Genomic DNA, 246,706 nt, shown 5'->3' with positions numbered 1-246,706 from the left:
CTGTACAAGCCCACTCTACAGGTGTTTTTTTCTGCATTTTAGTAAGAAAGTCAGATATTTTTGTACAAAGAGTTAGACTTTGGATTTGGACTGATTTGTCAATCACTTATCAACATTTTATGGTAAATCTTCATAAAATATGTCCCTGGCCATCATGGGTTAGTAATTCCATTGTGTGTGTGTGTGGTGTGTGTGTGGTTGCATGTTGTATTTGTTTGATTTGATTGTGGCAACTCCTTTTGTGGAGTTTTATTCACCCTCCTAATGTTGGTGTAGAGGGTGAACAAGAGTCTCCACCCAGGAAAGCCACCATTTCAAGAGAGAACCACAGTTCACAGTTCATTTACGATTTTTCCTGTTCTAAATATAAATACATACAGTTCAACATTTACTCGTCATTTAAAGCAACAGAAATCCCTGAATCACATAATCTGTGATTAGTGTACACACAAATGTTTTTACTGGCAGAATATGTAAAAGAGACTTATGTGTTAATAAAAAATGAAAGGCTGTAGATTTATATGTCGGTTCTAAATGGCTGTAACATTTTGTTGGATACTGATTGCAAACATGAATTGCTTTGGTTGTTTATTAATTAAGATATTCTCTATTGACGTAAAATTTCTTAATTCTAGCATTAGTAATGTTTGCATAATAGCACCAAACATGTCTAAATGACTGACTGTATTGTGCAATTCAGATTTTTGGGTTATTTAGGATTCGGTTTAGGATTCAAGTCTGTAGAGGTACTCATATCATTGTGATATAGACACTATTGTGTGTGCGTGTGTTAGTGTGTGAGTTTGTATTATTCACCCTCTGTCTGGCACCTCTCAGACACACTCTGAAGCTGTGAGCTAGCAGCAGGCTCCTGAGGCAGCATGTCGTCCTGTGGGGCTGCTGGGCATTGGCCCCATCTATCTCCTGCCTACAAGCTACTGCTGTGTCATCGTCCCACACAAAGACAGCCAGTCCGCTCTCCTCTGTATTTAACTCTCATATGACCAAAAAAAACCCCTCTATTCTGCCTCACTGCACCCACCTTCAGGAAGCCTTTACATCTCTTATTCTTCTCAGCCTCTCTTTTAATTATGAAAGAACCCAACAGCCAGCATCATTTTAGAGCCGGTCACACTTCACGCTTTGCCCCGTGCTGCAGTCCATTACTGCTTCCTGCTGACATTTTGCTCTGCTTTGATCCGGCCCTGGCCTGACAGGAAAAAAATCAATTGATCACCACAGGCACAGACCTTTTTCCACATTTGCTCTCTGTTTCCATGGGCATGTAATGCACATTTATGTTTTTTATGATGCCATATCAGGGTTCACGTCAAAGATAAGATTGGAACATGGATTTGCAGATAGCCACGAGTCTCTCGCCACGGCAATTACGCCCAAACCCACTGTTGACATTTCCAGGCACCATTGATCTCCGGTTTCTGCCGGTGGGTGTCCATTTCCATAATATTAACAATCTGATCTGCAGGCGCTGTGGCCAGCCGGTGTGGCCGCATTTTGTTTATTTAAGAGACTAACTACCTTTCCAGGAGGCCGTAAACACCAGACTGAGTCGTGTCTTGTCTCTGTTTGAACAAGATCGTTAAATGTTTGCAAACAGCTAAATTATCACTAATCACAGTGTGTGAATCGCAAGCCGTATCTCTGTAAGACCAGATGGTTTGAATTGTTTAAATATATGAGGACATTAAATCCAAATAGATCATATCATTGTGCTTAATAGATATTTAAAACGTATGGTTCCTTGTGCCCTGTACAAACAGCTACAGTAGAACCTAAAATCAGAACTTAAATCAGGAAAATTATGAAAAGGTTCAGAGTGCTGGAAGAGCTAATAGCCCTGCATACGAGTTAAAAGATTGGGCTATGGTTAAAATTCTAAAGAGGCAATTTTGCTTTGTGACTTAACAAATGACTGATTTTAAGGACTGGCTTTTTTAACCAAGCTTCAGTGATAAGAAGCAACTTAAGTTTGCTAACGTTGTGTTTTTATTTATTTGCTTGAGATATCATTGTACCTTAAAGCTGATATCCATACATTTTGGGATTTATGGTCCTTTTTGGTGAGAATGGGTAACTGCTTCAAGCATGAAGCAGAATCATTTTAATCTGGGTGGGTGTGATGTGGTCTCCTTTCAGAGTGGATGAATCCGATTCCAGGTTATGTTCAGTTAAAGAGAGAGGGCACCCTTAGTCAGAAGCTTCAATTCAACTACACACTTTGGTTTTACTTTGAGTGAATGAGCTGCTGAGCTCTAAGTTTGCTCTTCTGAAGTCTCCACTGCTCCACCAGCCACTCATATTCCGTAAAACTGAGCCGGCTCCTCTTTCAGAGGTGGTACTCAAGTTTGAGTATTACACACCATATGGGTTTTAACAATGATGACCTAAAGTAAAAGACACAAGGAGGATCCTATTAAAAAAAATACAAACTTCAATGTCATCTAATTTGGGCAGAGATTATATCCCTATTGTTTAGGTAGGACATGTCTTACAATGAAATAAAAAAGGCTCAGTTACATCAGCCTTATGGGTTTTAAGCCAGCCCAGATGAGGGAGATGAGCGCAGCCACTAGCATACCTGCTAAATGAAAGCGCACTCAGAGCTGCTCAGAGAGAGCAGGATATTTTTATATGGCAAGCTGTTCGTAGTCAGTTGCTGCAGCACACTCAGAGGTGTGAGTCATGGCTGCACTGACAGGGATTGTTCAAGTAAACATAACTTTTCGCATTTGTTCTCCGTCATCATCCACAGGGAGTCAACCTGACATCAAATGACTACCTCTGAAAACCAATGAAGCCTCTGAAATACATCCCCAATCCAATTGTTCCATACATACATCTGGCACTCACTAATTGCTCAAACTCTTTACATTCATTCACATCACCTTGCCATGGGCACGCTGGCCAGTGTTTAACCTCACTCACAAGATAACACCTCATAATTTGACACTGTAGATCAAGGAATGTTAGATGCCCAAACTTTGGAAATATATCCCCAAACATTCTGTCCCATACACAGATCTGGCACCCAATATCAGGCATTGCTCGAACTCCAGTCATTCACATCACCCTGCCATGGGCACACTGACCAGGGTTTAACCTCACTCACAAGATAACACCTCACAACTTGACACTGTGGATTGAGGAATGTTAAATGCCCAAATATATGTTCCATTAATTTGGCACCTGCTATAACTCCAATAAATCACATCAGCTTTCATTAAGCTTATTCGCCATTGCTCAACCTCACTTACAAGATAACACCTTACACCTTACACCTTAACCTTAAGCCCAAACTTCGGAAATGCATTCCCAAAACCTACTGTCCCATACATACATACATCTGGCACCCACTTTCAGGTATCGCTTGAACTCCAATCATTCACATCAGCTTTCCAAGAGCTTGCTGGCCAGTGTTTAACCTTACTTACCAGATAACACCTCACAATTTGACACTGTAGATCAAGGAATGTTAGATGCCCAAACTTTGGAAATATAACCCCAAACTTTCTGTCCCATACATACATCTGGCACCCAATATCAGGCATTGCTCGAACTCCAGTCATTCACATCACCCTGCCATGGGCACGCTGACCAGTGTTTAACCTCACTCACAAGATAACTCCTTACAACTTTTACAGGTTCAGGCCTTTTCAAGCTGTTCTCTTAATGATCAGTTTACACACTGCTGTCAATAACTTTTGGCATGTCAGTGAACACGTGAATGGTCTTTAAATGTTTTACTTGAAGTCTTTCCTCTTTTTTTAATAATTTTATTTCTATTTTTTCCTATTTTCTCCCCAATTTACACAGCCAATTATCCAGCCCACTCATTAGGACTCCCACTATCACTAGTGATGCACCAACACACCAGTAGGGTGAAGACTAACACATGCCTTCTCCGATACATGTGAAGTCAGCCACCGCTTCTTTTCAAGCTACTGCTGATGCAGCATTACCGAGCAGGCAGCACGCTCGGAGGAAAGTGCAGCGGCTCGGTTCCAATACATCAGCTCACAGACGCCCTGTGCTGTGGACATCACCCTAGGAGTAATGTGGGGAGAAAGCGCCATCTACCCACCCGGAGAGAGCAGGGCCAATTTTGCTCCCTTTGAGCGCCGGCAGCTTGATGGCAAAGCTGCATAAGCGGGGGTTCAAACCCACCACCTCCCGCTCAAGGTCTTTCCTCTTTAATACACATGTTCAAGCCCTGCCTTTACATCTCCTAATACGTTCCCCAGTTACTGCACTGTTAAATAAGTCATTCAGTAGTGAAGGGTGAATAAACAAACAAACGTAGCAAGCCAGTAGAATTCCTTTTGACAGCACAACAATGGCATTATGTAGCCTGTTCATTTTTTAAAAAGCGCTGCAGGCAGTTCGTTTTGTTGCGCTGCCAGGATCTTGAAGGAGAGAGCCAACTCCAGCAAATATGGATGAGTGAGCATGCATCACTGCAGACAGGCAGAAATAGCCAAGATCATGAAGGCCATGTCAACCTTTATCAGACCCCCTCCAGGCAGCGTAGGTCACAGCAGATGAGTTCTGAGGAAAATATATCTCAACTTCCACTGTGTTGTGATGCTGTATATGTTGTGTAGATTCTTTACTAGTCTTGGAACATGTTTAATTTAATAATGTTACATACAGTAGCAGTCAAGAGTTTGTTTGTTTTTTCTGCATTGTAGGTTTTTACTAAAGTCATCCAAACTATGAAGAAAAACATATGAAATTATTTAGTAAACAAAAAAGTGTTTAACAAACCAAACTATGTTTTTTATATGTTTTAAAAGTAGCACCTTTTGCTTAGATAACAGTTTTGCCATCTTGGCTGGATTTATTTATTATGAGGTAGAGTCACCTGAATTGGCTTTCAGTTAACAGCTGTGCTGAACTTCTTAACAGTTAAGTACTTAGATTTCTTCCCTCTTAATGTGTTAAAGACATGTATCAGTTGTGAAGTTGTAAAGAGGTAGAGTTGGTATACAGTAAATAGCCCTATTTGAGGAATATTTTAATCCATATTACAGCAAGAACTAGTCTACAATGTAAACAAAAACATTTGTTTGAAAAATGAAGTCATTTAATGCAAAAATCAAGAACTTTAAAAAGTATTCTTATGTTCAGTCGCAAAGACCATCAAAAACGATATGATGAAACTGGCTCTCATCAGGATCGCCCCAGGAAAGGAAGACCAAGAGTTACCTCTCTTAAGTTGATAAGTTCGTTAGAGCTACCAGCTTTAGAAACCAGAAGATAAGAGCCCAACTAAGTGCCATGTGACAAGAGATGTTTTCTGTAAGTATGGAAGTCAGAAGTCACCTGAACTCAACCTAAACCCGAAATATTTTACAATAATTAAGAAACAATTATAGTATAGTTGTTTCCCAACAGGTTTGAACAAATATTCCACTATAAGTCTTAAGTTACGCATTAGGGCTCAGGAGGTAAAACCCATTCAGAATAAAAGTAATTAGTAGGCTGTTTTGCTTGCTAGTTGAACTTAAATGGTAGTGAATGAGTCTCCTGTGATGAGTCCAATTCCCTCCGGCCTTCTGCTTCCACACTTTCTGCTCCGCTGAGGACATGCTGGTGGAGAGTGTCTATAGTATCTCAGGAGGCCTCCTGGGTCTTGCATTGAAATTCATAGGACAGAGATAAGTGATAGTGTAATCAGAGCCAGCAGGAACAGCACACTGACAGGCCTCTACATGCCATGATGAATCCTGTCGTCCTCGGCGACTGCTTCCGGAATCGGCCTTCAGAGCAAGAAAGAGCTGAGAAAGTGCAGCGCTGGCAGAGACGATGGGCTATTGTCCTCTCTGCGGTGCAGAGGTGCATGGCTGATTTTCTGACCTTGCACATTTAAGGGGGTCTCCAGACCACTCAGAGTATCTGAACGGGTTCATATTTCACCTCACAGGCACCGGTGGAGGACATGAATCCTCTGGGTATGGGAAGAGTGGAGCAGGAAGACAATAAAGTCGAATACTGTTGGAAAGCAAATCTGTTAAGTTTGATTATCTGCATTCTGGAGGGAGAAAAGCACTTGCAGCATTCGCCACTAACAATCCGGGCTAAATTGCCTCTCGGGTTTCGTGTTTTGTGTACAAGGGAGGAAGAATGTAAATCTTTAGTGGAGACTTGCTGTTTACTACCTCACGCTGTTCTTCTCTGTCTCTGACTGAATGGTACTTCTATAAATATTCTCAATTATACGTACATTCATATTCTTATTCATTTCCAATTTTTTTCAACATATACAACAGAGTTTCTCAATTGTGATCCTGCCGCCTTCCTTTTATTATTTTCCTTTCTCCCAAAACATCTTTTGGCCTTAATTAATTTAGCTATTTCACTACTATCGCTATCGTTTGCCTACTATACTTATAAGACTTCAGACTTTAGCCCACTTATGCCTATTACCCTAGATCCAAGCAAAACTGGATGCCGTGTAAAATGTATAAAAATTAAATGTAATCATTTGTAAATTTCATATACTGATTTAATACACAATTGGCCATAAACACATATCAGATGTTAAACGTGAGACATTTCACCATTTTATGAAAAATATTAAATCAATTTGAACTTTAACACAGCAATGCATCTCAAAAAATATGGGCCTGGACAGCAAAAGGTCCAAAAATTAAGTGTTTCTATTATAAAATCTTATCTGAGGGAGCAAGTTGCAACAAACTTAGCATGACTAGGTATTAAAAGAGAAAAAAATTAAGATTTTTTTCAGAACCAAAGATGGGCAGAATTTAGAAAAATCTAAACTTGCGAAAACATTGTGAATCCTATTACTACACTGCATAATATCATGACAAGATGTAGAGAAACTAGAGAAATCTAGTGTGCAAGGGACAAGGCCTACAGTCAGTGTTTGATGTTGGTGATCTTCGGGCCCTCAGGAAGCACTGTATTAAAAACAGGTTGCACTGATTCTGTACTGGAAATCCCTTCATCAGCTCAGAAACACTTTCAGAAATAATTGTATGTGAACAAAGCACAAAAAAACACAAATGCTTAGTGGAAGGACCTTCTGACAAGTACCTAAACAGAGTAAAGTTGTGTTTACTAGTTTATAATCTGGTATGTAGAATCTTATGGTGAGCACTCAAATTCAGCAGGAAACAGAATTAGCAAATACGAATTAAAGGGCAAGTTGTAAACAACACAAGAAGTTCACTGCCAAATTTTGAAGTGTTTAATTTGGCATCAAAGTCTTTAGTGGCCTACCACTCACATTGTCCTTCAGAGCATGTTTATCATACTTCTATTGATTTCTCATTCAGAGACTCAAGTAACAACAACGCTAAAGCTCATTTGTCTGTGAACAAAGTCTTGTTTGGGTGAGTTGGGGTGTTGGAGCGTTACATCAACAGACCTTGTCCTTAGTATGACCCATCAAGCTTCAGAAAGGGGATTAATAACCTAGCAGACTTACAAAACACTGCTAAACCACAGTTGTCACAGTTATCACAATCATCTAATCAGTGCAGGGCAGGGTCACACCATTGCTTCTCAGTTTTAGGATTACATGCATGCGATTTCAAGTAGAGCAATAAAATTTAATAATTTGAGTGGTGATCAGAGAGAAGGGAAAAGCAAGGTAAGAAGAGAGGGTGAGAAATCTCACAGAAGCTCGGCCAGCGCCTCCTGTGCCAGCTGCTCTGTTAGCTCGGAAATTACTGCCGCTCTGTTGGCTGATAATGAATCAAAGCTGGCATTTATTTGCTTTATAAGCAGGCAGGCTTTATTTAAATATGAGGACAGGCCAGCACAGGCTGCCCTCCTGTCATAACAGCTCATAATGAACTGAGAGTTTGAAGGAGTGGGTAAGTTGTTAAATGTGCGAGCGTGTCTTACTGTCAGAGAGACATTTTCAGCACCTAGCTCTTTCCTGCAATGGTTTAACCTGTAGAATCTGTTTACATATGATAACTTCACACGTCTTAAGTTTTAGGATTAGATGCATTTAACACAGATAAAAATACCATCAATCAAAACACTTCAGAAGGTGGTCTGAGGGCATTTCACCCCTAAAAGTCTGGACCATGGTTGTTGTGTCTGTTATACTGTACAATATAGTCTAGTTACTTCTGCAGTTTAGTGAATATAGCTTGCCTCAATGTTCTGAAATTGAAAAATCGGAATACTCTGTGGTTAAGTTGATCCAAACAGGGGTCAACTCTTTGACTGGACCAAATTTTGATCCTTTAATCCAAACCATAGGTAGCAGCATGTTTCACACCTGTTGTTTTGGTTCAGTTGTTTTGTCTAAAGGTCTGGACCAAACAATTCAGCCAAGCTTTTCTGATTGTTGCAGTAAAAATTCATAGAATGTGCAGACTGCCAATATTTCTGGAGGTTATTAGAAGCTCTGATATTGTCGTTTTGATGTCACTTGTGTTAATGTTTTAATGCTTTAATTTTGGGAATGTTACTTTTAACATTCCCCTAATGTTAGTATTTGTTTAGCTGGAAACATTATGTAAGAAATGTTTTAATAACATTGTGATGCAAACCATTTTTATCTCATAGGTTTCCAAAATGTTTCTTAAACATTATTTCTGTAACGTTACAGGCTAACCTTTTTGTAACCTTTCCAAAAGTTCAGCCAAAAAGTCAATTAAAACACAGTTCTCCAAACCTCCAGTACCAATTGTGCAACACTGGAATTTTTATAATGGAAGTTAAACCATACATCCAATATTTTTCTGGACACCACTTCTAACAAATGCACTCTGTTTATGCTGATTATGTTGCACCTATTTCTGACACAGCTTGTCAAGGTCGCAAATAAAATAGGACTTACTAGGAAATTGATAAGTGTGTAAATGCAGCTTAAGGGTTAACCAAACACAGTGCACCAAAAAAGGCTTACTCTCCTAAGATGCTTACTGGCAGATACCAACATCATGGTGAAAACAACAGTAATGAAATCATAGTGTGCTCCTGAAAGCCAGACAGAGAATGAGTGTGTTCCCCATTATTGTGTTTAGAGGGTCTGGCTTGGCAAAGACTCTGCTGAGACAGTAGAATCAAAAACAGCATACCTTATCTAATGCTCACCAGGTTTGAGACCAACCACTGTGCACTGCAGGAAGTGCATTCCACAGTACGGCACAACCGGCTCAGAAAATGGCACAGAAATGTCAGAAAGGGCCAACATGATGGCACAGAAAATCGATTTAATAAACTATAATCAGCACAGACTGTAACTGAATTAAGGCCTGTCAGAATAATTATGTAACCCACAGATTTGGGCTGAGCAGGATTATTTATTCTGACTATAATCATTCCCCACACATTCTGCATCATTACACTACCTCCACCAGCCTGGACTTTTGAATCAATGCTGGTAAGGTCTGGTAGGATGCATGATGTTGAAGGTAAACTCTGACTCTGGTCTTCTGCAGTTGTAGCTCATTGTCTTTAGATTTGACATGTTGGGCATTCTGAGTGCTTTGCAAATCATGTGTTAATGTAATAATTGTTTTAAAAGGTGTTACTGTGTTTTCCTTTTTTTAGATCGTTTTTGCAGCGTTGTGTTTTAATGGCGTTTTTCACTGTTAAAATCCACCATCTACAGGCGGCCGCGTGTAACTGCAGCAAGAACGCTGGATAAAAAAAAGAAGCTAAAATTCAGTGTTTTGCTTAATTTAACTGAAAACAACAATATTATATAATTCAGTAGTTAGGTATATGTAAAATAAATGATTATAATTAACTTATGAATTATAACTGTTAAATAGCTGTTGTTCAGCCTGGTTAGCGTCTAGGCCACATGTGTCAAACACAAGGCCCGCGGGCCAAATGTGGCCCGCCACGTCTTTTTATGTGGCCCGCGAGAGCTTGTAAGATCTTAGTGTCTATAATAAATAGGTCAGAAGCGTTCTTTGACCAAAAAATACATTTCCCACAATGCTTGTCGATTGTATTACCCGCAAAGTTACGGCTTACTGCCACTACACGGCAGTGTAGTCATTGATGTGGAAACCCTGCCGGAGGGAAGGTGTAACTTCGCGGGTGGAATTGAGACATGTTTATCCCATAATATCCAGAAAAAGAAAAGTTGATGCAGACGGACGGCTGTGCTTCAAGGCGAAAGACCGGTATGCATTTTGTGTTACTGACGAAAATAAACGCTTTTTAGAAGAGATATAAATTATGTGTAAATATTTATAAGACAATAGCTGATAAAATCTGTTTTAATGAGGTTAATAAACATCACTGTGACATCGCTAGTCGCAGTTTCACCTCAGCAAAGGACGAGGAGGTGAATCACTTATCTAACCAGCCTTTACTGATTTCTTCAACAGTCTAACCTTGCAGCCGTGGTGTGTCCACTAAACTCCGTAGTTATAAACATCCTGAGGTTAGCAGCGCGCTAACTGACCTGTTTATAATGTAATCCGAGCAGTGACTCCGGGATGGCTGTTCTAACCTGCTGCTGTTAGCTGCTTGGGCTGAAAGATGAACTGTAGAGAGCTGTATTATCCGGTTAGTGGGGTTATTTTATTTCATACACAGAAGAACTTAAAATTTTAAAAACGCTCCAGACTGGCTCAGCTGAGTCCTGTAGCCCGTGGCTGGGCTGTAGCTCTGACTCAGTAAAGACTGTGGGCTTGTGCTGCTGCAGCTCCCACTAGTGGTTGGATGAGGAAATGCTAAATCTGTCACAGCTCACAATTTTTGATTTTATATTTATTAAGCCTCTTTTCAGTATCAAACGTTTTGATCAAAGTTAATATAACTTGTATTTTATGTCATTTCTATTCACTTGTATAGTTTGGTTCTTGATTGATGGAGTTTTTGGATTTCATAACAGGATTTATGTTAATAGAGCAACAAGCAAACATTTTTTCCATGCAACTGTAATATTTGATTGAATAAATAATATATTGAGAGTTATTTAACATTAAGGAGTAATTACATTCATTTACATATATTACATTTGGTTACATTTTCTTATATTTATAAGTTACATCTGGCCCTCGGAGGACAGCCAATATGCCAATGTGGCCCTCGGCCAAAATGAGTTTGACACCCCTGGTCTAGGCTGAGCAGAGGCTCCAGCTGATGACGCGTTCCTCCATAGCCACGCCCCTCTCCTCTCCCCACGCCCCCACGTCAAAAAGGGGTCAAAATAGACTCGCAAACAAAACGGAGGAACGCAAAGGAGGGAAAGTATTGCAAAGAGAAAAAAGGAACGCAAAGTGCAAAACGCAAAGAAAAAGTGTTTTTGCAAAAGATTCATTCTAAAAAAAATATTACAATTGAAAAAAGGTAACTTATGTTCTCTTCTTTGTTTGCAAAATTAGATTTTTTTTGCAATTCGTGGACATTTTTTTCGTGACAGTTTTATTTTCTCGTCAGCATTAAAGACCCCAATTTCTGTTAGCTCCAACCTCTATTCTCAGTAACAAAACAGACATGATTTTCATTTTTTCCTCTTTTAAAACTGAACATGTACAGAGTGTGTTTATATGCAGCTCTGGTCAGGGGCGTAGCAGCAAATTCTGGGCCCTGTACACCCTCTATGTTAATGGGCCCCTATCCATGCCAGTAAACAAAGGAAAGTGAGCGAAAATAAAATCAGGATTTTCATGGGCCCCTCTCCCTACTCGGGCCCTGGGTAGTCAGGTCCACTTTTCCCCCCACTACCACGCCCATGGCTCTGGTAAAAATTAAGAGACCACTTCAGTTTCTGAATTAGTTTCTCTGATTTTGCTATTTATAGGTACATGTTTGAGTAAAATGAACATTGTTGTTTTATTCTTTAAAGTATGGACAATATTTCTTACGAATTCCAAATGAAAATATAGTCATTTAGAGCATTTATTTGCAGAAAATTAAAAATGAATGAAATAATGCAAAGAAAACAAGATCATATTCATAGAGTTTTAAAAGTTCAGAAATCAATATTTGGTGGAATAACCCTGTTTTTTCATTACAGTTTTTATGCATCTTGGCATGTTCTCCTCCACCAGTCTTATACACTGCTTTTGAATACTTTTATGCCACTCCTGGTGCACAAATTCATGCAGTTCAGCTTGGTTTGATTGTTGTGATCATCCATCTTTCTCTTGATTATATTCCAGAGGTTTTCAATTTGGTAAAATCAAAGAAACTCATAATTTGTAAGTGGTCTTTTTTTTTTTTTCCAGAGCTGTATGTTGCTAGGTTACTTTTGTGTACAGAACTTACAGAACAGAGACACCTGTCATAGTCAAACAGACCATTGCTGGCCTTTGAAATGGAAAGCTGGTCTGCAGTGCTTTATAATAAATGTGTGCTCGAGGGGTTAGCAGCAGTGGATGCAGTGTCAGTGATACGGTACGTCTGTAAAATCTGCTCAAAAAGCTCAGCCTGTATATCTCCCCCTCCCCCCTAAAGCCCTGCTAGAGGATCCAGCGGGGTCAGAGGTTCCACGCGTGTCAGTTCTAAAGGCATCCGCTCAGTCAGGGGTCAGACAGGGAGTGCACCAGCATTGCGGCAGTTTGCTCAAGACACACGACTCCACTCAGCAATACATTCCAGTGTGTTGTGGTTAAGATATACATCATCTTAGTGGGGCTATAGAGTTACTGCAGTGACTGATCAGTGCAGCAGTTTCCTTCTACTCACACTCAGGCTGCTCTGACTTACAGTTCAGTGATTAGTATGCCCATATTACACTAGAGCTGCAGTTTGGCTTTCTTATAATTTTATTTTTATTTTTTTCCCATTTTCTTCACAATTTACAAAGTCATTTACCCAACCCACTCTTATAAGGACTCTTATCGCTAGTCATGCCCCAACACCAAGAGGGTGAAAACTATCACATGCCTCCTCAGATACATGTGAAGTCAGGCACCGCCTCTTTTCAAACTGCTGCTGCTGATGCAGCAATGCCGAGTAGCATCTTATACATCAGCTCACAGACGCCTTGTGCTGATCGGCATCACTCAGATGTGCTCTCTCAGGGCTCCGGTAGCTGATGGCAAGCTACATGAACAGGATTCAAACCGGCGATCTCTCTCCTCCCACTGTAAAAAAACCCAAAACTATCAAGATAAGGTAAATGGGGTACTCTAAACTGTCCAGGAAAATATTGGATACTGGGGATACTTGTGGATAAGTGTGTTCTATATAAATGTCTTGTTCTTATTTCATTGCACACAAACATATATTTTGGCCAGATTTGCCCAAACATTGCAGAACACTTCAGAACTGTATTAAAAGAATCGGCCTAAAATTCATTCACCAGACATTTTAGTGATGGCAAAAACAATTCCCTTTCATCTTTTACATTTGCATTTACATTTATGGCGTTTAGTAGATGGCCTTATAGTGACTTTCATTGATTATCTCTCAAACTATTCTTAGCTGGTCTGCTGGAATAAAAAAAACATCAAGATTACTGCTTGATACTGCTAATTATAAAGGTTAGTGTGGATACTGTGCTAGTTTAAGTACTTTTTGTACTTAAGGGATGGATTTTTATCCAGTGGAAAATTATTCAGTGGAAAATAATTCCACCACCTTGGTGGAGAACAGAGAAGAGTCTGGATGTCTGGATGTCTTTTTCATGGATCTTGAAGGATGGTGGGTCAAGCCATCCACTATGCAAGTGTTGGAAACGCAGCAAAGATGTTACATATGGCTGAACTTTTGAAGACTGAAGACAAGTTGTGCTGATGTATGAGGATTTGCAAAAGGAGACCAGCCAGAGCAGCAGTCAAGCCTTAAAATGATGAGCAAGGCTGCAAAAGCACCAGGTAGCTTCCCTAGAGAAATGGTTGGTGTAAAGAAGAAATCTGCATGGACAAGTCAGATTTACAATGACTGGTCATCTATAAGCATGACAAGGCTTTTTGCCTCTGCATATGGAGTGACTAGCGAGTTCTTGTAGGAGATAGCGAGATCATGGTGAAGACCTGTAGTTTTATGAATGAACAGTAGAACAGTCTTGCTGGGGTTGATTTTAGGTGGTCATCTGCATCCATGATGAGACAGCGAGAAATGCAGAGACGGGTTTATGTTGGAAACAAAGTTTCTTATTTTTGGACAGATCTGTGAAGCTCAACTTTCACCACTTGCAATAAAAAAAAATACTACGTATCTTAAGGAAATTATAAAGACTCTCAAAATAACAGAAAAAAGGAAGTCCACATATAAAAAAAGAGATTATTTTAAAATATAAAAAGGACCACAAAATCATCTCAATCATCTTAGGTATTACGAGAGAATGCTAAAATTAGCTTAAAATATTGAGAAGTTATTTCAAAATAATGACAAATTGTCTTTTGTTATTTAGGATACACACATCTTGAAATAATGAGAATTAATTTATCATTAAAATTATTTTCTGCATCTCAAAATTAAATAATGTCTCCAAATCCAGACTGTATTTTAGAACAAGATAATATCTAATAATGATACATTAGCATATTAGAATAATGCTTCAAAAGAATGAGACAGTGATTCAGTTACTATATATTCATACAAATAGATAGGCAACATAAATAGGCAGTATGCATTTGCATCTGGAGCACTGAGAAGTTTGGGATTAGATTCTGTGCCCAAGGAGAACTGAGCTGTGAATTTTGAGGGAAGACAACGCAATGTTCTCTCACTTCACTGCCTCTAATTCCTGCTGGTCCAGGGAATTAAACTGTCAACCATCTGGTCCCAAATTCACTTCTCTATACTTTAGGACGAAAAAGTTATTTACAACATAGTTACACATATAATTTATGGGTTGCTTTTTACATACATTTAATTCATTTGTCAAAGTCACAGTAATTGCTCTTGACCTCTAAAGATTTAAAGTGAATGACCTCTTGAGGTAGATGCACTTTCAGGAGCCTTCCTCTCTCAGAGCTGGATTTCAATATTCAAAATCTGGACACCATTTACTGTTTCCACTGTAGTCATCCACCAAACAGCATCCGATCAGGCTGAATCAGATCTCACACCTGTGTGAAGTCGCCAGGAAGTGTCAATGTCGGCTTGTGTTTGTCATTGACGCACGCTTTAGCTCAGGCTTATTCTTAATTCACACCTCTGTGTCAACCTGCCACACAGTGATAATGATGATGAGGTGTGTACAGCAGTGGAGGATCAGTAATTCCCAATTCTTTCACTGCATGCACAATTCTTTCTCTCAGAAAGTGTGATGATGAGTGTGCCTACATTCCGGAAACCAGGAGCTTAGCTCTGAATACATTTACATAATATTAACAAATGTTGTTGCTTTGAAATCCCAGGATAATCCAAAGAAAGTCCACTGTATTTAAGAGGGGCTTGAGGCTATTTTGAGACTGCACATGTACAGATGTGTAGAAATTTTGGTTATCTTTACTTTACTGTAGTAATTAGTTTTCAGAAGACTTTTTACTTCTGCTCCTTACATTTTCACACAGTTATCTGTTCTTGTTATTCCCATTTCATTCCAACTTGGATTTCTTAAAAAAAAAAAAAAAAAAAAAAAAAAAAAAAACTTTCCAGATAAATCGCTCCATCTGGATAGAGTGAATTTTATTGTGGTTGGATGAGAGGTATAAACATATGTACAATTCCGACACCCTATTGGCTTATACGATCCATTGCACCCGCCCGCACTCCAGTTAAGACATAGCAGATGTATGTAGTCTAGTATGATGAAGATGATCCGTGCAGAGAGTCAAGAAAACCAAAAATTTCAAAATAAACATTTTAATATAATATTATATTCATTATGGTGTTTACAAAAATGTGTTTTGGGGAGGGGGGGTAATGCACTAAAGGACTCTGTGACACGGCCTAAGCTTTTGTACTTACATTACTATTACTTTTATACTTTTTTAATTTAAAGTACCTTTGAAACCAGTACTTTAACTCTTTTACTTGAGTTGATACTTTAACTTTAACAAAATTATTTGAAATCCTAATATCTATAAATCTATACTATAAGTGGTATCATATATAGATGTTTTAATTTTTTTACATTAAAGTATTTTTATTTTATTTTGTTTTCCTGTAAACTTATGGTAAACCTACGTACAAAAAAAACAACAGGAATAATGCCACATTTTGAAAAAGTTGCATTCAGTGAGTGTGTGTTAAAGAGATTATTCGAGCTAAGATACAGTATATTTCTAAATGTATTTTGTATGTATGTATGTCCCCCATCCAAATCATTAAACTCACAGGTGTAGCTATAAAACTAAGCCTCTCAACATTAGTGAAAGAATGGGTCACTCTCAGTAGCTCAGTGAATTCCAGCGTGATGGATACTGTGATGGGATGCAGCACCTGTGAAACAAGTCCAGTCGTGAAATTTCCTCACTACTAAATATTCCACAGATGTTATAACAAAGTGCAAGTGACTGGGAATTAAAATAAATAACTCACTCTGTCTGTGTAAAATAACAGCGCTGTGTCAGTGTATGCTGAGGAGCACAGTGTGCATAATGCTTCAATTTCTGCAGTCAATCAGTACAAAAATCCAAGAACTGGGGAGTAAAGGGAGCTTCATGGAATGGGTTTCCATGGTTGAGCAGCTTCACCTAAGCCTTACATCAATGCTGGTGCAATGCTGCACTGCTGGAGAGCAGATACAATGGCAATATAGTGCATTTACTTTGTCGTACATTATTTTATAGTCGTTGCATACACTTATAAATACAGATTTTTTTGCTATTTGCTTATTTAGGAGTATTTTATCCTCTTCAGTAACACAGATGGTGTGAAGTATTGCAGAAAACTGTCTTGATATTTATAACGAGTATCACAGAATCACAGTATCATGATTTCATCGTTATCGTGGGCAATGTATCATGATTATATCATATTAATGGATGCCCTGTGATTCACAGCCCTAGACTGTCTGGACATCACAATTATATCTGCAGGGGTTGATGTGGTAATGAGACTAGACAAGCCAAAAATTTGGGCTATCAGATTTGGGCCTTACAGCTCTAGATCGACACAAAGCTCTGACTGCCTGCTTATCAAGTGTGAGGAGATCATAAGATTAAATCTCAGACAAGGCCTCAGTTTTCTATTGTCAAACAGCCTCTCAGTCTGAAGACATCATGTAATGGAGTAGGGGGGGGGGGGGGGGTAATCAGCAGATGGGAGTAAACAGTAAACAAACTAGGGGGCAGGGGGCACAAACTAGATATTTTGGATTATATATATATATATATATATTTTGTTTTTAAATTAATAATGAAGTCATCCAGACGAGGAAGAAAAAATACATGTAGGTGAGTTTTATTGTCTTAATGTGTACAGAATACAGACACTTGCAGATACAGATAAAATGGTTGTTTAATAAAGGCTTGGTTAATACAGGAGTAGTCGTAAACAAAAACAGTAGAGCACAAATTATCTGGGGTGCTGACAACACTGATGAACTTATCCTGTGCAAGCAGGAGCAGTCCTGATGAGAGCCAGTTTCATCATAACACTTTTTATGATCTTTGTGACTGCCCTTGAAGATACTTTCAAAGCTGTCTGACCTTTTCTTAAAGTATTTTTTTCTTTACTTAGTTGAGTAGTTCTTGCCATAATATGGATTAGAATATTACTCAAATAGGACTATTCACTGTATACCTGTAACTTTACCTCTTCACAACTTTACAACTGATGATCTTAAACACATTAAGAGTCAAGAAATTCAAATAATTAACTCTTGACAAGTTCAGCACAGCTGTTAACTGAAAGCCTGAATTCCAGGTGACTCTACCTCATAAAGCTGACTGAGAAAACCCAGCCAAGATGTGCAAAGCTGTCTCTAAATCTAAATAAGAGATGCTACTTTGAAAATCTAAAAATATCTACCATATTCTAGTTTGTTTAACACTTTTTTGTTGAGTAAATAATTTGATGATTTAGTGTTTATCTACAATGTAGAAAAAAAAAACTGAATTTAAGGTGTGTCCAAATTTTGATTGATATTGTACATAGCTATATATGTTGCACATATAACGTGAAGATATATAGCTAAATATATATAAATATAGCTTTGGTTAGTAGAATGGATCCTAAACGTTACAATTAACATTCTTAGAACATTAAATATGTCTGTTTTTCTGTTTTAGAACGTCTTTATTTAAAGTTTTTAAATGATTGTTTACTGGAAATCGTGAGATTCCAGAGAAGAACAAATTGGCCTCAAAACTGACCTGATTATCATGACTAAACAATGGTGAATTAACTAAAATAATAATCTAGAATTACTCACTTTATTATTTTAAATTAACCATGTATTACATTTAAATAAATGTCTGTGCTGAACTGTTGTGTATTAAAGCTGGTGCTCCTCTGCAGCAGTAATTGCTCCTCTGGAGCTTGCAGTGCGTGTTTAAGTTAGGAATGACTTTGGAACGAACGCTGACATAGGTGCTAAAATCTCTGCAAGCCATTAAACGCCAGTGGTTCGTGACTGTGTCTGATGCCCTCTAATTCCTGGCATCCGGTCACACTTTCTTGTCACTTAACCTGTTCCAGCTTCATTAACCTTCTCTCAGAAAATAAACATGTATGAATTAGCTGCATGTGCTTGCTGGTACTGACCTTGCCTGGGGCCATTTGTTCGTAGTGAAGGCTGCCTGAATGTTAAACAAATGGGGGGTAATTTTCTTATCCTTTGCGCAAATAGTTGGCTGCATGCGGAGGATACAGCCACTTCCTGTAGACGTGGCCAGAATTCTACACCAGCTAACCCCCTAGCGCAGTGAACGCAGGCGCTACTTCTGTCCCTCTTATTTTAGGAAAAACACATTTAACCGTAGACAGGTTTAAAAAATAATATTCCATGAGGACTTCCAGTCAAAACGATTGTGAGCCAAACACTCAGGTTACTCTCTGGTGCTGGCTGTGAATCTAAAATCTGTCCTGTTGTGGAATTGTATGGGTTAGCTTGCTAGCCCCTCTGGCTAACATATGGCTAAAAGGTGCAAGACCTGGCAGTCCAAACAGGATATAAATACATAAAAGTATAGCAGTATTTTGTTTTGCAAAATTGTATCAATTTTTAAAAACACAGTAGCCATTTTTACATTTTTAGTTTATAAGATTGGTGGTAGATAGTGGTTGTTAGATCTCACTGTTCTGCTTCCATAAAAAAAAAATCAACTTTCCAGATTTCAGATTATTTCCAGATTTCACACTAAATTTGATAGTGTGTTTTTTTACACACTAAATTGTTTTTCCTAAAACAATCACTATATATCTTCTTCCTTACATTATCATGGGATATTGTGATTATATTGATTCGTAACCCCTGTATTGCGATACGTATCGTAGCTATCTTCCCAATACCTAGCCCTAACCTTTAAGACTTTTTGAGACTTTTTTAATTCCACCCAGATTAAAAAAAAAAGTGTTTAGTGTCTAAAGTGCTGCCATTATTATCGGGAGATCACTAAATGTTCGAATCCCAGTCAGCTGCTGGAGCCCTGAGAGTGCACAATTGGCCTTGCTCATTCCGGCTGGGTAGATGGCACTCTTTCTCCTCATCACTTCTATAGGGGTTGTCATTCAGAACAAGATGTCTGTCAAGATTTGGAAAAGAGGCGGTGGCTGACTTCACATATATCGGAGGAGGCTTCACCCTCCTTGTGTTGTAGCATCACTTGTGATGGGTTATACACATTGGGCTGACAGCTGAATGCATGGGACAATTGGCCTAGCTAAATTGGGAGAAAATAGGAGGTATTTTAAGACTTTTGAGAGGTTGATTTTATTACAGTGTACGATAAATTAACGCCTTATTTTGGGGAAAAAAAAACAATTTAAAACTTTTCTATGGACTTGCAGACACCCTGTAAAAAGTGAAGCATCATACTGTTTTGGCATCTGTGATTAAGTATACATTCTCCAGCCAACTGGGCCTCTGATCTGGGACAATTGCAGCTTAACCATCCTCTGTGAATACCTCTGATATCCCTATGCACCTCATCGCTAAGTCTCACTCTTAGCGGCTTGTGAAATGTGCTGTTCCTATTGCTTCGCCCCTAAATCCCCCACCCAGAAGTGCCATCTGCCTCGGGGCCACGGCCAAACACTGGGCAACTGAAAATCGGCTTAGCCAAAGATCAGACCTGGAACCCCGCCAGGCCCAATTCACCGCAATTAAACTGTGGGGACAGCCTGCTAATTCAGCGGGGTGCATGTAGCGTCTGTTTCGCCGCAGAGAAAGGCATAAACTCCGGCCTCATTTGTAGTGCCGCAGCCATCCCGAGGCTGCAGTGGCCTCGCTATAGGGCCCTTGATGCAGATAATGGATCGTATCCTAAACACAAAACCAGTGCGGAGATACAAATTACGACATACAATTGATAACAAGCCCTCTTTCTCTGCCCACAGTGCCTTACCCCGAAGCACGTATAGTAGTCTGTGGGTTAATTGATTGCTAGTGGCATTCTGTCACATACGTTTCGACCTCCGCTGTGTTGAAGTATAATTGAGTACAGTGTTTGTAATGTGTACAATTCTCTGGAGCTGTGGGTGGCTCTTAAAAGCAAGGGAAGAGTTTAATAAAGTAAACCGTTAGAGTGTCTTCTTCACTTCGAGCCTTCTTGAGCTTGGAGAGGAGAGCTATGTGGGCCAAGAACTATTTTTTTCCTCATTCGCATGTGTTGTTGGCAGAGATTGAAAGCTTTTACCTAATTAGCCCATATGCTGTGTGACTGATTAAAGCTACACTCAATGATTTCTGAATTTTGTTTACATGAGCTTAATGCCTCATGCGACATTCTGTAATGCATCAGTCCTATGAAGTTTAACATGGCAAATAAATACTGAGACACTATATTTAACTGTATTTTTGTAAACATTTTTTTACATTAATGTCTGCTTATCCATTTTAAGAGCTTAAATAGTTTAACACTCTTATTTTCAGTCATTGCATAGATATTTTCAGTTATTGTTTTATTTATTTGCATGAAACAAGGGGCAAGAGAACTCTGAAGGGGTAGATATAATCTCTCTTTGCATTTTTGCTCATTTCAACAGCACAAGTTCAGATCTAATGACAGGGTTAGGCTCATAAATAACTTAACTAGCGCTCGGAAACATTTGAAACATGAGATAAATAACTGATCAGCACAGTGATTTGTCAGTCTACTCATGCTTTAGTAGAGTTCATTAACACTGAGGATAAATAACTGATCAGCACAGTGATTAATCAGTCTACTCATGCTTTAGTAGAGTTCATTAACACTGAGGGTAAATAACTGATCAGCACAGTGATTTATCAGTCTACTCATGCTTTAGTGCTTTAGCAGATGAGTTTGTAAAATACAAAATATCTTATTTTTCTGTCTTCAGCAGTGTACCAAAATGGGTCAAGATATTTATGAGTATATAAATATGTATTTTGCTATTTTAGTTATAATCTAAGATTCCCCTTTGGCCATGTCTCCATGCCGTGTCCTGCTCGTCTTACATTGTTATCAACATCCATAAATAAAACTGACCAACAGTTTCCTCATTACAACCAAACTTCATTCAGAGCTCCAGCGGAGTCCTCCTCAGCGCACCGCTGAGTAGTTTTAATTAGAAACGAGCTCGTATTGTGTTTCTCATAGATGTTGCCGCATTGTCGGTTCCAAAACTGTTTGTTAAGGGCTATGAGTCAGGCTCTGCAGGGACCGTGGTTTCCAACATGCCAGCACAACACGCTGTGACAGAAGACAGAACAATGAAGTGAACAGCCTTTTGATTCGCCTTCCTTTCCCTTAATTTTTTTTCCTTAAAGTCTTTTTTTGCATGTAGAGCGTAGAAAAGGGGAAAAACAACATTAGTGTGTGGGCAAAGCTGTCAGTCAGACAGAAGGGCTTTGGGCAATAAAAGGTTATTTAACAGCAATAGGTCAGAAAGCAGCTGGGGTTCTTGGCCTGTGTGCCTGGCATGTGGAACCAACTGAAAAGCAAAAATTCACATCACAAGATCCTAATCTCTTTCATTCTGCACTGCAGATTTCACCCTTTTACAAAAGGCCTTAGCTTTTTGCACCAACACAGTAGTCTAGAATATGTTTTGGAACCCCTGGAGATTAAATAAAAGTGGATTTATTAAAAGTGCGATCAGCCACAGATGAGAACATCAAGGTGATATGTTCGCTCCCACATTCTTGGCCAGTACAGATATCAAGAATAATACCTTTTTCATGTACGGACACAAATTGTTCTTAAAGAATAGCTCCACCCTCAGTATCGGTGGGTCTCCTGCACTTTCAACACATTTGAAAAATATGTATGAAGACATACACCAATCAAGTGTACAAACACCTCTTTGTTTCTATATCTCTTTTTTATTTGCACACAGTAGTGGAACTGGTGTGTTTAAAAACTCAAGCAGCACGGCTGTGCCTGATTCACTCATACCACTAAAACACACACTAACATCATGGTGCCACCACCATGCCAGTCAGTGTCACTGCAGTGCTGAGAATAAAGAACCACCAACTAGTACCTGCTCTGTGGTGGTGTATCCTGTGGGGTCCTGAGTATTGAAGACCAGAGTGAAAAGAGGAAAATATAATAAAGTATGCAGAGAAACAGATACAGGACTACAGTCTGTAATTATAGAACAACAAAGTGCTACTCTATACTCAGTGGAGCTGATAATAGCTAATAAAATGGATAATAAAATGGATGTGTAGAAACAAGAAGGTGTATGGTATGTATGTTACTACAATATTAGGGTAAAATGATATGTTTTATTGGGAAAAACTGTACAACTAAAATGAGATTCTAATGCCAAATCTAATACTATTTTAATACTAATACTAATGATAATAATAATACTGTTGGGAAGCTTCTTACTCGGATACAATTAATCAGATAATCAGATTGTACAAGGAGGTGTATAGGTTCTGTATGACATCCTGCGACACATTTGGTCACAGATGTTGCAGCTTGGCACGTAGATCCTGCTAACTCATAGGTTGCAGAAGCTGAAGTTCCATCCATGGTCTTATAAATACTCAACTGGCAATAAATCTGGTGGCTGTGCACAACAAGGTAGCGTTGCAATCTGGTGGAGACATTCCTGGGTAACCCTTGCAGTGTGTGGTGGCATGTGGCCTCAGAATGTCTTGCACATATTTCAGAGCTGTTTGTGTCTCTTGTATCACTACTAGGGGGGAAGGGTTATATAAGTGATGTCTTCACAGCAAAGATAGGATGCAATTGCTCACCATTGGGCCTCCATACTCAAACCTGACCAGTATTGGAACCCAAAGAGAACCTGCATTTATTACTAATGATGATGTGATTCCAGTCTGCCGCAGTCCAGGTTATTTATTTTTTCCTGCAAACGAAGGTGACAGCTGCTGTCTGAAAGATAAAAACAGTAGATGGTAATATACAGCACATCAGTGAAAAACCACCACCATTGGTTTGGGTGCAGTACGTCACGGACGTCTGTATAGGTTTTAGCCTCCGTATCTGCCCACTGCCATTCCCAAAGTCCCATTTCCACACTCAAGGTTGCCAGGTATAAACAACAGCATGCAAACAATGTGCGAGCTGGCTATTTTTACTGCTCAACAGGTAATCACTGAGCTTCAGTAAGGTTGCTAACCAAAGCTGGGTAGTTTAACACTACCACTAGCATAGTAGCAAAGGGCATTGGACATGACAAACATGTATATTGACTGATTACCTACAGAGTAAGGCCACTGCATGTCAATCTGGCAACACATGTGGGCTTTGTATCTGGGGAGGAACGGGTGAGGTAGAAAACTTTATACAGTGTTTGAAAAAAATTGGACTCCTGTAGCCATTTCACAAACTTACTCGAGTTTATTGTTGATTGTTTCTTTAGTTAATTTTGAGAATTAACAATTCCCTCACATTTTAAGTGCATAATTTTAAATCCATTGTGGTGGAGTCCCAGTCCAAATCACAGTCCCAGTCACATACCATACATGTTGACCTTTTACCTGCTGTATGTTAAGGCTTGCCAACATTTAGCCACCCACCAGCCGCCTTCCGAGCAGAGGAAGAATTCACGCTCAGAGGTGTCATTTGTTTTCCTCCTCCCGAGCCTATCCCACCGCATCTCAGTATCGGCCAACGCTGAGACACGCTGTGTGTCACCACGCACCCTGCGACTTCCTCCCATTCTCCCAGGACTCCCATCTGTTCCCACACTTTACAACTCGCTCTCTCACTACCTTCCAGTGCAGTCTCCAGAGACATATTGTTACAGATACCATTTGACCCCCACCTGCCATGTGCTTTGTGTGCTGAGCATGCAGTGTTTGAATAGCCAGTGCTGCAGACAAGGAAATGTATAGTTATGACTGTACCCTAGGGACAAAGAGACCCTGTCTGGACACAACCTCAACATGCTAATCTGATACGGCTGGACGAATTACAAGTGTTCACAAGTGCCTATTTAAAATTGCAAAGCAACAGTTTGTTTTAAATAATATTAATGTTTTTATTTTATTTGAATGTTTAGCTTATCTTTTATATAGAACCAGCTCTTTTTTAGAACCAGGACACGTTTTTAATAGTGTCAAATTCAGGGAAACTGCACATTCAGGCAACAGAATGTTACTAAAGTACACATACCTCAGTAAACAAAACTACCCTGTACCCACCGGTTTAACTGGCCTGTACTGGTTCTGTATACTGTGACTGTGCTAATGATCAGCTTCCTTTTCTCTCTGTGGAACTGTGGTACACAGGTCTCAAAAACATTTAATCAAGAGCCCTCTAATGGTATGCCCTGCTCTTCTCTAGGGCCCACTGGTAGGGGCTCTCATAACCAAAAATATGCCCCCCCCCCCCTTTCCTAGGATCCCTAATAGCCAGAAGTCGAAGTCAGAGCAATGCAACAACGCCTCATCCATTTTCATAAGGGGCCCAAAATATTGTCTAGGGCCTTCACAAAACCCTGGGGTCAATGTTCCTAATAGTCAGAGGAGGGTCCTCTGAAATAAAAATATATTGTATCATAAATGTTGATAGGCATCGCAAAATGTTTTGGGCCGGGTCTGTAATCCAGCCATGCTTACAGCAAATTAAACCCAAAAGTCAGTATCTCAGAAAATTTTAATACTGTATACCCAATACCCAATTGGTACTTTTGGCAGTGTCAGGTCCTGCTGGAAAATGAAATCCACATCTCCATAAAAGTTGTCAGCATAAGGAAGCATGAAGTGCGGTAAAATCTCATGGTAGAGGCTGCACTGACTTTAGACTTTATATAACACAGTGGATCAACACCAGCAGATGACACGTCTCTCCAAACCATCACTGATTGTGGAAACTTCACACTAGACCTTTAGACCTGTGCACTTCTCCACTCTTCCTCCAGACTCTGGTATGTTAATTTCCAGATAAAATGTAACATTTACTGATGGTCAGTGATGGTTTGGAGAGCCATGTCATGTGCTGGTGTTGGTTCTCTCTGCTGACAACTTTTATGGAGTTGCGGATTTCATTTTCCAGCAGGCACACAGCCCACACTGCAGTACCAATTGCTGACAGTTTTTGAGACACTGATTAATTGGGTTTAATTGGCTGCATACCAAGATAAGATAATCATAAACAATAAAAGAAATAAACGCTTAAAACAGATCACTCTGTGTGTAATACATCAATATATGAGTTTCACATATTGAACTGAAATACTGAAATAAAGTAACTTTTTTAAAGATATTTTAAAGTTGTTGAGATGCACCTCTACCTGAGTAAACAAATCTACCCTGTACCACCTCTGGGTGAGTGTATCTCGCTGTGTGTGATGTGGTGTGGTACGGACAGTAGTGACAGTACTATAGTAATGAGAGTCATGCCGGGGCCCTGGGGCTCTCGGCATGGCTAAGATCTGTTAACAGCTCCCTTGAACTGAAGAGGAGATGACAGATACGAGTGCTCTTCCTGCTATACAATCCAGTTTAATAGCATCTTTTTTTTTTCCTCGTATATTTTTCTCTCTCTCTTTTCATAGCAGACACTCCAGTAGATTTGATCGCCTCAATCCGATCCGTCTCACAGAAGCTGGACATCTAAGCCTTCTCGGCCTGTTAATGTACTGTGATCCCGGCGCGGTGTTGACTGGCATACATCGCCTGGTCTACATGTCAGACAGGCTGATCAGACGCTTCATCAGAGGTGTTTGTTGAAGGTGGGAAATAAAAAAAATCCCAGTATCATCATCATTCAGTCAGGGTCTGGGAAAATCAGGTTTGTTTAAAGGGCGACAGAAAATAGCTGCTTGTGTCCTCTGAGCTGAAAAGAGGGTCAAGGTATTAATGAAGCTCTGTGGATGGACGTTACAGCTGTGATCTGTCAGTCCAAGTTAAATATGAAGAGTTTTATTCCAACATTCGTTCTGCTTTTACACATGAAAAAAAATGAAATATTTAACACAGGAGAAACGTGATGTCTCTAATGATGGTAAATTAATGCAGCTCTAAAACATGAGAAAATATTTTTTTTCTTTCATTCTTTCTTTTTTGTTGACTTTATTTTATCTCCCCCCTTCTATCATTCCAAAGCAAAGCACATTTATTGTCATCCGATGGCTTCTTCATATCAATAACTTAAAAACATGCTTAAAATCAAATCAAATCAGATGTATTGTCACGTCACAATTGTACAGGTGTACAGGTGAGTGAAACACTTGGGTGCACAATCCCACTTATATGCAGAGAACAATAAGAAGATTGCACTGCTTCTTCATTACTGCTTTCAATAAGTAATAACTTCATAACACTGTACTGTACTTTTTACTTTCAGTACTTGAGTAGTACATTTTAGAAAAAAATTGCAATACCTAAATAAAAAAAAATATGTGTGGTGCTTAAAAAACACTGAGAGCTGTATATGTCTACAAGAAATCATCTGGAAACCAGTGAAAGAATAACACTTGTGCTGTGAGCTTATATGGCTTCCACAGGTCTTGGCTCAGTATCGCAGCCTTGCTCTGTGTTTTCATATTAAGTACCATTAGTCCTGTTAGGCCTGTCAGATCTGCCCTTTTGAGATGTCTTGGTGGGGATTTATTTACTTTCTCTACATGGCCGTTTTGCCAGCGAGTTACTTTGGCGTCAGTGTGCGGGCCTATAAGAAGAAAATCAATACATTTTCAGAATCATTTCCATCCACAGGAGCTGTAATGCTTGGAAAGGACATCTGCGTTAGTTAACGGCCTGTTGAGCATTTAACAGAGAACAGACTGCAGTGTGTAGCTACATATGGCCAGGTGTCCTATAGCCTGTATCCTTCTGTTCTGATGACCTGAAGAAGATAAAGCAGTGTTACTGCTCTTTTTTCCTCTCTGAGCTCTATTAACTCTGGATACTGAAACCTCTACTGTACTGTACTGTACTTTTCACGCTGAACTGTGAGTATAAATATAGTTTAGGGTTGTTTAGTCTCACTGTTTACTGCGCTGCCCCTTTAACACGCGCCGCGCCGTGAGACTACCTTACAAAACTCAAGCGGAGAGGGCGGAGCTTAGCTTTGCCCTCACACGTCTAAACCAATCAGCTACGAGGAGACGACTGCGAGCTGCGGCGCTGCACCCAATCAGATGTCTCCTCACGACTGTTGTGCGTGGTTGCCAGATTGGGTCTGAATAACGCTTTCAGTAACAGTCAGTACTTTACTATCAGTCAGTATATATCAACAGTCTTGAAACCAGCTTAAAAAAAATAAATTACAGATCCTTTTGATGTCATTTGAACTTGTCTAAATTCTCATTTCAAAGACATAAAAAGTATCTTAGTAATAATATCAGTTTTATTGACATAAGAAGCCTCTTGACTTGACGTAGTTTTGCAAATTTCTATAATAAGATTATTCATAGTAAAAACTCATATACACATATCTACATTTAAATAAAAATTGTAGTTTCAGAAATCTACACTGTAATTATAACTATATATACTCCAGTTCTAAATCAATAATGTGATTATTACTAGTCAGAACAAAAAAATGTATATTATAGAGATCTAAAAATGCATTTGTGCTTTTTAATTCATTGTCAGCGATATTGCAAAATTATCGCAATAATAGCTAAAATATTTTGAACCCCCCGAACAGTTTTTTAGTAATATATTAATATATTAATATATTTTAAAAATATATTTCAACATTTTGTAAATTTGTTTTGGACGATATATGGTCCAATTAATTATTGCAATAATATGATAATTATTTTATTATCAATTTGTGGCACTAATAGGGTGATACTATAATAATAACATATAAATTAATGTGGTTTATCAGACATTAGCACTGTGGTATAAAGATGTTTACACATTATTAGTAAATAAATCCCTAAAACAATAAAATACACCACTGTTTTGTTTTTAAGTTTACATATTGGCTCATACATGTTAATGGACACTTGCTGCTCACAAAAACGAACATAACATTTCCTCTGCTGACAACTTATATGAAGAGCGGCTTTCATTTTTCAGCAGGACTTGGCACACTGCCCACACTGTCAAAGGTACCAATTGGCTTTATATAATATTTAAATTTTCTGAGGCACTGATTTTTTTTATTGGCTGTGAGCCAATCAAGCCATCAACAGTAAATCAAATAAACGCTTAAAATAAATCACTCTGTGTGTAATATATCTATATAATATATGAGTTTCACTCATATATTAACTGAATTACTAAAATAAAGTAACTTTTCAATGATATTCTAATTTTTTGAGAAGCAGCCTAACAAGATTTGGGCCACCCTACCCCTAGGCGTGCACGCGCAAAGCAGAGGGGTAGGGCTAAGCGGTAGGGGCAAGGGGTGAAATGGGATTTGGCTTTTGAATAGGACCGTATTCGAAAGCGTTTTTTTTGGAAAGAAGAGGAACTTTGATCAATCTGGCAACCCAGTGAATATGACGCGCTTTCTGTGAGATACAGTTGTGGTGAAAGCAGCGTCGAGCTGATCGGACTGTCGCATTTTCCAGCGCTGAACAGAGCGATAAACGCCAGGAATGTGTGCTCGGCGCTGCGCTGCGGACCAGAGGAACAGCCGGAGCAGCTAATCTCCTCTCCCGGGACGGCTCTTCTGGATTAGGTGCGTTCCACTGTTAGGAGAAGCGGAGCGGCGGTAATGGCACGGCGGCGGCGGCGGAGGAACGCTGCTGCTGCCCCTGTGTTCCCCCTCTCGGAGCGGCGTTTACTGCGGGTACAACTTCAGCCTGAGCCGCTGAGCCTGCCTAGCCTGCGGGGATACGGGATTTCCGGACTCCCTGCGAGCTTTATTTACCTTATATCAGTTCATTAGCACAGCTGCTAGTGTGGGATTGGGGCTAAGAGTAGCTAACAGTATAGACCTGGCATGTGCTGTCAGTGAGCACAGAGAGATATGTGAGTGTATTCATTTATCACTGAGAAAACTAACCTACACTATATCTGTGTGTATCAGCTAAACATAGAATATACACATCGCATAGTAGCTAGAAACGTGTTATTATGAGGTATTAGTTATTATTCTCGTTAAAAATCAGTTGGAAACAGTCATTTCTTCACCTATTTTGTAGCTACTGGTTATGTAAACACGAATGGGCTCGTATAGCTTAAAAAAAAAGCCAAATTGTTTCATTATTTGGGTTAAAATCCACATAAATACTGTACAAATACTGTACAGAAGGCTTACATACATAAATATACACACAGTCACATAGCCTTAAGTGTATATGACCAACTGCATGTGTATACACTGAGACTTACTGCCTTACTGTCTCATGCCCCATAGTTTCTTTACCAGACCATGCCACTCCTGGTGCAAAAATTCAAGCAGTTTTACAGCTCTACAGGTATGAAATGCAAAAGGATGTATATATGTATAGTGCACGTAAAAAGCAATAGCCTTCACAATAATACCAAGAGGTAAAGGACTTTTTTGTTTTAGCATCAGTCCTTCAAACGTATTGCAGCAATTAAGACCGGGATGTATGTTTTTACTGTATTACTACAGAGAAAGTTAACCTTCACTGTCCGTTTGTGTCAGCTACAGAATGTACACACAGTGGGGAAAGTCGTATGATGAGTATTAGTAACAATTCTTGTTAAATATCTATTGGAAACAGTTATTTCTTCATCTCTGTTGTTACTACTTATTATATCAACAAGAATGGGCTTGTATAGCCTTGGAAAAAAGCCAAATTATTTCATTAAGTGGTTTATAAATTCATGTAACTGCTCTACACATACTGTACAGAGGGCTTACATACATATATACAGTCATAAATTTACACACTGTCACTTTAGACATAGCCTTAAGTGTATATGGCCACCTGCATGTGCATACTCTAAGGCTGACTGCCTAGTCTAGTGCATTTAAGAAGCAATAGCCTACACAACAACACTACTAATAGTTAAAGGATTATTTTAGAGCAGTAGTCCATAAGATTTGACATATTTGAAAGGAGAAGTTAGTATTCCTGAGTTGGGAGGAGACCAAATACTCTAATAAAAGGTGTCTGTGTGTTTTTGCAACCATCTCTGCAAAGACAAATATATGTATTTTAAAACAGGTCCAGTAGGTTTTCCTGATAAGTTTTTTTTTCTGAGAACAGCAGGATTTGCTGATACTTGAGCAACTTTGGTGAGGCTAATGGTGCTGATACGAGAGCTACTGCAAACATGGAGATTTAATAATGTCAAGCTCATCTACTTATCACTTATGCCTGGTTCACACTAAAATTTTTGATTTGTCAGTTCAATGTGCCGTTCACACCACACAGCTGGCTGCACTGTAATCTTGAGTCTTTCAGTTGTTGTGTCTTTCACCCTACATTCCACTAAATGCATGCAAGAACTAGTGATGCCACACAGAAGATACGTAGGTTGAACACGTGGTTCTCTCTCTATGCAGTCATATTGCCTGTAGGTAGTCGCTGCTCTCGACTTATAGTTGCCGACTGGTGAGCTATTAAACCTGCTAGATGTTTGCTGGGTGTCTGTGACTACTCATTGGTGACCACTTGACGATGGCTCAGCTTGCATCTTTCAGCAGTTCTCACTACATAACTGAGTGAGGGCAGAGTGATCAACAACTTGCCTCTGAACAGTGGCAGAGTTAGAATTAAAAGCTTTTGAAATAACAAGCTAAATGAGAGCTTGACTGAGTTCTTGCTAAAATTGCTGGATTCATCGACTGTACTTTTACCGATGCTCTGTGTAACTTCACATTCTCTTCAGACAGATTTCTAAATTTATATTGCTGTATCACTGCAGTGTAGTCATGAGTAATATAGCAATATATAAATATCTGTTGGAGATTTTTTTCTAGTAGATGACAGAGCTCTGCATTCCAGCTCTATTGCTTATATATATATATATATATATATATATATATATATATATATATATATATATATATATATATATATTGTATAAATGTTGACTGTGTTAGCTATACAGATTAAGTGTATTTATCTTAACCAAACCTACGTAAGCAGTGGTGACTCAGTGCAGTGAGTGTTGTCAGTAAATGATGCCAATTGTATTGTGCCATACAGTTTGACTGTATTAGGCACAGCTACATGTTCAATAGGCTCTACTGCCTTTATGTCACTCTGTCATCCTCCCAGAGCGGCGTGCGTGAAGAAAGGTGATGCCACAGGGTCGTGGTGATGCCCTGATTCTTTCCTGTAGAAATGCGAATGAATCAATTTGAAGAAACAGTGGTAGAAAAGCACATTACCTCGTGTTTAATTAAGCAGTTGGTGGTTTATTAGTCAGGACCTCGGCAAGAACTAATCAGGGCTGTAACAGTCTTGCGGTTTACATTATTTATTGCTGTTGTATTTGGAATGTCTTTCCCGTGTCCATTGAGCCACCACTTCAGCTAATGGATTTTCATGGGAAAGCAGCCCAATGGAGATCTTGTTTGTTTAGAGCACTGAAACCTGGACTTTAAAACTATAGAGAGACAAATGTCAATAGCAGTCTCTACAACATAATGCAGTGCTGAAGCTAATCAATGCTCAGTGTTTCCCCCAGGCATGAAAGAAAAACTAGGGAGGAGAGCGATAACAGGGAGGGAGGGGGGTATATTTAAATACATGAATATATGGATGTCCAAAGTCGTTCCAAAGTCATCTATTTGTTTACTGCTATTCAAACAAGGCTTATGAATGTTAATTCCTAGAACCCAACACTTTTAGCAGAAATGTATATATATATAGAACTTTTACTCCCCCAGAACTTTTTTTGGTGCTGTGAAGGGCAATTTTTAAAATGACTTTCTAAAGAAACACCTTTGAAAAGATTTCTTTACAAACAGGGCTCTGCTCTGTGTAGTCTGGCCCCGGTGTGTCATGGTCTGAATCCTGATCAAGTCAGTCTGCCTAGGCCTTGCCAATCACTAAATATTTTCCCATTAGGCTGTGCTGACTGGCCTGTGAGGCTGCTAAAAGGCACTAGTGATTGATACGGTATGTTTTGTTTTATTTTCATGCATTTCCAGCCATCAGAAAACTGCTGACATGTGATGATGATGAATACAGGTAAATCTTAGAGGTCATATTTGTGTCTGTATCATCAGTAGGTCATTCTGAAAATGCTAATTCAAAAAAATCGGACATCAGATTAAGCTAATATGATACTGATTAAATCTGAAGTCAGGGTGTTGTTTGGTGTGAACTGATCCATTGTAGATGGGTGTCACCATTCTATCTATTCATCTACCTATCCATTTTTTCCTGGGCTGAGTTGTAATGGGTCCAGGTCCCACCCAGTGTTATTGGGACCAATGCTGTCTACAGCATTAATATAGAATTTTAGTTTTGATTGTTCAAAGTGGCCAGTGTAGCTGGAAACACTTGCTTTCTGTATTCTGTGTGTAATTATGATATTAGAAAAAAAAGAAGTGAATCTAAAAAACATTTATAGATGTATTTCCTCATTTACATATGTTTTTAATTAATACATTTAAACATTTTTTTTGGGTATGTGAGAGCAATAAGATCTCATAAAATGTGATTGTACACCAGTTGTGCAGTAATTGTGCAATTGTGGTTGACTTGGGGCCGTGAAGGAGTCATCGGTTGCGTCCTCAAAATCGCTTTGGGTCTCTTCTGCAATTCTTGGCTATATAGAAAAGTCCCTTCACTTTGGAACAGCCTTCTATGGCACTGCTAATGAGAAATGCAGCCCTCCTCAGCTGCAGCCTAGGCTTTGAAATTTAGCTAATGGTCTTGTTTGGTACCCTGTGATGGATTAGTGCCTTGTCCATGGGGAGTTCTGTGTTGTGCCCTATGTTTCCAGCTCAGACATGGACCCACTGAGACCCTGACCAGGAAAAAGCAGATAAGAAGTTGACTGAATCAATGAAAGAATCAATAATGAATTTCTGCGTTAACAAAAGTGTTTTAGTTTATAATACCCAAGGCATTAAAAATATCAGTATTGGTCAAAACACTTTATTTTGTAAATTAGCAGCCACACTTTCCACACTTTTGTAGTGACGTGTGCACTGTAGCTACAGAATGTTTGCTACAAAGACAACACTCCAGTTGAAATCTCTGTTGTTGCCAATATATCTGAGAAAATAGGAAAACATAAAATTCTCTAAAATAGAGAACACATCTCTCAGAAATGAATGTTGTTCTAACAAGATTCTAAAATGCATCTCCATGAATGTGTCACCACTGGAGATATAACACCTCTGACATTATACGCCTGACCGTGGCTTAGTCATGAGGCATCATGCAGAGTTGTTTATGATGCTCGACACTGCCGAGCATGAAGTGTCTCACTGTAATTAAACAAAGATGCTAGCCTTCATCGGAGCCAGTGGTGTAGGCCGCATGACAACACAGTTGGGGTGTTAGATTAGCCCTTTTTATTGGAGCTTGCAGGAGTTTATGTAGTGTGTCAGGATCTGTGTGCTGTATGAGATCTTTATCAGTGTATAGTAGGGCTGTACTCAACTCACGATTTTGTCAGCCATGTCAGATTGGGCTGTGTAATGGAAACATTCAACTTTTTGGATCATGTTATTACCTTTTATATAAATCATTCTTAATCAGAGTTCCAGTGCTAATATCCACCACACCAACTGTCAGCATCAGGTATGGACTGGTCATAGAGAGTATCGGGTCAATTCCTGGTGGGCTGCTGTGTGTGTGGGCCAGAGAAAGTAGGCTTAAGTAGAACCTGATTAAAGTTTTCAAATATTGAATTATGCATTGGTCCACATAACCAGGTGGATGGACCTTAGCCAATTAAGCAGTAATACACGAGAGGCAGTTCAATAACTTGTAATATTGGCACTGCTGTGCTGCGGTCGTAAAAGATTTTGAGTTAAAGAGAAGGAGAAAATATGATCTGTTTGGTTCTAAACACTCCGCAAGTTAAAATAGTTCCATTACTGCTCTGTTTGTAGCTGGGTTGTTTGGATTATATCACTATTGGATTATATCACTATATAGCTGGGCTGTTTGCATTATATCACTGCTAAAATGCTTCTTAGCCAATCACATTGCAGGGTCGGAATTAACTGTGGTATGATCAAAGAACTGTTTTTTTTTTTTTTGTATTTTACTTTAAACATTAAAAATGATGCGTAAATGATTAAACAGTTGAGACTAGGGCTGCAATTTATGATAATTTTGGTAGTTGACTAATCTGCAGATTATTTGTCTGATTAGTCAGTGATTATTTCTGACATGCCCTCTATCTCTGACTCCTTTTTCTAGCTTTCTCCATCACTTCAAAATGATAGAAACTGCTGAACCTAGGATATAAATGCTGCTCAAATGCCCAGAACATTGTCCTTTAAATGTGGAAAGTGCTGCTATTTAAAGAGGAAATATGTAATCTCTTGTGATTGAGTACTTTTGAAGATGCAGGACGAGTTGAGGGAAACTGTGTGAGTGAACCTGTTACTCTTCTCCCATTGTGTTTCTTTTGTTGTGCTAATAATTGACTATTAGTGACGACTAGTCGACAGTGAACATTCCTAAACTAAACTACAAAAATACTTAGTTAATTAAAAGTTAACAAGCACAGTCAACTGGCAGGGGCTCTGACTAAAGATTCCACACAACGATTTCCAGTCCTAGTATGTAGTAACCTGTCTTTTAGTGTCCTCAGTGTCTCAACATTGTGAGTAAAGGAAATGAACATCCTCTCAATAGTGTTTCTAATGACCTAGATACAGTCTCAGAAATGCTTCCTTCCGTACAGAAGCTCAGGCCTGCTAATGTCTCCGTTCCAGGCAGAAGCTGTTTAGTGAGTGGAGTACAGAAGAGTGATTACCAGCTATATCTAATGCGTCTGGCGTGTTTATATAGGGCTATGTCTTCATTGAATTTAAGGGTAAAGGGTGTCTTAACCCACAGTTCCTTAATGGCTGTCTTGTGTAAGTAAAGCTGGAACGGTCGTGCTGAGCTCTGACAGATAAGTGCATTAAGCAGGGGTATGATTCAGGAGAATGGTAGCAAGATCTGCAGTAGGAGTGTTAGTGATGGTATTCTATGCATCCTTGGTGCTCTTACTCAGAAATCCCTTAAGACTAGACATGACAAACAGGATGATATTTAAACAGTTGGGTTGTCGTAATTGTTTTCCTTTCTAGAGTACAGAGGTCTAATGACTGACATGCATGAATGTTGGGAACTTGCTGTGATTTGTAGCTTGTAGTCTTTGTTTTACCTAAAAAGATTGAGCTACAAAGTGTTGAACATAATAGAACACCAACACTAGAAAAGGTGGCCCAGATCAGATATATATATATATATATTTTTTTTCGGCTGTCAATACATTTTTAAATGTGACATATGTCAGAATATGATATTTTGTCTAAATATTTTATGCTCCTAAACTGACAAGCCTGCATAAAATAGCAATGCTTCATGTGAAGTTTCAGTTTCATCTTCTCCAGCATCACAGTAGCTATTAAGGAGTTCCAGTGGCTGACAGCTGGGCTTATCACAGAGAATGCATTACAGTTCTGTGTTAAAAGGAGTGCTCAGTGTGTTGTAGATGAGACAATGCAGCAATGTAAAGACATGTCAGTGTGGACCTGTTTGACATGGGTAAAGTTGGTGTTATGGCTGTACTGCAAGATAGATTGATTTGTACAAAACAAAAGAAACTATAGAAACTAATGTGAAACTTAGAGATGAAGAATCTAATAATAACTAATAAACAAAATATTGCTCAGACCTTCTCCGTAACATCTCCATTTTCCAGAAGTAAATCAAAGAGTAACATCTTAAAGGCCTTCCATTTAAGAAAGCAATGGAGAGAGAGGACGACTTGAGGTAGGGGGCAGGGGAATTGGCTGCTGAAACTACTAGGGAACTTTAGAGTGAGGATATGAAGTGGATTAGCTCAGCTTCCTCATACAGCATTCTTTTAGGTTGGCTGAATCACATCTGCACTATGTCAAAGCCTGTCCGGATAATGGTACAATAAATAGCAGCAGATTTCCTTTAGCAGGGCTGTCAGGGAGCTGCCACAAAGACATTTGATTTGACTTGGCAGCCCCTTATTATCGGAAGAGCATTTACTGTTTATAATTTTTGTGTGTGATGTGGGATAAACTGATATTGTTTGGCCTTTATCCCACTACAAACATGTCTTTTCCTGCCCAATTAATTCTGATTTTTTGCTTAGATTTTAACTATTCATATTTTAATACACACAAGTGACCTGTATCTGTCTGTAATGTGAATGGATCTGTCCCTTAAAAATTCATGTATACTCTGAAAAAAATATATAAATGAAGAGGCTGATCGCCATTTGTAATATGAATGAAAGTGAATGAAAGTGCATTTGCATTTTAAGCCAACTCCAAATGTGGTCTGAATTCGATTTGTAACAATCTGATTTCATGTGATTTCTGGCTACAATTTAAATACAGATTTAGATTTGCCAAACTTTGGATTTTGGCTCACAGGCTAAACACAACCATAGTGACTCAAATTTGATTTGACAAGACAGCCCTGAACAAAATGTTGAAAAAACACATTGGAGTCATTTTAGCCTGTTGATGTGGACATAGCCTAAAGGTTTCTGACCCCCATTCTAGGGCAAAAAGACTTGAAAGGACAGAAGCTACCGGACACTACTCTCACTCCAGGCAGAAGAACACAATCTGTTTCCCCCTGTTTCAAACCCTCTCCTCCCCCATGTTTGTAGCACACAGCAGAGACCCCCCACTTGTTGTGCATGGTGTCTTGCTGAAGCTCTCATTATTAAGTGTTAATGTGGTCTGTTTGGTCCGTGGAGGATTCCCAAACAGATCAATGGGCAATCCAGTGGAGGATATCTGTAGCAGACGTGAGGAAGCGCTGTTAATTTAATACCAACACGTTCTTGATTTCAGTTTCACCATGATGAAACATGAGCCCAAACATTGCTTAACCACAGTAGTAAATCAGTTGCAAGGATCTCTGGGATGCTGGGTTCTTCTTCAGTGCTATTGTAATATACACATGGATGGATATTCTCAGTGTGGAAGGATGCTTGATGGCTGATTGCTTGTGGCTGTTTTGTACTGTTTTATCATTTGAATGCTTTTGCTCTGCATGGGAAGGAAATTCAAACAGATCATTTTAGTAGAACTCTGCCTGAGTAGGACAAACTGTCCTGTTTGTACCCCACTGCTTGCTGTTTATAGTAATTTAGCTTACTGTTTGTTGTGTCTATTGCTGTTTCTGCTCCCACTCAGCATGAATTTCCTCTACTGATCATTTAAAAAGACCTGAGACAGTTGTGTTATTTAGAGAAATGGCTGATGAGCAACCCCTCCAAGGGACGTCATCTGTTCAGCTAGGGAACCTGCTGTGTATGCTGGAAAATATTTCTATATTGGTGGTGGTGTAGCATGACTAAGGATTTTGGGATACAAAACCCATGCCGAAGCCATCTTTGCCAGCTTGATCATATGATTGCCTTTACCAGTCGTAGGCAAGGCTGGATGCCACATTAACCTTACCATTAACCTTTACTTTTTGGAATTAACTCCAAGCACCAGCTGTGAAGGTAAATTCTTATACTAAACTGTATTTTAGAGTTTAGAAACTAAAATCAAAAAGTGTTGCCTATCTACTAATAAAATCCATTGTATGTGATTTCATTACCTTTCTGACTGTTGGTTGTGTTTGAATGTGCCCTTCTGCTGCTCACGAAATGATGTACTCTTGAGAGGGGTATCCAGTTAGTGATAGTACAGTCTTTACTCCATTAAAACTTGTTAGTCTTACAGATTTTGCGGAGAGTATATGAGTTTGAATCAGAGCCCACCCTTTTCGCAAGGGCAGGAGTACAGCGCTGGAAATCAGTGTCTGCTGCTGTTTGCCAGCTCATTGTCTAAAAACCTGATTGCATATTTTGACTAAAAACAGCTGATACAAAGACATAGCCAGTTGATCTTTCTATCTATAATGCTGTTGTGTGTCAGCAGCCATAGCGGAAGGCTGAGAAATCCCTCAATCTCAAGGTCCCTCTCCATCAAACCCAAGGGCTTCTAAACATAGCATATCTGTGAAGTCCTTCAGTGGCTTCTCTAAGGCCATCCTGTCCTCACTGTTTGATGTAATCTTGGGTAGTTTCTTTATAGGAAGGACAGATCTGTCAGAGAGCCAAGGCCAATAAATGCTTTAAGATGGAATACAGCAAAACCAGTGTGCGATTCAGACACTATTGCCAGCTTTCTCTGAATTCCGTTTGTCGTTTGTGATCTCTCTGGATGGACAGCAGCAGCTGTGCTGTGTGTCTTCTTCTCAGCTTTTTCATTACCGGCCAGCGAGAATTGGGAAGATTTCAGAAGCAGTGTGAAAAGCGGACGCCTGCCATTCTTGTCGGACTGCCGTCATTCCTCCAGTGTTTGGAAAGAGGCTTGTGAAAAAGATGCAGTTTGCTCCAGCATCTAATCGTGTTTAGCGTGGGAGTTTGTCCTTGACCGTGTCTAACCTGAACTCCTCCCACTTCTTTGCTTTTACTGATGTCAGTCAAGCTTATTTTCTCTGTGTTTCTGTTTATCTCTCTCTCTCTCCTTCCTTCCCGCTCTGTAAATCTCTCTTAGGCCTCATGACCAAAAGATATAATGAAACTGTATGTGCAGGTGGCAGGATGCATATCGTTTTTCTACTTTGGAATCTCCAGTATTAAGGCAGATTTTGAACTTGGAATTTTGAACCATTTCAATATTAATGTAATTTATTATTTATCTTTTAAAAGCTACTAAGCATTAAAGTGAGCTGAGAGTTTTTAAGTGAAATGCTGCTTTTCATGAACATAAATATCTAAGTATTGTCACATTGACTATTTATGATGTTAAATTCCATGATTACTTAGAAAATGATTATCACAGCGTGTGTTTACTTCACTTAAAAATACGTTCATAATCTGATTATTGAAGTATTCATGTGAACAGCAGTACATGTATACTCTTACCTGCAGTATTGTCAGAGTTTTTGGCAACACAACACTTACGATACAAACTTGCCAATACAATATTTATTATGATACAGTGATAATGATTTTTAATATTTTGCAATATATTGTGATCCTGTAAGCATGTTAATTGTGATTGTTTAAATCTAATTATATAGTATTAAAACACATTAATTCCTGTTTCCTGCATTTGCTGCTAAAATCAGATTACAGTTAAAATTTCAGATGCTGTTTCAGAAGCCTATTTTCCAATTTTCAATTTTCCAATTAAAAAATGCTGTCTTGCTTTTTATGGTGGGCTTGTGAAAAAAAATTGTTAGCTCTTCACTAGGTGGTCCACAGCCAATGGACTAGCATAGCATTCCCCTGTTGGTTTTTCACAGAGGCAGTTTTTCAGGTTTTGAAGCTGGCACTTACTTTATTGAACTCTATTTTTTTTAACTATGCAAAGATGACTACTCATGCTTTCTGTTTTCCCATTCTAGGGCACTTTTTAATATTCTCAATGTATCTTTTTCAGTAGCCAAGCATGCAAAATCACAGACAGACAAAACTGAAAAAAGACAAAATGCACACAAGACATCAGAATTCAAGCTGTGTCGTATGAACTGTAGTTCACTTTTCTGGAAGCTCAGCTCTCTGGTTACTATAAATGAGTAGGCAGCAGGAAGCGTGCGATTCCCGGCTCTGCTGCGACCTGTTACGATTCCTTCCTCTTCCCGCCTTCCAACAGTATGCAGAAGCTCCGAGTTCAGGGCAGCACGTGCAGCACTGATCGGCACTTTGGTCAGAGAATAGCACAGCACAAAAACCTCAAGACACAACCAGCACATCTGAGCCAGCACTGCGCGGTGGAGTTTTATGTGTGGGGCTTTCTGAATTGAGTTACACACACGCTCTGCGCCGCTCTGCAAATGAAAGACTTCAAGCTCCAGCGTCTTGTTGCTGCTGGAGGTCTCTGAACTGTTGCTGGAATGCGTTCAATTAACACCGAGAGCAGCCGTGTCATGAAACATGAGTCAATCAACAGAAACCTGACCACATCAGTGTCTCATATCAAAATGGCATCTCTTTCTCATGTATCTCTCTGCAGAATCCAATTCTGCTTATTGCTCAATATGCTGAAGCTCGATACGCTCCCTTTTCCTCCTTTGCTCTTTGTTTATTTTGGTCAATAGAAGCTTTAAAGCTTTCTTTTTTGAGATCAGTCGGGTGAAATAAGCCTGAGGGAATGCTGTAATGGACTGATTTGTGCTCCACATACAAATGCGTTCTTTCTTCACTTGTATTTGGACAAGATTTACCATATATTTTCCATAAATCATGTTTAAGTTTGTAGCAAATGATTCCGACAGTTAGGATAGATTGGCCAGAATTTTACCATTGCATAAAATGTATTTTTGTCCTGCTTATTAAAGCAAACATAGCAGACATACAGTATGAGTAAGGCAAAATATGACAGACGTTTATGTAAAATATTTGCTGTAAGTAATCATGTAATTCGTTGTATTTAAACACTGTGAGACGCTGAGACTGTGGGTATCCTTCAAGGAATTGGCTCTGGTCTAGATCTGAATCTCTTCTTTTTATTTAAAGAGTAAGATGCCTTTCCCTTGGACACAAAGTCGGTATTACACATCTACTGTATGGCTGCTATGGGATTTAAATGGGACTTTATATGAAAATGAGAGAATGTTGGCCATTATTCTAAACTGGACCTATTTCTTTTTTAACCTGAGTAAGGAAGCCTAGTGTAGTGGGTTATCTACTCTATGCTAACAGACAGCAGCCAGCCTCAGCAGGGTGTAAACAGGTTAACCACAATACTAACTGTTTTCTGAGCTAGATTACTCGATGATAGGTTAGCAGACACTTCCGTTTAGCTAGGATACATATTGCTGTTTGATATGTGTATGATGTCTGTACCAGTACATTATTCTGATCTTGAGTTTAAAGCTCAGAATATCAGTGTTTATTTCATTGTCTAATTAATAAGCCCTTCAAGAAGAGGTGTGTAGGTGTACTCTAAAAACTAAAGGTGCTTCAAGCACAGACCTATGAACTGACTTACTGAACCTGGCAATTAACTGGCGAGTTAAATCAGGAGTGCTCCAGCAGGAAAAAGAGGCATTTTTACCTTTATTTTAACATTACATTACATTAAGGCTCTTTAGGACTTGAAAAGGTTCTTTACATACATTTGTGGGAGGTGCATCAATGTTAAATGGCATATAGAGTGTATAACCAAGTCCTTTCCTTTTTTTGTTTTTTTCTTTTGCAGACCTGATGGAGCTGGGCACACGACAAGAGCTGCAGGCAGCAGATCCTGATCTCCACTTGTCCCACGCCAGGGGCTGGTGAAGAACGGGCATCTTCCTCAACCCCTTTCCCCTTCCCCTCGTCCAACGTCATCCCCCCCACCCCTACCTCTTCTAAAGCCCTCGTCCAGCCTGCCCCTGGCTCCTCTACCTGCCCCTAAGATGATTGGCAAGCTGAAGCAGAACCTGCTGGTGGCCTGCTTGGTCATCAGCTCTGTCACAGTGTTCTATCTGGGTAGGCACGCCATGGAGTGCCACCAGCGTTTCGAGGAGCACGGCCAACCGCTGCTGGGCAGCCTGCACGCCACGCTCCGTACGGGCCACAACCTCAGCAGCCCCTTTGTTTACAACAAGGACATGCCCCTGATCTTCATCGGTGGTGTGCCTCGCAGCGGCACCACGCTCATGAGAGCCATGCTGGACGCCCACCCGGAGGTGCGCTGCGGCGAAGAGACCCGCGTCATCCCTCGGATCCTGGCCATGAAGCAGATGTGGAGCCGCTCGGGCCGGGAGAAGATGCGCCTGGACGAGGCCGGGGTCACCGACGAGGTGCTGGACTCTGCAATGCAGGCTTTTCTCCTAGAAATCATTGTGAAGCACGGTGAGCCGGCAACGTACCTGTGCAACAAAGACCCCTTTGCCCTCAAGTCCCTCACGTACCTAGCTAAGATCTTCCCGCGTGCCAAGTTCATCCTCATGATCCGCGACGGCCGGGCCTCCGTCCACTCCATGATCTCTCGCAAGGTGACCATCGCCGGCTTTGACTTGAACAGCTACCGGGACTGTCTCACAAAGTGGAACCGGGCCATTGAGACCATGTACACTCAGTGCCTAGAGGCGGCAGATAAGTGCCTGCCCGTGCACTACGAACAGCTTGTTCTGCACCCGGAGAAGTGGATGAGGACGCTGCTAAAATTCCTCAACATTCCTTGGAACGAGGCCGTTCTGCATCACGAGGAACTCATCGGGAAAGCAGGAGGCGTGTCGCTCTCCAAGTAAGTGGCCGTTGACCCATGCTGTGCCTTCTGGAGTTCACATGAAGGGGGGGGGGGGGGGGGAGCTCAGAAAGAAGTGGTTCTTTCTCTGCAGAGCTCACATAAAACGTCACAATATACGTGGTCACGAGCTGCATTATGCACCAATTTAATTGAATAACAAGACATGATTGTTTTTTCTAGAATAACAGTCCAGAGAAGAATGCTAAAACACAAGCCTGCAGCTTCCTTCTTCTGGGCATTAATGTCTCTAAGGCTCACTGAGCTGTCTGGCTCATTTTAGCTCCTTTCCCCCGTAACGTATTTAGTTAAGGTCCCCAGCTGCTGTGCTCTCAGAGGATTTTACATCTGGTGTCCTTAAATAGCCCTTGCCTCACTTGTGGAACATCCAGACGTTGGCCTATCTGTTGCATGTGTGTGTTCCTTCTTTCTAGGCAGCAGATAACAAATTGAGAGGCGAGTGTAGAAGTGCAGCTCTGTTTACGAGATCACTATTTACCTAATTGTTTCCTGTTGGAGCTTTTAAGATGTGGGGAGTGCTAATGACTGGTGAATGAGTGTAGGTGTGTGAGGCATGCTAGATGAATGGGCTGGGATGACTCAGCCACAATCTTGCCACTGTAAAACATGTTTGTACTGGACCTTAGTTGTACATCTGATTGGACTAAGAACATATTGTATCTTCATTTACTGTGCACTGGGTTTAAACAGTCAAAAGGCTTAGAATATGGATATTCAATATAACATGAATACAATTTCTCTATTGGAGTGTAAAAATGCATTCAGCATGTTAAATAATCCAATAAGATGGTGCTGAAAAACCAAAAAAAAATCCCCTAGAACTGTTCAGAACAGTAAGTCAATACTGATCTGGTCTGATTTGATCTTTGCGATTCTATTATACTATGATACAGCCCCACAGTTGATGTAAGTAAGTAAAATCATTTCATTATTAGTTTAATGTGAACTCAATATGAATAATATTATTTCCTGAATGATATATTTAGTTTGATAGTGCTTTTTTTTTTAATCCTGACCTCCTTGATCATTCAGCTTCAAATATATTTAAACCTTAAGTCAAAAAAACTTTTTATAGGTTTTATAGGGCCTGAAAAAAATCTGTTGTATTTTTCCCAAATTTGTTTATGGTTTGTATTTTTTTTTGACGTTTTATTGAGTGAAATACACTAGCAATGCACAGTTGCTACCATAAAACCAATTTACAGAACACCCTACATAATGACTTCTGCAATTCCGTCCATGGCCTTTAAATCGCAGAAAACCTTATTTTTGTTACTTTTTGGTGCTTTTAATGCTTATATTGTTTTGTTTGCTCTGCATGCAAAAATAGAACATAGTTTGATTTTCCTATCCAGTAGCTGCAGCTGTATATATCAGTGATATACACTGACACATGGCCTCCATACTTCTTTGAAGAATTAAGTACAGCAGGGTCTCACTCTGTTGCCACGTAGCAACACTTGAGCCCCTCGTCGTCCCATGAAAAAATTTGGCTTCCGACTGGATATCGTCTCTCAGCGTTTTTAATGAAACTCATACAGGCAGAAAATACCTCCCTGTTCTCTTTGTTTTCTTTTAGTCAGCCCTGCAGCTCCAGTCTCAAATCAAGAGCAGTTGATTAAATTCTTTATCATAATATTTTCTGAATATATAACGGTCAGAGCCTTAAAAAGGCTACTGATGAAGTTTGGAGTTACTTTGAGTTTGTTAACGGTGTAAAAAAAAAAAAAAAAGTGATTTTTTGCATGGGCAACACTATGCCTCTATTGCTAGTATTTTGAGCATGTTGGGAACATCAACTAACAGTGCTGTATTTAGGAATGCTGGGGGTGAATGGAGCGGGGCTTTTTAACAACAGTTTGTACTTGTTTAACATCATTTGTAGCAACTAGCAACAATACACATTACAATCCTGAACTGCATGAGTATAGGGAGAATGTTCAAATGGTGCAAAAAAAAAAAAAAGACTTAACTGTGTAATGAATATAGTGCTATTTGTCAGTCAAACACACCCTTTAATCATCACTAAAAATAAAACTGAAAAGCAATATCATAGTATATCTATATCAGGATATATTGGTATCTTAATTTCTAATCCTTAGGGCTTTTCAGGTGTGCTTTTTTTCTCAGTCCTGTCAAGTGAACAGTATGACTAACACCCCTGCCAACTCATTCTAAAGCTCATATTGCTTTATTAGATATATAGTGTGAATGTCAGTTCTTGTATAGTGTGTAATTAGATGAAACCTTTTCTATATTGAGTCTGGAGTGGGTATAAGCTCAGCAGGGGCTTGTATACACTTTCTCTAATGGTAGAATCATGGCTGATTTTATTAATAGTCAAGAAATGAGTAAAGAGGTGAAGTACAGCAAGCTCACACTGAAGTAGTTCATCACAATAACAATAAACAATATTATTGTTTTGGACACCTCTGTTTGTTATCAATTATCATGAGCACTTTGCAGTATAGTTTGTGCAATTTAAATCAATAATGTACCTTCACAGGGCAGTAAAGTGGTGTAATAATACTGGGTGTGCTGCACAGCTTCAGTGGCCTGTGGTTGTGGGTTCAGTCCTCGCATAGGTTTCCTCCAGGGACTCCGGTTTCCTCCCTGCTTCAAAAAGCACTGTAGGTTAATTAGATAAATTGGCTATGCTAAATTGTAAAGTGTGTGAGTGAATAAGTGTAAGTGGTAGCCAGTGGGGTGTTCCTGCACTATTGATTCCAGGCCCACTGTGACCCTGATCAGGAAAAAGCAGATAAGAAGATAAAAAAGATGGACGCCGTGTCGCCGTTCCCATTCATTTAATGAAAATGAAGCCAAAATCTTCCGCCATGTTGGCGATCCTGAAACCCGAGTCTGCGCAGTAGAGACCAGAGGAGGGAGAAAGACTGTGGAGAGACAGCTTACTCATTTAAATAAACTCACCCCTGAGGGCTGCCTCGAGGTCACAGGCTGACGGTCTGTAATTGGTCCCACCCATTATCAGCCCTTTTAAAATAACCACACCTTTTTGAATAGGGCTGAAGAACGTTTTAAAAAACAAATTCTGTGGGGTCGAGCTGTACACAGTCTATGGAAATTAATACATTGAAGTATCTTGAATTTAAATGTTTATGTTCGCCAAGACTGTATCAATTTCTAAAATACTTGTATTGTTTGTTTTATCTTGTATTTTAACCCCAACTGCTAGATCCCAACTTTTAAGATCACATTGTTTTTTTATCTACATTATTCAGAATTGCTTACTGTATTTCAATATATTACAGCAAATGCAATTGTAGTACCTGTATTGTAATATGTAATATATGTCTAGGGGAAACAAAAACATAATATCTGGATTGGGCTGGTATCCAATCTGCGAAATATATAACCACAAGCACATTCCTGCTATTAAAATTTAATGGCCTCTCATCCGTTACATGTACATACATGTTTTCACTTGTACGTTTTGGGCTGGTTTCCCAAACATGTGTTAGGCCTTGCTCTCGACCACACACTATTCTGAATAGAGATTTTTTTTCCATTAATAAGACTTTCCATCACAGTTCAGGACCAGCCTTTATCATGGAACATACAGTACTGTGATATCTGTTTAGGCAATGAATTAATAACTAATTTTATTTTTATATTAATAATTTTACATTAGTACATGACTAGCTCTTTTAAAGCCAGAAATTACAGTACCAGACAAAAGTTTGGACACACCTCAAAAGCAGCATTTTTTATTATTTAAATGTTTAAATGTTCTAAAATGTAAATTTATAATAATATATATACTAAACCAGAGTATGTTTTATATTTTAGATTATTCAAAGTAGCATCTCTTGCTTAGAAGACAGCTTTGTACATCTTGGCTGGATTTTTTCAGTCAGCTTTATGAGGTAGAGTCACCTGGAATTCAGGCTTTCAGTTGTGCTGAACGTGTCAAAAATGAATTACTTGAATTTCTTGCCTCTTAATGAGCTTGAGAGCATCAGTTGTGAAGCTGTGAAGACTAGGTAGAGTTGGTATACAGTGATAAGCCCTATTTGTTATATAATAATGTTTTAATCTATATTATGGCAAGAACTACTCAACTACGTGAAGAAAAAATGACAACATGACAAAATAAAGGTCAATCAATCCAAAAATAAGAATTCCAGAAACTTTTTGTAAGTGCAGTTACTGCAAAGACCATCAAAATCATTGTAATGATGGAACTGGCACTCCTCAGGACTGCCCCAGGAAAGGAAGAGCTAGAGTTTCCTATGTACATCAGAAGTTTATCAAGGTTTGTTTGGAAAAAAATAAAGACATTGAATAAGAAGGTGTGTCCAAACCTTTGACTGGTACTGAACATTTTTATATAAAGTGTTGAGTATTAGGCTTGTGTAATCTGATCAGTTTACTGGAAGAACACCTCTGGGGGTTGCCAGGTGACCTTTGATCCTGTAGCAGTGTCCTCCTCACACGTCAGCCAGACGTGAAAAGCAGATGTGATCAGCTGAGAAGTGAAGAGTAGATGATTCAACATCCGTATTGCACATTTATTTCCTTCCTCCTGCTGTTATTTGAGATGTCTAGTGTGTTCGTTGGGCAAAACCTGCATGAGGCCTGTTTGATTGGCTTACGTGGCTCTAACTGGTTGTATAGACTGGGATTGGGTGGATTAATAAGAACTTTGCTCAGAGATTGGCATGACTGTGCCAGGGTAAACAATGGCTTGTCTGCTCTGACAGTGATGGAACAACGCTGGACGTTTGAAACTCAACAGCACAATTCTTCGTTAAAAGGCAATCGTTTTTTGCCATTAATAATACAAAAGTGCAGACAAGGCAATGTGGCCTTGACAGATCGTTTGGAATCATTAAGATGCCTCTAAGCAATAGAATAATTAATGGTGCAGTTGTGAAGTGTTATTAGGGAAGGCCTAAATGGAATACTATCAGAATAGCCTGCATTAGTTCTCAGGGTGCTAGATATGCAGATATTTGCTTTAACAGAACAATTCAAATGCATTGTTTTGTTTAACTCTTCTGAATTTGGTTCTGTAATTCCACTATTTCTTATTAGAAATGTTTAAAAAATAATAATAATTTAGGACAATGGGCTAAAAAATGGCTTTTTTTTTTTTATATTTCCCATTTTTTCCATCAGGGCTGCACATTGGCAAGAATCTTACAATATAAAAGGTCACATGATTCAGGTGTTGTCATTCAATACACTGTAATATATTGCATTACTGTAAGTGATGCAATATATATTTATATTTTGTAAAGATTAAATTTTAGAAAAACTTTTAGTCACAGTATAAAAAATACTGTTATGCATATAATCTTAATACAAGAAAATCTAAATAGATTTTTATGCAGTCAGAGCAATTGGGAGTCAGTCATGGGTTCAACAACACTAAATGAACCACTGTCTGGCACAAAACTTTACATGTCGGCTATTAATTTAATGTTTGTGAGAATCATTACAATTTGCAAAATAGAATCTTGTAATACTATGATTCATTCATATTTTCTTACACCCCTATTCTCTACTCTTAGTTTATCTTTATCTAAACTCTTAAAAGCTCCTGCACATTCTTTTGCAAACATCTATTTAATGATTCCTTGAGCTAACTGCCAAATCACAAACCAGACACCACTGAGTTCTTCATGCTTGATTTCATTAAGCTGCCAAAGTATGATGTGCATGTGCAAAAGGTGCAGTTTAATGAGGATGTTTTTCTCACTGCAAATAATTATTAGTAGATTTGATCATTTATGTACTGAATATATAAAAGAAATATAAAAAGAAAAAACTTTAAAAATGTATTAGGATGTTTGACTGTTTCCAGTTAGTATTTACAAAGAAGTTCAGCTTATTTCCTGTAAGAGTTTTAAGTAATCTAGTAATATTAGCTGAAAATTATATAAAATAGTTTAAGTACCTCATATTTTTTTATCATTCTATTTCTTAATTTTTTTTTATAACATTTTATTCTCATACTAAAAGTTAGGCGAGATTTGTGTTTGTTATATTAACCAGAATAGTGTTTTATGTTCTGTTACAGTCTGTATTGATTTCCTATTGTTAAAGTGTCTTATATTGGTTTTCTCAGTAGCACATGTTGCTATGCTTTGTCTTTATCATGTCAGGAGACCCACAATCAAAAAAGCACTAATTATTTGAATGTATCAGACAATATTATAAGAGATACTGATCTACTTAATGAACAAACTCTTACAAACACTTAAAAAAAACAACTACTGTTTATTTTCACCTGGTGTATTGTGGAAGTTCTTTCCTCCCTGTGCTCAGAGGCATGACTGAGTGCTTGAGTGCTTCAAAAACCACTTAAAACATTTCAGTCAGACTTGATAAAATTCGCAAGGGCCCTCTAGATCTCAGGGTCCCTGGTTCTGTTCTGTTTGCTCGTCAGAGTGATGACTGTATACTTAGCGATTTGTAAAAGCTATTGTGGGTGCATAACTGGTGGTCTGGTGGAAGGCCTTTTGAATCCCAGGCTGGTGGTCTGGTGAAAGCCGTTGTGGGTTCCAGGGTGATGGTCTGGTAAAAGCCATTGTGGGGAACAATTATTCACTCCCAGCAGCCCCTGAGTCCCACCCTGACCCTGGGGAACGAGTGAGAGCAAGATGAATTTAAAGGCTCTCTGACTCTTCTGCACTCCAGACAGTGTCCCATCACGAGCATCTCACTCTTCAGCACATTGATCCCAATCAAATATTAATAAAAAGGGACCTTCTGCGCAGCCCTGAGGTGCAAACCACAGCATATCCCGCCTGCGATGTCTGTAGTGCTGCTGGGAAGCAAGGTAACTCATTGTGAGGTTTTTGTAAATGCAGAGGAGCAGTGCTTTATTGCAGTGGCTCATGACCATTGTGAGCCACAACTTGCCCAAAATTGCAGGTTGGGGACCTTACATTGTGTTGGGAACATCACTTTGCTGACCGGCCGACTGTTCTGGGTTCGGGACGAGTTTTAAAATGTATGAGAGTTTGTGCATCCAAGAACTGGTTCAGATTTCCAAACCAAAGTGGAGAACCACCACTTACTTATCTCTAAGGCGTCTGTAATTTTGAGCTCTCAGCCAAAGATGTGAAAACATGGATGGTAAAGCATGTTTTGGGGTGTGTTGAGTTTGTTCTTGGTGGTGTAGATTAGGGATGTGCCACATCGTATCACACAATACAGTATAGTCATAATGTTTTCATTTAAAAAAGGGTAATCGTGGCATTCTGTCTTGAAAGCAGGATATTTTTAATTTGTTGCCCACTTAAATAGCTATTTAACATGTAAGGGTAAGGGGTGTGCCATATCATATCGTATGCAATAATATCAGCAACACTTTTGAATATTGTGAATGATATCGTACCCTGAAATATCGTGCCTTATCACCCGCCCCTAATTAACACATCAGGGTACTACTTTTTTTGCTGTTTTTATCAAAAGAAAAATTCCCATTATATATCTACTAGAAACAGATTATATCTGTCCAGTATCATTTATTTTACTTCAGTTCTGGATATATGGAGATATTTGGAGTGCATTATTAATATCATGACATTCTGGATCATTGACGTCTGTTACAAACCTGATAAAATGCTCGTATTTTTTTAATATCTCAGTTAAGAGTGTGTAATATCATATTGTATGCAATAATAAAATTAAATTTTAATTTTGTTGCAGTAGTATATGCTTGAAATATTTTTTTTAAGTCAGTGTTTTGTTATATATATAAAAGTATCATTATCGCTAAAAATAACATGAAATATCGTGATGATATTATTTTAGGGACATATTGTCCACCTCTAGTAAGAGTATATTAGTTTCGTGATGTATTGTTTTGTTGCTTATGCTTATATTAAATAAAACATTTGTTTTGTTGCAGTTGTATATTCCTGAAATTAATAAAATCTTTTTTCACTTCTTCCCTCTCATATCCCCAAGAATATCACAAATATTGTGCAAATACCTTAAAATATTGTGATGTTATTTTAGACTCATAACGCCCAGCCCCCCCCCCAGTTCAGATGATTTGCAGCAGGATCCTGTGAAGCCTAAATGAAAAATGTTCTGTGCTACACGGATGGTATGCAGCAATGCCTGGCAGTCCTTTCAATCAAGAGAAATAATCTGCAACACACTGAGACCATCTGCAGCACTCCTGTGCAGGCTGTGCAGACCGGGCCCAGAGAGGCACCTCTCCTTTCCATCGGTAGCCGTAAGCAGAACATGCCTGCTCTAGCCGTAATCGCGCTGCAGTCCTCCAGGGGAGCCCAGGCACCATAGCTCATTTCAGAGAAGGCACTCATACGGGTTGAGGTGGAGGGGGTGTGCCTGAAGCGCTCTAATGGCTGCTAATAAACACACAACCCCACCCCAAAAATCCCGGAGGGTACTTGGAGAAAACAGTCCATTAAATTTGGCCCATAACACCTGCCAGAAGAGTGCCTCTTTCTGCTCTGCACTCGCCCCATTGGCAAGAGGTCCCTGTCTGCGGGTGCCCATCAATCAGCTCACCACACCAGCCAGGCCCAGAGGCTCACTTAGCCAAGACATTGGTCTGACCATTAGCATCAATTACATGTTCTTTGATGTTTTTTTTTTTTTTTTTTTTTTAAAGATTGCAGAGATCTGGCCATCACTTGGTCCAGTGCAGCTTTGGGACCCTCTTATCTGACTTCAGGAATACACCACCCTGCAAAAAAGCACTAGAGCAAACCATGAATAATTCACCAACAGGCAAAGGCTATTAAGCAGAGCTCAACCAGGAGGAACTTCATGTAATCTTCCAACTTGTGCATGTGTATGTGAGTGTCATTGTGTGCAGACTATTAGAGCAATTTAGGGTTTTTAACCATTGAGTATCATCATGGCTTGACCATCAGTGTTTACATTTGCTGCTGCACCTTTACTTCCCCACCAGCAGCCTGCTTCCAGTTAAATACAATAGTGGTCCAGCTCAGCAGTGTTGCATTTTTAACAGATAACTTAATGTTACTTAGGTTGCAACCATTTCTCATTAGCATTAGTATGAATTCATATCAGTGTAGACCTGAGCAGTGATGCTAAATTTGACTGCTCAATATTATTAGGATTCAAATTCACGCATAAGAATTAATATTACTATTTTTTTATCCAGTTTCTCCATGACCAATACATCAATTACAGCACTTTTATACACAGAGCAGACTTTTCTTTTAAGAACGGGCCATTTATGGGACTTTTGACCAGTAAAAAAGCACACATGTCCCAAGCTATTAATAATTAAACCTTAATTGCTCTACAAAACAGAGTGTAATAGCATCATTATGCTACTATATTGGCAATGTAATATCCTTCAGCTTTGTCACATGTCATGAACCCCTTGCTCCCCCTAATCTGAAACTAATGAAGATGCTTGTTTGAAAGTTAATTGTATGCTAGGTTTTACCAGCTTCCATAGTTACTAACAGTTAGCTGCAGCAGGCAAGCTTGCTGGCTAGGCTCCTGGTAACGGTACTTTTCAGAGTGAATTCTCTGCAGATGCTTAACTAACTGATTACACTTAATGACACAGCTCTACTCCTATCCCTCTGTATGCCAGCCTTTCTTATATTATAACAATAACTCACTTGTTTTTTTTGTTTCTACTCTTAAATGTCTCCAAACAAACAACTTTTTAGTCAAACCAAGAGGCTGCTAATGCTCTTTACACATTTTAAGACTGCAGCTGCTACGGGTGTAAGACATGAAACTGGAATCTGGATCGGTGATCTTTTTTGAAGTGTTTTGCAAAGATTTGCATTGTCAGCACCATAAACATACACTCATTTTTGTCACAAATTATCTCTTTGAATTAGTAGCATTACATATGATACACAAAGGCGCCACTGTCATCACTTTTTCAGCAATTTGTAGCATCGTAGTGACTTTTCCCAGCATGATCTCAAAGCTTGTATTTCTTGGGGTGCCTAAACATCTGTGTAATGTTCTTATTTTCATTTTAAAACAGTACAAAATTAAACAATATACACTTTGGTTAAAATATAGATTTGTTCTGTTTGTATCATTTAATAACTTTTAATAATCAATAATTCACAGTATCAGACATGTTTAATTAATTGTGATACTGAGTATGCATGTACTGCATTAAAAATACCTATATTTAATGTTGGAAAGGAAATATTGGTGAACTCTACTTCTCTGTATGTGTGGCTGGTTCCAGGCCTATGAAATATCAATCTTTTGCTCTGTATTTTATATTAGAGTGACTGAAGACCTTCAGCAGCTCGCTGTAGCTTCGGATGACCCTGCGTTTCGAGGTGACAGATGGCTCCTGCTATTGTAATGGATGTCTCTCGCTGTGGCTGTGTTAAATTATTCCACTCATCTCTCACCCACACCGTTGGTGATTTGTGTTGTCTGTTCAGAGCCGTACTGTACATATGGGCTGTGGGCGGAGAGGATGAAGAGTGATGATGCCTTGTCATGATTAGACCTTGACAGTGTGAGCCTGTGAGGTATAGAGGTGTCCACCTTGCAGCTACAAAGCTGTGTATATTTACTGATTGCAGGATTATTTGAATATGTAAATTGACATACTAACAGATGACAGGTTAATCCACCTTTTTTCCTGAAACGAACACTTTAAGCATCCGTTACAGTGACTGTGCATATCTGAAACTCTCAAATCAACACCTTTGGATTGCATATGTGTATTCATTCAAAAGCCACCTCAAACAGTGTCAATACGGCCTTCCACATTCATGCCAATTACCATCCATCTATTCAAAGGCAGGCGGGCTCTCCATTTGTTGGCCATAGCAACAGCGGAAGAGAGAAGATGTTATTTTTTTCGAGAGAATGGTGTGACTCATCAGTGGCAAGGCTGTCAGGATCGGCTTTAGCTCTCTGCCACACTTGCGAGTCTCTATCTTTTTCCATTCCTCAAAACATCACTTCAGTGTGAAACTTTTTGCCAGTTTCCATTAGCGAGAAACATCTTCAGCAGCATCCTTCTTAAAGGAAGAGTATGGAGTGTGCAGTCCTCTCTGTCCTGGGAAAGAAAGAAGTCTATTAATCATGTAGGAAGTGTCGAAGTGCAATTCCAATGTAAATGGATTACTAAAGTAAAGCACGGCGTCGGCCAGGGACTTGACCAATGAAACGTAAAGCGCTGCTTGTTTCCAGTGTAAATGGACTGCTCAGTATCGGGGGAGAATGCTGGGTATCTAGCTCTAGAAGGCTGCGTGTGAGGAGAGTGCTGGACAGGTCCAAACACTAATAGTGTTGCCTGATGTACTGAAAGTTCAGTGCTTTTTCAGTTTTACAGCATGTTAAAAATCATCTTTGTTCTTATTCTGCTGGATTTTTTTAAATTGCTAGTCCTCCTAGTGTTTTCAAGAAATCAGTACTATTCAAGTTCTGACACATTTATCCTAAACTGGAATAGTGTGCTTGCATTCCAACACACCAGGAGGGTGAAGACAAGAACATGCATCCTCCGATACACGTGTAGTCAGCCACCGCTTCTTTTTGAGCTGCTGCTGATGCAGCATTGCCGAGCAGCCAGCGTGCTTGGAGGAAAGCGCAGCGGCTCGGTTCTGATACATCAGCTCACAGACACCCTGTGCTGTGGACATCACCCTAGGAGTGATGTCGGGAGAGAGCGCCATCTACCCACCCGGAGGGACCAGGGCCAATTTTGCTCCATCTGAGTGCCGGCAGCTTGATGGCAAAGCTGCATGAGCTGGGGTTCGAACCTGCAACCCCCCACTCATAGTGGCAGCGCTTTAGACGGCTGGATAAGTGCAATGATGTTTGTACAGTAAACATGCTTACTGCACTTTGAACTGATCTGACCAGCAAACCTTTGGGCAACAGTATTGGCAACCCCAGAACTCTATTTGTCAAATGTATTTGCATTTTGACATTTGAACACCATAGCAGCCCCCTGGAATTCCAACCACTTGGGAATGCCGTTGAAACCACTTAGAATACAATGTACCATAGTAACCACCCAGTTCTACAAGGACTACTGGTTCATTCTTTACAAACTCACATACAGACACTCTGGCAGAAGTTGGAAAGAGACCGAATATGTCTGTGAAAGCCAGAAAACAAGAAAGAGAAACTAATCCGCCTGAAACATTTATTACACTCTGCAACTGTAGGGGGAGCCCAAGAGCACAAAATCTCAATCCTACTGTCTCACTATTAAATCTCATTTAGAATATAATGAATTATACAGTAGCAAACTGGCTGTTACAGGTAGGCATCTACATCTAGTTATCTGTTGTTGTTTCATATTGCTTTGAGAAGCTTTATACACTAGAACAAGCTGGAAGTAAGTCTGCACTTCTTTCACTTTTTGATTGCTTTATTTTTAATCTATTTAGGTGGGGTTCAAATACTTATGGATCAGGCTGTATGAAAAATAGTGCATCAAGAAAGAGTTGGATCTCAAACAGACACGCTTAGTGAATTCGCTGCCAAGGATTGTGCAGTTTCACTTTGTAGCAGTACAGGATTCTTGGCCACAACACCACTGCAAACAAAGATGACTGTGGCAGACTGATGGACTGTATAAGATAGCAGACACACAGTGGAAATGACCATACTGCATTCTTAATCTAGTAATGCGCCCCCTTTTAAACTCTGTGAACTTGGCAAAATGACTTTGATCTTAGAGGCTAGCTGTCTAGCAGTCAGCGATCTCTCACCCAGAGGAACACTACCCCTCTTGTGGCAAAACTAATTCTTTCTGACTACTAATCCGGGAAAGCCTATCTAGCCTGTCTGGATAAGTACATGCTTATAAGCCTAACCTTGTGTTCACACTCGCTCATGTCCCCATAAGTTTGCATCATGTGGGTGTGTTTGTAGTCGTACTGTCGCACTGTTCTATGTGGGCTTGTATCAGCATGACTGGTTCAGTTAGCACAGAGGCTAATCTAACAAGCTATTTACTTAGCGATCAGCTGCTTTATTCCATACTTAATTTCTCTCTATATTCTCCTTGTAAAAAAAAAAAACTAAATAGAAAAAGAAGAATCTGTGACCACAAGCCTTGGTCATGTACAGAACCACACTGCTGGGAATACCAATGAAGTGTGGTAGGAATCAAATGTGTACAGAGCAGAGGGTGGGGATCTCTGTCCCCCATGTCTATGATTGGTTAGGTGATTTGTTTGGCCAACTTGATTTGTTGCTCTGTCACCACGTTGCTTGCTGCTTGTTGCTGATCGCTGAATTGTGGCTACAGATAACGAATACTATTATTCAGTAAATGTGACCATATCTTCCAAGAAACAGTCAGCATACTGTAATACAACCTATTTCTGCTTTGTTTTATATTCAGTGTGATGGATGCTGGTATATATTGCAGTTCCTCAGCTCAGTTTACCGTAAATGTTCCTTTTGGAATATGCTGAATCAGGAAATATGATTTATTTTATCCAGTAAACTTGTGATATTTAGACAGTTTATGAGCGAGTATAAGTTTGGTATTGAGGCTAGTGTTTTTAAATAGCCTGGGCCATAGTCTGAAAAGCTCAGTACCACAGCGCTGGAGAGTCTGTCAGAGTGAACGTGATTGTGGGGGAGGAAGTGCCTCACTGAGAGCAGAGTTACAATTCACCACAGCCGAGCAGCTCTGAGAGTGTGAGAGTTGACTGAGGAGACGTGACGAGGCAAGCAGTCACGCCTGCTCCTGGCCCTTTATACTCACACACATACGCACATGTACACATCCAACTGGCAGCATGAGTCACACCGCAACAGGCCGAGCCCTACTTCCTCACTCTGTGGAGAGAATTCGGAGAAAGCGCACTGTAAGAGTGGGCAGTATGGCAGATCTTTATTATTACTGTGTATTTACATTTAGAGCCACTTACATTTAAACCGTGTTACACAGGTAGAAGAACGAGGAGTTCTGAATCTTGCTCAAGGCTTGCCCTGGAGTCTTACCCTGGTCTGTCGTAGGAAATGTAATGTCTTTACTCTAAATTACACCACCCACTACTATACAATACAAAATCAAAAATACAAAAAACTTAACTGTTAGAGATCTATATTTGGAAGCATCCAGATCTTAAAGATTAGAGAACAGCTGAGGTGCCTTTAAACAAGGCACCCATCCCTTATCCTCCCCGGTTAACTGGGTGTATATTATTATTTCCCCAGTTTACTACCATGGATTAGTTTAATGGCTGTGGTTAAATTTCATTGTATTCAAATTTAATTTAATTGGTAGCCAAATCCAACTATATTGAATATATCAAAATAATGCGGTCTGAATACTTTCAATCACATTTGGTTTGTTATCTTATTTCATGTGAAGTTTTACAACTAAGCAGTTATTGTATATGTTTTCTTGTTAAAACTATGGGGGGGGGGGGGGGGGTTTGGACACATCCAGTTGAGCTGATTTTAAAGAGAATCTGCCCACATGATGATTAAAAGCATGTACTAATCCTTTTCACATTATTATTATTTTTTTTCCTAATTTGTTTTCCCCTAACTCCTCAATTTTCATGGAGAGCAAGGACAATTGTGCTCTCTCAGGGCTCTGGCAGCTGATGGCAAGCTACATGAACAGGATTCGAATCGCCGATCTCACGATCATAATGCTTTTACACTGATCTTGTTTGGTCAAGACAAATATACCTGGGGTGAAGGGAGCTGTGAAAAAAAAACTTTATCTTGTTCTAATTTTTGGTATTATAAAATCTCCCCTTTGTGTGTAAGCATGTTACTTTGCGATTACTGTAACTGTAACCCTTATTATAAACAGAAATAGATGGGTAATCTGTTACTTATTCTGTTGAGGGAAGGGAGTCTGATTCTGGTAGGGGTGCAGAATTCAGAACAACACTTTTGGAAAGGCATCTTCCTGAATTGACAACATTCTACAAATGAATCAACGTGAAGTATAGGGAGACACAGCTCACGCAGGTTCATGTGCAATCACTAAACTGCAGTGTGAAACTAAATCATAATAACTGGCTATACCAACTATATCATTGCATCCTGAATGTGTACCATTACACTGTTATTCTGTTAATACTGTAATGCCTGTTACAGTGGAGTAAATGCAGTAACTCCCTGTCTGTCATTGTTTACAGGCTTTCTATTATTGGCCCAAGTCTTTTTTTAGAAATGCGGTTATTCAATGTTCTGGAAATATAGCCATGATATGCTGAGAAAAGCAAGTTTGGATGCCATATTTTTGTAACTGTAACAGAATGCTGTATATTCACATTGTTCACTCCTAGTACACGTCGTTCTAAAAATGAATGCTTCTAGACCTTCTTGCATGAGGGCAAAGAGCATGTTCTGTTCCCAACCTGCTGAGGCCACTTTGTGCTCATTCTAGTGAGTGTGTGTGTGTGAGTGTGTGTGAGGGGGCTGCTCTCTGATGTTGTGCGGCAGGCCTTGCTGGATATCCCCAGTGCCTTGGCTGCAGATGCGTATTGACTGTCGTAATCTGTTTCCCATCTGGTTCTAGTCTCCGTTGCAGTGGGGGGATAACAAAAGGGGGCTACGAGTTCAATAGCTGTGTCTGGCTCCAACTACAGCCTCACTCCCTCAAATGCACAGCGAGAGGGTGGAAAATTAATACATGGCGTTCCTCTGGAACACTTTTCCATTCTCTGTGGTAAAAGCCCGATGTAAAGACTTGGTCCAGAATTAATCATCTAATTTTTACTTTCCTTTACTGAGGCATGTCTTTTCAGTTTTCTTAACTTCTGATTCATTTTAAAAGTTTTTAACCCTTTAACGTTTCACCAAAAAAAGAAGCAATAACATTTTTTGTGTGCAAATTGTGTGTCAAAAAGTGTGTCTTCTTTGTCTTTTTAAAGATCAGTTTTTAACATCTACACATTTATCAAATGTTTGAGATGACACTTGATATACCCATATTGATATTGATTATTTTTTAGTTAGGCTTAGTTCCAAAGCTGTATTTTTGGTATATTTAATTGTGCTAGATGGTGCTACACATTTTAAAAAGGGTGCTTCAAAGGGTTCTATGAGTGATGCCACAGAAAAAAACTCGAGACATGTAAGTGTGAAGAACATGTGAAGAAACTTTTCTTTGTTTAAAAAAACAAAACAAACAAACAAAAAACTTTACATCAAGATCTTCACCCTCATATCTCTTTTGCAAACATGGTTCAGAAATGCTCAAAAGTGATGGACGAAGCACCTTTATTCTAGAGAACACCGTTCCACATCTCCACAGCTCAATGATGGAGCTTTGTACCTCTCCAACCCATGTCTGTCTGGTTCAGTTTTTTCAGTTTAATTTTATTTGCTTATATAGAGAATCCTATTCTATTGGCATTGCTTTTCTTAAGACATTGGACAAACTGTGTTTGGGCATTTGCACTGTGTCAGCAGTTGGTGCAACTTAAAGTAGCTTAATGCATCATTAGAAGAGGTGTCCACAAACTTTTGGACATAAAATATGTCAACTTTTCTTCTTAAGAACAATGTTAAGAAAAAAATCTATTCTTTCAGTAAAGACTGAATTTGATAATTCAGAATGGTTTATCCACTGTGCATTTAGCTTTATTTATTATGATCTTTATAACGCATGATCAGAAATCTGTTATTACCATCACTAATAATTGCAATATTAGTTATGAACAATGCACAGTAAGCACTTTACCACCTTGTTGTTCATAACTTCTAATATTATTAGTGTGTTATTGGCTGCACTTTGAGCCTGGTAGGTTATTCCATAGTGTCAGATGTATTGCTTGCTGTAGATTTATTAATTCACTAATTAATTAGGATGTGTTCTGTATTCTGAAGAGAGGGTCTACTCAGCCTGTATTCATGATACTTTTATTTAAAAAAAAGCTCAGTTTATTAACATTTGGTATTTAAAATGACCAATTATCTCTAATTAAAATGTAAACACTAAGATAATGCTAATGTTTTGTGTGCTGTTTATATCAGCAAAGTGTTTATTGTGCATTATTTCAAATTATGAAACAGACTTCTAATTACACACTAAAAAAAGATCATAAATAATAAAGCTTAATACATGCGCAATGAGAAATTCAGGTTTTATTCAACAAAAAACAAGACCTTAGTACACCCCATCTTGTAAAATAGAAGTTTCCAAATAGATTTTTTTGCTTTTTCTGTAGTTAATATTTTGACATGTGAAATTTAAGTGCCTGTTAAAGTTTGAGCAGCTGCTACACGGCTGTTTGTTCATGCTGCCAAAGTCATGTGTGAAAAAAATCACATGTCTGTATGTCAGTCAGCTGTAACATTACCGTAACACTGGGTTGTTAAAGTGCCTTTAGTGAAGTTCAAAAATTAATCTGGGAAATCAAGTAAAATTGCACCAAGGCATTCTGGATGTTTGATATGTAACAACAAACTGTTAATCTTGGAGCTGAACCTCAGGGCTCCCACACACAGATTTGTTGGTCATTTCCACTGTGGGTTGGAATATTCATATTCGATCTTTGTGTGACTGGTATTACTGTTTTTTCCAGTTGTACTAGGAGGAGTCCTGAAGTGGTTTAAGCAATTGGATTTGCATCTATTACATCTTTACACTTGCAAATTTCTTTGGATATTTCCTATTTATATTTAATCCTGAAACTCAGAATGAATTAAGTGATCAGGTGTTAACAATGTCATTGAGTCTTGGGTATACATGTTACCAGTTCACCGGCTGGAACGCTTTTGGTAGTTGTGGACCACTAGAGTGCCAAGAGCCATTGGAACCAGATAATTAATGTCATTTAATAAACATTATGGCTGATTAATATTTATATTGTTTGTCTGTATATTTGGACCTGCATCTGTTTGATGTAGACATAGAAATGTCCGTGTGGGCCAAGACTTTTTTCATAAAAGTCCAGCCCAACAAAGCTTTAGCATATGTCGAGTGACTAATCGATTTTCTGACTGAGGCCTGAACAACTGTTCAATTCCTCTCAATGCAAATATTAGTGGCACATAATCCACATCCCACAGCAACCAAGGCCCTGATCCTGTGTTTTCCCATATAAACAAAAACTGCCGTTCCTTGGTTTATTTCCCCAACTTCCTGAATATTTCATTTCAGACAGATCAATAATTTACAATGGGTGTGTAATAATGCATGATACATTTTTAATCTGCTTGCAAATTTGTTTCCACCAGATTTCATGTTAAAGTGAACCACACTGTAACCACAGTGACAATGCTGTTGTTTAGTTTGCACTATTTTGAAAGCTGCCCTGTGAAGTCTGAGGAAAAGGAGACTGTAAATTTATAGAAATTGCTCCCATGTTAACCTAGAGATTTTTGTTTCATCAGGCACTTCTGCATAATGACTACAGCCATTTGGTATAGTAGCATTACTGCGACTACTGCTGCCATTGTCATTATCCTAATCGAATCTGAGCTGTATGTGTCCCATGAAATGTGATGCGCGGTGGCTGGGGGGAATGATCTCAGAGAGTGAAAGGCCATTCATTCAAACCTCTTACTTGCCACTAAAAGTGGAGAGAAGCTCAGAGCATTCTTTAATTGCATCTCGCGATCCAATTAGGGCCAATTAGCCTGCTGCAGTTAGACGAATGGTAAATCACTGCTGTTGACCTGTCCGCTGAGTGCCTGCGATCTAGAAGCCCTGCTTGGGGTGTGTATTCACTTGGATAGTTTTATCGTTTTGGTTACATTATTGTGAGGGTCACTGTAAAAGCTACATATATTTCACCTTCTATCTGGATAGTGAAGTTCTCTTTTTGTCATTTTAATACTCAAATTTCTTGTATGGTATTAGATACATTCCATTGCAGGAAAGTTTAAGTGAAACTGTAAAATATGACAATTTGCTCATATATGAGAATAAATATATGTATTAATTTATACTCTTCTTGTTAAAAACATGAGAATAATCCTAATATGGTTTGTAAAATAAGTGTGGAGAAGATAGATACGGTGCCTGCCTGTAACTGCTCTAGCTGATGTTAGCTACAAGTTACCTCGTTAATTTAGCTGATATTAGCTACATTTTTTACTACAATAGATAATATTAGCTACATATTAACTACTTTAGTTGATGTTGGCTACTCTAGCTAATGTCAATTAGCTACATGTCAACTACTGTAGCTGATGGTTGGTAGATACATGATAACTTGTTCAGCTATTTTTAATTAGCTGCATGTTAACCAATTGTAGCTGATGTTAACTACATGTTAACTACTCTAGCTTATGTTAGCTAGCTATATGTTAACTATTCTAGCTTATGTTAGCTAGCTATATGTTAACTATTCTAGCTTATGTTAGCTAGCTATATGTTAACTATTCTAGCTTATGTTAGCTAGCTATATGTTATCTATTCTAGCTAATGTTAGCTAGCTATATGTTATTTATTATAGCTAATGTTAGCTAGCTATATGTTATCTATTCTAGCTAATGTTAGCTAGCTATATGTTATTTATTATAGCTAATGTTAGCTAGCTATATGTTAACTATTTTAGCTAATGTTAGCTAGCTATATGTTATCTATTCTAGCTAATGTTAGCTAGCTATATGTTAACTATTCTAGCTAATGTTAGCTAGCTATATGTTAACTATTCTAGCTAATGTTAGCTAGCTATATGTTATCTATTCTTGCTAATGTTAGCTAGCTATATGTTAACTATTCTAGCTTATGTAGTCAAACTACTGTTGCTTATGTTAGCTAATCTAGCTAATGTTAGTTAGCTACACGTAAGATAATTTAGCTTGTATTAACTACATGTTAACTACTGTAGCTTATGGTATCTACATGTAAGATACTCTAGCTAATGTTAGTTACATGTAAACTACTGTAGATTATGTTAACTACATGTTAACCACTTTAGCTTATATTAACTACATGTTAGCTACTCTAGCTAATGTTAGTTAGCTAAATGTAGCTTATGTTAGCTATGTTAAACACTTTAGCAGATATTAGGTAAACACTAACTACTATATAATGTTAGCTGCATGTTAAAAACTCTGATATTAATAACTCTGATAATTAAACCTATTATTCAAGATCAAAATCATTCATGTCAAAGACAAGGTGTTCTTAATAGGATCAAAAAGTTTATTCTTATTTATTTTACTTCTCAAACACATTAACTTTAGTTATTGACTAGTGTGTCTCAGCAGGGGTAAATATTTGGACAATAAATGTCAGATATACTTAAACCAAAATACAAAATACCAAGCATGAATACAACTTCTCCAACACAGTGAAGTTCAGAGTGTACAGCGGAATTGTGCTGCACTGTCACATCAATGTGAAAATGTTGTGGCAGAAGTATGTGAGTACACTTGACAAGATGAGAGTCTTAAGTGGTACGGGTGAAGGATCTGATGAATTCATTAACATTCAGAAAACAAGAAAGAGATCCAGGTCCCCTTTTATGTTAGCTTACATGGTTAACACCAAATCTAGAAAGCAAAAAATAAACCTGTGCAGAGGTTTGTTTGTGATTCACATTGCTAGCAAGCAAACTATGTATATATGAATATAAATATCCTTCACGCTTCAGTTATCTTTTATTTTCTGATCTGATTTATTATCTTACGGATCTGAGAGGAAAAAGAACTTTAACATCTACCACTAGCTATACATATTCTATATTTTATATTTTTGCACCTTTTTTTGGGTATGTCTGTTGCTATCTGTTATATGTGTACATTGTTGGGGTTGCTACTTAATTTCATTGTAATCTTTGCCATGATCTGTCCATCTGTATATTCATCTAAAACATGGTTTTAATGTGATTGCATCTATGTAGTTGTGAATGTGCCCAGAAGTGCAACCAACAATAAAGGCATGGTGCTGACATTTTGCTTATTTTATAAAGTGATAGAAAACATGATGGCTTATAGAAATCTCTATATACTCATGTATTTTACTGCTGCTTAAAATGAACATGCACACATTGCAACTGCTGTGAGGTTTAAATTAATGGAAAGCATCTTAATTTGGTTCATTCAAAGAAAACTGAATGTTAAAAAAATGTTCTTGTGTTCTGATCTACAGGGTGGAGCGCTCCACAGATCAGGTGATCAAGCCCGTCAATGTGGAGGCCCTGTCCAAGTGGGTGGGAAAGATCCCAGTGGATGTGCTTCGGGACATGCCGGTCATCGCTCCCATGCTGGCCAGGCTTGGCTACGACCCCCACGCCAATCCGCCTAACTACGGTCGGCCAGATCCACGCGTCCTGGACAACACTAGAAGGGTGAGTGCTGACCTAATACACTGTAGACATCCTCATATTCACTTCGTATTAGACTTAGGAGGTCCAGTTTTGGAGAAGAGGTGTAATAGTATCATGCTATCTGCAGGAATTAGGGTGAAACAGTAGTTAAAAAACACTAATTATTTCCATGATCTTTATCCAACTTTTAAGCAAAGTGATTGAATGAAATGTTGGCTTCAGGTATCAGACAACATATTAGTGCAGGCATGAACAGTATAGAGTGTGTACTGAGGATACATCATTCTCATATCACTCACACCCTATATAGAGGTTGCCAGAGAGGACTTAATGTGCGCCATGCCCCTTGGTGTGAAATCCAATCACAAGTAGTCACCGGAGACGCATTAAAATGCCAGGTTCGAGTGGCTATACGTTTTGGCAATTATTTTTGAGGGAATCCCACGGACACATGTTGATGCCAGGTGTAATCGGGCCCTAGAGACAATTAAATGCTGCTGGGGTCCGATTACAACTTACAATTTCCAAGAAGGATTTTTTTTTTCTGTTAATTATTTACTCCACTGTCACTTCTGGATCTTATTCATGAATTTGACCACTGCTTTCTATCATCACCATTGTGAACAGTCATGACTCTCTATTTCTGAATTAATTTTGTTGTTCTAAATGTTCACATTTCACACTAAGCCACTATGAATTATTGTATTTACACAAATCAGTGCATTTCCCCCTTCAGACTGTACTGGTTCTGGAACCTTTGATGTGTCCTAACAGGTCTTGTTCTGTGTTAGACTGTCCTGCTCCAAAACAGAGTCCAGTCATGAATGAAACAGTTTGTACAGTTTAATGAATACTCCTTAGACCTTCTGTATGGTGTGCCATTCAGAGCACATTTTCAGGGCGTGATGTTGAGCTGTTCAGTGCATCGGTGCTTGGCATTGCTGTAACCGCATGTGTTTTCATTAAGACATGAAGGAAGCCTGTGTGCCAGCAGCAATTCATAATAATTTCTTTTCATTCAAAAGTACTTAAGTGGGTCAGGATCAGTGTTCAGACTTTTGTGCTTTCTGGAAGTATGAGCTTCCTTCAACAGTATGAGCTCTTCCGACAGGAGCTGACGGGCAGTGTGTGCTCCTATATATGCTCTTCTAAAAGGGGTCATCACACTCTGTTGTATCAGGTAACAGCACTTAGCACCATGGGATTTTATGTCTCAACCACTGGGCCTATTTAGTGAGTATATTTATCTGGTAATTCCATTATTAAAAGCCAGTTACAGTCCAGCGGGCCTGAAAAAGCATATTATATATATATTTTTTTTTGGTTTCGTTTTTTTTTTTGTATGTTGTCTAAAGTTCACACTGTTTGTATCTGGTCCAGGATATTGGTTGATGGATACTAGTAACTGAAAACCAAATGCCTGTTAGATCAGCTGTAGTATATATGCTACACAGCTCCAGGACCCTGGGGTTGTGGATTCGATCCTCACTTCCTTTCCTAGCTTTGAGGTGTTTGGTGTGTTTTCCCTGTGTCTGTGTGGGTTTCCTTCAGAGAACTTTGGTTTCCTCTTGCCTCCTAAAACACATGGTAGGTGAATCGACTGTGCAAAATTGCCCCTTGGTATAAGAAATAGGAGGATGTGGTACCCTGCACAGATGGGCATCCAGGGGGTATTCCTGCAATGTGCCCAATGATGGTAGATCCTGTAGGCTCCTGACCCTGACCAGGAGGAATGAATGATAGATAAAAAGTATGGAAGCCTAATTCAAATTCTACTCACAAAACATATTGGTGAGAAATGTCACATTGTGCATGTCCCTTTACTAGTGTAATATCAGTTTGAATTGGTATCAGACAATATTGGAACAAAGTACAGACTGGAGAATATTGTAAATCTGACAAGATCACTCACCAAGATGTTTTACTACACTATTATGTAACAACACTAATGTTACCTGACTAGCCAACAACATTTTATGCTGACAAGCCATTTTATGCTAACATCAGATAGCAAAATAACACCACATTATCAACTTGTAGTACGATTTACTACATAGTAACCTGACCGTGCAACTACAACTCAGCTACTCCATGTAATGCAGGCAATTGCAGGTAAATGCTAAGGCTGTCAAATACTTCATTACCACTTCAAATGAGATGGAAAATTGATTGTTTAGTCCTTGAAACATATGAGAATGACTTAAATTTTGAGAGATGCCCTGTGCTGTTCTAGAGTCATTAGGTCATCCCTACAGAAAGTGAATTAGATATTTGAGTTGTGCATTCCAGCCACTTTATTTCCATCACAAAATTGCAATAAAAATCAAAACAAATTGGCCAGTTGGGTGTTGGTGAGTGAAATCTGCAGATTTCAGTCTTGGCTGATTTTGACTTTGTGATTTGTCCTTCTCTATAAAAACCTTTTTATGTCTGTATTTTTTTCCTATAAAGGAATCTTTGACTTGCCAAGAAAAGTCAGACATGTTAGAAATTTAGCATTTTGACATTCTGGAGCTGAATTGCGTTTAAAGGTCCAGCCGCTGTCGTGGCTTCCAGGCTCTGGCGTGGCTTGACATACACCATTGGATTCTATCCTGTTATTATTTCCCTTGTTATTGATTTCTAATAATTCTTGATGCTTTGTTGGACGTAGGCCCACTATTCTGCTCTCAGGGCTTAATAGTGTGTGCTGTTATGAAATGAGAGGAGACTGACAGGCTTTTTCTGATGTTAACATTATTTCTCATTTATCACATTCCATTAAGGATGAGCCCTCTCTGATGGGAAGCTTGCAGATATGGATACAGAGTACAGTATCTGCTGTGTAAGTGGACGCCATAATTCCCCTCCAAGTGTGTTTTTTTTTTTTTTTTTTTCTCAGCTGCCATTTTCATGAGTAATTCTGTTTGGAGGTGGGACAGTATATCTAATTCTGCATAAAAGGAGAATTGGAGTGGTCCACCATGTCTCCTTGTTTTTTTTCTCTAGCAGGAAGTGTCTCAGTGGCCTTGTAAAAGGAGCCTGGAGCCCTTTTATACATCGGCAACTTTACACCAGGTCCTTCGCAGCTGCTCTCAATCCGCTCCACTTAATGGCCAAATCATGTGCTGAACTGTGGACAAAAAACGAGAATAAAAGCTGTTTAATGCCCCATAAAAACTCATAAGATATATCAAAATGGCTCTGGGCTCTCTGAGTGTGTTCCTATAGTGCAGAGATATTATGTACTGCTTTGATTCAAATATCAAGGCAGTGATGCAGAGAAGTGTTTCTGAAGAATGCATTGTGGCCTAATATTTCATCATTCTGCCTCAAGCTAAGCTCACTGGTTCAGCACTCTGGCCAGGTGGCCCTTGTCATTCATTCACCTGGAAGAGCTGATTCCCATACCAGTCTATAAAGTTTTCTCCATGAGATTTTTAAAAGAGTGTAGCATAACTGGAGAAGAATTCATGACTCGACGGAACTTTTTTACTTTATGATTAGACTGGAGAGCTTTTTTTTTTTCTTTAGCTTTTAGTCACTCAAGGACCAGGCCTAAACCACAGGCTGCAGAATGTGTTTTTCTGTAGCTGAGGTTAGTGAGGCTGGGAGGGGAACCCTGCTGCACCCTTGAGTCTGAGTCAGACTGCTCTTGGAGCCAAGAATGGACTTCCAATCTCGGCTGAACTGAATGTTAACACAGCAAGTCATCAGCCAGACTAATGGGTTTGATGAGGTCTTCTAGCTCAGTTGCAGTCCTCAGATCCCCCTGTCCTCAGACCTCCTGTCCTCAGACATTACTGTCCTCAGACCCCCCTGTCTTCAGACACCCTGTTCTCAGACACCCTATCTTTCTTTTTCTCATGAAGTGTCTGTCCTAACTCCTCTCTGACTCCTTCCTCTTATTATTGTGTTCACCTGCATCTTCTGTATTAAGGATGTTTGTTTTGTGTGTTCTAGTTTACTTATATTTTTCCGTTTAACTGACGCCTGTAGAGACTCTTGTTGGTTATTTGTCAAAGGTTTGACTTCTGTGGAAGCCCTGTTTCTTTAGAATAGATCATTTGGATTCTTGGAGCAGTACAACCATCTTCCCACTCCCTTCCCACTTCCCACTCCCTCAACTTTCGGGATTTCCACATATATTGATGGAAGCTCTTTGACAGCTGCAAATAATATACAGTCACTTGAAAATCAGGACTTTGTATATCACGCTTGCTCACACACTTTTTTTCCTAATGAGAGATCAAGCAAGACATAGTGAGTTAGTGACAGTTAAGGTCAGAAGTGCGATATAAAAAGTCTCTTGATTGGTCTGTGTTTGTGTTCAGTAGACCTACCAGTGTGATTTGTGGGAGGGATTGACATCCTGATTAGTTTGTTTTTGTTCTCAGTAGCCCTATTGCTTGCATAAATGTAGCTAACTGTTTGAAATAATGAGGGGAAAAAACAAGACCAAAAAAGTTATTTCTCTCCTGGACCCAGAAAATTAAATCACCTTTCACTCACAGTTTTACCAATTCTGTGTTATTCGATTGGACCAAACGCTTGCTGTTGCTGTGATGAAACTTTTCAACATGTTGTGTGAGTGAAGGAATCTGTCTGCTATTAGTTATACAGCACTGCATTCATATTTCCCAATGCCAAGAGGATTGAGTCAGAGATATTTGGGTGTTTGGTTTGAAGCTGAGGTGAAGAGATTGCTTCCAGAAGTCAGCAGAACATATGCTTATTTTTATAAATAGACAGTTCAGTGTAAAATGCCTAGGCCATCTGATAAAAGTATGTATGATGGTATTAATCTGTATAGTGAGCATATATTTGTGAGCACATTAGAATAAAAATCTAATATCTAATTTATCTGGTCAACACTTTATTAAAATAAATTAGGTGATCTGGGGAAAGTTTTAACCCACATATAACATACTTAACTTGACTCATGACCCATCCAGCACATTCTTTTTATGGTTTCCTGTATTTTTTTTTATTTGTTTGGCTTATTGACATTACCTAAAACAACAGTGACCTGGTCAAACAGACTTATGTTAATTGTGTCTGGAGGAAAGGTGGCTTCCTCTAATGCAGTCCAAACACAAGAACTGTGTTTCAGCTCTTTTGTTTCAGGTTCTACTGTGAACACATTCTTTCTGCTGTCAAGTTATGACTCTTTTAAAGTAAACTCACTCACTACTGTCAGAAAACTTTAGATTATAAAGGAGTTTAAAGAGCTTATGATCTGTAGAGCAGCGATATGAGACACTCAGTCACAGCCCTGTCACAAACAAACAAAGCCAAAGGAAAATACTGTGCCTGTTGTTCAAAAAATTATTAATCAATATAATATGTTCCATTAATCGTGATATTGATTTGAGGTTTTACACTGTAGTAAGGTTTCATTGGTCAGACTGCAGCTGCTGGTCTGGTGTGTGTTTTATTGTACTGTTTGAGTCTGTGTGTTGAGTCTGTGGGTTCATTCTCTCCGGCTACAATAGTTAGATCCTGCCTTTCTTCCCCGCCGCGGGCTGTGTGATCGAGAGCGCCGCACACATCTGCAGGGTATTAACGTGTGTTTCCCCCGGATCAAATACAGCAGCGTGGCTTATTCATCGAACTTCCCTCTCATCTCATCCTCTACATGCACTGCAACACACACACACACAGGGCTAAAGCTGTAAGATCTGCTCACAAGGTGTGCGATACAGACAGGCTGTATCACTCGCGACAGGAATGGAGATTAATCCAACTGATTTCCATTCTTTCTCCAAGAAGTTGAAGCTCTCTGAGATAAAAAAGCGAGAGAGAATGCTATCTGTGATTTTTACCTCGTCTCGTTTCCGCAGTACATATCTCCAGCATGAGAGATATGATTTAGAATGGATGACTGCCTGCAAGTCATGTAACCGATTCATATCTGTTTCCAGGGACCTAGAAAGCTGGTTGCATGAAGTGTGAGGTGCTGAATGAGGCTTTAAATATTGGGCCTTAAAATAAATTGTTTGCAGATGGTTAATTTGAATTAAAGAGCTACGTTAAAGGGCTCTAATTATGGTATGCTGTGTTTTTTCTCACCAGCTAGCTTTCACTTAACATAAGCCATAAACTACTTCATATATGAAGTATAGTATTTTAAACTGACTGGCTTTGTAATAAGCCAACATGTTTACATACACCAGTAAGCCTTAACATCTTATAACCAGTGACTGTAAAGAGAATTACATTTGCTTGATTATATAGTTGAAATGACACTTGACATGGACTTGAATTTACATATTAGGCAGCAAGTAAACTTGCTAAAGCAGGAAAACTGGGCAAGAGTTATGTTCACAGCAACATTAAAAAGACTAGATGTTGTTGTGGTGGCTACACAACTGGGTCTGAACATCTTCAAAACATCAGGCATGTTCCTTGCATGCAGCAGACATTATCTACTAAAAGTGATGGCACGAGACACTACAGGACACTTTCAGAGTCTTTGTGGAGCTCAACCAAGCAGCTTTTATTTATCAGATAAGCAGATTTAATGTAATTACTGATCAGTGTCCTGTATAACAGCCTACAGCTGTTTAGCCCTGCCCACACAGTGCTGACGTTCCTTGGGGTGTTTCTTTTTATTTTTTATCTTTATCTATAAGGCACATTACAGGGCAGGCAGTTGGAAGAGAGGCTATTTGCATATTTTAGTCTTACAGGCACAGTCACAAATTATGCAGATCTCAGGGAGTATGCAGGATGTTTGTTTTGATACTTAATAAACAGGATTTATTTTGTTTATAGATGCAAAACAGTGGAAAAAAAGTATGCCTTATGAATTTAATTACATGCATTATTTTTGTATTTTGATAACTTATTTCAGCACCTTTCAGCACAATTTAGTTATTTTAGATTGATGATTATTTTTAATATGCTTTTTTAAAACTGAAAAGATGTGACTAGAAGGAGCCACAGTATGTACAGGCATGCTTTATATATATATATATATATATATATATATATATATATATATATATATATATATATATATGCTTTTCTGCATTTAAAAAATTGAGGTCAGCCTAAACATAATGTCATAATTTATACTGTACTGAACCCATTGAGTACAGATGAATGAATCTGAATGAATCAGATCTGTATGTCATGGTGTATCCATGCATGTTTACACCCCTAGTGCTGTATGGCAGGCATTTGTGATGTTCTCCAACCGCACGTACACTAGCATGTGTGTGTGTGTGTATAATTGTTGTCAGATGTAGTGTAGTGTAGTGTGCAGAGCAGTGAAGGAAGGATATAGGAAGTTCCTGAAGTTTTAAACTGTCAGTTACCCTGACAAGCTTTCTCCAGATTTTCATTTATTCTCCTTTGGATGATTTGGATGTATTCCTTCTAGCTTCAAGGGTGTGTTAATGTCAGTTCTTGGCCTTTTAAATTTCTTGTGAAGGCCAGAAATCGCTGTTGCCAGAGGATTTTTTTTTGGCTCACATCTTGTTCTTTGATGTCTCAGGAGACATATTTGTGATCCCACTTACATTTTATGTAGAAATTAACTTTGCCACATTTTTTTCTGCTTAAACAAAACAATAGCATTAGACTTGTTATTGTTCTTTTAGAATGAATAGGATTTGTTCAGTAAAGCCATAAAAATCCAGCAAAATAATTAAAAACAAAATTTAAGCTCTAAAGTATTGTATCTCGGATTAAACCCTTTTACTTCAGTTGTCCTACAGTTTCTATCTTTAATTCTTCTGTATTTTGTCCGTCTTTGTGTTTCTTAAACAGGAATAATGTTTCATAGTAAAACAAACATATAATTGAGGTTCTTCACAATATCCTGTCTTTTGTTTGTATCAGCAGGTCTATTAACGGCTTATTCATTCATCTTCTGTTTACATCCTTCCGTCTTGTTACTTGTCATCCACTTCCTCCTTTACCTCTTTACAGTTGCTCCAGTAATTTAACCCACCATGGTAAACAGAATAGTCACTGTTCCTAACAGTGCAGTGAGTAACACAATCATTATTTCGCCACTTTACTGTAGTCTGGGATAAATTTTTTTTATTAATTTATTTGTATTTTTTTTATGGCGACTGGCATAGCGCTGCATGACACTGCCTCTATCGCTCGTCCTTACTTTCTATCTACTGCTGTTTCATGTGCTGCTAGTCCCACCCACACAGACACCTCATTGGTCCACTAAGCATGAAGAAAGGCCAGTCAAGATTCTGTGTGTCTCATCACTCCAAAACATAATTTTCGTGATGTTGTATATCATTTGTGGAAAAAGGTTAAAGGACACTGAATATCACTGTTTTTTTCTGAATTTTACTATCACAGATTGCATTATTAATGTCTTAACACAATGGATCTTTTTTTTTTTTTTTCTTTTAAATATCACAATATAAATTGCAGAAAATGTCAGTTTGCTCCCATATCATGCAGCCATAACTGAATCCAGCTGTCACATAATCCACTAATGAGACTGGGCCTGGGAAGCAGGAGGATTTCACCTTCAGCATCCTAGTATAGCATTGTGTCATAGGAACCAATAGGTAAGAGTAAGTATAGTGTGGCCCTAGATAATATGTGGGAACAGGCAGTAATTGCACATGGGTGGAGAAGTGGGGGATGCAAGAATGTAATTACATTAGATACCATAATTCATAGTGTGTCTATTCTCTGTAGTGAAGATTCTGACAGTTTTGCTTTGCAGTCTCTCCGTGTTTAGATTTATTGTTGTGTCTACAGAAGTGCTGAGAGGTTAATCAAATTAATTTCAGTTAATTGAATTATGGTTTAATGTGATTTAGGATAATCAAGATGGTACATCTTCACATAAAGAAGCTACCAGAGGGAATCTCAGTAGATGAGTTTGTGCTTCTGTCAAGAAATCTGTAAAAAAAAATTCATATTTTGCACTTTTCCTTAACTGAAGGACATGAATGGAGCTGTCTGATGTTTTTAAAAATGGCTAAATTAAACTTTTATTGTTATAGTTTTATTACGCTTGCATGTTTTTGACCCTCTTAAAATGAAATGTAAAAGAAACAATAGTTTTTATGTAGTTTTATATAAATAAATACTATGCTGTTAAATAAAACTATATTGTTCTTTAAGAAATAAAGATTTCTATAATTTCTATATTGTTTAAGAAATGAAAAAGTATTCAAAATCTTCATTGAGAATCGCTTATATAATATATTATTTATATATATATATATATATATATATATATATATATATATATATATATATATATATATATATATGTATCGCCAAGCCCTAAGCTACAGTTCTATACTTAAGGTTGCTTCAAATGTTTTTTAAGAAATGCCATATAAGAAGAAATCCTTGTTTTATTAGTTCTACATGCACATTATTAAGATATAATGGAAGTAAAGCTGGTGTTGCACATGGAAGCCTAGTCATATTCAATACATACTGACATTATTCTGTATAAAAGTCGGTATATTAAATGCATATGCATCACATCCTTAGAGTTGCAGTCAAATAAATAAACTCATGAATAATCATGGAACAGATCATTATGATGATTTATAATCAGTTCAAAGCAAATTACATGATAGCTTGTGGCATAGTCTTAATATAATAGCAGGAAATCCAGTCAGTCAGGCAGTGAGCGCAGCTGTGGAGATGTATTGTAAATCGGAGCAGGATCTGCTCTCAGCTGCTCTCCTCTCTTTTAAGCTCTTAAAGAACATGCATGCAACCGTACAGCAACACCATGCATCTCTGACATGCCACAGTCTTCCAGTTAGGCCCAGTTACCAAGGAAACCCTGCTCAGACTGCCTGACATGACTGGACCATTTGCACAGCTATTGCAGTACAGTGGAGAAAGCCCAGGAGAACCAATCTTTGAACCATCAAGAGGCCTGAACACACAGGGTCTGTAATTCTCATATATAGGACTTGAGAGTGTGTCACTTTCCAGCTATATTGTTTTGTATATTTTTTATTGTTATTAATAAACCTCTTCTCTATGGTATATGAGAATCTGTGATATGCTAAATAACCTCTCGCACCCCCTTGTTTTACCCACAAAGTTAGACTCCAAGGTCTCAGGGTAACACTACATGGTGCAGGTGATGAAACCTCATGCAACCCTTATAGCAACAATAATTAACATGCAGCATTTACTAGTGACGCACAAACCACTTGGAATGATGACCCAGAAGTGAGTAAAACCATCTATAATATAAATAGAATACTTATACAGCGGTGCTTTTTTTAAACAGCTTTTTTATGCAATTTATAGTATTAGAACTAGATAAGAAGATAATGTAAATGATAATAAATCTTGTACTTCAGCATAGAGGAATTTTATCCCATGATAGCAAGCTATCCTGGCCCAGATCAAGCAAAGTAGGCCTAATCTGTGATACTACCACCACCATGTTTCACAGATAGGGCAAGGTGTTTGTGCTGAAATTCAGTGTTGACCTTTCTCCAAACATAATGCTTTCATTTTAACCTATAACCTATACACCTATAAAATCTATTTTGGTCTCATTGGTCCACAAACAATTATTACATTAGTGTTGTGGATTGTCCATATGAGCTTTAGCAAACTGCAGCAGGGCAGCAATGTTTTTTTTGCAGAGAAGCGGCTTTCTCTTTGCAGCCTTGCCATTCACAAAAAAACTTCAGTTTTCTCCTGATGGTGGACTCATGAACATTATTATTAATCAATGTGAGAAAGATCTTTAGTTATAACAGGGTATTATCTTCTTATCCTGAAGGTTTACATTCTTTTTTTGCCACTCACAGATGTGTATTATTGGATCATTGTTCTTAAAAAAATAAATGACAGTACGATTTGGTTCTTTCTATCTAATATTGAACATTCTAAAGATTTCACAAACTTTCAGGCACCAAGGTATATGCGCAGATGCAATCTAATACTATCTAATAATGCACTGTGTAAATGCACACACTCAGTTTGACTAGTCCCTGTTCAAAATAGATTCCAAAAATCATCCAAAAAAGGGTCATAATTGCCTAATATCAGACTTAAAAGACTTAAGACCAAAACAAATGTGATAAATCTACATGATGATCTACATAATGAGTATTATTTATCCTTGTGAACTCACTGTAGCTAGTTCTTTGTGTACCTCGGAGACCAAGGCCGTGTTTCAGTTCTCTCCAATTGGCCGAAACACATTTGGAACCAGGTTGGAACAAGATGTGGATCTGCACTGTTTAGCCGAACATTTAGAGCTTTCACCACAAATATTTGTTCTGTTTTTCTCGCTCTCCTTAAGACCCAAAAATACAGCACCCTTTGAGTTGGTGCAGCAGAGTAGAGCTGAGGGAATAAGGCAGTTCATTGTGTTCTGGGGTGATGCTAAGGCAGTGCAGGAGTACTGCAGTGGTCAGTGCTTGACCCGGTCAGATCCGCCTTATCTCATTTGTGCTTGGACGCTGTATGTGGATTGAGACCTGTGGATTAAAGGTAATCCTCTGAAGCATGTGAGGAGTGTGATGGATGAAAGAGAGTGTTCTTATGTGATTGGGCACAGTTACACAGCGATAGCTGGTGGAGCACTTGTGTGAAATTGTTTCAGATAAGGAGCAGAGTGTTGCTGGGGTGTGGAGTTACTACAGGATGATCACGCTGTCTTGCGGTGTGTGAGAAGGTTTTATATGCAGCATAGTGGATAACGTGTGACGACGGAATAATAAGTAATGAAAATATGATATGTGGCAACATCCCATGGCCTTAAATGTTCCATAAAATGGATTTATTCAGTTTTTAAAACTGAACTTTGATGTATAAATAGCAAGGAGGCCATGTGTTGCTGTTGTAAAAATGCCCAGGTGTGGTTATGTATCTATATATTGATTTACTGTCCCTGTTTTTTGGCCCTAGAATAAAACAAGCTTATTTTTTATTTTATGGTGGACTCACAAAGTGGCTAAATTCTTGATGCATTTTTTAAATGTACAGTTCTTCACAGCAATGCTCTACAATCTTTCATAACCCTTGCTTTCTGTTCTTGCCTGACTGAGGTAAAACCTGTTACAGTCCATCCACTAAAAAATTTTAATGGTTTGAAAAATGTTTTTTTTTTTCTCTCTACAAATGTGCTGATTGGGTAATTCCAATTGTTTGTTATTAGCTTTGTGGCAGTGTGACATTTCATTTCCTCCTATGCAAGAGATCAGTGTTCATACTCATACGTTTCTACACAAAAATAAAGCAAAGGGCTTGACGGCACATTCATGCCAATCTGAGCCAATCTAGTGTTTTCCAGAAAATACTATATGTTGCCAGTGAAATATAGATTTCTACAGTCTACAACCTGTTTATCTAAAGGCATCAGAGAGCTCGTTGGAGTTTGCCAATGGTGGAGGTTTATATAAAACAGGCTCCTTCAAAATCCTTTGTAATGTGCTAATCATCTGCAGCTGATGTGCTTTACTTTTTTCTTAATTTTAGACATTTTAAGTAGTAATAAATGTGGTTGCATCTCTGTTAACTACTATGAATATGGCAGTGTGTTTTGTGGACATTTCACCTCAGATTCCCGCTTCTCAGTGCTTCTTTCAGTTGTAAAAGAGCATCTGCACGGTAATTATTATTCTGTGGCTGTAGAGTACAACAGTAACAGTCTCCCCCTTTATTTGTCTATACTGTGTACTGTAAATTAGCACGTCTTGAATCTCTTCCAAAGCCACAATCGATACCTATTAAGTGGCTTTGCAGCTCCTCTGATCTATGCTGAGAAATTGATATTGAGATCAATATGTTCCTGGTCTGAGGATAATATGATGAAGCAACAGTCCTGTTTAACTGAGATGGTCAGCTTCTAACTCTGACTTTAACTCTCTGTTAACAGGACTGTTCGCAGTGCAGAGATGCACACACTCACACACAGCTGGGTCTGGTTCAATGCCCTCCATTTTTTATTTAGTAAGGAGAGGGCATGGGGGGGGGGGGGGGCAGCGGCTTGATTTAAGGTTTAATTTAATCTGCTGCAGTCCTCTAAGCGTGTGCTCCTCTGTGGCTGTAAATAAATGTAGGGAGGCCCCAGCTGTCGGAGATTCAGCCCACCCTGCCTAACTCTGAGATTTAAACAAGCTCGACAAAACAAACTCAATTCAGATCAGTGAAAAGAGACGTGAAGTGATAACCCCTTTACTCTTCATCTGTAACATAAAAGAGCAACTGACATTACTAGTTTAAATAAGCTGTAGAAAGTACTAAGTAAAATACTAGCTGTCAAATTGTTGTTCCTCTGCGAATAGATGGACAAAGGACAAATGGATGGATGGATGGCTGGCTGGCTGAAGAGGTGGGTGAATATGTGAGTGGATTGGTGGATACATGGATAAGGGCAGAAATATTGGGACACCTGGCCCTTTTTCAAACTCTTTTTCAAAATCCAGGGTATTAAAAAAAAGAGCATTGTTGTGCGGATTTGATTGCATTCACTGATTATTGTGTTGAAAAATTAAATATTGGATGATCAACTGCCCCCAACATTTCCCTCAAATACAGTTCCACTGCTGTACAGTTCAGTGCCGGAGGACTTTATACTCCTCTAGCTCACAGCATTAAAAGGTCTGTCTGGGGAAAATTGGGACATATAATATAGATTTAAATATGACATGATATATGTGATCAGTGCTTAAGATGCCTGAACCAGACATGGGTGTGGTCAAGTCCAAAAGAAGTTTTTTTGTTTGTTTGTTTTTTAATACTCTTAACAGTCTTTCAAATACTTTTTTTATATTTTGACATAAAAAATGTTGGATGTGGTTGGTCCTTCTTGGTGGTATGCTGACATTACCCTGGATACCGTGGCTCTTGATACATCACAAAGGCTTGCTGTCTTGGTCACAGATGCGTCAGCAGCACGTGCACCAACAATTTATCCTCTTTTGAACTGGTATGTCAGATGTTGTGTGCTTTGCAATATTTTTGAGCAAAACGGTGCTCTTACCCTGAAAATTGAGCCTTCACACTCTGCTCTTACTGGTGCAATGTGCAATTAATGAAGATTGGCCACCAGGCTGTGTATTGAACTGGCTTTTAAAGGATCAAGTAAATCTTGAAACAGTTTATTAATATATGTAAAATGTGTCTTTTGAAAATATATAATAATTAAAAAAGATGTTGGGTGAGGTGAAGCTTCTCAAAATGATTTTATGTCCAGCCAATAATTCTTTTCATTATTGACTAATCGGCTAGTTTATTCGTGAATTGCCTGATTGTTTTTTAGTGGGATTCTCTGTTTTAATTTTTTCCAATACCGGATATTAAGCAAGTAGTATTACTCAATATAATAGCTCTCAATTTCCATACCAAAGTATACAACTGCAACGGTATATCGCTGCAACCCTACACACATCTTGTGTATTCTAAGGCTGTTTTTCTACCCTATCATCGACCTTTACTTGGACAGTCATCTCGAAAGTAGTTCAGAGGTGACAGAGCTTTGATGGATGACATTGTGCTCCTCATTCCTCCTTGACTCTTTTCATTTATTTGCATGGTTTGAGCCGGGGCATGTGCTCCCCTCACTCTCTTTCCTTCCTCAGTCCCACTGGGCTGTGATCCACTTCCAGTGTGAGGTTAAAGCAGGTGAGGCAGCCTGAAGCACAGTGTAGATTAGAAGTAGCTTTAGCACTCTCATAGGCACCCATGCAATCTGAGCTACACAAATTTGTCAACAGCACTGTCTAATCTCCACTGCAATCCATTGCCTAGCCCAGCTCACGGTGATCAAAGCCACTCTGGGCGTACAGCTCGTCTGCGCCGTGATGGTCCGGTAGCTTAAATTATTTAACTGCAACCCACTGAGCTTTCAGAAAAAAAAGAGAAAACCTTAAAGCTCGAAACTTCTGTCAGGCAGTGATGAGTATTTTTAGCTTTAAGAAGTGCAGATGTATTAAAACAACGAATGTTATATGTGGATAATATATAAACTCTTATTTTAAAATATATTTTAGAATTTCTACTGTAGGGACTGAAGTATTGGGATGATGTATTGTGTAAAACACACCATGAATATAAAAAAGTTACTGCTTCATTCCTACAAATAGTGGCACTAATGAATAGGGTAAACATGCAATGAAGAATACTGGTTGTCCAATTCTGTGAAACTGACACACAATTCCTGGTATTTATTTATTTAGGAGTATTTTATCCTCTTCAGAGGCTGTGAAGTATCGCAGAGAATTGTCTTGCAATATATAAAATATTGCAGAATCTCAGTATCTTAATTTCAACTTTATTGCGGGTAACATATTGTGATATCGTATTGTGAGAGTCCCTGTGATTTCTACCCCTAATTGGGACACCTGCTATTTCATTGTCATTTGTTTAAAAAGATACTTAAAAAAGCTTATTCTTCTTTTTTTGGCGTGACATATTCTACTGCCTAGGGAATGATAGGGATGATTCACTCCACAACTCATCTCAAAAGTACCGAATGCAGCACTACCATAATTTCATTACAGAAAACAGTTCTACTGCTCCAGAGCTCAATGCCTGGAATTAAGGAAGGTGCCAGTAGGTTCCAGAAATGGTTTATCTGTCCAAAAAGCCATATAGTATTGCCAGTACCTCTGTCTAGGCACTAGACAAGCTGTGTATATATAAGTGCCTATAAGTACTATAAGTGCCTTCGTTAGAAGTAGTAAAGATGGAGTGGGTAGAAAATGCCATTAACTCACCCAGAGAGAGCAGGGCCAATTCTGCTCTCTCAGATTCTGGATGCTGATGCAATCTGCATGATTCAGGGATCAAGCAAACAAATTTACAGATCAATAAGACAACACCTTTACTCTACTGGACCACTCCAATCTGGTTTGCAATACAAATACAGCCAGTACTCACATTTGTCTTTTCAAATTCCAGAATAAGAACACTTGTAGTTTTTTTGTATTTTTCTCTAACTTAACTTAACTTAACAGAATTCCCTTCAGAAATATGATGCATATTGGACATTAGACAAAATATTCTTAAAACTCATGGGTTGCAGCTTTTAAAGCTTATTGCTGAATGGGAGTGCTTGACTATATGAGGTCATTTCATCACAGCTGATCCACAGCTGTAGACAGTTCCATAGATACATGTAGAAAAAAGAAAAGCCAAAGTAAACACAGCCTCCTCCATATGACTCCTCGCTTTCTGCTTTTCCATATGAGCTGCAGAGGTGAACAGCCTTCAGACTCCAAGAACAATGAGAACCAGAGGAGTTCAGCCTGCAGTCCTAGGAGGCAATTTTACACACCCACACACACACATATAAATGCGCATATAAACACAGCCAGTGCAATTATTTGTGTTTTTTGTTCTTCACATTCACTTTAATATCTTTTCTCTTCATCTATTTTAATCTGAAGCTTCAGGCAGCTAGAAAAGAAGCAGTTTTATCCATGTTTCATGCATCAATAGCTTGATAGTTAGATTTTAAGTCTTTTCATATTGTCTTCAGCTTCTTTTCTTGTTGATATGTTACAGTTGCTGGTTACCTCATAGACTAAATATGCACTAATCTGCAACAAGATAAACATCCAACCCACGCAAAGTCCAGGCTGCCTCATTATTTTTCCGGTTTGTGTCCCTCTCTAAGGACAACGAACCCACATCAGTCATCGATAGCTGATTTCAGGCCCAGTGGTCTTAGGGACATCGAAGCAGTGTTTGGGCGGAAGATAAGAGGCGCTTGCTTTCGACGTATCTCCCAACACAGCTCTTAGCCGCTAATCAGCAGCAGCAGCAGCAGAGGCTTGTGAGAAACTCCCAGACCTGGCTGAAGAAGATGCATGCCGGGCCAGACCTGGCCTCAGGCCCCGCGTTCCTCTCTCAGACGTTGATCAGTTACATGAGAGCAAGAGTGGGAATCTGGCCACCTCCCAGAGACCAAATCATATGTATCGCTTTTCCCCAGTTTACAGGTCACAGTGACTGATGTAAATACTAGTAGGAACAGAAGATCGGAAAAAAAGATTTGTAATGTAGACAATTGAAGAGGATATACTGCAGCTAGCAGTTATGCCGGGTTTCTTTTTAAGTTCTAATAGGAAATATAAACAGGAACACCCCCACATATCGGATTTCCTGCTGAGAATGTTCGGAAAGCTTCTCCAACCCCGATTTCAGAATCCAAAATGGCTGAACCACACATTAACAGTAGTAAAAAACAATTTTACAGTTTGTCCCTTTATATATTTTTGCTTCACTAAATCAGTGATACACACTTTAGTGTCCAACATCAATCTGTGGACATGTTTTCATGGTGTTTAGATGCGCAAACCCATCAACAATGCTAACCTGGGACAATAATAATAATGGAAAAAAAAAGTGGGACAAAATTGGTTTCGATTTGGTTTGAAAACTACAAGTTAAGGATTTTCAAACTAGTTTAGGTAACATCCAACATCTTTCGCTATTTTTTATTGTAAAAATGGAATTGTCAACCAAAGTGTGGCATCATTCCCAGTTTCAACATGGACTACCAAAATTACAGGAAGTTAGCATATTAGTAAAAAGGCTAGCTTCCACAAAATAGTTTACCTTAAACTCTTGACAACTGTAACTATAATTGTCACATTTAAGGGTTAATTAACACAGCAGATTTAGAAGGCAGTGACCAAAACCAGAAGAGATTGGCAGTTCTAATCTTAGTAAAAGAACTGCAACGATTAGTCGACATAATCAACAACATCGACTGTAAAAAAAATGTTGAGTCTTAATTTAATTGTCGACGCATTAATGTGTGATGGAGTGAGTGAGCGAGAGAGAGCGCACAAGAAAAAAGGGGTAACCAATGAGAAATAGAGCATTCTGGTTGGCCTTTCCTTATGCTTGATTGGCCAGTGAGGTTTCAGTGTGGGTGGGATTTGCAGCGCGATACAGAGTGGTGAAGAGTACACAAACAAATTACATCTTACTCCACAATACCTTAGTCTGTTTTTGCTGGCTGCACAGTTTGAACAATGACTTGTATATAAACTATATATAGAAGCATGCCATGAAGCATGATAAGATGAGTTTAAACAGGGTTAACTTCATATTAACATTACTTACCTTAGTTAAAGTAACTGCCTAAGTGTTAGGGAAATACTGTATTCTGGTTAGTCTATCCAGAAACGCCACTACTAGAGCACAACGATATGGCAAAACAGTGGTACTGTACTGTTTAAATTTATTGATGCATGCAGACTACATCGGTATAGACTTTCCGTTTCAGTGCTCAGTTTCGAACTTTGTTTGGAATGTAATGAAACGGCACCCTGGGAAAATGGGAAACATGCGCACCATTCATATTGGAATCCATTACAAACAAATTCCACTCTGCCTCGAAGCTTCGGGCCAAAGGAGGCAGTTTGTTCTGGAACTCCCACCCCATCCGTGCACTTCTCCAGCAGCCGGACCCCGCCCATCTCCCACCAGTACTGCTGGCTCCTTTGCTGCTGACCCTGATGTCTCTTTCAGTAATTAGGGCTGAAGACTTGTGTAACTGTGTTCTCACTAAGCCTGCGGTTGGATGAACGAGCCTGATCCACTCAGTCCTGCTACAAAATAAAATGCCATGTATTCAAACACCATCAAAAAAGCTATGGGTTGAGTTGAATAGGGGGAGAAGTGCCCTGAGCTTGTTTTCTGTCAGGTCCTGTCTCATCTGGTGTAAAGGTAAAGTTTTGAACATGGGGTGCTAATTACAGCTAGACTGGGGGATTTTTGTCTTTTATTGGGTTTAGATTTTTACCTTAAAAGGTTTAATTAGCAGGTCTAATTAAGGAGAATATAGCTGGCAAGGAAAGGGAAGCCTACGTTCCCAGCAAAATCTCCTTCCCTCCTCTTTCTGTCTCTTTTCTTTTTACGCTCACTCGCATTGCTCACCAGGGAGGGGAGGTCTGACTGATGGAATTTGTAAGAATGAGACTTTGTGGGGTTTTAATGGCTGACAGGCCCAGCGGTGGCTGCATGGAAAGTAAAGCGAGTGAGAGAGCCTCAGATTTCCCCGCTGTCTGCCTGGCCTCTATTCTGCTGAGTAGAGTGTTACGAAATTATAAATTTAACACTGTCTAGTTCAACTTTTCTCTCCCTCCCCCCACCAATGTCTCACGCTTTCTGTGTTTATGTCTGGTGCACTTTGACTTCCAGACTCTTAAGTTCCTGATTTAATCCTGTCTATTGTTTCGTATTTTTCTTCCATCCTTTTATTGTTCTTTTCATTCTTATATTTCTCACACATAGGTCCTCACTGATGGAACCTCTACTTATGTGTGATTGGAACATAAGGTCACATGGGACAGTTTACAATTTAGCTATACAAGGTTAAGTTGCTTGCATGAAGGAAATTTAAATGAAGCATATTTAAATCAAAATATTACCTTCAGTGTTACAGAATGGATTAGTCTTTTTACTGGTTTGTTTCATTAATGGCAAGAATGCTCAAAACATGAAATAGACGGTCAACTTGCATACACCATACAAAGCTGGTAGCAGCGAGGCTACAACTAGTTACATTAAATGGCTTTAGAACTAGTGCTGCCTTGCCCTGCTGTTTTACTGTGGCACAGGTAGGGATCAGTTTTTTTGTAGATGCTTTACATCAGATGTGACCAATTCTTTTTTGAGAGCAGTACAGTTATATATACTACTGCTTGTATTTCATTCTTGTTTTTACACTAGTTTCACTAGATCAGTGCTATGTTTTTTTTGGGTTTGTTTCCGTTCTTCTCTATATGGGTCATCAAGTACATGCCCCATTGTATGGTTGTGTGTTAATGCTAAGGTTTAGTGACTTTAATAGGTATTTTTTCATGGTCACCTTTGCCTTCCCACCTGGCATCCCAAACCCCTAACATCAATTAAAGGTTGATTAAAGGCTAGACACCTGCTCCTACTGTGGTATTGCTACAGATCTGTCGTAGATGATTGAATCTTCTCTACAGTGATCTGTCAATAGGTGGGAGCAAGTTCTGTATGTAGAAAGTTAAGAACAACCAGTTCTTAAAGGTGATGTGGAGTGATGTGTAATCAGGAGAAATGGGCAAGCACATTGATCAGGGTCAGTTTGGTGAGAGTCAACCTGTGATGGATAGAAAACTGAGTGAGAATGTCTCCAAAACATCAGACTGATATTGTGTATGTTTTTTTTCTGATCTGCGTAAGTCAGTACATAATTTAAATGTTAGAAAAGAAACTACAACCCTGGACCCAGCAGGTGTTTAACTCGTGGACCCCTAAACTTTATAGATGCAATCAATATAGGATCCTCATAACTTACTGGATGTACAGGATCTGCTGCTAATGTCTCGGTTCCAGATATTATAAGACACCACAAGGGATTTTGTGGAGTAATACAATGATATAACACTACCATAGGACAGATACTAGCTATTAATTTGATAAATTCTTAGAATTATGAAATGGTTTAATTAGTGCTAACGTGACTGTTGGATCAGTTGAGTCACATGACTTGCAACCTACAACCAACTGCATTAAAGTTTCACAAGCAGAACGAGAGGCAGCTGGACTTTTTCAATTGTAAATTGTCCCTCTCTGCCTTTTCGGGCTCTGACACTCAATAGGGAAGACGCTCTGGCTGCCCCAGATACTAGCAGTGCACAGAATACACAAAGGCCTCTCTCTTTTTCATCCCTTGGCTTTGGCTGACTGAGATGTGAACGCTGGGTCGGGCTCAGCTCGACACCCTGGGAATTGACACACAATATCCTCTCAACTGAGAGAAGAATGAGTGACTCTCATAAAAAGTCTCTGCAACTTTTTGCACTCTTTCTTTTTCGCGCAGTCTCCTTCAGTTTGTTCTTCAGGCTGAGCTCATTTCCGAACACAGCTTATTTATTGGCTGCTTTGGGCTATGTTTGATTTTGGGCTACGTTTTGAGTAGCATTGTATGGGTTGAACAGATGCTGAATAGACAGACCGTGGTGTGGATTACAGAGTAGGTTTTGAGGAAGAAAAGCCCAGGTTCGAGGTCTATTGCAGCCAAAGAATGTGAAGATCCAGGTTAGATGATCACTGTGAGTCTTTTGATTGCTGTGGATGTAAGAAAACAAAGCTCTGTTGTGCTGACTGGATGCATGCAGCTTTCCCAAGCCTCTAAATCTAGCTCTTTGTTTTTGCAGGTGTTTAAAGGTGAATTTCAGCTACCTGATTTTCTTAAAGAACAATCCCAGGTACGGTAGTCCTCCTGCCTGCTCTAGTTCGTTTCTTTTCCATTTTTGATTTTTTTTTTCCCTCCATATTTTCCTAATTTACTTATTTATTTATTTTTCTCATCTCCACTGCTAACCACCATTTCCATCTGCTTTCTCACTTGATCTTATTGGTTTCTAGTAATTTGGGTGCTCCTGCTGATGAATAACTTGCCTTGCAACCTCCTACAGTCTGTTGTCCTTTGATCTCATTTCTTGCCTTATGTTCGTGTTTGGAAATGCATCGTCTCTCACATTAGCGCTTAGCACGCCGGCCTCATTTCTCATGGTCCCACAGTGAGTCAGAGCCAGGCACTCTCAGGCTGGTACTCTACTGCCCCCTCTTTACTGGAGAGATGTGTTTTCTTTTGCTGAATAGGGAGTCTGATTTAAAGAATTTGATCTGGTTGGAGCAATTACTGTTGATTCTTAGGGTAAAATGTCTTTTGGAAAAATTAAGGGAATTTAGTCATGGCTGTAGTACCTTTTTTCATTTTCACTGAGAGTAGATACCTGAAACCTTACACCTTGGTGCCTTGGTTACTTCATCTCAAAAGCTGGGTTTCTTTGTGTTATTAGGGAACAGATACACATCTGGGACACTAAAATATTTCTCATCATACCTGTTTCTCTCTCTCTCTCTCCCTCTCCCACAGCTTCAGAAGTCTTCAGAAAAGCCAAATCCAAGTTAGGATGATCACAGACATTGAATACACCCATGGAAGTGAGTAACTTCTTTCATTAGAGAAGGAAAGAGTTGGGGGGGGGGGGAGACAAAAGAAGCATTAAACCATACAGTACATACATACAGTATGTAAGCACAAATAGGAGATTAACATGTCATCTACGCTCATTAGTCCCAATAAGCCAACACTGTAAAATGTTTTAATAATACACGTTTTGATAATTAACCTGTAAATGAATGTATTCAGCAGGTCATGACACAGTGGCTGTAGTTATAGGTGGAGTTTAGGGATGAGTGCACAGCTCCCCCTGCTGGGGAGAGCGTAAAGGCCAAGTGAAAAAATTACAAACATTAACGAAGACTGTAAAAGATAATGTATGCTTTTACTGCACAAGGAAAGCTGTTCCAACTGCTAATCAAATCACAATCTGATCGAGTCACTTTCATATGTGGTTCTAGATCGGATATGTATCTGATTTGTGGGCACACGGTATAAATCAAAATCGTCTTTTTGACTGTAAACATGTGCTAAGTGCTAATAGAGGCAAAAAAAAACAGTTATTACAGTCACACAACAAGACTGTATTCAACAGGAAAGGGCATAAAACTAAGGTTTAAATTACTATTTACCGTTCATAATTAGTTTTTTTTTTATATCACAGATAAAGTATAATTAAATACAACTGAACTGATTACTGAGGCTTGTTATCTGATCTTAACCTAAAAGTCTCAGTTGACTGACTAAATTTGAAATTACTTTTATTCTATTCATTTTTTTATGAAACCCTGTCCTGAATAGTTTGAACAGTGGTTTGATTGCTGTGAGATTGCTGGTTGTAATTCTGTGTTTAATGAAATGTTGTGTTTTGGTACAGTTTTCTGGTTTTCTCATACTGCGGTTTTGGCTTTTTTTCTGTTGCAGCACTCAGGAGCAGCAGCAGTGGGACCACAATGGACTTACACAGCCCCCGCTGGGACCTCCTCATTCAAACACACACACACACACACACACAAAATCAATCACACACTGGCACCTTCATGCCTACACACACACACACCACTCACAGCCCCATGGGCCTGGACCACTTTATGGAGAACTTTTGGCCTTTGATGTTGTACTCTGACAATTGTGGCCTAAGAATGTCAATGCTATCTTGAATTTTTCTCATTTTTATTGATTTGTTTTTATTATTTTTTTATTTGGTCACACCTTACTTGTACTCGTTTCCTGGCTACATAAATCTGTGATTCTGTTATAAGAAAATACAGTGAATAGCAAAGGAAGTATTTATGGACGTTACGAAAGTTAGCTTTTGAAGATGCGATATCTATTTTAATGTTAAGTTTACTTTGATGCCTTTTGTAATGTGCAATTCCTTGGGTGCTCCTGTACAAGATCCACAGTCTCGAGGCTCAGATGGCGGCGAAACACAAAACTGCATTTCATGCCCCTCATTCACAGCAGTGGTCTTTTGTAGCCTGATAAGAATTGTCAGTGTTGAAGGCAAGATAATTGCTCATAATGTTTTTATTTCCATTGGAGGAAAAAATGGGATGTCAAATATAAAATGCTTTTTTTGTACTGAAGTGTAAAACATCATTGCCAATTTTTATTTTATTTTATTTTTTTGGGGTGAAATAAACACTTGAGCGCTGTAGGCTGCTAATGTGCCCAGAGCAGTATCCACTACATTTTAGGATGTTTCACAGTCTTGTATGTCTTTTTTTCTGGACTATATGATCATGAATCTAAAAGCTTTTAATACAAAGGGGCCAAAGCGCTTATAGTCTCCAAAAAGAGTTTTCCGTGGAGCATTCAGACTTCATCTCTGTATTAAACTGTTACATGGTCTGTTCTGAATTTCTGATTCATAATAATGAAGTCTGATGACTGACTGTGTGATGAAACAAAGATCATCACATCATTTGGTTTCACAATGAAAGTCATTAATCGGGTGTATTGCCATAATGTGGGACTTCTTAAGTTGGTGTAGATCTTCCTAAGATAAATCAAAGTCAAATAAAAGGAACAACCTTCCAACATTAGATACTCCCACATGAAGACCACCCAAAAGTCACTGTCCTTGTGTTTAGAAAAAATTAAGATAAAGGATTACATACATTTCTTATTAATAAAACAAGCCTGCTAGTCAGGATGTTTGATATGTTTGTTAATATCAACATTAAATGTGCTGTAAATATACTGTATATTTGTTATTTAAATCTAATTTCTATTGCGCCACTTAGTGGTGGCAGCTTGAAAGGCAGAGGCAAAAATAATTAAAAGGACACCTACTACTGTACAGCTTGGGGCCTGTATATTCTAGAGGGAGTGTGATTAATATTGAAAACATAAATGGATGGAATCAACGCCAGTTTTACAATGGGGAAAAAGAGAGTTTTAAACCCATTTTAAGGGGACCTACAGTTTCTTGCAAACGTTTTCATACCCCTTGATATTTTTCAAATTTTATCAACTTAAAACCACAACCATAAATGTATTTTATTAAGGTTTTAAGTAATTGACCAACACAAATATCATGTAATTGTGAAGAGAAACTTTTTTCTTATTTTAACCAAATAAAAATCTGAAAAGTGTGACATGCTCAGCATATCAATATTTAGTAGAGCTGCCTTTCACAGCAATTACAGCTGCAAGTCTTTTGGGGGTATGTCTCAGCCAGCTTTGCCCATCTACAGATTGTGACCATTCTTCCTTGCAAAATAGGTCAAGCTCAGCCAGGTTGGATTTAGAGCCTCTGTGAACTGCAGTTTTCATGTCTTGCCACAGATGCTCAATAGGATTTAGGTTAGGACTTTGACTGGGTCATTCTAACACATAAATATTCTTTGGATATTCTGAATATTGCCTGGGTTTCAGAGAAAAAGGGGCCGAATGGTTTTGGACATCACAAAAAGGCCACATTTAAGGTAATCATTTAACCCATTCGAATGGCAGGTCAATTGTCTACTGGAAAGGGCACACTTCGGGATACTCTCTAGTATGGGTGGCATATAATGTCATTTATCTAGAGGACACATAATATAGTAAAAGGGCTCCCCAGCAGTGTTCATACAACACAAAGCAAATTTGGGATTCTGTGTGCCACTGGAAGACATTGTGCCTTATGATTAAAATAATAACGGTTCAAACCACAATCTCCTGCATATGAAGTAAAAGCCCTTTGCCTAAACACTACCAGTTATCACATGCAGCAGGTTGTTTTAAGTTGTTTATCAAGAAGATTGACACAAGTCATGTGTTCTGACCAGCAGCATCTACTCAGCCAAACTTCCCTCAAACAATCCCAGCTTATTCTGCATTCACGTGCTAGCCCAGGGTCCACTTACTGGAGCAACATGAAAAATGGCGAATGCAATGTTTAAATCTTTGAGAGCGTGTTTTTGTTTATCTTCCAAGTCAGAAGCTTTTCCGTATTTTCCCTAACATCAACAACCGCTTGAATGCAGCGTTGATGCCAATGTAAGGAAACACAAATCATAACTAAATTCTAATTAAATCAATATTTCTCACTTGAATAGGCAATGTCCTATTCAGCCAGTGTAGGCTGCAGTTAATTAACTAATGCCAGCCAGGGTTACTCTAACAGGCATGCGTAGCCCCCTTGGTGCTCAAACAAGAACTGGTTTCTTCTCTGTGGTTCTTATTTCTAAACGGTCTCTGATAAGCTAAACAAATGTTAAAACTGGGGTTGGGCGGTATTTACTTTGTTCATATTGTCATACCCTATAAAAACATTACAGCTGTATACGGTATTACGAAGGGCAGGTTTAAACTGTGTATGCTGCGCGAGACTTATTTACTGCGGTGTTGGGTTCTGAAGCTTACTTGCTAAACTAGCCTATATTACAAAATTCACAGAGTATCACAGAGCTCAGTACACCTGTGTTAAACTAATTAAATAACCTGGATACTGACGATAAATTCTCTTTTCTGAAAGAGTGAAGTATTAGATATATAACTAGCTCGATAACCGTTAGCTAGCAATGAACCTCCTAACCACTAACAGGCTAGGTGTTAACAGATTAGCTGTAATGCAAAATAGTTTTCAGTTAAATAACTAGTGCTAGGGTTACACCATAGGCATGTCTTACCTCTTTATAATGGTGTTCAAACTCAATCCAAACAGCCTCTAAAAATAAAAGTAAAAAGTCTTGTTTTTTCTCTGTGGTTCTTATTTTTAAATGGTGTCTGATAAGCTGAACAAATGTTTAAACTTGGGTTGGGCGGTATTTACTTTTTTCATACAGTCACACCGTGTCAAAATATTACAGCAGTATATGGTATTACCGTGGTCAGGGAAAAACTGCGCAAGTCCTGTGTTTACGTAATTCTGCGTCATTTTTCAACTGAGAAATGATCAAATACAGAGTTCAGTTTGTTTACAGGCTAAGTGAACACTGTACACGCTTAAACTTGCTAAGCTAGCCTACAGTACAGATATGCAGAGAATCAGACAGATCAGGCCGGGGCTGCACCAATTTTGCGCATTTTTTATAGGTTTGTGTGTGAAGTCTTTATTAAGTCTTAATTTCCAAACTATCAAACAGAGTATATCATGTTGCACCGCTAAATTCGTAGGTCTATTTTTAACTAGTAACAACTAACGTTAACTTTTGTGCAGTTACCAACTGCTGCTTTTATATGACAAATGTATAACATGGCAATCAATGTGTTGCCATGGAAACGCGGTTGTCAAGCAGCCCAGATATTTTTATGATTATTTTATGATTACAACTGATAATAACTCGTTTCTTAGACTGCTATGTTTTAGTCATTGAGCTAGCTAGCGTTAGATAAACAGATATCGTTAGCCAACGAGCTAACCGCTTGTAAACTAACCGTTAACACGTTAGCCGGTAACAAGCTAGCTGCTACTACGACAACCACTAACGAGCTAGCCGCTAATAAGCTAACCGGTAACACGCTAGTCGCTACTAAGCTAACCGCTAACAGGCTAACCGCTAACAGACTAGCCGCTAAAACACCATCTGTGTGACCGTGTTCCAGCAAAATAAGGAAAAAACAATATTAACTTAAGTTAAAGCTTGCAAACCTGCTTACCGCGTGAAACATCTGAGGCACAGCTTGCAGACTCAGACCAGAGAACACTGCCATTATTAGACAGTCTGGAAGCTTGCAACTCAGTGGTACTGTGTTTTTTTTTCCCACCCGTTTTGTTTCCAGAGAGTGACTCCAATTCAGAGAGCGCATCCCCCCCCATCCTGTGGCCACCCTTAATGCCTGATACCATTAAAATGTTTTGATCTGTAGTATTAAATGTTAAAGTGTTTTATACAGTAGGTATTTGCCGTCACACTGTTCGACTCAGTTAAAACCAAAAAAGTATTTGACGAAATATAAAATTTTCCATAATAACTAAACGTGCAGCAGCATGTATATGCGCTCCTATTAGTTTTAGTTACATTTACATTGGTGTACGGTGGCCCTGAAGTGCAAAACAAATTAACATGTCAGAAAACAAAATTACAAAAACTAAAACACATTTACAAAACTTAAAACAAATTTACAAGACGCAAAACACTTTTCCCAGCACTGAAACACTTTTACAAATGCTGAAACACTTTTACAAACGCTGAAACACTTTTACAAACGCTAAAACACTTTTACAAACGCTGAAACACTTTTACAAACGCTGAAACACTTTTACAAACTGCGATTTCTGACGGAAAGGGAGGGTCTAACACACAGGAAGTGCTTGATGCGGACCCTCCTTGTCAGTCAAGCTGCGTTACGATGAGAGAGTGGAGTTATGGACACTAAACTATGTTTTGTGGCACGTATTTTAGCAGCAGCACTAAATACTTAAACTATCCCTGTCCTGTTGCTACCCCCGCCGCGGGGTTCACCTAATACCCCGGGGGTTCAGCTAATGCCACGCGGCCATCAGCCACTGCCCCCGCCGCGGGGTTCAGCCACTGCCACCCTGTTATCAGCCACTGCCCCCGCCGCAGTGGCTGATAGCCGCGGGGCAGTGGCTGAACCCCGGGGTATTAGGTGAACCCCGCGGCAGGGGCAGTGGCTGATAACTGCGGGGCAGTGTCTGCTCTGCTCCCTGCTCTACTACTCTGCTCTACTACTCTGCTCTACTACTCTGCTCTCCTACTCTGCTCTCTACTACTCTGGTCTGCTGCTGTGCTGGTCTGCTGCTGTGCTGCTCTGCTGCTGAAAGCTTGCTTTAATCTTCAGCTTCTACACTTTTCTCTGTTTTCTTCTCTTTTACTCTCTTCACACTTACTAATCCACTTTTAGTCTGCTTCCTCTTTGCTCTACACACCTATTAATGCACTCTCAGTCTACTTTTATAGACTTTTTCCTCAGGTTTGCTGGATTAGCTGTTTGCTGCTGCAGTTTGTTTGTGTAAGTTTCTAATTTCAACTGAAACAAGGTGAGTGCTTTTTTTCTCCATGGCTTCTGCTCAGGTTTACACCTGTTTAGAGTGTGGCATGTATAGCTTAGATCCCTTATCCACCGATACTGGTAACAATAGTGGTATTTGTACTAAGTGTGAGATAGTTAGCTCCTTGGTGGATAAGGTGAATAAGTTAGAGCTGCACGTCCGGGGTTTAATAAGGGATAGACAGCAGGATTCACTGTTAGCAGCCCCGGGTGTCTCAGGGAGAGTTAGTACCCCCTCGACTCCGGCCTTAGAGCCCTCACAGCGGGGCGAATGGGTAACGTCTCGGCGGCATAGTCGAAAGGCTAAGGCTAATGCTACCGCAAAGGCCACAGCCAGCCCACCTAAACACCACGCTCCCCCAGTTCACGTGTCAAACAGGTTTGCCCCGCTCAGTGAAGCACCAACTGAGGAGCCTGTTAAAGGTACTCTGGTGATAGGAGACTCTATCGTCCGACACGTGAAATTAGCTACTCCTTTAGGGGCACCAGCGGCAACAGTTACTTGTTTACCGGGAGCCAGAGCACCGGACATTAGTGGCAACCTCAGGTTAGGGAATAGGAGATATTCGAGGGTAGTAATTCATGTAGGGGCCAATGATATTCGTCTGCGGCAGTCTGAAGTAACTAAGGCTAATATTAAAGAGGTGATTAAACAGGCCCAGACGCTGTCCGAGGAGGTAATCTGCTCTGGCCCCATCCCAATGAGGCGTGGTGATGAAGCTTACAGCAGGCTTTCTTCGCTGAACCGCTGGATGTCCAAGTGGTGTGCAGAAAATCATGTGGGCTTTATAGATAACTGGCTACACTTTGAGGGCAAGCCTGGTCTTTTAGGTAGGGATGGTGTCCACCCCACGCGGGAGGGTGCTGCCTTACTTTCATGCAGCATAGCTCATAGTCTTTTAGCTAGTCGGCAGAGTAGTATTAGAAGCTGCTGACAATCCAGAGCCGGGACCAGGCCGCAGACAGAGAGGCTTAACCGACCGTCTGCGAGCTGCAAAGAGACGTTACCTAGATACCAATGTATTCAGACTGTGTCTGTCCCCCGAGTCAAACAAAAACATCAAAAAACAAAAACAGTAAATCTAAATAACTTAACTTACATTAAACAATCATATGCAGACTGTAGTACTAACATTTCAAGCCTAAAGATTGGTTTACTTAATATTAGATCTCTGAATTCAAAAGCAGTTCTAGTGAATGAAATGATAACTGATCAGAAATTCGATGTTCTGTGTCTGACAGAAACCTGGATTAGGCCAAATGAATATGTAGCATTAAATGAAGCCACCCCTGCAGGCTATAATTATATACACAATCCGAGACTGTCCGGTAGAGGAGGTGGGGTCTGCATATTTTTCCAAAGTACCTTAGTTAGCAATCAGAAACACTATGAAAATTTTACTTCTTTTGAGCTTCTTTACACCAGTATAATTAATCCAGTTACAAAAAAGAATGCATTTTCTTTAATTAACATCTACAGACCACCAGGGCCCTATTTAGAATTTTTAAAAGAATTTAGTGATCTTGTCACAGACTTAGCAGTAAGTAATGATAAAGTGATTATAGTTGGAGACTTCAACATTCATTTCGAAAAATTGGATGATCCATTAAAAAAGGCATTCACATCGATTTTAGACTCAGTTGGTATTATTCAAAATATAACAGGACCTACTCATTACTGTAATCATACTCTGGATTTAGTTTTGACCCTGGGTGTGAGCATAGATAACCCGAATATTCGTTCTCAAACCTCCGCAATTTCAGATCATTACCTTATTTCATTTAAATTACATCTTAGTCATAATATACGTACATCCCCTAGCTACTCTGTAAAACGTTCAATTACGCCTTTTACAGCCCAACAATTTACAGGTAAGCTTCCAGACTTATCAACTCTAATATATTCTCCTGTAGACCCAGTAGAACTAGACAAACTAACCGAAGGTTTAGAAAATACCTTTCGCTCTACCTTAGATGTTGTAGCACCCCTTAAACACAAAATAGAGAGACAGAAAAAGCTCGCACCGTGGTACAATGATCAAACTCGTACCTTAAAGCAGTTAGTACGAAATTTAGAGCGTAAATATCGATCAACTAAACTGGAAGTGTTTCACTCTGCGTGGAAAGACAGTCTTGTTAAATATAGAAAAGAACTTAATAAAGCCCGCTCAGCATATCTGGCCTCACAGATCGAGATAAATAAAAATAATCCTAGAGTTCTCTTTAGTGTTATTTCCAAATTAACTAAAAACCAGGCAGGTACTGAACCTCAGATTCCAGCCATTTACACCAGCAACGATTTTATGGACTTCTTCAATAGTAAAATTGAAAACATTCGGGATAAAATTAAACAGATAAATATTACATCCTCTCTGTCATCTGGTCTGGCTGATCTAGAACAAAACCCTGTTACTGAAGTTAGGTTGGAAGTCTTTAACCCACTTCCACAGCTAGAACTAGAGAAAATTATCTCCTCTTCAAACAGCACAACCTGCACACTTGATGCTGTTCCCACAAAATTATTAAAACAGGTACTGCCAGATATAATTAAACCTCTGTTAATGATAGTAAACTCATCGCTCGCCCTGGGCCATGTACCCAAAGCCTTTAAAACTGCTGTAATTAAACCTCTGATCAAGAAACCAAATCTTGATCCTAGTGTACTGTCTAACTATAGACCTATTTCAAACTTACCCTTTATTTCTAAGATTTTAGAAAAAGCTGTAGCCCAACAACTTTGCTCTTACCTGCAAAGAAACCAGATCTATGAAAAATTTCAATCTGGATTTAGGCCTTATCATAGCACTGAGACAGCTTTAGTTAGAATAACAAACGATCTACTTATAGCCGCCGACCAAGGCTGTGTTTCCTTACTCGTACTTCTCGATCTGAGCGCAGCCTTTGATACAATAGATCATACTATCCTTTTAGAAAGACTAGAGAACATGGTCGGTGTAACCGGAACTGCCTTAGCATGGTTTAAATCGTACTTAACCGATCGCTATCAGTTTGTGAGGATAAATGATATGTCTTCCAGTTATACCAAGGTAAGATATGGAATTCCACAAGGCTCTATATTAGGACCGTTATTATTTACATTATATATGCTCCCACTGGGCAAAGTTATTAGAAAACACAATGTGAATTTTCATTGTTATGCGGATGACACGCAGCTCTTCATATCAGCCAAACCTGATGACAGAGTGAGATTAAAGAAAATCGAGGATTGTGTAGAAGATGTAAAATCATGGATGTCGCACAACTTCCTCCTATTAAATAGTGATAAAACAGAAGTTCTCCTATTAGGCCCCAAAGCTGCTAGAAATAAATTATCAGACTTAATGCTAAATCTGGCTGACTTCTCAGCCACCCCTGGTTCAGCAGCTAAAAACCTTGGAGTTATCATAGATTCAGATCTAGCATTTGATAAACACATATCTAATGTTACTAGAACAGCTTTTCTACACCTCCGTAATATTGCCAAGCTAAGAAATGCCCTATCACTGCATGACGCAGAAAAATTAGTACATGCCTTTATTACCTCAAGGCTAGATTATTGTAATGCACTACTGTCTGGATGTTCCGGCAGTAACTTAAATAAACTTCAGCTAGTTCAAAATGCTGCAGCCAGGGTCCTTACTAAAACTAGAAAATTTGACCATATTAGTCCAGTACTATCAGCACTGCACTGGCTTCCAGTCAAATTCCGCATAGACTATAAAATTCTCCTGTTAACGTATAAAGCCCTACACGGGCTCGCTCCTGAGTATTTACAAGACCTCATCTCCTGTTATGAACCACTGCGATTACTCAGATCTCAGGGTGCTGGTTTATTAGTAGTTCCTAAAATTCAGAGGAGCTCTGCAGGAGGAAGAGCTTTCTCTTATAAAGCGCCTCAACTCTGGAATAATCTCCCCGAATATGTTCGGGACTCAGACACAGTCTCAATCTTTAAGTCTAGACTGAAAACTTACTTGTTTAGTTTAGCTTTTGGTAATTAATGTTTTTCCCTTTAGATAAGGCTGCAGATTCAGGGGTTCATGGACAGAGGAAATTGTGGTAAACTGAGATGCTGGTGCTGTTGTTCTCCCACTGCACACGGTCACTCAGGTTTGTGGACGGTGGAGTGGGTGGATGCTGGTGTTTCAGGGTGCCTCCATGTCTATGTTACCTTCTGGCTCTCTGCCTTTAGTTAGGCTGTTTTATTCAGTTCTGCCGGAGTCATTTGCCACACTCTGATAATGTTTTAATATTCTCAGTTTTGCATAAATCCAGTAAAAACTAATACCATCTCTCTGCTTTCCTCCGAGTTACTGACTGCCCACCTGTCTGACCCGATACCGATGTTGGACCCTCAGGCTCTCGCGTCTCCTGTCCAGCCAGACTGATGGAAGTTTCTGAAGTCAGCTCTTCTCCACCACCACCACAGATCAGCTGCTCATCGACCATCTTACTCTCCACTACTGATTACATCCAAGCCATTAGTGGCGCTATTACACTCCTGAGTACATAAAACCTATATGGATGTATAAAAGACTTTTTAAATTTTAATTTAAAAGCCGTTTGACCAGTGGTAGGATGGTCCCCCCTTTAATGTGAGTCTTGGTCCTCCCAAGGTTTCTTCCTCCTCCTGCAGCTCTGAGGGAGTTTTTCCTTGCCTCCGCGCTCATTGGGGGTTCTGTATTATGTATATTCTATGTTTAATGTTTTGCCTGATTCTTTGTCCTGTAATCATGTTTCTGTAAAGCTGCTTTGTGCCAACACCTGTTGTAAAAAGCGCTATACAAATAAATTTGATTTGATTTGATTTGATTTGATGGCCGCCGGGCATTAGCTGAACCCCGCGGCGGGGGCAGTGACTGATAACCGAGGGGCAGTGGCTGAACCCCCGGGGTATTAGGTGAACCCCGCGGCGGGGGCAGTGGCTGATAACCGCGGGGCAGTGGCTGAACCCTTGGGGTATTAGCTGAACCCCGCGGCGGGGGCAGTGGCTGATGGCCGCCGGGCATTAGGTGAACCCCGCGGCGGGGGTAGCAACAGGACAGGGATAGTTTAAGTATTTACTGCTGCTGCTAAAATACGTGCCACAAAACATAGTTTGGTGTTCATAACTCAACTCTCTCATCGTAACGCAGCTTGACTGACAAGGAGGGTCCGCATCAAGCACTTCCTGTGTGTTAGACCCTCCCTTTCCTTCAGAAATCGCAGTTTGTAAAAGTGTTTCAGCGTTTGTAAAAGTGTTTCAGCGTTTGTAAAAGTGTTTCAGCGTTTGTAAAAGTGTTTCAGCGTTTGTAAAAGTGTTTCAGCGTTTGTAAAAGTGTTTCAGCATTTGTAAAAGTGTTTTGCGTCTTGTAAATTTGTTTTAAGTTTTGTAAATGTGTTTTAGTTTTTGTAAATGTGTTTTAGTTTTTGTAATTTTGTTTTCTGACATGTTAATTTGTTTTGCACTTCAGGGCCACCACATTGGTGCTCATCACCCTAAAAGCTCCAATCCTAGAATTGTTCATGCATTCTAGCCTGCATTTAAAAAGTGCTGTCTAAAGCTTCAGGTTTGAGGCAAATCTGTGTTTGCTTGGTCACTTACATTTAAATTATGCTTTAATCTTGCATTTCATTTTGTGTAATTCATGTCACAGTGATAGGTAGCCTAATGTTAACTACAGGAAATGTGACTTACTTAAATTTTTCCTTTTTTAGAAAATGTGTGCACATTGTTTGGGGGGTGGGGGGTTGGGTCTAATTACCACATTTTTACAATAAGAGGTCGTGATTCTTGCCAAGAGCTTGCTCCTTCAACTGCTATTACTTCACATAAACACACACACAGGTATATCCAGCTTTCTATATCTTATCTGTTTCACTGTAGGAAAAAAAACGAATATATTTTCGACCAATGAAACTAAATCATGTGGAAAATATGGTAGGAACAAGGTTCTTTTTTCTTTTCATAATACATACATTCAAGGTAAATGATACATCCATTACATTACATACTTCATCATTCAGAGATTGGCGTCCAAACAAAATATATTTATATATTTCCAAATGAGCAGAATCCAGGGCACAACAATAAATAAGGAACATAACAGTCAACATGTAACAAAGGTTTCCCCACATTCAAATTGTACAGTTCTCCAGTTAGTCAGGGGGGTTCTTCCAAATGCATGTCTCTACAACCAAAGTGAAAAATAGAGTTTAAAATACATCTGTCTGTACTGGCCTCACCGAACTCCAAGGCTTCTTCTTTTTTTAGTATGTACACTTCAGTAGCACACATGGGAGTAAAGGATCAGAAATGAAGTGGGTTTTTTTTCACAGTAGAAATTAAGAAAATGCTTTCCCTTTCACGCATCTAATCAACAGTCTTTGAGTTATGTTTTTGAGATTACACAACTGCATGACACCAAGGATGATGTTCTAGAGGCTTTGGTACACAAGCTCCTGTTGGAAGTAATCTTTCGCAGGGCATCGACATCCCTTCACGCATTCTCATAGGCTGAACCGAAGACGACAGCAGGGTTTGAGGCACAGTAACTATAGAGGGTCAACAGGGAGTTCCCAGATGCTACCTGCCAACTGATACAGAAGCTTTACATTAGGAATTATGGGTGTGTGTAGAGGGATTAGGCAGCAGTAGGTCAGTATAGGGGAAGACGTTAAGGGGGGATGAGTGTGACACTTTAAGGTCTTTCTAGACATAAGCACCAAGAGCAATACTCTCTTAAAAATGAAGGTGGCAGAAGGGGTTCTGCATTAAAAGTGGTTCTCGAAAGGTGTAAGGCAAGAGGGCCTTAAAGGTATTACTTTTATAACACTGACCATATAAGAGCGCTTTGTAGTTCTACAGCTAATTATTATCCTACAGAACCACCAAAGAGTCATTATTTAAGTGGCGTGTCACTCAGAACTGCAGTGAAATTGATATGGTTGTGGGGTGTTAGTGTGTTTTGCGCTGGTGTGAGTGGATCAGACACAGCAGTGCTGTTGGAGTTTTTAAACTCCTCAGTGTCACTGCTGGACAAATAAATGACTGCTAACCATAAATATCCAGCCAACAGCATCCTGTAACCATTGATAAAGGACTAGAAGATGAGCAACACAAACTGTGCTGCAACAGATTCAGAGCTTTTGTCTCGAACCAAGTACGTAGGAGTGTTTAATAGAGTGGACAGTGAGTGGACACAGTGTTTATAAAAGAAGGATAATAAAGTATGCAGGGAAGGACTACAGTGCCAAAGTGCTCCTATATGGTCAGTGTAGCTGGACAATGGACAATAAGTGTAGAAAAAAGAGGCGGTGTTAATGTAATTGCTGAATGGTCTAAGAACCTGATGCAATATACAGCTCTGAAAAAAAATTAAGAGACCGCTTCAGTTCCTAAATCAGTTTTTCTTGATTTTACTATTTATAGGTATAAGCTTGAGTAAAGTGTTGTTTTACTCTATAAACTACAGACAACATTTCTCTCAAATTTCAAACAAAATATTTTGTTAGAAAATAGTTTTCAGACCTCAAATAATGCAAAGAACCAAGTTCATATTCATAAAGTTTTAGGAGTTCAGAAATCAACATTTGGTGGAATAACCCTGTTTTTTAATCACAGTTTTTCATGCATCTTGGCATGTTTTCCTCCACCAGTCTTACACACTCACTGCTCATGCCACTCCTGGTGCAAAACTTTAAGCAGTTCAGTTTGGTTTGATGGCTTGTGATCATCCATCTTCCTCTTGATCATATTCCAGAGGTTTTCAATTTTAAGTGATCTCTTATTTTTTTCCAGCGCTGTATAAAGTCATGGCTCAGTCACTTGTTTCATAGAATTGCTATGTGATACAGAACCCTTTCAGCACCTGTAATTTTAACAGTGTATGTGTACTGGAGAGGACATATACAGTGATTTAGGGGTTTGGGTGGGCAATTTGATGATGTGACTGTTTTACTCACTTCTACATGTTATAAACTATTCTGAACATATTGTACATATTTTCGGCACTTCTGCATCACTGACCAACACTGTGTTTCATTAGAAAGGTCTAACCAGGGCACCCAAAGACTTTGTTTACCAATGATGCCAGCCCATGAGAGCATTACAGCCCTACTTTATGGAATGTGTAATGTGATGTGTTATGCTTTAAATATGGCACTACTGGTACATTGTGTTTGTTTCAATTCTTCAAACTTTAGAAAAACAGAAATACTGTGATGTGTATTGTTTACATGTCTTCAAGTATTGTTATACTTTAGTCCTGCGTCATTGCCCACCCCTTCTTCAGGTTAAGATATTAAGAGATAATCTAGGAAATGGAACATGGAACATCTGTGCTGATCTTCAGGCCGAGACTGTATTTAAGCTCAGCCTACAGCTAAAACTGCATCCACTAGAAGTTCCTAGTGAACAAACTCCAAATAGTAGAATAATCTGAGTGTGTGTGTGTGTGTGTGTGTGTGTGTGTATGTATGTAAAGAAGCTGTCCACCATCCCTGATGTGGCACACTGAGAGGCACTGGTCTCGTCACATTGCACTCTGCGCATGGCTCTAAAGCCATCACATGGAAGCAGCTCACCCCCAAGCTAACCTCTTTTCAGAGCAACTGGGTTCTCTGAAGGCCTGACAAGAGCAGGAGAGGGTTCTGGGAATCCTGCCTCCGCCCCTTCCCCTCCTCCTGCTTTGGGCCGGCGAAGGAGCATCACTGGCGTCTGCCAAGGGACAGTTTCAAAGTGCAAAAAGTGGCGATACAGGTTGTAAAACGAGGAACGAAGGCAACATCAGATTTCTTTTTTCTTTTCTTTTCGTTTCTCCATCAACCATCAGAAGAAGAGTTCCAGAAGAAGGTCTGGAAGGAAAAAACAGGGCCAGCTAGAGTCATACGAATGAAACACAAGGACATGATATATAAATACTATGACAAGGTCTTTGAAATCATTGGCACAGTCCTTTTGGTCACAGATGGATGCGTTAATAACTCGTCTTCGTGGCTTTAGTGAATTCTTTAGTGGATTTTTTTATTTTTTTTTTACCTTTCCTTTTTGAAAGGTGCCATTCAAGTCAGGCTCTGTGGCTGTGGCCTGCAGGATTTATTCAGATAATGTGCTCAGCCATACTGTTCAGTGCCATCTCTAATAAAAGGCAGACGGGAAACAGTCCTCCTGAGAGTCAGTGGTAAGTGCGGAATACTTTCTGTAAGTTTGGTGGGGAAAAACAAAAAAACAAAAAAAAACTATCGAAACAGTCTGTAAACTGTAAAAGCTGACCACGCCGTGCCCACACAGAAGGCCCGAGTGGTTTTGTGGAAAGTTGACCTGACGGAGGCGGTGTGGACTGGAGGAGCGTACAGCTGAACACTTGGAGAAAAAGAAACCTCAGTCACAGTCACAGTGTGCTCAAATCCCACAAGCATGCAGACAACTCCAAAGGTCTGACACAATGGCATTCTGTGACAGGCAAAGGATACCAAAAGAGGACCCAGTGTCCAGGGCTCTAAGGCCAGCAGCAGGTCCCGGGCAGTCTCATCGCTGTACCCCAGCAGAGTCAGAGAGAAAGAGAGAGTGGATGAGTGTGCTCTCTGTCCCTTTCCCTGGACTCAGGAGAGAAGAGGGGTTTGATGAGGATTCGGGTGCTGGAGCTCTGAGCTGGGATATGCTTCAGTTTGTTTTAGCTCTCCCATGCTAAGCTCACTTGTTCTCTATGAGCGTCTGCACCTTGTGCACCAGTTCACGTGCTATCCTCAGGATGTGCTGGACATCATGGCGCTCAGCCATTTCTGAAAAACAAACACATACACACATTTTATTCTGTGTGTCTTTAATTTAATTTAAATACAAGAAAAGCAATAGAATGAAGCTTTAAAATCTTCATAGGAATAGATTTTGCATGTTTTACATAAAAATAAAAATGACAACGGGCTATGACCACAAAAAAAGATTTTAAAAAAGTGCAGGGAAAGTAAATACAGCGATTTGACCAGAAGGTGGTGCTGACTCTCAGCCTCAGATTCTCACTCAATGGACCTGTACCATTACTCCCATAAGCACTTAATACGATTTACACTTCTACATTTCAATGTTTTCTTTAACAAGATTAGAATGATATTAACATAATAACTGCTGCATTATATTAATGTTTCATTACCCGTGAAATGATTACCTGCCACCAACCACTTAAACAACCATTATAGCAGCAGCAGTGCCCTAATTCTGCTCAAAACTCTCCAATGCTTTGAATGATCATACCTTATTCACCTAATCTTCTATAACTTTATAAAATAGCACTTCCAGAAGGGGCTTAACAGAGGAATTGAGACAGGCCTAACTGTGTCTGGAGTGTCATATCTAAGCTAAATTGCCACAAATTTAGATGTTAATAGATGAGACTATGGCTGTATTCAAAACCACATGTAAAAACATATGTAAAAATAATGCAACACCATTACATTTATCAGTATACTGCAGCATAGTAGAATTCTTCATCATTATTTTTGTAAACGTTTTATTGAGCTAAGCATACCACAAAAATAGTTTTGGTCATAAGCTATTAGAAAAACAGTTTTGTTGTTCACTGACCGTTGAAAAACTTGATGATGTCCGTAAAGTCCATGTTATTGTCACGAATGATTTCCCGGTACACCTCCACCAGAGCCAGCGCAATGAAGAGCACAAAGTGCTGGGAGGAGATATGGGGCGCCACCCAGATCACTTCCCAAACTGCAAACACGTCTTCATAGAGCAGCTCTAAAACACACAGACAGACAAGACATTGAGCATCTTCTTACAGTAACTCTGGATGCATTTAAGAATAAGAATCATTTGCTGTGGTATGGCATATGTCTGTTTATCAAGTTTCACAAATTTTACACTAAGACCTGAATGGAAAGAGGCCAAAATTCGAAAATAACACTCAAATAACACAAAACGGATTTTACGCTAGGATGTGGTGGAATGCATTAGAATGGACTGTTGTTATGCTTACACCAAAATTTTGCCACTACGCTGTATTTCAAACAAGTTGGCAAAGTTGGCTTAAATGTAGTGGATGGAAACATATTTTTCTTCTGAAATTTCAAAATGAAACTTTTGAATAGAAACCCAGACAGTGTTACCACTCTGTACCTCTCTTGAAGTCCAGCAGGAACCAGCGGTAGCAGAAGTAGAAGTGTGTGTAATCTCCGTTCTGGTGCATCAGCTCAAACAGCTCTGAGTCAAGGATCTGAAAAAGCAGTGAATGGGGACTTACTTATTAATAACACCTTCTGTACTGTCACAGTAAGCACCTGAGGAGGAACAACCAGGTGCTTAGCCGGATGGCGAGGCCTTAGTGAGACGTTCATGAAACATTACCTGTATCAAGGACCTCATATTGGCAAAGTGAGTGTCCATGGCTCCTCCATTGGGGAAGTTCTGACTCATCCTTCTCATTAACTGGGTGAAACAGCTGTAGGCGAGGCACTCTGAGAGAAAGAGAGAGAGAGTGAGAGAGAGAGAACACAAAGCATGAAGACGTCAGTGAAAGGGACTAAAATTAGCCTGTTTCAAGATGATGCAATCCTTCAAGGCTATTTAAGTATAATCTGCCCTGTACTGAGATCTAAAATAAGAGGAAGCTTGACAGAATTTCATTCCAAGCCGGCATTAAAAAACTACATTAAGATCTAGACATGCTGTTAAGCTTGATGTTAAAGACCCATTTCTTCATTCATTTCAGATTTTAATTGATAGAGAAGTATGAGCCTAAATAAGCACTTATAAGGCAGTTAAACTGAAGATGTATTTTACTTAGCCCTAAAAGAGATGTTCTGTTCTCAATATCCTACAAAGTTTTTTGTTTTCATATTCAAAAAGCACATTACATGGTCAGAAAATTGAAGTACATGTTTTTTTCTTTACCTAAAAAATTGTAATTAAAGCCAGCATTTAAACAAATGGAACAGCCCAGTGGATAACACCACCGACTGGAATTTACTTTCCCACTGTATAGTGGGGAAGTAGTATAATAGTGTCTACATAACGGAATTAATGTTAACATTATCAAAATATAGCAAAATATAATTCTTACCATCATCCAAGATGACCATCAGAGGGGCTAGAAGGTCACACATTCCCTGCACATATCCCACTTCTAGGTGCTCCCACACATAACTGAAACCCAGAAGAAGAAAGAATTGAGACAAAAAGAAATTACTAGAGAGGAGAGGCTGTGGCCAGAGCAGTCATTCACCTAAAACACAATGTACAGTGAGAACAACTGTAAGAAAAAAGCATAGATCTAAGGCGGACTGACCTGCACATGATGTTACGCAGTTTCTCCAGGTTGCAGGTGGTGAAGTAGTAGTAGTTGCGGTCGCAGCGTGCAACATCTTTGTCTATTCTGTGCAAGTTTAGAGCCACTGTATCCAGCAGCTCGATCTGCACAGAAACAGTGTGAATCTCTCATTAGTGGTGCAAGAATCCATAAATCTTTAGAAATATTCAGTAGTTCTCAGACTTTCAGTCTTGCGTGTCTTAGACAGTCTCTCTTTTTTTTTAAAGAGTGTACTATGCAAGTTACAAAATTACAGATTTTAATTCTAAACAAGCCATTAATAATATTTATGTTAAAAAAACTAGTATAACCTGTTTTCATGTGGATGAGATGCTAAAATGCAAGTATGGTAAAAAAAATGCAATTTGGTAAAATGCAATTTGGTAAAATCAAAGAAACTCATAATTTTTTTAGTGGTCTCTTATATTTTCATTCTTTTATTCACACCCAGCGTGGTTTTGGGAGGAAGGAGGAAATTTTAGTTTCCGAGAGGAAACCCCTCACATAGGACCAGTCATCTCAGAGACTGGTCAGAGACCAATGGGAACACCCTGTTGGCCCCTGCAGCTGTGAAACACACTCCCACACGTATCTCCCCATGGAAAATTGCATAATTTTTTTTTTTTTTTTTTTTACTTTTGTAGAAGAAAAATATGCATGAAAAAAAAAGAATACCGTGTATGAGGAGAAGGACGGCGTAATGCCCTGGCTGTCGGTCACCAGCTGGTCTAGCTGACTGCACAGCCTGTCCTCGCTCAGCGATTCCCGCCCGCTCTGCTCTCCCCTGGGTGTCACATCATCTGGCTCCTCCTCCATGCTCTGCCCATCTTCAATACTGGACAGGATCTGAGAGTGTCCCGAAGCTACAGAGTAATTCCTGGAGGAGGGGAGGCCCGAGTCTGGAGAGTCAAACTCAACAAGAGGTCGATCGTCTGGGGCCAGAGCTGCTGGATTGACCACTGTGCTTATAGTAGGGTTATTATCTCTGCCGTGGGGGATGTCTTGTCCTGCCCCATCAGGCTCATCCACTGACATGAACACCTGAGAGAGGGACGGGGATAGAAATTATGAGGGAAAAACAGGTTACCGTATTGTTTGGACTATAAGGCGAACCAGATTATAAGGTGGACTCTCAATGAACATTTTCTGGAAACTACTAAGAATGTCTACATCGAAGTTAACAAGGGTGTCACCATGTTTCCCTTCTAATAGAGAAGCTGGGGGAAGCACCTGTAAACAAAACTGCAATACATAATAAATAACATTTTCTAAAGTAAAACGAGGACTGGATATTTATCTACACAGATTTCTCTCCTGAAACCCGTTATTTGGGTGAGTAAAGCGCTTCCTTTTATTTATTTTAAGCTTAGGATTCCAGTATTTTGTCCAAAGGTAAGGGCTAGCCGCGTTTAGCAGCATAGCCAGCCAGTTAGCAGCACTAGCCAGCTGTGGAGAGTTTCAGCCCATGCACATTCCCTACAGTGTTTGGACAAAAGTATTGGGACATCGGGACATTATTTATTTATTTATTTATTTATTTATTTTCAGAATTAAAGTTATTAAAAACAGAGTTCATTCAGCCTTTGGAGTAACTGTCTCTACTTTCCAGGGAATGGTTTTAAATAAGATTTTACAATATTGCAGTAAGGATTTGATCTCCTCATCCCTGTCATTCCAGAGAACACAGTTACACTACTCAGCTCACAGCTCAGAAATGTAGATATTTTAGTTTGTTTACCTATTTAATATTAGTTTATTATGTATCCAAACAAGTACCTTACAGTGGCAGTTATGATATAATAATATGCATTTGCATGCCAATTGATTGGTTGTTACTGAGATGAAATGTCAAATTCCTGTAAAATACAGCTAAAACAGACTAACCACAACACAAAGTATTTAAACCTGACTCCTCATTGTGAAGCCCACCTCATTGCTGAGGGTGGAGTCTCGGTGGATGAGCCTCATCACGTGACTGTCGATGCTGCTCCCCGATGACAGCTTGGCGAAAATAGCTGATTGCATCTCCTTCTCCCGCTGTTTAACGATGACCTCGCAGGCCTTCCATTCCCGCATCACTTGTTTGTATCGGGCTGCGATCTTCTCGTCAATCTGCAGACAGAACACACCTGCTTACCTGCTCACAGAAACACCTCAACATCCTCCTCCTTCATCACTGTCACTGACTTATGATAAAGGATCTGCTTTACCTGTTCCATGTCTTTTTTGCCCATGCCGAACTTATAATGACCCAGTAAAAAGGGCCACACCTCCTTCCTGATTTCATGCTCCACCCCGCCATAATAAACCAGTCGCAGCAGCTCCAGCTCCTTATAGTTCTGTACAGACAAAAGCAAATAAAAAATGAAAAGACAGAACCATACATATATTATTTCTTTATTTTTATAATAGTATAATGATCTGAATTGTTGATCCTAAATTCTTAGAATTCCTTGCACATCTTTTTACATTGATTTTCGCTGACACTTAAGTATGTTTTAGGTTATATTACCATTTATTATTAATGTTTTACTTTTATTAATATACTTTTATAATTTAGATTCTCATCCCAAATCACCATCTCAGGTGGGTTACACTTTTTTGTTTAATACATAATTCCATATATGTCCTTTAATTGTTTTCTTGTATTTAATATTAATCTATGTTACGTGGGCTTGTGTTTTCTTTTGCCTCTCTCTCCCTCTCTTTCTCTCTCTCTCTCTCCTTTAGACATTAAAATCTTAGTTGATTTATTTTCTGTTTAAAATATACTTTCTAGTTTTGATTTGGTTGATTCTATTTAGCTGCAGTTTATTTATTTACATCTTTACATCTTTTTTTTTCTGTATTTGCACCTTCACGTTTGTAATAAATGAAATCTTTTTGCCACCAAATGTTGTCCTACTGCTTTCTCCTCCATTACATGCAATTTTGTTACTCCTCCTCACCCCTAGACAAAAGGGGAGGAGCATAACATTCTACAATGTTGAAAATAAATGAAATAAAGAATTGGATAAGAAGGTTAATGTAAGTGTAATTTAAATGTGTTTTAAGAATCCCCAGCAATAAGCAATATCTTATTAAACACACTGCTGCCCTCTGCTGGACAAAAAGTCCACACTAACCTTGCAGTCTTTTTGGTACTTGCTCCAGACGTCTTTGCTGAGTCCTCCAGAGGCTTCGCACGGTTTGTCTGGCGGGACGATGTTGTGGTTGACCAGCGCTGACAGATGTGTTCTCACGGTGGACAGATGCCGACAGTAAGCCAGCCCTAAAGTGAAGGACGATTATTTTTAGTGTGCTGATAGTCTGAATTGAACACAGAGCTTTTTCTAGAACACAAGCTCAACTTACACCCATAGAAGGCTCTGGAGACTATCTGCCTCTTCATATTATGGCACAGCATTTTCAGGGGAATTCTGGACACAGGGAGAAAAAAAGAGAGTCCAGTAGTGTGCAAGGCACGTCGCCATGCTTATTGCTATCTTACACCCTTTGTGCCTGCATTGTTTAAATAGCAACAGCGCTTGTGAATATAACTACATTGACGGGTGTGGTGGTCTGAAGGTGAGGTGTGTTCAGGTAAATTTCTGGCGTATTGCTATTTTTACAATGGAAAACACAGGTGCGCTGATTGAAATAAACCTAGACAGACTTTAACAGTCAGACTTTCGTTGCTATCTTGGCAGTGCATTGTCACAGGTGTGTCCAAGACACCTACACCCCTATACGTTATGCACACCTGTTTCCCTGTACTCAACAATGAGAACAGTATATAAAACATACAAAAAAGTGACAAAAATGACAAATTGGTGTGGATGGGAGGTCACTGCAGATGGGGCCTATAGATCCAAGATTTGAATAAAAAATTGGGTTGTCAATTGGTTAAAAAGAATAATTGTCACATGTTTCCTTTAAAACATTGACTAACTGTTCATTCACCTTTACCAGTTGTTTACATTATAATCAGCGATTTTATTTGAGTTACCACAAAATAATGTTGGCAGCACTAATATACGGTAAACAGAATCATTTCAAAATTATATGACAACAAATCTCACTGATACAAACCAGTGGGGATGGTTTTGTTTTTTCTTTACCAGATCAGTGCATCCTAAATCAGCACAGGGAAGATTTAAAAGGTAGGTACTAAGACCCCCTGCTGTACACTGAGGTGAGTAGAGCTCCCTCACCGGTCGTGCATGCAGGTGCAGCCTGGAGGAAGCTCCACAGAGGCGTTGTTGCTGCCCCCAGTGGAGCAGGAGAGGCACGAGGACACGTGACTGGTGCACTCGGCCTGCTGCCATGACGACGGACTGCCTCCGAAAGCCTGCATCTCCATCATGTCCCCGTGGTCTAAGAACAGGAGGAGAGAGAGAGAGAGAGAGAGAGAGAGAGAGAGAGAGAGAGAGAGAGAGAGAGAGAGAGAGAGAGAGAGAGAGAGAGAGAGAGAGAGAGAGAGAGAGAGAGAGAGAGAGAGAGAGAGAGAGAGAGAGAGAGAGAGAGAGAGAGAGAGAGATGAATAAGCGACAAGAAACCTGTCCCAGTAACCTTCATTTGAAGTCTGCTCCTCCACAATTCCATTGTGTTTCAGTATGTATGTGTCATCAGTTCAGGTCTGTTTGCTTTCTTATCTTTTTAATTTTTTTATATTTTTTGGCACATATTTTAAAGAACTGCAGACGACATTTGCTCACATTCTGTGTGAGCTATTTTAGTTTTTTTACAGAGGGTTAATGCAGAAAATGAATTAAAAGAAAGGAACTATGGTGGCAGCAACACATTTAGATATCTTTATATTAGCTATTTGTAACTATTTTTTTTAGATACTGATTAACTGATTCTGATACTTAATTCTGATATAGTTATCTAATCAGAGCAGGCCTCTCAGCTCAACCATCCGATCAATTAAGGTAGAGATTCCAAATCAGAGGTAAGCATTTACAGCTCATGGTTTGAGATCCTGAGGGGAGATAAAAGGAGCCCTGAGGTTAGCATGCATCTGTGAAGAAACAGAAAATAAAAGGAAAAAAAATAAAAAGGTATGAACGATGCAAGGGGAAGGGGCCATGCCAGAAGACCTGCCAATCACAGCGTGCCACCGCACGGACAGAGCCAGGCATTCAGACAGCTAGGAGAAGAAGAGAGGAGACATACAGCCACTGCTCCCACCATGCTGGATGCATCCAACCAACCAAACAACAGGGCAGAGAAGAGGAGGAGGACGACAACAAACCGTAAACAAAATAAAACAAGAAAAACAAAAAAGAAACAAAAAATAGAGGGAAGAAATTCATGTCATCAAATGTGAACGTATTTAAATCAACCAAACAGAGTACAAAGTGAGCGAATGCTCTTCACCTTAATTCTTCAGGCCCGAGCTGGTGACCTGCTATAGATAACTGCTTCCCTTTGGGCCACAAAAAAAAACAAAAATACAAATAAACTTTCAAACAAAAGAAATAACAAAAAAAGGAGGGAGAACGCGTCAGAAATTTCGCTGCCGGTGGGTCTCTTGTGGGCTACGGGAATTTAAAAGCCTTTAAAATGTTCAAATAGGCGACACGTTCACGGAATGATTCCCATGTCTACCACGCCAGAACCCCACAAGACCTGACTGTCGTAATGAAAGGTGACCGCAGTTAGTGAAGAATTACAGTGAACAGCATTGCAGAAAACCGGCTGAACACAAGGAGGGAGGAAAACAAGAAACAAAACCATGAACTCAATCAAAATCCAACTAAAATAAAACACGAAAAAAAAAGAAAGAAAGAGAAGTTATAGAAGAAGGGTAGACACAGTCTTGACAAAGAAGCAGAAGTGCACATTCGATCCAAAACTGAAACAAATAACCAAGAAAAAAACTAAAAGAAAAGATACTCATAGGTGCACATTTCCCATGCAAAGTCATCAAGCATGTTGCAATGAAATTAAATGAAGAGGCGAAACCCAAAAAATGAAGTGGCTGATTTTCTTAAGGACTTGATCAGGTCAACCAAAAGAAAAACAGAGCAAATCATTGGAAGCTTCGCTGCCTGCCCAACAGTGCAGAGTGGAGGGGAGAGAGAGAGAGACAGCGAGAGAGAAAGAAAGAGAGGATCTTGCCAGATCTTGCCCTATCGAGTGACATTTCTGGCCTGTTCTTCACAATTTTGTGATTGATATAAATGGAGCTAAATGCATTAGGTCCATGTGTGAGTAAAGAGTGAGAGAAAAAGGAGCAGAGGACATTTCCCTATATCATTTTGATAATCGCATAATCATATTTATACATTCTTCTAAAAGTTTTAGAATATGGAAAATGTTCAAATCTAGACAAATAGACATTATTTTCCAGGACCTTTATTATTTGAGCCCTTCCAACAACAAAAAAACATATCATATATTACTGGAGAAATCAGTTCATCAGTCTAACAGAGTTCAAGTCTAAATCCCCAAAAAAGAATAACTGATTCTCCCAAAAGAGAGAAAGGGTTGATATATGATTTTTCAATAGAAGAGCTCATTTTATACCATTTAGATATCTGGTGTACGGAAGTATAAGTTAACTCATCTATGCTCTGTCCACACGTATGTTTTTTTAGTTATCAGTTGTCGAATGCATCTTCATCTTCTAAACATGTGAGATTTGAGCCCCATTTAGCTGGGCTTGTGCAGTTATATGCACTGATAGCATATACCATGGCAACATTTTGGCACAGTATGACACTATGTAAAAAGTGGATACTGTCCAACCCTAGTTTAAACTTTGGCTCAAATGTACCTCAGACCCCTCTCTGAAGTGATGTAGATTTGGAAAGATTAGATTTGTTAGGCTAAACAGTGGTAGCTTGATGAAGACGACTAATAAATATGTTTGTTGTCACATGCAAACGTCCAGAACGTGTGGTTTCATGGTGTGTCTTGCCTTGAAGCTTGCCCTAAAGACACAGGTGCTTTGCCATGGCCAGCTGCTTAGACCTATCTCTAAATGAAAATGTGTGGAATGCTACTGAATGAAGTGCCTACATATAAAATTAGTTTATTTTTGACAGTTCCTTAAATAATGTGGAGACTGAAGTTCAGATTTGTGGTCAGAGCATGGACAGATCAACCGTTTACTGTTTGTCCTGCTTATATCAGAGGAACAGCATGGCATAATTACTTCATCGAAAATGGGTCAAATGCACATTATTGATATTGGGAAATTATAATCATTTTAATTGTAATAATAATCATTATTGCTTTATCACCCAAGCCTAAAGAGGGAGTTGAGTAGTCTGTCAGCGTGGCAGTGTGATGACAGCACTGCCAGCAAGATGGGCTAATGCAGGTAACCCCCAGCAACGGAGGAGTGCAGGGGAAAGAGTGACGACAGTGAGGGGGGTGAGTCAGGGGGAAGAGATGTGGCACTGATCTCTTTCTATCTCACAAACACACACACACTCACACACATCCTGACTTCCCAGACTATTCAACTAGGTTTATGAAAATAATGGCTTCCATTCTTTTGCTCCTACCAGACAAAAAAACTACGAATGTGCCGAGCACAGGACAATGCGTGGGAACGTGAATCATCCAATTTAAGAGATGAGGAGTACATTACACTGCATCTGATACAGAACATGGGCTCTATAAGGCAACCAGAAAGCACAAAATGTTTTACACAGGGATGCACAAAGTATCCGGCAACTGAAATGATTCAGTCTAAAATACAAAAAAAAAGGAATTTTGTTGTTTAGCCAGATAAGTGATCATTTATCCTGAACCATGACTCATTTATTTTAAGTCATTTTTTTTCAGTAGCAGTGGCAGGCCCACACTCCACCACCTCCTCTTCTGCACCCCGGTGGTGTTGCTTTCCTGGACCTTTACTATTTGAGCCCTTACAACATAAAAAAATATATCATATATTCCTGGAGAAATCAGTTTTTCAGTCTAATAGAGTTCAAGTCTAAATTCCCCCCAAAAAATAACTGATTCTCCCAAAAGAGAGAAAGGGTTGATATATGATTTTTCAATTGAAGCGCTCATTTTATACCATTTAGATAACTGGTGTATGGAAGTATAAGTTAACTCATCTATGCTCTGTCCACACATATGTTTTTTTAGTTATTGGTTGTCAAATGCATCTTAGAGAGACTCCCAAATGTCTTCTAAACATGTGTCTTCTAAAATGTTTTACACAGGGATGCACAAAGTATCCGGCAAGTGAAATGATTCAGTCTAAAATACAAAAAAGGACTTTTGTTGTTTAGCCAGATAAGTGATAATTTATCCTGAACAATGACTCATTTATTTTAAGTCATATTTTTTCAGTAGCAGTGGCAGGCCCACACTCTAACACCTCCTCCTCTGCCCCCCGGTGGTGTCGCTTTATAGCTGGCTACATCGAAGGGGTTAGCAAGGTAGCAGTCGTGCAACAAACGATAGGTTTAAGTTCATTTTTACCCTCTTTCACATTCAGCATCACTTTCAATCAAATTGACAGGAGTTTCCTATCTCTGCACATACTGGATAAATGATAGAACTGCACAGGGCAATAACAGTATCATTAGCTAGCTGAGGTAGGTTAACTTAGCTAGCTTTAGCATTTGTTTATTTACTAAAAGACAGGCTGCCCTTCTGTGTGTATGTCATTCACATGGGAATTGAGTAGCACTGCTGAGGTTACAATTATAATTAGAATAGCATTGTTGAGATACATGTATGACTAAAATTGTACTGTTGTGGTAGCTAGCTAGCAAAATGTGTGAATAAGGCAGCATTGCTGATTGGCAACCAAGAGTAGTACTGAATAATTGGCAACCGAAAAAAGTTTGAATATGCGAAATGACTTAAAACTCTCTGTGTAAATTTCTCTCAAATGTTGCTTAAGTAGCACTTTTGTACAGGTGCTGGTCAACGAATTAGAATAATTTGAAATAGTGCAATCATGAAATTCTTTGAATGCATTTTTTGTGCAGAAAGCAAATCAGGTGTTCACCGCACCTGTCCTACTCGTTAGACTAATCACAGAACTCGTTACCTGGAAAAAAATTTGCTCAGCTGAGCTTTCCAAAAGGCCCATTTAGGCCATTTAACTGTGACACTGTTGTTTTATTGAATTAGAATAATGGAGAAACCGTTTCATTGAATTAGAATAAATGCTCGAATTTTTGTTTTCTGTGAAGAGTGTTCACTGTGCAGTATAAAGTCAGGGTTGAGTAGAATTTCTAAGTTGTAAAATCAATCATGGGTAAGCAGCGTGACCTCTCAACCGGAATAGTGGCTCAAATTCAAGCCCTTCGCCAACAAGGCTTGACCCAAACTAAAATTGCTGAGCAGCTCGGCATCAGCCAGTCTTCCGTCTGCAAAGCTCTCAAGAAAAACTGCAGCAAGCGCACCAACTGTTCCGGCGTCCAAAAAACTTCTGCTCGCGACAACAAGCAGCTGAGAAAGATCGCAGTCAGCAACCGGTTCAAGTCCACTTCCGAGCTCACCGACTTGTGGAACAAGCAGACCGGCGCTGACGTCTCCAGATCAACCACTTACCGTCATCTGCGCCAACTCGGCTTCAAATCTCGCGTTCCAGCAGTAAAACCGATGCTGAACAAGAAACAAATGGAGAAACGGCTGAAGTGGGCCAAAGAACACGGCGAGTGGACTGCTGAAGACTGGCAGAAAGTGGTCTTCAGTGACGAATCACGCTTCTGCATCTCCTTCGGTGACCAAGGTCCTCGTGTCTGGCGTCGTGGTGGCGAAACCTACAACCACGAGTGCGTGAAAAGATCCGTCAAGTTTCCCCAGAGCGTTATGGTCTGGGGATGCATGTCCGCTCGAGGTGTAGGGAAACTCTGCTTCCTCAAGAAGACTGTCAATGCTGCCGTATATCAAGATGTTCTGGAAACGTTCCTGATTCCGACTGTTGAGGAACAGTTCGGCGAAGAAGACTTCATATTTCAACAGGATCTTGCACCGGCTCATGCGGCAAAGTCGACCAAAGATTGGTTCACTAAAAAACAGCTTGAAGTTTTGGCATGGCCGGCCAACTCGCCTGACCTCAATGTCATTGAAAACATTTGGGCCATCGTCAAGCGGAAAATTTGTGACAGAAAGCCTACTACGCTGGACCAACTGAAGCAGAACATCGCCACTGCCTGGGAAGCTGTGAGTGCGGAAACTTGCGACAAGCTGGACAAATCGATGCCGCGGAGACTTCAGGCAGTCATACAAGCCAAGGGGGCAGCCACAAAATACTGAGAAAGTGATGATTGTAATTATAATAAAAATTATTCTAATTCAATGAAACGGTTTCTCCATTATTCTAATTCCATAAAACAACAGTGTCACAGTTAAATGGCCTAAATGGGCCTTTTGGAAAGCTCAGCTGAGCAAATTTTTTTCCAGGTAACGAGTTCTGTGATTAGTCTAACGAGTAGGACAGGTGCGGTGAACACCTGATTTGCTTTCTGCACAAAAAATGCATTCAAAGAATTTCATGATTGCACTATTTCAAATTATTCTAATTCGTTGACCAGCACCTGTAGTACAATTATGAATAAAATAGCACTGCTGAGTTGTTTAATGATCAAGGCTAATAAATTGTCTGACAGAAGTTTTATTTCGGTGATTCTCTAGTTCTATACTGTAATAAAAAAGGATATTTGACATCTATCTATGCTATATAGAACCATTTTTGAAAAGGTTCAAATTTGAACCATCTACAAAAGCTTTTCCACCAATTAAGCAGGAAAAGAGCCATTCAAGCATCCATATGATTCTTTGAGTTTTTATATAGCTCCACTGCCTTCACTAAAAAAACAATGAGGAATCCCTTTTTAAGGAGAGAATTATTTACTCATCATCTCCTTCTGTCTCTCCATTTCTCTTTCTCGTGCTTTCTCCACCTTTCTCTCTCTCTCTCTCTCTCTGCTGTGACGGGAAGTGTTGGAGAGGATCGCGCGCTGGGGCTCATCACTTGACCTAGCTTTTGTTCTTGGCACAGACGTTACCATGGCAACATGCATACAGGCTCGGCCAATGACACACAGCTCTGGTATAAAGAGCTGGGTGGACGTCCAGCGGCCTGAACGGCGTCCTGACCTGCTGACATCTGCACTGTTGGGCTTGGGGTTTTGGAGGACTGGGCGGGTGGGGGGCAGGCAAGCATCAGGAAGCATGGAAAAAAAGGCATGACGGGAGGGAACGGAGGGAAGGGGAAGGTGGGAAGGAAGGGCGAACAGGTTGTAGGGGAGGGGGAGGGGGAGGGAGAAGGGGCACTCGTGATAAAAACCTTTCATGACATTAGGGTCTGTGAGGTTCCGTGAGCAGATCATTGAGATCATTGCGTGAAGTCTATCTTCCTCCTCCTCATCGTCGTCCAGAGAGGGCGCACGACTGCCCGTAGTGTGGTGGTAGTTTATAGTAACTGCTCGGGCAATAAGAAAAATACAAAGTTTAGCACCCTCCTCCACACTGACACCACACCAAACAAACACACACACACACATATATACTGGTACTCAAAAGTTTGAGGACTCCCAGCTTAAGAATTATGTATTAATAACAATGAGAAGGTTTTCTTTAACATTTTACAATAAGTAAAGTACAGTATGGCCCTGAAACTAAATTAATCGTAACTAAAAGCTCAAGTGTTAGATTGTTGTACTGGTACTTCAGTAAGGCTTTTGTTTAAAAAAAATCATGAATAATCTCTTTAATGTATAGCTATAGTAATCCTTCTCTTAATATAGCAGAGTTTATCTTTGCAGCCACTTTCACGTTTTTACAGGCTTTTATATGTCGACTTGAATCTCGACTGCCCCTATAAACACTCCATCTGTTTTGTGTGAACCAGTTGGAAGAGTTTGGTGTAAGGAATCATTTGCTTTTATAAGCCGTTTGGATATAGGAATAAGGAAACCTGCATAGTATCCGCACCCACTTAATTAGGTGAGGAAACGCTATTTCGGTCATTTTTGTTTAAGAGAACCTCAGACAGTACCCAGTAGGATTAGCCAGCAGACAGTGTCTGAAGGAGGGATCTGTAGCAAGTAGAACGCACACCAGATTTACCACATTCACAAGAGAACCTATTGTCCATGGTTACCTTTCTTTAAAGTGACCAGGGCCCATTTTCATCTACAGATATAGTTAATTATAAATAAATTTTGTTTTCCTACTGGGTGTCTCCAATCTTTTGCAAGGCACTGGTTTGTAAACACACTCAGACACACACACAGACACACACACACACACACACACACACACACACACAAATAAGTACAGAAACCCATCATTTCTTTTATGCCATGTTTGTGACCTGATGGGTGCGTCTTAACAGATATGTTTCAGCCTCCACGACAGCTGTCATATTCCAGGGAAGAACATAAAAAAATCAACAGGAACCCGTAGTCCGTGACTGATCTGGTGTTGCGTCCAGCCATCCGGAGAGGCGACAGCCGCAGCCTCCGGTCAGAGAGATGGACGAATGAGTGGATGGATGAGTGGGTGGGCGAGAGGAGGAGGTAGAGAGGGATATCAGAGATAACTCACTGGAGTCGTGGCGGTGCCCTGGGTAAACAATGCGGAAAACGTAGTCTGCAGCAACAGGCTCCTCCCCTTCACCATCCTGATCCACCAAGCGGGCTGTGCTGTTCCTCTTCCTCAGCTTAGGGAAGACTTTACCCTGCCACACACACACACACACACACACAAACACACAAAGATTACAACAGAAGACAGTGTTCCTCCTTTTAATCTCCTGAACTTTTCAATTCATTTGAAACATTACTCAGAATGGAACAGGTCGCATCTGTAAGTGCAGACAGCTAGAACACGGCAGAACAGAAGGAACTGGCGGTGGGTGTCCAACACGAGGAATCAATTAGCTGGATAAAGAGTGCACTTGGGAGAGAAACCCTGATTAGCATTAGCTAATCAAATAGAGCTTGACTTGCTGTTGTTTTCTCTTTGCAATGCTGAACATCCAATAACAAAAAAAACAGTGTATAGAGGAGCTGTTAATGTTATGATATCTGTTGCTGTTTTGCTTGTAAGTGGGTTCCCAGGATTATGTAAATGAGATTTATACTCATCCACACATAAAAGATGTATGATAAGAGCTCTTCCAATTATTTTTTAACCATATATACTTTACTCTTGATACTTATACCAGGTATAAACAGGGTCAATATTTTACAGAACTCAACACACTGCCCTTACTCAAATACATGGCAAATACAAAACTGAAAACCAACCAGAAAACCACTCACCTTGCCTTTCTGGGACCAGAGTGGGGGCTCCAGTTGCCCCCGGGGCAACAGCCCTGTCTCCAAACAGGACAAGAAGGCCAGCAGGTGGCCCCCTGGAGGGAAGTGCAGGGGCGGCCGTTGGATGCCATCCTGACTCACCAACACTAGAGTACCACCACAGTCCGCTGAGAGACAAGCATGTAACAGAAACAGGAGTCTGAAAATTGCTTGGAAATCACTGATTCACCAAGCAGTTTATTAGAAACTGGCCGCTCCACCTTGCTGTTTTTGGGTAGTAGGCACTTTAATCATAAGCAGCACTGTTTGACTTGTACACTCATAGCATGGGAACAAACACAGTACACTCTGAAATAATCACCTATATAGAGGAGCTAAAAAAGATGGTACTCATAAAGTGGCTGCTGAATGGAACTACACGTTAAGTGTACAGAGAATAAAGTTAATGGTGAGTATAATTGGTGATACACATTTTAAAAAATGCTTTTTGTCAGACATTAAAGAATCTCTCTGTAAACAATGTCTCTTTATGACAATAAACTAGGGATAAAGGGATGTCCTGATCCAGTTTTGTTGCAATCCATTTCAAGCACTTTAATGCTGAGTATTGGCTGATGCCATATCAATGTTTTCTTTGTGTTTCTACAGACTATATAGACACACCATTCAGGTAAGATGTGCTGCTAAGTAATACTGAAGAATAATGTTTTATTTAGTAGTTTTTAGTTAATTTGGCATTAAACTTCTTTAAAATGATCATATTATAGTGTGTGCCTAATTATATAGCCCACTCCTTAACAAAATAGCTCCTCTCATGTCTCTACTTCCAAATGCTGCTGTGAAATCACTTTATATCTGATTTGTGTATATACAGTGGATCAAATTCTGAACTGATATCTTCACAAAATGAATATTCTATAATGTTGTAAATATGCCACAATTCAGGTGTTTTATACAGTGTTTGCAGTAGCCAACTCCCCATGGTTTTGAATGCACTGTTCAATGCTAATTCCAAACCAAAGAAAGGTGTGGGGTACTTCTGCCAGTTAACCAGCTATAATTCAAAAGTAAAGACATGGAGGGAGTGTGTGGCAACAAAGCAGAAAATAGATAAGATAGAGCCTGGGGAAAAGCAACTCAAACGCAGTCAAATCACTAGAACTACAGATATACTACTTTTTCATTTTCCACTGTAAATACACTCTTTTTTACCTTCTGAGAACTCTCCTCACTGCTGCAGGCTGTAAGCTCAGCAGTAATATCAAATAATCTGAATTGATTGGGGTCAAAACAGCTGAAATGTGATGTGAAAGTGTGACGCCATAAACAAAACAGACAGGCCAGGTAGACTAAAGTCAATAGTAAAGAAAGTGAGGGGAGAGAGAGTGAAAAGGAGAGAGACTCACGCCGCTGGTGACAGTGGATGCAGACGATCTGTCTTAAAGGCACAGTCAACGCGTAGTCCCAATAAATACTACAGCCAGGACGAGAGTGGGAGAGGGATCAGGCAGTGATTATTTGATCATGTGAATGGACTGTTTACACTGCTATATTTGCCAAACCATTGCCAGTGTTCAGTGGTATATTCATTATAAGCTACCTTTTCTCCAGGTCACAGTCCCCCAGGGTGCCGTTGATCAGCTGGTTGGGTGTCCATTTCAGTGTGAGGTTCTCAGCTGTCTGATGCAGGGACAGGTAGCCCCTCAACACCTCCATGTCCTTCTTCTGCACACACATACACATGCAAATACGGTATGTCTAGGGTTGGTTTACTGGAGAGAAATGAACCCTAGTACTAGACTACATACTGTTTCCCTTTTAATGGAAAAATCTCAATTCACAGAAGGGGTGGGCGATACGGCACTAAAATGATATCACAATATTTCATGGTATTTTTGTAATAACGATACTCTTGTGATATGACAAAACACTGAATTAAAAAATATATATTTTATGAATACGATACTGCAACAAAATTAAATTGAAATTGTATTATTGCATACAATATGAGATATTAAAAAATATTGTCAGATTTGTAACAGAAGTCAATGATCCAGAATGTCATGATCTGTCTCTAGTACATAAATAATGGGAAAATGAGAACAGTCTGAATTTTTCTTTTGCTAAAAACAGGAAAAAATTAGTACCCTGATGTAATAATTAGAGATGGGTGATATGGCACAATATTTCAGTGAATAATATCATTCACAATATTAAAACATGCTGCCAATATTATTGCATACGATACGATATAGCACACCCCAAATTCACAGTGCTGTATATTCCAGGATTAGGCTCGATCCTTATCCAGAACCCAACCTATAAAGCCTGAGTGATACAGACAAAGAAACGTTTTTTTTTAATCTTTAAGAAAAGCAAGAGGAAAAAGAAACTAGAACAAAGTAAAGAGATGCAAAGTGAGGAAGAATGATGGAGAGGGAGTGAGCCAGCAATCGAATGAGATGAATAATGCCTCAGTGGAGGAGGACAGATATGGTGATTGGACCAAAATACAACTGCTTTAGCAACTCTGAGATTTCACGCCCAAACCCAATTACACCTAAATCTTCCCTTTTCCCTGTAGGCCTGGGTCATTTACACTATTGATTCCCAGAAGGCTTTGTGCCCGGCTCAATCACATTAACGCTGCTGACCTTACTGTTATGAAATATCCTTTTTACTCACTGAAAGAGTTCTTTGAATAATGTGGAAAAGTTACTGCAAAAGCTACTAAAGTTACAAAAAAGGAAATAAAGAACTGGCCTTCACTTAAATCTCAAATACCATAGCTTGTAAGGTCTCGTAGGACTTATTCCAAGAATTGGTGCCAAGTCTTGAGGGCATATAAAGTGTGTGTGGAAGTGGAGCCAACTGAAAAATTATTCTGTTGCCTTTGGCTTCCTGAAGGACATGAAGTGATGATCTCTGTTCTCATTTTTATGATCTGTCGTGGCACTGTTTTAGATACTGACCAGAAGCTTTTGCACTGCACAGATCCTATAATGAATCATCTGCAAAACAATAATGATAAACCACAAGTGGTTTATGCTTGGCGGACATTTTTGTGTCTTATGTAACAAACACAGTTTTACACAGAGTGTAGAGATGGTACGATACCTACAGTACGCTTTCCTTTTCAGAGACTGAAACGAGACAGTATATGGCAATGGAGATGTCCACTTCATAGCTCTAAAAGCTCTAAAATCTCTCTCAAAAAGTGTTAAAGTATTGCAAATGTTTCTATGATACTTTAGGCATTTTAAAATGTGTAGAAACATTTTATTCTCAAAACTGTACGTAGAAACATCCAGCAGAACTGGGGAGAAATCAGAGAGAAATCAGTTTTACATATTTTGAAGGTGTGGACCACATTTATGTTCACTCATTAAAAAAACACTATCCAGTTTGTTATGTGGCAACACCATTAAAAAAGGTAAAACACTGGTGCGGGAATACATGCGTTGATGGCCGCATCAACATTGCATTTTGCCACGTTTCTATTTTCAGTGAGGATAATTTTTACAAACTTATATTATTGTGCTCTGTCTTTACATTCCACCATAACTGGTAAATTATGGCAGACTATACAACAATACAGTATATGAATGACCGAAGCATTACTCTTGAGGGAAAGCTTGTAGACACAGTTACATAGTGCTCACTTTTAGTTTAGATTTGTTACAGAAACTGTCTGGATTCATTTCTTCCCCCTCCAATATCCAATCCAACACTTTCTGCTGACATCGACCCGATCTCAATAACTCATGGATACTGATGCACTCTCTCTACACAGTAGGTGCATTAGAAAAGACGTTTCTGTGCTTTATTACAGTAATACAATATGGGTGCACTTCTCTGGATGCTGTCTTGCTCATAAGCCTAGACACCAAGAACATCTGAGAACATCTAAGATACTAAACAACAGATTTTATGTGAGAATGGACAGAGGAGCAAAGGGAAAATCATGGCCAGGCAGAATCAATGAACAGTTCCACATGTTTGCATTGAGTCATTCTGCTAGAGCAACAGGGCTTATTGATCACCAGTCTCATTGATCTGTGATCAATTCTTGTACAACATACCCACAGTTCTCAATACATGGGGGCAACAGGCCAGACACCTTCAGGAACAGCAATTCCAGAAAAACAGTCTGCTTTAATTTAACTGAGCCAAATGCAATGTGTCTGTCCTCAGCACTTTGTCAGAAACGACATCCTTAAACGTCTATAACAGTCATTAGAAACAGTAGGGTCAGTGGACAGAGATCAAGCCCGGACATAGATAACTATATTTTCCCAATGGTTTGTGGACAATTGCTTATTCAATGTTAAACAAGGTTAATGTTACACTGTGAGTTTATCCCCACTCTGCTGCAGTAACTGTCTCTACCCTTGGTGAAGGCTTTCCGATTCCATTTACGAAACATGCTTAGTGAAACTGACTGCATTTAGCCACAAGATCGTTAGTGAGTTCAAGTACATCTTGATCTGGATCTCAAATCTCAAGTCATCTTAAAAGTATTGATTGGATGGAACTTCATATCTTCACAGAACACACAGTTCCACTGGTGCACAGCCCAGGGCTTTTATATCACCCTGGGTGATGCTCTGCATTGGGAACAATGGCCTTAGGCTCATGTGCAGCTGCTCCTGAATGTCACATTCTATTTGCAATGTTTTTTTGCAGGTAAAATTCACCAATAAGACGGGGGTGCAGTCTCCACACAGTTTGACATACGGTGTACGTTTTCCTTTCATAGAAAAATCTCCATTCAAAACGCTGTGTAGCCCAGGATTAGTCTTAATCCCCGTCTGGGAAACCTGCCCATATATTTTGTTTTGCTGCTTTACAGATAAGTAGAATATAAATACTGTTAAACTTGACCCCTCTGAGATAAGCTCATTATGTGAATCAAGAGATAATATTTCATGATTGTTTGATGGTTTTATGAGTTAAAGCCATTTAAAAAAATCAATACTATGTGGACAAATGTACTGGGACACCTGCACATTCATTGTTTCTGTTAAAATCAGTGGTATGAAAAGGAGTTTATAGCTCTGAAAAAACGAGACCATGTAAAAATGATAAGTTTCTTTGATTTTACCAAATTGAAAACCTATCAAAATATAATCAAGAGGAAGATGGATGATCACAAGCCATCAAACCAAACTGAACTGCTTGAATTTTTGCACCAGGAGTGGCATAAAGTTATCCAAAAACAGGGTGTAAGACCGGTGGAGGAGAACTTGCCAAGATGCATGAAAACTGTGATTAGGGATATTCTGAACACTTAAAACTTTATAATATGAACTTGTTTTCTTTGCATTATTAGAGGTCAGAAAGCTCTTCATATTTTTTGTTATTTCAGCCATTTCATTTTCTGCAAATAAATGCTCTAATATTTTTATTTGGGATTCGGGAGAAATGTTGTCAGTAGTTTATAGAATAAAACAACAATTTTTATTTTACTCACATAGACCTATAAATAGCAAAATCAGAGAAACTGGTTCAGAAACTGAAGTGGTCTCTTATTTTTTTCCAGAGCTGTATTCTGTTTCTATGTCAGTAACAGTCTCTATTGTCTCAAAATTGATTTTAACTAGATTTGAAGCAACCTAAAAAATTTTTTAAAGCTTTTGATTGCATTAAGTGAGTCACCTATCTCAGTGAGGTCAGGATTTTGGATAAAAACCACCCCACCTCATTCATACCCAATACCCTAGCAGTATTGGGTATGTAAGTAATGGATGGCAGGAGGGCCATCATTCCAGAAAACACAATTCAGGTTTACTGCTCCACAGCTCAATGTTAGGGCTTTGTACCCTCTAGCCCATTCCTGGCATTAGGCACGGTTCAAAAAGGTTCATGTTGCTAGAAGAACAAACATGTGGACATACATGTAGTGTATAAACATAAATCCTTATGGGAACTGTTAAGGGTTGCTCCTTTCAAAAACAAAAGATACTGTATGTTATAATCAGTAGTGAAACAGCACATCCATTACATTCATAACCTGATAATGATGAGATGTAAATCTTACAAGAAGCTCCTGTCCTGAAGAGATGCAGCAGTCATTAAGTGCATCACTTATCCTGATATGAACTCAAGCAATAACACTGCAATTAAAGAGGTTTCTGAGGGGACGGCACTTAACTACCTTCAGACAGAATATGATGAAGACATGAGTGATCGTTTTTCTTTCTTGAAATATAAAAATTAGTATGAGTGTGTGTCTAGGGCCTCACCGGTTGTACAAGCACATTGTTCTTTCCGTAAAGCAGATGGACACGCGAGTTCTGATGAAGAGACTCCACGTATTCCCTCGCCGAAGCAGCAAACTTATCCTCAGACATGCTTCCACTGGACTGCCTCTTCCGGATCTGAGATCAGGAAACGAGGGTTTGAAATATGCAATGGAAAACACAAAATTGCCCAAAATCATAAATCATACATATAAATGAGTTTGAAAATGCAAACAAAAGCAATAAATAAATAAACAGTCTTCACACACTTCCACACAGCTATCTGTACCCTCACATCCCTTCTCACCCCCAGAGCAGGCCTCCGACTGGGAGAAGCCTCCTGGCCACGGTGAGCTCCATGAATACGGTGCCTCTGAACCAGCTCGTTGGCCGAGGGGTCTGTCCAGAAGTGGTCAGACGTCTTCAACTTGGTGTACTCTAGAGCACAGGGCCCGACTTGGGTGGAGAATAAGAAGACAACAAATTAGCTTAAAGCATAATGCTGAAAAACATGCATGGTGAAACCAGAGGTTTAGGGGGGCAACCAGCATGAATTATGCTCCAGAGTAAGGAATTGTTTTTGCTAGAGTGAGGTCAACTATCAGCATAAAAAAAAAGTAAAATCTGAAACAATTCCCAGTTTCTGGCTTTGTATTAGACTTTCTTTGTACTAATTAACCATAATCTTACATTTTCCAGCTCTTAAAAATGTTCTTGGTTTTTTAAGATATTTAATTTTGTTTTCTTTATTACTAGCTACTGTTCTGCTTACATAGCTCACCAGCTCAAAGTAAGTATTACCCAAACTAGGAACTAACACAACTTCCCAACCTAACAGCCAAGTTTCCACAGTCAGGAGAAACAGTCAACCAGAGTACTGTTGTGTTTAAAAGTTGGCCCTAAAAGAGAGCCTCATATGTGCCTCATGTACCAGACAAATGGTGGCATGTATCCTTGTACACATTGCCATATGAATAGCAGCCATCTAACATTGGCAGCAAACAAAGAGTTTGGGCAGTATGTGTGTTTTTATGGCGGGCGAAAAAAAAGGCAAAAGAATTCAGGAAGTTGTGTGGAGCTTGTGGATCATTACACTCACATATATGCTATTTGGTATATAGACTTACTTATTTGAATTATTTGAATAATACTGGTTATAATGTGTTGTGCTTGTTCAATTGGGTTATCAAGCCCCAGTCTGTCATGGAAAAGGTGATGAGACCCAGTGGATTATGCCAACATTAGCAACATGTTTTGAGACCAAAACTTTTTTGAAGGAGTTAGAAATGCCAAAGCCATTGGCAAGTAAGTGGGTATTGATCCCTTAGCCCCCCTACACATCAAAATTATAATAAAAAGCTATAATCCACAAAAACTTCATTAACATCACTGAAATGTTCTTCTCTGTTTCTTATTCTGTTGAGAATTGTGATGATCCAGCATTCAGAAACACTCACCCAGCAGTGCAGCTAGGATTGGGCCGAACACTGAGTCATGCATCAGGGCTTCCCTCTCATAATACTTGCTGCAGAGACACAGATAAAACAAGTGTGAATTCTTTATATACAATGTTATCTCAATAGGAAAACAATGAGCTCATTCAAATGCAGGGCCATGAACAATTCAACTTCACTGACATGAAGAGGACAAACAGCTGAGCTCCTTCTTACCTTGAGTTGTCCACAATATACTGCACAATTTTGTCCAGGACCTTCTCAAAAAGGGCTGTGCGGACCCAGATGTGCTTGATGGCCTGGGCGGAAAGTGGCTGTGGCCCTCGACCTGCAGAGGATCCCTGCCGACGGAGGGGCTCTGCTCCTGTGCTCTGAGTCCTCCTGAAGGCAAAACGTATCCACACAACAGTCAGAATTATTTTCTAAAGCAATAAATCTTACACTAGAAGCATACACTAGAAGTGTCAGTCAATCAAGGAATGCTTAATGCTCAATCACGGAATAAACAAATAAAAAAAAGTCTCATTTTGGTTTAACAAAAGTAATTTCACTAAGTCTTAAGTATATACGGATATAATCTCCTGAAAGCATGCATGTGCACATTTCTAGACCTAAACAGACTAAAGACTAAATGGATAAGAAACCTATTATCTTTGGTAACAAATACATAGACTGATGGTAAGTTTTCTGTCTGCTTAAGCAATCTTTTGTACTTTTCCACACGGCAAACCCACAGGGGAGAGCCAGTGCTCAAAGGGCTCCGTTCATCTTATGCGGAGCAGGCTGGCTTGCAGTAGTCACGACATGCTCCCTCAGAGCCACTTATGCCTCGCAAGCCATTCAACCAGTGGAGATTACACACTTCCACGTAGAATGTGTCATCTTGTAAGATTCACCTCAAAGGGCAGGTTTCTTAGATAACAGAGTGAGTAATGCCATGACATGGACGGTCGGATATCATACTTAAAAGCCATTTACTCTGTCACCCTTGGCAGTGACATACCTCTTCCCTTTAAAAATAACTGCAAGAGCTTTTGACCAGGTTCCTACAATTACAGGACCCTCCTCATGGAAGTAAATGAGTCTGAGTGTCAGTAAGTCAACGAGAACTTTAGCAAGAGGACGTGAGCACTTGGTCATAAAGAAGATATGATCTGAGGTGGGTTTCGTTCCCCAGACACTGCACTAACCGTGAAATTGTGAGTCCTGGATGGAAACAACCAGCCAGCCAGGAGTAGTGGGGTCCATTTGGGCACCCACATGATGGAGCTCATAGCTGATCTGCGCCAACAACCCATCAATTTGCCTCCTGAGTCTGCTGCTCGCACCACTGCCTCACCTCCATCCCCACAAACAGCTATTAGCATCGATCCCATAGGAGCCTGCCAGTCAAGCTGGGTGCAAGTGAGTCTTGGCTCGAATCATTCGCATCGTTTAAAGTAAACAAGCAAATAAATCCTAGTGCCAGAGATGGCTGCTTGAGGTATGCAGATGATATTGAGATTTACTGTGCAATTCTGCACAGAGAGCGATAAGGGTTTGCATGGTTAGCAGAACGAAGACCATTTCAGAACTTACATCAGAGCCACTGATGTGAACCATAATTATGGTTATAATTAGTAGTGCTTATAATTGACAATAAAGCTATGTGTGATAACGCTGCTGGACATTTAAAATGTAAAATGCAATAAATTAAGATTCTAAATTAGTTTAAGCTGCTGAAAGGTTTTTCGGCACTTGGCTTGGATGCACTCATTTTAAGTTAAGAAGTAGTTTGGTTTGTATTTGTTTACTGTGGACCCCAACCTCACTCTACCTCATTCTGCATCCAGCCTTGTTACATCACACAAGCACTGTCTGCAGCATGAAGGTAATACAGTATGGGTTTGCTGTTATTTACATTGTTATGTTATCGCACCTCTTTTAATGCATTGATAACAATAAAGAAATATCACTTCAGGGAACAATTCAGCATCAAAAAACTCTGCAGATCTACATATCTGCAAGACCTTCCATGACAGTCTCTCATAAAGGGAGAATCCCTGGCTGGAAGCATGACATTTCAACTGATGTCTGTGCAACCAAGGACCCACCTCTCTCATCTCTGAGCAACATCCAGCTAACACAATTTCAACCCAAAACGGACGTGGCAAATTAAATCTGGCTCATGCAGCGGGATGGGCTTCCATAGAGCAGCTCCTATTGGTTCAGACAGTCAAATTGCATTTCAGACCTGAGAGAGCCACCATAGAAGGAAGAAGACAAGCAAATCAAGAAAACAATGAAGCTGGAGTGCGTCGTAGGTACAATAATACCCCTGCAATCACTTTTACGTTGCGTTATTAAGCCCCTGGTATTCTCCATAATAACCTTTCATTCTGAAATCAATTTGAGCCCTTAATCACTGTCGCCGAGGTATTCAATAACTAGCAAGTTGCAGGTTGCTCTAGCAATGATGATGCCTCCATGTTGCCATGGCAATGGGAGTAACTCAGCAAATAGGGGATTGGTGGAGTGGAAAGGAATGAAACACAAAAACACACTCACAACACACACTAGCACAGAGCATGTGATCAGGGCATTCTGCATTAAGGCCATGTGGGTGTGTCTTTGTGTGAAGCTCTGAACCAAGGCTATATGGAAGCACACAGGAGGTGAAAGCTGTGTGCACCACTTCCTTATGGCAGCAGAATCGCCTAGAGACTCTCCCTATTAGAAGCCCCCTGTGCTGGAGTGCTGCACAGGCCGTGTGGCTCTACTAATGGAGAACTAATGGGCAAATAAGCAGCCAAGTGGAGCCTTGGTGCATCTACACAAACCATCCCTCACTGAAAGCATAGCAGCAGACAACTTCAAAGATGCTGCTTAAAGTCCCCCAAACAGCCCTTGCACACTACAATACTCTTTATCCAAAAAAAGAGAGTTTCACCCAGAAGGAAATGTTTTAAATTGCAATGCTATTCAGAAGAAAGATTTGGAAAGTTACCAGGAACAATATATTATTAAACATAATGTAACAAACCTGATGCCTCAAAAATTAGTTAAAATAGTGTTCAAGAGGTTCTGAAATGTGTCCTGTAATAATCCATCCCATGCAGCACAAATATTGTCACACAGATCCTGCATATTTTGTTGTAGGGGTGGAGTGTTGATAGCATGTCAAACACTTCCCACACATTTTCAATCAGGGAAGATCCAGCTGTCCATGGCATAGCATCCAAGTCTTTAGGGTAAGTTCTTGAGATGGCAGAAGTATGTGGACAAAGTGCATGTTATGAAGCCCTAAAATGATCTAGCTCAATAAAAATTGCACACATCAGTCAAAAAAATGTTTTAATCATTCATCGGTCCTGGTAACCTTTATCTTCATTCCAAATAGCCATTGCTATCTGACACTTCTTTCTTGGTGCAACCTTTTTTTACTATTGTTTGATGATGAGTGTAAATCGCCACATATGGCCAGCCAAGAAATGATCTGCTGCTTCCTCCTCAGCTTTTGGAATTTCCTCCAATGTTTTCTGAAATGAGCAGCCGTGGTGTTGCTAAACCCATATGGTATACTTATAAACCCGTAATGACCCATTGAGATGATTTGAAGGTAAGCAGATAAGTAAAGTTAAACCTGGTGATCTCAGCCTGCTGCTGTAACTGCTCCTGGACTTTGCGGCACACCTCTCCTGCCGTGGCGTTCACCTTGCCAATCTTGGTGAAGAGGGCCGCAATCTTATCACTGCGGAGGAAGCCTGCAGCCCTGCGCTTCAGCTTGTGTCCCAGGCAAGCCTCAATGGAACCTGAGAGACAAGAAGTGTAGAGGAGGAAGTGCAAGAGGAACCACAGGGAATAAGAAAAGGGAGTTTTGAAAAGAAAGAAACAGAGAGAGAAGCATTTATTATAGCAAATGTGAATAAGCAATTACAATCATTATTTTCCAATGTCGCACAAATTCGTTAATCACAGCAGAGCTTAGTGACACAACAATCTAAAACTCACCCCCAGCAATCCCTGGGGGCTTGCACTTTTAATGGACTTAGCTGATATAGGGGAATAAGTCATTGTGTGAGTAATTGCTTCCCGCATTGTTCTCTTTGAGACGTACTGAGGCCACATGGGTGGCTTTTGTAAGGCAGGCGCCCTCGATGAGGAGAAGCGGTGGGGGCTCAGAACGCAATTACCATTGGCAACAGGATTTACTGGCTGGTGCCAGAGCTCTGGTAAATATTTTAGTAGGGGAGAACAGCGCAAACAACCTGTTACTGCCACAGCTTCTGCTGCTGGCCCCCAGCTCCTACAGGTAAACAAAACTCGCAAATAAAAGATTTTCATAAAGCTCAATCACTTAAGGAATGCTCCCATCACTCAAGAAATAGTAGGCTCCAACCGTACTCATGGAATGACATCAAAATTATAAGATGCCAGACAAACTGAAATGACAATGGATTAGGGCATAACGCATAACTAGACTCAAAGGCCAGTTCTGAGATTTGCATCTGCAGTGTCTGCGCTCACCATCACATGATGGATATTATCAATATCTTGGAGGAACCAAAGCCCTGGCCCTACTGCATTATCGACAGGGTTTTGGAAAGGGAGCGGAGTTTTATGATGGCAATAGCTATTTTATTGCTGAGCATGTAACGACAAGGCCCCTGCCTCCAGACTCTCCACCACTCATTTTCTCCTTTAAGAGCTGACCACACCAAGAGTACATAAAATCAAGAGTGTGAAAACAAAGACTGGAGTGTAGAGGAGGAGAAATATATGCTCAGCATGTAGAAATTCTACTACACATGCATAGCACAAGTCTGAAGATTTGAGACAATTTGAGACAATTAGTTGACTTTAAATGGATTTTTTCATTTTAAAATCAAATATATTCTTTGTTTCATTTTTAATAAATATTTGTGTCTTGGCACTTTGCTTTTTTCTAAAAGCTGACTGAATAATGGCTCAGCTTCTTCTTGTATTTATAGCCAGTACCGTCTCCAGGACTTCGGATGTTTTTTAGCCCTAATTTTCTTTCTGTTTCATTACATCTGCATCAACATTTAAGGAATTAAGAAATGAAGTAGATAATAGTAATTTCCAAAGGTTATATATTGTATAAACTAAAATCCCTAAGTACCTTAAGCTTAGTTGCTACTAAATTGTAAGTCAGTATGGACACCTTGTTACCCAATGTTCAACATAATACACTTTACCTGAATGTCAAATCACGTAGACATGAGCACAATCCTTTGCTTTAGTAAGAGCAAGATACGTGTTAATTTAAGTACTCTTAAAATAGATGGGTCACTCAGCATATAAAGACAGAAAGTGAATCTGCTGTTCAGACACCCAGGGAAAGGTTAAGAGAAAAGTCTGGATGCTTGTCTTTCATGCATCTTGAAGGATGATTGGTCAAGTCAAGCTACACTTGAAGCTTGAAGTGCTAGAGATTGGGTTTTGATCATTTTCGACCATTGCCTTCAAGTACGAATTTCCGTCCACTACCAGGAAAGACACCATCACACTGTAGCCGTTCTGTTGAATTTCTGTGCAATTTCATGATATATATGTTATGAATTTTTAGGGCTTCGAGTGGTCCAGAGGTCTAAGCGCTGCCACTTTGATCAGGAGATCGCTAGTTTGAATCCTGCCATTGGCACGATGCCAACGGCTATTGAGCCATGAGGGAGCTGAGCTTTTCTCCAAGCGCCATTCTGGCTACTCAGCAATGCTACATCAGCAGTTGAAAAGTTTGAAAAGAGTTGGTGGCTGACTTCACATGTGTCGGAGGAGGCATGTGCTAGTCTTCACTCTCCTGATGTTGAGGCATCACTAGTGATAGGGGGTGTTCTAATGAGTGGGTTGGGTAATTGGCCTTGTAAATTGGGAAGAAAATAGACTAAAAATAGAAATAAAATAATTCAAAATGTTGTGATTTTTTATGCTTGGCTTTTTTTACAAAAACTTTTGCAAAATGACATAAGGTCCTGTTAAATTGCATCATTGCATAAGTTGACTTTTACAGCTAACAAATATGTTATGTTCCTTCTCATTCAATATATGTCTTACATTGTGTAGAATTGGCTTCCATTACATACTACAACACTAACAAGTGTTTAAAGGTTTGTGGTAAATACATTTTTAAGAAGGAATCCTACCTATAAACTGATAGAGAGGCCAATTATACTGTATTTTCTTGGGATTCCCAGACACAGATAACATTATTAGAACATTACTAAACATTGATTTTTGTTTCTCCCAATCAAAAGGCCAATGCTGAGACAGCTGTATCCCTTACTTTTTTATATTTTTGATTCTGTATTGAAATTGTGACACCCCAACAAAACATACAATTAAGTGAATCCATCCATCCCTCTGGGGAAAACCCAACTCCCCTCCCACCACACAACACTCTCTCACCCGGCCTCCGTGCTTAACAAACAGCAGCATTCAAACCCATGGCTGAGCGTGTGGATCCGATGAATCATCTAAGTGCTGGCTAAGTGCTTTCCCTTGAGGCCACAGCATGTTAACGTCCCCTTTTCCAAACACAACACCACATGTAACACTAATTCTCCCAACCACCAGGCTGAGCCAGCCTGATCAGTCATCTTCCCGCCTTTGGAGCTCTCATCCACCACCAGGAGATGGAGCGTGGCCGGCCAGTCAGGGGGCGAGATGGGCAGGATGCAGAACATTTCTCATTTCTGTGTTTACATAATGCCTCTGCGCCTGGTGGTTTGCCTGCCTGGCTGTGAGCATTTGTACGCCAACACTTTTGTCCGTGTTCACACACATGCCCAAGCCCCCACACATACACACACACACACACACACAGGCACATACTGTACATTCTTAAAAATAAAGGCTTCGGAAACTGTTCTTGGACTGGATTTATGTTCTTAAATGAAAACTCATATTCAATACAGAATGTGTGGCTCTTCATGTTTGCATTTCCACACAAAATACAAAACTACATTTATTTAACGAAACCAATCTGTAGTGTACAAAAGTGTACATAAACAAACATAAAGGCCACCAAAACTATTTTGCAAAGTAATGCATCCTATTTAAAAATAAATTAATTTTATTCCCAGCCATTAACAAAATGCATGCATCTAAAATCTCTTTTTCAAAGAGACTCACCATCTAATCACTCTCCCCATACAGATTCTTCTCACTGTAGTATCTGTGGTGTTTGATTGGAGTGGACATCACATGTCCATGTCTGAGGGGTGTGATGGTGTTGGTATTTTACTGGTACCGTATGTCATGCCGACATTATGTCACTATGACATTTATCTCCTTGATAATGAAACAATAGTATGAAACTATAAACACAATTAGAATTTAGCTTGTAATGAACAGTTGCTGTGAGAATAGTTGAGTGCTTCCACTTTCTGTAGTTCTTTGTAATGAGCTCCTGTGAGTTTATCAGTCACTACTTGTGTTAGTTTTTTGCCTTCATTAGATACAGCTAACCGGTCAGCATTTACATACCTGTCTATAAGGAAAATCACTAATTTAGGATTCCATATTCATATAAAACTTCTGATGAACATGCTTTCTGTTGAAAAGAGTTTTGGCACCTTAACAGCGTAGGCCACTGACCAAGTTTGTCTTTGTTATTTTAGTCAAACAGACAGATAAAGCTAGAGTGGGGTAATTGGGCATTAATTAAAATTGGCTGGAGTGCTCAAGAGATGGACCACTGCAAAGTATCTCATACAGACTGAGAATCACTGTGTAAACAATAACAAGCAGTCTTTATGAACAAAATATTTCAGAAAGGCTTTTTGGGGCAGATGTGTGCTCATGTCATTGTTTAAATAAATAATTATGATTTTTTACATATTTGACAGTTTTGTGTGTGTAAACAAACAACAATAGAAGAAAAACAGCATTAATTGCTAATTTAATGCTACAACACCTTTTCTTTCTGTGCTTCCCAAATGACTGAAACTGAGTGATTAAAACTTTTAAAAATATTCTTCTTGTAATAGGAAAGTTTGAAAAGTGCCAGAGGGCCAATTTGCCGTTGCGGCAGAGGCTTTATGAAGATTCAACTGTAATACCCTCCACTCAATCAGAGAGAATTAGTATTGTGAAGTGCATCTCACACTCCACATGGGCCTTAATGAGCTGAGGCTGATCAGGCATATTAGGGCTGATAAATCACAGCGCCAAAGTTTTACGGCTCCGGTTAGGAAATGACAGCACCAGTCCTAATGGCACACTAATGGCTGAAAGCACCCTGACTCTGTTCAACTAGTGAAAGAACAGGCAGGCTGGGCAGAGGAGGAGAGATAGGCTGGCTGGGCCTGGTGTCTCCATAGCCTCATCTCCACCAAGCTCATTAGCAGACCTAATTAAGGCTGAGGCGCAATTAGCTGTGGCTAAATGTCAGGAGTGGACAGAGTGTGGGGAAACAGATTGAATCTAGCCACTGTTCTTTTTGGCAATTCAAACATTTGAATTCAGGAACTACACATACACAAACAGACACACCTACACTTACTTAGACAATCACTTTTGGTTTTGCACACATAAAAAAAAGTATCTGCAAGTATCTACCTTAAAGATTTTAGATTGTTCCAATTACAGATTGTAAATAAAAAATATATAATAATACAACTGTTATTCAATCCCCTCAACTTCTAATTGTTAGAGCTTATCAGTCACTACCTGTGTTAGCTTAAGCATCACTAACTACAGCTGACCAGTATTAAAAATCACAATGAGATTCCCCCAAAGTAGTTCCTTGCTCAGCTCTCTTAATGAAGAAGATTTGTCTACTTGGTTATTTATGTAAAGTCTGTTACTGAAACAGTTCAGTGCATTAATGCCAAATAGAAGATAGAAAAAGTGCAAAAAAAAAATACAATAAGGTTATAAATATTAAACTAATTGTCAAAGACATAAAAAAATAAAAGTTACTTAAGCAAAGAAATGTATAAAAAAAGTGCAAGTGCGAAATAATGCAGTTATGGACATTAACTATATATATTAAAAAAAGATTAACAGTAAAGTGACGGCTGCAATGTAAACATGTTGAAGTAAAGTGCAGTGCAGGGTTATTCCTGAGGTGTGTTTAGAGTCTGAAGGCAGGGTCATTCCTTAGGTGTGTTCAAGAGTCTGATGGCCGTGGGGAAGAAACTGTTCTTTAACCTGGTGGTCTTGCATTTTACACTTCTGTACCTCCGGCCTGAGGGCAGAAGTGTGAACAGTCCATGCTGGGGATGGGTGGAGTCTTTGAGGATGGATGCAGCTCTCCTGTGGACTCTGTGGTGGTAGATGCTCTGCAGGGAGGGCAGTGGAGTCCTGATGATCTTCTCGGCAGTCTTCACCACTCTCTGCAGACGTTTGCGCTCTGCCATAGTCGTGCTGCCGTACCACACGGTGATGCAGCTGGTCAGGAGGCTCTCGATCACACAGCTGTAGAAGTTGTTGAGGATCTTGGGAGACATCCCAAACTTCCTCAGTCTCCTCAGAAAGTACAGCCGCTGTTGAGCCTTTTTGACCAGCTGCGTTGTGTTTATTGTCCATGTGAGGTCCTGACTGATGTGGACGCCCAGGTATTTGAAGCTGCTCACTCTCTCCACTTCAAGTTCCCGGATGAACAGTGGCTGATGAGGTCTCCTCCCCTTTCTCATGTCCACTATCAGCTCCTTTGTCTTGACCGTGTTGAGAGCGAGATTGTTGTCTTCGCACCATAACACCAGCCTGGTCACCTCACTCCTGTAGGCCGCTTCATCTCCGCCAGTGATGCGTCCCATCACCGCGGTATCATCAGCGAACTTCAGGATGATATTGTCCTTGTGTGAGGCGACACAGTCGTGGGTAAACAGTGTGTAAAGGATGGGGCTGAGGACACATCCCTGTGGGGTGCCGGTGTAGGTGGTGATGCTGGCTGAAGTCCTGTTGCCAATCCTTACAGACTGGGGCCTGCCAGTGAGGAAATCCAGGAGCCAGTTGCAGAGGGAGGGGTGCAAGCTGAGTGTGGACAGCTTGTGGGTGAGTTTGTGGGGGATGACCGTGTTGAAGGCAGAGCTGTAGTCCACAAAGAGCATCCTGATGTAGGAGTCTTTGGTTTCCAGGTGTGAGAGGGAGTAGTGGAGGGCAGCAGAGATGGCGTCTGAGGTGGATCTGTTATGACGGTAGGCATACTGCAGTGAGTCCAGGGTGTCCGGTATGCTGTGCTGGATGTGGGCCAGCACCACTCTCTCGAAGCACTGATGTGGCACAGGTAGCAAGAAAGAGTGAGTGATTTGATTCTTTGTGCTGACTGATGACTATAATCAATGCTGATAATCATCCCTGGACAGAGTGGAGGTGAGGTGTGCATGTGTGGCATCTGTGCACTTCGCTAGAGGGGGGATCCACCTGTGACTGTGCAGTCAAGCTGGAGCTGTGACTCACCGTAATTGACAGTAATGAACCGCATTACAGAGGAACTAGGCAGCTGTGGGCTGCGTGGGAGGGAGCAAGAGGAAACAGCAGAGTGTGGGAGGGGGTGAACCTGGGGTAAAGGCTGAGAAACGGTGAGAAAAAGGGATTCCAGAAAGCATAGAATACAGAACAAAGTCAGGAAAGAACGTAGGTGAGATTAGAAGCTGAAAATGTCTTTTCCTAGAGCTGAGCCTATTCCTAGAGCTGAGACCCATCTTTGAGCTAAGCCTATTCCTAGAGCTGAGCCTAATCTTTGAGCTGATCCTTTTCCTAAAGCTGATTCCCTTCCTAGAGCTGAGCCTTTTCCTAAAGCTGAGCCTAATCTTGAGCTGAGCCTTTTCCTAAAGCTGATTCCCTTCCTAGAGCTGAGCCTTTTCCTAAAGCTGAGCCTAATCTTTGAGCTGAGCCTTTTCCTAAAGCTGATTCCCTTCCTAGAGCTGAGCCTTTTCCTAAAGCTGATTCCCTTCCTAGAGCTGAGCCTTTTCCTAAAGCTGAGCCTAATCTTTGACCTGAGCCTTTTCCTAAAGCTGATTCCCTTCCTAGAGCTGAGCCTTTTCCTAAAGCTGAGCCTAATCTTTGACCTGAGCCTTTTCCTAAAGCTGATTACCTTCCTAGAGCGGAGCCTTTTCCTAAAGCTGAGCCTATTCCTAGAGCTGAGCCTTTTCCTAAAGCTGAGGCCCTTCCTTGAGTTGAGCCTCTTACTAGAACTGAGCCTCTTCCAATAGCTGATACGTTTCCTAAAGCTGAGACTTATCTTTGAGCTGAGCCTATTCCTAGAGCTGATACATTTCTTAAAGCTGAGCCTCTTCTCTTAGCTGAGCCTCTTCCAAGAGCTGAACCCCTTCCTAGAGCTAAGCCTCTTCCTAGAGCTGATCCTCTTCCTAGAGCTAAGCCTCTTCCTAGAGCTAAGCCTCTTCCTAGAGCTGATCCTCTTCCTAGAGCCAAGCCTCTTCCTTGAGCTGACCCTCTTTGTAGAGCATTATTATTGTAGTATGAATGCTACAATGTCAGATTGCAATGAATCCCTGACAGCAAACCATGTCAGTTATGAAGTACTGCATCACTGCCCCACAAGACCACAACATTCACCATCCATACAAGTTAACTGAACATGCTACAACAACGAGCAAATGGATAAGAAACTCAGTGCCTTATCTCAATTTAAACTGGGGACCCTGTACTAGAGATCACTGGAAGACTCCTATCATAACTGGCCCTTACTGCATTAGAAATTCGGTCACATGCAGTCATAAAAGACACATTTAAAATTTTAGGTGTGAATGGCTGTGTTTTTTGTCAATCATTTGTGATCACCCAGGACCCTGTTAATGCCAAGTGTGGATTTCTTCTTTCTTTTTCAAGCTCTCAAGAATTTTTGCCACTTTAGCCCTGGACAGTAGCATAAAACACAAAGCTCTGGAAAAAATAAAAGTTTCTTTGATTTTATCAAATTGAAAACCTCTGTAATATAATCAAGAGGAAGATGAATGATCACAAGCCATCAAACCAAGCTGAACTGCTTGAATTTTAAAGTTATCCAAAAGCAGTGTGTAAGACTGGTGGAGGAGAACATGTCAAACTGCATGAAAACTGTGATTAAAAACCAGGGTTATTTCACCAAATATTGATTTCTGAACTCTTAAAACCTTATGAATATAACCTTGATTCCTTTGCATTATTTGACATCTGAAAGCTATGCATCTTTAATATTTCAGTCATTTTGTATTGTCTGCAAATAAATGCTCTAAATGACAATAATTTTATTTGGAATTTGGAAGAAATATTGTCTGTAGTTTATAGAATAAAACAATGTTCATTTTACTCAAACATATACCTATAAAGAGCAAAATTAGAGACAGTGATTCAAAAACTGAAGTGATTTTTTTCCAGAGCTGTATATCTAAACCTGATGGGAACACGTTTGTCAGAATTATTAAATCTTGCATTTGATGTTTATGTTAAAGAGACTCATCCTAAACAGATGTTGGCCCCTCACTTCTTTATTTACATCTTTATTTTCCTTCCAACTTCCCTGTTATGCTGTTAGGATTGAAGCACACAAGCCCATTGATTTGTAAACATGTATACACCTGAGAAAAACTGAGAATTAATTTAGGGGCATACTGCACACTAACAACAAAAACATATGGGGTTAGAAAAGGCTAAAGTAGAAGTGTTAAGAATGTAAAAATTAGTCAGATCTAGGTATTAGATTTAGGCTCAAACAAACACCATGGATTCCAATACCAAACTGTGTGTTGAAATTAGTCAGACTTGCGCAGAAATTCCATTTTGGGATTTTTTGGTTGTATTTGGGTTCTGTTCCAAATTGCCGGTCCAAATTGAGCTGTGGAATGGACAAGAATGTGATACATCAGACAGAAAGGAAAGGAACGAGTGGTAAGGAGACAGGGCTAAATGAGGAGAGGGCGAAGAAAGCGGGAGGGTGCCTTTGTGACTCATCCATCCCCCTACCCCACCCTCCAGAGGTTTGGGTGTAGGGCTGGCTGTTCCTCACACTGCAGTCAGCCTGATCCTCCATTCTAAGTTAGGAGACTTGCTTTCCCCCCCTGGAGGAGACTGTGCTCACCACCCAGATAGAAATCAAATTGTGGCTGAAGTTGAGATTCACCAGAGGCAGCATTGTGCACGACAGCGCCACTTATTCTGTCCAGCGGAGGTGTTGATGGAGAAAGATGGTGGGAGATATCAGGGGAGTCACAGCGTGACAAAGCAAAAAGGGACGGAGGTGGTGGTGGTAGAATAATGACTACCCACAGTGCTGTGGAAGTTGAAAAAATATATTCTTTATTTTAAAAAAGAGAAAGCCCATGACCTCTTGTCCCAATGCTTCATATATATTATCTGACAGATAAAGATTCAATCCAGTTCAATTTTTACATGGGAGGCACTTTTCACAAAGCCATTTACAGAATGAGCAAACGGAGGATGACAGCTGCAGGGGAAACTCTCTAAGAGCAGAAGCAAGAAATTCAACTGATATTTATTTTTGCTTTATTTAATGTTGCAAACATGAAAAATGTGTTTCAATGTACAGCTTAGGAGACAAGAGACACTAGACAACACTCAATTTAAAAAGCAAATGCATAAAAATGCATGGTCAGATTTTGCGACTTTTAGCTATTTTGCCCTAGGATTGCATAATATTATTATTACCTATTATCATAGGGTATAGATCAACAGGCAGACAGATCTAATTGCGTATAAACCAATGACTGCATAAAACATGGATGCCACAGTTCCATTTCCAAAAAGCTGTCAAATTTGCAAACAGAGTCTGTGCAGTAGAGACAGAGAGGCAGAGACAGACTTGTCTACTTATTTTGTAGATTGTCCCCTTCTCACACAACAACTGTCTCAGACCGTCTTCACTCAATTTACATTATAATTGTTTGAGAAACACACTGTATAATAATTGTTAGAACATCACAAAAAAGAAGTTTAAAGCCTTCTGTAGAATATTTTTTTCAGACAGTGTTTCCCTGCACCAAGGCTTTTTCTGCTGTGCAAAAATTAACAAAGAGAAAAACACCTATAAAAATAGCAGCATGATGCCATCACTGGGAGCGATGCTCAAAAGCTGGAGAAAAAAAGCATTTCAAAGAAAAGTAAGCCTTAAATTTAAAATTATATTTAGAGAAAATTAAAGCAGACACAAATTAATGTTTTTAAAACAGACAAATTCATATTTTTTTAAAAACAAAGAAAAAAAAGCTTAGTTCATTTAGAAAACATTTGCAGTATACATCTAAGATATATATTTATATTTAACATATCTAAGACTTATCTTATGTATATTTGGTTGAACTGCTCCTTTAATAACAACAACACATTCAAAATCCGTTGATGGGCTTAGTCTATATATTTTTGACCAATGAAAAAATTAGGGGTGCACAATATGGCCAAAAAAACACTCACACTGCGTTAACACTGTTGAATATACAGATATGAGGATAGTAATCTCAGGATATCCTGAGGATTATCTCAGGATAAGAAGTGGTTTGTTGTGTGCACTCACAAGGGGTGGGACAATATATCAATATTCATATCAATATGAGGCCTTAAATGTCAATATTTTTATTGAAACAAAGAAACATCTAAACTCTCTTAAGGCAGAAACAAATTACTGTATTTAAAACAGACAAATTCATAATTTTTTAAAACAAAGGAAAATAGCTCAGTTAATTTAGAAAACATGGTGGCGCTAATCAAATGAATAGGCTAAACCTGAGGTGAAGAATTTTGATTGTCAAAATCGGTGAAACTGACATTATTATATTTGCTAATTGCTTATTTAGGAGTGTTTTAATCTCTTCAGTAACATAGATGGAGGAAAGTATAATAGAGAATTGTCTTCCGATATACTGAGTATTACAGAATCACAGTACTGTGATATTTTTATTGTGGGAAATATATTGTGATAATATTGTACGAGATGCTCTGTGATTCCCACCCTTAGCATTTGCTGTGGAACTCTACCTCGCTCTGCTTCCAGGCTAGTTATGTCACATGACCACAGTCTGAACTTCATCAATTGCTGCACAATATGTAACTTGTAGTTATTGCAGTTTGTTTGATGTGTTTTTGTGAAACCCCATATTGCGATAATGATACAAAAAATAGTATTTATCTTACTGCACAAATTACCATATATGCATGCAATGAAACCAGAACCTAAATCATTAATTCAGTACTAAAAACAACATCGGGTTAGATAGATTGTCAGTTGAAATCTACTAGGACTGTCTGTCCAAATGATTCTACATGGTAACACTTATCACCCCACCTGCCCCCCCCCCCACTCTCTCTGCTCATTTCCCTCGGCTTCTTAGCCTCTCACACCAGGTGATTAAATATTGATTCTCTCTGACTGTCCATCGAAACTGTAATTTCTTACCGAGGGGCAGACGGTGCGTCAGATCAGCAGCCCAACTTTTATCTAATCTTACTGCAGTAAAACAGACAGGCTAAATGGGGATCAATCTGCTCATGAAAGGCTCTGTCCACTTTATGTGACAGAGGTCTCTAACTGAAAGCAGGTCTCTTATATGGAACATACAGGAAAATGAAAGAACTGCAGCCAGGTTCACAGATGTAGTGCAGGTGCTGACAAGCTGGCAAAGACCTGTTGACACGGAGTAAAACATGAGATAATTGCCAAACGCATCTGGTCACCTCTGAGGAGCCTTACTGAACATATACCTACTGTACATAAGGTCAGGTATACTCTAAGTGTAAATTGTATGCTTGGTTTTGATTTGACCATAATTGGGGCTTACAAGTGCTATTACAGGTTGTATAACAATTACAAGTTGCGCCTTTATGCCTTCAGGTCTGTGTCTAAACTGCTGACTTTGCGGTCTGCTCTCTTCTTGATTTAGCCTGATCTAGAAGTCATGGGAGAGAGGAAGCCAAGACATGGTCCACAATGGCAGATATCTTTGCCTGATACTACTGTAATCATCGTTTTTTTTAGTCCGTTAAAGATTAGAATAAAAGTAGCTGTTTTTGTCACATCTTGGAAACTAGAACTAGCGTATCGCCTGGAATCCTGAGTTTCCCACTTGTAGGCACAACTTTACTGGCTGTTGGGTGCAAATTACAGTTGGCCCAAACATGGTTGTATCCAGTTTCCAACACCAATCAAATGCAGCATTCGGAGCATCCAAGGATTAAGGAGATGTGCAAAGTAATTGCAGTTTTCTAGCTAGAGTGCTAAAAATGAAACTATGCTATGCAGCTCCTGTAAGCCTTTGTGGTCCTGTTAATCAACCAATAAATGGAAATCTGAGATTAAGATAACAGGGTTGAAAATGGGCTTGTACATCTGCGCATCTTTTAACCCCAACAGAAGTCACATATTATATCATTATTTATTAAGAAAAACGTAATGCTAAATAACTGCATTCATTGGCACGTTTAGAGGATTTTCACACTAGCCTTTTTTTCTGGTCAAGTGTGAAAGCTGCTTTTTAAGTTCCCTTTCCATCAGTACTTAATATCCATTAAATCCATGAGGACATGAGGAAGGGGACTCTAACTTCTGTGGAGTTTTTTTCATCCAATAGAAATAATCAAAAGCCGCCACCAGATGAAGTGTTTATGAAACTACACACAGAAAGTGAATGTATGTTATTGCGCAATCGATCCAGAGTTCTTATGTATGAAAACAAACCAGTTAGCCAAAAATCGTTCCTGAAAAGCTCTCCAGCATATTTTAAGATAATTTGCCACAGACATCTAAAACAATTGCTCACTGCATTCTGCTATTATTGAGTTCAGCTCTTTTACTAAACACAATAAAGAGTTATTACCTGGGCTAATCAGCTGTACCATAAAGATGCAGCAGACCGAGATTAAGTTGTGAAATAAGGAGAATTCTATTAAAAACACAGCAGAGCTGCAGTAAAAAACATACAGCCAGAACTCTGCAGTAATATGTTCAGTGGTTCTTCTTATAAGGCCCATACTGAGGGGCTGCATAAACATGATTGAATATTGCTTCAGAAAGTCGAATAGTATTACTGGGAAAGAAAGCGATGGGTTATTTCCCAGGCCTGAGCAGAGAGAAATATTAAACAGATAAATCTCTTTTTTTCTTTCACCCTTGCACATGCATAATAGCTCTTTCCTTTCTCCTCTTGAGCTATTTAACAGGTTGGAGTGAAGTGAAGCTATGAGGCTTGTGTACACATTCATCTTCACTGTTACAGTTATGAGTGTTGTATTCTGCCCTGAGCTCCAGGCTTTCCAGAAGATGGAAGTGAACTCATCCTACCTCCGGTTAACCTCAGTGAGTGCATCTACTCCTGAGGCTCCTAGCCTATCCTCAATTATAATTAAGCTAAAGCCTATAAAGCACAGGCCAGAGTGTTGCGTGCATGGGGAAAAAAAAAACACACACACACACAGCTATAGTGAATGGCAGCAACAGCAGCAGATAAAGAGGATAAGCATCTCTGAGTGAAGCCTGATGGGCACAAGGAGTCTTCTCCTGCTGGGAGTAAGCAAGCGTGAGAGTGTGAACAGGGTTAGTGTGTGTGTGCCCGCGTGTGTGTGTGCGTGGGTGGTGGCATCACCTCCACAGAAATAGAAATTCCAACTTCAAACACTCGCAACAGAGGTTGGATACGCTTTGATGAGGCCAAATTGAGCAAGAAAGAAGTTTAGAGAACATGTCTGTTAATGAGGTGTGCATTAGGCATTCTGTTTGTGTGTGTGTGTGTGTGTGTGTGTGTGTGTGTGTGTTTGTAGACCTGCCGGTCATGTTAAGCAGGTGAGTGCGGTATAATTAATAGCACCAAATCCCTCAGCAGAGCTGCCAATCTGAGCAGCAGTCTACCTATTGAGTCAGTCACACTGCAGCAAGCACAACGAGACACATACACACATGCACACCACACACACACACACAACTCAGTGCTCTAACAGGTGCACTGATCACGACTCAGTCCCCACTGAGGATAAATCAAGCCTAAAATTCTGATAGATGACGAGATTGTGTCTGAAAACTCCACCAGCACCAGATTTATACTGTCAGTCATCCAACTGAAATAAGCCCCCCTGAGAAAAGTGAGCTGTATCGTCTCATGTTGGAGACCATCGCTGTTGACCTCAGTGGGTGGGAGACTGGCTGATGATGACAATTAATGAATTAAATAATTAATTAATCACTTGAACTGAAAATTGTATATACCTTTGGAAGCTAAAGAAAGCTGCAACAGCAACAGCAGGTGACATTTCACAGAGTCACTTGTCAAATCGCAGAGACAATTCAAGCCAGCCGTCATATGTAGGGGTGTGACGAGACACTAATATCACGAGACGAGACATGATATTGGGTTCACGAGAACGAGACGAGATTTAAAAATTAAATTTTAAAGAAAACCTCAAAAATGAAAAATGGCTTGAAAACTAGAGTTTTGTTTGACAAAATCATATAACGCACACTTAACAGACTATTGATTCAAATATTGATTCTACAAGAAATAAAAATAAGAATAAGAATAAAAAATAAGAATACAAAATAAAAATAAAACTTTTCTAGGTCTTATATAGTGCAAACAATAAGTGCAACCACAACCAGGTGGTTTATGGTTATGCATTTAACTATGCATAACCATAACCAGTCATATTAAGACTATGCTTGAAGTGCAAACAGAGACAGAACATTTTTTAATACAGTACAGAGCTAAGGGATTAGTACAATTGCCTATGGAACAGTCACGTGTAGGATTTACTTACAGTATTTACATATGGTTTGTGTCTTGTTGGTCACTCTGTTATCGTTTATTGTTTCCACTGGAGATAAAATGCAGCCAGACAAACAACTTAAAAAGTGGGTATGCAGCCTATGCGACGCATAGGGGCGCTGCACTAAAGGGGGCGCCAAATGAAAGCCCCAAATAATTTTTCTCTCAGGAGAAACAGCCAATCAGCTTGCTGTTTTTGCGGAGCTCGGTGGGCTAGTAATGACAGAATGTATCTCCTCCTGATATTACGTTTGCATACACCACAAACAGTACTGCTGTGTTGCCAGATCCCGCTTAAAAAGTCCACACTAAACTATTTTCCCCCCGCGAGACAGGTTAAAGCTTGACAAGAAATATCGCCGCGTTTAATCTCGCGAGATCTCGTGCCACGAGATCTGGTCACACCCCTCGTCATATGTCATGATCATTCCCACATGATGTATACCTGGTACACCCATGTGACACTATGGATTGTCCAATGTCCAATGTCCAATGTTGTAAAACATCCTTTGATATTTCATGTCACTTTCCTTCTATGAGCACACTGGCCATTGTTTAACCTTAATCACAAGTTAACACCCTGCAGCTTATACATGTGTATAAGCTGCATCCATTGATGTAACACTTTTTGGCCATTTTATATTTATATATATAAAAGTCAATGCTAGCACTGTTTTTGCCTTGTTTAGGAAGAAGACACCACAGCTCTCCCTCTTGTTTTCAGTTGCCTTACAGTTACGAGGTTAGCAAATTTGGCACGAAGCAAAATAAACTGCTACCAGAAGCACGTACATTGCGAATTGGCCTTTTTGCCAAGTGAATTCTCTCACATTCTGGGTGTTCTGACTGTTCTGTGTTAAGTTCGATGAAAACTCTATAGCACTGAGAAGAGCACTTTTAAGCCACAATCTCATCTTCTTCAGAGAGGTTTTCTTTCAAGTACATTTACATTTAAGATCTATTCTATTGCTCATGTTGGTTGGAGCAGTTACAAGTAAATATCTAGCCTTCTTTTGTTTTGCCATTATTGGGGTAAAAGAGAAGTAGCAACAGTTCAATGCTGAGATCTGATCAATATTTGTTGCCCCCTGATTTGATCCAATCCAAATACAGTACCTTATCGAATCTTGTGCTTCTAGAAATAATACTGCCCCAACAACTTAAGTAGTTTGTGCTGTGATTAACATACTCCATCATTCCATCTTAATTCATTTACATTCAAAGTTGAAGCCTTTGCCGCCAGTATAATTTTCAAAGCTATTTTCATCACATGAAAGAAGCAAACATGTTACAGACTTGATAAACTGAATGGAACACCTGAATTCAATTTGTTCATTTCAAATCACTTCCATGGCAACAGGTCTAAGGTGACGAATCACACTTTTCTTGGATTTGCCTAGCAATCCAATGTACTAATCTGGGTTTGGGAGCTGCCAGAAAAACGGTACTTGTATGAGTGAATTGTGCCAAGTGAACTGTTTGGAGTTATGGTGTGGTATGGCATTTTTTTCAGAAGTTGGGATTGGCGCCATAGTTCCAATTAAAGGAACTATCAATACGTTGGGATATCAATGTATTTTGCAGGAATAGTTTGAAAATAACCCCTATTTATTCCAACATAACTGCATACCGCTGCACAAATCACAGTTCATAAAGACATGTATGAGCAAGTTTGGTGTGGAAGAACTTGACTGGCCTGCTAGGAGTCCTAACCTCAACATTGTTGGGATGAATTATATGGACCTTTGGCAGTATAGTGTAAACAACACTGTACTTTATGCTAGCTTTATAGCAAATACATATACATTTGTCTAAAGCTCTTATTCAGAGAGACTTAAATTGAAATCATGTTTCACATAAAATAATAAAACTAAATTATACATACAATTGCTTCTCTATGTTATTTCCTTCTCAGATAAACCACATGAACATAGAATATATATTGCATTTCCCTCAGAGAAAACTAGTTTATCTATCACTGATCAAGCATATCATTTATGAGTGTAATTGATTTAATAATGATCCTACAAGTCTAGAAGAGAGTACTTTGAGGGACTTTTTTATTTAGCAGGTGAGTTTATATGGCTCTGGTTTTCCATGTCACAGCCCTCCTGGAGCCAAAACCAGAGTGAACATGGAGCCTGCAGGGGGGTTCCCATGGCCCTCGCCTCTGTGCTAGGGCTCAGTATTATTGATCGCGTGTGTGCCTGGTGTTATTTCTGAGGCTAGCAGCAGTACTTCACTGCAGGAGAGCGGTCATGCCACACTGGGAGGTCAGAGAGAGCTCTACTGATGGTAAACTCGCAGTGTCCAAAACCAGGAAAGATCAAAGACAGCCCAACAGACGTACCAAAAGTAACAGATGGACACTGCAAACTCCACCAACTGACTTAGGCTTTACTGTTGGTTTAGGCAAATTATCAAAAAACTATACGCTGGCCACATATGGTCTCCAAAAATAATCAGAAATCAGACTCCTAATAATTAAGAGTATGCAATATCGTATCGTACATGGTAATATTGTTATTAAACAAAATCAGAAGCTTGGTAAACTACTGTCGTTTACAAAATATAATTTATTTTGTTGCAGTAACACAACTCCAAATCAGAAAAGTTTGGGACAGTATGCTAAAACAAACAAAAATAAGTAGTCAGGCGCTTGTGGTAAAAACAACACAAGGCTTTATTACAGGGCACGTAAACAAAGAGTGTAGTCGTATCATAAGCATGGGTCAAAACCAGAAAGACAATAAGGCAAAACACCAAGGCAAAAAATCCAAATCACAAACCAGAGGGCTAGACAAAAACGTAGTCAAAAGAGCAAACAAGGGTCATACATGTGAAACACACACAGAAAGTAAATGCTCAGTATATCACTGGAAAACAGTGAAAAGAATTCAAGACAAACAGACAGGTTTATAAACATGAGAAAATTACAAACACCTAAAAACAATTAGAATTCCGGGGATGACGAGTGTGAAAGTGAGACAGGATTGGAGGATAGGAGTCCGGACACATGACACTAGCAGATGCATGCTAGGGATTGTAGTTCCAGACCGGGTTTTGTCCATAGATAAGAACGAAAGAGTAAGAGTTTTGAACTAAAGATTTTGTAGCAGGCATGACAATTTACGGTGGCTTATTTGATTGCAGACAGTATCAGGGCAAAAGTCAAAAATGCATATCAAGGTTTTGATTGGTATAGGGTTTACTTTGTCCCACAAAATTAAACAATATATAGAAATACGATGTAAGAAATTATTAGTAGAAAAACAGCTACAGAGATTACAAAATATTCTAAATATTTAAAATACTTCCATAAACGCTATAAATGAACCTAAAATTCTCAATGTTTAAGTATTCAAAGAAATATTTCTCAAAAGCTCTATTGTACTAGTAAGACACAAGTTTAATATAAAAGTACTATATGTTATTCCTGAAGCCATTAGAGGCATTACAGTACTTAAATCAGTGACAATTCCCTTCTTTCTCCAGTTAACAAATACATTCAGATCATCCTTCAAGCTACAGTATTAATATATTTAAAAGGGCTGTAGTTACTGCTCTATTTTACTGGGATAAAAACACTCAGTTAGTGATAAACAGAAGCAGGAGGTGTTCTGATTTTTCTGCAGGACGGAGCTAGACCAGTGTTTGGCTCTCTTATTTGACGGTTCTGTTCCGCACGGCGCTCCGCAGCACCCTCTAGCAGTATGGCGGTATGAGAGAAATGCATACCGGTTCAAATTCACCCCTCGGTATACTGAATGAACAGGTATACTGCCCAGCACCAGTATCAAATAAGATATTTTATGTTCTATCTGGTCAACTTTATTTAATTTGTTAATTTACATCCATTCCTGCATTTTTTGGTCTGAAACACATTCCAAAAAAGCTTTAATCAAGACAATGTAAAACCACATGCTGCCAACATTACAAGGGCATGGAAAAAGAAGAGGGTATGGATGCTGTAATGGCCTTCCTGCAGTCCTGACCTGTTTCCACCTAAAACACTACATGTTTGGTATCTGTGGTTCCACAAAGTGGTAAATGTATTTTTTGTAGTTTTTTTTTGTTAGTTTGAGTTGCAGTTGAGTTGCACTGCACTTTTCGTCTAGTTGCATTCTCTATACTGTGCAAATGTTTTATGATTTGTGGTTGTATATCCTTCAATTTTATATTATATAATTTGAAAATATATAATTTTTTAGTGTTTTGTCATATCATCAAGAATATTGTTCCTCCAATAATACCCTGAAATATTATGATACAATTTTAAGTATATTTAATTATATAACCCTCTTTTCGTATGCGGCTGTGTGGAAGTTTACTTGAGTGTGTTTGTGCGTAACAGACCTGGACACGCAGCCCAAATGTCTGTGCCGAGGCTCCGTGTTGTCATGGAGATAGCCAGTAATCAGTGGAATACCTGAACCTTCTGTGAGCTCTCTAATAACTTCCCTCGTCTGTCTTTCTAAATTAGCTCTACAACCATGTCCAGTCCTGAACACAGCAGCGCCTGCCAAAACGGAACCTGCAAGTAATTAGGCATCTCATCTACCCACAGCCTCCTATAACAGAGCCGCGACACTACAATTTCAATAGCGGGGAGAAAACTCTCAAATTAGATTTGCTTTTCTTTGTTACCTGATTGAATTCATTGGGTCAGACATGCTATTTGCATGTAGCCTCAGCTGAAAAGGCTTCATCAACACAGGTGTCGTTCAAGTAGAAGTGGATGAACAGAAAAGGTCTGAGAAGATCTCATTGTTTGTGGTAAAGCCTAAATAGAAGGTTATAGACAATGGAGGCGGTGAAGATCTTTGTTCCTCTGGCAGTTCTGAAGGGACCATCATACTGTAACCAGGAGATCTTCTGAATTGGATTTGAGGACTGTTCCAGATCCATACAGATCAGACAGGGTAAAAAACTCAATACATTCTAGTTATTTATGCATTTATACAAATACAACACACATCTGGTAGAGGTGTAAGAAAATATTGATATATCAAGAAAAAAAGGCTATGTTTTCTTTGGAGCACGTTTGTGTACATGTTAGAATGCTTGGATTCCATAAAAACTTTGATTTCTTAAATATTGATGAATGAAAAATTGCTTTTATACTGAGATTTTCCCTTGAATTTATTTGATTTAAATAATTACAATATATCACTTTGCATAGAGTATCACAATAAATTGCAATATATTAAATTGTAACTCCTTGTAGAGGCACTTAAATACAGCTATGAAAAAAAGGCCACTTTAGTTTCTCTGATTTTGCTATGTATAGGTATATGTTTGAGTAAAATGATCATTGTTGTTTTATTCTAAAACTACGACATACTATAACATTTCTCCCAAATTCCAAATAAAAATATTGTCATTTAGAGCATTTATTTTCAGAAAATACCAAAAAAGATGCAGATGAAACAGGTTTATATATTTAATTAGTTCAGAAATAAGAGTTCAGAAATCAATATTTGGTGGGTAACTGTGTGATATGGTAGTCAGCGACTAATGCTGCAAAAGCAATGCGAGACAGTACCTGTAGAAAGCACTGTGTTCGTGATGTTGGACATTGTAGCTGATGTAAAAGCTCACAGTTCTCTCTATTTTGCATTTTGTTGGTATGCTCTCTTTCACAAGCTCACATGCTAGCTCTGAAATCAGGACAGGAAGACCAGAGACCCATGAGACCGGGCACAGCAATTGTCTCATCATTATTATGAGACACCATACTCTTCTGGGTCCTGATTTAACAACACACTGGAAAAAGCAAATGGAAAAAGAAACTGTAACTTTTCTAATGGGTCCATGCCATTTCTGTTTCAAACACTATAACTACACTGCTGGAAAAAAGTCTCCACCTGGATTTAACTAAGTAAATGATGTGGGGTTGATGCTGCAGTTGGTCTGCAGGTCTAGGTTCAGCAACAGTATGTGCTGAAAGGGAGGTCAGCTGACTACCTGAATATACTGAATATAGACCAGGTTATTCTATCAATGGATTTTTTTCTTCCCTGATGGTACGAGCATATTCCAAGATGATAATGCCAGGATTCATGGGGCTGAAAGAGTGGTTCAGGGAGCATGAGATCATCATTTTCACACATGGAGTCTCCAACACAGAGCCCAGATCTTAACCTCATGGAGAATCTTTGGGATGTGCTGGAGAAGGCTTTGTGCAGTGGTCAGACTTTTCCATCATCAATTCTGCAAGATCTTTGTGAAAAATTATTGCAACACTGGATTAAAACAATTCTAGTGACATTGCAGAAGCTAATCGAAACAATGCCACAGTGAATGTGTCCAACAAAATATAAGAGTGTGTGACCTTTTTTGTGGTGATGACTTTTTTTTGGCCAGGAAGTGGATTACTGCCCACATACTTCTGTGCCTCCTTTCGTTGCAATGGATGTTGATCAATACATCCACTTGAGGGTAGCTGAGCATCAAATGATTCTGACATCAACATACAGTGTTTGGAGTGATGGAGGAGGGATGTAGAAAGAGGTGGTGATAATGTACAGTACTTTACCTAAAAAATAGACGAAATATGCAGAAGTGTAAATGGCTGTAAATGGTGGAAAAAGTTCTACCCTAGTTGTGTCCCTATTATGCAATAATTATTAATCAACTAGTTGGTTTGAGAATGAAGTATGTAATATAGATTGTAATATCCAGTGCGATTATGATGTGGTTATAACATGTTTACAAAGGTCTGAGATCATAAGGTTCACCTGTAATTGTAATGTAGAAAATGGTCCACTACTGTAGAACAGCTCACCAGACAGAACATCGGTTGCATGCATTATTTTTAATCATAATTATTAATGTTGTTAATGTTGTTCCACTGACTGGATCCACATTTCAACTAGAGTTCATGTGCATTTCTTCCAGAATTTCATCTGCTCTGATCTCTGTTTGAGATCTGGTGACTGGTGGTGGTAGAAAAGTGTACAATTCTTTCAGATTTAGACCTTTGGACCCTACAGTCATCCTGGAATGTGGGAGAGTCAGGGTTGTGTGTTTAGCTCAGGCATGAAGCACAAGTTTAGTATAAGCGAGGGCATGAACCAACTTTAGAGACTGGTCTCAGCTTCCCATTCATAACTAAAGTTGTCAGTATGAAAGATGAACACATAACCATTGTAAATTAAAGAAGAAATGGTGCATGAAATTAGCTTTTTGTCTGGGGAGGATATAAATGCTTTGTACATTCAGTGCAGATCAGAGGTACCAAAATTGGTTTCTTTTGAAACAATGGAACTAAAGGTCCGCATTAAGTGCTCTATAGAACTTCTCAATTGAATGGTTTAAAAAAAACTTTTTTTTATTAGAAAAAGCATAATTTAAAAGGTTCTTTCAGGAGCTAAAAATGGTCTTATATGACTTCTATGACTCTTTCTGTCACCTGCAGCTTTGCCTTCCAAAAAAGCACACATTTTAGCGTTCCCAGCTGAATTCAAGCCTCAATGAGGAAGACTCATTCACAGTACGTTCGAGTCTTATTGTAGAGTGAGCATCAGCAGAGACGCACTGGGTAAACACAAGTGACTCACATCTCTATTCACTCACTCATTACTGTCTAATTACTCCACAGGGCTGCAGGTGTTCGGTACGCAATCTGGAAAGTTCCGTCTCAGCTTCTTTTAAATGCTCAGGGATTCAGACCGCAAATCTGTCACACAGGCTGTAAATGTGCAATTAACAGACTATATGTACCAGTGTTTAGATTACTTTAGAAGCAGCTGGATCATGCAACCCAGCACTTCCTGATGGTTTTTGTTTCATTATGCACAAAGCAGGATGTGTTGGATTTCACACAATGTGGTTTAAGACTGGTTCGTCTGGCTCACTATTCAGAGCCTGAGAATTTGTGTGGTGCTGGATTTACAAGAATTGTCACTGTCTATAAAACTCTGGCATTTTAATGTTTTAAAGTCTATAATTAAGCAAAATCTGTAGCAGTAATACAGCATAGTTTAGGGCTAGTATCATAAATATTGCAATAAATAGGATCATACTGTAATACTTCACCAATTAAAAAAAAGAGAAAACTTCAAAATGATAATTATTTTTTTAATAATTTTATTATTTATAGGTAAATTTTTGAGTAAAATTAAGACGATCACAAGACATCTAACAAAGCTGAACTGCTTGAATTTTTGCGGCAGTGTCAATTTTCCAAAGCAGTGTGAAAAACTGGTGGAGATCATGCCAAGATGCATGAAAGGCGTGATTAAAAATGAGGGGTTTAGAACCAATATATAACTCTTAAAACATTAGTATTGTTTCTAAGTTACATTTCTTTGCATTATTTAAGGTCTGAAATCACTGTAACTTTTTTATTATTTTGACCATTTCTCATTTCCTGCAAAATATTGATTTCTGAACTAATTGAACATGAACTTGTTTTCTTTGCATTATTTGAGATCTGAAAGCTCTGCATCTTTTTTGGTATTTCAGCCATTTCTCATTTTTTGCAAATTAATGCTCTAAATGACAATATTTTTATTTGGAATTTGGAAGAGATGTTCTCAGTAGAACAAAGAATAAAACATCAATGTTCATTTTCTCAAACATATACCTATAAATAGTAAAATCAGAGAAAATAAATGGTACATGGGTCATTTGTATGAAAATGGTTTGGTTTATGGAGGGATAACACTCACCATAGTAATTAACCTTTTGTGTAAATTATTTTGTTGAAACACCATAATTAAAGAAGCAGCATGACATTTTTTTCTTAAACAACAGAATCCACTGCAGTTTACTGAGCCAACAGTTACTTACTGAGATACACAGTATACTATATACTGTTATATCACATTTTATTTGTGGTGTTACAAATACTAATTCTTTTTAATTCTTTTATATTATGTAGGTTTTATCATTTTGTATAATGTCATTTATCACCATTTCCTTAAAACATATTAAGATATGTGTTTTAGTCATCTCACACAGCCCTAGAGGCAATCCATGGTGAGAAACTACTGTACACCAAAATTATTTTTTAGCATTATTTAAGATGAGTGTGTTAAAGCAACTGTGAGTACATTTAGGGGATTTGGGGAAATAGAGACCTTTCTGGTGAGAATAAGTAATTGCGTAGAGCATGTGGAACAGTAATTTTATAGTGCAAACAGTATTTTTCACACTACAGGGCGTGCTATCAATAAATGTCTATATTCTGATCTATTTTTATACACAAGGAGTACCAGATTATAAGGCATATTATTTTTAAAGTCAAATGAGCGCTGGATGTTAATCTACACAGATTTGGTTGAGTAAAGCGCTTCCGTTTATCTACAGGTTAGATTTACAGATTTCCACTAAGGCTAGCCAGACAGAGCTACACTGAAAAACCCTGAGTGTTCTGGTAACCCAGGGCGATATTAGCTAGTGGTTAGCTACAGTCCGAATTACTTGGTAAAAGAGCTAACTATCGATTAGCACAGTTAGCAGGTAATGCTAATGCTGCTCCAGCAGTGCTAGCCAGGGTTAGCGGCAGGCTACAGTTTGACATACCTCTGAAGGGCGAAATAGCTAACTAGCACTTAGTGTGGTTAGAGGGTAATGCTAATGCTAATGCTGCTCCAGCAGTGCTAGCCGGGTTTATTATGATAGAATGATAAAGGTGTTACAATTCAATACAATTTAATTATAATATCATATTTTGCAAAATATTATACGAATGCACAACATGTCGACAACATGTCATCTGTTTGGAAGCATTTTAAACTGTCAAAGATCCAATAAATATAATTTTACTTTTTTTTTTTTACAATTGCACTTGCTTTGAAAAGCAAGACAAAAAATTTATTTATATAATGGTGAAAAAAATCCCTTCAAAAAACGTCATACTCAGCATTCAAAAATGTTTTTCCAGGTTAAGTTTTTAGCCCAAAAACGTTTATTTGGCGCATCCTTAATATATTGTGAGACAGTAAGCACGATGAAATATTCTTTGGAAAGACACAATCATATGCATAAAATATATCTAAAAGAAAAAATACTGGACCACTGAATTACCAAATTTTCTTAACCTGTGCACTTTCTCTCATCATAAATTACATTTAAAATAATGCTTTGTAAAAGAAAACATCATGAATAAGTAAATGAGGTGATTTCTGCTGTTCTCTGCCTCAGGCCACTAAGTTTAGACAATCATTAAACCTACCTGGAAAAATCAAGCACTTTCACAGTACCAAACAACAGCCCCCCCCCATTCACCACCTCCACACACATGAACATCACTGTGAGGTTGCCAAACAAGCGGGCACAGTATCAGTAGCAGCAGAGCAGCTATTAACAGACCCTATTGTGGCTAATGGACCAGAGGTATAGGGATGGCAGTACAGTGTGTCCTTTGCTCTAGAGAGGGCAACAGGTTCCAAGAAGCACATGATGCCACAGGACCACCTCAGAATACACACATCCGAGGCAAATTCAGATTGTGGAACAGGATAACAGACAACCTGCACGATTCTGTTTATATAGAAAAGCTGAGAATCACATTTTCACAGAACAATGAACATATAAAAAAATAATCAAATCCCTGATGTGCTGTGAACATCCGGAATGTTCCATATTATGTTTCTGTGGGTATTTACAGTAGATTAATTGAGCCATTCACAAGATCCATCAAACACAATTAATAATGGTCAATATAATGAAGCCATTCATCAATATGTTTTTAACCCTTTTACCAATAACCATTTATCCACTAATGTCCTACTTTTTAAACTGCTCATTTCCTCAATTAATATCACTATGCAGATTTTTACTGGTTACACGTAAATGTATCATGAATGAATATAAAGTCACTCACTGAACATTTTAATAAAATCATCTCTGTGTGCTCTCAGAACAGCCTCAATTCTTTATGGCATGAATTCCACTTGATTTCTGTCTCCCTATTCTGTCTTCTGCATCTTTATACTGCAAATTTCTCATTCTACCACATCCAAAAGGGAAGGCCACTGGAAAACAATGAACTTGTGGTCAAGTTAATGAAACTAGTTTAAGACATGGCAGGTTGAGACCATCTATTCAATCTTTTGGCACCAACATTTAACTTGTGCCCACTGCAGCCTCAGCTTTCTGTTCTTGACTGACAAAAGTCTCCTGCTTCTATAGCCCATTTTGAGATGCTTTTCTACTCACTAGTTGTATAGAGCTTAACACAACCTAGCCATTCTTTGTGAACTTCTAGGAGTTTCTGTTCATGGAACTGACTTTTGGCACCAGCAAAATCACTTGGACCACATTTTTTTCTCTGTTCTGATTGGGAACATTAACATTAACTATCTGCAAGCCCATCTCTGCATTACTTACAGTACTGTTTGCTGCCACATTATTGGATTATTAGATAACTGAATGAATTAGCGGATATACAGGCCTTTCTATATGCCTTGCAGTACTTGTACAATGTAATAAATCAATTATACAATGTCAACCTCTACAACTCTGATGTCCGACATGTTGAATTGCTCAGGCATTATACATACATTCCATACTACTTCTGACCATATGGGACAACATTTCTCCCAAATTCCAAATAAAAATACTGCCATTTAGAGCATTTATTTGCAAAACATTTTGGTAGAAAACCCCTGGTTTGTCCTCCTCCACCAGTCTTACACACTGCTTTTGGATTTATGCCACTCCTGGTGCAAAGATTCAAGCAGTTCCGCTTGGTTTGATGGCTTGTGATCATCCATCTTCCTCTTGATTATATGCAGAGGTTTTTCAATTTGGTAAAATCAAAGATATACATTCTTTTTGAGTGGGCTCTTATTTTTTTCCAAAGCTGTAAGTCCAGGTGACCTTCATCTTTTTTTGAAAATCACTGCCATCTGACACTCCTGTTTGGCAGTTATAACACTTATACTCCAAAAAAATCCAAATGCTGTAATAAACAGGATGTACTGCATGAGATGCTACGTTTGATAGCTTTAACCCACAGCAACTGTAATACACAGCAAAACAATAGAATATAAATGCAATATGGCATTTAGTTTAGTTTGTGCAAAAAAGTGCCACAAACAAACTTAGCTCAGCATCTGTCAGACACGACTTCCTGTCACGTTCAGCTTCTGCAACTTTTTTTTGCGACCTCCCTCAGCCTTCTCCATCTTGACTGGCATCATTATCCACGGTTGCTTTGGCAAGATTCCTTTTCATCAGTTTTCCTCTGAGAAGATCACAGCTTTTCAGAAATGTACTCTGCTGGGGCAGTGTGGCTGTGTGGATGTGTGGTGGTGATGTGGGGGGGTCATTTGCGTGAGCTGTGTGTGTGTGTGCGGGGGAATCCACAGTGTTCGGCTCTTTTCTGTAATAAAAGGGAGCCACTCTCTGTTTCGGTCGTGCCGGCTGCGGCTGGCAGTGCACCAACAGCCGCCTCCCACACACACACACGCACACACACACACACCGACTGGTAGCTCAGCCCACCCTCGCCGTCACGACTCTCCCCCGCGCCCAAACACATGGGACACAGCGCACACTTGCAGCATCCTGCCATATCTGTGACTTCTTCTCCTGTACTAGATGGAAGTGATGCATATGCTTATATAGTGCTTGAGGATGTCTCTGCTTGCAAAGACAAAAACAAGCCAAAGTTTATCACAGTTTTTCCCATCTTCTATTTCTTTCACATAATAAGAAGGCTTTTTTCAATTAATCACTGATTATATAAACATGGACAGCACAACATCTCTTAAAAATGGAGCCACCACATGTATAGATCATCTGATGGCTGGTTGCAGTATGATTTGTAGCTCTGTCCATTGCCATATGTTTACATGGGGACACTCTGTACGAAGTATAGAATAACATAAGCATGATATGACCAATGTTGTCTACCCTACTGAAAAAGTCCAGCTAAAGACCAGCTGGTCATCCAGAAAAAATATATATATGGTATGTTGGATTTTTATCATGATGGACATGATGGACTTGATAGTATTTGTTCCCGCCCACACCGCATTTACTTTCTGCTTACTTGCGAGTAAAAATATTGTATTCTTTAAATGATTACTGGCATATACTGACTCTTTTGCAGCAGCTCAGGGGTTAAACTGGATTGTAGTGGCTTTGGTTTATCTTGGAAGTAAACAGAGTAAACAGAGCTGAGGTCTAATATGGCAATGTTGAAATGTAAATAGTTTTGCACTAAATACATAAACTGCATTTTTACTGTTGAAACAACGCACTTACTGGATAAACTGGATACTGGAATACACAGAAGATAAAAAACTGCTTTGCTTTTGGTCCTTTAGGCTGTGTTATAAATTCAGTGAAGGAGGTGTGAGACTCTTGCTCAGGGAGAAAAAGTTGGGATCTACCAAATGAGCAGGGAACCAGACTCTGGTTGTAAAATCATATTTTTGGCTTTACTTCTATATGAATGCAAAGAATGGAACCCCAACCTCCATGCTAAGGATGGGAATACCTCAAGCAACAATTTGGATGGGAAATCTAATTGAAATGAAATGTATGGTGTTTGGAAGCTCATCACTGAAAGTACATTGACTGCAAAAAAGCTCCAAACAGCCTGTAGTCCTTACAAGGCAAATGTCACCTCATTGAATAGCCTCACTCCAATCCAGAGTTAATGAGAAGGAGTGTAGAAATGAAAATGTGCTCATTATTGTAGTAGCTGTGAAATAAAATGTGTGATAATCCGCCATTGATTGGGTTTTTACACTGGGAAGCACTGCTTACACAGCCACCGTGAGCGCAGACACCAAACACAGGTTTCTGAACACCAGTGATGATGAGCACTTAAAGAGCAGCAGAGCAGGCTTCCGAAAGGTCATGTGTTCGATGACGATGTAATGAGTAAATGGTGTATTTTAGAGCACTGTTCACCTCCAGACTGACAGTTCAATTCAACACCGTTCATTTAGAGCAATCTTATTGGAAATCTTTTACTAATTAGTTTAAAGACAGTTCAGGGAAAATGCCAGCGAACCTGCCCGCATTAATAACTGCTTCCTACTCAGAGAATCAGTGGCTGCACCATGGAGACATAACAAACAGCGTATGAGTAGTTAAACATACAGGTTTAGAACAGACAGAAATAAGTATCTGATGTGATCAGCTGAAAAGAAGGATATTTTAATTTTTGTGAACCTATATAAAAACGCATTACCCAACAATGTTAATAAAAATAAATAAATAAATAAACTCATGTTCATGATTTTTGATAACCCTGATCAAATGACATGTATTTTGTTCTTGTACTGGTTAATGGTTAGAGAACCATGAAAGAGCAGTGGTTAATAAGTTATAATGCTTTTGCTTTACAGGTGATCACGAGTTCAATACCCAGTCCGCTAAGCTGATACTGTTGGAATTTAATGTTACTGTGGAGTTAGAGCACCAGGTTAGAGCACAGAGGGTTGTGAGTGATATTAGGGTTGTGGGTTCATTATGTGGGTTCAACAATCTGTCGGGTCCTTCTCAACCCTCACAGCTTCACTGTTTACTATATTACTATTTGTGCTCTGTACACTAGGAGGTCTAACACAACCGGTTAATATGGCTGACTTTGTCCCAAGGTTGTGGGTTTAAAACCTGCCAATATTGCCCCCCACCATCAATTAGTCATATACACCCAAAACAGCAGAACTGGCATTATTAACTGTCAAGCCGGCGTACTAAACCTTCACTCACTGTGTCCAAACAGTGGACAGTTTGCACAGCAAGTAGTCTGATCTCTGGTTACTGACATATTAGGACCTCGCCTGCATCTGCCTGCCACTATGCCATTGGACAGGAGCAGGGTGAGTCACACTGAGACCTGACCGCTCATGGTCATCAGCACAGGATGCTTCAGCCTTTCCGTTGGCTCCAATCCAGAGTCCTGGCAGCGCTACGTCACCCAGAGTTAATTCTCTTAAGGGACTTTTCCTAATGTCGTCTCTAAAACTGCTCTTTTACTAGGGCATTCATAAACTTGACTTTCACGCAAGCACCATCACCCCGGAGGACGTCAAGAGACGTACTTCATGACATTTCAGGCCACTATTAGCTCATATGATTGTTTCCTATTGTGTTAGCATCTATCTGCCCGATAGCTGGAGAATTTGAATTTGGCTTATACTCACTGCACAGAGCGATGACATGACTGCTGTCTTCGTGCACAAATTTCTTGGTGACAGCTTCCTCCATAATCTGCTTCACCTGCAACATAAAGCCAAACATTTCATCATTATTACAGCAAACATCACAGATAACGTCAGCCTCCAATCGTGCTAGGAAGCTCAACAGCTCGCTAATTAATCCTGACAGTGTAACCACAAATGCTTTTAATTAGTCATTGTTCAACTGATAAGTTTCTCTGGGAGCGCAAAGTACTGTGTGGAGAGAAGCTGCGTCAGTTTGGTCTGTCAGTGGTAGTCGAACTGTCAACAGTTCCCAGCAGAGTCCCAGGCTGTCTAATTAATCACCATTCGTCCCGGTGCTTTTCTCTACTTGTACTTTTTGGAAATGTAATTAAAGGAAAGGGCCAGATAAAAGAGTAAACACTGCTGCGTGATACTGTGGGACGTGACTGGCTGTCTGGACTTGACTGCAAATGTGGCTGGAGGCGGACAAGAAGATAAATAACTGACAGTGGTAAGAGCATTGTACAAAATGATGTAAATCGCAAGCAGTTGGCGATACGATATATATCATGATACAGGGCTTACGATTATTGTAATATATAGCGATACTATAAACAAAAAGATATAATGAGATTAAATCAAACAAGAATAAATACTTTATCATATTAATAAAATCTGAAAAAGTTTACTTTTTATGTAATCTTAACTGTGGGATCAAGTTACGATAGAGTACAACACTGCTATCAAGCAGTCTGGATTTAAACACACATCACAAAATGAACCACTGTCTACCACCAATCTTAGCATGTAAACTAATAATAAAAAAACTCAATACTGTGTTTTTGAAAATTGATACAGTATTGCAAATAGCAATACTTAGTTTTTACACAACTCTAGCAATTACTGCAGTTTATTACCTATTCATAAGGTAATGAAGGCAACAGTAAACGATAAAAGTGAGTACACTTTACAAAATCAATAGTTATGACAATAATATACATTGTAATGTCTCAACTAATGGCTTAAGAATGTTGTGCATAATAATTGAGACATCAAAATTGTAATAACTATGTCTTAATGTCTTATGTACAATGTGTCAAAATTTCCTGATGAATGGGCCAACGGAAATTCACCAAATTACTGCTGCAGCATTATTGCCACCACTACTTCAGAACTTTATTACAGTTTTTTTTTTTGTTTCAAACCAGGGATACATAATTGTGACAGGATGAAGAAATAAATAAGTAGATATGTTTGATGCTGTCAATTTCTTAGCATAAGAAACTGTTTTTGCCATCAGTTTTGCAGTATCCCAGTTAGAGGTGGCTGACATACTAATATGATATCATTACCACATTAAATTACACTAAGCTTCTCACTGCATACTGAGAGTATCATCAGCACTTCAAGAACACTGCATTTTGCATTAAAAAAGAGGCCCATATGAAGCACTAATGGGAGATTACCACATTAATTTGCAAGAGAGCATAACTAGATGTAATGCAATTAGAGATGACATATCATTATCAACGGCTATATTTTATCAGGCTAATAGCAGTGGAGAATGCTGGTTTAAATATCAGAGGGAATAATAAATCTGATTTAGTTCTGTTACAGATCTATCCTAAAACAGCATACACTCACTCTGTGTGATGTCATGCTGTTCGCTGTGTGCTTCTTCCCATGGAGTGGTCTGAGAACGATAGCCAACTTCTAGATTATCATCTTGCATTTATAGATTTAGTAAAGTTCATTTCTAATCTTGGAACTTTTCAAAAGAAGAAATGTCAGTATCTATATAATCAGTATCAATATCTGATCTGAATTCAGGGCATCACATCACAAAACGGCTTTTACAGCATCAGTGCGTATCATGATAATATCAAATGTAAGAAAAATGACCAATTAGGACAAATGGTGCGTATTTTTGTGAAAGTGTTCAGCACTACTTTCGTAGTCAGGATGTGTTTCTCCCCATATATCATAGCATTGTGATATTATGTTTTGCCAATACTGTATCAATTGTAAAAAACACTATTTATTTTTTAGGGTTTTGGGGTGTATTTTGGGTTCTATATACAAATATACAACAAACAACAAAGTAGTGGTGATTAAAAATTTATAAGAAAACAGAAGGGGTGGTCAAAAGAAAATAAATTAAAAAAATATATTAAGTATTAATTTATTTTGAAAAGTGGAAAAACTCACTGAAGAACTGCAGTTTTATTGATTTGTTTTATTGCACTTAACTGGCACTGTAGACTATAGTATTGGTTTTTAATGTAATAGTTTAAATGTGCATTATAGATTTGTGGTAGGCAGTAGTATGTTGTGCATTGTGTAAAACCTGATCACTCTACAGCAGTATTGTACTTTTTTCAAATCCTAATAATCTGGTTGCATTAAAAAGTTAGTGTTTAATTTACTTTACTTTAGATTTTTTATCTTTTTAAAGAAGTGAAATTACAGCTTGAAACTCACTGCAGCGCTCCATTGAGGTGTAATAGGAGGAATAGCGGTCCTCTCGTGTCTGTGCCGGAGCTCCTCTGAGTTTTCCGAGGTGGCCTCGACCAACGCTCGCGAGAACTGTGACCTGCTTTCCGACCTTTAGTTCTAACAGTTCTACAAGAACTACTGGTTCATTCTTTACAAACTAACATACAGACACTCTGGCAGAAGCTGGAAAGAGACTGAATACGTCTGTGAAAGCCAGAAAACGAGAAAGAGAAACTAATCCGCCTGAAACATTTATTACACTCTACAACTGTAGGGGGAGCCCACAAGCACAAAATCTCAATCCTACCTAGTGGGGCTATAATTTAATATTGTTTACAGTATCACAATCACATTGTATCTTCAGGTTGTTGTCAATACACACCCCAAGTATGTGCAACAAAATCATTTAAAATCAATTATTTGAATACAACTTGATGTATAGCCAGCTCTGTGTTAACAGTCATAATGGTTCTATCTATATGCTCCATTTCCCTTAAATGTGCCATAAGAGCTATAAGGCCACATATCTGCAAAACCATCACCCTTGTGGAGAGCAGAGTTATATTAGTGTGAGGAGTGGGAGTTGCATATAAACAAGGGACTCCCCTATTAACTGAAAGTTTGTCCTGAATAAAAAAAAATTAAGAAAATAAATTGCTAGACATCTCAGCTGCTAATCCAGAAACACATACAGCGTGTTTAAATAAAAGTGGTTAGCCATCGCTGCTAAATTATTGTGTCCACTGCTTCAGATTGCAATAAAAAAAGCTTTGGCTTTGCTAGAGCGGTTCAGCCACATCTGCTAACTAACTGTTTTTTGGAGCTGGATTACTCACAAAGTTGATGATAGACTAAAGTACCTGTATTAGATCAGTATTAGTGATCACTAAATGAAGCTTTCCTCTTCGTTTTTTGCTAACTGTTTTGTAGAAAAGTGCAGCCACTGCTGAAAGAAATTTTAGAGGCAATAATGCATTGTTAAAGCCCCACTAGGTAGGGTGGAGATTTTATGCTTGTGGGTTCCCCCTACAGTTGTAGAGTGTAATAAATGTTTCAGGCGGATTAGTTTCTCTTTCTCGTTTTCTGGCTTTCACAGACATATTCGGTCTCTTTCCAGCTTCTGCCAGAGTGTCTGTATGTTAGTTTGTAAAGAATTAACCAGTAGTCCTGGTAGAACTGTTGGAACTAAAGGTCGGAAAGCAGGTCGCAGTTCTCGCGAGCGTTGGTCGCGGCCGCCTCGGAAACTTACAGAGTCTGGTTTGAGCTCAGAGGAGCTCCGGCACAGACACAAGAGCTCCGGTACTCCTCCTATTACACCTCAATACAGCGCTGCAGTGAGTTTCAATCTGTAATTTTACTTCTTCAAAAAGATAAAAAATCAAGGAAATCCTACATGAACACAAAATACTCTTAAATCGAAGGCTAACATTACTGTCATACACGTTTTTCTTATTTGCTGATCTAAAAAATTATCCAATACATGACTCAAAAACGTGATCCGATCCATACCATGAGTACCGTGATCCATTACACTACTACTACTACTACACTGGTATAGTACTGTGTACAGTAAACTGAATGTAACAGGTTATTTTCCCACCACAGACCGTGAGAAACAGTCACTACAGGACAACTTGTTATGCTGCTGCTGACATCTGTGTGGCCATTATGTTGACTTGAAGGACAGACACTGCGGTGCCACTGATGCTACTACATTTATTCAAATATTTTGATATGCATTTGTCACTGGAGTAGTTGACACGCATCCGATTACATTATGCATCTCTAATGGAAAAGCAGAGCAGGGCTGGGTGGGAGCACTCTGTGAGCAGCAGCAAATGTTTAATACAAGCTTAAGGACTGTGCTCTATGGTGCCTTGCATTGAACTGGCCACACATAATGGCGTTAAATCCTATTTTCCAGCTGAGCTGACAGCAGGAACAATGGCTTTAATGAAGTCATTATTCATGGATTATTGCAGCTAAAAGATTAAGGACTATCAGTCGGTCAATGTGTACATGCTACATGCAGATATCTCAGCAACCCAGGTGCTTTGCTCATCTGCTCTGTGACAGACGTCACTGAGGACAGATTTGGCTGCATCCTCTCATCAAATTAAGAAGCTGTTATGAACATTTTGCAGTCAGACATAAAACTGAGGGAGTTCTGGAGGTTGTGAGAGAAGAAAACAGGGTCTAGTTGAGCTCTGCAGCGAAAAGGACTAGTAAACACTAAATAATTATAAAGCCCAATTAAAAAACTGCCTGCACAATTGTGCAGTGCTTATGTTCACAGCTATTATCAACATGTTTCGGTGTAAGGGCATGTTTCAATAATCAGCACAGTCATGTTCAACAAGAAAGGTGAATTTCCTGAATGCTGTGCAGGTTAAGTGGTTTCAACCTTCAGACAGTTGTTCAGGCTGTTGCTATGTGGTCACTAGGGTGAAACACTATTTTCTTAAATTGGCAATATTATCGTTTACAAAACATTATTAACACCTAGTTTCCGACATCAAAGATTAATTATCAAGGTACTGAATATTACAAAAAGGGAAACAGAAAGAAAGACCACATATAAGAGTGTGGGCATTAGGGTAAATCACAAAAAAATAGTTCTTTGCTGAGACATTTTTCAGTATTTTATAGAATATATTCAAATCAATTTGTACAAATTGTTAAAAAAATGTAGTTTTACAATATTGTTAATTTTATCATTTTTGCCACTGGTTTATATTGTTTAAGAAATAAAATAATTATTTTTTTCTATATATATATATATATATATATATATATATATATATATATATATATATATATATATATTTTTTTTTTTTTTTTTTTTTTTTTTTTCCCCATTTTCTACGAATTTTGGAAAGTTATCCAACCCCTGTTTATATGAACTCCTCCAACCCTTGGAGGGTAAAGGCTAGTAGTACATGCCTCCTCCAAAACATTAAGCTGTCTCTTTTGTAACTGCCACTGATGAGGCATTACAGCGGGAGTGATGAGGGGGGAGAGCACCATCCTACCACCCAACGAAAGCATTGCCTACTGTGCTCACTCGGACTCTGGTTGCTGAGTGCTGACAGCAAGCAGCATTCTCCGGAATTCTTTATTTGTCACTAGTTCATAATGACTCTCCATTGGAATTGGAATCGGTTATGATCTTCCAAATATTATATTCCTGTTTGCACAAAATAAAAATACTTAAATACTCAATAAATGCCTTTTATGGCACATTTCCCAAAACTGTAAAATATGGTTCAGCACAAAAAAGCCCACTTTTTAGGCTACTGTCTGATGAAAAGCAATACAGAGGAACCTTTTTAACCCAATTCCATTCCGTACGTGACGTGAGCCTAACATGCTCATCAGAACCACGTCATGCATGTGCAGGCTTACCCACATCTTCCAATGTCAGAACTTTAAGAGAATTCTAAGCATATTTCAGTAGAGTGCTAAAATCTCACAGATGGGGAAGAGCAGAAAATATTCATAGAATACTGAAAACAGAGTAGAGTACAAGCAGCTGCTTTGGAGAAAGCTACCACAAACCATCCCCGCAAGCTGCAGCTGTATATATATCATGCACTGATGCAATTGAACTTCTTAGGTAGCTGCTGATGCTTTCAGTTCCTAGGCAACAAGCAGACAGCTGACTGTAGCTTAAAGGGACAGACACAAAAGACGACCAATAGAGGAGGATATTCCTTCATGCTGCTAAGATTCTGACCACAACATAAGATTACAGATATGGCAAACAAACATATACATGTTTGGGTTTTAAAAAATGTGGAAATATGTTTTTTAAATATCATCACACTGATTTACAGCTCTATTAAACCCATTTACTTAATTTCAAAAGAAAACCATATGCATGTTATTAGCCGGCACATAAATGTGTGTCTAATTTCAGGGAGAATTATTTAGCAATAATTTTGGAATCATTTTAGGTTACCAATTTGCCTTTCCATCAGAGGTAAATAGGGCCTGGTTCAGACAGGCATTGAAAATCAGATTTTTCAGCAATATCTGAATTCATGAATTGGCTGCAGTCTGACCAACAAAAAGCTAAATAAAATCCACATATTTCTTTAGTATGTGGTTTTGCATGTGGCTCAGTTTGAAGAGAAAGATAAAGATTGGATTCAATTTGTTTCTGGTGAATCATTGAGGGCATATACTGTATATGCACGTTATAATTAGATTACACTGATTGTTTAAGTAGTCATTTAAACAGCATACTTAAAAAAGAAATCAATAGCTTAGTAATTGCATTTCTTAGTCTATGTTAAGCATTTTCAGAGTTCTCCGTCTGTGAATGCGTGAAAACAGATTCCTGGGACCAAAAGAAAGCAAGCATCATCTAACAAAGCTCTCGTGAAATGCAGACAAAACACTTTCAGAGCAACGCTGAAACAGAAGGATTTAAATAATTAATGATTGAAATAATCTATGGAGATGTCCTTTTTGCTGCTTACAACCCCAAATGATTGTTCAGGACAGCTGAGAAGATAATGGGGGTCTCTCTTATCACCATCAGCACCACTTTTTTTTAAAAAGCTGTGCATCCATGAGGCAAAAAGCATTGTGAACAAACCCATCTGGGTGTAGAGTCAACCATCTCTCAGACTCTACACCCTCCTGCCATCTGGCAAAAACCACTGGAGCATCTGCTCCTCCTCCACCACAACACCACACCACTCTGCAACAGCTTCTTACCTGAGGCGGTCAGATTATTAAACACACTCCCAACACGCACTTGGACTAATCTATACCCTTTCCAACATCCAGCATAGACTTATCAGATCACAAGAGCTTTTTGCACATCTGTGATTTAATGTCTAAATGGGCACCAGAATGGAAAGCTGCATTTATCTTGGGATAGATGACTAATGTGAGTTTGTTACATGGAGGCAACATATGTCTCATCCTTCAGAAGAAAGTAGAGCTAAACAGCCCAAATCCTCAACCCACAAACTGTTCTTACCTGTTACACAACCGATTTGGCTCATATTTATGCCCCTAAAATATATGTAAACCCAAACCACTAGGGTAAGTATTTAAGGCTAAGGCTAAAAATCTTAAGGCTAACTTGAGATGGATTGAATGGAGGAAACAATGTTAAAGATATTCATGCAGGAAAGCCAGTCTGAAACTGGGCCCAAAGACAGCTGGAAAGCCAGAAAACCAAACGGGTGCAAGGTTCAATCTCATTAGCTGGTTAATCGTGTTGAGAGGGCACCACTGTGGGCTCAGAGTGCTGATTATCACATTATTCAGCTTTGGTGAAACTGATGAGACAACAGAGATTTGAGAGTCATAGTCATGATACTCCGGTAATATTTTTTAACCATCTTCATCCACATGCTTCTTTCAGTTCAGATGATACTGTGTCTCTTAGCTTATCAAGAAATGCATGTGTAAAGCGTGTCCTTAAGAGAGAGAGCAAAGTGTGAATTACTCTTTCCAACTGTAGGGGGAGCCCAGGAGCAAACAAAATCAGTTCTCACATTATGCTGCTTTAAAACTAACCAGATCTGACCTGCAAAGTGTGAACAAAGTGCAAAATATTGCTTAAGCATGAATACATCAAACAGATTGACTTGACTCACACTAAAGTCTAAGAATCATTCAAGAGCTGCAGACAAAAATCTCTTTAAAACTTAATTAACGGGAGGATGTTCATTTCCTTGTTAACTCAAGCCACTGACCTACTCCCGAGGGCACTGCTGGCAATTACCCAGAACATAAGTCTGTCTCTGTGAAAAAGAAGAAAAGTTGTAATGTCTTCAGTTCATATGGAGTGCTTTATCTTCACTGTTCACACAGACTAATACGAGATTTGCAAGAGATGTGGGAATTTTCCCCCCACACGTCTTTGTGTCGAAATAACTATCCTGTTACAATATATGCTAGATATATTAAGAGATTAAGGATTTGAGTTTCACTGCTTTCATGGCTGTGTATCTGAGATTTATGACACGGTGCCAACATATTTTAATTTTAGGTTCTGCCAGGCTGAGACGGACCCCGACACAGCAGAGATCTTTAATAATTCATTCATTACATAAAATGGTTTTCGGGCAAATCTGATTTATAGCATTTAAATCTTTAAAGACGAAAGAAATTTCGTGAACAAGGACTTGAGCATTATACCCAGACCGCAGCTGACACAAGTAACTGTAATGGAGTGCATTACAGTGGGTGAGGGTGATTACTCAAAAGCACTGCCCCCTAAAACCAGTGGAAAGCTGTGCAAACCCACCACACACTCCCTAACACACTGGCATTGTTCCTGGAGTATTTCTTATATAGTATGCAGTCTATACAGTATGTTTTACTGGCTAGGACTTTGTTAAAAGATTCACAATCTCTATAAATGCTGACACTTTTGAAATAAGGAATGATTAGTGACTTCTAAAATAAACTGTCAAAGTGAACATTAATTATAATTACTGTATTCAATCAAGCCTTTGTATTAGTGCTAAATAACATGTCAGTTATCCTTCCTGTATATTACAGCATTTTCTTCTGACTCTTTTACACAAACAGAGTTTAAGATAACTGAAAATTGGGATTTTTGAAAACTTCAGTTTCACTGTTTTGTGTAGACAGGCAAAATAAAGCGTTCTAAAAATTTCAGACATGGAATACCCATAATTCTACATTTTAACATCTTTCATTTTGACAAATTTGACAAATCGACTAATAAAAAAAAAAAATCATATTAGTCGATTACCAAAATAATCATTTGTTGCAGCCCTAGCTGGCTGGCTGGGTGGATATGGTGGGTGTTATCTGGTAAAACATTAGATCATATTGATTAAAGAGACTAAAACTAACCAGCTTGGCCCTTTCAAAACCTGCATTCATTACAATGGACATCATGTATTTTCTTTATTTTAAAATGTTTTGTTGCACACAACACTAATTGAGAGATGGTGTCCATCAGAATAGACCATGAACCAGCCAATGAGCAAGTTTATAAACCAATGTAACAGTAACTTGGTCCCATCTACTGCATTGATAAAACAGTAGTACTAAAGCCATTAAAGCAAAGTAACAGTTAATTTTTACTAGTTTAATGTGATTTAGAACACTTTTACTTATGTTTTTACTGTTTATGGGTGGTTTATAAAAAGGTCAATATGAAATGAAACCTATTGAAAACTATTAAATATTTTAGTTTATTGGATTTATTTGCTGTAAAAAAGTAAGTAGAAGAGTTTATGTGCATTACTGAAAGAATACAGCATTCTCCCATTTTATTTCAGGTCTGACATGTTTTAGAGCAGAATTAGATCTATGAATCCACCTTAAATGGTGCACCACTTCCATGAATACGAAGCCAACCTGAGCTTTGTAATGAATGTTGCATTTTTCAGAAAATTTGGTCCAAATACATAATGAATAAGGAGGATATTGCTTTTCGATTTCTACATTCTATTATTTTTTGGTGTACATATTGGCATATAATCGACAGATTCACATGAAAAATATTGGATATTGGTCTAGAATTCCCATATCAGTGCACCCATGTTATCATCTGAAGATTGTGACCCACTTTTTTATGGGTTACATAGACTACATACACAACCAGGCCAAAGCCAAAGAGTGACTCATAATGTAGTGGAAGTGAAGCAGCATGGCAGATGGTGCCATATCTGATAACAGAAATAGGCTCCAGTGATGAAGGAGGAGAGAGACCTAGCCTGCAGTGTGTGGCTAATGATGGAGTCCACGTACAGCAGCAGAAATAGCAGAGATTTCTGTTCATATGTGTGTGTTTAGATACAGAAAACTGTGGGATATCTGATATCCAACTCTTTATTGAAAAAAGCCACAAGTTATGTTTGTGTGCAGCACAAAAAACATGTTTTTTTAAAGACTGGTTGCTATCCATCCATTCAACAGGTATGAATGTAGCTATAGCCAGATTGTCCACTGTGCACATTATGAAGAGCAGCTTCACACTGAGCTGCACTACTAACATAGATAGATATCTACTAGCTACATAGTATAAAAATAGGCTACAGTGAAAAATAGATCCATATATTGTCTAATTAATGTAGACAAGACAAAAACCTGCATCTACTATCTTTCTCCACAGTGTGAGGAGTGGGAGTGGGCTGAAATCAGTGCATCTTCAAAAAAGCTCCTCCACTGAACCAGTTAGATAAATCATCTCAATGTAAAGCAAAGCAGAGAGGAGAGCGGAGCACGAGCATACTCTCAAACTTCTAGTATAGCTTACAGAGAACTGCAGGACCTGAACAAAAAACAATGATGCTGTGTTGTTAAACACAGTAAATTAGGTGCACTAATGAAGTGCAGTACAGTACACAGCTCCTCTCTGTCTGCTCCCATGTTCTTCAGTAGTTCATCAGGGAGGAGCAGCGGCAGCAGCAGCAGCAGCACTTCACACACAAAAATAACACACACACACACACTACTCACCTCCCGCTTCACGTTCCACAGCAGTTTCTCTTTAAATTCCTCGTCTGCGGACGAACCCATTGCCCCGGACTGTTAGGGAACCGGGCGTGCAGCATAAACTGGCTGGTCACACCTTCAGGTCTGTGGGCTTTGTCTGCCGTCCTCTCCCGCTCCCTGTTTTTATCCTTTCTTCCTCTTTTCACATGAACGTGTGTGTTGACAGCTGAGCGCTGACGCATCCAGGGGCCGCTGTAGGCGGGCTTATTTGTTTCCGCACCCGCTTTCCGCCAAGCCCCGCCCCCTCCGGCAGAGATTGGCTAGAAATATCTTATAGTAAAGCCACTGATAATAAACATAAACAGGCATATAATGCAAAAAATAATTTAAAAAAATCTCAGTTTTACCAATTTTACTGTGTAGCATAATTTAAAATTACAATAAATATTGTATTAAATTTGTATAATGAATGAACCAATAAGAATGCTATTATGCAAAGTAATTTTAAAAATATGTTTTTTTGAGTGCAATCTTATTGTTTCTTGACAGGGTACTCTATGCATAAATGTAAGGGACAAAATAATTAAATCTCCTGGAACTGGTTTCATAAACTGCCTGGCCAAATAAAAAAGGCACTACCTGGATTTAAATAATCAAATGATCTGGTGTTGCTGCAGTTGGTCAGGTCTAGGTTCAGCAACAGTATGTGCTGAAAGAATGAGGTCAGCTGACTACCTGAATATACTAAATATAGACCAGGTTATTCCATCAAAGCTAAAGGTGGTCCATCCAAATATTAAAGCGTGTGACCTTTTTTTTTTGGTGGCGACTTTTTTTTTGGCCAGGCAGTGTATTACTAAATGTATTTGTTTTTGTCACTTCTTCTTTCTGTCCATTGGATATATATATATATATATATATATATATATATATATATATATATATATATATATATATATATATATATATATATATATATATATATTATGTGTTTATCCTGAAGCTAACAATTAGTTTATTGACAAATGGCTGCAATGGTGTTTTGTGCTCCAAAATGATTCAGAAATATAAAGAATTTGTTTTCCTGTGTCTGTAAAGTTGCCATTGCTAGATTTGCTAAGTTTTGATTTATTGACAGATAGACAGACACAAAAATCTCACTTAATACAAGAAGTGCAAGAATATAAACAATGAAAAAAAGTCTTTCACCATTTTAACATAACTTTGAGTAAATACAGTCAGGCCCTGGATCATTTTCATCAAATAAAATTAAAAAGACAATAGGCTTTACCCACACTTTTATAATTTTTGCTGCCATTATTAGAAATTCAAATTCTTCCTTAGATTTCAGATCAAAACATGACTCACTGATGTTTGATGTTACTGAAATAATACTGAAATAATCTCAATGCTTTATTTACATTTTCTTGTTTTACTATAATTTGTGACCAACCCTGCATGCTGTCTGCAGTATGTTTAAAACAGCAGGGTAGATTATGGTTCAGTACGTGGTTCTAGACAACACAGTGCTATAAATCCAGTCAGTTGTTGCAGTTTAATCTACAACCCATTGTTGTTAAACTCCCAGCCTATCCCAGATAAGGGGCGGGGCTTGTCGGAAAACAGGTGTGGAAAATCACAAACGCCAAGTGGAGCCATGTTCACTTCTCTCCGTCTTTACGTCAGTCCGGTCAGGCCCCGCCCACTGAGCGCTTCATCAATGAGACGTAGCGGTTTTATTTATAGCCCCTCTTCCTCTTCAGCCCGAGCTGCACATGATCTCCTGAACCCGCCACGATTATTATAGCCCGCCAATTATTAAATGACGCTCAGAAGAGGGAGAACAAAGCTTGCTGCTTTTAGGTGATAAAGGTCATCTTTTGTCAGAAAGGACAATTTGGTGGCTATTATTGCATTCATGGTCTGAAGGAAACATTTAATGGTCATTTAGGAACTGTGTAACAGACTGTAATCAATGCAGGCTGCTATAAGTACCCAGAAATTAAAGGCCAGTTTTATAAATATTAGTTAGATAACGCTGAGTATGTTCATTATTAAAATTACTGGATTTATATAATACTAAATACTTCTAATTATGCACCGCCTGAGTATAACATCACCTGGGTTGGACATGAAGAACTGCTCAGTCCTCTAAGTGAAGGAGAATGGCATCTCTATTCATCCCACATTTGTGGAAGTTTCTCTTTTGCAACACAAACTACATTGCCAAGAAAGTTTATTTACTCATCCCAATCTCCGGTTCCAATCACGTCCATTACCACAGGTGTATCAAGCACCTAGTCATGGAGACTGCTTCTACAAACCTCAGTGAATTCTACTGTGATAGGGTGCCATCTGTGCAAAAGTCCAGTCGTGAAATTTCCTCACTACTACATACTGTCAGTGATATTATAACACAGTGAATGTGATTGGGAAAGACAGCAGCTCGCTCTATCAAAGTAAAATGACAGTCAGTCACCACAGACCTCCAAAGTTCATGTGGTCTTGAGATCAGCTCAAGAACAGTAGCACGTAGAGAGCTTCATGGAAAGGGTTTTTCCACAACCGAGCAGCTGCATCCAAGCCTCACATCACCATGCAGATTCTTTTGGCAATAAAGTGTCTAAGTATCCAAACATAAGGACTTAATTGTATCACTGGACCTACAGCTGCCTTTGTGATGTGCTTTCAAAGACCATCATCACTAAAATGCCTTCTGAGACATAATGAAAAGCAAGGCATCAAGACAGCCAGCTACTTCCAGTTTCAGACAGCCTGAATGTCTTTAAAAAGACAGGCTCCTCCAAAATCCTCTCTATTAATGGTCTTATTATCTGCAGCCGATGTCCCGATACTAAGTTAAGTCATAAATAATTTGTCTAAATCTTTGTCTCTGCATTTTTTTTAATCACATTTTACAAATAAGTTGTATGTCATTTCTTCAGAGTCAAAAGCTTACTTCTATTACTATGTCAATTAATCTCTACCTTTAAATATTTTTCAAAATATAAACCTTTTTAACATGACTGTAATAAATGTAAAACTTATAGACTTTACATAAGGAATTGATTCCCTGACAGGGTTTAAGCCTTATGCTAGACTAAATTTTACTTTTAATGATAGATCACCATTCAAAATGCTGTGTAATCTAAATCTAGGCTTAATCCTGGTTGGGAAAACTTTCCCATGGGGTCAGTTCTCAGGAAGGGATGAGGCTTAGACCTGGACTATGCAGCATAGTGCATGGAGATTATCCAATGAAAGAACCAATTTAAAACTAGATTTTTATACTGGCCCTCTATATATCTTAAAAATGGACTGAAATATGAGTTCATACAAAAGGTACCTGTTGGGGCACAGAATCAGAAACGCACACACATTTTCAACACTTTTAATCTTTTAAACAAGAAGAAAAATGGTAGAGAAGGTAATGTCAAAAAGGCATCGAAAGGCTTAGGAAAATACATCTTTAAACAAAATACACTGCATTTACCGGAAGTCACAAGAATATAACTTGTCAAAGAAAAAACACATTCAAAATGCATTTATCACTAATACACCACCAAGTTTTTCTTTACCTCCTTTAGGTCTCGTAATTTCCAGATCTGGCTCACTGTTCTTATACGATTTCCCAACACACAGTTATACAGAAGAAGGCATTATTGTGATTAAGGCCTCCTAAAATGTGAAAAAGAAAAGCATAAAGGTGCTTAACATTTGTTTACAACAGTCCTACCGAAAGCTCTCTATTTGTGTTAGCATGTAAAAATGTTCAACTTTAAATATTGAGGTAAATAAATTAGAAAAATATGTATATAAAAAAAACAGGAACATCAATTAACAGATCTCAGTGAGTTCACATTAAATGACAGATTACAATATATATGGAAGATTTTGGCATAGACTGATGTAAATCTTTTTAACAGATTCTTCCAAGTATCTACAGGGAGTGTGATGTTCTTTAGCCATTCAGCTCCTATGTAAACCCAAAAGAGCCCAGCCCCGTTGTGAGTATAAATACAGAATAAAAAAATTAACAAGTTAATTTAATTAAGCAGCTCATTCATGTTTTTTTCTTATTGTGATAGAGAGCAATGGTTAAAACTCTGATTTAACATAAATAACAGCAAACTTAAAATAACTTGTATCTTAAAATTTCGTTCTAGAAGTTGTGTTGAACAAATCTGTAGAAGCAAACAATAAACACACATTTTAAAAAGGAGCTAGTTTTATCTCCAGCACTAACCCAACACATCTACACTCTCTGTGGTCATCTGACCTTTCACACACAGTCCGGTCATGTGCTTAGGATGTTTAGTATGTCACTTAAGGACTTCACAAGGTAAAGTGATGGGATAAGTGCTGTAAAGATACACCCACATCTTTTACATGGGCTCACTATGTGGGTATTTTGTGACACACATACAGTATATCACCATGGACACTTTTTTTTTATTTATAACTTAAATACTAAGTTTTCAAGAAGTAAGTTAAAACAGTAAGTTTGAAGACTAGTGTTTTTTTAGTACACAACTGAACAGAATAAAGCATTTGCTAATAGTGAACATACACTGAACCCACCCTATAATGTACCTAAGGCTGTCAGGATAGCGCAGTCACTGAGAACGCACTGAACGAGTGCGTAACCATGATGTGGCAGTGGTTAAATAGTGTCTTGGATAGAGTTATCAGTAGTGTGGTATTTCTCACAGACGTTTGACAGTGGGCGAAAGCTCGCACGTCCACACTGTTCAGTACATTTTTGAGTAATTGTCATCATAAAACCTGGCGTGTACAATCCAAACCTCCCCCCTTCACACATAAAAAGGAGTTTATATTTTAACTACCATTTATCAGGATCTGTTTTGCACCTTTTAAATGAACAGCTATTTAAAGCCATTAATGAATACAAATAATAATAAGGCCTTGTTTACACCTGGTCACTTCATGTGATTAGTATGTAGATTATATTCTAATAAGCTTTTAGCCACATGCATTTACAATCGGTACCAAAAGGAGTCTTCAGTTGGTCACATTGATATTCAATTCCTCTGTAAGCTAAAATGTGGTCATTTGTTCAGCTTATTCCTGTCCTGTGCTAAAGACGGTTGTGGATCTGAAAATTTACAATTTTAGACAACAGCTTTGGCAGTGCGGTTTAAACTAGGGCTGAACTGAATAATTAGCGACCGAATATATTTGGCTGAAAATGGCCAAAGAATTAAAGATGCTGAATAGGGGTGGGCAAATTATATCGTATACAATATATCGTGACACCGAAATATCATGATATTTAAAATCCATATCGTGCTAACAGGGATGTTTTGTCTTAAAAATAGTCTATTATTTACTGTGAAGCTTTAAGTGTATTTATTGTATAATTGTTTTAGTTTGTAGTTTATATGCTGCACTAAATATTCTGCAATATTTTTTGCTGCATTATATTATTTTATGCTATATCATTTATTTTGCCACATTATGATTATACTGTTATACTCTTATACTATATTCCAGAAATTCCAATTATATCATTATCGCAAAAATACCCTGAAATATTGTGATATTATTTTAGAGCCATATCGCCCACCCCTAATGCTGAATACTTTATACCAAACAAATACAAATGTATTTTAGGCTATTTCAGGTCACAATGACTTACTTACTTTACAATTTCTTTTAACAGTGTCAGCCCAAAAAAAGCACCAGAGGGCTCCCTTTAGCCACAGGGCAGTTTAAAGACTGATCTAAAAAAAAAGGGATTTCAGCCTGTCATCTATTCAGTGAGTAATCCAGCCTAAAATACAGTTAACTTCACCCTCTAGCCTAGCCAAGGACAGCTGCCGTCTCTGCATCCCTCATTTGAAATTAGTGTACTGTAGTGTTTTATAATTGCAATTTCATGTCGTTTCATAAAGTTGTGCAGAAGCAGCGGCAATAATTAAGCAGTGGTGGGCAACCAATACAAAACATATGTAGCAGAAACACTGTATTGTGGTTTATTGGTTTGTCTGGTGGGATGTTAAACATATTAAGTGTACTTAATATTTTTACAATGTACTTTTGTAACGGCATGAAAAAAGTGCAACACAAAAATCTGTTAAAAAGAAAGTTTGTTAAAATCCAGTCTTAGGCCAAATGCTTTGTTTTGTTTAGTGAGTCACTAGTTTAGACCACTTGCAATAACACACTGCATGGGGAGAGATTCAATTTTACTGGGAGAAGTTTTGATTTGTTAAATGAGTCATGGGGACACGGATGTGTATGCACTGCTTTAACGTAGCTCAAACCCATCTCAGATTTGATCGGAATTGTAACCGTTTTTTGTGTAACATTTTGGAGTGGCTTCCACTTATCCAGATATAATCCTGATGCTCAGGAAGATATAATTAACCAGGTGTAAATTAGATCCAAGGTTAATTCCTCACTGATTCATTAATTCACCCCCAGGATGCAGTCAATAAACTACAAGATGTCTTTATATCTTATCTGAAGTGTGTTTCTGTAGTTTACAATGGTGGATGCTAGGCTAATGTTGCTAACAAACACTGGACTTAAGACTGTCATTACTTTCATTTTAGTAAACAAACTAATGCTGATTTTTAAAAACTCGGAAAAGCTACAAAAATGTACATATTTAAATGACACAGTAATGGAATAATCCTTTATACTTTGCTGAGGTAAAATAGAGCAATTTGAGAGAAGCTCTGTTTTTCTAAGTTAGTAGTCCAGTAGTCCAGTGTTGGTCAGCCTTTTTAACCTAACATGTCCAAACTGGCTGATCAACTGCTCTAATTTTAAACCAAACTAATACTTTAAACCCTTAATACCTTTATACTGACTCACTTCATTTCCTCACCTCATAACTCATCTATTGATCTGATTAAAGATAGTTAACTTTTACATATCAATTACCAAAAAAATAAGTCTTAAGATTTATAACTAAAAAATAATCCTAGTGTTAAAGGCACTACATGGAATTCTGCACAATGTCCAGAAATACGGAATCATATTAAGTATCAGAAACAACAAACAAAACACCCCTGATTAAAACACCAGCAATCATAATGCACACAGTATGAATAAACATCCCAATAAAGGAGTCTGGTTAGAGTATAGAATACATTTTTCTCCATATCTTTCTCACCCTTACAGTGTACCCTAAAAGTGCTCTGTGCAGAACACAGTGTGCGCGCTTAGTACATAATGCGAGCCTTCGCCCACAGCAGGACGAAAATAGAGGCACAAGTGGAAAAGATATTTGGAAGAGCAAGTAGAACGGAGTCCTCCGCACAGCTAATGTCCAAGTGGCCGGTCGTCGTAGGTGCTGTATCTCTTTATGTGTATGTGGCGTACGCGCTCCCTCAGCTCCACGCCCTCCTCCTCCTCGCTGTGGGAGCCACAGTGGGCACGGCGGCGCGTGGCCTCCAGTAAAGAGTTGTCTGGGACTGGGAGTGTCTCATAAAGCAGTGCATTCAGTGTCTCCTCGTAGATCCGCGCCTCAGGAAACTCAACCTGAAACAAAGCAGCAAATCAGAGCTGTGGAGTCATATACATTTATCATACTCCTGTAGAGCTGAGCAATTCGACAATATTTTATTTTTTATGAAAGAAATATAAGAAGGATATTATGATGCACACTTTTCCCATATCAGCCAGCCCTATACTCAAGCATAACAGAGTATTTAAAACATTTCATGTTAAATATACACAGTGTAGATACATGCTTTGCAACATCTGCTTATTCACTGTTTTTAGGCCAGTCACAATACAGATTTTAGTTTAAATTAAATACTGAGAAAAGAAATGTGATACATTATATTGTCACCTAGCCGAATTTATGCCACTGAGAAAATGATAATCGAAAAAAAATTACTACCAATTCAAGTGCAGGTTACTTTTAGTTCTAAACGACTAGACACTGGATTATATATCCTGTATTTTTTGCACTATACGGCGCAGCGGATAATAAGGCACACTATCATTAACACCTATTTTCTGGTCTAGGCACACTGGATTATAAGGTGCATTTTAAAAGACAGTATAAGAGTATAAGGAACTTGTAATTTAGCAAGTTTTGCCACTGGGTGGTGGTGGGGGTTAGCTAAACTAAAGCTAACTAATTAAAACTAAGCTAAGTAATCAAAAATGTATTTTAAAAAATACTTTTTTTAAATCAAATGAGCGCTAAAACACTTATTTACAGTAAGCCTAGATTCCCGAATTATTCCAGCACTAAGGAGCATTAGCGGCTAACTGCCCGACAGAGCTACACTGAGAAACCCTGAGGGTTCCGGTAAGCCAGGGTTTTTAGCTAGCGGTTCGTCCCATATAGCTTGTTTTAACACTCCGACATACTCACCTCTGAAGAGGAAATATTGGTTAGTGGCTAATGCTAATGCTACTCCAGCCCTGGTGCTGGAGAACTAAACTGAAACTCCTGAATAACAATGTACTTCAGCAGAGTGGCTTTACTGCTTCTTACAACCTGACTGATAAAATTCATACATAAAGTGCACCGGATTAAAAGACACTGATGATTTCTTGGAAAATTAAAGGATTTTAAGAGCACCTTATATTGCAAAAATACAGTATATATTTATTCTTAAAATATCCAAAATAAATCAAAAATAAAATAAAGCCTGCTTTTCAACAAAGAAGACAATACCAGCTTATTTGTTTGAACAGGCTCTCCTTACTAAGTAAAACATTATGGGCAATTTTGAAATCAGCAAAACATATATTGTAGTTGTGCACAATAGTAATTACCACAAAGTTTACAAAGCAATTACCACGACAGACTTATAAGGTTAGCATAGACCTGGCATTATGTATGATGTCATGGTCACGAGCATCTAAGTGAAAAAGAGGATCGACGATCCCTCCCGCAAATGGCGCAGCGCGCTAAGTAAATGGCACAGCACGCTACGCAAATGGCGCAGCGGTCTCTCAAAGAGCAGCCCTTTCTCCAAAGAATGTGGACATTCTCACCTTCTTAAAGAAAACTAGAAAATATCAAAATAACAGTTGTTTTGTCTAGCCTCAAATATGTTAATAGTTATAGTAATTTGTACTTTAAGGAGCATCTTTCTCTCAGATAAAGTTAATAATATATATTTGTTAAAGAAAAAAACTTGTCATTCTCAGGGACTGAAAAAGTCTTAAAGTCTTATTTTTCATGTTTAACTGTTATAGTAGGATAGAGTTCAGTTTGTTAAGGCTCTAACTGTTCTATTTTTTACATGACTGTTCCTGTATTTTTTTATTATTTATTTTAATAATGCACACTGCTGCTACCAAAAAAAGCCACTAGATGGCATTATAAATATATCTTAATTAAATTATTAAACATTTGACTCATTGAATCATTAGTGCCTCTAGTGTTGTGCTACAGATCACTTTTATCACTTTGCATCACTTATATCAATCCCGCCTTTTGAAATAAGATATTGTAAATTTGATGAATCAAACCAATGAATGACCATAGACTAATCTAAAACTGGCATAGGCCTCTCTGCTGTAAAAAAAATAAAAAATAAAATCGAAAATCAAATCAAATCGTGACCCTAAAATAAAAATAAAATCGAATCGAGGATTTAAAGAATCGTGACACCCATATCATTTACCTATGCATAAGGGTCCTATTCTATTTGCAATACCTTTCATAGAGACTAGACAAGCTGTGTGTGCGCATTCACAAATCTGTTTCAGCTATAGTAACAACTCAAGCTGCTAGCAGATTTGTTTGTTTTGTTGTCCACAAAAACATGTGGGCATATAATGCTAATCTGCTAACGAAAATAAGATAAAGAGTAATATTTTTCTATAATACTATAATACTAAAACTATAATAATTCGTCTAATTTGGAGGGCTTTGAGTGTTCTTTATAAAAATGAATGCATTTATAAATTCGTATATTCTCTGCATGAAAATCTGAATAAAGATGAAGAGAGTGATGCAATGTTTACAGATTGACTCATAGCTGAATTCGCACATCATTAAAATATTCAAAACGCAGTACTGGCTATTTATTCCCGATAAGGAGGACTTCACTAGTGTGCGACAGCTGTTTTTATGGACAGACGTTCAGTAGTCATTTGTGTTTACAGAGCTGTGAATAGGACGAATCAAACAGCTGGCAGGTTGTACACACAGCTTAAACAGCACAGCTGAACAGAAACAGATTTTTTTATTCAGAAATCATTAATTGGAAACCTATGAGTTTCTTAAGAATGATTCATAAATTCATGGCTAAAAAGAACAAAAAACAAACCAAACAACGACTAGATCCATAATTCCACTGAGAAATACGGTTCTTACTTTGGTCTGCTTCTTCTCAGTAGCATAGACAATAGATGTGCAGCAAACTTCAGATAACTTGCGGCCCTGTCCGTAGAAAGACCAGCAACAGATCTCGTCCCCAATTACATCCTTCATGAACAGTACTCGTCCGTTGTAGCTCAGGGACAGCTTCTCAAAAAGCTCAATGTTCTTAAGCAAGTTATCATCAGAGTTGCTGGCGAATGAATAATAATAAAAAAACAGGTTCAGCGAGGGACAATTAAGAGACATAGTTAAAAATGAGTTAAGAACTCAGATCTCTAGGATTGGCCAAATATTTGAAAGAAAATAAAAATATATATATATTAATTGTTCTAAATGTTAAAAAGATTTTTTTAAAATCTCTATATATCTTAAATACACTGTAATTTGTTTTTTTACATTTTTTCATTTGCATTGAGATACATACATCAAACTGCTTAAAATCTTCTAATTACTCATTTACCTGGTATAGGAATATTTGTTGTTGCTTCGATTGTAGAGCAGCTTCACTACTGGCTGTAAAAAAAATAATAATAATAACATAATTCATATTAAAACCGCAATGAATCAAGGTTTTGTTTGTTAGCCAAATAATATTATTAAAACACAACCTTACCCTTGTACAGCCCTGTATTAATCTCTCTTCTTCCTTTGAGGAGGTAATGACAGGGATAACACACAAAGCCTGTTGCTTATTATCCTGTGATTAAAAAAAAACAATCAAGGACAAGCACACCATTACTGATTACAGAGAGAACAGCTTTATTTATTTTTTTCAGTTTTTGTAACCTGTTTTTAAAACTACTCTGACCCAGTTAAGCTTCACTGACCTGAACGGCTTGCTGACACAAATCTATCAAACCCTGGATATGATAGTACTTGGCCTCTGCCAAAAGCTCCATGATCCCCTGCCTGCTCTTGGGCAAGGTCAGACTTCCATCCCTCAAGTAGCCGAGTATTGACCCGAAGTGCTTCCCACAGCGGTCGATCAAAATCCAACCTGAGGAGAACAAAATCCTTTCAGCCCACGAACAAAAAAAAAAACTGCATTCAAACAAAAAAAATGCATTAGTGCATTGTGATACACTGAGTTGTCAGAGATGACTGCATCCATACTGAAAGATTAGAATCACCCAGAATTTATTGTGATATGTCAATAAAGAAAGCAAATTTTTGAGGAACCAAAACTAAGTTTTTGCAAAATGTTTTTAGTTGTGTGGTCAACGCCTGCAATTAATATGGAAACTTTAACATGTAATGTATTGGGTTATTGCAGTGCTAGTCGTCAGTGGCCCAGTGTTTACCTTCTTTGTCCGTGAAAACCTCGGTCTTGCCACTGAACATGGACTTCAGCAGGCCGTCCTGTCGCGTCAGCACCTGCACAGTTGAGTAGTGCAGAACTCCTCCCACATTGAGTCGCACATATTTGTTTCCCACAGTGCCCTCCTGGCAACACGTCTTGGTCTTGGGGCAGGTCACTGCAGAGACTAACACGGTGGGCGGAACCTGCGGAGGACGCTGGTGCAGGCAGCTCTCTCCCGACATATCCCTCTGGAGGTAGATGACCACCCTGCACACAGTGGGCTTGATGTCCCCCGCCGTGGTGAATGCTGGTGGGGAAGCTGTCAGGACAAGCTCTCGCCACACCTTCACATATCTTTAAAAGAAAAAAAGAAAGAAAGAACAATTTAAATGTCTCATCACATAGCGCAGTAAAGTTTCAGTGTCAGTCATTTGCACAACATATGATATTTGTGCATTGAAATGCTTGTGGTGAAGCTCAAGTTTTTAATTACAGCACGGTTTCACGAAGATATAGAATTAAATATACTAAATAAATAAGAATATATAGGAATAGACTTCATTCGTTTCATTAAAGATTTCATTCAACTTCATTAGAATTCATTAATCGCTATTTTTTTAACAAATAATTCACGCAAATATGGACCCAGACTTTTACTAGTAATATTTATAATGAATTATAGCATTACAATTGTAAGAGAATGTGAAATACCAAATAAATCAATGGCAACATGGGACAAGTCAAAATTACATTAAGGTTTACATTGACTTTGAAAAAAATAAGGGTTCTCTACCAAGATACCACTTCATAATTATGAGATGCTTAGTTAATCATTTTTAAGAAATGCTAAGTCATAATTATAACTATACAATTCTGAGATGTTAATTCATAATTATGAGATACTATGTCATAATGATGACATATTGCGTCGTAATTCTGAGATATTACGCGATATATAGCTATGATATTTTATAAATATCTTATTATGACTTAGTGGAGGACCCTTATATATTTTTCTAAATTACGAAAATTGGCTTCTATACACTGCGGATATAATTCTAAAATAGCTTCTCCAGAGATCTAAATTGTGTTTACATAGCCGGTTAGTTAGCTCGTTAGTTTAACTAAGCTAGCGTTAACATGTTCCACTGGTTCCAACTTTGGATACCGAGCAGCTAGCCTAGCGTTAGCTAACAGGCTAAAACGAGCTTAACTCAGTCAGTAACGTTAGGTATAGCTAACCTAACCTACCGTACAGCTGTTCAGAAACGCCGCGCTCTTTATCCAGCTTCTTTGTCCTCTGGAGGTGATCGATTAGCCGATATATGAGGATGATAATGTACCTGAATCAGGTATTCAGGTAATTTAACACAGAAAACAGAGACTTTTACTGTGAGGTTAGCTTTCTAGCTAATGCTAACTTCTTCTTCTCTCTGGGTTATAGCGGTTTGCAGATCAACTACAGGTGCGTTACCACCACCTACTGGTCTAGAGGCAGTATCGTCGTAAAAAAAAAAGCCTTATAATAATAATAATAATAATAATAATAATAATAATAATAATAATAATAATAATTAAAATTGCCTTATGTAATAACTCTTACATTTCAAAGATATTCGTTTCAGAGTTTAGTAATTTAATTAATTTGTGCTCATTGATTTTACATTGATTTAGCATTGATTCAACGTTCTGGTTTTATATGCATGGTATAAAATTGTATCGCATTAAATGTATATATCCTGTATTCTATTCTTATAGCCTATACTATGGTCTCGCAGTGTAAAGAGTGGAATTTAATATTATTATAAATGTTTCATAAAAGCTTTGTATATAAGTGTATAAAAGCCCCAAACCATGCAAAGCCTTTAAATTCAATGTCAGAACTTCAACATTAACCGATGCCTATTAGGCAATGTTTAATAAAGGTTGTTTAAAGGCTTAATTTTTTTTAAGTGTATTCAATGTACTTATTATTTTGAGAAATTACATATAAAGCCAGAACTTTACCTTTAGCTCAGCTTAACATCGGTCTAATTCTCAGTTTCATCACTGAAAGAAAAATTATTGTTAGTTCTTACAGGTCAAGTGCGGTAATAAAGTTATTGCTAAGATGAGAAAATAAAAAGCACTTTTGACCGGTAAGTTATATAAATATTATTTGCTGTCTCTTCCACAGTGAATTTATTTGGTAATATTGTATAAGCTGTGCGTTTGAACTTGTTCAATTGACTTTTATTTTGAAATATATCTCACCAGTAGCGCATTGAGCTACTGTTTTTAGTTAGCATTTTTTCTAAATGAATTAAAATAATTTATTTTCTACCTGAACGTGTTAATCTACTTTTATATGAGACTTTTCAGATGTAACTCACACTGGGGGGATTTTTCTGTTATGTATCAAGGCCACTTTACTGCACTTTTATCTGCTCTCGAAGGTCAACGCCGTCTGTCAGCGGATACGTCGAAAAACACGAATGACCGCCTTTCAGGCACCACAAGAACCGCGGTTGGTTTTCTCGCTTGTCAATCAAACTATATTTAGCCAATCAGAGGCGTTTGTCCTTTCCACTTACGCCGGGCTACAAGCCGCTAGCATTCAAGATGTCGGCGGTGTCTGTGTTCCCCATGTGTGTCCAGGCGAGCCGGGGCCTCCTCAGGCTCAGGAGCGGAGCCGGGGCCACCGCGGCGCTGGAGGCGGTCAGGACGCTCTCCACTCAGAAGGGGGACAGCGGTGCCACAGGCGGACTGGCCCAGGCCATTCTCCAGGAGAGACTTCAGCAGCAGCAGAGGAGTCAGGTGGGTAGAGGTTAGCTGGAGCTGCTAATGTGCTTTGACGTTTCTTTTGGCAGGTCTGGCTTTCATTATTAAGTCCTCTGTGGTATTAAACAGTTTAAAGGCGCTGCAGAGCTATGAAACATGTCACTTATAATATAGAAATTCTTCAATTTTACAGGAATCAGTTTGAATGGGCTGCTGGTGAGCTCTATAGACATATTGCCAAGGATGTAGCCAGCATTGACTTTCGGTTATCTTACTAACTAACTGTGTATTAATTTGACCTTTATTGAAAGCACTTTTAGGGAGGGATTTTGTCTTTTTTGCGTGTGTTTTGTCGTTTGTAATTTTACCAATGTGCTGGTTTATCAGGTTGTCAGTATTGTCTCTTATCAGTGTGTAGGCATGTGGCCATCTTAAAGAATGCTAGTTAGAGTTAGTTGCATAGTTACTTAGTTAGTTAATTAACTATATTTCAGAATACTAGTCTCTTCTATAAAAACGACCACTTGTAGTAGATTAGATATGTGCCGTTGACTTAAAACCAGCTGATCAGACCTGTCACAATAATTACATTAACAACTTATCGTACAGTAAATGGATATAACCTATAAGTAAGTAATATTTGATAATCTTGATGTCATCTGTTGTGTTCATTTTAGTGGTGTCATTATGCATAGGAGTGTCACAATAATCAAGTAGATTTATTGTATATTGTTGACCTTATAATATAGTGCATTCTTTTTTACTTATTAAGAAGAGCTGGTATGTGGACTTTGCTTACAAACCATGATTTGTTTTTATTTATTTACTTTGGATGAAATTTTTGTCATTTATTTTATATTTTCAATAGTTTAAACTTCTGCTTTTTCAAAATAATTAATGCATTCATTTCCTGTGCTACTGAATTATTATAATACCAGTGGCATTAAAAAATAATTTTATCAATTAAGTCTGTACAAATTGATTATCATTATTATCATGACAGATTTACTTATGCATTGTCTTGTTGAACAAACTAATGGTTCTTAGTTAAATTGTGATTAGTGTAAGGATTCCCTATATAAGAGGGAGTCAGGTAACTGTAAAAATTAAAAAAAAAAAATAGAGTGATGCTTCATGTTCTAATGTTTTGATTATTCCCTCTCAGGGCCAGCCTCCTCCTGAGGGGGAGGAGAGTTCTGAGCAGAGGGGAGATGAGCAAGGCGAGGACAGGAAGCAGAAAGAAAACACAGCATATGCTAAGAAGGTGGTCCTTCGCTTAGCAGGACTTATGGGTCTTGGCGGCGCAGTCGGTGTTGTGTACATATTCGGTGAGTTAATCCTCTGGGACTGTTCTGGGATGAGGACTCCAGCATTTTACTCTAATAGGCTTTAAAGGATTTTCACAGAAGGATTTTGGATTATTTGAAGTGTTGTCTTTGGGCTTGTGGACAAGGTGTGTAAATATATGGAGTTTTAAAAAAAAAAATCAAATGTTTATTTCATTGCTATAGTGTGTTCTAGTATTTAAAACACATTTTACTATTATAGTTTTATAATTAGTTATATTGGTTGAATAGATGCTTAAAAATATTCTTGTTGCTTTGTTTCAACTTTAATTCATGCACTATGCAGTGCTACTTCACAGGGTGAATCTGTCATCAGCAGAAAGTGGTGGCACAGTCAGATTTATTTGTTCGTTTTTTTTTGTACAGAATTGTTTTGCCAATTTTTGGAATATAGTTTTTGCAAAATAGCCTTAAATATGGTGATATTTTTTGGCCATGTGGGCCATCAGGGTATAACTCTTTTTTGCTTTTGCTGTTTGTAACAAAAAGGAAAAATTGCACTGTGCTCATTTCACATTTAAAAAAAATGTTGCAGTAGTGTATTCTTGAAATTATATATTTTTTATTCAATGTTCTCATATTGCCAATAATATTGTTGTAACAAAAAAACCCTGAAATGTTGTGCTGATCTTTTTCTTTCTATGTTTAAATCAATCAAACTGACATTTGTGACATTGTTCTTAAATATAGCATAGTGTTTATTTTTGTTCTTGTTGTGCTTTATGATAATTGAAACACAAAAATTAGATGTTTGGGACATCTTAACATTGATTTTTTTTTATCATCAAGGTTATTGGCTGTTTAGTCTTGTTTAATTTTGTTGGAGACGTATATATTAGAGCATTTATGTGAGTTTTTGATTGCATTTAGTGCTTGCGGAGTGTTAGTGAAGTCACAATGTTGGTACTAGGTTATAATTCTGTTCTCCCTCGCTGGCCATTAGGGCATGGTGTCATCAGGCCCTGTTTTATTCACAAGTGTTTGGCAGGTTTTACATGACTAAGTAAAATGTGAAATATAAAATTGAAAAAGTGTCAATAACTAAGCCATAAAGTATTTTCAGAAAGTCTTAATATGTTTTCCTTACTTCTACAGGTAGCAATTCTGTGGATGAACAAGGAAATAAGGTACGTACACTCTACATAAAACATAGTCAGGATTCACGTCCTTGTTCCAACATTACAGATTTTTGACAGGCATTGAGGTGTGAAGGCAGTTAGAAGTCCTCTACAGTCCTGTGTGGCAGGTAGTGCTGTCAGGCTTTGGAGGCACACTTCCTCACCTATTCTTGTCTCCCCAGGCGCCTCTCTGATACCCCCCCTTGGTGTAACTGCAGACTGTTAAAATTTACAGGTGATGTGAGCAGACGGCACACTCCTCAGGTCTTTGTAAATGATGCTGCATGTCTAAGAGCACACTTCTCACGCTTCAAAAGGACACACTTCACAAGAAAGTGCAGTCTCGCGAGTAGACGACTGGAGTGTGCCGGGGCTGTAGGTGTGTGATCTCGTACCCCCCCCCACTCCCCCCCCCCCTCCCGCCACTATACGGTAGCACTCTGTTACGCTAATTGGAGGGCTCAAGGGTCGTTGTGAAAGGGTTGCACATCCTGTTCTAAGTTGAATTGCTTTCCCGCAAGAATAGCCTTGTGGGAAAACTGTGAGAAGTTTGTTAAAGAAAATGCCAGGATAATTTTATGAACTTCTCAGAGTTTATTAAAGGAGGATGCAGAGATAATTTATGGAGAAAATAGCTGCCTAATATTTTAAAGAGTGTTTTAATCCTTATTTTGGTGCTAAAGGATTGTTCATACATTGTTCAATGTAGGAATTAACACCTTATGATCCATTTGGGTTGGATAAATATTAGATTCCTTAAAGAATTTGTAAACTTGTGACCAGCTGCCAATGTCTTAGGCATAAACATAAAGATGAATAAGAGAGGGAGATCTATTTGTAATAATTGTAGGTTATTCATTTATCAAAATACGTTTTTGTTTAATTACATTTGGATTAGATTTGCCTTATTTAATTTTAATTGAGGTTTTTACTCACTTTTACTCACTTCACATTTCTTTATTTATTTTTTTTAACACACATACAGTATATAGTAATAAGTTAAATAGAGGTGCACCCATATTCAAACAGAGCATGGTTGGGGCCTTAAACCTCTTACATTTACAGAGCTTTTTTTACAAAACTTTTTTTTTTTATATATATATTTTATAGAAATATATTTCTATAAGATTCTCAAATTCATGCCCTTTTATAGAGGACCGTAATGCCACCTAGAGACCACTGTCTGTACTTGTGGTAAGAAATGTGAACAAAAAACGATCATTACTTATTTGTCTATGAAGCTAAAAGTTACCTTTATTTGTATAATTATTGATTAAGTCTAAACCTTTTCTTATTATTAGGGTGAATGATTCTTTACCTCCATCCTTTTTTAGATGCATTTCAATAATAAAAAAAAAAAAAATTATTGCCACATTTGTTCATGCAGAAACTCAGTATTTCCAAAAGTATTATTATTTTACCTAAAGAAGGAGGGCGGCATTGTTAACTTTGAATGAAAGTCAGCATACAAAATATTTTGTAACCTTTTTTTGGAACTGTCAGTGGAAAAAAAATCAGTAATTGCAACATGTAATAAAACATGTAATTTGCATCTTTTTGTTAAAATATTTTATACATGTATCCCCAGATGATTTTATATATATTTTTATATACATCTGTCACAAGTCTTGGTTGTCATTGAACAATGATTTACTTGTGAGGTCTGATGTAATGAGGTGACAAAAGCTACTTACTGTACCGTTTTGCATCTCTATCAAAGGACTTACCTGAGGAGGTCTGTGGGAGCTGAGGGAGCTGTATGAAGGTGTGGGCATGGGAACTTGGTGACTTCAAAGTCTACCTACCTCAGATCTCTCTGTGGGAGATCCTGTTTAACTGTATAGTAGTGGGCTCCTCCAGAAAGGGCACACTTCACAAGTCAGTGTAACGTCACTAGAGACTTGTAAAAAGGTTTAATAGACCCGTGGGGTGGATAATCGCACACCTCGTTCACTAGATCAGAAGGACTGGAGACCTTCATCCTGTCTCTGTATTGTAAACATTTACAGCTGCACGGGCAGTTGTTTCCTGCAAATACAGTCAAGGACAAGGGCTAAAAATAAGTTCGTTCAGTTTAAACACTCAAGAAGTTAAATCTGTCCTTATAACTATTTTTTGAGGATGATGTACAGGAAATAAATGCCATTAGTGGTATCATTGTTATAATAAAATTATCGAAGCCCACTGGTATAATAGTAGTATTATTTCAATTGCTAAAAATAAAAATAATAATGATGTTGCACTTATTGTAGTACATAAACATTGGCTGACTTACCATAATAGAACCATTATAGTTAGACTATCATTCCATGACCCCATTGAGCTTCAACTTCTCTGATACAGAGCAGAGTTCATAGGTACCTGAATTTGTAACAGTGGTTCAATATTGCACAGCCCTAACTATCACCACCATGTTTCACAGATTTGCTATTCTTTGCTATGCTTATTAAAGCATATTGTTGTTGTGATAAGAAAATGTATCACGATACAATGAACTACCAATAGATTGCCCAGCTTTAGTGAGCATTGTTACCAATTTATCATGAATTCATAGGTACCTTAATTTGTAGCAAGGTGGTTCAATATTGCATAGCCCTAACTATCACCACCATGTTTCACAGTTGTGAATATGTTTAGGGCAGTGTTAGCTTTTTGACTGACATAAACCCCAAGAGAGGCTGTGGGGTTTAAAAAAGTATCCTATTCACTGTGTAATGCACTTCTTTGAGCTTTCACTGTTTGGTACTAGTGGTTTAAATACATAGTGTTGAATTTTCAGTGCACTGTACCAATGCCACATTATCTGAAGCTTGGTCTGCTCCTGCTGCTGTCGTGAAGTCAGAATTTTGCACTCTTACAATGATGTACATTTCAAAGGGCACACTTTCACAGCTCTTGAGGTTATATCCTGACTTAGTTAATGATGGTCATTTTCAAAGTGTTGCATGTGCCAGGAATTAGGTGTGACCTCGGGAAGACCACCTAGCTTCAGCTTTCCGTGCTGGAGTGGACGTTTCTCGTTCTGAGACTTTTTAGAAGGCAAATGTGAAGTGTGCCAGGCCTTTTGGTGCGGCTGTAATCTGTCCTCCTGTACTAATTGGAGGCCAGATGTGAAAGAGGGGACCACGCTCCTTTTCCCAGGAAGAGGCAACAGCTTTGTTCTATTTATTCCTGATTACTCTATAAATAGTGATTCGGTAAAATGGCAATTTTTTGCCTAATATTTGGACTTTTTTTTCTTTGTGTGTGCCTTATTATATTTGTTTTTATAAAAGCATTACATTAATATGCAGTAGCATAGCCTCACCTTTTTAAAAATACTAATACATACAAAAAAATCTGTCAGTAGTTTGTAGCAGTGCAATATTTGTGAAATGACAATGTTCTAAAAAAATCTTATGAATCTTAATCAATTAATCTTAATTTAATATATGTAGACTGTTTCATTTAAAAGGCAACCATCAATTGAATCAAATTGTGCACTGAGTGTGTTACACCCATATCAGTTATCTCAAATCTAAAAAAAAAAAGATCTATCAATTCCTTTTATAATTCTGATATTAAAAAAATGTGTTCACCTTTTATTCTTTGCCTTTTAAATCCATGAGTTTGGTTTCTACATACATTATTGTGAACGTCCACAAAATCTTTTTACTTAAAATCTAATTTACTTTATTTAAACTATTTATTTAATACGAAGGAAATGATTTAAACTCTAAAAATCTAAAATACTTTAAAGTTAAATCTTAAAAATTAAACATTTTGCAGTTTTACAGTAATAGTACTAAATTAATAAGTGTTGTCTTTGCATTAGAATTGTAACAAACTGGCTGTAACAAATTACATATGCAACTGTTATGTTTTTTCAGGTTTTGTTTAATATAATGCCAGTATTTTAAAATATGTATTTAATAAACATTGTTGGATATATAAATGTTATTAGAGCTCTTTAAATTTTGAAAGCAAAGAAGGTTGTTTTTAAATGCTATTTGGATCTACTATATTTGGTGTGTTGCTCTTACATATGTCCACAAGATGGCGCTTTTTCACTTTAAGACATGTGGTTTGAGATTGATGGCTAGTGGGATGCTGCTGGGAAGCTGGGCCTGCAGCATCCGGTATGTCAGCCCTGTCTCACCAGTAGGGGTGTCACGATCTCGATATTTTATCGAAATCGAATCGAAATGAGGTCACGATCTCGAGTATCGAAGTCAAAAAGAGGATCGACGATCCCTCCCGCGCGCGCTACGCAAATAGCGCAGCGCGCTACGCAAATGGCGCGGCACCAACACAGCGCATCCTATTCAATTAAATAGAGAGCCGCTGCATGAGCGCAGTCGGCGGGAGTGTGATCACTGTTTTTATCTGTCCAACGGGGGAGCGGGGGAGGGGGGGAGGGGGAGCGGGGGAGGGGGGGAGGGGGAGCGGGGGTTGGGCGCGCAGGTTTTGTATCTGTATCTAACGGAGGGGTGGGTGCGCGCAGGTGAGAGCGTGTGAACTCGCTGAAATGCGTGTGTCAGTGTGACTTGAGAACACTGACTATAGATCACAGTGAGGTGGATTAAAAATCTTAAACTTATAATTGACTACACCTGTTGCTTTCCATTGAATTAAAAAAACATCTTTCTCTCAGATAAAGTAAACACAAGCGTGTTTCTGACTAAAATAAAAGCTTTTCAGGAGAGATATAAGTTATGTGTAAATATTTATGAGACAATACCTGACAAAATCTGTTTTAATGACGTTAATAAACATCACTTATCTAACCAGCCTGTACTGATTTCTGCCCCCCAATAATGCTTTCAATAACCTCTAATAGCCTTTAATAGTCTTCAGTAGCCTTTAAAAGACTTACCTGGCGGCCGTGGTGTGTCCACTAAACTCCATAGTTATAAACATCCTGAGGTTAGCAGCACGCTAACTGACCTGTTTATAATGCAATCCCAGCAGTGACTCCGTATCGGCTGTTCTAACCTGCTGCTGTTAGCTGCTTGGGCTGAAAGATGAACTGTAGTGAGCTGTATTATCCGGTTAGTGGGGTTAAAACCTTTATTTGTTTACAGAAACAGTAAAAACGGACTGGCTGGGCTCTGTAGCCCGTGGCTGGGCTGTACTGAAGTAGTGACTGAGTGAAGAGAGCGGGGCTTGTGCTGCTGCTGCAGCTCCGACTAGTGGTTGGATGAAGAACTGCAGCTTCATGTAATGAGCAGTTTCACCAGCCATCCACACACAGCTCTGATAAACTGCTTGTTTTAATAGTGCACACTGTTGCTACCAAAAAAGTCACTAGATGGCATTACCATATATATCTTAATAAATAATAATAATAATAATATTTATAATATTTATAATAATAATAATAATAATAATAAATATATTATTTAAATTTTATGAGGCATAAAATAATAACAAGAAAAAAAAACAAGAAAATCGAGAATCGAATCGAATCGTGACCCTCAAATCGAAAATGAAATCGAATCGAGGGTTTAGAGAATCGTGACACCCCTACTCACCAGTATGAATCAAATTTTACTTAGGCTGTGCTGCTTCTTTAGTGTTGTTTTTTTTTTTTTTCGTGGGATTTTGCTCCCATCACTGTCTGTTTCCATCAGGAGGAAAAAATGGACCTTTTGTTTTGTTCATCAGTTGGTCGGAGGTTAAGTTGTTAGGACACACTTCACAGGTAGTTGAGGTATTGTGGCAGGCGTGTGAGGAGTGTGCCAGGCCTGTAGGTGCCAACAGATATTCTGCTTTCTCCAGACGAGAGATGCTGCACTAATTGGTGCTGTCTGTCGGAAAGTCTCCAGTATGTTTATCAAGTCGGTCGGTCTGTCTGTCTGTATGTTTAGAAGTGGGCTTGCGTTTTGAAATTTCAATTTTCACTTACTTAAAAACAGTTTGGTTGCAGATGTGAGTTTGTATATAAGATTATTAGGAGCTGAAATGTGCTGAAAAACAATTTGGGAGCATTTTAGACGTGTTCATTTAATGATGCATTAAGGGCACAACAGTAGTGCTGGATTCTTTTTAGCATCATCTGCATCCATGAAATTCATTGATTTTAATGCAGTTGTTATTAATTTTTCTTAATTTAAAAGTAATAAAGTAATATCAGGGAGTCTTATTTAAATTTCTTTATTTAGTTCAGTATAAACAGTATAAAATCCCCTGCCTGTATCATATGGTAAAAGTATTATATCAGGATATTTAGACATTAGCATGTGATGCACAGTTTTTCCTATTTTTTTTTAATGCATCTACAGTGACAGATTTTTTTTTTTTTTTTGCTATGCTTATTAAAGCATAAGAACATTGATCACAATACAATTTTGTGTATGTGTATTTATTATTTAATATTATTGTTTTTTTAATGTTTTTCTTATGGTGCTAAAACTATAGTGTGCAGCCCTATGCTCAACTTTTATTAAATACTACAGCATTTGTGTATATTTAATATATGTTGGCGTTTTAATAGATATTTAATTTGCAGATCAAATATATCTATTTTTATCAGTAAATGTTTTTTTGAAAGTTAAAACTGCAGTATAAATGAAATGGTATATTTAAACAATTTGTGGTAACTTGTGCTCTGTAGCTTTTTTTTTCCTCTTTTTTTTCTTGCATGCTGGACGTGGGAAGCATTTTCCCGGTGGTACTGTTTTTTTCTCGAGTGTGCGGAGGTGTGAAGGGCACACTTCTCAGACAGCTGCTGTCTTTATATGAGCTGTTTAACTGCAGTCTGGTGTGAATTCTCAGTGAAACGTGCACTTCTCGTCTGTAATGATCCTGTGGCCCACCTTTTGGACCGGCCCTGAGCTGAGGGAGTGAAGCTCCTCACAGGCTGTTGAGAGACTGTGGGAGACGTATGCGGAGTGTGCCGGAGTGCAGGGTGCTGCGTTGCACACCTCTCTCCCTTAATTTGAGGGCTGTGGTGGAGGTGGAGGCATGGGAGCAGGAACTGGATCTTGTTCACAGGCTTTGGTCTTTTGTGTTCAGGAACTAACCTTCTGTTCTGAATGGGGGTTTGGATGCATTAGGGCTGTACGATTTTGTAAATGGGATTAAAAAAGTGTTTAAATTGGCCTCTGTGATGCACGATGATAAAAGAATCTCATCAGTATTAACAAGTAATTGTTTAAATCTCAATCTGACTGATGTTGAAACAGTTGAATCTAAAACAGACTTGTGTTTATATATATATATATATATATATATATATATATATATATATACAGGTGCTGGTCAACGAATTAGAATAATTTGAAATAGTGCAATCATGAAATTCTTTGAATGCATTTTTTTTGCAGAAAGCAAATCAGGTGTTCACCGCACCTGTCCTACTCGTTAGACTAATCACAGAACTCATTACCTGGAAAAAAATTTGCTCAGCTGAGCTTTCCAAAAGGCCCATTTAGGCCATTTAACTGTGACACTGTTGTTTTATTGAATTAGAATAATGGAGAAACCGTTTCATTGAATTAGAATAAATGCTTGAATTTTTGTTTTCTGTGAAGAGTGTTCACTGTGCAGTATAAAGTCAGGGTTGAGTAGAATTTCTAAGTTGTAAAATCAATCATGGGTAAGCAGCGCGACCTCTCAACCGGAATAGTGGCTCAAATTCAAGCCATTCGCCAACAAGGCTTGACCCAAACTAAAATTGCTGAGCAGCTCGGCATCAGCCAGTCTTCCGTCTCAAGAAAAACTGCAGCAAGCGCACCAACTGTTCCGGCGTCCGAAAAACTTCTGCTCGCGACAACAAGCAGCTGAGAAAGATCGCAGTCAGCAACCGGTTCAAGTCCACTTCCAAACTCACCGACTTGTGGAACAAGCAGACAGACGCTGACGTCTCCAGATCAACCACTTACCGTCGTCTGCGCGAACTCTGCTTCAAATCTCGCGTTCCAGCAGTAAAACCGATGCTGAACAAGAAACAAATGGAGAAACGGCTGAAGTGGGCCAAAGAACACGGCGAGTGGACTGCTGAAGACTGGCAGAAAGTGGTCTTCAGTGACGAATCACGCTTCTGCATCTCCTTCGGTGACCAAGGTCCTCGTGTCTGGCGTCGTGGTGGCGAAACCTACAACCACGAGTGCGTGAAAAGATCCGTCAAGTTTCCCCAGAGCGTTATGGTCTGGGGATGCATGTCCGCTCGAGGTGTAGGGAAACTCTGCTTCCTCAAGAAGACTGTCAATGCTGCCGTATATCAAGATGTTCTGGAAACGTTCCTGATTCCGACTGTTGAGGAACAGTTCGGCGAAGAAGACTTCATATTTCAACAGGATCTTGCACCGGCTCATGCGGCAAAGTCGACCAAAGATTGGTTCACTAAAAAACAGCTTGAAGTTTTGGCATGGCCGGCCAACTCGCCTGACCTCAATGTCATTGAAAACCTTTGGGCCATCGTCAAGCGGAAAATTCGCGACAGAAAGCCTACTACGCTGGACCAACTGAAGCAGAACATCGCCACTGCCTGGGAAGCTGTGAGTGCGGAAACTTGCGACAAGCTGGTCAAATCGATGCCGCTGAGACTTCAGGCAGTCATACAAGCCAAGGGGGCAGCCACAAAATACTGAGAAAGTGATGATTGTAATTATAATAAAATTTATTCTAATTCAATGAAACGGTTTCTCCATTATTCTAATTCAATAAAACAACAGTGTCACAGTTAAATGGCCTAAATGGGCCTTTTGGAAAGCTCAGCTGAGCAAATTTTTTTCCAGGTAACGAGTTCTGTGATTAGTCTAACGAGTAGGACAGGTGCGGTGAACACCTGATTTGCTTTCTGCACAAAAAATGCATTCAAAGAATTTCATGATTGCACTATTTCAAATTATTCTAATTCGTTGACCAGCACCTGTATATATATATATATATATATATATATATATATATATATATATATATATATATATATATATATATGTTGAATTTTTAAGTGATACTGGACTGCTATATGTATAAATGTGTGGACATTTCATCTAATGAATGCTAAAGAGCCCCCATAACAATAATAATAATAATATTATTATTATTATTATTATTATTATTATTATTATTATTATTAATGTAACAATCTTTTAAAAAATAAAATCAGAATTGTAATTTTTCTATAATTTGTTCCATAATGACTTTTTTTTTTTTACTTCTCTCTCTCCATTGTGTTAGATTGTTGTGGCTTAAGCCAGATGGCTGTGATCATTTATTTTGCTATTATATCAGCTAAATTTTCAATAAAAATTTGTAAAATTTTCCTTCATCTTATCCTTCATTTCCTTTATTCAATCATATTATTCCACACTTTACCTTGAATTAAAAAAAGCTGGATATAATGTACGTTTAATTTCCAGAGTCGGTTCACTCTCTCTTTAAAACATTCTTCCAAAATTATTAGATTTTCATATTTAGATTTTTAAAATATTTTTGTTTATTAAAATATGTTGCTGTCCATCCAACTACACAGGAATAATTTGCTCTCTTTGACATAATTCATAGGTTGGCAAATACCCGCAAAATCTACAATCCTTTTTTTTTTGCCCAAAATTAAATTTCAATATAATGTCACTAACAAAATAAATATTAATGTTGTATTTAGTATAAATATCAAGTAGAATTCAGTATGGCACACCCGTGCTTTTTAGAACAGGCTAATTTTGCACAGGGAGGTGGGGTAGTGTAATTATCATCAGTGATTTCGGTCAGTCATTCTTTACAGCCACTTCACTTCCTTAATAATGCTTTCTGTAAAGCAACCGATAAAAACAGCCCCCTGTTAGTATAAAATTACGTGTAGTTTGGCATGTGGTAAATATAATATTAGATCCTGTGGAAAATTAGTTACTGGCAGGTGTTCTCAAGTATGGTGCCTCCCAGTGAAGCATTAAGTCACAGCGGAAATGTGTGGGCAGGGAAATTAAGTGAAACCTGCAATGTCTTGCACAGATCAAGCCGGTTCTGCAGGTTTGTTTAAATGAAGATCCCCTTTCCTGAGTCACTCGCCTTTTACCTCAGACACCTTGCAGTAAGATTACGTTACTCAGGTTTCTCCTTATTTGATACAAATACAAAAATACTGTCTGAACACGTGCAGGTTATCAACAGAGGTTAGTGTTAAACTTTACATTAAGTGAAAGTTCTTTCACATTGCTTTTTTTATACTTCTTTCTATTTATTAAAGTAGAAATCTGGCTCAAATTGAACAAAAATAAGTGTGCAAAGGCCAAATACAGAATCCCACATGATTCGACTTTAAATAAATTACATAACCTAAATGTGTGTATACATTTTTTTTTATCCTGAAAACTAATTATTGCCATTTAAACTGCCATTTAAAAACATTTAGCGCTTAACATCCAGCAGAAATACCAACAAAGCACAATACATTTACTGTGCCTTAGCAGTGCTTTTCAAAACATGAATTTATTTCAGTAGTGCTACTAAAGCTTATACTTGGTTAGCTCTGCTGTCATTACTATCCCAGCCCTGTTCAACTTTTTAGTAAACTAATATAAATCATGATGAGAACTATAGTGTTTGCACTGTATTTGCATTTGACTTGCATCTTAAAACCTGAAATAATTATCACCTGCGTATCTGATTTATTTATTTATTTTTTTCCCCCTCTATCATTTTCTTTCACAGTTTACTTGAGATGCTGTTGCACAATATATGTGGGTATAATGGGGGATGAGCTCCTTTGGTGTTATGCACTAGTTGTTTAAGTGGAAATGCTTTTCAGAGCTGCAGTGAGGGGTGAAGGACTCTTGTCTCTTATGTGTTTTCTGTATGGGCTTCATTGGTCACTCTGTCAGGAGGAGGTTCAGTATATTGAGCAAAGCATCTCTCAGAATCACCTGGTGAGCTTTGAGTTTTTCATCAGGGATTTTTAATCCTGACGCTTCTGGCTGGCTTAACACTTCCTGTATCTTGGTAATCCCTCAACACTTCCAGGTAGTGTTTGTGGGGATTTGCTTCTGTAGCCTGCAGCACTGTTTAAGGAGGAATCTCACAGTAGAGATCTGCACAGGCTCTATGTTAAATCTCCACACCTGAATCCTCTTTAATGATTTCACACCTGACTAGTAATTAGGGCATCTAAAAGGAGTTAAGAAGGATTCAGTTGTGATAACCTGAAGGCACCACCAGGTGGCATGAATGATTTGCATACTGTCTGAGGGAGGCAGGTGATGGGTATCTCTCTCTCTCTCTCTCTCCACCAGGTGGCAGAGTGGAAGCGGGGAAAAGCTGCTCTGGCCATTTGCCAACTGTAGTTGTTAGTTTCTGTCTACATGGCTTCTTCTAATGTAAACACAGGCAGAGGGCCCGGGGCAGAAGACCAACTATGTTTGCTGCTGTTTCTTGTGTGAAACTGAGCATGCGTCATTTGCTGGCAGCACTTAAAATGTTTTGCTTAACTTAATGATACTAAGTTCCCTGGTTAGCTTTTTTTTTTCCCAAAGCTGTACTGGTGCTCCTGATTCAGAAAAGACACATATGGGTGACACAGACTTATAGGAACTTTTTATGCTTCTTTTTGTGCGTTTTGTTTATTCTAGTCACTGTACCAGACATACCAACATTGCATAATATGGTACACGTGTCATTGTTCTGTAGGATTTTTTTCTTTTTTCCTCTCTTATTTGGCTAAACAACAAAAGTGAATCATTTTACTGTCCAAATACTCTGTACATTTAAAACAAACACTGTTCTAAGACTGTGTGGGGCGGCCAAGGCCATTGTAAGGGGGTTATGTGGAAAGACTATCGTAAAATAAAGCAATGTTGTCCGTTTCTCTCCGACTATGCAGTTTAAAAATATGCTAAAATGTTTTAGATTGATTAAATGTACATACAACATTAAAACATGTATTAGATTCCCCTGCATTCATGCAGTTAACAGCCAATTAGCCAATCATATTTTAGCTGTGCAGTACATAACATTGTACATATAAGAACCAGTAGTTCCAAACATTTTCAAGGTGGTCTACAATAGGAAAATCAGACCATTGTTTTTGCACTATAGGGCACATCAAATTCTTTTGAATTCTCGCAGAAATCGTTAGTGCGCCTCAAAATCTGGTACTCCTTATATATAAATTCTACCAGTTTTACCAGGTTGTAAGGAGCAGTAAAGCCACTCCGCTGAAGTACAGCATCATACAGGAGTTTCTGTGAAGCTTCTCTAGCACAGAGGCTGGAGCAGTGTTAGCATTGTGTTAGCATTAGCCACTAACCGCAGCGCTAGCTCTTCTGCCCTTCAGAGGTGAGTATATCGGACTAGTCTGTGTTTTTACTGCGTTAAAACAAGCTATGTAGGATAAATTGCTAGGTAATATACTCAAGGTTCTTCAGTGTAACGATGTCCGGTGACATTTACTAGCGCTAAGTGCGGTTAGCGGTGAGACCTGCTGAATTAGAAGGGGAAACCATGAGACACCCCTGTTCCTTACTATTGTTGCTTACAATTTGTCGTAAAATCTGGTGCTCCTTGTGTATTAAAATATACCAGATAATAGAGGTTCATTGATGATGCTCCTTATGGTCGATAGAATACAGGTAAATCAGATTTCACTTCTATATTCCAAGAACAGAAAGCTGAGGATGCAGTTGGTATAGGTATTGGTTTGTCAGATCTGGACAATTGAAGACCAGATTAATGTAGCTTGGTCTAATTAATCCTATTTTTTTTTTATTTACTCAAAGAGGTTTTGAGAGCAACAAAAGCACCTGCTACCTAGCCACTATACTAACATCTCTGTATAAGAATCTCATAGGGTTGCTTGTGTTTCTGTTTAAGTGCTCAGCATATTTATATTTTAAATCCACATTTACAGCATTTGTTGGAGCATTAAAGTATTTGAGGTGGAATAGGATTCTTTCCCCAAAGACGTGTACTTTTTAGTGTAGTGTATCATATTATGCTAAATAAATTTTGATCACATTATGAACAATATAAAGTCACAAAAAATCTGTACCTGTCTCAAGGTCTCAAAGATAAATGTTTTTACTTAATACACTCTATAAATAATAATAAATATCTTTCAGTGACAAATGCTGTAAAAATATATATTTATTTTTAATTAATACCATTATATTTAAAGTGTGTGTGTGTTTCATGATAATTGAAGTCCATTCCTAAAAAAAATGTTTTTTATTGATTTAAACAAAAATCAATTAATGGATTACTCATTTGCTAATGAAATCAATGACCACAGGCTTACTGTACATTCTGCAGAAGTGACTTTTTGGTTTACATTACTGTATACTCTACCAGTCATCTGCATCATGCCTGCTTTTCCAAGCTGACTAGTGTAAAGATGTTCCTGCATGTGATGCAGCCTAATTTCCTGTGATTGTCTGTAACTGTGCTTGAAACAGTCTTCAGTAGAAAGAGCTGGGAAGTTGAGTTGTGTTCTACATTAGATGATTGATGATCCAATGGAGACGCTGTAGACTTTAGAAAGGATTTACTAAAACCGTTATATCTTTACGAAGAAATATCAGTTTAAATATTTAATAATGTACAAAAAGTGACTACATAAAAAAATGCATCATCCAGATTTGCAGGGGAATTGTATTTTTTTTTATATATATTTTCCCCGTCCCTCCTTCTCTACTTGAGCACCCTATCTCTGGAGATCCCCAAGCCAGCATGTGGCCCGTCTTCCCTCGTGGGGAAGGGCCGACCCCCACGAGGGCCCTTCCAGCAGATGCAGCTGAATATTCATCAGCTTGGTTGCGTATCTTGCTACTCTACTGATTGATGGTTTGGTGTGTTGCACGGCTAATGGTTGAGGAAAACAAGTGGAGGAGGAGCTTTAGACATTCATTAATGACTTGGTTTTCATCAGAACCTACTACTATGTGGATCATTTGGGGTCGGACACTGTGACCGGCATCAGGTGCAGTTTTGATTTTGCCCCAATTACTCAGTCGTGGCTTATTCAGCACTACAAACATCTTAAGACTTTCTTTTTTTTTTTTTGGTCTTTTGTTTTTCTGGGGCTGCTAGTAAACGGCAGATTGCCTGTTTGTGCGTATAACCTTTACTCTCCATTTGCATTATTGCTATTTTGCATTTCTTTCTTTTCACGCGGTTTGTGCGCGTGTTGGGGCTTTCTCTAACAAAGGGTAACATTTATCAATTAATGTGAATGTGTGCATGATGCAGCGTGTCTTTTTGCACAGGAACGGAACAAAAAACCCTTTTTGTAACACAGTTTTCCAAGTAGCTTGTTGACGCACCAACTTTCAGTTTCAGATCAGGTTGGCTGAATTTCATTCCCTTATTTTTATTTTTCCTCTTCCTTGTTTTGTACCAAACACACTGTGAAAACCAGTAACTGTTTATTGCATGTCAGTCTAGTGGGACAAAATATTAATATCATGATATATTACATACATACATAAAATTATTTTTTTTTATTATGCATAATCGCTTTGCGGTATCAAATATCAATATTTGTTTTGAAACATAGGCTTTCTAAACTTCTCTTCAGTAACACAGATGCCATGAAGTATCGAAGATAATTATCTTGTGATGTATTGAGTATTGCAGAATCACTGTATTGTGATCTCATCTTTATGTTGGGCAATGTAAGGTACCTATGTACCTTCTTATAAGATTCAAATTTTCTAAATATAAATGTGAAAACTAGCTGTAGGAATTTAACACTGGAGATGGAAAAACAGTTAAAGGTTGAAAATAAATTGTATTTAATTGAAATTTAAACGGGGATGGGTTGAGCTACATATTACACAGCAATCAGCCTGAAGAGGCACTAGACTTATGGTAGCTCCACTCATGAGACATTGCACTGTCCATTATTTCTATAGTCAAAAAATTCATTCAACATAAAATAAAAATCAATTCGGTTTATTACCCCAGATTTTATTTATTTATTTATTTATTTATTTATTTATTACTATTTTTTAATTATTTATTAGTTGTCTGTTTTGTATTCAGCCCTATTGGAATGGCTGGTTTAAAGCTAAATTATTTTATGAGTGTGCAAATGTTGTATCGTACACAATATATCGTCACACAGTTACAACAAGATTTATCTGGAAATTCATGTTGTGATCATAGCCGTGTTCTTTCTTGAAAGCAGTTTATTTTTTAATGGTACGTTTTGTATAATTTTTTTGTTTGTTTGCAGCAGCAAAAATATCCTAAAATATCACAATATTATTTTATGATAATGTAGGTGTCATTTAGCCTTACTTTGAACAAGCATTTGAATAAGCATCTGTTTACAGAGCAATCAGAAATGATCGACACTTTGTTTACGCTACACTGAGGCCAATACAGACAATGTCCCATTTAGCCTGTTTTTTGTGATGAGATGTGAAGCAGTGCTGCACAATGTATCGCTTTAGCATCGATATCACAATGTAAACATGTGCAGTAATCACTACACAGGACCTGCTGTGCAATATATAAAATATATATTGTTGCTGCTTAATACAAGTAAATCTCTTTATTTATAGCAGGGGTTTGGCTAATTAAAGAAGGAATAATAAAAAAGGAGGAAAAATAAGGAAACACTCATTTTTATTGTGCTATAATAAGTTGGACATTTTGATGTACACAGAGGCTGCTTAGAGGTATCATACCTGACCCCCTTTGATAAGGCTTTTACACTTTTAAACTAACCATATCTAATGTAATGTTCCCTTTTAGTCTAACCTTTTTGCTCTTTTTTTCATTTCAGATTCCAGATGAGTTTGATAAAGGTAAATTTCCTTTTTTTTCTCTTTTTTCTCCTCAAGTCTTATGTCTTTCATTTATCAATGCAATACAATGTTGAAATGGGTTAGGTTGTTATGTCTATCAATTTTTTATTTTATTTAGTAATTGTATTTCTCGTTTGTTTTGCATTTATGTTTACATTGTGCCCCTGGTGACCATCACACATCTCTATCTGTTTTAGCTCTTTAAAATACAGGGTTTGGATTAAAGGAAGGTTTTATTAAGGAAGAGCGACATGCTGTTTAGCCCTCCGGGTTCAGAGCAGAGCTAGCGGGATGTCTGTGGATGGGCGTTCTCTGCAGTAGTAACTGTGTAATGCAGAGCTTGGGAAATCCAGTATTGTGTCTGATGTCTGAGAATCCACCCAGAGGAATCACCTTTCCACAATTATTCGGTTCTGTTTTTCATTAGGCTTGTTTACTGCTTGGTCCATGACCTGCAGATGGGCTCTGCTATCATAAATGGTTTTAATTAGGATAGCAGAGGAAGATATGCTCAGGAAATCTATGAGCCATAAGGGGAAAAGATCTTCCTGTAATCCAATGCTATGGTCGGTCGTAGAAAGCAAGCTGCATCTTCCCTTTTTTTTTTTTTTTTTTTTTAAACCATTTTAGATTTTAACTGAGATAGCTAGCTCCAATTTCTTAAGTGTCATACTGCCCCAGTGCCGCGTGGGTCATGTAATTAACTGTGCACGCGTCCCGTACGCAGCCCCACGCGCACTCAGCACCTCGATTTATAACCTCTGAGCTTAGAGCCCTTGTGTCTAACACTAAAGCGTTTAATGCCATAACGAAGGGCGATGATTACTTTAGGGACCACGGTGAAACGCCTGTTCCCTCAGGGGAGGGAAAAGAGGACTGGCTGCCTCCTGGCCTCCCGTTCACCCTCCCTCCCCGTGGCAGAAGGGCAGCGGAGGGATGCGGTGCAGGGCTTCACCAGAGCATTCCTTGGGGAGGCAGAAACGAGGGGAGCCGCTTGGCAAACAAGCGTCCGTCTGAGAACCTTGTCGCCCTGCCAAGTGACGGCATTTCTTGTCGCCTTTCGAACATGCATATTTATGGCCTCCACGTGTAAGCCCCCCTGCTTCATCAAAAGCTGCATTACTGGGTTGAGCAACATGTCAAGTTCAAACAAGTCACTGGTTCACTGGTACTGTTGGGGGGGGTTTGTTTCTAAGTGACCGAAAACATTTCCAAATAATTCTGTAGAGGGATTCTAGTTTTCATTTTAAGGGATAATTTTGCCCCTAAAATATCCAGGTGAACCTGAATTCCTTATGCTGAAGCCTGTCTGTCTGTCTGGGTTTGTCTATCGAGCTTTAGGTATAGGTAGACAGACAGACAGACAGACTCCATTTTTTTGCTTAAAATAATAAGAATGATGTAATCTAAAAATAATGACATGTAAAACCAAATGTTATTGACTGTTGTTCCAGACAGAATACTATGATTCACACTATGGATTTATTAATGATGACACTACATCACAATATATTGTGTCTGATACAATATAGCACACATGCTAAAAAGAAAATCACAGTGGGTTTTTTCAGTGTTTTCTTTAAATTCGACCCACTAGATAGCCATGTGGTCTTTTGTCATTAGATCCCACTGTTCCGATTAAAAAGTAAATTTTTCAGATTTTATAAATAAGATTGTGTGTGTGTTTCATACTATTACATTCTCATTTAATCAGTCACAGTTGTTCAGTTTTTGAATATATCATGATGCACTTAAATTTAAAGCTGGTATCGTGATGTGTATTATATTACCAATTTTATTATAATGATAATTAATTATTATCCTGAATATTAAAAGCCTTGGTTCACTTGTTAACTCCACAGCGTCCCCTAGATATGACCATGTTGTGACTAGGGGTATGCCTGATGGTATTGTAGGCGAGAATAATCCATGTCAATATGTTTTTTATTTTTCATTATACATACATAAACTAAATATTCTGCACTTTTGTTTTATGTGGTGTTTTTATTATTTTATTTATTTTTATTATTACCTTATTTTGTTTGATTATTGTTCTACAATAATGTAATGTATGTTTTTATATAAAACTTTTTCAAATTACTTTTTCTAACACTTAAATTTTGAATTTAATTAAGTTTTCTTGCAGTAGTATATTTTTTGACATTTATAAAATAGTTTTGTCAGTCTTTTTATATCTTCTTTATTGTTATCGCTAAAATATCCTAAAAATATCAAATTATTTTGGGGCTATATCGCGCACACCTAGCTGGGGTGTTCGTGTGGTTCAGTCACAGTGCTCTAAGTTCAGAGAGGTGGGTTTGTCCACCATGCTCAGCATCCACCAGTCGTTTTTCACAACTGAAGACAGTAGAGATTGACAGCATGGGGCGGGGGGGGAATAAAAGGAAAAAACAAGAGCTTCCCAAAGAAAGGGAGAGCAGAAGAAAGGCAATTGAGTAATAATGGCCTTTGGCAAACTAGCGGAGCATATGCTATCCCAGTGGCGGATTAAAGGAGGCCTTTGTTGGGTCCGGAGGCCCAGCTATCGATCTTTCTCTCACTCCCTCAGTCCGGCGCTTCAATGGACGTCTTCCAGAGAGCCACAGACCCTCTCTGGAGCAACAATAGGCCTCCTCTCCATTACCCTGACAAACAAGGTTAGGACAAGGAGCTCTTCAAAGCAGGACCCAGTCGTTTCAGTGAACTTCTCTTTCTTTCCTCTTGTCCCCTCAGATCAACCCTCGTAACGGTTCTCGCAACTGTCCACCTTTTCTGGATTGTTCTTGACCTTTTGTGCCAGACAAAAAGACCTCGGAGTAAATAAAAACGGTCACTGATTTGTTCTGGTCAGTAGGGTTTTGTTGGACCTTGATCAGAGGTTAAAGATTATCTGTTTGTTTCCTTTTACTAGAAATGGAAGCTTCTCTGTACTTTTATATTACCTTTTAAAACTACTGTTCCAAATTCCGTTCTTCATAAGCCACAAATAGACATGCTGTCTTCCTCACGTTAGTCTTAGGAAGGTTCTGAATCATTTTTAATGATATCCATAAATTTCTTCCTGGTGTGTTTTTACAAGCATGTGAAAAAGCTTTGGACTGCTTGTAATAGACGTTTGCCATTGTATTTTATATTTTATACATTTTCTTTTTTTTTTAAGATTTGTTTTTCGTTATTTTTTTCTGATTAGAGTTTTGAAAATTGACAAACGTTTACATATTAAAAAAAAAAACTCAGTTTGTTTTGAACTCTCACATTGCCCACTCTTAGTTGGAATGCACACTTATTGAAGACGGCATGAAGCTTTTTTTTCTTATTTAAATCTGATATTTAATTTTCCCCTTCTCCCATACAGAAGTTCCAGTAGTTCAGCAGCTCAAGAGGACATTCAGATATTTCAAAGATTACCGACAGGTAAGCTCATCCTTAGGAGACATTAGACATTCATTTACATGGTTCCTTTCAACCATTCAGCAAATCAGACTTTCAATTCTTTTTCCCGCAGATGATCATTGAACCCACAAGCCCGAAGCTTCTTCCAGACCCACTGAAGGAGCCGTACTACCAGCCTCCGTACACGCTGGTTCTAGAGCTTACTGATGTTCTCCTCCATCCAGAGTGGTCGGTATGTCCTCTACTCCTCTGATAAACATCGCCATCGGAGATTAAAACAACAAAACTAGTGATCTCATGTTTCCTGAAAATATATAGTCCCAGGACAAATAGAATTGTAATTTAATGACACTTTATGCTGCGGTTATAATGGAAAAAACAAGCGTTTTACACATTTTAAAGTGCAATAAAGCATGCATCAGTTATTAAACATATTCAGGAAAAGGAAAGGGCACTAATTTAGCAATCTATAAGCCAGCGTTCAACTGTTCAGCACACAGCCTGTGTCTTTGCTATCGTACTTTGTGCAGCTCTAAACACGCTAAATGCAGCATGAAATAAAACATTAATCATGTCCCTTGCCATTCCCTTCAAGAGCCAGGCACTCTGACTGGTGGATTGCTATTTCAGGGGCGCAGCTACCTGGGTGTGTCCAGTGCTTCCCATCAGAGGAAACTGACCTGCTTGTTCATTTAGTTTATTGTAGATGTAAAAGTTTGCATAGCTGCTAACAGGCACAAGCTATGGGTTTGTGCACTGCTGCATGTCCATGTGTGTGGGAGAAGTGGGGGTGTACACACATTAAGAATGCGTCAAGATGGCAAAGAACGTCTAAGTTAACGTCTGTCTGGGTTGTTTTCTGTTGCCAAGATAGCAATACACCTGCACTGCAATTCACAAGCACCACAAGTTGCTGTTTAAAAAACACAGGTGCAAGGTGTGAAAATAGACTGTTGGCAGGGTGCAAGATGACAATGAACCTTGTGCAGTGTATAGTGTGTGTGTGTGTGCTATGGTATGCTATGTAAAAAAAAAAGAAAAAAATTGTTAGTTTGTTTTGCATCCGTACAGTATATTGTATATAATGACGATAGATAAAATACATGAGTTTTCAATGAGCCAACAGTATAACTAAGAAATAACTATTATGAGCCATGTATAATCTGCCTCTGGTAAATATGTTGTACAAAGAAAAAAAAAAGTTCATCATTAAAACAAATGAGTAGCACTTGACATTGCACATCCTATAGCACACGTGCACGTTGCAGTAAAATTGCTTAAACTATATATCATGCAGCCCTGTTATTAAGGGTATGTCCATACATTGAACAGTAAGCCAATACTGTAATTATAGGATCTAGATTCACGAAAGGTATAATCTTTATTCTAGTGAACTCTTTATCAACTCCATCCTGGTTTTGTCATGGATCTGATGGCCATCTGCACTGTGTGGTGCTGTTTGGGGCCTGCCACCTGTTTGCTTATCTACCTGTAACTGCTCCCTCCTCCTCCTCTTCTTCTTCAGTGGCTCAACCTGGGTTGCTGGGATGGAGAGGCCACGCGTGGGCAACAGGTGTGCCGCAGCCCACCTGCAACCAGACACCCCTCAAGCAGCCCGCTGCCGCACACTCAACACAATGGCTTTGATTTCTGCCGCGCTTTGTTAAAGACTCTGCAGTGTTACTTGACTTTGACTGACTGTGTCTTTGATGGATGTGTTGAAGCACTTTTCACACAGAAAAAAAGAGCTCTGTACTGTTAGAAATGTAACCTACACTCAAGGTCCAAATGGGTTTACATAAAGTTAACATTACATCTTCTACAGAAATCAAATACACCATTGGTAACCATTACTGTTGGTGCTTATTTAAACCATGTATCTAATATCCCTTTTCTATAAATATGCAGTAATGTTTTTGTGTTCTCTGGTTTGCAGTTGGCCACAGGCTGGCGGTTTAAGAAGAGGCCGGGTATAGACTACCTGTTCCAGCAGCTAGCGCCTCTCTACGAGATAGTCATCTTCACATCAGAAACAGGCATGGTGAGTTGGGTTACAAGGAGGAGAAGGGTTTAAATGTTCACCTGCCAAATTGTGGAGTGTAATAAATTCAAAACGATCCAGTAAGAACTAGTAGGTAGCTCTGATTTAGCATACATTTTATTTAAGTGCAATTGTTTTTGAGTCTATGTTTCAGAATAAATGATATTTCTAGGTAAATTTTTTTACTTTTTTACTGAGCCAATTTCTTTTTTTTCTTTCTCCCTCATGTTTCCAATAGGGGGTTGCACCAATGTGGGAATTCTGGCCCGATATCCAATATTACATGTATTTATCTGTCAAAAACCATATACACAAGCAATAACATGAAAGGATTGTTGTAAGAAATTTTGTATATTATATATAGTCTAACTGGTTCTTCCATAGACTGGTAACAGTTTTAAACCCTCCTTTTCATTAACAGGTTAAGTAAAGCAATAGTTACATTGAAACTAAAATGAAAATCCATTAAGTTAAGCTCATTATTAAAGTAGCATGACCCAAAGTCAGCCAATTATAGTAATGCGACTAGCATCTCTTGGTCCTTTTCCAACATCTAATAAATATATCAGCAAGTATTGGATTAAAATATTGTACAAAACCTTAGATGATAACACTTATCCTTTTTTAATTTTATGTCCACAATGTTTTTTTCAAATCCATTATATGAAAAATGTTCATCGGCCAGAAACCTATTTTTACAACCTTTGACATAAACCTCTAAATAATATATTAACCTTTTTATTTATGACATCTGTGCCACGTTCCCTGTAAAAGATGACTAGGTAGGAAACTTTGTTCTGTAATGGATGCAAGTCTACATGTGGTCAAGTTACTGACATGTGACGGCACACATGCCTAAACTTTTAAATAGATCAAAAAATATCTATTTTTTAGAAGTAAATGGAGGGACACACACACACACACACACGACTGATTGCTGTTAGGTTTTTTCATTCCTACAAAAACAAAAAACACTAAAGACTAACATTTTCAAAATAACATTGTTTTTGTTAACTCTGTAGTGAAGCATGTACACTTTGATGATGCTAATCTGAGTTGCATTGTCACTGTGTTTGTTGTTGTCTTGTTTTTGTTGCACCAGCAGTGTTATCAGGTGTGGTCATTTCTGATCATCTGAATTGCAACTGGTCCTGCAGGGGCGTCTGTCTCTGCATGTGTCTGTCTGTCTGTGTGTCTTTTTGGAGGCTTTTGAATGCGGCACAAGCCTTTTATTGTGTCAACATTGATATGCAGATAAGCCACACATTTGCTCTAATTGGGCTGCTTCTTTCAGTTTCATTCATTCTTTTTTTTTTCTTCTTCTTCTTCTTTTTTTTCTCCTTTCACAGCCGTGACCATTAACTCAGTGTTTGTAAATGTGTCAAGTCTGCCTGGTGGTCTGTGCAGTAAAATTAAACAGAACATTTCTCTCGAGTTCTGACTTTACAGTGGAATCTCTGGATGGAGGCCATGCACAATCTGCTACGCAAAGTTGTTGGTGTTATAAAGTGTCAGTGTCTGTTTCCACTGAAACTGCAGCAGAAGTGTAGTTCTGGCTTGTCTTTCTGGCTGAATGTATTCCAGAACAGAAGATGCTCCAGTTTTAAAATGTAATATATCTGTGCTTGGGTCTGGATGATTGTGATTCAATATTTAATATATAGTTTTGGAAAAAAATAAGAGGCCACTTCAGTTTGTGAATCAGTTTATCTGATATATATAGATGTTTGTAGGTATAACCACCTGATGTTTGTAACTGTTTTTTGCCTTTGTGTTTTGCTTATATTGAAATCAGAATTATATTGCATTAACCAGTATTAAAAATATATATTGTAATATATAATATATACAGCCCTACCCGTACTTAACTTGTTGTATACTTCACCAGCTGACAGTCAATGGCCCAATTCCATTTCTCATTTGTACACCTACTTCTTGTTTTGAGTGTTACCATTTCTTCTGGAACTCAGTTAGAGGGTAATCATTCAACTAAGAAGGAACACTGCTACATTTACCTACATTACCAGACTACTAGAAATGTCTGTAGGCCAGGGATTCTCAACCAGTGGGCCATGGACCACCAATGGGCTGTGGTCCATGAACCTTCAGATTGAACCTTCAAATTGACCACAGGCCAATCCTCAAGGAGAGACAGTAGTTAGTTGTGAACCAGTAACAACACTAAGTCAAAAAGGGTGAGTGGAAAAAATATTAATTTAGCATAAATAAAAATCACAAGGTGTCATTTAATAAACAAAAATAAACAAATATAGGACAATTAACTTAAGGCAAATTAAACATCAGTTTGAGACAACACAATCACAGATGCCTAATGTAGACAATTAGCAAACAAGACAACTTTTTAAACCTAGAAATCAAACAAAGTAAATAAAGCAGAAAATCACTTTTATTCCAGCAAAGGTTTCAGGGTCAAACAAAAAAAGCAGACATGTGTTTTCTTATGGGCCCTTATGCTTTTTAGTTATAAATGTGTGGGCTGTAATGTGGAGCTTCCTCACTGATCAGAAGCTAATGTTAGCAGTTTGCTAGCTTTGTGCTTGAATTTTTAATGTTTCACATATATCACAGTGCAACAGCTGTTAATAAGGCTGCTGCCTTTAAGGTGTAACTGAAAATTTAGCAACCTAGCTAACTACAGAGATGTACTACTAGGGTTAGTGATAATGGTTATATTATTGGGTCAAAATTACAATAATCAATTTGTGAAATTATTTGCCTGCTTGTGCAGCCATCTTTCTGGTGACTTCTCATAGGCCTCGGTTTTAGAGTGTGCATCAACACTTAACCACTTGTCTGAATTCTTGTTGGGGTAGAGGAGTAGGGTGAAGTGTTCAGGGTCAGGGGTGATTTGGGATTGGGCCAAAATGTTTAACATCTTTTTGTAAGTGGGGTTAAAATGAAAACATTTGAATCCGAAGTCTCGTTACAAGGTTATTTGACCTTTTTGACTCGACACCCTGACCTGCTGACTGGGTGACTAAACATGAATTGTTTGTCTGTGCAGACGGCGTACCCCCTGATTGACAGCATAGACCCCCAGGGCTTTGTCATGTACCGTCTTTTCCGGGATGCCACGCGCTACATGGAAGGGCATCACGTGAAGGTAAGGCTCATGTGCTTTCTGAAATTCTGGATTCAGTCATGACTAAAGCGTGGGTTGTCCTCTCTTCCCGGTAATGCGGCTTGGGGTAATCTGAAGGCAGATGTTGCACTGACTTCAACGTCTATTTATAAACACTCTCTCCATCTTAACTGTGACTTGGCCTGCAAACATTCTGTAACTTCCCCATTTCCAACATCACCATTGGGTGATGTCCGTGTGTTTAGCTTTGCGTAGCTGGAGCTGAGTGCTCTACTTTCAGCTCATCATGATGGTCTTGGTGTGATGGCCCCGATTGTGGGTTAGCTGAGATCTCTCTCTCTCTCTGTCTGTCTCTCTCTCTCTCTCTCTCTCTCTCTCTCATATATATGCTTTTATTCACCACTCTGTTTCTCTCCTGTGCTATGATTCAGTAGCTCTTGTTATCTTGTGCTCTGTCTTTTTCTTAGGCTGTTGCACACTCACATTTTTGCTCTCAACTTCAGCTCACTTTTTAAACCAGTACAGTGGCGGTACTCTCGCTCTTAGCTAAAGTTAAGCTCAGCCCCCTCCTGCGGACCCCTTTCCTTCTACTTGGGGACCCTGGCAACATAATGGTGTGATGCCCCCCATGTCTCTTCTGCATGCCGCCCTTCTGCTTCTCCATTGATTTTTTTTTTTTTTGCCCCCCTTTTCTTTTTTCTTTCTCTTTCTTTCCTCCTTCTTTCCCCTCCACCCCCATGCAATGTCCCTATTCTTCTTTCTTCTCTAAGCAGCTCAGGACAATAGAAGTTTCTTGCCCTCCTCTCCTCCGCCTCTACTCACCCTCTTTTTGTGCCTCATTAACCTTCTGCCTCCCTCTCCTCCTTCGTTAGACTGTCGTTACTGAAGCTGTGTGGAAGGCCATATTCTGTTACCTCCTAGTCTGGCCAGTGAGGACTCTATTGAGGGCTCTCCTCTGTTTAAAGTTAAAGCAAGTTTAGTTAAAAAAAAAAAAAACTGTCAATGTGTGGAGCACATCACGTTTTAGTAAGCCAAAAAAAAAAATAGGGGTTAAAAAAAGTGACTGCACAAGTGAATGGCAAGTTCAATAGTAGCCCCTTATCTATGTAGATGCTTATGAATTATTCATAGATGTCATCTTATTCCATGAGAATTACTCACTGTTAAAACTGCACTTCATCTAAGGCTGTGAACTATTCATGAGGGTAACCCTCCACCGTACTGGTGTTTACGGACCGAGTTAGACTTTAGAAGTTTAAATTAAGGCAATAGCCTTCAAATAAAAGTAAAGCTGAAAAATATAGATTCTTATGATACAGTTGTGGATTTTATTTAGGATTAATGCAGGGCGATGTGTTAAATACGATATTTGTGAGATTTTGAGACATTTTTACGATACACAATATTTATCTTGATGCACATTATCAGTCAAAATCTGGAGTACATGAATGAATTAATTAATTAATCTATTTTGCCCACCTTTTACTTTGACACAGTTTTAGTTAAAGTGTGCAGTTTTCTTGTGTGTGTGTGTGTGTGTGTGTGTCCATGCATGCGTTATCGATTGCATATAAGCACGTGCCCAACTGCCTGGTCACATTTCAGCACTGGCTGGCTGTCTGGTCTCCCACCCCTCATTCTGAGTTCAGCGCCCCTCATCCACCTTCTGCCCTGCCTGCTTTCTCCTCCCTCCCTCCTCCCCTCCCTCACAACCCATCTGGCACTTCGAGAGGGAAAGCGCGGGAGGCTGAAACTGTGCACCGTGTATCTTCAGGAGTTGGAGCTGCATGATTCCTGTGTTTGTTTAGTTGGGACTAGAGCATTTGATCTGACATTGCAACTTATTCATTTTCACTATGGATATGTGTAAAACTGAACTAATTTTTATTTATTTAATTAAATTGTTGCATTTTTCTCAAAATGAGCATTTAAAAGCAGTCGTTCTCAGACTGTTCAGCACTTCGCTACCAACAAGAAGAAATGCACAACTATCACCAAGATTGTCTGTTCACATGCTTATGTTAATCTCTATGGATATACAATCTCTGGCTAGGACCACCAATGGTAAATCAGCTGCATAACTGTAGGAATGTTAATGTGTTAAAATCTATTGTAGTAATCATCAAAATAATCATATTTATGTTCATAATATACAGCTCTGGAAAAAAGTAAGAGAGCACTTAAAAATGTTGAGTTTCTTTGATTTTACCAAATTAAAAACCTCTAGAATATAATCAAGAGGAAGATGGATGATCACAAGCCATCAAACCAAACTGAACTGCTTTAATTTTTGCACCAGCAGTGGCATAAAGTTACCCACAAGCAGTGTGTAAGACTGGTGGAGGAGAACATGCCAAGATGCATTAAACCTTGATTAAAACCAGGTTTATTTCACCAAATATTGATTTCTGAACACTTAAAACCTAATGAATATTTACATTTTTTGCAAATAAATGCTCAAAATGACAATATTTTTATTTGGAATTTGGGAGAAATGTCCGTAGTTTATAGAATAAAACAACAATGTTCATTTTACTCAAACATATACCTATAAATAGCAAAATCAGAGAAACTGATACAGAAAATAAAAAGGTCTCAATACTTTACCCAGAGTTGTACATTGTACATAACCACCTTTCCTAAAATTATAAATAAAGTCTATACAAATATCATGACTGTCAGGTCAGAGAAAAAATATTTAATTAGGTCATTTTAAAGTATTTCTTTTCTATTCTAATGTAAAAACAAATGCCAGATTTTAAAGCATTTTGATTGCATTCAGTAATAATGATATTGGTGAGATACGGATGTTGGATGATCAAACTACCCAACTCTTCCCAAAAGTATTCCCCAGCTCCACAGCTCAATTCCTGGAGACTTTATTTCCTCATACCTATCTGTACAAACAAACATTCATAAACTGACTGCAGACTTTAGCTTCAGGACAGACGCCAACTCAGTATGAAATCAACAATAAGTCTTCTTCACTCAAACCAATGCAGGAATCATTCCCCCTTTTTACCATACCGTACCTGTCTGTTCAAGATTGTATTATTTTATTGGTATTTCTTTTTTTTTTTTTTTTTTTTTTTTTGTACATGGATTAAACATGCTCTGTATGTGTATTTGCACATCTGTGTCAGCAATGGGTGCAACTTAAAGCAGCTAAATGCACTCTTGAGTAAGTTTTCCACAAACATTTACATGAATGTTTTGTATAACTAACGAAATACAGGCTGCCAATAAGTTGTAAGGTTGCAGATGTTTGGAGGTTGTACTTTGTTCCACTTCAGAAAGTTCCAGTAACTGTCCTGTGAACACTACATTACCCTCCTTTTTTCTTTGCCCACTCTTGCACGCCAGTCAATATGAACCCTGTCAGACACACGCGTGTGCACTCGGCTATCCGCTCCCCGTGGGCTCACGCGGCGTCTCTGAGGGAAGGCACATGTGGGTCAATTATTGGGAATCGTGCTGCGTGTGCCGATGGGTCCACAGGGGTTTCCGTTTTGGCTGATCCATTCCTTATTTCTCTCACTCACTCACTCACTCACTCAGTCGCTCTCCTTCCCTCGTTCCCCCTTCCCTCAGACCCTGAGTTGAACCCCTCGGGGGTACAGATGACCCCAGTGATAGGGAGAGTGCAGCGTCCCTGTCCATCTGCTGCTGGGGCCCACCACCGAGACAGCTGCCGCAGAGAAAGTTTGTGTGTGTGTGAGTGACTGACTAAAAGAGCCACTGCAGGGGTCAATGAGTGGGTGTTAACTGTTAGCACTTCTCTACAGATGCGTAGGTGTGAATATGGTTCACGTCAGTGTCATTAGGAGGACATGGATTTTTTTTTTTTTTTGTGAAGAGTCTCATTTAGCTTCCATTTGTGTGCTTCAGTTCTAAGCTAATTTACAAGCAGTAGAGAAGACTGGAGCAATGCTTAATGCTGCCCTTAAGTTATTAAAGTTATCATGGGGTGTCTAAACTTTTATACATGGCCCAAGTTATCATTTTTACAATATTGAAAGATGGCATAAACATAACAAATACAACTAAAACATATTGCTATTGATATTAACCCATGTGATTAACCTATAAACAAACTTTTTTTTGACAAATGAATCAATTTATCAAGTTTACAGAGCCTGGTGACACATTAGTGTTTTTATTTAGTGAGGTAAAGACTGTCACTTTTGGTGAGTTCAAAAGATAAGCTAAAGATTAAGATAAAATATGGATTAAATCTTAAATCTCATACCACACTACACAATTATTTTGTGTCTCACCCAAATTACAGGGAAATAACAGCATATTTTTTATTTTAACCATGTTTAATCACAAAATATTGCTGTCATTTAATTTAAAAAAAGAAAAAAATAGCAATAAAATAAATTTCATTTCATCAAATGTAATTGTTTTAATTACATTTAAAAGTCCATTTTAAGAGCTTTATATAATCTGTTCTTTTCTTCTTTTTCCCCTTTTCTCCTATCCTTCTCTGTCTTTTCCTCAGGATGTGTCCTGTCTGAACAGAGACACCTCTAAAGTGATTGTGGTCGACTGCAAGCGGGAGGCCTTCAGCCTGCAGCCCTTCAACGGCATGGCGTTACGCAAGTGGGATGGCAATTCGGAAGACCGCACACTTTATGACTTGGCTGCATTTCTAAAGAGTACGTGCTTGTGTGGGTGGGATGGTGTTTGTGAGTGCGTGTTTGTAGGTGTATGTGTGAGAGTGATGCAGCAGTTCTGCAAAATTAGTAAAGAGCATCAGTTTCTAATCACGCTTGTTGAATGTGTGTTTGTTCTGTACAGCAATCGCAATGAGTGGTGTGGAGGACGTGCGTACAGTGCTGGAAAATTACGCCCACGAGGAGGACCCCATCGAGGCCTTCAAAAGAAGACAAGCCCAACTTGCACTGGTATGTAGTATACCCCCTACTGACCTAAGAGACTGACCAACACTGCTATAGATCTGCTGGCTTTAGCCATATCTGGAGACAAGCTTTTGCTATAGTTATACCATAGGGCACATTTCTAAATTAAGAATGTTTGGTTTTAATTGTTTTTAACATGAGTGCGGAAGCATCATATTGTTACTATAAATAGTACTGCTTTTACTCACTAATTAAAAGTAAGAACAACTTAGAAAAAAGTTAATAAATATTCAGTAAATAGAACTGCAAAATATTAATGAAGCAGTGCCACATACCACAAAGCCCCAATACAATATATCCACAATAAGATCATGTTGAAACTATTTATAATAAAATTAACAATGTAAAATAGTCATTTGCAATTTATTTTTTTTTTTGTTAAAATTATCGACAAGAATAAATATATCTTGCTGCATACCTTACCCTGCTTAATCCATAGCCAAATACAGATTGGCTCTTTCCTGACTTGCAGGTTGTAAGTTGAGTTCCTAAAAGCGCACACGTCCACATTTTAGGTTAACCGAGCAGGCAGTGCATGATCTAATCTTGGGTTTTGGTGGTCTGTTTCTCATATTCTCTCAATATGACGTTGTCTCAATATGGTGTTTTGCAGAGAGCCCAGTCTATAAAATCTGCTGTAACTATAAATGAAACTCACAAACCGCTTTAATGGGGAAAGACAAACATAAATAATAAGTAAAATATCCTTATCAATTACACAAGCAGAGAATACATCAAACTTTTTAATAGAAATAAACCAATTTTATTTGTCAAGCATTTAATCAAGTAATAGGTTTCGTTTTATACTTTTACTTTCTACAGAAAGCCAATGTAGCTATAATTTAAACATCGTTGTGCATTATGATAAGTGACCTTGTTTGTCATGAATATTGGCAGACGGTTTAGATATAAAAAAAAATAAAATACTGTAACTATAAGTTGCAACGGATTATAAGGAGCATTATGCAACACTACTAAGGATGCCTACATCGAAGTGTCGAGCAAAGGTGCCGCCATGGTTTCCTTTTAATAGGGAAGCACCTAAGTAAACAACACTGTTTCTTCTTAAAAAAAAACATTATCTTGATGAGGAAAGTGCTTCTGTTTATTTACAGTAAGATTAGAATTCTGGTATTTTGTCCAAGGGTGAGTGCTAGCCAGCCCCGGTTAGAGGCATCGCCAGCTGTGGTTAGCAGAGCTTAACTGCCTTATACTCTGTACTTCATTGGAGTAGCTTTACTGCTCCTTACATCCTGATGGATATAATTTATACATGAGGTGCACTGGGTCATAAGGCACTAACTTAATTAAGGATTTTAAGTGCACCTTATAGTCCGAAAAAAATGGTAAAAATTTAGATTTTTAATTGAAGCATCTCTCTTAGTATTTGTGAATACTTTTGGGATTGTACAATTGGGATCGGTTATGAAATCCTTAAGTTTCATACAATTAAGTGCTATAGATGCTACACACACAAACAAACAAACTTGTACATATGACTAGAGGAGTAGGGCACAGTAGACAGTAAATACATTATAGCTTTCTGTTTGGATTGATGTATTAAAAACTGCCTATTTGTGTGTGCAGGAGGAGGAGCAGAGGCTGGCGGAGCTTTCTCTGCACAAGAAACAGGGCTTATCTTTCAGCTCCATCACGAGCCGCTTCTGGCCCCGCAAGCAGCAGTGAGGACTCCTCTCGCTCGCAGCCTCCAGCCGCAGTCCACTCCGGGACCTGACTAGCCAGCGGGACGGGGCTACAGTCGCTGCAGTGGACGGCGTATCCAGGCGTGCTGGAAGGAGGGAACAGAAAGAGAGGCGGGACATGAGGGGGGGAATAAAAAATAAAAAAACATCCACATCCAGTATGTTTCACCGAACGGTCGTTACCATGTTTTGGGGGGTGGGGGTTAAAAGGGGCCCTGCTCCAGATAAACATCCGGTACCGTCGTGATGGAGAAGGAAGGCATTCCTCGGACTGCACACCCAGCCGACAGCCTGCCCTCGTCTGATCTCATTTGTTCTGTTCGTCACTGATTTCTGTCGTCTACACATTGTTGCAAGAGTTGGACTGATTTCAGCTCATCTCTCAGCTCATTTGTTGTTTTCTACTCATGCAGAACTACTTTAGCAACCACGCCCTGTATTGGAAACACTCTGAACTGACCTGAAGATTAGGTGTCCTGTAATAGCCTTAGTTAAATGCTGTATTGGAGGACTGGAGTGTGGTTGCCCATTCTGCCTGCTGGAGATATTGAGTTGGGCACTACTCTTGCTGCTGGAAAGACTGGATTTCTCCATGTCTAAGGATACCAAGTCTATATAGTTCATATCAAGTGAAGTCAGGTCGTGTAGTAAGATTGACAGGGGGTCATTCCTGTCTTGAGATGTGCTTGTTGATGGGTCTATGTATTGCATTTGATGTGAACCTGTTAAATGACCTTCAATAAATAAAGTATGTATGACTTTCCATAAACTGTGTTTTTTAATTCTCTATACTGGAAGAGCTTCTCAGATGCATGGGTGTCCTACAATTATTTTCAACCAGTAATTTGAGGAATTGAAGAGTTTCTGTCTTTTGGTGAAAAAGCCCTAAATTTGTGTGCTGAAATGACTCCTTTATTAGTATTGCACTATATTGCGAAAGTACAATTTCTTCTTCTTGTAGTTTTTGGCCTGCACTTGTTTATTTGTAGTTTTATAGTCATTCCTCATATCTCCCATTCAGTTCTATTCAGATCCATTCATATCCACACACACCCAAGCCATAGAACCTCCATAGAGTGGCCTGAGAGTGACCAGGCTCCTTAGCTATGCTAAGATGCACCCATGTGTTTGTCATTTTATTTTGAGTATTTATTTCTTATCTTTTTAAATGTGCAACCACTCTGTTTTCTTTCAGCTAATGCATGTTACCCATATTTATGCATCATTTATTTAAACTTTCAGTAGTTTTCTCATTACTACAAGTATTGTGGTGCTCAGTTAGGGCCCTAATGTAAAGGGATTAATTTTTTTTTTTTTTTAAGATTACAAAATTGCATGTTACTGTGCCCACCATAGTCTCTTTCAATATTGATCTTTCTGATTCGAACACAGCTAAAATAGCCTGGGATCAAAATATATTATGTTCATTTTATTTTACTTGATCACCCTTATATAAATATAAAACATCATTAGCATAATCTTAGGGTTTCATATTTATTTTTTTTGCATTTAAAATGTTAAACATTGAATGGGGACAAATTGAACCAAAAAGATAACAGAAAATAGTTAAATAAATAGTCTGAGTTACTGTTCAGCTTTATTTTTTTTGTTTGTTTTTCTTTCTGGTTGCCTTTATGTGAAACTATGCAACGGTCCTGTTTCCTTGGAAAGATGGAGTTCATTACGAAATTGGAAAACCTGTTATCCCAGATCTGGTTTCAGTGATGATATATAGATTGATTTATTCAGTAAGAAAAAAATGGTTTCCATCTGCATGCTTGAAGTAAGTTGCTTGTCTGTTTGCATGGACAATTCTAGTCAGACACTGCCAGGCGCGATCATTACCACCCACTGCGCTGTCCACTGTGGGTGGTTATGCCTTCTATGAGTTATTTCCCTGTGCACTCATGACACTGTGGATTGAGGAATGTTCAGTGTGTGCATTGCCTCAGAAATGGAATGTCTCATCTGCCTGGCATGCACGATCAGGCCTTGCATGAAGTCATAGTGATGGTTCATGCTGACTTGCTAAGAGCATGTGTGCCGGTGTTTAAAATCTTATACCAATTTGTACAGTTTTGGGTACTCCCAGGCCGTCCCTCGAGGTAATGCTTCCATTCCATCAACAATGTCATCCCAAAAGTGAGCTATGTTTGTTCTCATGGACAATTGTAGTCAGACACTGCCGGTCACAATCATTACTGTCAGTGGAAATGCCTTATGATATCTATGTGACACTTTGAAATAAGGAATATTAAACTTTTAACAATGAAATATCCATCTAATGCCCACTATCAGTCCAGAGCTTATCTTTTCTCTTCTTTTTTTTTTAAACTCAAATCAACAATAGAATCCTGTACCTGAAGGGCTTTCCAAGCAACTGCACTGCTCAGCCTTTGTGTCAAATAGATATGATCTAATTTGATGTAACTACATGACATTCGAGGGTGTTACATTAATCTGTAATTGATGCTCACAAAGCTAGTCATGCATTAGTGTAGCCTTGTGCCAGGTTTTATTAATGCTTCTGTAATTACCATGTTTATACAAGTAGGGTGTGTTGAAATGTGCTAAACGATACTGTAGTAAAACTGTTTTTCTAAAAGAATAGTTTGTGAAAAACCTTTTAAAATAAATTAAAAATTAACAGTGTAAATGTAAAGGTTTATTAATTTAAAGGTTCTGTCCTATTTTTTGTCTTTTTTTCTTTGAAAGAGTTGAATAGTATAATCCTTCTAAAAGCCGTAATATCTATAATGTTATGTTAAAAGGTTAAAGTTGAGAAATTTAGGATGTTTCAGCTGCACATATGTCCATTGGAAATGAATGAACAGAGCTTGAGGCATATGACAGGAGTTCTCTCTGTATACAACCATTTAGAAAAAAATCTTTCAGCTACAGCCAGGGATGTACACAGGTTGGCTGGCCTTCCTGGCTTTCAAACTCCTCGCTGGTGCTTAGTTGAGACATTTTGCTCCAGCAGAGTATAGATAACCAACATTTCCAACTATTCTAATTGTACTTTGTTACTTTACACCTAAGATTTGTCATGTTTTCTCTGCTCAACTCATTTCATGTATTGATAAACACCCATTCCTGCATTTTAGGCTTGCAACCCATTCCAAAAAAGCTGGGATGGTAAAGTAATGATGACTTTGTAATGATGGCATTCATTCTCAAAACATATAAAATACATTTTGACACAGAAGATACCATGCAATTGACTGTTTCAGGTGTTTTTCTGTTTATATTTTTCGTCCTGTTCTTCCTGCAAAAACATCTTAAGGTGTGTAACGGTACCCGGTTGTCATTGCATTTTTCTTTTCCAGATTGTGCACACATTCTCAATTGGGGAGAGGTCAGAACTGCAGGCAGTCCAGTCTAGTTCAGTACCCGTACACTATTTTTCCATGATAAATCTTATGTAAAGTGTGCAGCATGTGGTTTTGCATTGTCTTATTTAAGAATGCATGGATATCTGTGGGATATATGTTGATCTGAAATCTCAATGTATCTCAATACAACATCATATCATCATATCATGAGAGAGGATTGCTTTTGGACTTGTTGCTGATAACAGCCCTAAATTGCCTCAATCCAAACTTTTTTTTTTTAGAAATGTGTTGCCAGCTTGTAATGCTGGAATATACTTTTCTATTTTTACGTATAGTTAAAATAGTTTGAAATCAAATACTTGTCAAATAAAAATGAAGAAACTGTGTTTTTCTTACTGTCCTAACTTTTTTACTTGAAGAAATCTTTGTCGCATCCTTTAATTTTATACTGTAGAGGGATAATCTGAACTATACAGGTGTTCAGAGTGAGATTTTTTTTTAAAGCATGCACTGATGCCATTTGCCTGTACTCTCAGTAACCTCTTCTACCCCGCTGGCCACGTGCTTGATGGACAGGTTGACAATTGACAATTGCACTGTAAGTATATCACTGATAGCTCAGCACAAACATTGGGGAAACCTTAATCTGTAGTCAGCAAACAGGTCTCTAAGCACAAATATTCAAACAAAGCGGCTTCAGTGTTTAATCCTTTCCATTGACTGGAGTGTTACTAAGGTGGGAGGCTGCATGTTTGCTGAAGGGATGTCGGACAAGAGGCGTGAAATTCGTCAATAGAGTCAAAAATCTCCATTCTTATTAACACCCCATTGATGTGTTAAACCACTGCATGTTGAGTAAGAGCCAAACCGAAATCACAGGCACGCTTCGTTTTTGCTTAGATGTACACTTTTGCTGACTAACAATTTCTCGGAATAGTGCAAATTAGGGGGTGTTATTTTTAGAATAACTTGGCAGGCCAGTCAAAAAGTCAAATCTGAAGCCATAGTGACGTACTTTAGCAATACCTGTGCTCTTTAGTTAGTACAAAAATAGGTATCAGTATTCAATTTTACTCCGTAAACGCTTTGAGGCTCAATACTCAAAATTAATCCTATATCAGAAATTATTTTTAATTATTTGGACTCCATTTGGTTAAGCAAATATATTGTGCAGTGCCACAGGGTTCTATTTTAGGGCCTATTATATTCATGCTAATCACTGTAATGTAGTTATAAAAATAAAAAAACTGAAATGTGTGGTCACATACAGGGCCTAAAGAGTTAATGTACTCAAATCAAAATTTGTATAAAGTTCTTCAGACAGATTTTTTATGACATTTTTGTAAGATTTATGTTCTTTTCAACATAGAAAAACATGAATGTGTACAGATACCATGTAGATAATACATAATACCATCATACCAAGGTCATACCAAACATGAAAAAAGTGTTTTAGACCAATCCTAAAGGGCTGATTCAATTGCATCCTACACCTAAACTGTAGCTAGTTTAGCTTTATTTTCAATCATTGGAGTAGTCTGCTCAAGAAAAGTAATAGTCATAGTTATAGAAAAGTCATAGTAATAAAATAACTATTGTTGCTAATGTTGTGTATTAGAGTTTGTATTTAAACAATTTTATATAACTTTACAATTTATACAACTACAATTTTTTTTTTAGCTTTGCTTAAGCCAGTTAAGATTAATTGCTTTTTTTGAGCGAATGTAAAGGTAAAACATTCCTCCTGTATTCATTAGAAAAATAGAGATCTAGCCAATGACAAATAAACCATTTGTTTTGAACAGTCAACAGGGTTACAAAAAACTCACGGAGAAGAAAACACTTTAGTAGTATCTCACTTAAATGAAAAAGGGTCTACACCAGACCATTCAAATGTGTTCTAAACATATACATATGAAAGAAATCACCTCTTACACAACACCACTGTGAGCACCAGTGCAAGTTTTCTTTGTCTTCTTTCAAATGTGTTTATTCTTGTACTGTTTATGATCAACATTAAGCTGTTGCCAGACAAAAAAACAGGCTTCTATTATGGTGCATATCGAGCAAAGCCTCACTATCATAGAACTTCTCTAAACTTGCAGTGAAGCATCAAAACTAAAAACACTGGCTGTTTTCCCAAATGCAGGTTTTTGCACGTAGGAAATGTTTAATGTGGGTTAAAGAAATACAGCTCACTTCACAGGCAATAACTAATCAGAGTGAAGGATGAAGGCTTGATTTTGAAATCACAGCAAAACTGCCAATTATCTTCTGTTTGTAACTGAGGTAATGCCACATTGCATCATTTGTATGGGAATCCGGAATTTACAACCAAGCTGAATAACATAGCAGTTAATACATGTTTTAATTTAAAGTAGTTCAGTGAATCTGCTATAATACTAAATATAAAATAACACTATCCAAGTATTTTACTGATGAAATAAATAATGACCATAGAGACCAAAGGTTAGAGGCCACTCCTACTTTGTACCATTAGTGGACAGCTATGGATTATCCTAATTTTCTGGTAAATAGCCTAAATAAGAGTCAATATCAATACAACATGCACTTTACATTTCTTAAATATAAAAAAACTAAAAACAATAAAATTTTCAAGATTTACTTCAAGAATTAACACATTTTTACAAATAAAGAGGAGTGCTATCATTCACTTTAAAATATGCTTTGTACATTTTATACAGTTGCTTTCATGTGGAAGGTTTTTTTTTTTTTTTGTCCAAAAAAGAACAGATGGAGAGATGATAATGTAGATAAAAACTCAAAACTTGTCTTAATGACAGGAACTATGTAAAAGTCTGAGGTAATCCTCACCGAACCAGGATGATACTGTTACTATGGTAAAGGGATTCATAACCAAATGTTAGAGACTAAATAAGTCATGAATTATCTATAGTTTTGTATTATTTTGTATTTCAGAAGATGCTCTGTTTATTTCAGAATTCTCTCATTTCACACAGAGGGTTCCTGAATTGAGTGGAATCCAGTGGGATTTCCAGCAAAAGGTCATGAAGAACCTCAGCAGAAAAACCCTCATTTCTGACTGTCCTTTATGCTGAAAAATACAGTGGTCAGTTCTGCACTAAGACCACAGAGGACCATTAACAGGAAATTCTGCACTTGGTCATACCACAAACAATGTGTTGTTCCACTAACAAACAAACAAACAAACAAATCAACAAATAAACAAAAACGAAAATAAATTCCAATAATACTGCTCTTGATCAGGGGATTTGTGTAAAAAATAGTTTATATCTTGGTGATAATGGAGAATGGATCAGGCAGAACATTATATAACATCACTGACTGAGCAACACAGGAGAGAGGTGCAAGATGTTCAGTGTGAGGTCAAGTCAGGTCAACCTAAAATTAACTACAATCAAATTACTACACTAGATTGTGCACTAGATTTCGTGTATCTACAACGTGTACCTGGTTTACCAGCTATTTTGATTTTCCCCAGTCTCACAATGTTACCAGACAGTTCTTACTCCTAAGCTCCCAGTTATGGATGGTTGTGGTGTCAGTGGGTTTAAAACTTCCATTCCCTTAATGGTGAATGTTTAGATTGGGAGCCACTCAAACTGTTTTTAAAACTTTTGATATGTTCTCTGCACAGAAGCAGATTATTTTAGTGAAATTGCAATTTTATGCCAATTATATTTTAAGATGTACATGTTGGAGAACACACACTGTCTGTTTCTGGGGTGATTCCCTCAAGACAATGTTTTTAATAGGGTGAAATAAGAGTAAATGGGTCGTTTTTTTGCCATTGGAGCCAACCAGCCAAAATGACTATTTATTTATTTACTACTGAAGATGTTCATTTTGATATAGTGGTTTCACAGCTAGCTCATTAAAAAAAAAACTAATTTCATAAAATACACCTTTAATAGCTGAACTGTCCTATTAGACTCCATGTACCAATCACCATTCATTTGACCTATTTTTAGTTAGGGAACAAAATATAAAAAATATTTAAAAATATTTATTTAAAAATAAAGATATTTTAAATGGGTTTTTGATGTCATAGAATAACCTCTTTTTAACTATCAAAGAACCATATATGTATAGAGATATGTTAGTGTAAACCTTAAACTAGGTTCATTTCTATGTTTTTTATATTATTTGTTGGTTTTGTTGATTTAAAAAAATGCCATTACCTCAACTCAGTGAACTACTAACCTTTTAACCTGTGAAAAACTTCACAGATGGACACCACGGCTATACATTTTTGTGCTGTAAGAATGGAACTGATGGAACCAAACACTGTCCAAACACACAGGTGCGAACTTTTCCCATTTTATATGTTCTAGCTTTTGTTTGGCTCCATCAGTAATAGGTGAGCACACTGAGTTCTTCACCTTCTGACCGATATAGAAATGTTGAGGGTGCTGTTCTCCGCCTGTTCCAGATTGGTTAGGTGTTAAACTTTTGTTTTTGCTTTTGGTTTTCACTCCTTGGATTTTTCACACATGGCCACGTGCCGCACTGACCTCGGGCGCACAAGCCACAGTGGTGATCACCCGAGCGCGAGCCAGATGAAACGTCACTGTTTAAAACATTTAATGCCTTTTTAATGCCAGGTGCGTTTAACGCGAAGGGGAAAACACCTCAGAAACCTGTTCTGGTTGGTCGAAAGTGATAACATTTATGTAGTGCATAACTTGGAAAGTTACATAAACATTGCCGAACATGATACATTGTAAACATTGCAAAAGTTACATCGATTTTTAGGAAAACAACTGTCAATATTTTAAGTCAATAATGGAATTAGCTAGAGTAGTTTTGTACTCATTAAAAACATTAAAGATGTGATGTTTTTATGTATGTGATATAATTTAAAACTGATTTTGTGATCACTAACACAGCATTATGAAAACAGCCCAGAGTATCACACACAAACACAATTATCTGATAAGAAACACCGCACTCTAACAACAAACATGAAAATTGTGTTCAGAAACAGAATCATAAAAATGGGTCTTGGTATCAAACCTACAAACTTGTTATCATTGCCACAACGTTCTACAACCACATACACCCACAACACTGCACTCTAAAAGCATGTTTGTGAATTAATCCACAATCCTACTATCAATAACGTAACATCATTTTAAGCAGAGCTAGAACCCACAACCATGTGATCAATAATATCTTAAAAGAAGGCCAAGGTATCAATCTCACAACCCTGCAACCAATAACAACACAACATTTACATTGGCGACTGGTACAAACTAAAAAGCAGAGGTAGGATATAAGTACTTTCTTGTACTCAAATATACACTTTTCATAATTGTACCCTTAAAGGTAGAATATTGGTCTTTACAGTGTTCACTCTGAAGTACAAAGTCTTTTACTAACAGCAGGAAGTACAGATTTGTTCCATTTAACCAGACAAAAGGTACATCCAATAATCTGTATCACTGTACTAATAAACAATATATATATATATATATTAATTGATCATCAAATTATTGACACATATTCAGTTAATGATACGGTTTTTCATCTTTTTAATCTTTACTGGTACAAAAAAAACATGGGTACAGAAAAAGACTGAAAGGCATTCCCAAAACAGACTTGGGTTTCAATCCAAGAACCCAACCAATATATCGATATTATTTCTCAGACATGGCATGAACATTAATGTGCTACCAAAATGTATACATAACTAAACAAACTTGCCAGCGAGAATGAAATGTCATTCTTTTATTCAGACCCGACCCTCTTAAAATTCCCAGAAGTACCTGAATGATCTGGTTATCTCCTTTAGCTCAGGTGGAATGTACCGCACCAGGAAGCATCATCTGATTTTTTACTGTGTTCCTAATGATGTCTCAGAACATCTTTCTCTATTGAACACTCTGCAGTGCCAAACGACCTTTTACAGCCTGAACTGGCGCACAGCTGGACATAAACAACCTCTGGCTTTGCGCACTCTGGCGCGTGGCCTGCTTGTGGTAAACCGAGAGTGATAAAGCGTGGCTAAAAGTGCCCCCGCGTTGCTCAACCCTGCAAACGGCAACGTGCCAACCAAACTGCTGCCTGTAGGTGCGAACAAATGTGTGTGACACGTTACATCATCGCGCACGTGGAGCAGTGCCAGAAGGGAGTGCTTGTGGGAACCAGTACGGGCGTCACACCTCGATTCACATTTATGTGCGCTGCGCCTTCTGTCCCTTCTTCACACCTCTGCAGAAAAGCCTGCAGAAGCGTGTCTTTCCGCTCGTGCTGATCGTCGCACCCTCACCACCTCCTCCTCCTCACCCCCCTCCTCATCCTCACCTCGCTGCAGACACACGCCACAGCAGCAGAAGGCGACGGCTCCTGCACGTCTGGACCTGGGCGCGTGTACGGACCGTCGGAGTACTAACTTTAACACGTCCGTATCAAAACACACACACACGCTTTACACTGGAAACAATGATTTGTAATTTAGATGTGTCGGGTCGTTGCACATCAATATAAAGTGCTCAACTCAGCACTAACTTATTTCTCCCCACAAGAAATCAATTGGAAAAATCTTCATTCATCTGCACCCACTCGACACGTTCGGATCGTGTAAAATAAGGGCAAGTGTGAATGTGATTTGTGTGTCATTTTTACGTGCATCATGCGTGAAGTTCCACCTTGTTCTGCTCCACATTTCCCTCTTTCCATTAGTGGTGTGGAAATCTACTCAATTTGGAATTGATCCGATATCACAAGGAAATACAGGGCTGATAGTGCCAGTAGTGATGTATAGTGCCAGTGGTGATGGCAATACTTTTTACTAAATAAAAAAAGCAACGTTGGTACTTTAATTTAAGCGAGAGAAGTGTGTCATAATTAGCCCTTTCAGACCTGAATTATCCACAGTGAAAAAAATTAAGAATGCTGTTCCTTGTATGTAATGCACAGAAAATAAGGCTCTAAAATTCGACTATAAAATCTATATAGCAAATAAATCCATTTTACTGTAACTATTTAAACGTTTTTTTTTCAAAGGATTGCTTTTGAATCATTTGTGTAATATTGTATATTTCATATGGACCTTTTTATTTCATAACTAAGTGTATTAGTCAAAATTAGCTTTTACTGTTCCCTAATGGCTTTAGTACTGTTTTTCCAGAACAAACATATGCTAGGAGAACTAAAACGGCAGGAAAGGAGCGACGTTTGAACCGAAACTGAAATATCGGTCCGATTGCGCTTGTATCGATCCAATATCAACGTTCGTATCTATAATATTGATATTTGGATTGATCCACACACACCTAATTTAAATTCCTTACACCAAAACGGAAATTTCATGTTTTAGCTAATTATAGATCTAATTTATAGAATCTGGTAGAAAGAATAAGAGAAAAAAATCGCTTTAAGGTTCCTGACTATTAGTTCTAGGTGCTTTCAGAAAACCAGTTTAAATATTATTTTGACCTCTACTAACAGACGAAGATATTTGTTTTAGCTTGCCACCTGTCAATATTAGGCAGTACTGTGCATATGATGGATGTGTTTAATGCAGGAAAAAATGGTAAATTTTAAGAATCTGAGCCAATATATATAGGGGGGGAGGGGGGCACCTAAAGGCAATGGCCAGTTTCTACCAAAAATGTTTAAAGGAAGGACACCCAATGCCCAGGATTCATTGATGGAAGGCTTGAAGGAACCTCTGCTGCTGGTGCCTAATATCTCACAAATGTAGAAGATTCTGAAGATTTATCTCGCCAAGACAAATGGGTTTGGATGACTTCTACAACAATAGGCAGGTGGTTTTAATGCAATGGCTGATGTCTGCAAAGCTTTAGATCGTGCTAGACCATTAAATGGATATCACTATATTGCCACCAACAACAATGCATATAAGCCATGCGATGAGTTTACAGATTAGGCCTCTCTGAACTTGGTCACACCTCAAAGACGGATCTATGCATACATGTAAAACACTAAATTTACCCCTTTAAGCTCGTGCCTGATGTTCTCATTAGGGTACATATAAACCTCGGATTTCTCAGAAGGGACTCGTCATCCTTCAGTTTATCGATCAACCGAGCTGATCAATGTATTGATATCTAGTCTGCAAATGTCACTCGTGCGCCTTGCGCGTGCCAGCGCGTCCGTGCCAGATGGTCCCGCTTTGTTTAATAAGCACGTTTTTAACTACGTTGCGCGTGCGGACGTGTGACGTACGGTCTATGCGTGTTCACTCGAAGGCCACGCAAAGTTTCGTTTGATACTAACTTTATTCAGTTTTTTTATTACTGCGTGTTTTTAAAGTGAAAATGAAGAGTTGCAAAATAATTTCACTGATCAAAATCAGATGTAGTTTGGTGTGAAATATCCTGTTGTAAAGAAATCTCACTATCTTAGAACTGTTTACAGTGGTACAGTGGTAACATACTATATACATGTACAGCTCTGAAAAAAATAAGAGACCACTTCAGTTTCTGAATCAGTTTCTCTGATTTAGCTATTTATAGGTGAATGTTTGAGTAAAATAAACATTGTTGTTTCATTATATGAACTACGGACAAAATTTCTCCCAAATTCCAAATAAAAATATTGTCATTTAGAGCATTTGTTTGCAGAACCTGAGAAATGGCTCAAATAAAAAAAAATATGCAGAGCTTTCAGACCTTATATGCAAAAAAAAAACCAAGTAAGTATTTAAGTATTCAGAAATTAATATTCGGTGGAATAACCCTGTGTTTTTATTACAGTTCTCATGCATTTGTTTATTAGTTTATTTCTTACAAACCCTCTCTGAATTACTTTGTTTACTTATCAACAACGGAATTCTTCAGAATTCGATGAAATTTCTCTTTAAGTAGCAAAATCGACAAAGACCTGTCAAATAAAAAAATGCTGCAAAAAGCACATTAAACACGGAACTGGGCAGAAAGAGAAGCGGGAATAAATGTCATTGTTTATGTAAAATATAAACACTCACGTGCTCATTGTTTTGTTTAACACAAGCCACGAAAGCAGACTGTCTGAGTAATTGTGTATTAATAAATGAACAATAGCCCCCCCTCTCCCTACCCTCGGGGTGAAGCGTGCTGTGGGCGGGGCCTGCGGAGGCACGCGCGACTTAATTTACATAACAACAGGCCATAAACCTGAGACGAGCAACAGTTTGGAGGAGCTGCTGCGCGAGCCATTTCTTACATATTTACAAACTTACAGTTTAGACCATCGATGAGGTTTAAAAAAACGATTTTTTGTCTAAGAAAAAATGCCTATTTTATTAACTTTTAATTAAATCAATTGCAATTGGGTTTAGGCACGTTTGAGCCAGAATGGGGCAAACAGGGGCTTATTTTATTTTATTTATATTATTGCAGGCTACTTGTCCTTGCTGAATGTCTAGTGTTCTTTATTGCAACGGTTGGTGTTGCTGAAGGTAGCATATGGCGCACGCGGGCATTTCGCCCGACACGCTGCACACACAGGCGCGCGCGCATCTTTCTTTAATCGTTCTGCACCGCATCGCTATATGTAAGTGAACAATATAAGCCACGAGACTGTTCAAAAAGCTAAAACGTCTAATTTACGCTTTCTTAATAAAGAGCATTTCGAGCTGATGGTTGGTTAAGAAGAAACTCCGAGGAGAAACTTCCTTACTAGAAGCCATTTCACACCGGTTCTCTGAGATTAAGCCAGATTAGTATCTCAGCAGGCAGGACCAGTGCAGAGGTGGCGCGTGCAGAGAGAAAAAGGGGAAGTGGGACAGAGTATATGCAGGTGCTGGAGTCGCCTGCATTATCATACTCATACAGCTGTGGCCAGCACAGCCACTACACACACACACACACACACACCACAAAAGCAATTATCTGTAATCTGAAATGCTCATATGCACCCCCATCCCCAAACTCACCCCTTACACACACGCGCCCGCACCCACCCTCTTCCCCCAAGGCCCACGGTGCAATCCCACATAACAAAAGAGAGCCTCCGGATCTGTGGGGGGAGAGAGGAGGGCGCGCAATAAAAGACGCCCCCGCGACGCTTTTGCCCGTTTAACGACTCACACGCGTCAGAACAATCACACACTTTAGAACTGAATTAAAAAGGGGGAGTGAGAACAAGCCCCCCCCCCCCCGCCCCCCCCCCCCCCCCACACACACACACACTCCAAGGAAAAGACCGAAAACAGCATGGAGAAAGAAAAGCCTGGCACGCGACATCAAGAGAGATAGAGACGAATCCACTGTTTATTTTTTCCCCCTTTTTTTGGTTGTTAATGTTTTTTTAAGTGCAAAAAGTCTCACTACAAACGTAGGCTAATACACGTAAATGCAACGTAGGCCTAATACACATAAAGTCAAAACCACATAATACAGCAAACGTTACGTGTAATACAAAGGAAAAACGAAGTCTATTACTAACAACATTAGACTACGTAATTAATAACACATGAAGGTAAGCTAAAAACACTACACTAGGAAAACGCAAAACATTAAGCTTATTGACACACAGAAATAATAATGTCTTTTAAACAGCGCTGATAAATATATTTAAACCATGATTTCGCTGTAAATTATTAACTCATTATAAAATGAAGAAAGTCTGCAGTCTGATTGTGCACTTTAGCCTCTATACTAAGTGTATAGATAGTTTAGACCTTTGATTATTTCTTACTGATCAAATTCCCATTTACTGCCTTCAGAGCCAGACTGACTCATGACAACTCTGAGCTCATTTGCATAAGATGGTCCCGCCTCTCGCCCCGCAATATAAGCAGGCAGGCACTGACCTCTGCTAAACAGAAACGCACAGTCCAAAGTACGCACAGCAGCAACCGAAGCTGAGTCTAGTTTACTCAGCACGATTTTTAAATTTAAAACAACTACTTTTAAGCTTGAAGTTTTGGTCCATTTTTTAATTGGACGTTCTTTCGTTTCGGATACCTGCAACGCGTTTAGAGTCAACTTAAACTTTACTTTTCTCCGCTTTGGCTTCTTCCAGTTTTGCATTTGTTGCTTTTTTTGCCTGGACATTCCTGCAAACCGGATACCTGCAGTTTTTGGGGGGTTTTAATTCGCTTCACCTTATTTTATCCAGTTTCACAGCTGGTTTTCTTTAGCTCTTTTTGATTGGAAGTGAGCCCGCTGGACTCTCTCCACTGTCTGCTGTTTGGGCAGGCGGACCATTCACCAAAACAATGGCTCGTGTTTTTCTAACGTGCCTCGTTCTTCTTGTTTCGTCGTACCTGGTAAGTATTCGGCTCCAGTGGCCCTCACTGATACCGTCCAGTGTTACCCCGCTGTCCGTACGCATTCTCACCTCGGCTCTCTCTCTTTATCCGACCCCAGGTCAGCTCCTCCGGTGTGTTCGAGCTGAAGGTACGCGAGTTCCACAGCGAGCGCGCGCTCAACAGCCGCATCTTCTTCCGCGTGTGCCTGAAACATTCCCAGGACGTGATCTTACCCGAACCTCCGTGCACCTACGGAGCTGGCTTCACAGAGACCTTAAGATCTGACCACAACTCCATCTCCAGCAGTGCCCCCATCAGAGTGCCCTTCTACTTCAAGTGGCCGGTAAGTTGTCTAGCTATATATAAAATAAATGAACTTATATTAGATACATTATTTGCGTAACAATTATGCGCATGTATATGTGTATATATGTGTATGTCTGATAAAATATTAATCTCTAAATGTCTAATTTTGCAGGGAACATTTTCGTTAATTATTGATGCATGGAAAGCTTCGGAGTCCACTTCTGAGCAATCTATCGGTAAGAATCTATAGCTCCATATATTTACCTTTACACCTTCTCAGTTTGTGTCTTTAATAATTTTAATTCAAACAAAGTTCAAACGATTGACCAAAGTCGTCATTTAAATTAAATTTCAGAGAACCCGGATAATGTCCTCATCCGTCTGGCCACCAAGCGCACCCTGGCCGTCGGAGACTCGAACCAGGGCAAGCACAATCAGAATCAAAGCGAGCTGCTGTACTCCTATCACGTCGCCTGTGATGAGCATTACTACGGCGACAGCTGCTCCGACTACTGCCGACCCCGCGACGACACCTTCGGCCACTACACGTGCGATTCCACTGGCAATAGGGTTTGCCTGGAGGGCTGGAAAGGAGAATACTGCGCAGATCGTAAGTGTCTTTCAAATAATGCTTTGTAGTCTTGAGTGCTAAGAATTAGGGACTCATTTCAGGGGGGAAAAATAGCAACGCCAAGTTCAACGGCCTCTTTTGGCTGTTGGAAAGGCTCAAGACGAGTCTCTCTGCCTCCATTTGTTGGCACGACAATAGAAGCAAGGAGCATGGTTTAACCGGCACACGCGTTGGAACTTAATGTGCTCTGCCTTGCGTGAAAAAAAGACGGCATGTGTTTCCTTTGTGTAAGAGCCCCAGCTGCTTAGTTTTAGTACTTAACAAATACTTGATGTGTCTGAGCCTTGTGGAGGGAGGGATTGTTTAGTGCTGTAGTGCTGGAGACCAGGGCACCTTTCATACTAATTTCCCCCCTTTTTTTCTCTCCCTCTCTTTTCTAACAGCCATCTGCTCATCTGGCTGCAGCGAGGAACATGGTTATTGTGAGACCCCTGGCGAGTGCAAGTGCCGCCTCGGGTGGCAGGGCCCCCAATGCGACGAGTGCACACGCTATCCGGGCTGCTCGCATGGCACCTGTGACCAGCCATGGCAGTGCATCTGCAAGGAGGGCTGGGGTGGCCTCTTCTGCAACCAGGACCTGAATTTCTGCACCAATCACAAGCCCTGCAAGAATGATGCCACCTGCACCAACACAGGACAGGGCAGCTACACCTGCACCTGCAAGCCTGGCTTCACTGGCAAGGACTGTGAAATAGTGAATGTGTCCAGTGAATGTGACAGCAATCCATGCAAGAATGGTGGCAGCTGCAACGTAAGTGCTCCTTTATATGCTCTCTGTGCTCTCAGCATTGTTGACATGGACAACCCATGCCGCTTCTGCTCACTTTATGCCAGATTATGCTTATGGGTTTTTTATTTGTTTTACAGGATATGTTAAATGACTACTCGTGCACATGCCCTCAAGGCTTCTATGGAAAGAATTGCGAGATCAGTGCCATGACCTGCGCTGAGAGGCCCTGCTTCAATGGGGGCACCTGCATCACCGATGACACAACTGGGGGCTACTCCTGCCGCTGCCCTCCTGGCTACATGGGCTCCAACTGTGAGAAGAAAATCGACAGATGCAGCAGCAATCCCTGTGCTAATGGTAAGCAATTCATCCACTAAACCACCCAGAAAAATACAAATATGAGTATGTCAAGAACCTCTTATCAGCAAAGTTGAACTAACTCTCTGCTGTTCGGCATTCTTTAGCCGTCGCAATCTTCTGCTTGAGTGGCAACCCACTCTTTAGCTCCCCCAGCTCTGCTGCACGTTGCAATGCCGACAAGCAGCAGAGTCAAGATGTTTTGAGATGCATCCATTTAGCATGTCATCCATAGCAAGAATGCTGTTTGGACAGGATAGGAGAGACGCCAGTGTGCCTCTCATGCTGATATGAAGGCTGAGATAGCACCATGGTGACAAAGCAGCCCTTACACATATTATTGCGAAAAAATACAACACTCCTTTCCCAAGGGTTCTAATTACCTACTTGTTCATGTTTGGATGCATTATCAGTTCACTGCTAAATTCCTTCTACCAACTTTGGCTGAGCTACATAATCTCTGTTTGCAGCAAGCCCCCATTTGCCCATATACTTATGTCTCTCATTCCAAGCCTTTAGATGTAAGACTGTATTTACAATATATACTACTGCATGATGTTGCAGAGTTTCAATGTCTCCTTATTGTCTTTTTCAGGGGGTATTTGCCGAGATCAGGGTCTCAGTTTTGTGTGCCAATGCCGCCCAGGCTTCCGAGGCTCCCGCTGTGAGATAAATATAGACGAATGTGCCCGCAACCCCTGCCGCAATGCTGGAACCTGTGTGGATGGCATCAACGACTACACCTGCAAGTGCACCCTGGGCTACACGGGTAAGGACTGCGGTGTCCGTTCAGACACCTGCAGTCTTATGCCCTGTGAGAACGGAGGAACATGCTATACCCACTTCAGCGGGCCTGTGTGTCAGTGCCCACCAGGCTTCATGGGCTCCCGCTGCGAGTACAGTCAGCCACCCACACGCCCCCCTACCCCACGTGAAACAGGCAGCTTCCCAGCAGCTCTGGCTGTCTCCTTTACACTAGGCCTGATCACCCTCACCCTGGTGTTGTGTGCTGCAATCATTCTCCTGAGGCAGATGAGGCGCCGTGGTAAAGCCACTTCCATCTCTGTGCGGAATCATCTTGACACTGTCAACAACCGTGTCTCAGTCATCTCCACCAACCAGTCTGGCTTCAAGGAGAAGGAGGCCTTCCTTATCCCTGGTGGTCCATACAAGGTGTCCAACAAGGACGTGGCCCTGAGCTCGGGCATCATGGACACATGCTCTAACAACAAGGCAAACAACAAGCAGAAGATGGTGGACTACAATCTGGCCAATGAGGAGAAAAACACCAAGGACAAGCTAGACCTGTAAGTATCCTCCCCTTTATTCTCCATAAATTTCTACTGGCTGAACTGTGTTAATGTAAATATTTGCACACATAAATTCGATTTGTGGGTAATCTAACTTTTGTCTTTTTATCTTCAGGAAAAACTCAGAGACCAGTCTATTGATGCCCCCTTCCTCCTTCACTAAAGAAAGTTTATATCATCCTGTATACATCATTCCTGACCAGATGGACCCATGCATTTTTGCTACTGAGGTAAATAATATATAACTCTTAAAATATATTTTTTATGTATTATTTTTCTTCATTCTTCTTTGTTATACACTGCTTGCATTTGTCTTCTACAGTAGCTAACAGTGAGTCTTTTCTTCCCTCAGGTTTAACAGTATTGTCTTTCCTGGAGCACCTCAGTCGTTGGCAGGCTTCACCTTACCATGTTTACATGCTTTCAATGGACGTTTGGAAGACGAGAAGAGAGTATATATTATATAGACCTTTATTATTTAATATTTATTTATGCTGCTTACAATGAAAGGACTACTTTTTGATGAGGACAATGTCATTGCGAGGACAAAGCAAGAGGAGCTGAAAGAGAGCTGGAAGAATGGAGGAACTGCCAGCAATATTTGCACTACTTTTTATTTTATTTCTATTTTAAAAATCCAATACAGAAACACTCACACAAATATATATATATATATATATATATATATATATATATATATATATATATATATATATATTTTGTTATACTTAAAAAAAAGAAACATGATCTCTGTGGATGAATAGAGAATCAAATGTACCGTAATCAAAAAAGGCAGGACCTTTTCTCTCCAGATGCCTTATATGGAGTGTATGGAGTGTATCTCAATCTAAATGAGTGTGCCTTACACCAAATGAGGACTTGCATCCAGTCAGTCAAGCCCTGAGACTATATGTGATGAACTGACACAAAGGAGATATTGCTGAACAATCCTGGAGCCTGAGCTTGGAATACCTTCTGGAAGATTCGGAATGTTATCTGCATGTAATCGAGGATCTATCCAGTCACAATCAATCAAGTGATCAACAGGCTGGTTTCTGCTGCAGCCATGTGGACAGTGAGAATCTGATGCCTTTAATGGTTTTGACTATCTGTGAGAACTTACTCAAAGCAAACACAATCTGAACAAGTGCCTGATCTGATCTGTATCATGGTTTAATGAAAAGGTGTACTCCTTAGAAACACAGTTAGTTTAAGTTTTTCATTAGAAGTATATTTGCTACTTACAAATTGTCAGATTCTCTCCAAGCAGATTGTTTGTATAACACGACTTGATGGATGCTGTTGCACACAGCTTTTATCCTGTCATAGCTCACTGCCAGTTGGCTATTTCTTACATTCCCATGACTTGAAAGAAGTATAATGTTCTGACCAGTAGCTTCAACAATTGCCAAGATTTCCTGGCGTGTTGAATTTATGAATTTTGCTGTTTAAAAGATGCTTTTTCTAGTATATTTTTTCACTTTGAACCAAATAGATTGTTTGTTTTATATATATATGTGTTATATATTATCCTCATTTAATTTAACAATGCAATGTTGTACAAAATATTGAGATATTCCTACTATTTAATTTGATTGTAAATAATTTGTATTTATACAGAGAATTGTATATATGTCCATGTTATGTGCCTATCATCACAAAGCCAGAAATATATATTTTTCTTAGAATAAATCATAAAATCTGTGACTGTCTTATGCCTTTTGCTTGCACATTGTTGTGGAAAATGTTAAAGAAATTCACTCCAGGCCAGTTTTCTGGAGCACTTTCTCTTACTCTTGCACTAGCATTCGAAGTTCAAACTATTGTTAATCTCCACTTAATGCAACTAGAAGTAACAGAAAAACAAGAACATTTGTTTTTATATCTGTATTTTGTAGGTCAACTGACCCATGATCTGGCTTATATAACCACCTCAAACTGCTTTGTCATGCTGTCAAAGATAATTCTTAAATATGTAAAGCCGGACTGTCCAAAATTGGCCCATGAGGATATTGGTTGTGGCCCCTCAAAAAGACACTCTAGCATGACCTGTAACCCTAAACCAATATCAAAATATTTTTATGTTAAAATCACAATTTGAATGCTACCAACCTGTATTATTAGTAGTAGTAGTAGTAGTAGTAGTATTATTAGCTTTACTCCGTTGGCCCTCAGCTTATGAACTTAGCATTTAGATCCTCACATATAAAACAATGTGGCACCCCTGACCTAATATTACCATTTTGTCCATTTACAATTTTTTACTTCTTTTACAAATTTCCAAATGTAATCTCCATGTAGTTCTCTCTGGAATTTAAACAGTACTTGTGCTGGCTGTCATCACCTGAATTTCCTCTTCCTCAAACAACTTCCTTGCAGCATGACCAATATGGCCTCTTGCATTGTCTTGGAATATCCAGCCATCTTTTTGTGGTTTTCCTGCTTTAGATAAACACAAGAGACAGATCACTACAAACACATCACACACAGCTGCTAAACATGAGTGCATCTCGCCTAAACAGTGTAAGTGTTCAGGTGCCTTTTTCAGCTAACATGCATGGAGTTAATTAACAAATGAGTTCAATTAGATGTGCTAGAGCAGGCTAAACTAGTAATGTTCAGGAAAGAAGTAATCCGAAACCAGGATTTGGAAACACTGCTTTAAGGGAATTAGTTCCTAAAGTCCGGGGTCATCGTTTGAAAGGCCAGTGACCTTTACAAACGGCTGGATTGGCTTCGACACAAAATGTGCTCACAAATGAATGAGTAGGAGATCGTTGTTTAAGAAGCTGGTGTTGTAAATCCAGCAAGATGTATCACCCAGGGATTAATGGAGAAAAAAAACTGCAAAGCAAATTCCACAAAGCCACAGGCGTAGTTCTCACAGCAGACATTATCAAGCTCTGAAGACCAGCTCATTTTTCTCCTTTTTCTCTTATATGGCAATTCTCCTGACCAACTTCTGCAGTGGAATAACCAACATGCACTGCAGGAATATCGTAGAAAATTCCTGTGGACTGGCAACAAATTATAGCACTCCAAAAACATAAAGTTTGATGTGTTGCTGCATCCAGTCCTGTATGAATGGGTGCTTGAAGGGCATTATTAATGGCTTTCTATCTGGAATCAGCTGCCACTCACAGGCCTCTCTATCTTCTCCTGCTGTTTGAACGGGGGAAGGGTAGGCCCCCCGCATTGACTGTTCTCCGGGAGTGTGGATATGTGAGGTTAGGCCAGCCAAACACCTGTCCTTCAGCTCTCTCAAGCATGGCACTTTGACTCAAACCTGACAAAATTTTGTGTCTTGGTCAGATTAATCTTCCTTTTTTATTCTGTGTTGCTGAGGGTGACTTTGGGTTGGCCCAGTGCTACAGTGATCACAGTATTATGCTGTCAGTGTTGGCATATTTAAAAAAAAAATTAAAATCTTTTTTGAAAATGTAGGTTGAACTGTTTTTGTGATTAAGCTTTACTAAATTATTAACTTATTTACTAAATAAGTTAATAATACTAATACCAATTTTGGTATTAGTCAAAACTAAAGTTGGCAAAATTAAAGTGTGTAATTTCACAATGTGTAAAATAACCATGTAAGTAAATGACAACATTGTTTTATAAACAAGAATGTGCTTAGTTGAATAAACCTAACATTGTAATTGAACCGAAGCAAAATTATGACTTAAGTCAACATATATTTTTTTTCAGTGCATTTTGCTCACACATGAAGGATGAAGTTAGCTGTTATAATTTAAATGTACCCCCAAACACTAACTCAGTATACATAAAGTGTGTTTCTGATTAAGTGCTAGCTTTGAAAATCATGGCAGCTGTTTTTGTAGCATCTTAAATGTACATTAAGAAATTTCAAAGGCTTATATACAACATTTTTCCTCTGTATTTAATGCTTCTCCCACCTGGCCCTGCTTGTTATGTTCATGTGGGTCCAATAACTGTAATTATTGTTCTAATATTTTTACACACTAATTTTCCTTATAAACCCAGGGTTTCAAATGCAGACATACATAAAATCTCCACAGAAAAGCATTGTTAATAGTATGGGAGGCTCTGTTGCAGCCATACATGATCTTTATGCACTTCAACTTCAGCCCTGGGGCTGTGCAGTAGTGGATCTGCTCTCTCTGGAATGTTGGAGCTCAATCGAATACTTTCAGGATGAGATGAAGTCATTTATACAACAGTTAGTTCCGACCTCACAATCACGGCCTTCTCACACTAAATTTGTATCACTCCACCGAGCATTGCCGAGTAACGGCGTATATACACAGTACAGTTTTGAATCATCGCCTCCACCGGCACCAACAGCAGCATTAGCTTAGCACAGGCTAGCACTCAGCCGCGGCACACTTGGCCGCAGCTCGCAGCCCTGACTCGTTGAAAAAAGGGAAGGAAAATCGCTCGGCTAATGCCGTCTGGCAGCCAGAGCGATAACTTAACCAGCCAGGCTAGGCTAAGCTAAGTTAATGCTGAGCTAAAGCAAGCTATGCTGACTGTGAATTTCCGAAGCGCAGATAGCTTGACTCCGGTCACCTACCCACAGTCCGGCCACACCACCCAGCAAAACAAACAGAAATGCTCAAAAAATGCGCAGCGTTCACCCGAAGACAACTCCACAGAGCAGGAGAGGAGAGTATTAGCGCTATTTCACGGTCCTAACGCTACCATCTTCACTTATTCCCAAGTCTGCATTCAAGCTAACTTTCGTGGTGTTGGTTTTGTAGTTGAAGTTGTGGTGGAACTACTTTTTGGCGAAAGGCACAGTCCATATTAAAGTATATTCAAACTGAATTTCTTAAAGTTCTTTGATTTATTTTCTTTATTCATTTTGTAAAAAATAAACTGTTGTATAAAAGCAATAGAACACTCGATGTTTGTGTTATCACGAATGATGTTATTCGTGATAACACACTCCCTCTCGTGTTCTATTGCTTAAATAGTATCAAAGTTTGACCTCACTAAAGCTCTTCTGACATAACTATTTTTAAATACTGTATGGTCTTTAACCATGTAATGCATACTTATGTACCTGCATGCTGAGCTCTATTTTGTGGATTATTTTAAGGCAGTCAGGCCTAAAACAATTCTTATCATTTGAACCAGGAATGGGTGGGGTTAAAGTACTGGCTCAACAGGAGGATGTACCGTAAGTATCTCCGATGTCCAATAAAACAAAGGTAAGTACTTTTTTATCACGTTTTAATACTACCAAAGTCTGTTTCACACCTGAGTTCTCCTTTAAGGTCTTAATGTACTTTTTTGTATTATTGCTGCCATCGCAGCTAGCATTTTAAGTTATAAATTATCCTTGCCAATGGTACTGACATAACCTCATACAATGACTGATCAAAGAATTTGGATTTATTGCTGATAACAGTATAGGTTGTCCTTTTCATCTTTAGTATAGAGCTTATAGTGTTTGATTCATTCAAAAAAGATCTGGAATACTGATTCGACTATCCACCATACACGTTTATACTGTGTGATGAATGCCAATCAGTACAGAGAAGTGGACACTACTTCTGGACATGACCTTTTGGAAATCAGATCATTATTTAAGATTATTATTTGCAACATTACTAGCTCTAAATTGCCTCCATAACAAAGTTTTTTTTGTTTTGCTGCAGGTCTGGAATTCAGGAATATATGTACAGTACTGTATATTAAAAAAGGAAATTAATTTGACCAGACAACACACAATCTTGGGTTCATACTGTCTGCAGTAACATAAAAGTCAAATTAATAATTACGCAATAATACACAATAGGAAGTGCTTTAACTTGTAATATTGGAACTGCTGTATAGCAAAAACCTCAAGTGTATTATCGTGACTATACCACAGTTCTATTATCGCTGTTTATTGAAAGATTTTGCTACTCTGTTTTAGCTGCACTGTTTGGCTTGTAAGCGCTGCATTGTTGCTAGGTTACCTGTATGTGGTGGAGTAATACATGGAGAGCTTCTGTTACAGTGCATTACCGGCTGATAATGTCACTCGCAGAACACCTCTCAGCCAATCACATTGCAGGGTCGTAACTAACTGTGATATAATATTGGAATAAAATTCTTTTGTACATTTACTTCAGTTGTATGTCAAGAAAGTTTTGTACATTTCCTGTAAATTAGGTATATTTTATATCCAATATCTGCTATATTTTAGAGATACAAGCAACAAACAATGCTGAAGCAATGCTGAACTTCAGAAGCTTGAGTTCCTAAGTGCTTTTGTTCGCTATGTGACTTCTCCAGCATTCTGTGAGTCAAAATGAAGACAGTGCTGCAAATGTGTACTTTTATCTGTGATTCATTTAAAGTTACTGCCTCTACACCAATCATATGATGACACTTGTGGTTAAGAGATCCAGTTCATGCCCTACAAAGTATAAACACTTGGGGAATACAACTTTTATAGAATATATCCTCTCACCTCTATACACCTCTCTCTCTCTCTCTCTCTCTCTCTCTCTCTCTCTCTCTCTCTCTCTCTCTCAGCAGCTGCCCTCCATGAAAAAAAAACTGTAAAACTGTGGCGTTCAGATAAGCAAGCACCTGCTGCTAAGCTTATTGGTCATGCTGACGGTGGCTGCACTATGGACAAGGAGTGGCCACACTCCTGCACAGTAAAACCATTCATGTTGAATTAACTCTTACTGTGTCCAAGTGAGTCAACAGAGCTGATTCCAGTGTATATAGTTGAGGTCAGAGGTTTGCATACACTCATCATGAACGTGATTATGAGTTGGCAATATTGAAGTTTCATTGATTTATTCAACTGTACTGTTTCTGGAACATTTTCAATAGACAACAGTGCATTAGTTAAAAGTTTATTTATTTATTAATATTTGTTTTAATGTCTCTTAGGTAATGTCTCTGCTGCTTATGGTAGGATATGTGACTATTCATGTTGGCAGTAGTTCAATGAAGGTATTTGCTTTTCAAAACCACCTTTGATAATGAGTGTTTGGGTCATTGTCGTACTAGATTCAACGCCATTATTTAATTCCTTTAAACATACAGTAGTTGTGGTCATTGCGGCCAAACAGCTCAATCAATCTTTGTGTCATCTGACCACAGGACAGTTCTCTAAATTGACAGCTTTAGCGAAAGTTCTACAAGGAGATTTTCATTTTGTCTCAAACCAATTTTCAAACCAAATTTTCTCTTAGCTGAGGGTAACATTTTGGATCTTCTTCCAGGCCGTGTGAAACTGGGTGTACTTCCTAATAGTAATGTACAGTTGAGTAAACGTAGAATCTTGTAATTTAAGGTTGATTATAAATAATGTCAAAATGTCAGATTTGCACTGAGTGTGTTTCCCACTGTTCAGTTGTGATTATCATATCACCAATACTGCTTTGGACATTTATTAAACATTTTAGGTGTATAAAAAAGACTAAATATACTTATCTGCTTGTTGTCCTAGGGGGGCTTCCTGGGGAATGGCGTCCATGTTAACTCCACTTCTTGTTGTATCCTTGGAGCTTCGGGGGGAGGATGGGGGAGGGTGGGATACCTTTAAGGTACCCCTACCTGTAGTAATGGTATGGCCCAATTATGGGAGGGCGGAGCTACAGGTAAAAAAAAAGGGCAGGTAGAGACACCCGGAGGGGAGGTCTAAAAAAGGAAGCCATTTTAAACCAGCCATGCTGGTGGGGCTTTAAAATGTCTTGTTCTGCTGAAAGACAGGATTAATTTGCTTAATGGCACTGTTGGTTATAGTCAGATTTGACCCGTTTTTATTTTCCTTTTTGTACAGTTTTCTGTTTCTGTTTTTTTTTTCTATTTTTATTATTTTCGATAGTTTACTAAAATCACTTTGGTGTTGAATTGACCTGGAGGTGTTTTAGCTCTTCTTCCTATTGCAAATTCCGCTTTCCACTACCTAACACTCAGCTGCTTACAGGAAGAAAAGAGGCCTTAGCAAGGTCCAGAAATATCAGTACCACAGAACTAGTAGGCTATGAAATGAAATTCAACCAAAATTTTCTACAAAATACTCTTCAACAGTAAACCACAATATATACATAACATTCTCTCCGGAGCACAGAGTAAAAACAAAGATATGTGAAAGCACGCAACAGATTGCGCTCTGAGATAAGACCATTCTGGTCTTTCACGTTCCACACAACTTTCGTTTTCTTCTAAAGTCTTCTACTTTTCTCCCAACCTCCCAGCTTAGAGGAGTGGTTCAGTGAAACATCAAACTTACACAATATAGCAAAAACCTTTTACACAACAATAAAATATCCTCTGTGTGCAAAGTCTGACTCTTTCATTTTACTTTGGAAGTATAAGGTTAATGCACCTAATGCATAAGACTGTATGTATAAAAACAGTACGAAAGAAATTTGTTCATTTTTGTTACTAATAAATGCAAGAAACCCTCAGGACCTGCTATAGGGGCATGTCTGTATTCTTTTAAGGAACTGACATTTGTTTAAGTTTAAAGTTAAAGTTTTTGTTTAGTTATTTTACTACTACTACTACTATATCAGTACAACTCTACATCTGAATACTGACTTATAATCAACTTAATCAGCATTCTCAATTTTTTCTCAATTTTTGTTTGTATTTACTTACTTAGTCCCCTTTGTTCCTTTTAGGCCACATTTTGTGCTTCACCTGAGTTAAGGTTCATCTCCTGCAGCTCTGATGTCACCATCTTTCACCATGTTGCTTTTGGTCTTCCCTTCTACCAGATGGTGTCCATCACAATGCTACTTTAGGGATATGCTAACTGTCCATCCTTATTACGTGGCCCAGCTATTTGAGACAATGGTGTTTTATCTCCACCCTTAAACTGTCACACTTGGTCTTCTGATATAAATCGTCATTTGTCATTCTCACATGGCAAAATATACCACATATATTGTCTACATTGTCAGTGCTTATAAGACTTCCAAGGTAGAAAAAACTTCTGAACAGCCTCAAGAGGTTTCTCATCCACTGTGACAGGTGCATCTGATGCCTGTTTGATAAACACATATGTTTGTACCAAGGCATATATTAATAGCTACAGCTACCTAAATAAAACAGTGGGACATCTGTTTTTATAACTGTTTAAATGGTATGACCATGTGGTGTAATACACGGAAAAGCAGCTGGATGGATAGGGTTAATTATTAGAACATACTATTAGAACTAGAACCACTTATAGACCCAATGAGGTTTGATTTGAGTAACAAACCTCTTAGAGATTCAGCATCAAAAGCCAGGCTAACACCACACGATTTAAAATCCTAACAAATAAAAAAAACTGAGATGATCTGATACAATGTCGGGTCTTTACAGAAATAACGGTACCACTTTAAAATAAGACTAACTTTATAAAGGGTTTATAAATGGTTTATAATTTGTTTTTATTGGTTACTAATTAGGTTGTAAATGCCTTAAAAATCTTTAATAATAAGTTATAACACAGACGTAACAAATGGCAACAATGACTTGATGTTTACCAAACAGTGAACCCACAGCCATCTATATTGTTGCCCTTTCTACATATGTGTTATAACTGATTATTAATGATTTTTAAGGCATTTACAACCTAATTAGTAAGCATTAATACACTAATTATAAACCATTTATAAACCCTTTAAAAAGGAAGTCTTATTTTAAAGTGGTACCGAAATAACATTTTGAATCAAATCAACATGTTTAAAACTAGTTTCCTCCATGTGTTGCATGCCACATGGTTTACACAATGTTCTATACAGCTCAATCACTACCTTCTTTTTTGTATACACACCAAAATATTAGGATAAGGATTAATCATTTACTTTTTGGATGCCAGGAGCAATCTAACCTACACCTGCCTGTGCCCTCTAGTGCTGCCTCACTGCCCATCTGCTCCCACCTTTTCTTTTCAGTTAAAGCCTCTCATTACTGCTTATCACTCTGTGGCCCTCAGTCACCTGAACAGCTTGCCTTCTAGCGAGGGGACTCGTCTCCACAGGCCACACATGTGCTTTGTGTCCCAGCACATGTCCTTGATCCCTTTTTTGAAATGGTAAAAAAAAAAGTAGAGTAATGCTGAATTAGGTTTTTTGGAGGAAATAAGACAAGACAACCTGGATGGGCTGATGGAGTTCAGGCTCCACATTTACCATGTGATCGCACACATACACACTAGTGAACACACACAGTGACAAACAGTCCAAACAGTCTACAATCAGCACACATGTACAGAGCGGTGGGCAGCCATCACTGTGGTGCATGAATAGCTGTAAGGGTTAAGGGCCTTTCTCAAGGGTCCAGCAAATATCAGTTTGATATTTTGGGTATTGAAGCACAACAAACAATCATTAAACCCATTATCAAAAACCTAATCATTATCTCTGTAACGTCATTAGTTAAAGGCCCATATTAAACCTTCCATTCATCCCAAAGTCTTAGATACAGCAGTGTTCCTGCTGAACAATAGTTTTTATTAAGTTTTCAGACTCCAACTCCAGAATCCAATTATAAAATGATATACAAAACCTTGCAAAAGAACTACAACATAAGATTTACATCCTATTTTACTGACTGCTATTATTTGATTCATTATGTATTTATGTACAACTCTGGAAAAGATTACTAGACCACTTCAGTTTCTGAATTAGTTTATCTGATTTTGCTATTTATATGTATATTTAAAAAAAAATTAACTATATTTTTTGTTCTATAAACTACGCACAACGTTTCTCCCAAATTCCAAATAAAAATATTGCCAGTTGTCAACTGTCAATGAAAAATGGCTGAAATAACAAAAAAGATACAGAGCCTTCTGACCTCAAATAATGCAAAAAAACAAGTTCATATTCATACAGTTGTAAGAGTTCAGAAATCAATATTTGGTGGAATAACCC

At 38.8% G+C, this 246,706-nt stretch overlaps 5 protein-coding genes and 1 long non-coding RNA gene across 8 annotated transcripts; 4 read left to right on the top strand and 2 right to left on the bottom strand.

Moving 5' to 3' along the window:
* The first annotated feature begins 28,822 nt into the window (after positions 1–28,822).
* Positions 28,823–87,490, top strand: tpst1 (tyrosylprotein sulfotransferase 1). Of its 2 annotated transcripts, XM_007245993.4 has the most exons (6): positions 28,823–29,063; positions 41,685–42,716; positions 63,757–63,955; positions 85,045–85,095; positions 85,770–85,837; positions 86,721–87,490. In XM_007245993.4, exons 2-5 carry the CDS (start codon positions 41,884–41,886, stop codon positions 85,803–85,805), a joined length of 1,119 nt encoding a protein of 372 aa, XP_007246055.3. In that variant the 5' UTR covers positions 28,823–29,063; positions 41,685–41,883; the 3' UTR covers positions 85,806–85,837; positions 86,721–87,490. The 2 variants fall into 2 exon arrangements, with proteins under 2 accessions (XP_007246055.3, XP_007246056.3); XM_007245994.4 differs by lacking the exon at positions 85,045–85,095 and having other exon boundaries at positions 28,827–29,063.
* A 4,425-nt stretch (positions 87,491–91,915) lies between these two features.
* Positions 91,916–97,801, top strand: LOC125782544 (uncharacterized). Its single transcript, XR_007425246.1, has 2 exons — positions 91,916–92,229; positions 96,551–97,801. It is a non-coding gene; the product is annotated as an uncharacterized LOC125782544 (long non-coding RNA).
* Positions 97,802–98,144: 343 nt separating this feature from the next.
* sgsm2 (small G protein signaling modulator 2) lies at positions 98,145–170,457 on the bottom strand. Of its 2 annotated transcripts, XM_022668836.2 has the most exons (24): positions 170,250–170,457; positions 159,291–159,366; positions 129,087–129,255; positions 125,681–125,845; positions 125,468–125,535; positions 124,318–124,466; positions 124,014–124,148; positions 119,369–119,493; positions 119,175–119,242; positions 117,772–117,935; positions 117,053–117,185; positions 115,791–115,925; positions 108,730–108,892; positions 107,891–107,955; positions 107,662–107,807; positions 106,747–106,875; positions 106,466–106,648; positions 105,212–105,577; positions 104,516–104,640; positions 104,291–104,373; positions 103,576–103,685; positions 103,348–103,444; positions 102,802–102,969; positions 98,145–102,002 (listed from the first exon to the last, which is right to left on the bottom strand). In XM_022668836.2, the coding sequence occupies exons 1-24, from the start codon at positions 170,307–170,309 to the stop codon at positions 101,914–101,916; spliced, it is 3,171 nt and encodes a 1,056-aa protein (XP_022524557.1). In that variant the 5' UTR covers positions 170,310–170,457; the 3' UTR covers positions 98,145–101,913. The 2 variants fall into 2 exon arrangements, with proteins under 2 accessions (XP_022524557.1, XP_022524558.1); XM_022668837.2 differs by lacking the exon at positions 115,791–115,925.
* Positions 170,458–173,602: 3,145 nt separating this feature from the next.
* tnfaip1 (tumor necrosis factor, alpha-induced protein 1 (endothelial)) lies at positions 173,603–183,295 on the bottom strand. Its single transcript, XM_007245990.4, has 7 exons — positions 183,101–183,295; positions 181,851–182,203; positions 181,377–181,546; positions 181,163–181,246; positions 181,010–181,062; positions 180,544–180,739; positions 173,603–177,737 (listed from the first exon to the last, which is right to left on the bottom strand). The coding sequence occupies exons 2-7, from the start codon at positions 182,089–182,091 to the stop codon at positions 177,519–177,521; spliced, it is 963 nt and encodes a 320-aa protein (XP_007246052.3). The 5' UTR covers positions 182,092–182,203; positions 183,101–183,295; the 3' UTR covers positions 173,603–177,518.
* A 1,113-nt stretch (positions 183,296–184,408) lies between these two features.
* On the top strand, positions 184,409–218,738 carry timm50 (translocase of inner mitochondrial membrane 50 homolog (S. cerevisiae)). The gene is made up of 11 exons (XM_007245989.3): positions 184,409–184,645; positions 185,775–185,937; positions 187,051–187,082; positions 202,783–202,804; positions 206,160–206,218; positions 206,310–206,429; positions 208,134–208,238; positions 211,264–211,362; positions 215,846–216,002; positions 216,145–216,251; positions 217,854–218,738. Exons 1-11 carry the CDS (start codon positions 184,451–184,453, stop codon positions 217,950–217,952), a joined length of 1,158 nt encoding a protein of 385 aa, XP_007246051.3. The 5' UTR covers positions 184,409–184,450; the 3' UTR covers positions 217,953–218,738.
* A 13,344-nt stretch (positions 218,739–232,082) lies between these two features.
* Positions 232,083–237,548, top strand: dlc (deltaC). The gene is made up of 9 exons (XM_007245988.4): positions 232,083–232,528; positions 232,629–232,853; positions 232,989–233,052; positions 233,172–233,426; positions 233,831–234,198; positions 234,315–234,534; positions 235,130–235,841; positions 235,960–236,074; positions 236,197–237,548. The coding sequence occupies exons 1-9, from the start codon at positions 232,478–232,480 to the stop codon at positions 236,200–236,202; spliced, it is 2,016 nt and encodes a 671-aa protein (XP_007246050.3). The 5' UTR covers positions 232,083–232,477; the 3' UTR covers positions 236,203–237,548.
* Positions 237,549–246,706: the final 9,158 nt, after the last annotated feature.

This window comes from Astyanax mexicanus, chromosome 18 (genome assembly GCF_023375975.1).
Source record: "Astyanax mexicanus isolate ESR-SI-001 chromosome 18, AstMex3_surface, whole genome shotgun sequence".
Lineage (NCBI taxonomy): Eukaryota > Metazoa > Chordata > Actinopteri > Characiformes > Acestrorhamphidae > Astyanax > Astyanax mexicanus.
This window is presented reverse-complemented; position numbering and strand designations above follow the sequence as displayed.

What these genes read in the sequence shown, in the direction of transcription:
- tpst1 (XM_007245993.4), top strand. Translation starts at nt 41,884, where the DNA reads ATGATTGGCAAGCTGAAGCAGAACCTGCTGGTGGCCTGCTTGGTCATC. An exon ending in GGAGGCGTGTCGCTCTCCAA is followed by an intron (nt 42,717 to 63,756) that starts GTAAGTGGCCGT and finishes TCTGATCTACAG; the next exon opens with GGTGGAGCGCTCCACAGATC. An exon ending in TTCTTAAAGAACAATCCCAG is followed by an intron (nt 85,096 to 85,769) that starts GTACGGTAGTCC and finishes CCTCTCCCACAG; the next exon opens with CTTCAGAAGTCTTCAGAAAA.
- sgsm2 (XM_022668836.2), bottom strand. Translation starts at nt 170,309, where the DNA reads ATGGGTTCGTCCGCAGACGAGGAATTTAAAGAGAAACTGCTGTGGAAC. An exon ending in CAGCAGGCTGAGATCACCAG is followed by an intron (nt 125,846 to 129,086) that starts GTTTAACTTTAC and finishes TTTTGCCTTCAG; the next exon opens with GAGGACTCAGAGCACAGGAG. An exon ending in GATGGTCATCTTGGATGATG is followed by an intron (nt 103,686 to 104,290) that starts GTAAGAATTATA and finishes TCTTTCTCTCAG; the next exon opens with AGTGCCTCGCCTACAGCTGT.
- tnfaip1 (XM_007245990.4), bottom strand. Translation starts at nt 182,091, where the DNA reads ATGTCGGGAGAGAGCTGCCTGCACCAGCGTCCTCCGCAGGTTCCGCCC. An exon ending in TAATACAGGGCTGTACAAGG is followed by an intron (nt 181,063 to 181,162) that starts GTAAGGTTGTGT and finishes TTTTTTTTACAG; the next exon opens with CCAGTAGTGAAGCTGCTCTA. An exon ending in AACAAATATTCCTATACCAG is followed by an intron (nt 180,740 to 181,009) that starts GTAAATGAGTAA and finishes TTCATTCGCCAG; the next exon opens with CAACTCTGATGATAACTTGC.
- timm50 (XM_007245989.3), top strand. Translation starts at nt 184,451, where the DNA reads ATGTCGGCGGTGTCTGTGTTCCCCATGTGTGTCCAGGCGAGCCGGGGC. An exon ending in TCCAGATGAGTTTGATAAAG is followed by an intron (nt 202,805 to 206,159) that starts GTAAATTTCCTT and finishes TCTCCCATACAG; the next exon opens with AAGTTCCAGTAGTTCAGCAG. An exon ending in CTTGGCTGCATTTCTAAAGA is followed by an intron (nt 216,003 to 216,144) that starts GTACGTGCTTGT and finishes TGTTCTGTACAG; the next exon opens with CAATCGCAATGAGTGGTGTG.
- dlc (XM_007245988.4), top strand. Translation starts at nt 232,478, where the DNA reads ATGGCTCGTGTTTTTCTAACGTGCCTCGTTCTTCTTGTTTCGTCGTAC. An exon ending in TTCTTGTTTCGTCGTACCTG is followed by an intron (nt 232,529 to 232,628) that starts GTAAGTATTCGG and finishes ATCCGACCCCAG; the next exon opens with GTCAGCTCCTCCGGTGTGTT. An exon ending in AGGAGAATACTGCGCAGATC is followed by an intron (nt 233,427 to 233,830) that starts GTAAGTGTCTTT and finishes CTTTTCTAACAG; the next exon opens with CCATCTGCTCATCTGGCTGC.